A 209,451-nucleotide genomic window follows, 5' to 3' on the forward strand; every position below is an offset into this window, starting at 1 on the left:
TGAGACAAGGAAAATTTCCTCACAATGAGAGCTCTCCAAAGGGGGAATGAACTATCTCAGGAGAGAACATGTGTGAGCGTCAGTGCCAGGGTTCATTCCCTCTCCCACTCCCCCAAATGGATGACTTTTTGTTAGCTATGTGGTAAAGGAAATTAGATGAACTCTGAGATTCAATTCCTTGAACTTTGTCCAAGCCTCATGTGGATCCTTCTCAACCCCTCCCCACCAGATAGGCTCTCTCTCATTCACAGAATCAGACTAGTGGTAAATGGGAGTTCTTGATTGCCCTGGATCCCCCAAGGAGGGGGGAGGAAAATTTCATTAGGAAAAGGATATATAGCCAAGGTGTTAAATAGAACTCTCAGATTTATTTCAAAAATATTTTACAAAAACAGTTATGTTTGGCCCTAAAATACTTCAACTTACTCTGAGTGTTTACAATGGCAATTGAGTGAGTGGCAGTAATGGATCTGCTGCTGGGAAGCGGGATTAGTGTGCTTGACTGTTAGTGTGTCTGCAGGAAGGAGAGTGTATGTGCTGACAGCTCCCCCCATAGTCTTAATCATGAGAGTGTGAGGGTGAGTATGCACATGTGGGTCAGAGGGAGTCTCAGAGGTTAGGCTCCTTGACAAGGCAGGCTCCCTTCAGGTCTTGGCCACACCTAAGACAAGGTTAGAGACGGCATAGCCATGTGTCCAAGGGAATTTGTTGGAGGGAGTAAGGGAAGTTGGTAAGGGGAATGAGAGGATTGTGGGTGAAGGAGAGGACTGCAACAGGGGACAGGGACAATGGGATTTGGGGAAAGAAATAGATGGCCTTAAGATGCCCAGCAGTGACAGTTTCATGGGTTGAACTTTGGAATTCTGAGTGATTCTAAGGCTACAATTAAATCAAAATTACCCTTTGGCAGCACCCCATCCTAAAACAGCTGCCCATTCTTTCAAGGAAAATTTAAGCTGGGATTTCATCAGCCAAGTATCCCTTGAGATTCCAGAACCACTGAGGACACAGAAGTCTAAACTGAAATGATCCCAGCACAGCAATGACAGTGATGTTGGGCACCAGTTCTGACATGGCACAGTAATGTAAGAGAAAAGAATAAGCCAAAAAGAGCCCCTCACCACCCACTATGCTGTGGGGCTACAGCCCAGGTCAGTCCCCTTTGATGGGCATCTGAAGTGGCAAAGAGAGGCCCATTTCCTCCTATTCTATGTCCAGATTGAGAGGTGTAAGTGTTCTTTCTCCAATCATCATCAGGAGGTATGTCCACTCTTCTGGGTCCAGGACCCCGAGAGGAACTAGGTACAAGGCTAGAATTCTGGAGTGGCTCCAGGGGCATAGAAAGAGTGTTGGGCAATGATGAAGGATGGCAGGTGTTAGGAGAATGTGAGCATGAATGATAGAGTCTTCCCCACGACTGGACATGTGAGCCCTGGAGTCCCTGGCTTCTGTCTGGCAGTGTGGCAGTGTGGCTCAGCTGTGGCCTGAGCCCTGAGGTGATTGAGGGTCTGGTCTCGGAATGCTGGTTGGTCTCTGGCATTAGACCCCAGGAAGAATCAACTCTTGATGGGTGTGGGAGGCTCTTGTAGTTCAGGGTCCCTCCTGTGTATTTGGCCCCTCGGGAAGCTTCACCCCTGTCACACATAGCCAAAAGCTGCTGGACATTCCTTGAAGTTCCTAAAGAAATAAAAATTTAAAAATCACAATGATTGAGTAGCTCCCATATAGGCCTAGTCTATTCCCAGTTTCCACATGACTATCCCTTAATCCTCATTCTTTTTTTTTTTAACCCTTACCTTCCATCTTGGAGTCAATACTATGTATTGGCTCCAAGGCAGAAGAGTGGTAATGGCTAAGCAATGGGGGTCAAGTGACTTGCCCAGGGTCACACAGTTAGGAAGTATCTGAGGCCAGATTTGAACCCAGGACCTCCCATCTCTAGGCCTGACTCTCAATCCACTGAGCTACCCAGATGCCCCATCGTCATTCTCTTGATCCAGGTCCAAGGGAGAAAAACACAGCTTTCCTCCCCCCCTTTTATATAAATTGGTAAAACATTTATGTATAAAACACATTATATCTACATACATGGATCTAAGTATGGCATATAGAATCTTACCATTTCGCATCTAGACAACTAATAAAATGTCCTGACTAGTCACCCTGGTTTCAATCTCTTCTATTCCAATCTAGCTTACAAACAAAGCAGAACGCTCTTCTTCCAATATTATTTTTGTCCTATCATTTCTCTAGCTTAAGAAATTAGAAGTCACAGAATCATCTCAGAGCAGAAAGGACCCTAGAGGCCATTACTAGGTCCAACCTATAATTCATCAAAAATACCCAACACATGTTTGTCTAGTCTTCCCTTGAAGGCTTCAGTAAGGAAGAGCTAATCCTTTCCTGGGCAGGCCTTCCACCTTCTGGATAGCTTCAACTGTCAGGAAATTTATTAGATCAAGACTAAATCTGCTCCTCAGAAATTTCCAGCCAATACTACTAGTTCTGCTGACTGGGGCCAAGCAGAACAAGTTGAAGCCTTCTTCCATTTAACAGCTTTTCAAACACTGTTTTCTACTCCAGGCTAAATATCCCTAGTCTCTTTAGCTGATCCTCATGAGGTCGCCTAATAACTGAAGCTCCAAATGAAAACCCTGATAACCTTTTACCCTTTGTGCCCCCATGCATCTCTTCAGCATGCTCTCTGACTAAGTCAGGCTGCTCACCATTGTTATCCTCATTCTCAGCTCCTTTTCTTCACATCATTGCCCTTGAAAGAAATGCCCCATTACCCAACTATTTCTTCATAAACTCATGTTCTTTACTCCTTGTTCAAAACCCCGTTCTGAAAACCAAGTTTTGGAAGCTTTCAGTCTTCCATCTTACTCTGAACACTTTACTGTGTCACATCTTAACATTTGTGCTCCCTTAATGCACTGCCCTAGCTCACTCGGTGGTAATGTTATGTCCTATGAGGGGTTGTGTCTTTATCTCATATGGGATCTATTTGATCAGCCACCTAGAATGTAGGCACCTTTTAGATAATATGAGTGCCTTTTCCTACCTCCATTCCTTTAATGATAGCCTCTATATTCAGGAGGCATTCAATACATGCCGATTTCTTGAAGTTGGGGGGGAGGCAGTTGAGCACTTGAGTGAATGTGTGTCACCTATCCAGTGTCAGACTTTCTCTCCTCATAACCCCTCAATCTATAGTACACAACCTCAGGACATGGAGAGGCCTTGAGGCTGGAGCTCTAGCTAAAGGAATTAAGAGTAAAAAGGGGATCTTGCTGAGAATGATTCTAGGCTTTGGAGGCTGGAGCTGGCCACAGCAAGTGCATACTCAAAGGTATAAGTATCTTCAGAATACCTTGGTTTATGTTAGTTAGCTCTGCTTGGAAAATTCAAGCCACTTGGGGCAGAATGCTAAATGATATTTTGGGGGTCTGAGGTTTGTAGAGTACTGATGGATCCTTTTTAGTCACCCAAAAGTTTTATCTGTCACAGTTAAAGGAGCTCATCTAGGCCACTGGGAGCCCAAAGAGATAAGTTCAGAACCCTATCCCAAAGATTAGATCAGGAACCCCAGAGGGGCCATTTGTTTACTGAAATAGTAAATAGAAATAGTGAATACACTGAAGTGTGTTGATATTACCTCAGTCCCCTTTCAGTGCAATAAAGCAGTTCTTACCTTACCACACTGGGCCAGCTGCAACTAAGTCTTCCAAGTCAATTGTTATAAAACCTAGCAGGTTTATTTGTAAATAAGAAATAGGGAGGGAGGATTTAGGACTGAAGATGCCCTAATCACTAATTCTCTTTCCCCTTCCTCTAAATTCTCTGTGAGGAGAATTCTTCTTTTGCTTGAGGCTTCCTACAAACCCTTCCTGCTTCTGGCTAATAACCCAAAAAGCCCTCCCTATACATCTTATAAATACACTATTTATACACTATAAATCCTCCTTTTATTGGTTTGGTAGGTTTCAGGATAAAAGGATGAACTCTGGATGTTGGAGTTCAACCCCAGATGGGCCGGGTCTGAGGTTTGACCCTCAGAGCAAAAACTGCCTCTGGACCACAATGTTTTAGTGAGGGTTTGAAAGTCTGTAGGATCTTCTTTAGGATGGTTCTTCTGGTAAGGAAAGGTCCTCCCAAAGAAATCAAAAGGTTTCCTTTCTCTCACTAGTAAAAACAAGATCAGCAGAGATAAGCTCCTTCCTCTCTGAGCTCCCAAGACAGGAAGAGCACAGTTGGTTGTTGCTCCTTCAAAATCTCTCCTTCCGCATTCTAGAATCTCCTGTCCTAGGGTGCCTAGTATGCAAACCCACTTTTACCTATACCTAAATTCATTTATATTTCTATAATTTCTACCGTAACACTACACAGACCAGCTCTTCTAGAAAAGTAGTCCTAGTCTTTGTGGACAAAGCTGACTGCAACTTTAGATTTTCAGCTCCAACTCTGATGTCAGCTTATCTTTTCTCACATGTTCTAATCAAATACTGACCAGGGTAGGGAGAAAAATAAGAAGCTCTGAGAAACTTAAATTTCCTATGTACTTCCTGCCCTTCACATAAACCTCTATCCTTTCCTCTAGCCCAGAAATGATATCATGCTTCCAACTTTGATACTTAATCTCAAAAAAGGAGCTCAAATCCCAAATTCCATTCCCACTTCATGGTTCCAATGTAGCCAATTCAAAAAGGTCCCCAGCAAAATAGCTAATCCTTGAGTGGGGTTTGGGACCCAAGAGTTACCTGGGGGTCTATGGGGCTCCCCTGCCATGGTGGGCATCAGGACATCAAGGGGCAGGAGCTGTGGCTGGGGAGGGAGGATCTGGGGATTAGGGAGGAACACAGGAGGGTCATGGATGACAGAGAGGGAAGAGGAGCTGGAACAACGGTGCCTGGTTTCCAAAGGCTTTTTCCTCACGTTTGAAGTTTCCTTATAATGAAATGAGACAAAAAAGAAAAAAAAATATAGATATAAGGATTAACACAGCAGGGTGTGATTGGGAAAACACAGTAAGGGAAAGTAAGGGACTAGGAAGAGAGAAGGAACCGTAGCAGGAAGAATTCTTAAAGGGTCTCCAGTCTCACTAGCCACCCCTTGGTTCATCTTTCACCCCTCTGGGCCTGATCACTATACCTTAAAGACACTAACCTTCAGATCTTCTCCTGAATTCAGAACACAATCGTGGATTCATGTGTTCCTCTCCTGGAGCCAACAAACTAATGGGCAGGAAGGGTCAAACTCACAAATAACCAGCTTTGAGAACTCTTTGTGTTTGTGTGCCAATCAGTTCTCTGCTCCCAGCCTCTAATTTCTCATCAGTAGTGAGAACAGATTAGGGAATCTCAAGGATAACTGAGTTTCCAGGTTGTAGGGGCCTTAGAAGCCTGTCCCTGTAGTCTCTGCTGTATTAACTCTCTCAGTTGTAAATTCTATAATCCTATCAAAGTGAAACACCCACAAAGGAGACTTCTAGAAAATTAGGAAAGAACTTGTGGAAGAGGGTGGGCCACTGATGGTGTCTGCCAAAAGTTGCTTTGGTCCAGGGACAATTGGGGAGGAAGTCCACTCCCTTATAGGCCTGGGGACAGTGTGAACAGAATCACAGAGATAGGAATGGGAAGGATGAGCATGAGCTATGGATGGAGGGTAACCCAATCTGGCTGGATATAAAATGCATGACTTGGTATCCTTAACAGTGAGTGGAGGGCCAGGTCCAGAGCTCCTCAGATGCTTGCTACACACCCCCTTTTCCTCAAATAAGGACAAATTTATAATGCCAATGCTCTAGATCTCCACTGGAGTAGCAGTTCAATACCTTTAGGTAGTGACATGGGCATCCAATGAAATTTTCCCCATCTTTGTTCTCTCTGGATTACTTGAATATTACTGGAGGGCAGGGCCTTTTTTTTTTTCAGTCTTGTATAGTGTCCAGAAGAGTGCCACACAGAGGAGAATTTAACAAATGTTGTTATTATAATGATATGCTAGGATATAAGTTTTATGAAAGTAGACTTTATACTTTGCATCTGTTATCTCTCATCACCTGACACAGTGCCTGGGCACAGAGTAGGTACCTAAATGTTTAATGGTTTGATGAAGGAAAGCTGTTTGACATAAGTCTAAATAGGTGGATTTGAAGAGGATTTTTGAGAACACTCAATTCCAGGGTTGGGAATTTTGAATTTATTTCAAAAGCAATGGGCAGCCACTGAAGATTTTTGGGTACAGTGATATGATCTTATCAATGTCTCAGTAAAATTACTCAGGCAGCTACATGGTGGATGAACTGGAAAGGGAAAAGAAGTTATAAAACCAGTTACAAAGGTACTCCAAATGAGAGGAGTTAGCAACTGATTGGTTGTGTTTGATGAGTGAAGATGGAAGATTCCAAGGTTATACATCCAGGAGAATGGAAAGATGAGAACTTCCCTGGCAGAAACAGAGAAGGTTTCAGGGTCTACACTTCACCCTTATCTCAATATGTCTAGGTTTTTAGCAGGCTTCCCTATTCCATTTAAAAAGGTAAAAACTGGGACAGAGTCATCAAGACCCTGTTAATGAATTTGCCCAAACCCAACACAGAAAGTAGTTCCATGGATCAAGGACCCCAGTCCATCTTCTCCCCTTAACAATGGGGACATTCCACAGGCTCCCCACTTCCTCTGTACTTAGCAATGCAAATGACTTTTATATCCACTTTCTAAAGTCCCCAAATCAACCTCCACTCTCTTCTCATCCATTTCCCAGTCCTAACCACTCTCTGGGAATTTTGAAGCTTGGGGATAAGGTTAGGAGTAGGAGGATTAAGACATCTGGTTTTCCACTGAGTTAAATTTCACCCATATAAGTAATTATTGTCTAAACATAAAGAAACCAAATCTCTGTGCCAAACACCAGCAAAGTCAGACAAGACCATCAAGTCAGGAGAGATTGGGATTCTGTGAAGTTAATACTTCTCGGACAACTTTAGCCTCTACATTTAATCTGAGTTTACAATTCTATCCTGAGTGAATGGTAGAACAGAAAGTTGTTAAACCTCTTCTGAGGAAAATGGGAAGATCCTCAGAGGTGCTTGGGAACTTGTGAAGAAGTAGATTTCTTCCCAACATGGGCGAATGAAGCAGAATCCCTGTTGAGCCTCTAAATGGACTAATACTGGATGTCATGGATACTGAATGTGGCTGTGGATGAGTCTATGCTGCTCTGGGCTAACATATGGGTGTCCTCAAGTAGTCTTCAGACACTACCTAAGAAGTCTGAGGATCACTGCTGGCAGGGCTTCATCCCACTCATTGTGAATATTCTATAGAAAGCCTCAGAGAAAGATTTGACATCCTCCTCCAATAGCCTTAAGTCCTCTACAGTCTGGCTCCAGAGGGCATACTCAGACTGATTTCACATTATTTCTCTTCATGAATTTTCTGCTCCAAAGAACTGATCACTTCTTGCTCCCTGAACTTGGTACAATCACTGTCACCTCTGTCTCAGTGCCATGGTACCAGCTGTCTCCAAGTGGTCTCTTGTCCTACCATTACCTTCACCTAAATGAATCGTTAGCTTTTTTTGAAGCCTTTTCACTTAACTATTAGTACTCTTCTCTTTTCTTAGATATTTCAATTATTAATCTGTTTAAATGTATCTAGTAGTAAGAATGTGAGCTTCTAGAGAGAAAAGAATGTTGTTTTCTCGTTGTAGCCTTAATACTTGGGCCTTATATAGAGTAGGCAGATATAAATACTTGATGAATTGAATACAATTTCCCCTAGTGGAGGTTACACTTTTTAGTTGGAAATAAAATGAAACACTCTAACTTCATCTCCTCTCCTTTCTTTGGCCAATAGGTTAGGTTCTGGTGAAGGGAACCCCAGCAAGTCCCTTATGTTGTTCAGCCATTCAGTCATGTCTGACTCTTCACGACAAGTCCATGGTTTTTTTTTGTTTTTTGTTTTTTGGTTTTTGGCAAAGATAATTAATTGGTTTGCCAGTTCCTGTCTCCCTCAAATTCAGGCTCTAAAGATGCTAAAGCAAATCTTTCCAGAAGGAAACAAGTGTCAAATGTGGGTTATGGGCAAGGATCCCTCACCTTAATACATATCAGAAGTCCAAAGAATACTTTTCACAAAACACAAGGGTCAGTTTTTGTCTACCCTACTACCTGAACTGCCTTTTGAGTACTTCTTTGTCAAGGAAGTGGTGGATTCTGGGTAAGCTAGTCCTTCATTCTACTTACAAAACTGTGGGAAGACATAGGGGTTTCCTCCCTGCCCAAGACAATGGTGCCACTGAGACTGCGTGAAATGCGTCGGAAATTCTCTGCAGTGTACAGCACTCCTTCCTCCTCCTTCATAGAATTTCGACAAGACGTGACCTTCAGATAGAATGACACTTACACGTTAAACACCAAAAGAGTAGTAGCAATCTGACATATCCCAATTTCACAAGAAACTCATTTAAGCATTCACTCAATCTTTAACCTCTCATCATTTGTTATCTCTATGTCCAACTCCCAAAATCCTGATACCCTAAAAAGCTCAGCCAACTTCTTCCCAATTAACTTATGCCCAATGCCCTTGCCACCAAGATTACTACCTGAGAGGCAGATACTAGGCTTGCCTCATGGAGACTATGTTCCACTTCTACTGTTGGTATCTGTGAGAGATCAAAGCCAGGGGCCGAGTGTAGTCTCCTCCCTACAGTATTTGTGGAGCCTGGGAAAGGAAATATAGACATAAGTGGAACACTCCCTTCCTGGAGGGTCTGAACTTTAAGCCTGGAAATCCTGACACTGGGGAAGAAGCAGGAAAAAGGCTAAGAATATGGATACCTTTCTACAAGTAGCAAGGGAAGGCCCCCACCCTAAGGCAAAGGGCCTTGTGTAATAATCTCTGGACAGCTGCACATTCTCCCACATATCTTTAACCAACAGCCTCATCATCTCATCTGATTTTGGAAGCATGCCCAGTGTGTGTCAGAGTCTTTAGGCACAAGTGTATGTTTGTAACATTTACTTGTGAAATTTATCTGACATGGTTGCTCTGTGGAGAAACCATAAGGGTAAAAGAAACCTGGTCTCTTCCCTGGGGATCCTTGATCTGCCTAGAATTGTAATAGATTGCTGCTAAGCAATGGGGTCTAGCCATCCAGCTTGTTCTCCTACTTCTCAAGCAGTCTCTCTGCTAGCACCAAGCACATGACCACCTGGTAGACCATGGGCACTTAATAAATGCTTGATGAAGCCAATTTTAATGTTTACTGAATGGTTCTTAAAACATCAAGCATTCACTCAATCTTCTTCAGTGAATGAGCACTTAGTGAACACTTTGTGATAAGACAAAACAGATAAGAGAATCAAGAACTCCCTGGGGATCATATCCACCCATTTACTGACTGACCCTGGTTGGCCACTTTCTACAGAGATCATTTCTCTAATTAATCAATACCACCTGTTTACTTTCATCAGTGTCCATTCAACACTTGTGTATTTAGTTCCCACCAGATGCTACCCAAAGAAAAAGCTGATTTGTTTCAAAGAGTATTTTAATTTTTTGTTTAATACTTTAACACTAAAATATTCAAGGTTCTGTGATTTAGCCTGCCCACCAAAGAAAAAAAATCCCATGATAGATATTCTTTAGTCCTGTTGTGACCCCTAAGTTCTTCCTGTGGCCAACCTGGCAATCCAAATTTCCAAATTTAGTAAAGGTGGCACAGGGGTACATAACATAATAGATATATAAATAATACCAGGATCATACTAAAGGCCTTTCTAGATTCCTTAAAACTTGTCAGAACTTGTATTTTGTTAGGATATAACAGTTTAAGTTAGGATATAATAGTTCAAGAACCCAAGGTTACCTGTATACCATGATAAGGGATTAGAAAAAGACCTAGTGGTGGTCTGATTCAATCATTTTAGAAAATAAATAGGTTTTTAAAAATCCCCATAACCACACTTCAATTCACCATTGAGTAAAGAAATTAAACTCAATTTGAGGTGCAGTACAACTAATTTCAGGTCTTGATTCATATTCTTACTTTGCATTTTCTTAGCACAAGGCAAAGAATTGTGTCCTTCTTGTCTTTAGTTCAAAACTATTATAAAGAAGCTCCTTCCGTGGAGGCAAGATCAGTAACTTGCCTATGACTTAAGAGTCTTAGAGAGCTGCATGGGGGTAAATAGAGGTTAAATGACTTACCGCTTGGTTATACAGCCAACATGGGTCAGAAGAAAGACTTAACATAGGAAGCACTCACTACACTTCACTGGTTGAAATAACAGGCTGGAATTTGGAACTATGTTCAAAAAGTCAATAAATTGTGAATACCCTTCAATCCTGTGATACCTCTATTAGATCTATAGATCAATAAAGGAGGAAAAAGACCCATGTATACAAAATGTTTATTGCAATTCTTTTGGAACTAAACTAAAACTAAAGAACTGGAAACCAATTGGGGAATGAATGAACAAATCATGGCATATGAATGTAATGAAATAATATGACATAAGAAATGATAAAAGGAATGATTTAAGTGAAACCTGGGTACCCTTGCATATGTTACCCATATCCTGCTAGAGAGGCACTGGGCTCAAGAGTGCAGAATGACTTTATATATGCATATATATGTATGTATATGTCAGATTGGCTATGACAGCAAAGGAAAGTGATAAATGTTAGAGATGTGGCAAAATTGGGATACTAATGCGGAAAGGACCTACTTGTACAAAAATATTTATAACAGCTCTTTTTTGGGGTGGCAAAGAATTGGAAACTGAAGGGATGTCTATCAAGTGGAGAACAGCTGAACAGATTATGGTATATGATGTTGGTGGAATATATTTTATGTTAGTGTTCTCTTACAACAATGGCCATTATGAAAGTATGTTTTACATGATAATATATGTAGAACCCAGATCAAATTGCTTACCTCTCCAGGAGGAGGGAGGAAAGGAAGGGAAAAAATCTATTTTTGTTATTTGAAAAAAATTATTAAAAAAATAACTAGGTAATTGCAGCAGATGAGCCTGAACTACTATGGGAACTATGAGAGAGAAAAATTGATAAAAAGCACAAGATCTTAAGAGATGAAAGGGACCCTAGAGATCTTTTTACCTTACAGATATCCTCTTTGAATCTCCTCTGACTTTTATGTGTTATTCTAGGTCCTAATAGTTTACAGCAAAGCTGGGACTAGAACTTAGTGTCTTGATTATTAGTTAATTACTCTTTTAGCAACTCTGAACACAAAATCCATTTAAAACTAAACATCAACTTGATGTTTTGCAATTTCATGTGATTCAGCTTTGTATCAGACAAAAACCCAAGGTTGACTTCATTATTCTACATATGATGTGTGTCAACAAGAGATAATGAAGTGACACCTACTCATCCCATGAAAAGTCAATGATTGGACACAACAAATCACAGTCCTACCAGCTTAGAATTTAGGAATTAATTAGAAAATAGAGAGATTTCCTTTAGAGAGGCTTTAACTTTAAACCTAATCGTGTATGAAAAGGATCTGGAAATGTTTTAGAGACTCAACATAAAGCAACACTATTAAAGGACAGCTCTGGAGGGTAAATCTGTGACTATGGAATAATTCCAGTCTCAAGGCCTATTGGCATGTCTGTTTTCAATCCTTCATACATCATACCATTTTCCAGGATATTTCCTAGTTTCTAAGTGCAAGATAATACAGGGTGTGGACTCAAATGGCCTCTAAACTTTTAGGAATCAGAAGTCATTAGCTAGAGAGTAAAGGATTCTTTGTAACAATCCTACTCTCTATTCCCCACTCCAGACTAGGAAAAATAGTTTGTATTTGTCCTGAGGGCTTCAATAATTGTTAGAAATGTAACCATATCCTAATGCAATGTTCATGACTAATTAGTCAAAACTTGCCCATACCTCTTCCCATTTTCCCAAATTTCCAGCCTAAAATCCTCCTGTACAGTCAAATGTTTACCTGGATGAGTAAGTGGATGCCTCCCTGACCCAGGTTGGCCAGCCTGAGATGCCTGCAGACTAGCCTGGTACAGAGACTCCAATTCTGAGGCCTCTTGCTCTGTGTCCTCATTCCAGTGTGGGTGCAGATGCATATGGCTTCTTCCAGGATGGATGAGACCAATGCAGGAATCTTGAGGGGAGGGGTTCCTCCCAGGTCCAGGAATCCATGGACCATCTTCACAATTGGGGGGAGAGCCAGAGAGCCTAATATTGTCTACCCAATGGTCCATGGGCAGGGAAGTCATTAAGTCATCACTACTGCCTACCTCCTTTAGCCTAATATCTTCCATCTGTGACGGCTTCCCTGGGAACATGACTGATTCTGCCACATTTAATCCCAGTCCCCAGGGAGCATCACTGTTGTGTGGGGAAGGGTTTACTGAAAGAGCATGGCAACTAGAGGGCATTTCCCGAGAAGTTTGCCTATCCCTCCTATCCAAAGATTTATGCTGTTTTTCCCAAGAACAGTGACCATTCCTGTGTAGCCTGGAGTCTGAGGGGGGTGACTCCTTTCTCAATCTAGTTGTTGGTTTCCTGTCTTGGGAACCTGTAGCTACCCAGTTTCTCTCACAAGTATGATCCTTTGGGGAAACCCCATGCATTCTTTGGAACTGCTCTGCAAGAGAGCGAACAAGCCCCTTTGTGCTGGGGACTTCTGACTTCAAGCCCTCTTTGGTGCCCTGCTCCCCTTGTGAAACAAATAAAGTTTCATGGCTGTTGGTTGAGGGACACTTGTTAGTTTTCTGTACAGAATCTGGAGGAAAATGAAGCAAATGTGAGGAAGCTGTAGGTTCTTTGGGGTGACAGGCCCCATGTGGAGGAAGGCTGGACCAAGTTGAAAAACTTGAAGGATTATAGCTGGGACTGTAAGAATCCCCCCTCTCAGGGGAGGGCATGGAGGCCAAATGTGGACAGGGAAGGATCAGGGCAGGCAAAACTGCAGGGTCACTTTTCTCCTGGAATTGCTGCTGGCCAGCATTTCTCCCTTCCTGAGTGGGAGTCCTGCTGCCACCATGACAGCCCAGTAGCCCCTCTGCTGGGACTCCTGCAGGTTCCCTACCTTGGGGAGAACCCTTTTCAGTCTTCCTTGGCTTGTGGGATAAACCTTTCTTGCAGAAAGCTGAGAAAGCATGGCCATCCACATTAGCAGAGGAAGTTAAGAGATTGGGAAAAGACCTACTGGGGGAACTGGGCTGTAGGGTAGGTGGGGAGGGTGACTCTGAAGACAGTAATGAGTGTGATTCATGGCAGGAAGTAGAGGAGGGGAAGAAAGTACTGGTCCCAAACTCGGTGTCCTTGCTGGGTTCCAGTCGTGCCTCCTGACTCAACAGAACTTGGAGCGGGAGAGACTGTTCACTGAAATAAATGGGAAGAACCAATCATTAACTGTTTCTAATGACAAAAAAAGTCACATAAAGAATTGCTAATTTTCTTTGCTTTGTTCATTCTCCACCAATTATTCCATGTCCTAAATGAAAAAGACAAATGGAGAGGCAAGCACAAAAAAAATAAATTGTTTAAAGGTTTACAAACAATAAAGCACAAAGTCAACACTCACAATCTCTCTCCTTCACCCCCACACCCACATCTTAGTTAACATTTACCTTTTTCCTGATAATACATTTTTTCAAATGGACCTAATCATAGTGATACAATACCATTAAAAAGAACCTCTGCCTATAACTTCCACTGTCCCCTACCCTCCTATTCCATTCATACTCCACTATAAACCTGCAAATTAAAAAGGAAGAAAGGAAAAGGTTGCTGGCCCAACATATGGATAATGGAAGGAAGGCAAGGCCTGGAAATGGCTTACATCCAACAGAAAGGAGGGGTCAGCAATAAGGGAAGAAAAGAGATGGGGACAAATGTGAGTTGATTATTGAGAGAGCTTTAATTTGCAAAGCACTTTCCATTTATTATCTCATTTGATCCTCAACAACTGTTTTTACAGATGATGAGAGTGAAGCAAAGAAAGGTTGCCCAGAATCACACAACTATTGCTTATCTAGGGTAAGAATTGAATGCAGTTCTTCAGCTTCCAAGGTCAGCACTCTACAAAGCACCTCATCCAAAAAGAACACATGGACTCTACTGCTAAGTCAAGGGGAGCTAGATCTTGGGTCAGAGATTGAGAGGAAATCAAATATTTTATTTGTTTTTTTTTTCCTGATCATATCCAAACTAGATAGTATTATATATTGAAATTTATCTCCAAGGCAATTCATTAGATTCTTATAATTTTTTTCAACTAATCATGGTAAGTAGTCAAACCAGTTACCGAGATTAATTTACTGATTTAGATGCTGCCTGGGACTAGTTTAGCTGTTTAGTACTGAAAAACTACCTAACACCTTACTTAGCTGACTGCTTTGAAACTAAATTGCTAACATTTAAACAAAGTCCCTATGAAGTCTAACAATGACCAAAATAAAAAAGTTAAAAAAAAGTAGAAGATTCCAGGTAAAAGCAGAAGAGTTCAATAATAAGGCCTTAGACATGCACCATTAGAAATGGAGTTCCAGTTCAGAACTCTCCTTTAAGTATTAAAATAGTATTATACTTTCATACATAACCACTGAATTTGTTTCTTGAAAATTTATGTTCCATTTCCATTTGAAGTCAACCCACCAGCTTACTCCCCTGCCCCCCTTGTTAAAATAACCCTTCCTTTCCATCTTAGAATCAATACTGGGTATTGGTTCCAAGGTAGAAGAGTGGTAAGGGCGAGGCAGTGGGTGTTAAGTGACTTGCCCAGAGACACACAGCTAGCAAGTGTTTTGAGGCCAGATTTGAATCCAGGACCTCTTGTCTTTGGGTCTGGCTCTCAATCCACTGAGCCATCTAGCTGCCCCCTCCAAGCTTACCCTTTTAAAAAATCCTATCTACTCCAAATAGTTCTGCATTTAGAACTACAGTTTTGAGAGGTAAGAACCCTAACTCTAAGGAAGCCCCCCAAATGAACCCTGATTCCCTTTCCTCAAAATTGAATCAGAATGTTAACAAAATACCCATTGCTGCTCTGTTTAAATGGGGGATGGGTAGTAATGAGACTCTAATAATAGATTTTGCTCTGATGGTATATATCTGTGTTGGTGAAGGTGTGGCACATGTGCCCTGGTCTACCAAAGGGGACTGTTCTGTTCACCCTCTCCACTGCGCTTGAGGACAATTTTCACATGCTTCATTCACCCATTTGTCCAGCATCCCAATGCAAGCACTTCCTCCTTCCACTGTCTGGAGTAATGTGGGGCAGGGGGAGGGGGGGTTGGGAGGGTAGTGCTAACAGGCAGCTTGAAGGGGCAGTTTGGGCACATGATCTCTAAAAAGTTTACCAACAGTGGTATACATCCACATAAAAATTCCTTAGAAAGCAGTGCCCAAGAACAGAGGCACATATATCATTAGGGTTATAAAAATCATTTAAGTGTATTTCCTCAGGATGTTTGGGTAGGTGGTCTTGGAGCTAAGCTGTACTTTTCCAGGTTTCTAGAACAGACTTTGAAGAAGAGAGTAATAGTGGTCTAAACAATTGAAAGTTTTGCCTTAGTGACTTGTAATCATAAACTATGGTGAGCTCATCTACTTGAGAGTATATATTACTAAAGTATCCTTGGCAAAAAAGGTTCAAAATAATGCCAAAAGCAGAAATCCTGCCTCCCTGGCTATAGAGTGGGGCAATAACACTATTTCTCACAAACACTGGGTTATCTTTAGCATGCTAATTTCCTAGCCTCAAAATATTTGACCACTAACAATTTCTGGCCTTGAAAGAATTTCCCAGGACTAGATGCATACTGAGTACAATGCTGCGGCATGGCTGACCCATGAATTTTCTCATTGTCAGTCCCCAGAGTCATCTGTCCCTACTTATCTAGGACAGAGAGCTACAGAAAAATCTTGTGTTAAGAGATGAATACCTGTTTTTGGATTGTGAACCATGACTGTTTAATGAAAGAGGCACAACCTAGCTGAACTTCTATCATTCATGTACTCATTGCCTGAACTGCTGTCACCAAAGTTTGTCTTCAAATGCTAGCTTCCTCTAATAGATTCAATTTTACTCTTTTTTTTATTCTTAGTTCTCTTACAGTTTTAGGAAGAAATAAAAGTAATCTTTGCTTTGTATTCTCTTTCTATTTTTTAACAACCAAGTTTACAACTCTCATAGGACCCTCCACTTTTCTCTCTAGGTCTGATGTAGAAAGTGACATTTAATTGGTGAAGAGAAGATTTTGCTGTTAATTCTTCTCTCTCCTTCCCAATCTACCAATTCAGAGAGAGCTCTCTCTCTCTAGAGCACCCCAAAGTAGTGACCTCCCCTGATGTCCATGGGCTATCATGACTTTCCAGGCACTACCTTGTTGGCTGAGGGAGGGAGCCCCCCAACGGCGGCGGTGGTGGTGGTGGTGGTGGTGGTGGTGGTGGTGGTGTTGGCGGCGGCAGTTGCTGTTGCTGCATGCGATCCTGGAGGCTCCGTGCTTTTCGGATACAGATTTGTAACTTCTTATCAACTAGGGTTCTGCTGTGCGTGCTAGAGCTGGCACCATGCAGGGCAAGTCTTAGTTTAGCTAAAATGCAAAACAAAACAAAAACAAAAACAAAAAAACACACAGCAGAAACAGAACACACACACATACACACACACACACAAAGAATAAAATTGAACCAAAAATGAGCAATGAAATGCAGTAACTTAAAAGATGCAGCAAGAACACAAGACATGGAACATGCAAAAGCTGCTGAAGTGAGGGAGCTGGCTGGCCCTGCCTAGAAGACATCTTGCACTAAGCCAAGGGGCTCACAGAGGGAATTCAGGCCAATTATAGAAATTCATTTATAAGAAATACTGGAGTTTTCACCTTATTTCCCACAGGTGATTTCTATGGCCCTCCCAACATGGCTGGCAAATTAAACTAGTCTTTGAATCCCAGCCCAACCCCTATTTTCTAACCAGAAAAAGTCAGGAAAATAAGGACCATCATGAGACATGCAAATACACTTGCCTCTTATTAAAGAACTCAGCTAGGGGTCATACCTAAAAATCACTTGCCAGTGATAAGTTCTGGGATTCTCCAAAGCTCATGCTTCAACCCCTGTCAGTGCTCAGGAATTTGAAAGAAGGAAGAAGGAGAAAAGCACATACTCTTGTGAAGAGTTACAGGCCCAGGGTCACAGCCTGTTTACTCGGTCTCAAGAGAAGGTTGCCTTCCTACTGATTTCTGTCTGCTCCATTCCTTGATTAATAAGGAGGCAGAGAGTGGGTTGTCCCAAGTCAGGTGTGGTCTTGAACCAGGGGACAGAGGGGATTCCAGCATCACCTGTGGGCTTTTGCTGAATTCCCTCTAGGTGTTCCCCAGAGAACCTTTGGTGTCCTGATTTGAAGGCCCAGGCACCAGAGGGGCAGCAGAGGCCAGGAGAGCTGCTGCCAAGCCAAATAAGCAGCAGCAGCAAGGGCAGCAATAGCAATGACAAGAATTGCAATTCAAAAGCGCAACAGCTGCAAGGAGTTAGTTACTTACAAATTGCTTCGTTACAGAGAGCCAAAGCTGCAGCACAGTCCCCTCTCTGCTCACGACGCAGTGCCTCCTCCAACACCAAGTCGGCCTCATGGGTGGACCTCTCAGAGCGGTCACGCCTCCCTGCAAGGGCCAGCACTTGATGCAAATGGGGATAGGTGAGAAGTATTTCCATACAGCTGCCCACTACAACCAGACAGCCTAGAAGCAGTCTTTGGAGCAAGGGCAGGGGCAGCTAACTGGCACCCAGACCTTCCCAAATGCACAAAGAAGGCCCTTAGTGCAATCCAAATACCATCTTTTCTGAGGTTACACGTTTTTGATAATCCCTACCTGTAGAAAGCATAGAATGGTATCTCTAGTAGCACAAATAACAGGAGGGGAATTTTTTAAATAGAAAAAGAAGTACAGAAAGATGTAGCTCTTCATTTGCTAGAGGAGGAAAAATGGCAGCCCCCACAGTCACTGGACTTACTGATTTTCTAACAGTTCCACAAGTTACTGTTTAGAAACAACAAGTGTATCAGCACCGTCATGGCCAAATGTCTTCCTTCCTCACACACATGCTTAAGCCACGAATGGCCTCAAAACTCTCCAGCAGCTCCTGATTGTCTCCTCTGACAAATTTAAATTTAACAATTGCCTGGAAGCTCCTTGAGGTCAAGGAGTGTTTCATTTCTGTCTCTTTATCCCTTTATGGTCAGCACAGTACCAGGTACAAACTATCTGCTTAATAAATGTCTGTTAAACAAACCCCTGATGTGTGGTTAATAATGCTATGAAAAACTTCAACAATAGAGGTACCTACATTGAAGGAGTGTTTTACAGTTTATAAGGGAGACAAGGCAAGCATTTTTACTCCCATTTTCCATAAGGGAAAACTCAAGTTCAGACAAAGTGCCAAAGTCACCCAGTTAAAAAATGTCAGAGCAGGGACAAACAAGGGCCTCATTGGTCTGGAGCCCATCTGGTCTTGTCACCATGACAGCATAGTTCTTCAGCCATGAGGCAGTTAGCTTTTCTTATGTAGGGCTCCTCTCAGAACCACTTCTCTGTCTATACCCTATGTTCCACCATAACCTTCCTTTCCTACTTTGACCCCCTGACCCCACCCCACTGCTAATATCAAAGTTCTTCTCTTATCCTGTGTTGGAGCTTAGTTTTGGAATCCTCATGGACTAATTCTTAACACAAATCTTTCCCCCAAGTGCCTGGTCTGGCATTGTTGCTAGGTTTTAACACTGCTTGTATTTTGATCTTGTTTCCTATTAAGTTTTAGGAACAATATTTTTCAAAGGCTCCTTCTTCCCTTCTTCTCCTGGCCTCTTCCCAACCATATACATACATTTTCATCAATGATTACAGGGAAAAGACCTCCTTCATAAAAAAGATTTTTTCACAGGAAATAAAGTTACATCTAAATTAAAGAGGTGGACAATGGGTTATCACTGGCTGATTCTTGTGCAAGGAATCACCCTCTCCTACTCATAACCATGATTTACTTGCAAACTCTAACTGAACTGAAGCTAACTGAATTTCCTCCAAGAAAACTGGAACCCACTTCTCTGTGTAAGTTTTGTGGTCCTTTTCAATACTAATTCATGCCCATCTCTTCATTATATGGACTTGGGAAACCAGTTCATGACTTTTTTTATTTGTTTCTAGACTCAAGTAAGAAAGACAAGGTATCTGAGTCACTTTACAATTTTCCCATTTCTTTCAAGTTGAAGGTAGAGGACAAAGATTCCTAGGAATATTTACTATGTCCTCAAGTTCTTTCTCCCTGATTTTGAAAGGTCCTAGAGGAATTAAAGAGATAGTAAAAATATTAAATTTGGCTCCAGAGAGAACTCAGACTTCTGATACTCCTTTTGTCTTCTAAACTTTTGAGTAGTCCTGTAACACACAATCATTTGAAATTACCAATACTTATCTATACATTCAGATACATGATTAAGGCTATCAGGTTTAGGATGATAAGATTCCAAGACATTATAAAGAGAGGTAGACAAAGTGGGATTATCACTATGTACCACCTCCTCCAGAATTCTCTTAGCCTCCCAGGCATTTCTCTTCCAGAAGGTGTGGAGGCAAGGAGAGACTAAAATATGGTCAGCAGACTCCTGACAATACTTTGGTATGCAGGCCAATTAGCTGATGGAAAAGTGAGGAAAATGAAGGTTCTCCTTTCAAAAGGAGAGTGAATCTGGGAATGTGATGGTGCTACTACTGTGAATTAGAAAGGAAGTATGATAGACATATCTAAAAATGGGGTTTTCAAGGACAACAGAGTTAATTCAAACATATGCAGAGAAACATACTTATTGACCCAGGAAATATAAGGAAGAAAGTGCCTTCAAGTCTGGATGAGATGCAAAGAGGGGTCAAGACTGTCTAGAATGGGCCATGTCCCCCAGCAAGACAGAAAAGGGCTTCATAAAAAATATGGTCACAGAGAAAGCACACAACACTACTTAGGCAGTATATCTCACTTTGGGACTCAGAAGTAATAAGAATGTGTAGCCTATTTTAAAGAAAGAAAAAGGGAGGCCAAAGTGATCTATCTACATTATTCCTGGCCTGAAGCCTTTCCAAACCTATGTGCATCTTCCTTTAAATAACTCCTCAAAGCCTATATGTTGTTACTAAAAGTTACTTTCCCCAAAGTTTACAGACAATGAGGCAAAGTAAGCATGACACAAGTGGCTTTCTGAAAATCTTCAGACTAAAGGAGAAGGATAAGAATAGTTTGTGGGCATGGCTTTCCACTCCATTTCCCCAATATCATTCATTTTTCTATTTAATTTAGGACTTATGCCAAGTTACATTCTATATTTCTAATTAGGGAAAGTTTTAGGCATGAAGAAGAATTCTCTATCTTCAAAAGTCACCCCCATTTTTCTAACTAGATATTTGCCCTACATCCCAGGGACCTTCTCTGCATCAACAAATTAGTCATATTCCTGTTTGACCATTTCAGAGAGCTGAAATTCAGATATTCGGACCATTTTTCTCTCTCTGTCCAATAGTTACCCTGATGCTGAAGCTCATCCAGGTCCATGAAGCGGCTGGGGTGAGGGTTGAACCCTCGAGCTGCCTCCAATTCCTTCTCCTGCTTCCTTTGGAGTTCTTGTTCATGGGCCCTCCGAGCGACTTCTTCCTGGAGTTCATCCAGCTCACTTTTGGAGGCTAAGGACAACTCCCCATCTATGAGACAAAAGGACAAAATACCACCATTACAGATTCAGTCAGTAGCCTGGACTCTATTCAATCCATAGTCAAGGTAGAGGAGCCTTATACTGATGGCATGACGTTCAGGGTGGTGCTTGGGGCCAAATACTAAGAGGTATGCTTTTCCTGACTCTATCTTTGAATCAAGGGGGAACTTCAAACAAGTCCCTTAACCTCTACCTAGAGTTTCCCTTCTCATTCATGACAATGAAAACTCAATTACAAAAGAGCTCATGGATGACCAGACAGAAAGAGGCACAAATCCTGAGGGGAAAGGATGGAAAGGTCAGTTAAAAGAAAAAGCAGGCTGCTGTAGGAGGAGCAAGGATAGTAATAGAACAGTCTCCTTGTGCCATATGCCAGGCACTAAACGAGACACCTGGAGAACTGCAGTCCACCTCCCTCCCTCTCCACCAGATTTCTTAAGCTTAGGTTTTTGAGAGTCACTTGGTAGAGCACAAGGCCTAGAGAACAGTGAAATGGAAAGCTGTTGGCTGTTCTGGAATACAGAAGAAAGAGATAAGATGTTTACATGTTTCTAGAGGAAATGCAAATAAAACAGAGAAGCTAAAGGAATGCTTTCATTAGGAAACATAAGGCAGCATTGAGAGGGATGCCTTTTTCTTAGGGTCTCCCCTATTTATTACTACTTATTACTTGCCCTAGTGTCCAGGAAAGCCAGAGATACCTGCTCCCTACTCTGCCTTGTTTCCTGGGTCAGGTGTCAGCTCCCTAGAGAAATGTCAAAAATGCCCTTTGTACTGGGCTTCATGAACTATTACTATCACATTCTCCATCTGCACTGCTGGTGGTAGGTGTCCTGAAGAGGCTAGTGCCCTTTCCCCCCTCAGTATTCAGTGGCTGGGACAGCCTTTCTTCCCACTTTGCCCCCACTCCCTTTCCAAAGGACAGCTGACGGCCAATAGACATTCGCTCTCCCTCTTATGGTATACAAGGTAGAGAGGTTAGTGTGGTTTGAATCTTTAATGACTTCAAATTCCAAATGCTAAACACACACAAAGACTACCTTGAAGGATTATTTAAAAAAAATTTTAATATTGATGTTTCTTATTAAAATTCAACATCATCACTACCTGATACTATGTCACTCTAGTTGATTTTCAAACTTTATAAAAACTTTTCTCAGATGTTATTCAGTGACCAAAAGATTGAATTTGTAATTCTAGCCTTAAGAATTTTTTAAACAACAAAGTTGGAAAGCATTCTCAACAATTTTGATGTGATTCTACAAGAAGAAGTCTGATGGAAATAAATCAGGTAACTGAGATGGCCAAGCAAGAGGATCTCCTCTACCCACTCAAGGTGTTTAAGGGATCATTCAGAAACTTGCACAGAAAACACAGAATAGCAAGGTGCCTCATCTTGTCAAAGCTAAATATTTATTTTTTTTAATTCACAAAACTAAATGAGTGTAAAAGAAATTGAAATAATTAAAGCTTTCAAATGCTTTTAAAGATAAGTTTGTACCATTTATGCTTCTGAAGTTATTAAAACTTTAAAGTACATTCAAAATTTTGAGATCTCCAGCATTAGAAATCATGCTGCACCTGGAGTCAGCAAACCCAGGTTTCAAAATCCTGCTTCAAACTTTGCTGAGGCAAAACCCATTAGCCTCTCTGAATTTCAGTTTAAAGGATTTTGCAAACTCTAAAAAACTATGGGAATCCCAGCCAGTATTATTGTTTTAAAAAGGACCAGAGCTTCTACAGTCTATAGAATGGCAACTCTTTCACCTATCAGATATTTCCTGGGGTCCCTTACTCTTGGTGATGTGGACAAATTTCGCCTAAGTTTAATACTACCCACACCAAGAAGCCCATAAAGATGAGAAAAATGTTACTCATAGAATTTTCCTTCCTGAAGCCTGGAGCTGCAGGACAGTTGAGACCTTTGTTTTTAACCACTACCAAGTAAAGAAGTGAATACTACCAAATTATCACTTAACCATACAACTTAAAGGATCCTATTTCCATTAAATCCCCAGGGTTAGTTTTCCACTTAAATAAAACCTGCTCAGGATGAGTTCAGCAGATCAAATAAGATATACCTCATTTTTACCCCCACTCCCTGCCACAACACACTCTCAGCCACCAAAGTGGCCAGGCGTGGCCTGGAATCCCACTTAGAGACACCCTTTCGGCTTTTACATCTGCTAAAATCCAAACTCTCCTTAGAAAGATAAAACTATGCCCTATTATTAGTTACTTATTTAAAGTTAATGAGTTTCTGAGCCTTTCTTGAGAAATTATTTTGATTAAGAGAAAGTTATGACACAGAGTCATCAAGAAGGAGAAATTACATGGACCCTCAGGGGGCACAGGTTTGATCTGTGGCCTGTATTGCTGCCAGTTACCTTCTACGTCTGTTGAAATTAACCCCAATATAAACTACAGGGAGGGAGGAGTCTCCTCTGAACTGCCAGTTCAGGTCTTCACACTAAAACTTGTTTCCTACTGTATGTTAGCACAGAAGCCGCCTCAGAGTTCTACCCAGCTATGTCATGGCCTAAGAGAGGGAAATATACATCAAACAGAGGCCAGATGAGATGCTTTCACATTTAAGCTAATTCTCAAATATTACCTCATCTTCAAGCCTCCATGGGCCTGGATGAGGAGACTCAAATACTCATCTCTAACAAACCTGTGCTCTTATCCTTCCATGGGAGGGGCTGGTTCTTTGTCCAACCACTTTTGGCAGAGACTGATTCTGCCTCCATGATGCTGCTGCTGCTGTGTGACTTTGGGATCTGATGCCAGGCAGGGACCAACCCAGGTGTTCTCTTCAAATTTGTATCCCTTCAAAAGAAAACACAGGATCCAGGGTATTAGAAATGCAGAGATCAAGCCTTTAAGATTATTTCCCAAGAAGATGGAAGCCAACACCATAAAAAGTACTACAGAAATGATACCCCAAATGGGTAAGTTAAGTTACATCCCATGTCTCCTTTTGTTGACTTTTTCCCTAGCCCTCACCATACATACCTGGATATGTTCCCATTTTCTTCCTCACAAGTTCTAGTTCCAACTTTACCACCTAGTTGTATGGCCTTGGGCTAGTTCTTTTACTCTCTAACCTTTTGTTTTTTTTTTTCAGCTAAAAAATGGGGGCACAAAATAAGATGATCTCAAATCCCTGCCACATTCTCTTGGGATCAAAGTATAGAGCTTTCTGAAGCTAGGAAAGAGAGTTAAACTGCTATCATGATCTATTTGCTGCCATTATAGATACAAGAGACAATATGGCATAATGGCCAGAGTACAGTCAAAAAGACAGGTTCAAATCTCCAGTCTGACACTATCTGAGTAATCTTGAGAAAATTACTTAACTTCTATATGCCTCAGACAACTCCTTGGGATTTATTGAATGGTCTTTGATTCACAATGGCTGAGAAAACATACATTTAGAGCTGAAGGAACCTGAAAGGTCATATAGTTAAAGTTCTGTATTTTATAGATGAGGAAACTGAGGCCCAGAGAGGCTAAATGACTTATCCAAGGTCACATGAACAATAAGCAACAGAAGTGGGATTTAAACTCAGATCCAAAGAAACTTTAAACACCAGAAGCTCCCCACTCTAGGAAAATTACAGAGCAATTAATATAGAAAGGGCAATATATAGACAGTGCAATCATGGGCCCAATTTCTTCATAAACACTGCTTATGAAATATTAACTTTGTGAAAAACTGAATATGACCTAGCACTTAATCCTGATGCTCAAAAGGGCAATGGCGTGGGGGGGGGGGGAGGGGGGGTGTCTTCTAAGAGAAGTCCATTGAGGAGGGACTTAGGATCAGTTCTGGAGCTAGAAGGAAGCTCAGAAGTCAGAATCCAACTCCCCTTACAGAGGAAGAAGGGAATTAAGTTTATAAAGGTGAGATGGCTCAACTGGGGCCCCTCTAGTAGTCAATTAACACAAATCTTATTGGCTACAAATCCAGCCTTTTCCCTGCACCACTTCAGCAAAGGTAGGAGGGGCTGGACTATGCTTGTGCCCAATTTTTTTTGCACATCATTCAACAAAAGTGTTCAGAGTAATGAAAACAGCTCCAGTTGAGGAGCCAAGAGATCTCAGTGTTGAAGTCCCACTTTACCACCAGCTGGCTCACAGCATCAGCTCTTGGACCCCGCTTATTTCTTTGTAAAATGAGGGGATTAGATGAGATGATCATTATATTCCCTTCCAGCTCTGAAATGCAATGATTCTACAAATAGCAGTGACTACAATCATTCTGTGGAGTGAGATGCATTTGTATTATGTAGTACAAGGCCTTTACTTCTCCCATACCCTTTTCTCTCAGCTGAGAGCCTTTTCTTTTATTATCCTGAAACAAATTGTAATTTTCCATTTAAGCTCCCTCTTTTCTTTTTGTTTATCTTAAAACCCCTTGATATCATCTCCCATGCACTTTATATTTCCTGAGTATATGACAAAGAAGTGGTCCTTCTTTGTAAAAGCCCCTCTACAAGTACTCTTGATTCCATACACATCTGTCTTCTTCAGCAGATTGCATTCTCAATTGCAAAATCCCCACTTCCCACCCTGGCCTTGAATCTTCAACCTCTTCCTATTAATTGACTTCTGTATTTCCTTCGAATATGCTCAAGCTATCATCCTCTATCTCTTTATCTATACTTTCTGTTTCTTCCCCTTCTCACTTAATCCTCAACAGTTTGCAATTTATTTTGGTTTCTGGTGTCATCAGTTAACTGAAACTGCTTTCTCCAAAATTACCAATGATCTTTATCTTTTAAAAACAATCTAAGTACAATGTTTGTTGATCTGTAAAAATTTAACTTATCCCCCACTTAACAGAAATAAATTTTCTCTCTTCCCACCTCCCTCTTGTGACAGAGGCTGGCACTAGAGAAAAAGTGCCAAGCTGAAGAGTATGTGAAATTGATCACCTCGACAGGGGAGGGGCCCCAGGAATAAATTCTGGAGAAGACTCTGGCAGAGGGGGCAGTGAGGCCCTCAGTCAGGAGAGGTGGATAAAGGCCTTTTCCTGTGGGTTACCCACTTTTCCTGCTGGTGATTGGAAATCCTTCCACCCTACACTTTGCAATTGAAGGGATTTTCTGAAGAGAAACCTGAGCAGACTTTACCTCAATTCCTGTTGCCCTGGGGTGAGTCAACCTGAATTTCTCTCAGGGGGCTCAGGCTGCCAAGGCCTGAGTTTCCCTCAAACTCAAGGAGGGAGGGAAAAGGGTTTAGATAGAGACAGGGACCCCCTTTTCCCCACTTTCCTTTTCCCATTCTTCCCTGCCTGTTGTTCTTTTTGTATTACCTGATTGAGTTAACATCGAGTAGTGGAGGGGGGACAAGAGTGAATTGGGGAGAGCAGCTTTAGCTAAGGAGGAAAGGCAGAAGGGGGTAAATCTTCAAACCCCCTCTCTCTGAGCCAAGTTGTTACATTTGCTGTCTCCCCTGTACCCTGCTTTGTGGAAGGGGGTTCTCATCTCTTCCCCTCTCCATACCGAAAGTCCAAGTTCCCCATTGGGGCACAAAACTTCTTTTATTTTTTTTTTTAAGACACTATCACCCTATTGAAGGAAGAAAAAAAGAAAAGCAAAATCCTTGCAACAAATAAGTATAGTAAAGTGAAGCTAATTCCCATATTGGCCATGTCCAAAAAACAGATCCTCTATCTACACCCTGAATTTATGTCTGTTAGGAGATGTATAATATGTTTCTTTACGAAACTACTGGAATTAAGATTGGTCACCATATTGATCAGAATTCTTAAGTCTTCCAAAGTTGTCTGTCTTTACAATGTCATTACTGGATAATTTTCCCCCTGGTTTTGCTCATTTCATTCTGCATTGGGTCATACAAGTCTTCCCTAGGTTTCTCTGAAACCATTCCCCTTCATCATTTCTTCTAATATATTCATATCCCATGATATTTAGCAATTCCTTTCCCCTCAAAATAATTGATGGACACTCCCTTAGTTTGCAGCTCTTAGTAAAAAAATAGAGAGATACTATAAACATTTGTGCATAAGTGGGCTTTTTTTTGGTCTCTTTAGGGTCCTGGCCTACTGGTGGTATTTCTGGGTCAGAGCATATACAGTTTAGCAACTTTTTGGACATGGTTCCGAACTGCTTTCCACAATGGCTAGCCTACTCTACAGTTCCACCGACAGTGCAATAATGTTCCCGTTTTCCCAAAGCCCCTTCAACATATCATTTTGATGAATGTGAGGTGGTACCTCAGAATTGCTCTAATTTGCATTTCTTTAATCTTTTGGAGAATTTTTTCATGTCATCATTGATAACTTAGAATTTTTCTTCTGAAAAACTTCCTATTCACATACTTTGACATTTATCAATAGGGAAATGGTTCTTATTCTTATATATTTTAATCAGTTCCCTATAAATTCAGAAAATGAGACCTTTATCAGAGAAACTTGCTGCGAACACTTAAAAAAAAATCCTTACCTTCTGTCTTAGAATCAATATTGAGTATTGGTACCAAGGCTAAAGAGCTGTAAGGGCTAGGCCACTGGGTGACTTGCCCAGGGTCACACAGTTAGGAAGTGCATGAGATCAGATTTGAACCAAGGATCCCCTGTCTTCAGGTCTGATGCTCAATCTACTGCCCCAGCTGCTCCTTTTTTCTCAGATACCTCCCTCCCTCCTAATTTTAAGTACACTTGTTTCCTATGATTTCTTAATTGTCAATTCTGATGGTGCTCCTCAATTCTTATCCTTCTCTACCTATTTGATACTGTTAACAACCTCTTATCCTGCTTGTTTTCCCCTAGTTCTCCTTCTGACAATCTGACTGCTCCTTCTCAGTCTTCTTTGATGGTCAAATATTCAGTTCTAGGCCTTCTTCTCTTTCCCCTCTACATTCTTAACTCTTTTGTTAACCTTATCAATTCTCTAGTGCTAAATTATCATCTCTATGTAAATGATTTCCTTATCTTTAGATCCACCCTCAAGCTTTACCCTGAGCTTCAGTTGGAAGTAGTCCCAGAGACACCTTAAACTCCATATGCCTAGAACTGAACTATGCCTTTCTCCGTCCAAACTTCTATCCTATTTCTGTCCTTCTATTCTATTTCTATCCAAGGCACCACCACAGTCTTCCAGATCCATCATCTCTGCACTATCCTCAGCTACTCATAGTTGCCTAATCTATGGGATCCATTCCACATTGGGGTCAGTCATTTCCCTCAAGTGTAGATCTTTCCATGTCATAATCCCTTCCTCAACCCATTTCAATGGCTTCCCTTTGGCTCTAGGTTATATATATATATATATAATTAATCATATTAATTATCAAAGTAATAAAACAAGAAAATCAAGGTATATATATATATATATATATATATATATATATATATATATATATATATATATATATATATATATATATATATATAAACTCCTCCTAAAGTTCTATACAGCCTGGTTCAAATTCATCTTTCCTTGACAGCATTCTTTGCTCCCCATCCCCCATGTAATCCTGAAAACAGCATTCTTGTGATTGACACTACCATCTCCTACATCTGTGCCTTTGCATCAGCTGTTGCATATGCCTGAAATGCACTCCCTCTTTACCTTCATCATCACAGAGTACCTTTCTTCAAGACGCAGTTCAAATGCCATCTTCTGTATAAAGTTTTTCCTGAATGCTGTTAGTGCCATCCCCCCAAATCACCTTATATTACATACACATATATATGTCATATTTATCCACTTTATACTGCATGTCCTTGTACTTGTTATTTCCCCATTAGAAGTATAGTACACCTGCTCCTTCTTTTTTTATATATTATATTGCATTATTATATTATATCATATTATATTATTATTTATTCAGCCTGGCCATCCCCTCCCTACACCATAGAAGGCATCATCTGGTTCTATTCTTCATTATTTCATGTAATTCTTTCCAAGTTTTAAAAAAATTAATCTGCTCATCATTTTTTATAGCATAGTAGTACTCCATGATAGTCATATACTATAATTTATTTAGCCATTCCCCAATTGATGGACATCTCCTTGACTTCCAGTTCTTTGCCACCACAAAGAGGTTCTTTTCCTTTTTCTCTGATTTTCTTGTTTTATTACTTTGATAATTAATATGATTAATTATATAGTTTTCTTCATATTAAACCATCACACCAATCCCTTCTAAGAGGCATGGTTACTCGTGGTCTTGTTATTTCTAGCACTGAGCCCAGGGCCTGGATCCAAGCAGGAACTTAATCCTGGACTGATTAATGTCTCCTATATAATGGGAGATAGATAGGCTTTAAGGCTGGCAAAGCATGTTAACCAATATTATGTCATTTTATTCTTATGACCTGGTAAGCAGGTTCTATTATTATCTCTCTGTTACAGAAGAGGAAACTGAAGCAGACAGAGGCACATTCAAAGCTAATAAGAGTCTAGAATAAGATCTGAACTCAAGTCTTCTGGACCATCCTGTTACTTCACTGCCTCTGAGATCCCAGATTCAGAACTAGGTGAACCAAATGATAATGGGCTTTAGAGATTCTCCTTCATTCATTTTACAAGTCATCATTTGACAATTCCAAACTTGGCTTTTAGTCTCCTACTTTTCAGGTCTTAGTCCAGCAGAGGGAGCTACTTCTACACAAATTGGCCAAAGGATTTGTGCTAGCATTGCCATTCCTAAAGCCTGCCCTGATGTCATCCACTCCTTGGCAGAGATCTCTCCAGGTTGTCCTATGATGGTTGATACTCCCCTTGTACAGTACCTGTAGGTTCCAGAGCTCTCTGACAGAGTTGCATCCAGGCTGACAGGGCTGTTACTGTTCCTCTCACTGCTCTCATAGCCAGATTCCATCCTCTGGATCAGTCGAGGATGTTGTTCCATAATATGAATGCCAGGACGGGGCAGGCCCCAGTTCTTGTGCCTTAAGTTTGGTCCACTGGCTTTGGGGTCATATGCAGTTGTTTTGTTTATTTCATTTGATGAAAACTCTTTAGCTAATCAAACCAAAGAAGAAAATGGGACAAAATGGGTGGATTTAGTGCTACTTAATTAACATCCAGACACTTCTGAACACCTACTACCTATAACCAGAAAGAGAGCCAACTCATAGCTCTTTTGTATTATCGCCATCTCTACAGTTATTGTGGGCACATGCACTACTCATTAATACAATTTTGTAATAAAAAAAAAGTCATAATTAGGCATAATCATGTATTTTGCTTTTAAGGGCACCATCATTTTCCCAGTTATCTAGTGACAAAGGTGTCATTGCTGACTCCTCATTCTCTCCCACCTGGTGCAGGCCAGCACTTAACTTCACACTTAAGACTACTACAATAGCTTGCTATAACTGGTCTCTATACCTGAAGTCTTACCCCACTCCAGTCCATCTTCTTTTTCAGCTGTTAAACTGTGAAGGGTTAAGACTGAACATGCTACTCCCTCTATTTAATAAACTCCAGTGGTTCCCTAATACCTCCAGGATCAAATATTAAATCTATGAAATTGTTTTAAAGGATTTTTTTTAAACCCTTACTTTCCATCTTGGAATAAATACTGTGTATTGGTTCCAAGGCAGAAGAGCGGTAAAGGCTAGGCAATGGGGGTTAATTGACTTGCCCAGGGTCACACAGTTGGGAAGTGTCCGAAGCCACATTTGAACCCAGGACCTCCCGTCTCTAGGCCTGGCTCTCCATCTACTGAGCCTCCCACATGTCCCCTTTAAAGGCTTTTAAAGACCTTTCATGACTTGGCCTCTATTACTTTTCCAGTCTTCTTATACTTTACTCCCCATCACATATTCTATTGTTCAGTGATACTCAACTCTTTGTTGTCCTTTGCTTATGACACTCCATCTCCTAAATGTTGGTTTTCACTGGCTGTCCCTTCTATCTGGAATTTCCTTCCTCATCATCTACATCTATTGGCTTCCCTGACTTCCTTCAAGTTTCAACTCAAAACTCAACTTCTACATGAAGCTTTTCCCAATTGCCCTCAATGCCAGTTTTCTCTCAAGTAATATCTTAACTTACCCTGCATATATCTTGTTTGTGCATAATTGTTGACATGGTGTCTCCACTTAGAATCTGAGTTTACTTTTTGGCACCCAAGAGGCACTTAACAAATGCTAAGTTAATCCATTCAGAAAACAGGATTTTCTATCTATGTGGTTGAGTTAAGTCAGTTTTGTCCCACTGTCAGTTTCTCCCCACCCGTCCCCTTACCTGGGTCCTCAGAGAAAGGACTGAGCTGGGTATAGCCACAAGAATGCTTCCTTTTGTCCTTACTGAAGATGCTGTCAATATTCAGAGACTCACGTTTTGGTCGCCATGTTGGGCGGTACTTGCTGGATGAACTGGATTTAGACTCACTGCTGGTGCTTTCTACTTCCCAGTCCTGGCAGTGCAAGGGCAGGCTCCGAGGGGGTCGTTTTTCAGTTTGGTATCCTTTCCCCACACAGGGAGATCCTTGGTTGCTTTGGGAAGTCAGAGATGGTCTGCTATGGATGATATTGCTAACTGTTTCTTTAAACTCCTTTAGGCGGTTGGTACTGCTAGATGGCTTGGGGGCATTCCTGGGGGCTTGCTTCTCCTTTAGTGTTTCTCCTAAAGTCCATGTATAACAAACACAAACATGAACCTTCATATTACACTAGTAAGATGATCAATATCCTTTCATTCTATACCTATATGGGTGCTATGAACAAGGAGGCACAGATTTCATCAGTTTAAGAAGAGGCAGGAAACTAGGACAAGACCCACTTGTACAAATATATTTATAGCTGTTCTTTTGGAAGTGACGAAGAACTGGAAACTAAAGATATATCAATTGACTGGTTAATGGCTGAACAAATTGAGGCATATGATAGTGATGGAATATAATTGTGTTATAAGGAATGATGAACGGGATGATTTCAGAAAGAACTAGAAAGATCTGCATGAACTGATGCAGAGTGAAATAAGCAGAACCAGAAAAACATTGTACACAGTAACAGCAACACTGGATTGATCAACTGTGAAAGACTTAGCAGTAATACAATGATCCAAGTCAGTTCTGAGGAACTTAGGACAAAGAATGCTATCCAGCTCCAGAGAATGAACTATTGGAATAGGAATTCAGATGAAAGCATATGTTTTTTTCACTTGTTTATTGGGGTATATGTTTGGGGTTTTGGTTTTATGAGATTATTCACTTTTTTAAAATGAACAATATGGAAATATGTTTGTGTGATAATACATGCATAACCAAGATTGAATTGCTTGTCAGCTCTGGGAAGGGGGAAGGATGGAGAGAGGGAGATAATTTGGATTACATAACTTTGGAATTTTATTACATGTAATTATGGAAATGTATTACATTTAATTAGTAAAAAAATTTTTAATTAAAAAAATAAGGGGCAGGGATAGCCAACAAGGAAACAAGAACAATGACTGACCTTCACTGTGGTACCCAGAGAACTGTGGCTCATCCCCTTTCCTCCTTGTCCGACCAGAGTTCCTCTTACGTTCTGTCAATGAACCCTTTTTGGCTGTGTGCTTTTGGTTACATTCACTGTCTGTTAGATGCCCTTAAAGAGGAGAGAATGTGAGGGAAGAGAATAGGAACATATAACTACTTTCATGGTAATCCTGAAAACAAGATTTATTTGACTGTTACTCCCACCCCTGCCAAACCTTATTGGCATCATTTAAAAGTAGTGTGACTACAGCCCTCAATTCATAATGATCTTACTTCTGAGTAAGATCAAATGAGATTATATTGTAAAGCACTTAGCATAGTGCCTGGGAACAGAGTTGGTGCCTAAAAATGCTTATTCCATTCCCTTTCCTTCTCCATCAAAACACATCAGGATTGAGGGTTGTCTAATTTTGCTCACGTATTTTCATACTCTCAATCTAACAGCACAGTTTGCTCCTTAGAAATCTAAAGATTAGACACAAACTAAACTTTGGATACAATATCACTTGAGACTGCCATAACTTTTACCCACAGTCCTGATATCAATTTAGGATTTTTAGGACCTGGAATTTAGTTTTTTATCATTTATACAACATTTAAATTGTCCTTTTAACTATGGGGATTTTTTATCTTTTTGTTTTTCGGTTATGTCTGATCCTTTGTGACCCTATGGATCACATCTATCCTTGGGGAAAGATACTGAAGTGGTTTGTTCAAGCCACATTTTAGATCATCTTTCCTTTTTTCTAATGTAGTGGGTTCAATCAAATACTAAACGTACCTTTTCCTTTTATTTATGATTAAAAAAAAAAAAGAATTCAAGTTCTTAGCAAGTAGTCTAAAGTAAAAACCTGGCCTGATTCAGTAATACTATTGACCTGACTTCCATCACTACCCAGAGCCTCAGGGGTTTTCCTGAAAGTAACAATGCAATGGGGATAGTATCTCACATGCATGCACATTCTACTCTAAATGTCATTGGTCGTGGACAAACCACATCATACTTAGCAATTAGACATTGAGAGAAAGTGGAGAAACGTTAAAAAATTGATTTGGGAAAAGGAGAGTAAGAAAGACAGCTAAAGGAGAAAAGAAAGAAAAAAGAAGAAATTAATCTTGACTAACTGTATGAAAAAGTTTCATCTTTTTTGCTTCTTTTTTAATGTCTATCAATAGTTACCACTTATCTATTTCTCTCTCTGTCTCTCTGTCTCTGTCTCTGTCTCTGTCTCTGTCTCTCTCTCTCTCTCTCGTGAGTGTGTGTGTGTGTTAAACCCTTACCTTCCATCTTAAAACCAATACTATGCATTGGTTCTAAGGCAGAAGAAAGATAAGAGCTAGGTAATGGGGGTTAAGTACCTTGCTCAAGGTCATATAACTAGGACATGTCTGAGGTCATATCTGAACCCTGGACCTTCTATCTTTAGGCCTGGCTCTCAATCCATTAAGCCACCTAGCTAGCCCCTCAAAAATATAATTGTAATTTAATAGTCTTAGAGAGTAGCTGAGAGGCACTAAACTTAAGTGACTTGGCACTGGTCACAAAGACCATATGGATCAGAAGAAGAATTTGAATTCAGGTCTTCATGACTCCAAAACTGGTCCCATGCTTCCTATCACATAATTGGTTGTCTTTTAAAATACAATCTATACTCCTCAAAGGCAAGGATAAAGTATATATAACCTGTCCTGAATTGTGCTCATTGCATAAAGATATATATATATGTGTGTATATATATATATATATATATATATATATATATATATATATATATATATATATATATATATATATATATATATATATATATATATATATATATATATATATATATATATATGACTTGATGTGATAGTAATGCTCAATGTCAGAGACAGAGGCAGGGATTCCAGGAGCAACATATACTGATGGCTCTGAAAGCATCCATTCTACAATGACCAGCTGGAAACCAAAGCTAAACCAACCAGCTGCTTTCAGAGACAAACAAAGAGCATTTAGCTGGAAGATAGGCTTAGGAGAAATGCACCAACCAACTGAGATGCTGTTGTCATTGAATGGATAGTACTCATGAATTTCCTAAATGAGAATGCAGTACAGAATCCTATATGCACACATAGGAAATTGTGAAAAATCCAGGTGCACAATTGGTTATCAGACACCTGATTAGGCAGTGACATTCATCTAACCAAATGCCCAATGTTCCATCTTGTTGCTTATTCTGACTATCTTATTATTCTATTCTAGGTACCTACCCTCAGGGAAGGAAGAGAGAGGAGCTAGGAAAAATGGGCTGTGAATTAACCTCCTCCCCAGTAAGGGTTCAGTGAACAAACTATTCCTTTCCTGTGACTGAGGCTACAGTCAACAATGACATAGAGGTGTTGGAGGGGATGTGGCAAAATTGGGACATTAATGCACTGCTGGTGGAGTTGTGAATTGATCCCACCATTCTGGAAGGCAATTTGGAACTATGCCCAAAGGGTGCTAAAAGGCTGTCTGCCCTTTGATCCAGCCATAGCACTGCTGGGTTTGTACCCCAAAGAGATAATAAGGAAAAAGACATGTACTAGAATATTCATAGCTGCTGTGAAGATTAAATTTAACTCTTCCCCTGATTGTGAAAATTAAATTAACTCCCCTACCTATTTTTAGATTCAATCATCAAAAGTATAAACACCCTATTTAAAGTTGTGGGGAAATCTGCCCATTTTTAGATTTAATCACCAAAGGTGTAAATACTCCATTCACACTTGAGTGGGGGAGGTCTGTGACCCACGTTTGCAACAGTGGGTGAAGAATCAGAATTAAACTAACTGCCCCTGGGCAGTCTTAAAGCAAAGCCTCAACTGTGATTGGTAGATGTAAAATTTGGGGAAGGCACAGGAAATGATGCAAAAGAAAGTATCTTTAAAAGGGAGTTACAATTTCCTGAGTGCAGTTCTACTTGGAGTGGAGGCTGAAGAAGAATCTGCTGAATGGTCCTGAGACTCTGTTCCTGGTGTGACTGTCCTTAAATCTCTTCCTTTGGACTGACATGTGGTATGTGAAGAACTGACTCTTAACTGCTGGATTTTTCTGAAGAAACTAGCCTCAGGAGAGACCTATCCTCTTGAGAGAGATATCCCCAGGTTACAAGGGCCTCTCTGGTTAAGGAGTAAATTCCCTTGCCTAGTTTGAGCCAGGGGTCAGAGTAAATTACTTAGTGCTTAGGCTAGATATCTTACCCTATCCTCTCTCTAATTTCCTACTTCATTCTTTCTAAATTTTGTAAATAAAATGTAAATAAATCCTTTTGGAATAAATTAAAATTCTGGTGACCCTATATTTAAATATAATCCAGTCCAAACTTTTTATATAATATAGCCCCTTTTCCCCCCCTTACATTGTGCTCTTTGTGGTGGCAAAAAATTGGAAAATGAGGGGATGTCCTCCGATTGGGGAATGGCTGAACAAATTGTGGTATATGTTGGTGATGGCATACTACTGTGCTGAAAGGAATAATGAACTGGAGGAATTCCATGTGAACTGGACAAACCTCCAGGAATGGATACATAATGAAAGGAACAGAACCAGGAGAACCTTATACACAGAGACGGATATATTGTGGTACAATCAAATGTAATGGACTTCTCTACTAGTAGCAATGCAATGATCCAGAACAATTCGGAGGAACTTGTGAGAAAGAACGCTATCCACATTCAGAGAAAGAACTATGGAAGTAGAAACAGAAGTAAAACAACTGCTTCATGACATGGGCTGATGGGAATATGATTGGGGATATAGACTTTAAATGATCACCCTGGAGCAAATATGAATAATATGGAAATAGGTCTTGATCAATGACACATGTAAAACCCAGTGGAATTGGGCATCAGCTATGGGAGGAGGTTGGGGAAAGGGGAGGGAAAGAACATAAATCTTGTAACCATGGAAAAATATTCTAAATCAACTAATAAAATTCTCAAAAAAATTAAATAAAAATAAAATCATCCTTTTAAAAAATAAAAAAAACAAACAATGACATAGAATCTATGGGACTCTGATGAAACTAAATACCTTACCCTAAAGCCTCACTAAACAATTTAACTTTGTGCTGTTATATATGTCATGTTCTAAAAGCTATTCAGTTTATAAGCATTTCATATGAAAATGAAGAATCAGTAAATATATTTCTGGGAACCTGGACATTGCTTCCATATTTTAACTTTACTTCACCCTATAATCATCAGTTTCCTCTGTGCCCTTATCAAATACTGTATTGATTACCTCTGAATAACTTGGGTACTACCCCAACTCTTACCCACAGGTCAAAATTACTTTCTCCATAGCACTAAAATGATAGAACAAACATTTTACTGACTATTGTATACAAAGCACAATGGCTGGTACTGGGAGAGATAGAAAATTTACATAAGACACAGTCCTGGTCCATAGAGAACCTATGGTCTAGTAAAGGAATCAGATACCAAAACAGGTATAATGTTACACAAAAAGCACATTAGAGAACTAGAAAACAAAGTAGCATGTGAGATCTGAAGACATATTATTACCAACCAGGAGATCCAAGAAAGATTTTCTGGAAGAAGTATTCGAGTTAGCCTTTAAGAAAGAAGCAGGAATTTAAACAGGAAAAGGAAAAAATTCAGCAGGCAAGGAGGCATTATAGACCACTACTGACAAAGGGAATAACATGAACAAAGGTCAAGAGGAAGGAAAGCAGAGGATGTGTTTAGAGAGGAAAGAAAAAAAGAGTAAGGCAAGAGAAGAAACTTAGTTTAGTGAAAGTGTAGAAGGGAGTAATTGGGATAAAACTAGAAAGGTAATTCAGTATTAAACTGTGAAAGCCCTTTAATGTGAAGCTGAGGAATTCAAATTTCATTTGACAATTTAAATAAAGAGCCTTTGAATATTTTTGAGCAGAGGAGTAACATGGCCATATCTTTGTATAAGAAAGATTATTCTGGCAGAAATAGGTATGATGTATTAAGAGAGGATCTAATGGCAGGATATTACAATTGTTTAGGCCAGTGGTATTGAGGTACTGTATTAGCGGCAGAAAAAGATCTGATAATATTCTAATAGGATCAAAGGGGAAAAGAGTAATGTCGAAGTTAGGATCATGAGAGGCAAGCTGACTGATTTTGCCACAGGTTTTAGAGAAAAGATGAAGAATTTTATTTTGGATATGCTGAGATTGAAGTGTTGGTGGAACATCTATGTGCAGATGTCTTTTGGGGAGCTGAGATGTGGGTCTCAAATCTATGGAAGTAAGCCGACAGGAGCAAAGAGAAAGAAGAAAAGGGCCAAGGATAGGTAGAGCCTTTGAGTACATCCACAGTAAGGAGTCAGAGAATGATAAGCAAACAAAGAAAACTAAGGAAAGGCTAGAAAGCAATAGAATAGGTCTCTGAAGCCAAAGACAGAAAGAATATCTAAAACTGGGCAGGGTAATCAACAATATCAATAACTACAAGAGAGGTCAAGAAGAATGGGGATGGGGAGGAAGGCCACTGGATTTATTAATCATTCACTGGTTACTTTAGAAAGAACAGAGCATCAGAAATGGAAGCTAGATTTGCAAAGGGTGGAAGAGAAAAGTGGGTTATGAGGAAATAGAGCTACCAGGTGTAGGCAACTATTTCAAGAAGGGTAGGAAAATGTCTGCATGGAGCAAAAAGGTTAAAGGGGAGGAATTTTTAGGAAAAAAAAAAAGGTGATTTATTTAATTAATTTAGAATATTTTCCCATGGTTCCATGATTCTTTCTCTCCCCATCTCCCACCTCCATCCCATAGCCAAAGAGCAATTCCACTGGGTTTTACATGTGTTATTGATCAAGACAAGGGGAGGAATTTTTAGGAATGCTAGTAGGTATATATAGAGAAACCAGAAATAAGATATATGAGAAAAAGAATATGACTTTTCCAGTAAGGTCTTGGAGAAGGTATGAGGGGAAATGAAATTAAGAAGACTAGGTAGAGGGATTAATTTTACTGAAAAGTAGGGTTATTTCTCTGTGATGACAGGGATGAGGAAGGAAGATAATGCTACTGAAACAAACTGAGGGAATTTATATGAGATGGTCTCTATCTCCTCTAAGCAGAGTAAGAGGCTAGTCCATATGCCCTAAGTATAGAGGATAGAAAGAATTTGAAAAAATTAATAACCTGTCCACAAACCTGTTGGTTAGCCTATAGTCCCTCTTCTCAGGATCTTACATTCAGAAATACCATGGTAAAAATGCAAGCAGAGTCCTATGTATGCACACACAGGATTATCAGGGTACTAAAAGGACAGAGTCAAAAGCACAGAAATGACTTTCATATCAAATAGCTTTCAATGGGCTGTGCCTAGAATAGGCCCATATAATGGGGAACATCCTTTCACACCCATTCTCAATCACTTCCTTCCTTATATCAAGCAGGGTCCTTACACTTTCTTCAGATGCTCTTCCTTGGAGAAGCCTCACTAGATGATTTCAATGCTTCCTTCCTACTTGGTACCTGGGACTCTAGAGACTGTTCTGTCAAATCAGAGGAATCTTTACTTCACCCACAATCTTCCTACCTGTGTCCCGACTGCTCTGAGACAGAGAGTCATTCTCCACATTGTAGATAACTGTCCCCTGGGAATCAGATGAGAAGTGACTGACCACAGACTCATGGTGGGAATGTTTGCAGGGATAGCTGTCTGTTGATGAATCTGTTCGAGTATCACTGGAGATGGAAGGCTCCCTCCCTGAAGAAAGGAGGAGACACACAAGCAAGGGACAAAGAAAATAGAAAAACAGAAATGTCAGTGGAGGTTCTGAAAGTCAAAGTCAAAGTCCCATCTAAGACAAAGGGGCTAGAAGGTTATAAACAGACTAGCTTAAAGAATATCCATTTAAATGAAAAGTTGGTGAAATCTCAGTTTTAACTTGTGAAAAGCCCTCAGGCTTTTTGGAGAATGTGTGGGTGTAGAATCAGAGAAAGGGTACTACCTGTTCAAAGCAGGGGCAGTTTATCAAAATTAATCATGATGCCCTGAAAATCTTCCTGCACAATTTTTTTTTTGTAAAGTAAAATTATACTGACTGAAATTCTGAGAATTAGAAATTCATGTATCAAGTTTTCTTATTATTTGTTTAGTAAGCATATCTAATAAAATAGGTGAATTATTTACACATGAAATTAACTAATTCAATTAGATTATTTTTGTTCCTAATGCCTAGAAAGACTGCTCTAGAAAAACAAATGTTTTGAGTGGGGAGTCTAGAGGTTGTGGAATGGGCGGCAAGGGATTTCTGAACCATGAACTAATAATAATAATGATAACAACATTAATAATAGCTAATATTTACATAGCACTTACTAAGTGCCAGATACAATGCTAATCACTTTATAATTATCTGATTCTTCAGAATAACCTCAGGAGATACATAATATTATTATCCTTATTTTACAGGTACGGAAACTGAGGCAAACAAAAGTTAAGTTACTTCCCCACACAAAGGTTCACACAAAGATCAGATTTGAACAAAGGTTTTCCTGAGTCCAGGCCTGGTGCTCTATATACCAGTTTGGAAGACTGTGGATTTAGGGGAACACAGACATTGCAGATTATCTCTAGTTCATAATGCCTATATCTTGTTTATACGTAGTTGGTAACATGTTATTTCCCTATTAGACTGTGAGCTCCTTAAGGACAGAGACTATAAAGTCTTTTGCCTTTCTTTGTACTTCAGCTCTTAGTAGAGTGTGTGGCATGTAGTAGGTACTTAATAAATGTTTTGAGTGACACAGGATTCTGGGAGAAAAGGGCATTAGGAGATAGGATAGGGATGTAGAAAAAGAACTGAAAAGATGCCAAAGGCAAACCATGTATATTTAAAAATTTTACCAAGGGCTAGTCCAGGATGAGGGGAGACCAACCTCCTTCTCCTCTCTGGACCAGAGGTCAGACTTGTATTCTTTCAAACAGCTGCCTTATTAATGAATTTCTGGAAGATAACCTATTAAAGCAGTGGGACCTGGCTATTCTATGTCTATACCTTGTAAACAAAATGCCTTCATCTCTAAGAAAAATACCACATTTGTTATAATCAGACAAATTTCCTTCTTATTAATCACACTGGTCTTTCTAGATACATCTCCTTGGATATGATTAATGATGAGAAGTCAGTTATCAATATCATCATACTAGTTAATGATGTTTCCATTATAAGCTGAATATCTTAGATTTAACCAATGAAAATTTCTTCTTTGTTTTCTTTTTCAACTAGTTATACTTAAAACTTCTTATTTCATTTTAAATTTGTTTAAAAATTTCTTTCTGCTTTGTTTCTAGAGTGTCAGTTTAGTTCTCAGTCAAATGGGAAGCTGGTCCAAGGCAGGAATCTCAAGGAAATCCTTGGTCATTTGGATAGGACTATCATGTGACACCAAAAATGAAACTGATTGAGAGGTCACCAGGCAACAAACTCCACACAGCATCCTTTCAATTTATGCTGGTCCATATGCTAATAAGTTTGGAGAGCCAACTGGATAGCCAATGGACATGTCCAAAAATCACAGGAAAGCACAAGATTGAGGTTGCTTACCTGAGTCTTCACTATCATAACATGTCCTGCTGTATGACTGAAGCTCCATCTGAGGAGGTAAATCCTGGGTAGATACTGGGGTACCCTGGGGGTCAGCATAAAGCAATAGCAAAGGCTGATAATGTCCCTTGATGCATTTAGTTACCACATCTTTCCACTTGGGGCCAATCTGAAACAGAAACAATCAAGAGTGTAAGAATTTACTCTTCCTCTTGTAGTTCAAAATGCTTACAGAATCAAAGTGTGTTCTAGCTGGAAGAGAGTTTAGGAATAATCTTCTCTATCATCATTTTAGAGATGAAAAAATAGAGGTTCAGAGAAGAGAACTGGCTTGCTCAGTATCAGCCTTGAAATCAGGCCTTCAAAATCAAAGACTAGTACTCATAGGTTTACAAACTGAGAGCTGAAAAGGACCTCAGAGCCCTTCTACTCCAATTGATAACAGAACTAAGGTCCAGAGAGGTCTTGTCCAATGTGCAGAGTGAATGACAGAGGCAGTTTATGTTGCTGCCTTCCTTGGTCTCTTGTCCGAGGTATCTCTACTGTTATTCCTTATTACAGGCATTCTATATGGGGTGTAGCTTGGGGCATGGACATAGGCACTTCATTCCCTTCCATTTCTTTTTCAATTTAGAGCCCTTTGGATATGATCTGCAAGATTCTAAGCAAATATACATTTGCTAGATCCAAGTGCACTCAATCTCTTGCCAAGAGCTAATTATTACCATATTTTAAAACTAAGCCAAACTGCTCAGGAAAGATGATTGAGACATTTAGTTAAAACAATGTACAAGGGAGTCAGCTTTGCTCCTAGTTCAAAAGACTGACAAGAAGTAACAGAGGCAATAACCCAATAAAGGTCCTGTTCTGAATACCAAATCAGTTGTTTTTTTAGCAATGATGAGATATTTGTAAAGTAATCTGAACAGTGCACAGAATATGCACTATATAAAATGCTTATTCCTTCCTCAACTATATTGCCTTTCAGTGGATAAACTGCTCATCTCGTTTTTGGCATTGAGTAAAAGTGGAAGGAAATCAAGACAATTTTCATATTACTTAGCACTATTTATTTATATACCTATTATCATTGTAAATTTACCACATTCTATCTAATTATGGTCACAGTTAGCACTCCCCCTGGTCAATGATCTCATCATAATGGGTTTGTTTCATACCATACTAGCTATATAGTATACAATGGTTATGGAATCTCTAGTCTTTAAGGTACAGTCTCCAAAATGTTTCCCTATCTCCTGTACAGTCTTTGAGGGCCTCCATCCCCAGCAAGTTGACTTTGTGCTGTCTGTTGTTAAGGAATTTGGTACTTCACTGAAAAAGCCAAGGTTTTATCCAGTATTGAATCCAGTATTTATAATTCTGTCCTCTGCTCACCTCATAGGCAAAAACTCTTAGCCTTTTATAAAAGGGAAAGTTACTAAAAACTAAAAAAAAAAAAAAACAAAACCAAAAATACCCCACACTTCTGTGGCCTGAACCCAAATGTACTAGATGATTCTGGTAGGGATTTTTCCACACTGTTTTTATAATGTTTTTCAAATACTGATGGTAAATTAACATTTAAGTCCTGGGAGTCAGAGTGCTGCTTTCAATCCAATCCAATAAATGTTTATTAAAGTGCCAGGCACTGTGCTAAGCACTGGAGATACAATTAATTTTTTTTTTTTTAAAGACAGACCTGGCCCTCAAAGAACTTATGATCTAATGGAGAAGGCAACACTCAAAAGGAGGCAGGAATACTGAAGTGGGGTGGGAAAGGAGAAATGGGGGACATCATGTTCCATGGAGTTGAAACCAGACAGAGCAGAAGATACAGAATGGAGTGAGCTGAGCTGAGAATCCAGTTTTGGGGTTCTTTAGAAAGGAATACCTTAAGAAGAGTTTGGTACTCTACCTTCTAGTCCTCCAATCAGAGGGGAGAGAACACTAAGGGAGCTGTTGGCAACTGAGGCTTGAGCAACTGGGCAGCTGGGTGGTACAGTGTATAGAGTGCTGGACCTGGAGTCAAAAAGACTCCTTTTCCTGAGTTCAAATCTTGCTTCAGACATTTACTAGCTTTGTGACCTTGGTCAAATTATTTAACTCTATTTGCCTCAGTTGTTCATCTGTAAAATGAGCTAGAGAAGAAAAAGGCAAACCATTCCAGAATCTCTGCCCAGAAAACTCCAAAGGAGGTTACAAAGAGTGATACATCTGAACAACAACGATGAGATTAGAGGTGATGAGCTTAACCTGAGGGGTAATTTTGTTTAGGGAGAGGAAATCAGATAAGGAAGCAGAAGTATTTGTTGAGTACCAACTGAAGGATTCAGCAAGGTGTATGGCAGATTGGGCAGGAGGAAATAAAGGGGAAAGATACTAAATTATAAAATATTATGTCTCTGATTTCAAGGAGCATATAATCTAGCTGGGGAGACGGGGGGGGGGGATACACACACACACACACACACACACACGTAGAAAGCAACAATCCAAGTATGCTGTATAGAACTATAATTCAAAACCTTGAAAAGGAAAGGTACCCTGAAGAGACAAGACAGGGTATGTGACAGGCAGATCATATCATCAGCCTTCCTCAGGCTTGGATAGAGACAGTTCAGGACCTTGGAGCCTGAGCCAAAGGAAAAATAGAGAAGTCACATACCACTGGCTTTGCTTCTAGCCTGGAAAGTCCCTCAAGTCAAAAGACTTGTTAAGATTGAAAACTGTATGATCCTTGGCAAATCATTTAACATCCCTGAGCCTCTGTTTCCTCATCTGTAACTTCCCTCACAAGATTGTAAGGATCAAATAAAATAATATATGTAAATTGTTTTGCAAAAAATAAAGTACTAAACATGTGCCAGGTGTTTTGATAACATTCCACACAAAACACTTGGATTTTCCTACCTCTTTGACATGGGCATCATCAAAATACATCCATTTGCGGATCTTTGTTTGGAAAAAGAAAGTAGAATAATGTTTGCCATAGTAACAGATCATTCCCACTAAATACAGTTCAGACTGCTTGGCTTGGTCATCTGTCACTCTGAAAAACAACTGCAAAAAAAACCCCAAGAAAACAGAAGAGTCATTATATACATAGCACTCTTAGAGTAGTTCTCAAGTCTCAATGTTTTTATAAATATTCCTTAATTAATATTTGTAAAATTACTAACTTTCCCTTCCTTGGCCAGTAAGATCACTATTTTGATAAACTACAATGGGAATATGGGAAAGGGAAAATATTCTTCATTAGGAATAAGCATGAAAAAGTAAAAAGTAGGGAAAAGGGAAAAGATAAGTGGAAAATAAGATAAGTGAAGATGGGTGAAAAAGAAGTAAAAGGGCTATGGCCAACATGAGTTTGAGATGAGATTTTCCAAAAAAGGAGTTTACTCTTCTAGAACTCATCACTTACATAAGAATAGGACATATGAGTCTGGGAAATGCACAAACTACCTAGCAATTCTGTCTATTTCTTTTCAAGTCAATATAATTAGATGGCCCACAAATATGACTTTTAACTGAGAGCACTGGCAGTGTAAGATAAGTACTCTTATCTTACAAGTAACTCCTGTCTGTTGGTCCAGTCAACATTTACCAAGTACCTCAGTGACGGGCACTGTCCTGGGTACTCTTGGGGATATAAAGCAAAAGGAAATCTAGTCCTTATGATCTAGTTGGGAAAATAAGATAAAAATAAAAACCTTAGGAAAACTAAGTCAAAATTAAGACAAACAATAACTTCTTTGGAAATTTTAAGAAGTTAAATGATATTTTTAGCTGAGATAATCAAGGAGAACTCAACCTGTGGGAGAGGACCTAGAACATAATCCCAGACATTAATTATTAAATATGGCTCACTAACATATGGAGGAACCTCCAGATCCCTTTAGGCACATAAGGCCTGGAAGTAGCAGTGGCCACATACAACACCAGACCTACTTCTGAAAGTCTCACCCCCCCTATAGCTCTTGTCTAGGGAAGCAGCCATTATGGAAATTCAAACTAGCAATTGCTTCCCAAATGCTGGCAGTGCATGCCTCCTCCATAGCCAGTTACCAAAGGCATGGAAAAGAAAATTCTCACCATAAAGTCCTTGGCACTGTTAAATAATTTAAAATCAGAAATATGTTTTATCAATGCAAATGACACTAAATAAGATGCATTAGCATCTGCTTTGCTATTATAGCCAAAGTACCACTAAGCTTCATCATATGACTCGAAACTGAAACCTCCAATAGGCATTGTTTCCTTGTCAGCAGAATTCTATTTGTATTTCCAGTGTTGTGCTCATAAATGCTTAATAAATACTTTTCATCCATCCAGCCATTCCTTATTCTTCTCCTTACCTGGCATAGAATTTAAGTTGTATCCACAGCTTGGCTGTATTCAACTTGGTTGGCACAGGCCTATGCTGGTAAAGTCCTGTTTCTGAAGTCTTTTCCCTATATACTTCCCTGAATTTCACCATTGAGAGATTGCTGATCGCTTCCATTTGTTCCCATCATCATCCTCAACAGGCACTAGCTCCACACCAATTCTGCTCCTCCCTGTCTTCCAACACTACTTCAATAAAGTTCACAGGTCCTCTTTGGTCCTTTGTCCAGATTAACTCCTATAGCTGGAATAGCACGGTGCTGGGCATGTAGTAGATCCTTAATTTTAAAGAATCAATTAAGCAACAAACATTTATTACCCAGGCTAAGTCCTATGTCCTTCTTATCCTTTAAGGTCCACCTTTTCAACAAAAGTTTTTCTACCAATAACTCAAATGAGGTACTAGAATTTTCCTCATTTAACATAAAAGTGACTCTCTTGAATATATTAACTGTCACATACATTATACAAGGATAGTCTCTCTTCTATGTTCAATAGAAACCACCATAAAACAATACTAGGATTTCACAGGATTTCAGATCAATTTTTAAGGAAAATGAGACTCACATCCCCAAGTTTGAGGCAAGTACCCAGGCTATGGATGACATCCTCTGCCAGATCTGAATGGTCTGAGTCCCACACCAGCCCAATGGTGATAATCTGTGGGGCATTCATTAGTACACGGCGAATCCGAATCTTCTCTCCGCAGTTACTCTGAAACATGTGGATATAATCACTCTAGCCAGATTCCAATATCTTTTGATGAATCAAGTCCCATTCCCTGGTCCTGCCTCCCCCTTTCATCCCTTGCTTACTGGACAGTTCCGAAGATCACCCATGGTGCTGGCTTTCTGCAGCAGTTCACCAAACATGCCTGGGTAAGGTTTCTCTCGTCTCTCCAACATACAAATTGCCTGGTTGCTTCAGGATGATAAATGAAAAGGTGATGAAGGCAGAAGTTTCCAAAGTTAAAACAAAAGTTATTCACAAATGCCTTAACTCAATTATTCTGCTTATTTCTCATGTCTACATCAAGTCTCCATGGACTAGATAAATGCAATGAAAATCCTTATTATAGCTATGATCTTCTCAACATATGAATATTCAAAGGGTTCCTATTCTTTCTACCATGTCACTCAACAGAAATATGTCCTAGGAAAGAAGAGATTAGAAATGAAAAAGAGTGAGTGTAAAAGCTATTTTAAATATTTACTGAATATCCATAGTACCCACAGGTATTCAGCAATTGACTCAGCAAAAAGAACCCAAATTATCTAAAACCCCAAAAATTAAAGCTCAAAAGTCTCAGTGAAGTGAAGCCATTAGAACTTACCAAAGGGACGTAGTAGAGATGTAATGAACCATCTGGATAAAAGGCAGTGGGTCAGAGGTGGCACCACAGCTAGTACATACACACTAAAGCAGAAAGAAAAAACATACAAACAAGCCACAGTCATTATATGCCCTTGCATGTCAGTCTTCCCATATGATAGTTCATATCCCGGGTTAAAGAGGATTTGGAAAGATTGGAGACTACAAAAGAAGTCAGATGCAACATCTCACCTGCTCAAACAAAGTCATTGCAAATTTCTGGTGAGAGATGCAATGAGCAGCAGTGCAAATGTCTTCTCTGGTTTCATCTGCGATATGGAAGTGAATCCTCATCAGCAGGTTCTCCTACCAGAGGAACAAGAAGGGAAAGTAGTCACAGATAATGAGCTAAGCAGCTCATACAGAGGAATGGAAAAATGGGGCCCTGGGGAAGGCAGTCATATCTCCTTTTCTTACTGATCTTCAACTTTTCTTCTGATGGTGGAAAAATGCATCTCTTAGAGAATCCTAAGATTTTTAGGAGCAAGAAGACCCCTTTAAAGGTTTCTGACTATCTCACCATATAGCAAAAAGAATGGATTTACTGTCACCATTAAAAAACAATAGGCTTCCTTTTATCTTATGTGCTTAAAAATTTAATTCAGGTCAAGAAAGAATTCTGAAAGTAACCTGTAGGCAATGTAGTTATCTGAAGTACAACATACTTATGCCATGAGCCTACTTCCAAGCGAGACAGTTACTTCTTTGATGTAACATACCTTACTCACCCTAATGGGGACCCTGGATCCTCTGAGGATTACAAGTATAGTTTTAGAGTAGACCATTCAAAGTATAAAGGAATTTACTTGCCTGAGCCAACATGTACTGTAATACTGGAAGGAATTTGCTCTGAACTATTGGAGATAACTATTAGTTCTAACAGTTAGAGTGAAGACATAGTTATTTTCAAAAAGGAACTCGGGTACCATAGTGAAGGTTCAATGGTTCCCCAAAATAAGAAAATGGAAAGTGAATACTTACAAAACATTCAGCAGCATCATCCATAATACCTAGTTGGAAGCGCTGCTCATCCTGAAAAGTCTTTGCCAAAGCACTTCGGAGTGTGTCAGAAGGAAGAACTTTTTCACTGCTACATTGAAACTGATTGAATATTCCCTGTGGCAAAGAAGTTTGAAGGTGGAAAAAGCACAATGGTTTTTATTAAATCTCTACATAAGTGTTTTCTGCTAAGTGTTTTTACAATACAAAAGCTATGAAAGTAAAACTTACTGATATATTTAACACTACCATAAAAAGATCAAGAGAATAACCTAGCACATAAAAGTCTCATCCTTCCAGCTGCAGGTGATGTCATCCAGGACAACTTTAGGAAACTGAGGGTCAATGTTAAGTGACTTACATGATGGTCAAAAAGCTACTATGTGTGCATGAAGGGAGGTTTTAACTTAGGTCTCCCTGACCCCAAATCTAGTATTCTATCATATATTATCTATCTGTATTCAGATATTATCTATCTGTAATCCTAGTTGGGTATTCTAAGTCAAAATGAAACAAGTGCCCTCAAAAAGCATTATTCTACTGGGTTGGGGAAGGTAAAAAAAAATATTTGTAAATAACACAAAGTAATCTCAAGAGGGAAAAGACATGATTATAACTAACAAGTGAGGCTATCAAGAAAGGCCCCAGAAGATATATCTACAAGTCAGCACTCAACAAGTAAACAAATTTTGACTCAACATAACAAAGAAAATCTAGCTGTGTGACCCTGGGCAAGTCATTTAATACTGATTGCCTAGACTCTGAGGTTCTGTCTTAGAATTCATACAAAAACAGAAGGCAAGGTTAAAACAAACAACAAAAAATACCCCCCCCCCAAATCTTACTAATGTCTAGAAATGAAAGGGAAAGAATCAAAAGCGAACAAGCTCCCTGTTTCTGGGTATCTTTTCAAGTAGATGACCACCAGAGAGGGAATGCTGTAGAGAAGATGCATACTTTAAAGCAAGGAGGGACTTAAATAACTAAGTTCCCTTCTAACTATCAGATTCTATTATTCCATGATTTTTCCATGGTCACATAAAAAATGACTGGCTCTGATGGGCTTAGAATCTCAGGCTCCTTGTTTTTAATATAATTCCCCTTCTACTCTAACTTATTTTGATTAGCCTTCTTCATTCTTTCTAATTTATTTATTTTTATTTTAATAACAAATTTTCACATAGGTTTTCCGAAGTAATATAATCCATATTATCTCCCTCCTTTCTTCCCTTATCCTCCCAGAGCTGACAAGAAATTCAATCTGGGTTATACAAATTATCATGCAAAACATTTTTCTATATTATTTATTTTTGTAAATGAATGAGCTTCTAAAAATCAAAACCCCAAATCATAAACCCAAATAAACAAATGATAAATCATGTTTTCATCTGCATTTCTACTCCAACAGTTTTTTCTCTGGAAGTGGATAGCATTCTTTGTCAGAAATCCCTCAGAATACACCTGGATCATTGTATTGCTGTTAGTAGCAAAGTCTATCACATTTGATATTGCTCTTAGTAGCAAAGTCTATCGCATTTGATCATTCCACAATATTGCTGTTACTGTGTACAGTGTTTTCCTGGTTCTGCTTACTTCACTCTGCATCTGTTCACATGGATCTTTCCAGCTCTTTCTAAAATCATACTGTTCATCATTCCTTATAGCACAATAGTAGTCCATCACCATCATATATCATATTTTGTTCAGCCATTCCCCAACTGAGGGACATCCCTTTAGTTTCCAATACTTTGCCACCACAAAAAGAGCAGCTATAAATATTTTTGTACAACCAGCTCCTTTCTCATTTTGATCAGCCTTCTTACTAGCTGTTTTCTAATACAGCTTCCCACAGATATACCACTTTGTAAGCTAGTCATTATTTCACCACAAATGCCTCCAGATATAGAGTATTACATAGTAGCAAGAACTACAATTCAGTGTTATTTCACAGGCTTAAGGATCAAGATGAGAAATCCTACAGCAATCATCTCAACCTCTCTTGGTTAAAATAGTTATCAAGGGGTTGACAAGCTTCCCCAAACACCATTCATTATTGTTGGGCAATATCCTATTTTACCATCCTCATAACCTAATCACCACTCAAATAAAAACAAGATCTTGGAACAGAATATTTCTTACCCATAGTGTTCCCAGTCCATACCAAGAGCAAATGGAGAGTCCCAAAATCAGATTCTCTTAGAGGGCAATTTTATATTTTATCAGTTGCCTATAGAATTCTCTAGTCTTTTGATACTTTGGGAACTACAAATAGAAAGGGAGAGAAAGGTAGAAAGAAATTCCAATGGCTTCAAACTGTCTAACATAAAAAAAGATTTGTCCAACTTGCTTTGGAGAAGTCATCATACCAAAGCAGATTCTAGCAACTTCTGTTCCATGCCAAAGAGGAAGATATTCCTACACAATAATAAAGTCAACAAATAATAAAGTGGAGAAGGAACAAGTTTTACATTTTTTTAAAGAGACATGAAATGTAAGTGACAATGATAATGAATTCAGTTATCTGAAAAACCTCCATACCTTTCTTTATCATCAACACTATAACCATAACCAATATCCATTGAAGATGCACCTCTATGCGCAAATCTGTAAACATCATTTCATTATATAATGTTAACATGTATGAATGCAAAGAGCCATGCTAGGTCATTAAGGAAATCTGATATGCCAATGGCTTTATTCCTCAGCTGAGCAAAAAACATGATTAAAAAATTACTTCTACCCTGTAGGACCTCTCCAAAATCTTCCCAGCTCTGTTTTCCATCATCAAAACCAAAAGATGGGAAGGATTTATATCTAACCCCCCAGAGAGGAAAATAGAACATCTGGGTCCCACCTGAAAGAGCAGGTCAGTAAATGTATTCTGATAGATTTAACACTGATCTTCAGACATGTAATCATCTCTATCCATGTTCTACTTTCATGTTTCTAATTACATTAAGCTTTCTCCCTACATACTGAGGCTCTGAATTGTCTCTGTCTTCTTTGTTTTCTCAGTTTAATTATTGTTATTGGTCTTCTATTGTCAGGAATTGAGCTGGTGTGTTCAAGATGAAGCTGTCTGAGCCTGTCCAGAATGCAGTTGGTGGAGCCACAGATCCAAGAGAAGCTGTCACACAAAGCCCTTCTGTTAAGGCAACACACTGACCCCTGTGTGCCATGCTCCAATTGAGCACTGGGTCTGGAACTGGCCTCCACCCATTCCCTTCTTCACCCTCCTCCCACCTTTCCCAGAGGGAGAGCTTGTTCATACCAAAGAAAGCCAAGAACATTTAGTTCAGCAGTAAGAACAGGTGGCAGCTCCAATAAGGAACAAAAACTGGGAATCTTCCAATTGCTGAATTCCAAAGCAGAAAACAAGAAAGGGCATGAGCAGGAGGCATTTCTCCCTGAAAGGTTCTTAGAAGGTAGGAGCCAAGCAGGCAAGAGAAAAATCTACCTTTGAGGGTCACCTCCTCTTCCCTAAATAGTAAGGTTGAGGAAGTTTCCTTTTCATTCCTGGCACAGGGCAGCTCACTCCAAACTACTTTTTGATCTGTATACAGTTTTTTTTTTTGACTTAGAGCAAAAGCAACATGATTTTAATAACCAAAATTAGGTACTTCCTCAGCAGTCTTTCTTCAGTGGCATAGCATATAATTCTGCCTACATGAGGCCTTAATTACTTGCTTAATTATAAAAAAACAAGATAAATAAGATAAAGACATTGCAAGGAATATCTGCACAAATATCTATGTATTCTGGAATGGACAAATGTAGCTGTTGCTCAAATTAATGATATTATAAGAGTTGGGTAAAAGGAAGAGAACAGTAATCCTTTACTATGTGTCAGACTCTCTGCTAAGCACTTTTACAATTAGGATCTCTTGATTCTCACAACAACCTGGGGAGATAAGTGCTATTAACCCCATTATTCAGATAAAGAAAGATTGAGACAGACAGAAGTTATTTGCCCAGGATCACATAATTAATATATTTCTTATCTAGATTTGAACTCAGAACTTCCAAATTCCAGGACCAGCATTCTACTGCATCATCAAACTATCTACACTTCTAGTCTGAATTTGGGGAAGATGAAAAAACAGCTGATTAATTCTTCTTTATGTTTCCCTGGTTCTGCAACTAAAATACATATATTTTAAATTTTTATATCTGGATTTCAGTAATGCACTTGGCAGTCTTTCACAATAGATTTAAAGACAATGTTTAGACAATTAAGGACAATGAATGATGTTGATACAATATTGTAGCTAAATGGGTTCAAAATTGGTTGACTTGATGATACAATTAGATGAGTTCAGAGTTGGTTGATTGATGGGACTAAAAATGTATTGATTAACAGATTAAAAACAATCAGGTAGAAGATACCTCCATTATTTAAATAGGAATAGCCTTAACCAAATGTTTTAAGGTAGAGTTTGAGAAATTTTAAGATTCACAGGTACCACCACACACCTAGAAAATTGGCCAATATGACAGTAAAGGAAAATAATAAATGTTGGAAGGGATATGGCAAAATTGGGACAGTAAGGCACTCTGGATGGGCTTGTGAATTGATCCAACCATTCTGAAAGATAATTTGGAATTATGCCCAAAGGGCTTTAAAAAAATGCATGCCCAAATCCAGCACTACCACTACTAGGTTTGTATCCCAAAGAGATTTTAAAAATGGGGATGGATCTGTTTACACAAAAATATTTATATATGTGCTTGTTATGATGGCAAAAAATTGGAAAATGAGGGATTGTCCCTTGATTAGGGAAAGGCTGAACAAATTGTGGTATATGATGGTAATGGAATACTATTTTGCTTTAAGGAATGATGAATTGCTTGATTTCTATATGAACTGGAAAGACCTACATGAACTGATGTGGAGTGAAGTGAGCAGAACCAGGAAAACGTTATACGCAGAAATTGAACATTGTGGGATGATCAAATTAAGAGACTTTGCTAATAAGAGCAATGAAATGATCCAGGACAATACTGAGGAACTAATGAGAAAGAACATTATCCACATCTAGAGAAAAAACTGTGGGAGTAGAAATGCAAAAGAAAAACATATGATTTATCACTTGTTTATATGGATATATGATTTGGGGTTTGGAGTTTAAAAGATTACTCTATTACAAAAATGAATAATATGTAAATTGGTTTTGAGTGATAATACATATATAAGCTAGTGGAATTGCTTGCAGCTCCAAGAAGGGAGAGGGAAGAGGGAAGAGAACATGAATCAGGTAACCATGGAAAAATATTTTTTAAAAAATAAAATTATATTAAAAAAAAAAAGATTGGAGGGGTCCCTTTGCTGGCTCTGGGTGCAAGAGACTTGTCATATTGCCCATTCACAGAAACATGTTGCAATCTTGGGACACAGTCACAGGGAGAGGAGGAACACCAGCATACACCAGCCACAGGGGAACAGGGGACCCTGGTCACAGTTCTAAGGGGGGGGGGGGGGGGAAGAGTGCTTGGAGTTACTCACAAACCAGAGCACAGGCTTAGAGAGCCTTGGGAGAATTGAAAGGAAATAGGTTCCTAATTCTTGCTTTAAAGATTGCTGCACAAAAAACTTGAAGCTTGGAACAGTGTTCCTTTCATCATAATTACTGAGCCCAACTTTAGTTTTTTTACACTAAAAGAAAAGGACAGGAAAATGAGCAAACAATAAAAAAATAAACAACACAGAAAGTTATTTTGGTGACAGGAGACACTCAAACTCAGAAGACAAAGTCAATACTGTTGCGTTCAAAGCCTCCAAGAAAAATATGAATTGTTCTCAAGCCCAAAAATAATTAATGGGGGGCAGCTGGGTAGCTCAGTGGATTGAGAACCAGGCCTAAAGATGGGAGGTCCAAGGTTCAAATCTGACCTCATACACTTTCCAGCTGTGTGACCCTGGACAAGTCACTTGACCCCCATTGCCTAGCCCTTACCACTCTTCTGGCCTTGGAGCTGACTCCAAGATAGAAGGTAAGGGTTTAAAAAAAAAAGAATTAATGGAGGAACTCAAAAAAGACATAAAAATAAGAGAGTTAAGGAAAAATTGGGAAAGAAAATGAGAGTGATACAGGAAAATCATTTTTAAAAAAATAATCAACAGCTTGGTAATGGAGGTACAAAAATATTGAAGAAATTAATATCTTAAAAAGTAGAATAGCCCAATTAGTAAAACAGGCACAAAAATCCAAAGAAGACTTAAAAAAAAAAGGCAGAATTGGCCAAGTGGAAAAAAGATACACAAAAATGCATCGAAGAAAAAAACTTCTTGAAAGACAGAATTGACCCTTTAGAAAAAGAGGCACCAAAATTCAATTAGGAAAAGAACTCTTTACAAAGCAGAATTGGCCAAATGGAAAAGGAAGTACAAAAAGTCACTCAAGAAAATCATGCCTCAAAAATTAGAATTGGGCAAGAAGAAGCTAATGACTATGAGATATCAAGCAAATCAAACAAAATCAAAAGAATGAAAAAAATAGAAGAAAATGTGAACTATATCATTGGGAAAACAACTGACCTAGAAAAAGAGATAATTTAAGAATTATTGGACTACTTGAAAGCCATGATAAAAAAAATAATTGCTTCAACATCATCTTACAAGAAATCATCAAGGAAAACTACCCTGATATTCTAGAACCACAAGATAAAGTAGAAATGGAAGAATCTACTGATTACCTCCTAAAAGATGTTAAATTTAATTGTGATTGGACTCTGAATATTTAATAGGTGGTTGCCAGGGATTTAATTTCTAAATTCCAAAATGAATTATTAAAGTAAAATGTAATTTATGGTAGTTTTATTTGCAATAGAAGGAAGATATTAAGGAATGAGAGAGAGAGAAAACTCCGGTTTCCTCTGAGCCATGTAGAAATTCTAAGTCCCTAATCAGGGAAAAGAGTCTCAAGACAATGGGCCTTTCTTGGAGGTTCACACCTCCAGAAAGGTGGGGTCACTAAGTTAGTCTTTCAATCAACCAACGATGACCATCTAAAAGGAAAGCAGTCTTAGGTCTCCTGCACAAGCTCCTCTAAGGATCTAATTCCACAGCCAAGTCCGAGTGTCCGTCTTAGTCTCTCCTCAAGTGTCCGTCTTCCCTCCAGCTCCAAGCAACTGATCATTTACTTCAAGCCCGGGTGTCTGACTGTCTGTCCACCTCTGAGTCAGAGTTCTTCTATCTGTATCACTCAAATATCCTGTGGTCCTCTATTTAAGGATCTTTGTCTCTTGTGTTACCTCCCCTAAATTTCATGTCTACCAATCACAGCAGACACTCTCTCCAGGACTGCCCACTCTTTAGTTCACACCTTTTTTGGTTAGATTATACCTTTTTTGGTTATATTTTTGGTTATATTTTGTAGTTAGCTCAAACCTTTAATGGTTAGTTCTCACCTTTAGTGGTTTAAAATGGGTAGATCTAAAAGGAATACTGAGTTACCACCTTTTGGGGGATTAAAATAGATTGGGGTTATACTTTAATCTCCCCAAAAAAGGAAGAGCTAAGTACCTTCATTGTTATAATCAGGAGATAGCTAAATCCAATCTTCACAAAGAGATCCCAAAAGGAGGACTCCCAAGGATATTATGGCCAAATTCCAAAATTCTCAATTCAAGGAGAAAGTATTACAAGCAGCCAAGAAGAAATAATTCAAATATCATAAAGCCACAGTCAGGATAACATAAGACTTATCAGCTTCTATATCAAAGATCAGAGGGCTTAGAATATGATATTCCAAAGGGCAAAGAAGCTAGAACTTCAACCAAGAATTACTTACCCAGCAAAACTGAGCATAATCCTTCAGGAGAAAAAAAATGGATATTCAATAAAATAGGGGACTTCCAAACATTTCTGATGAAAAGATCAGTACTGGATGGAAAATTTGATTCTCAAATCCAAGACTCAAGAAAATCATAAAAAGGTAAACAGCAAAGAGAAATCAAAAGATATTCAATAAGGTTAAACTGTGTACAACTCTATATGGTGAGATGATTCTTGTAATGCTAAAGAACTTTGTCAGTATTAGGACAGGAGTATACATAGAGGGTGAGGGTGTGAATTGAATATGATGGGATAATATAAAAAATTAAATTAAATTATAAGAAAGAGGAAAGCTTTGGAAGGAGGGGAAAATGAAAAACAGGATGGGGTAAATCATTGCACCTAATAGAAGCATGAAAGAGTATTCACAATAGAGGGGAAGATCAGGGAGGTGGGGAGGAGAGCATGGGAACTTTACTCTCATCAGAATTGGCTCAAAGAGTAAATTAGGTGAACACAGATAGTATACATATGTCAGACCTGTGGGAAGGGAAAGACTTTAAAACCAAGCAAGACACAGAGTCACAAAATGTAAAATAAACAATTTTGATTACATCAAATTAAAAAGTTTTTGTACAAACAAAACCAATGTAACCAAAATGAGAAGGGAAGCAACAAATTGAGAAACAATTTTCATAACAAAAACCTCTGACAAAGGTCTATTTACTCATATTTATAAAGAGCTAAATCAATTGTACAAAAAATCAAGCCATTCTCCAATTGATAAATGGGCAAGGGGCATGAACAGGCAGTTTTCAGCCAAAGAAGTCAAAACTATTAATAAGCACATGAAAAAGTGCTCTAAATCTCTGATAATCAGAGAGATGCAAATCAAAACAACTCTGGGGTATCACCTCACACCTAGCAGATTGGCTAACATGACAGCAAAGGAAAGTAATGAATGCTGGAGGGGATGTGGCAAAGTTGGGACATTAATGCATTGCTGGTGAAGTTGTGAACTGATCCAACCATTCTGGAGGGCAATTTGGAACTATGCCCAAAGGGCGATAAAAGACTGTCTGCCCTTTGATCCAGCCATAGCACTGCTGGGTTTGTATCCCAAAGATGTAGTAAAGAAAAAGATATGTACAAGAATATTCATAGCAGTGCTCTTTGTGGTGGCAAAAAAATGGAAAATGAGGGGATGCCCTTCAATTGGGGAATGGCTGAACAAATTGTGGTATATGTTGGTGATGGAATACTATTGTGCTAAAAGGAATAATGAACTGGAGGAATTCCATGGAGACTGGAACAACCTCCAGGAAGTGATGCAGAGCAAGAGGAGCAGAACCAGGAAAACATTGTACACAGAGACTGATACACTGTGGTACAATCGAATGTAATGGACTTCTCCATTAGGGTCAATGCAATGTCCCTGAACAATCTGCAGGGGCCTAGGAGAAAAAACACCATCCACAAGCAGAGGACAAATTGTGGGAGTAAAAACACCGAGGAAAAGCAACTGCTGGACTACAGGGGTTAAGGGGACATGACTGAAGAGTGACCCTAAATGAACACCCTAATGCAAAGACCAACAACATAGAAATGGGTTCGAATCAAGGACACATGTGATACCCAGTGGAATCGTGCGTCAGTTATGGGAGGTGTGGTGGGGGGGCGGGGAGGAAAAGAAAATGATTTTTGTTTCCAAGGAATAATGTTTGAAAATGAACAAATAAAATAATGTTTAAAAGTAAAAAAAAAAGAATTGCTTCAAGGAGGGAAGAACATACATAATCAATTAGGTATAGAAAGTTAACTTACCCTACAGGAAAATAGGAAGTAAAAGGGATAAAAGAAGGGAGAGTGAGGAAGACAGGGGTAGGCTGTGGCTGATAGAAAAGAGGCCAAATTGGGGGAGGTGGCTGTCAGAAACTAAACCAAGGTAAATAGTATAGAAAGTAATATGCAGTAATCATAATGGTGTAAAATTTTTTTTTGCAAATCTCTCTAATAAAGGCTTCATTTCTCAAATACACAGAGAAATGAATTAAATATGCAAGAATACAAGTTATTCCCCAATTGATAAATAGTCAAAGGATAAGAACAGGCAGTTCTCAAACAAAGTAATCAAAGCTCTCTATAGTCATACAAAAAATGCTCTAAATCACTATCAATATGAGAAATGCAAATTAAAACAACTCTGAAAAACATCCCACACCTATCAGATTGTTATATTATAACAGAAAAGGAAAATAATAAAACTTGAAGAGATTGTGGGAAACCTGGGACATGAATCCATTATTAGGGGAGTGGTGAACTGATTCAATCATTCAGAAGAGCAATTTGGACCCAAAGGGCTATTAAACAGTATATAACCTTTGACCTAGCAATACCATAGGCTTGTATCCTAAAGAGATAAAAAAAAATAAAAAGGGGAAGAACCTATATGTACAAAAAAAATTTTTTTTGCAGTCCTTTTAGTGGGGCAAAGATTTGGAAAGTGAGGAGATACGTATCAATTGAGGAACTGTTGTACTGTATGATTAAATATGGAATTGTTTATGGTTGTAATGGAACACTATTGTGTTGTAAAAATGAAAAGCAGGAAGAGCTCAGAAAAGCCTGGAATGACTTACATGAACTGAAGCAGAGTGAAATAAACAGAACCAGGAGAACACTGTACAGTGACAGGAATACTTTATAATGAGCAACAGTTAATAACAGCTATTACCAGAAATACAAAGATCCAAAACTATACTAAAAGACCCATGATAAAAAATTTCATCTACTTCCAGAGATAAAGAATTGAAACTGAATCCTGACCAAAGCAAACTTTTTTCATTTTCTTTTTTTCTATTTTAATTTTCCTTCCACAAAAGAATATAGAAAAATATTTTGCATAATTTCACATGTAAGATCTATATATGAGGTTGCTTACCATCTCAAGGGAGGTGGGTGGTTAGAAGGGAGAAAAGGAGGAAGAAAATTTGTGACTCAATATTCTTTTCAAAATGTCAGAAATGGTTTTTATATGTAATTGGAGGAAAAATTTAAACTAAAAACACCTGACCATATCAATAACCAAACTATTAGAAATTCCATGATCATCTCAGCAGAAAAAGTCTTCAACAAAATACAATACCCATTCATTCCTATTTAAAAAGCACTAGAAATCATAGGAACAAATGGCCATTCTTTAAAATGACTAGTATCTACCTAAAACAATCAGAAAATATCATCTGCAATAGGGTTAAGTTAGAACCCTTCCCAATAAGACCAAGGATAAAGCAAGGATGCCTATTATCACCACTATTATTTAATATTGTGCCAGAAATGCAGTTGAAACAAAGTAGGCAATGAGGAAACTAAATTATTACTCTTTGTAGATGATATGATGGTATACTTAGGGAATCCTAGAGAATCAACTAAAAAACTAATTGAAATGAATTAATAAATTTAGCAAAGTTGCAAGATACAAAAAATTATTTGAATGAAAGCATATCAATGAAAGATTATCATACCAATGAAGGATGAAGAGTGCTTATTTAATTTATAAATGTTTATGTATCTAGGAAGGATAACTAATATGTTGTGTGAATGAATCAGTAGAAAGGATTTTGATGAGCTGGAATGGTAAGTTTAAACTAACAAATGAAATGAATATGAATAAACATGATGTCCTGAAACTGGGTCCCAAAAATCAACTACAGAAGAAAAGAAGAACTACAAAAGAAGATATGTCTAGAAATCCTTACTTGTGGGGGGAAAAGACTTGGGAATTATGGCAGAATGCAAGCTCTATATGAGTCAACAGTATTATATCTTAGTCAAAAAGCTAATGCTATCTTGGACTGTTACTAGAAATTTACTGCTCAAAACAAAGAAGAGATAATCCACTATATAGTAGTCTCTTCTGGTCGGATGACATCTGAAAATTATTTCTGGGTAACATAGTGAGCTGAAGTGCAATCAAAGGAAGGTTGGTGTTCTAGAATTTGAAATTAGATTATATAAGATCAATGGAAGAAACTTAGGAGGATTAGTATAGAAGAGAAGAATTTTGGGGGGAGTGGGGGGTAGAATGTATCATAGTAGTCTTCAAATATCTGAAGTGCTTTCTTATGGAACAAGGATTTGACTGTGTCCTAGTCAACGGATTGAAGTTATAGAGGGGAATTTCAGTTTTACATACATTTAGTGCTGTTCAAAAATGGAAATGGCTTCCATAAGAAATTATATACAACCACAGAATTATTGCTGAAAGAATAAACTGTGAACTTCCAAAGTGAATAGAAAGATGAAATATGAAAAACTTAATTTATATGTGTATGTTGACTACCTTGATAATATCTTTTGTGATAGGGGGAGGTTGGGGAAGGGCTGGGACACTTGTGGATAGGATTATGTAGATATGAAGAAAAGTAAGCTAAACATATAGGGGATGTACAGTTACATTTGTGTGCTATTTTCTTTTTCTTTGTATATGGAAATGTATGTTCATTTGGTTTCGTAAAACTGGAATAAAAAAATAAGTTAAAGAAACCAGAACTGGTTTCAGAAGAGCCAGACATATCTCCATAATAATGAAGGCCTTTGATTCAAAGCTAGATATTGTAGCCAGAATTTATAATTTGGTATAGTGGAAAGAAGTCTAGATTTGAATTTGGATGGCCTAGTTTTTATTCTGCCTCTATCACTTACTATCAATATAACTTTTGGGAAATCACTTATTTAATCTCTGTAGGCCTCAGTTTTCTCATCTATAAAATAAAAGAATTGGACAGGATGATCTCTGAGGTTCTTTCCAACTCTAAAATTCCATAATTTTTCGAGATTATATAAGTTCTTTAGGTAGGAAAGGTAGAAGCAGAGAGGGATAATCATTAAATTTGATGTTTGGTGGGCTAGAGTAATGACAGGTGTTTCATTCAGCAGTTTTTTTGGTCCCTCAAGATAGATTTCATTCTGGGCATATCTCCTTAATAGTTTTTTGCATAAATATTACAAAATCAAGCTCTCTCAGTCATTTAACTCTTAAGACTTCTCTTCTTTAAGCCTAAGAGAGCAATTTTTAAATCATCCTCTCCTCTTAGTCTATACTTTCAAACTTCATCATTTAAGTTCCTCTTCTAATCACTTATCTTCATCTTTGAAAAAGTGGAGACTAAAACTGATGTCATTTGTCTCATAAACTCAGTCCTCTAATAATATTGAGTTAGAGAGAAGACCAGTTACAAAATGGAGTTTGTTTGGGGAGGAATCAAGAGAACCAATGAGATTCTATCTTATTAACTATCTTATGCTGCCATATGTATTCTCCTTTAACTTTGTTTTTCTCTAAATCATCTATGGAAAACTAAATGGTATAAGTCATCTATTGTTCCATAGATGCAGGTGAATGAAATTAATGAGATCAAGAGATGGGCTTCTATAGAAACCACCAGTTTGAGATTACAGTTGAGAACAACCAAGGCAGATAAGTTGGTAAGCTGAAAGGAGAATGCAATATCAAAATAAGGAAAGCTTGTTTTATAGATAAAATAGAATGCTAAAACGCTAGACCTGAATTCAGGAATATATGAGTTCAAATCTAGCCTCAAACACTTACTAGCTGTGTGACCCTGAGTAAATCACTTAACCTCTACCTATCTCAGCTTCCCCATCTCATGATAAAAGTAACTTCTACCTCCTAATGCTATACTGTTATGAGTAAAAGTTAAATGTGTTGAGAGAAAGAGAGGGAGAGAGAGACAGAGAGAGACAGACAGACAGACAGACAGACAGACAGAGAGATTGATCTCTCAGGGTCTGGCTCTGCCTGAACTGGGCTTGAATAGCCTTCCCACACCAGATTACTGGCCTAAATTAACATCTAAACCCATCCCCTAAAACCCAACAATTATATCAATACTTATAAAATATGTATAAACCTTAAAATGCTATATAAATGATAGCTTTTGTTATTGTGATTATTATAGAAAAGTCAAGCAAAAAAAGGTATGGTTTAAGTTTTAGTCTATTATAGTTTGGTATCAGCAAAGTGACGAGTATCTAGATAAACACAGTATCTAGATTGGTCACATCTAGCAGGCTAGAGGAGGCAGGCCTCTCAGCCTTTTGTCTTTTTAGGCCCTTCAGAGAACAACTTCTAGTCAGCCAGTCACCACCCTCCATAGTTTTATATGACCACGGAGTAGAAGCAAAGTCTCTCCATTCCCATCTTACAGAAGCCTTAGCCTTGCTGGATTATCTTGGCAGAAATCATCTACTAGCTCCAGGACTCAAAAGTGTTGGGCATGCTCCCAAATCCTCTCCTGTCATTTATCTTTCCTGACCCAATCCCATGTCTTTGTAAAGGCGAGTTTTTATTAGTTAGTAAATAAGTATCTATTAAATATGTATGTGCCAGGCACTATACTAGGGGCTGGTGATACGAAAGGCAAAAATAGTTTCTGACCTCAAGGAGTCATATTTTAATTAAGGGAGACAATATGTAAAAAAATTAGATGCATATGATATATATATATATATGTCCATACTCAAAGTGAATGAAGGTAATCTGAGAGAAAGTAACTGGAGGTGAGGGGAGCAGGGGGAAACAAGCTGGGAAGAACTACAGAACCTGAGATTTGAACTATCCTGAGTCTTAGAGGAAGCCAAGGAAGCATGTGGGTAGAGGCAAGGAGGTAGAAGATCCTAGGCTTGATGGGGAGTGGGAGGCAGAGAAGACAGCCAAACAGAAAGGCTGGAAAATGGAGTATCTTATGCCTCCCCTATCACTAGCAGAGCCATGGGGATATGATTACAGGTCAAGGTCTATATGAATGAAAGGAAAAGCAGGAACTGGTGAAATAAATAGTGAATTCATATTGAGGCAGATAGTTATATTTGGTGGGTCATCCAAACACCTATAAAATACAATGGGGAAGGATACTGCTGCCATATTCTTTAAGCACCAGTCTATCCAGAAAGCCCAGATGGTTAACTATACCCAAACTTCTACCAAGAGGTACTCAGTTTTGTATTAAAGAAGTACCATGGTATAGTAAAAAGTATGATGGACTAAATGGTTGCAAAGCTAATAAATATCAGAGATAGTCCATCTCTGATATATGTCCATACTCATGCAACCATTTAGCAATATTGCTACTCTGTTTCCTCATCTGTAAAATGGGCATAACAATAATATTATCCACTTGAAAAGTTAATGTGGAAAGTACTCTGTCAACACCAGAACATTATATCAAAGGGAGTCCCTGTTATTTACCATCAACATACCTCTCTTTGGCAGCCATTAAGGTTTCTTTTAGGTGGGCTGGTACCATCTCATCTATGTATATTGCTGGTACAAAAGTGTACACAGTGAGATGTCTTTTGAATTGTTTTGTACACAGTAGGCTCTGGAACCAGAAGTGTTTGTTGAATTGTAGCAAAGTCAGGAAAAAATTGAGAGTTAAAGCAGTTTGAATGAAAGGGAAGTGCTGAAGGTAGAGGAGTTAGATGCATTTTTATTACAGAATTCTTCAGTAGGCAGGAAGTGTAGTTGCAAATGTATTATTTAATGTCCTGTGGATCCTAATGAGCAATACTCTTATAACTTGGAGGATTTAGGTAGTAGACCAAAGTATAACAAAATCACGAAGAGAGATTTTTTAATAGAGCCATGATTTCTAGGGATGTCTGTTTTCTTATCCTGTTTGATTCTTATTCATGTCATACCATAAATCCTCCATAAAAAACCATACCTCATATGCTGGAAGTATTCTTTTAGCCCTTTTAACATTTCACAGATACCACTGAAGCACCAAGAAATCCCTGTCTCCAAGGTACACCCTATACGTATAACATCAGAAAATATGGGAGTAACAGTTCAAAGGGCAGAATGGAAAGAGAGAAAGGAACATGAGACAGAAATCATTACATACTTCACTAGCCAATTAAAAAATTATAACCTCGATGAGTTTGAGAGTGGAACAGAATCAGACAGAGATAGTGACATAAGCCTAAAGACAGTGGCTAGCCTCTCTATTTTTAATTTCAAAGAAAAAAAAGATAAAAATTTCAATCTATTAAATATAGCAAGGCCTTGGAGGAAGAGGAGTAAGGGTGGTGTGTAATGACAGAAATGCAAAAAAAAAAGGCAGAAAAGAAAGTATCAATGAAACATTATAAAAACCTACAATACAGAGTAGAAGAAAGTTCAGAAAAGGCCAAAGAAAAGCAAGACCTTTTGTTGCTATATTACCCTTAAAATATATTTTTTAATCAGTTATTTGTGGTTTATTCAGTATTTGGGTTAATATAAAATAAGAGGAATTGGTTGCATTGTACACATACAGATCACTACTGATATGTAAAATAGACAAAACTGGATCCTCTGGAAAGGTGATACATGAGGTCATGCTGTAGAACTCTACCTGGGGGAGGGACAGACACAAAGGTAATCAATCCATTAGCATAATATTATTACTATATGGTGTTGTATGTTCAGGAACCAAAAACTGACTTCTGGACTTAAAGAAACTGTTTATCAGGCAATTACATGTCTGTGGGGAGCTGACGTAGCTTGACAGCAAGCATTTAAAGACTAGTACAAAACAAGTCATATCCAGCAACATTATGTAAACAATAGGGTTTAACAAATAGGAGTCACTTTACTATTTCCTATTTCTAACTTTAGGAGGAAATGAGAATGTGTTCATAGGTTTTATATTTCTGCTTTTTATTGGTGTTGAATGACTAATCAGAGGAAGGATTTGGCCCACTTGAAAGACGCATCATACATATTCCCTTAACCACTATCATATTTTCTAGAGAGTAAAGTGGAAGCACACTAAAAGGCTTTAAAATTGCAGTTCCTTCTGGATTCTCCAAAAAGATCCATACTCTTCCTTAAATGGACCACTTCCTCCAGTCAGTGTTATCTTTACCACATCTGAAATGTCATTCTGCCCCAAGACAAATGGGAAGACGTCTTATTAATGCCATTAAGTCATGGCAATGATTGGCATGAAATTAGATACACTCTCCCGAAAAGTCTTCCTTCATGATGCTTTCTGACAGATCTGCCACAGACAAGTCAATGGCCCAGGAATTATGGTCCTTCAATTTAATCACCTCATAAGCACTTTCAACTACCTGTTTATACAGTTCCTAAAGCAGGATAAAATTCTTCAAAGAAGCATTCACACCACTCCATTCAGGAACACTAGAGTCTTCAGTTCCCCAAGGACCCATCCATGACAACTTCAAGAATAGACACTAAGTCTCTCCACAATCGGGTAACAGAAATGGGCAGAATCCAGATTGCAACTTCTACTAACAAAGTTTTCAGTAAAACCACTTAACTTCCTGGCTACATATGTCAAAATATCCACTGGACTGAAGACTATAAGCAGCTTGCAATTAGAGCTATATTTATGCTGAACAAAATCAAGACTTTCTCCTTCCTGTGGATGTCCCCCAGCCATAACAACAAATAGCTTTGAAGCTATAGTTACACTATCATCTTTTCCAGAGATGATCTTTGGTATTTTGAGGAAAAGGCTGCCATGTTGGAGATCTACCATCTCTCCCATTAGTTTGTCTTCTATGACATCAACTGGGGCAAGTTCATCAGCCAAATCCTTCAGGAAGATACTGATGACACATGCCATACCAACTGCACCAACCCCAACAACAGCAATCTTGTTGTGGGGAATCTGGTCTTCCTTTAGCTGACATTTACAGTCTGCTGATTCTTGACAATTCACATCTTCTTGGGGGAAATCTCAGGTTGCTAGTCAGGCTACAATAAACAGATGAATGTGAGACTACTACTCCCAGACTTGCACAAAAACATACTTCTAAAAAAACACACACACACAAAATAAGCAATGCCATAAAAGTTGAAAATTTCAAGTGAACTTTTTTCTTTGCATATTGAATTGCTTACGTTTCTGAAGTTTATTCATTAAAAAAGAGAAAATTTAAAAAACAAATTAAGCAAGCTATTGCTCTGGGCTTTTCCCCATTTCCAGCCTTGAATAATATATCAAGAGTAAAAATCCTGTTGTCTACCTTCACATGGCTGCCTTTGAGATGACTTCCTGGCAATCAGAGCATCCTTACATGGCACATCAGTTCTAATGACCAGTCATAAACCAATATAGTAGTATCATATCTTCCTAAATTCAGTGTCCTTCAACTCAGTTTAAAGTTTCTCTTTCTCTCTGATATTTTTAATTTGGTGGCAGGACAAAAGACCTCAAAGACTATCTACTATTCACTTCTTGATGACCCAAATCTTTCTAGTTGAAAATGACCATTTGCTCTTCACTGTTTATATTATTTTTTCGGGATCTCTGCTTTATACTAGCATATGCTGCTTTGTATCAGTATTTATATGCATTTTATCCCCCTAACTCTACTATAAGCTTCTTGAGGTCAAGGCATGTTACCTTTTTTCATCTTTGTATCCTCAACACCTATAAGTACATTAATGCATAGTACATAAATTTGCCTTACATACAGAAGGTTCTAAATAAAAAATTGAAACTGAATTATCTCTGGCCCAAAGAAACCCCTAAGACCTTTCCTAAGTAGCAGAAAAACTGGTATTGTTTTTGATGGGAGAACAATGAAGCAGTAGTTAAGTGTTCATTCACTAACATAAGCAAATTACTAATTCATACATGATATACTCTCCCTTCTCATCTCTGACTCCTGGGTTCCCTGGTCTCCTTCAAGACTAAACTCACATCTCATCTATGATAAAAGGCCATTCCTGGTCCATCATTTCCCATCTCTTGTCCAGTACCTCCCCTTTTGAGACTGACATATTTATACTGTTTGTATTGTGTACACAGTCACCTGAATGTGTTTCTCCCATTAGAATGAGAGTTCCTAGAGGGTAGTGACTATGTTTTTGCCTTTCTCTGTATTTCCAGTGTTTTGCAAACACTATGGACTTTATAGCTATCTGGTGGTCAAATGACTAAGAGACTTTAAGTATTCTAAAAATGGAGATTTGAACCCTAGACTTCAATCCCCAGAAGTCCTTGGTATTTCCCAGAATTCCCTATAATCTCACCTGAGTCTCCACCTGGGCGAGATCACAATTAGTATTTAAACCGGGAGTAATGCCTACCTCTCTCTCTTCTATGCTCTCTCTCGGCCATTGCAATGATGTAGTAAGTAAGCTTTGAATGGGCTAATCAGCCCTAGGCACATGGTTTCTTATTTTGTATTTTCTTTATTCCTTGATTTCCAATAATCTTTAATAAACCTTTTAAAATATAATATTTCTATTACTAGAGACTAATTTAATTTTTACAGTATGTACTTGAATGACAAAGGATTCCTTGGAATATACTTATGTGTGTGTGTGTGTGTGTGTGTGTGTGTGTGTATACACACACACACACACATATTTTGATGCTATATACAATTCTGAGGTAATGCTAAAAACTTGGGAAAAAGGAGGGATTGACAATATAACTAAGCTATATAATAAAGGTTGTGACTCTTAAAAACTGCTCAGACTCTACTTCAGAAGATTTGATTAAGCTATTCCCCATTTTCTACAATGGAGGTACTTGGTCAGGAATGTATTGAGAACTTTTAAAATTACTCCACCCTGCTCAGACAGTGCCTTAGGGGAAGATAAAGTTGCAAATTCCTGATTGAACAATGAAAAGTCCCCAACTCATACTTATAGTGAAGCAAAAACCCTAAGATAGGTGGTCTATTTTTAGATCTAATACAAAAGGGTGCTAAGTACCTATAAAGGTTAAATTAATCACTAAAAGGTCAAGCAATTTACAAAAGGCAAGTTTAACAAAAGAGGTGTGAAGGTTTTATCTAACCAGAGAAGGTGAGAACAAAAGAAGATAAGAACTAGGAATAGGCAGTCCTGGAAAAAGTGTCTACTGTGATTGGTAGATGTGAAAATTTAGGGGAGGTGACATAAGAGAAAATTTCTTTAAAAGGAAAATTCAGTTCAGTTTGGTAGCTGAATTGGAGGAGGTCAAGAGTTCAGAGGAGGGTCTCTGAACTCAGTTCAGGAGTAGAGGATTTCAGCGAAGAACTAGAGCTTGCTTGAGACGGTCTTGTGGTGAGTGATAAAGACTGACTCTCTCTCAGGCCTAGGCCATTTTGGCCTAGGCCCTTTCTACTATTTTCTCTCTCCCTCTCTCCCTCCTTCTCCCTCCTTCTCTCTCCCTCTCTCTCCCCCTCCCTCTCTCTCTCTCCCCCCTCGCTCCCCCCCTCCCTCTCTCTCTCTCTCCCCCCCCCTCTCTCCCCCCTTAATTCCTTCATTTTATTAATTAAAATCTCCATAAAACCCAGCTGACTTGGGTATTTTCATATTTGGGAATTTTCCCATGGTGACCACTTATTTTTTATTTAAATCAAGACACTAAACATTATCTTTACAGTTTGGCTGAAACCTTTACAGTTTTGGCAATTCACAGTCTTGGAAACCCACGTTTTCACGGTTACAAGGTTCAACTCCTATCTGATTACTATGTGTAACTGTGGACTCCAAGAGGAATGAAAGGAACTTTGGAGAACCTGGGTTCAAATCTAGGGCCTGTCACTAATTACATGTATGACCTTGGGCAAATTACTTGATTTATCTGGATCTCCAATGCTACTAATCTATACAGTTTAAGAATTATTACTAAATGATAATGAATAGCTTCCTACACTATTTTAGAATTATACTATTTCTTATTACTTCTATGCCTTGTTTGTTCATAAGCAAAGCATCTAGTCCAATGCTGATGACATTCTCTGTACTTAATAAATACTTGTTCAATACTTGATTCCTCAAATTCATAAGCCATCAGAACCACCACAGGCTGTCCCATCAGAAAAGTTTAAAAGACACACACACACATACACACACACACACATATACACACACACTCACTAATTAGGGAGACTAGCTGAATTTAATCAATCAATGCAGCATTCTTCTTTGCCTATAACAAAAAACACTCTGTCTTACATCCTGGCACTGCAAAGGCTCCAGTACAATCCCTGGAAGGAGAACAAAAATCATTGTGGCATACTAAGTACAGAGGACGGATTTCCTCCTCTGAACTGAGATAAATAAATATGCTAACACCAAAGTAAAGTCATGCACTATGACAGAGAAAACATCAGATTTTCAAAATGAATATGTAAAATCTCTGTGCTAAAGACACAACAATAGTATAGGTTAAGAAGAAATATGGAAATTGATCTCAAGTGGTAAATTGGAGATTTCGAACAGGAACAGAGAAGTAAAGAAAGACTTCTAATTGTCAATTCACAGATCTCAGGGTACAAAGTAAGCAAAAATGCACATGAATACCTGAAATAAATTATCTGATAAAAGACAAAAATGAGTAACTCATTAAGTATGCTTAAAATTTCTTTAACACCTCTTACTATTTCCCTTCCTTCCCTTCACAGAAGCAATACAGCAATTTAGGTTTTCACTGCTACTTATCTAGGCTACTGCAATAGCTTACTAAGTGATCTCTGTTTCAAATCTCTCTCTTCCAATTCTACTCCAAAGAGCTGCCAAAGCAATATTCCTAAAGTATAGGTATGACTGGGGCTTCCTATTGCTTCTAAAATAAAATCTTTTAATCACTTAAAACTTTTCACAATCTGGCTACAGCTTACTTTTCCAGGCTTATTACATATTACTACCCATCATTTACTTTAGGCCCAAATAGCTTTCTTGCTATTCCTCAGATTTAGTCAGGCTAGGTCTCAAATGAAAACTAATCAGTATATCACTGGGCCAATATTCAAAGCTTTTTCAACTTAACAAGGCCTAGTTTTGACTGTGCTCTCTAAAACAGTCTTTGAAAGCTCAGAGATTTCTTCATTCTGTGATGGGAATTAGGATAGAACTTGAGGGCAGAGCAAGAAAGTTAGCATTAGCTTTTTATCATCTTTAACAGCTTCTCAGTAATACTTATTAGCATCCACTATGTAAACAATTATATAGATACTCCTAGATATACAAAATTTCAATGTTAGGGAACTGACATCTTCACTGGACATTTCCTACAGACTGATACTCACAAAAGAAAATCCCTAATAAAGACTTGCTAAATTTAATTGACAGGATGGGATTTGAAGGTTCACTATTTCACTTATTCTAAGAAAAAACAAATGTCATGTTAAACTCAACAAGGAGCCCTGAAAATACAAAGTAGGTTCTGTTGAGTAGGCCACTACCAAAAAGTATATTCCATTTAAAAGTGAAAGTCAAAAGAAAACTAGGGATTGATATTCATAATTTCACTATACAGCCAGGTTTGCCTATTAAAACTATACCTGTATGAGACAGAATTCATGGAAAATAAAATGAGATTTTAGTTTACAAGGAATTTTAGAAAATCTAAGAGAGCAAATAAGAAAAGCTTAAGTGTATCTGTGTGAAGTGTATTTACCTACATCTGGCCAGGAAATAACAATAACATAATGTATATTTAATAATAAATATATATGTTCATTTGTTTAACAATTACATATTATGTTTACTGCATTCTAAGAACTATCTATATACATATATATGTACTATTGAGGAAATAAGACAAAATAAGATACCTCTCCCCAAGAAGCTAATAACAAAAGTGTTGTCATATATGTGTTATCTATATCTATTATCTATATTATTATCTATAATCTAGTGGTAGTCTCTCGGTGACCGAGAATGACTATTGTCTTTGTGCAGTTTCATCTATGGTGTACCCTCATGTGGCTTTGGAGTCCAAAGGCCGAGGCTCGGAGTCTGTGGCACATGGGGCTGGGACGCCAGTTGTTACGGGAGGTGCGGTTGTGGCCTGGTGTCGGCGTTCACGCGCAGCGGCGAGATGTCGATGTCGCTCATCTTCAAAGGTGGTGGCGGCATGGTTAATGTGGGTTCGCCAGCTGCTTCTGTCAGAGGCAGCAAGTTCTAGTTGCTTTGGTGTCATGCCAGCCCACTTCAAGTTGGACTTTAGCTGATCCTTGAATCTTTTCTTTGGTCGGCCTTGTTTCCTGAGTCCAGCTGACAGTTCACCATAGAATACCTGTCTTGGTATTCGCTGTGGGTCCATGCGGATGACGTGTCCAGACCATCGTAGCTGGGTTTGGAGGACCATGACTTCGATGCTGGTGGAGTTGGCTCTGCCGAGGACTTCCTGGTTGGTGATTCGGTCCTGCCATTGGATCCTCATGATTGACCGGAGGGAGCGTTGGTGGAATTGCTCCAGCTGCTTCATGTGCTTCCGGTACAGTGTCCATGTCTCACAACCGTACAGGAGCGAGCTGAGGACCACTGCGTTGTACACTTTGAGCTTCGTCGCAGTGCTTACACCTCTGTGCTGGAGGACTTTGCAGTGTAGCTGCCCAAGTGCCTGGCTGGCCTTTTGGTTCCTGGCATTAATCTCGTGGTCTAGGGACCCGTCATTGGCGATGGTGCTGCCCAGGTACTTGAAAGTGTTGACGTTAGAAAGCTGCATGCTGTCAATGGTAATGCACGGCTGGTTCGTTGGCCTCCCTGGTGCAGGTTAGAACAGCACCTCTGTTTTGCTGAGGCTGATAGTCAGGCCAAACAGTTTTGTTGTGGTAGAGAACCTGTCCACAATGGTTTGGAGATGATTTTCTTGGTGGGCCATAAGAGCACAGTCATCTGCAAAGAGAGCTTCCAGGATGAGTCTCTCTGTTGTCTTTATTTTTGTAGTCAGGCGGCGAAGGTCAAATAATGAGCCATCCAGTCGGTATTTGATGTAGACGCCCAGGTCTAGATGCTTCCTCAGCATGTCGTAATACTTGTGTGAAAAATAGGTTGAATAGTACCGGAGTGAGGACATAGCCTTGTTTCACGCCATTGGAGATGTTGAAGCGATTGGAAGTCTCTCCACCAGATAGGACTTCCCCTGTCATGTCAACATGAAAGAGCTGGATCAGTTTGATGAATTTTGCTGGGCAACCGAGCTTGCTGAGGATCACCCACAATGTGTCCCTGTTCACTGTGTCAAACGCCTTTGTCAGGTCTATAAAGACAATGTAGAGACTCAGGTTCTGCTCAAGGCATTTTTCCTGCATTTGCCTCACCGTGAAGACCATGTCGATGGTGCTGCGATCTGGTCGGAAGCCACATTGTGATTGAGGCAGGTTCTGCTCTGAAACAGATGACAGGAGTCTGTTGAGTATAACACGGGCAAGGATCTTTCCAGCAATGGAGAGTAGTGAGATGCCTCTGTAGTTGTCACAGGCTGCTCGTGCACCTTTGTTCTTGTATAGGGCTATGATGAAGGCATTTCTGAGTTCTGGGGGCATGTCTTCCTCTTCCCATATGCTGGTCAGCACTATGTGGAATGCCTGGAGCGCCTTTCCATTTAAAGCTTTGTACACCTCAGTTGGGATCCCGTCTTTACCGGGTGCCTTGCCTGCACTCATTTGTTTAATGGCTTTTTGGACTTCCTCTATTGAAAGAGGGATGTCAAGTTGTTCAATGGAGCGGTTTTGGGGGATCTGGTCAAGGGCTCTTTGGTCAACTGAAGAGGGTCGGTTGAGAAGCTGACTGAAGTGTTCTTTCCACCTGTTACTGATGCCTTTTTTATCTTTTATGAGAGTGTCACCGTCAGAGGATAGAAAGGGAGTGGTGGTGGGTTTTAATGGCCCATAGACAGTCTTGAGGGCACTGAAAAATTGTTTGTAGTTTTTCATATCAGCAAACCGCTGGATTTCTTCTGCCTTTTTTTCCCCCACCATCGGTCTTGCATCTTCCTGATCTCATGCTGCGCCGTGGCTTGGAGAGACTTGAATCTGTCCTTTTTAGGAGCAGATTTACTGGTGTGGGAAAACTTCATGAGTTGAATTCATCTTAAGCATGGTTTAGAAGTAGGTCTGTGGTTTGGCAGAAGAGTAGGGGCACTCCAGGCAAAGGGGATGACATTTGTATTGTGTAAGAGACAGGAAAAGTATACGCACAGAATAAATACATTAGTTTGACTAAAATTTAAAGTATAAGTGAATGTATATCACATGATCAGGAAATGAAAGAGGAAGCAGAAGGGAGAGAGAGACTGGTACTGAGTTCAGAGACATCCTGGCTTCTAAGAGGCATAAGAGAGGATGTATATAAGCTCAACAGTCCTTCCCAGCAGAGGCAATTTTCTTGTTCAACATGATTCTTTCATTCAATGATTTCTCCAATCTTTAAATTTCCTTAAAAAACTTTTTATTGGTTTTCGCTAAAGCCCAGGTTTCCCTCAGGTAAGAAGAGGTTGATGCAGTTGATATTTTGCTAAAATTCAGGAACCCTTTGAATAAACCATCCCTAGTGGCATCTGTCCTCAAAGCTCCAGGTAATTGACTAGATGATACTTATGGCTTTGCTCATTTGCTAATTTGGCTTGACTTTTATGGGAAAGCATGAGCCAAAGATATACAATTCTACCAGTTTTGTTTAGATCTGTCCAATTTAATCCATTACTTCCAATCCAAATTTTGCTCCAATTAATTCATTTTAAAAGTCAAAATAATTTACCAACAAAGGATAGATGGAAAATTACATTTCTGGATCAAGAGGTAATAAAGCAAGATATTCAAATGAAATGTATTTTAGAATGGTCCTATAGAGAACACTTAGCAGCTCAGACTTCATACCTAAAAATTCAGTGATAGTCATCATCATTTCCAGACATAGCTCTATAGAAATCTGGTAACTGCTACCTTTATTTGAAACTAAAGTATGAACATGTGTGGATGTAGAGAAAGAGATTTGGAATCACTTGCAATTCAGGGAAATTCCTCTAGTTTTCTTATAATCTTAAGATGTTCCTAGGTGCCTCGTGTAGCTTTTTTTTTTTTTGGCCAGAAAATAACAATTCTTTGTCCAAAAAGGAAAACATTAACCAAAATGACACAAAGTGGTTAATAGGGAGGTACACCAGTAACTTCCTTCAAAGGAAGGCTTGATGAAATTGAAAAGGGCTTTTGGCAAAACTCATTTCAGAATCAAAGAAGTCTCATTCAACCACAACTATTCTACCCTGCAGCTGGATGAACAGAACCCAGGGAAACTACCAGGTAAAAATGGGCTGGTGACCCAAGTAGAAAGCAACCACTTACTCTTCTCAGTGTCTTCTTCTCTGCCATCACCCTAAAACCTTGGGAACTGCTTTAGTAAAAGACTTTTCATTTGGTAAGATCTCTAATTTTCATAGCAATGGAAAACATGAAACCTTTTCTCTAGGATTAAGTTCTCTGAGATCTGTTCCCTTTCTCCAATCTATTTTTCTCTGACATCTAAATAGTTTCTTGGAATTCAGAAATAAGCACTAAATTTAGGATCCAGGAAAAGAGGACAACAATGGTACTTAAAATTTTAGATCTTTGATAATGAAAAAACACCAATCATCTGTACCAACTCCTCTTAGTGGGAACCAAGAGTACTACAAAATTCTAGCAAAGACTCATTAGCTGTGTATCTCAATTCAAAATACTTAAAGTTCCTTGTATTACTAAAAAGAAAATACATAATTAGTTGAACAACAAAAATATATTCCAACTGAAGAAACCCCCAACAATTCACCAAAGCTTGAATAGATTAAAAAATGTCTCAAAAACTCAACAATTAAAACCAACGTTTAACAACTTAGGAGCAGCTAATGGTGAAATTAGTTGAAGCAGCTCCCAAACTAATCATACTGCCAATTAAAATATTAGGAATGTAGTTTGTTAAATGGAACAGCAGCAATTCAAACACTTACTTTGAGAGCACAAAAGATGCAGGAGTCCCCCATGCATTTGTGTGTAGTAAGTTGTCTAAAGCTACGACGGAAGATGTCCAAGTGCCACAGAACCTAATAGAAGAGGAAAAGCACTTCATTTTACACAAAAACACCTTGTCACTTAATACTCAATCCCATCAAGAATAAAACCAACATATATCGTAATAGAAAAGTCATTATGAGAAGGATTAGCAGAAGATGCTCAAGCTAGCATATCAGATAAACCTCAAGAGAGACAAGAAAGTTAGCAAAAAAGGCACACAGCAACAGGGAAACAATAAAAAAGAAAAAGCATGAGAATCATAGTCATGACATTCTAAAAATTAAATTTAGGGAAGTACAGTAAGATTTTTAAAAAATTATCTTGTAAGCTCAATATACTACAGTTTAGAACCTAATATAGTGTAAGTTTGTATTAGGTCTTTTCATTTTTGTTTTCTTACCTTTTAGAAAACCTTGTAGCTAAAGAAAGGAGAGAGACTAGAGAAATAATAGTTTTCTGAATAATGCAAAGAATAGGGGTTGAAATCCCTAAAGAGCAATCTCTCTGAAGCCTTTCCTACAAAGAGGGTATGTAGGGACATCAGATAATACTAAAAGGCAGAAAAGTTTCTGGAATTTTCAGGGAAAGTATAACTCTTATGACATTTCAAAGTAGACAATTCTCTGAAATCTGAAATACATCAAAGCCAATAATACTTCATAATGGGATTTAACATACTATTTTTATTTTACAAATTAAGATACTAAACTATACAAATAATAATTTTTAGTCTATAAAATTTTGACTATTTTTAAAAAACTTTTTGAAAAATTGGAACTGTGGTTTCATTGGTATGAAAATTACCAAGTGAGAAAACTCCTACCAAGGGATTTATACCTCCTCTGCAATTTATAGTTTGAGAGCTGCCTGGGACACTGGGAAAGGAAAGGATTTGCCTGGGCCACATCACAGAACAGAATGTTCTGGGGCAGGACTAGAACTCAGAATCTTGATTCTGAGGATAGTTCTCAGTCTGATACACAATATACCTGAGAGATCAGTTCTAATAAGTTCCTGCCCTAGTTCTTCCATGTATTCCTCTTTAAGAAGTAAGCTGGGGGCAGCTGAGTGGCTCAGTGGATGGAGAGCCAAGCCTAGAGACTGGAGGTCCTAGGTTCAAACCTGGCCTCAGACACTTCCTGGTTGTGTGACCCTGGGGAAGTCACTTCACCCCCATTACCTAGCCTTTACCTCTTTTCTGCCTTAGAACCAATACATAATGTTGATTCTAAGGTGGAAGGTAAGGGTTAAAAACAAAAAAGAATTAAGTCAATAGCCTTGCAATCTTTATAAACTATAAAATACTATCTGATTGCAAAAATTGCTATTATTAGGATAAGAAATCACAAATATCATTTTACCTTAGACTATAGGGAGAATGTAACCAAGTTAAATTAATAATTTCCATAGGCCTATAGCCTAGAAATAGAAATAAATACAAAAATTTGCTTCAAGTGACCATATTGCCTGCTTTAGTGCTTTATCATGTACAGGTACATACATGAAAAGATACAATAAAATTTTATCTGAAATGTACTTGATAGGATTTGTCAATCACCAAAAAGTACATATTAAGATCTTACTCTGAAAGGCTCTGAGCTAAATGCTTGTCATAAAAAAAAGGCAGAAGACAGTTCCTGCCCTCAAGAAGCTCCCTGTCTAATGGTGAAGACAACATGTAAATAAGTGCACACACAATTCATATAGAGCAGATATAAGGTCCTCCAAGGAAAAGGCATTAACAGTTGGGATGACCTTGAAAAGTCTCCTGTAGGGGGCAGCTAGGTGGCTCAGTGGACTGAATTCAGACACTTCCTAAACTGTGTAACCCTGGCCAAGTTTCATTGCTTAGCCTTTACTACTTTTCTCCCTTGGAACCAATATAAGGTATTTGTTCTAAATGGAAGGTAAGGGTTTAAAAAAAAAGGCAGTAGGTGAGATTCAAAAAAGTGCTTAAAGCAAAATTCTCTCTAGGTTTTTACATCTAAGGTCATGAACAACAGAGACACATTATGAAGAGTAACTTCATAAAAGCAGAGAACTGGAAGGGGCTGTATAAATCATTGTAATCCTATCACCTTATTTACCAGGAAAAGAAGACCCTAAGAGACCAAAAGACTGGCCTAAGACAGTCAGCCAGGACTAGAACTCAGGGACTTTAAACTCTCTGTCCAATGCTCTTTCCACCATAACATACTGTTTTTCTTTTCCTCATATCATTTTATTTGTTCAGTCACTACAGGGAGTATATGAGACATTAGAAGTCTTCAAGGTGAACGGAATAGGTTTTAGGTCCTTTCACTTTATACAAATGGAAAAAACTTGGGGTCAGCTGGGTAGCTCAGTGGATTGAGAACCAGGCCTAGAGACGGGAGGTCCTAGATTCAAATCTGGCCTCAGACACGTCCCAGCTGTGTGACCCTGGGCAAGTCACTTAACCCCCTTTGCTTAGCCCTTACCACTCTTCTGCCTTGGAGTCAATACAAAGTACTGACTCCAAGACAGAAGGTAAGGGTTTAAAAAAAAATAGAAAAAACTATGAGGTGAAAGAAAAACAGTTGCTAGGTTTCTATTGGGGAGGGGGAAGATGACCCTAAAACCTCATGGCCTCCTCAGTCAAAGCAATCTTGACATATCATGGATCCAGGAAAGGTGGGGGTGGCAAGGAGTACCCAAAAAGAATCATCTGGGGGTGGTGGATAATCACCACTGGAGAATTCACTTTTTAACAGCTCTGTTCAGGCACGTTTGACCAGATATTATTTATGAGCCAACATAGGAAAAAATGCTAGGACAAAGAAGTAAAGGATGGAATTGAACATGTAAAAGCTATATATTAGCAGCATAAATATTATGAAGATGTCACAATTCATTTAAAAAAAAAACCTTTGACTTGACTGGAAATATTTTTTACTTCTAAAAGAAAAAAGTCATTTTACCTGCCAATTATAGAACTGTTTCAAGTGAAGAAAACCAGAGGCTGCTTTACATTTAAGAAAAATGCATCATAATATGTTGACAGATTTTTATTTTCTAAGTCAAGAGAGCTAAACTAAAAACAAAACAAAACAAACAAACAAAAAAAAAACCCAAAGCTCTTAAGGAAACTTTAAGAGATTCTCTGGCCACTACCCGATAGCCACTTCATGCATGGAAAATGTTACTATTCTCATTTTACTATTCTCATTTTACATCAGGCAACAGAGGCCCAGGTAGGGGAAGGGACTTGCCCAGGGTCACAGAGTGAATTAAACAAATAAGGGCTGTGGCTTTTGAGAGAAAGAGGAATCCTCACAGTTCTATATTTATATAAGGTGATAGAAATATAACAGTATCAATTTGAAATCAGAGTTTACCAGGAAAAAAAACAGGGAATACAAAAACAAGATTCCTTACCTGCAGGGCACTATTGAGGAAGCAGCTATTCTGTCCAGGCTCATTGCTGAGACCTTTACTAGGAGCTATGGAAGTTGTGCTCCGAGGGGCAAACATCCCCTGGACGCTTCCCCGTCCTACAGAAAAGTAACTCCTTTTCCAAGACATTGTTCACTTAGCTCCAAACATAGAGAGGCCAGTATCTGTTTGAAGTCTCTTGCTGCTTAAGTGCTCAACAGAAATGGAGGTCCAGAGTAGTCAATTTCTTTAGCCAAAGTTTGAGCTAGTAACTGCCCACAAAAAAAAAAAAGTATCCTTCTACGTCCAGATAATAGAACTGTCATTCAACTACTCCAAAAAGCAGCAAAATTCTAACACCCAAACAGGAGAGATGCAAACAGTAATGATCCATGTTCATCTGTAAGCTGTTATTCTTTTCAGTACTTTCATTACAGTGGCAGCAACTCCACAAAAAACTTGTGAAAAACTGTAATCCTCAACTCCAGAAACATCCAGAATCAGTAAGACACACTTTCCTCCGGATTGAGGACAAAAATCCAACTAGGAAAAGGCAGACAAACAGGAATAAAATGAAGCTCTCTGGAGCTATAGCTGGCGTGTTCCATCATCTACTGGCTTGAAAAGGACAATTCCAATTCCAACAGAAGGGCAAAAAGATTCCACAACAACCCTGGAAGGAGATGCACATTGTGCTTTGTTTTCACTTTGCCAAAAATTCTTCTAGTCACCCATCCAAAACATCAGAAAGCTTTGTCTCTTCTTTTCTTCTGTGACTGGAATAGCCAGCCCTGCCAGAGTGCTTTAGAATGGAAAAAAAAAATAAAAGCTTACATCACTTAATGATTGCTGGGTTTGCTATGTTCTGCCAAGACCAATGTTGCCTCACCTCTTAACTACAAACTTGAAACCTTGATATAAAAACAAAAAACAATCAAACAAGTAGAAGGAAAAAAAGGTGTGGGACATGAGTCCTGGGAAATTTCTCTAAAATTTATTTGAGGGAAGAAGAGAAAAAATTCACTTAAAAGCAGCAAAACCAAATATATAACTTTTCAAGATCAAGCAAAATTGATGAAGCATACACACCCAACCTTGAACTTAGAGAGTTTCTGACAGCTCTCTCACACATAAGTAAATGCATTCTATGTAATAAACATATATTATGTGTTTAAACATGAAAACTTATCTAGAGGCTGGGACGGACAAGCCACTTGAACAAAGTTATTACATCTATGAGATATATCAAAGGCATATTCTTCCCACTTTGTCAAAAGCTAAGTCTCCTATATTCTCTGCCTGGGGAACAGGGAAGATTAGGGACACAAATCTTTTATCATTAAGTGACAAGGCTCATATTCAGAAAGGGATAAGGCATCTATTTTTTAACTCAACCTTGAAAAGGAAACACCCAATTCCAGTATGAAGTCTTAGAAATATGTATGTTAGTCCATATTCACAATAGTATTATGAAGAACAAAAAGTGGTTTCTGTAAGTCCTGTTATATCACTTACAGTTCTAAGAAACAAATAGTTAGCAGCTTTGAACAAGAATCACCCAAAATGAAAAGATATAACCTGCAATGGGGGAGGGAATACCCACACCAATGAAATTATGAGTCTTTGAAAAGTAGACATACATAATTTCAAGTATGAGATATGACTTCATCAGTGTGGAACCTCCCCTAAACTGACTTAGATAGTCACACTCCAGGCCTTAGATTACCTTTTTTGCTAGTTGCTTTTGCCAGCATTCCTCAAGCCAATAGCTAAACTTCTAGTGATAAACCCTTCCAAATGAGTGGGGTTTATTCTCAGATGACAGAGAGACCAGGCTCACACTGAAGCCTTAACATATGATGAGGAATTTTTTTGACTTGTGTTTGCCGGTAGTGCTTTAGTGATGGATACAACATGGAGTGTGTGTTTATATGTGTAAATGAGAAATTTTGAAAGGTTTAATATTGAAGGTGAGTTTGGAGCCAGGCTTAAAAGGAGAGGAGCTGATTCAAAGAAAAGAGGCAAGAGATCAACCTAAAGAAGAAGTTTAAAAAGTCAACTTGAGATCCAAAGAAAAAAAATGACTTAAATTTAACTCCAGCCAATAAGGTGAGTGTGGAATAGGAAAACAGAAATGTTTCAAGACTTTGCTAAAGATAACTTCAGCAAAGTAATGATTTCACATTCATCATTATATATCTCCATTGTTTTGGCTGGATAACATGCTACTCATTTTTCAGCACACTAATAAATAGATGAAAAAATGTCTTGTTAATTGACAAAATGCATCCAGAACATAAAATGTTTCATATGCAGGAAGACCTTCATAAGGATAGGAATAAAGGAATACACAAGAACAATGCTTCTTTTACGATCACAATATTTATTTCTTATAATTCACTGTCAGGACTTCTGCTTTGAACTTATGCTTGTTTTATACATATTTGTAAATATGTCTTATCCCCTTCTATTGACCATAAATACCCCGTATGGTGACAGAGTATTATATCATCTTTTACTTTTGGATTCCTGGTATCTAAACCTTATCTAACACAGTGCTTTAATATGGTAAATCTTAATAAACATTTGTTGAAAAGAACTGAATTGATTCTACTGTTCAACTTCACCTTTGGCTTAACAAAAATGCCAAAGAAGGAGCAAAGAAATTAGAAACTAAGGATACTGCCTGAAAAGGGACAGCCATAATCTTCTCCTTCCCTTCAGAGTTTACCCAATAGAAGCATCTTGTCCAAACATGATAAAATTACAAATACAAGTGCTAAGTTTCATTTTGGCCAAAAACTATCTCTGTCTGCAAGGCAGGTCTTGTCCAAACATGATAAAATTATAAATACAAGTTCCAAGTTTCATTCTGACCAAATTACCTGTGTCTGGGAGTCAGATATAATTTCAAGTATTCATTTAAAAAACCTGAAATTCTCTCTCTCTCTCTCTCTCTCTCTCTCTCTCTCTCTCTCTCTCTCTCTCTCTCTCTCTCTCTCTCTCTCTCTCTCTCTCACACACACACACACACACACACACACACCTGAAAGAATGTAGGGTTACAAAATAAACATCTCTTGTATTACACCTTCTCTAGGCATGAAAGAAACTAAAGTATGAAAACAAACAAAAAAAAGATTAATGTCAGGAAACAGCAACAGATGAGCCAAAGAACAGTTATTTGCCCGGAGTATTTAAAGAGAAAAATCAAAGTAATAGTCTTTAAGTTTTCTCCCAGCTTTAAATCTCTGATGCCATGACCCTACAATTTAGTGATTTGCCCATAGATGTACAGGTACAAATTTTAGTTTCTCTGAAGGTACACACTATTTCTAATTTGTACTTAAAAATTTAGCACTTAATTATGTAGTCTATTCTTCTCCAATTAGTTTATGTCTATCTCATCTCTCCAACTAAAAGTACCTTGAGAAATCATGTCTTAAAATTTGTACTGTATCTTCCATAACAATAAACACAGTTTTGAACACAAAAGGCACTCAACAAATGTTTCTTAATGGTCAATAAGGCATTAAAAATATGCCTAGATCTCTGGCATACATCAGAAAATTTCTCTCCTCCCCACACTTCCTCAGGGGCACACCCTAACACAATACTCACACACCCCATTCAAATCTGCTAAACAGCCTTCAGCCAGTCAAGCTGCATACCTATAGCACAACTGTGGCAAAGGAATGTCAAGTACTAAGGCTTCTCTTTGCTAAGAGCCCAAATGACTTGGCAGACAGGTACAGTTTCCAGAATCCACTTCAAAAGCCTCCTAAAACTTAGCCTGACTATGAAATATAGACTAAGCAAAAAAGTGAGGGAAAAGGGGGCCAACTGCAGACCAGTATCATGTAGGCCATAAAGTTCTCGTCTTTCTCAAGGTGGGTCAGAAACTAAAGGTTAAAAACAAAACACGACAAAAACTGAAGAAAATAAAATTTAGCAACAAATGATTTAGAGAATAACTGTCAACTCCATACCTCAAAGCTGTAGTTCATGAAACAAGAAGCTACTAGTGCAAGACAACTCTCCACATTGTGAATAAAGAAACTATTTCTAACTACAAAATCCAAATAATTTGGGGAAAACAAGCAATTTTTTTATCTGCAGCAAGACAAAAAACAACTGTACTTTGTGAAACATTAGTGATTCAAATGCATTAATGATTCAGAAGCAAGGAGATATAGAAATAAATATATAATGTAGAGGTATACATATATGTATATATACACACACATACACACTAACATGCATATGAGATCATGAAAGTAATAGATGGTGATGCTAAACTAAATAATACTGGAGGACATTCCGGCAAAAACAAAAAAGATTAGAAAAATTAAGATACAGTAGGGCAATATAAACTGTAATTTACCTTACAATAAATTAGATAAATGGAAATGTGGAAACATGACAAATATAAAAAAAACTTGGAAAGATGCTAAGAAGTTTAAGATAATAGCTTACCTACTTATGATGGTCCAAATTACCACCTAAAATACAATATGACAAACTAAATTTCCATGTCATTCTGAAAATTAAAGTTAGAAGAGAATGTCATCATCTAATATTCATATAATTACAATGGGAATGGTGAATTTTGTTTCAGATCAGAAGACTGTCAATGACTTCAAAATAATTTTGCAGCAACCTAAAGCATGAATGAAATGACAGGTTTGATCTAGAACATACATGATTAAGTCTATTCAATTTGGTTAAGTACTGAAAGTATTTTAATTTTACACCTTTTGAAGGACCTACGTCTTTAAAGGCTCCCCCCCTTTCTCATCAATTTACCTTTAAATATTTGTCTTCTAGTCCTTTACAGGATCTTCACAAATGTAATGGGGGAAGGTACCTTAAAACTCACCTAAAATAATAAATCTCTTCATCTTACACATGGGAAACTGAAGATGGGATGGAGTAACTTGTCCAATGTTATAGAGGTAGAAGGTGGCAGAGCAAGGATTCAAGCTGAGGTCCTGAGATTCTAAATCTTGCCCTCTCTCTCCACTCTATACTAGACCCTCCCACCTCAAGCTCTTTTCTATTTTTCTCATCTCAGTCCCTGCCAAGCTCCTGGAAAAAGAAGCACTCAATGCTTCTGCTTCCTTACAGAATGACTCACTCTTTTAACCCCTTTTATTCTGGCTTCCTTTACTACTGAAATACCATTGAAATTTATCTCTTTGAGGTCATTATCACCTTATCACCAAATCCAATATTAATTTTTCCAACTTTATCCCTTTTCACTCTCCTCTGTCCCATTCCTCCTTAACTTCTATAATGCCATATGTTTCTTTTCCTGACTAAATTATCTTCATTCTCTTTTCCTCCTATATAACAAGAATTCCTATTTTCTTTTTTCTTTTTAAACCCTTACCTTCTGACTTGGAGTCAATACTACAAATATTCCTTTTTTTTAAAAACCCTTCCCTTCCACCTTAGAATCAATACTATATATTGGTTCCAAGGCAGAAGAGTGGTAAGGGCTAGGCAATGAGGGTTAAGTGACTTGGCCAGGGTCACACAACCAGGAAGTGTCTGAGGCTAGATTTTAACCTAGAACCTCCTATCTCTAGGCCTGGCTCTCCAGTCCACTGGGCTACCCAGCTGCCCCCAGCTATATTCTTAAAATAGTAGATCACTAAGAATATGCATTCCCTTGACCATCCATCCCCCTTCTCCCAGTTACTGTGTTATTTAACAGAGAATGTTAGAACCAGAAGGAAACTTAAGAGTTATCTAATCTAACACTCAATTTATAGTAGATTCCTCAACACCAGAAGCAAAGTCCTACAACTTATTAAAAGCAAAGTTGTTTCTAGACCTTAGGTCACTTAACCCTGATCAGGAGATTAGAAGGGGTATTTCAATGAGCCAAACCACATAAGGAATTCCAAAGTGACCTTAAATTTTAAAAGGAAGGAGTTGTACAAAAAAATGTAAACAGGAGCATAAAAGTGTCAAAAGTCCATAGGAATAGTATACAAATCAGGCATGTAAATCTAAGAACTCAAGCAGCAATGGGTCCCTATGACCCTAGACAATCAGACCTGTCCCTAAACTGATCCACATAGCTATCACATTGGAAGGAAGAAGAGGTCTACCATCCACACCACCATCAGAAGTCAAGCCAATTTAGTTGAAGTCCAAAGTAACTCGAAGGATTAACAGAAGGTAATATATGTTAGGATTTGTTAAAACTACCAACCTCCCTTGGACCCCAGAGGAGATAGCAAGGGACTCAAAGTCCCCTAAGATGTTCCTGCTTCCAGTCTAACCTCCATAACTATTATAAAGGAGAGCAACCTTTGTGGAAAAATGGAAAATCTGCCACCACAAATGATGAGCAATTATAAATGGACTGGTAATCCTAAGAGCCCCATGAGGAGGAGTGACTCACCTCAGACCACCAACCCTGCAATTAGCTCAGTCCCAAATACAGTCCCTGTGGAAATTCAATCTGGCAATTGCCTCTGTGGGTTCTGTAGGCCCTACCTAGGGAACAGATTCTGAAAGCCCATAAAAGAAAAGCTCCTGTCACCAAGGTCCTTGACAATGTCAAATGGTTCAATCAGATATAAATATGGTTTCATTAATAGAAACAGTATTAAAGATAGTGGATTACTATATGTTTTGCTGCTCTACTGTAGGGGCCAATAGGCCTTTTCTTTCTGACTAAGATTTCCTATATCTGTTGTGTTTCCCATTAGGATGTGAACTCCTTGAAGGTAAGGATGCTTTGCTATTCCATTGTTTTCCCAGCACTTATTACAGTATTTTGCACATAGTAAGTGCTTAATAAATTATATATATTTAAAATATCATTTAGATTTCCCTTGCCTCTTTTCTTTCTTCCTCCCAGAAAAACTCATCCCCTGAAATGAAATTTTTTTTTCTAAAAATAAAAAAGATAAAGAACAAGATTGGGGGGTAAGGGTTTCAGCAAAACAGATTATTAATACATTAAAAAAATTAGCATTATTTGCTCCTAACTCTCTTCTTTGGAAAGTTTGTCCTTTGTCATTTTGCAACATTTATTTTCAATTGTTTTGTGTGGTTGTTCCTTCCATTTACATGGCTTCCATTTACAGTCACAAACTAAAGGCCAGACCCTGGAGCTGTCATCATGAATATTATTTTCCTGACTGCTTCCTTTGCTTTGCCTCAGTTCACATATTCTTTCCTACTTCTCCTTTTCCATCACATTCATTGTTTCATAGAGCAAAAGAATATAATCTTCCATTATATTAATATACCACAATTTCTTTAGCCATCTCCCAATCCAATGGGTTTCTATTTTATTTCTAGTTCTTTGCTACCACAAAAAAAAAAGCTACTATCAATATTTTGGTGTAGCTTTTCTTTCTGTCAGTGATCTCTTTGGGATATAATGCCTAACAGCAGAAAGCTCTGGGTTAAAGGTTATGAACATTTTAGCCGCTTTATTTTTGGCAGATGAGCATAAATCACATTCAAAAAAGAGAGTTATAAAGACAGATATCCCAAACCATAAATTTCTAAACTTATTATTTAGTCCTTGAAAAGAGAAGTCAGTGATTATTGAACTGACTATGGAGACTTAAAAGGGTTGTAGCCAGTATGCATTCAGTAACAAGTCTGGCAAATTCATCTTTTTTTCCTTTGTCAGAGAAATCCTGTATTACATACATAATATATAAATTTTATCAAGGCTTTTGACAAAATCTCCCATGAAATACTTGTGGAGCAGGTGGAAAACTATGACGTGGATGAGAATACAATTAGATAAAATTGTCTGAAAAAGCTTAATTATATACTATTAATTGTATTGATGGATTGATGTCACTTGGAAGATCGCCAGAGGTAACTTAAAAGGCTCGGTCCTTGGTCTTGTGAAGCTCAGTGTTTCAATTATTTCATCAAAGTAATAGACAATACAGTATATTTATTATGTTTGAAAGAAATATAAAAGTTATATATAATAGCTTACACTAGACCCAAATAAAACTTGGAAGGTTGAAACAATAGGTTTAAAAAAAAGATAAAACTCAATAGGAATATTTAAATGAAAAGTCCTGCAATGAAGCTAACCAACTAATTTGCACAAATATAGGATAGGGAAAGACATGACAATATCAATCCACATGTGAAAAAGTTAGTAAATTTTTAGTTGACTGCAAGGTCACTAATAGTCAACATGATAGGTTAAAAAGTTAATATAATTGTACAATATATTACATAATGTCATATAGTGTCTAGCTCAAAGGAGATAAAGATTTCCACTGTTCTACAGACTGGTTAGACTATTTCTGGGATATAGTATTCACTTCTGGAGGGCACATTTTATTTTCTTTTTTTAAACCCTTACTTTCCATCTTGGAATCAATACTGGGTATTGGTTCCAAGGCAGAAGAGCGGTAAGGGCTAGGCAATGGGGGTTAAGAGACTTGCCCAGGGTCACACAGCTAGGGTGTGTCTAAGGTCATATTTGAACCCAGGACCTCCTGTCTCTGGGCCTGGCTCTCAATCCACTGAACTACCCAGCTGCCCACTGGAGATCACATTTTAAAAGTGATATTGTTAAGTTAGTGTATATACATAGAGGAAATCAACCATAAGAGTTTACTCAAGACAGATTCATATGAAATCCAGTTGAAGAACTGAGGATATCTATCATGGAGAATAGCCTTGAGGGAAGAGAGGAAAAATTACAGTTCTTCACTATGAAGATAAGCTACTGAATACAATAGGAATTATTACATACAATGACATATTCTGTATGTCTCTAGAAAGCTAAAATAGAATCAATTGATGAGAATTACAAGGAGATAATTTTTCAATAAACTATAAGGTCTTTCAAACAATTAGAACTATCCCCCCCCCCCCCAATGAGATACCTTGGACAGTTGTGAGCTCCTTGGAAAGACTAAAGCAAGAACTAAATAGCCAACTATAAATGATGCTGTAAGATTTCTGTATGAAACAAGAGTATGGACTTTATAACCTTCTGAGATTCTACAATAGTCTCTTCATCTATGGACTCTCCTCCAATATTTCCTCTACAGTGCTACCAAATGGGGGTGACTAAATAGCTCAGTGGATTAAAAGCCAGGCCTAGAGAATGGGATGGGGTGGGGTGGGGGAGTCCTGGGTTCAAATCTAAATTCAAAAACTTACTAGCTGTTTAAGTCACTTAACCCCAATTGTCAAGCCCTTAGAGCTCTTCTGACTTGGAACCAATACTTAGCAATGATTCCAAGCTGGAAGGTAAGGATTCTTTAAAAAATTACTGGGTTTTCAAATTAATATCCTTAATACACAGATTTGATTGTATTATTTCCCCACTCAAGCCCTTCAATGGGCTCTCTTCACAGGATTAAAGTACCTCTTTTGGCTTACAAAATCTCATGTACATTGTATTGTGAAGTTTACAAAGGTTTTTCCTCACAATAGACCCAAGAGCTAAGGTAGGTATCGGAAGCAATCAATTCAATTTTAATTCAACACACATTTATTCTCTACTATGGAGCAGGAAGACATAATTTTCCTCATTTTATCATCTTCCACAATTTGGTCGTTGTCATTCCATCCTTATTTCAGTCATAATCTGCCCTAACTAAATCAATTTACTCACAGTGCCTCATCTTAAAGATTTTCCCTCATATGATAGCATTCAATTTGAATTTTTCCCCATCAATAACCACCCATCCAAATTCTACTAATCTTTCAAAATAGTTCAAATCCTGCCTGCTTCCTAAAGTCCTCCTGGAAAGCTAGGAGGAGCAGTAGACAGAACACTGAGTCTGGAGTTAGGAAAACCTGAGTTCAAATCTAGTCTATGACATTTACTGTGTGACCCTTGAGAAGTCACTTAATTTCTCTCTGCCTCAGTTTCCACATCTGTAAAAGGAGGATGATAATCGCTCTTACCTCCCAGGGTTGTTGAGGATCAAATGAGATATTAATTATAAAACACATAGCACAGTGTGTAACATGTAGTAAATTTTATATATATACATATAATAGCTTATATTAGAATTATTATTAGAATCAAGCTTCTATACCACTTTCTAGTCATCACCATTAAAAGGCAAGTTTCTTGAAGACATTAGAGCATTTACAACTAATATACAGGGCAAAAAGATTACAAGTTAAAGTCCTTATAAAGTAACACTGTAATAAACTTATACATAAAGACTATTATAAATTAACATTGTAAAATGCTAGTCACTTAGTTTTCATTAGTTTCTCATCATAGACAACACCAGTGAATTGGTAATTAATATATTAAATTATTAAATAGAGGCAGGCATGCCTGGTTCTTTGTGTACTCATTAGGAAAAACCACTCAGCACTCTACCTCCACACTCCAGAGACCCACAAACTGAATTTCTTTACAGAGGCTCTACACATTCTCAACATAGAAATAAAAACTTCAGTTAGCAGATTAGAAATCATCAAATCCCCAGTGAAGAGTGTTTGCAAAGAAATCAAAGAGATATAATAAATTTGGAATACAAATATAATAAAATGAAGAAAAATCTGGCAGAAGAGAAACAAAAGGCAATATTAAAAGAATATGTCAGAGGGCAACTAGGTGGTTAAGGGGATTAAGAGCCAGGCCCATAGACAGTAGGCTGTAAGTTCAAATGTGATCTTAGACACTTCCTAGCTGTGTGTCCCTGGGCAAGTCACTTAATACCCACTGTCTAGCCCTAACCACTCTTCTGCATTAGGACCACTACACAGTGTTGATTCTAAGTCAGAAGGCAAGGGTTATTTAAAAAGAAAAGAAAAGAATGTAAGTCACATCTATGGATAAGGGAAAAATTTATTACCAAACAAGAGATTGAGAGCATTACAGGAAGTAAAATAGATAATTTTGATTATATCAAATTAAAAATAAAAAGGTTTTATACAACCAAAATTAAAATGAAAGTAGGGAACTCGGGGAAAATTTTACAAGTAACTCTGATGAAGATTTTAATTTCGCAAATATATAGTTAATTAAATCAAATTTATAAGAATAAAAGTCATTGTCCAATTGATAAATTGTCAAAAGATACGAACAGGCAGTTTTCAGATAAAAAAATCAAAACCATCTATAGTCATATGAAAAAAAATGCTCTAAATCACTTTTGACTAGAGAAATGCAAATTAAAACAACTCTGGGGTACTTTCTCAAACCTATCAGATTGGCTAATATGGCAGAAAAGGAAAATGAGAAGTGATGGAGGGAACGTGGGGGAAATTGGGACACTAATACAATATTGGTAGAGTTGTGATTTGATCCAATCATTCTGGAATGCAATTTGGAACTATGCCCAAAAGGTTCTAAAACTGTGCATAGGTCTGTATCCCAAAGAGATTAACAAAAAGATAACAAAAAAATTAACAAAAATATCTATTGAAGCTCTTTTTGTAGTAGCAAATACTGGGAAATTGAAGGGTTGTTCATTACTTGGGGAATAGTTGAACAAGTCATGGTATAGTGATTATGATGGAATTTTACTGTACTATAAGAAATGATAAGGAAGGTGGTTTTGGAAAAATCTTGACTTACATGAACTAATGCAAAATAAAGTGAGCAGAACCAAAAGGACATTATACATAGTGACCAGCAATATTTTTTGATGAACAACTGAGGATGACCTATTTATTTTTCAGCCATACAATGACCTAAGACAATATAAGAGACTCATGATGAAAAATACCATTTGCTCTTTGAGAAAGAACTGATGGTATCTGAATAAAGACCAAAACATAATATATTTCACATTCTTCTTCTGTCTTTTTAGATCTCTGCCACAAAATGACTAATATGGAAAAACGTTTTACATGATTGCACATGTAAAATTCATATTAGATTGCTTCTTGTCTCAGAGTGGGGAAGAGTAAGAAGGACTGAAGGAGTATGAGGAGGCAGAGAATTTGGAATTCAAAAAAATTTTTAAATGAATGTTAAAAATTGTTTTTACACATATTGGGGGGAGAAGAATCTTTTTCAAAAGATATAGGGTTTCTATACAAATCAAAGTGATTGACCTATATGACAAGATGCAAAGAAACAATTTAAGAATCATAGCATATATATATATATACATACACACAAAGATTCAGGAAAAATCTGAAGGACTTATGAGAAAGAATGCAATCCACAGTCAGAGAAAGATGTTGAAGCCAGATGTAGATCAAAATATACTATTATTCACATGAGCTTATTTAGGTTTTTATGTTTTGGTGTTATAAGAGTATTTATTCTCTTACAACAATGACTGATAATGGAAGTATGTTTTGAACAATACATATTGTGTCAAGGAAGCTCATCCCCTCCCCCTCCTGAGTAACTTTACCAGTCTATCAAACATTCCTGACATACCATAGTTACCCCAGGTTTGCGTGGGTGTACATTCTGTACATCAAAAAAAAGTTAAGGTTTGGGGCAGAATCAGGAGAACCTCAGAGGAATGGGGGGGAACCACAAGAGAATGGGGTAGAATTAAGAAAGAAGAGAGAGAGCAGGCAAGTGAGGGGAATGAGGAAGAGACATGCAGGCTAGGCACCACATGGTTGGGTTACTTATAGGAACATTGTCTACCTTTCCAATAAACTTTATTTTATATATATGTAGAAGAAATATTATTTTTTTAAATATTATTTTATTTGGTCATTTCCAAACATTATTCATTGGAAACAAAGATCATTTTCTTTTCCTCCCCCCCTCCCCACCTCTCCCATAGCCTATGCGTGATTCCACTGGGTATCACATGTGTTCTTGATTCGAACCCATTTCCGTGTTGTTGGGATTTGCATTAGTGTTCATTTAGAGTCTCTCCTCAGTCATATCCCCTCCACCCCTGTAGTCAAGCAGTTGCTTTTCATCGGTGTTTTTACTCCCACAGTTTATCCTCTGCTTGTGAATAGTGTTTTTTAGATCCCTGCAGATCGTTCAGGAACATTGCATTGACCCTAATGGAGAAGTCCATTACCTTCGATTGTACCATAGTGTATCAGTCTCTGTGTACAATGTTTTCCTGGTTCTGCTCCTTTCGCTCTGCATCACTTCCTGGAGGTTGTTCCAGACTCCATGGAATTCCTCCACTTTATTATTCCTTTTAGCACAATAGTATTCCATCACCAACATATACCACAATTTGGTCAGCCATTCCCCAATTGAAGGGCATCCCCTCATTTTTCAACTTTTTGCCACTACAAAGAGCTCAGCTATGAATATTCTTATACATGTCTTTCTCCTTATTATCTCTTTGGGGTACAAACCCAGCAGTGCTATGGCTGGATCAAAGGACAGACAGTCTTTTATTGCCCTTTGGGCATAGTTCCAAATTGCCCTCCAGAATGGTTGGATCAATTCACAACTCCACCAGCAATGCATTAATGTCCCTACTTTGCCGCATCCCCTCCAGCATTCATTACTTTCCATAGCAGTCATGTTAGCCAATCTGCTAGGTGTGAGGTGATACCCCAGAGTTGTTTTGATTTGCATCTCTCTGATTATAAGAGATGTAGAGCACTTTTTCATGTGCTTATTAATAGTATTGATTTCTTTGGCTGAAAATTGCCTGTTCATGTCCCTAGCCCATAGTTTTCTTCTTTATGTTCAATATCAATGAATTGGACATGTAAATCAAAAAACCTGAAAGCGAACAAATTAACAACCCCCAAACGAAAACTACTGAACTAATAAATAATTCTAGACGCTGGTATTTTGAAAAAACAAACAAAAAAGACAAAGTACTGGTCAATCTAATTAAAAAAAAGAAAGAAGAAAAGCAAATTAACAGTATCATAGATGAAAAGGGGGACCTCACCTCCAATGAAGAGGAAATTAAGACAATCATTAAAAAATATTTTGCCCAATTATATGGCAATAAATATGCCAATCTATGCAATATGGATGAATATTTACAAAAATATAAATTGCCTACACTAACAGAAGAAGAAATAAAATTCTTAAATAATCCCATATCAGAAAAAGGAATCGAACAGGCCATCAAAGAATTGCCTAAGAAAAAATCCCCAGGGCCTGATGGATTCACAAATGAATTCTATCAAACATTCAAAGAACAGCTAATCCCAATACTATACAAATTATTTGACATAATAAGCAAAGAGGGAGTTCTACCAAATTCCTTTTATGACACAAATATGGTACTGATTCCAAAGCCAGGCAGGTCAAAAACAGAGAAAGAAAACTATAGACTAAGCTCCCTAATGAACATAGATGCAAAAATCTTAAATAGGACACTAGCAAAAAGACTCCAGCAAGTGATCAGGAGGGTTATTCACTATGATCAGGTTGGATTTATACCAGGAATGCAAGGATGGTTCAATATTAGGAAAACCATCCACATAATTGACCATATCAACATGCAAACCAACAAAAATCACATGATTATCTCAATAGATGCAGAAAAAGCCTTTGATAAAATACAACACCCATTCCTATTGAAAACACTAGAAAGCATAGGAAGAGAAGGGTCTTTCCTAAAAATAGTAAACAGTATCTATCTAAAGCCATCAGTCAACATCATCTGCAATGGGGATAAACTAGATGTATACCCAATAAGATCAGGAGTGAAACAAGGATGCCCATTATCACCTCTATTATTTGACATTGTATTAGAAACACTAGCCATAGCAATTAGAGAAGAAAAAGAAATTGAAGGTATTAAAATTGGCAATGAGGAGACCAAGCTATCACTCTTTGTGGATAATATGATGGTCTACTTAAAGAATCCTAGAGAATAAACTAAAAAGTTAGTGGAAATAATCAACAACTTTAGCAAAGTTGCAGGATACAAAATAAACCCACATAAGTCATCAGCATTTCTATATATCTCCAACACATCGCAGCAGCAGGAATTAGAAAGAGAAATCCCATTCAAAATCACAGTAGACAATATAAAATACTTGGGAATCTATCTGCTAAGACAAACACAGGAACTATATGAACACAACTACAAAACACTTTACACACAACTAAAACTAGATCTGAACAATTGGAAAAACATTAACTGTTCATTGGTAGAATGACCTAACATAATAAAAATGACCATCCTACCCAAACTTATCTATTTATTTAGTGCCATACCCATTGAACTTCCAAAAAACTTTTTTACAGAATTATAAAAAACCATAACAAAGTTCATTTAGAAGAACAAAAGATCAAGGATATCAAGGGAAATAATGAAAAAAATGCAAAGGCCTTGCAGTCCCAGATCTCAAACTATACTATAAAGCAGTGGTCATCAAAACAATTTGGTACTGGCTAAGAGACAGAAAGGAGGATCAGTGGAATAGACTTGGGGTAAGTAACCTCAGCAAAACAATCTACGACAAATCAAAAATCCCAGCTTTTGGGACAAAAATTTACTATTCGATAAAAATTGCTGGGAAAATTGGAAGACAGTGTGGGAGAGATTAGGCTTGGACCAACACCTTACACCCTACACCAAGATAAACTCTGAATAGGTGAATGACCTGAAAATAAAGAAAGAAACTATAAGTAAATTAAGTGAACATAGAATAGTATACATGTCAGATCTTTGGGAAGGGAAAGATTTTAAAACCAAGAAAGACTTAGAAAAAGCCACAAAATATAAAATAAATAATTTTGACTACATCAAATTAAAAAGTTTTTGTACAAGCAAAACCAATGTAACCAAAATCAGAAGGGAAATAACAAACTGGGAAACAATATTCAGAACAAAAGCCTCTGACAAAGGTCTAATTACTCAAATTTACAATGAGCTAAATCAATTGTACAAAAAATCAAGCCATTCTCCAATTGACAAATGGGCAAGAAACATGAATAAGCAATTTTCAGTCAAAGAAATCAAAACCATTAATAAGCACATGAAAAAGTGCTCTACATCTCTTATAATCAGAGAGATGCAAATCAAAACCACTCTGAAGTACCATCTCACACCTAGCAAATTGGCTAACATGACAGCAGAGGAATGTAATGAATGCTGGAGGGGATGTGGCAAAGTGGGGACATTAATTCATTGCTGGTGGAGTTGTGAATTGGAAGGCATTCTGGAGGGCAATTTGGAACTATGCCCAAAGGGCAATAAAAGACTGCCTACCCTTTGATCCAGCCATAGCACTGCTGGGTTTTTGTACCCCAAAGAAATAAGGAAAAAGACATGTACAAGAATATTCATAGCTGCGCTCTTTGTGGTGGCAAAAAATTGGAAAATGAGGGGATGCCCTTCAATTGGGGAATGGCTGAACAAATTGTGGTATAGGCTGGTGATGGAATACTATTGTATTCCATCAAAGGAATAATAAAGTGGAGGAATTCCATGGGAAGAGCGAAAGGAGCAGAACCAGGAGAACAATGTACACAGAGACTGATATAACTGTGGTACAATTGAATGTAATAGACTCCTCCATTGGTGGTAATGCATTGATCCTGAACAACTCAGGAGAAAAAAACACTATTCACATTCAGAGGAAAAACCGTGGGAGTAAAAACACTAAAGGAAAAACAACTGCTTAATGACATGGGTGGAAGGGGATGTGATTGGGAAGGTAGAATCTAAATGAACATCCTAGTGCAAATACAAACAATATGGAAAGGGGTTCTGATCAAGAACACATGTGATACCCAGAGGAATCACACATCGGCTATGGGAGGGGTTGGGGAGGGGAAGGAGGAATAGAAAATTATTTTTGTAACCAAGGAACAATGTTTAAAATTGAAAAAAAATAATAAAACTATTTTGGATTTGGGGGAAAAAAGAAAAAAAAACCAAAGACTGCTTCAAATACCTTACAATAAAAGAAATGCAATTAAAACAATTCTGACATCTTGCCTTGCACATATCTAATGCAGTACAATATGTGCTTTGTTGCTAAGGCACAACTGTGTCAGCTGTGACACTGCCCCAGAGAGGACCTTTCTACCATAACAGGCAGACTTCCTACCTGACAGCATGCTTATAGTTCTGATTTGCAAGAAATGCAAAATTGATACCAATGGCTTTAATTCTCTCTGGACAACAGGAAAGCTGGAATAGTGACAAGAGAAAAAGCCATAGGCTAAGAGTCAGGATATCTAAGTTGAGACACTGATTCTACCACTAACTAATACTGGCATGTGGATTTAACCTCCCTATGGAGAGACCTCCATTAGAAAAAAGGAAGTAATCATTCTTGCCTATTTCATAAAAATTGTCTGAAAATAATTGTTACTGCTTTCTAAGTGCTTTGAAAGATGCTATTTAACAAAATGAGGCTATTATTTCCCTTTTTTCCCCCTTCCATTTTTCTTGGAGAATGAAAAGAAAATCACAGGTATTGGATAAAAACAAGATTTACACAAAAGGCACTGGGTTCAGGGGGAAGAGTAGAGCAGAAAGAGCTACATCAGCATGCTGCTTAGAGCATTCCAGCTCAAGGTGAGGCTTGTGTACTGGAGTAGGTTAAGTCCCTGATCCAATAAAAAAGGGCTTAACAAGAATAGGCATTAAAATTTTTACTGATCCCTATCCAGTTCTGAGGCAACAATTCTGGGCTGACAAAAGAGTGGACCTGAGCTTATCCTTTCATAAGCTTTCATAAGCATTTCAGAGTGAGAAGCAATAGGTAGCCTTAGATCAAGTATATAGAGAGAAGCAAGTTCAGAGGCAAGCAGTAGCTATGTGGCTTGAATTCCAGGAGCAGAGAAGAATATCCCTTCCACCCTCCAGCCCAGGCAGAACCTTGCATCAGAATAACAGCAGAAAGAATCCCAGACCAAAGGGAAGCTTGTAATGCTGTCAGTATGAATCCAGCAAGGGATAGTGTCTGGGTGCAGGAGCAATCTACCACTGCTCAGACTCAAACCTAGGGAAAAGCAGAGGTTAGATGTGGAGCAGGGGCAATAATCAGATTTTTGTACTAGATCAAAACCACTTTAAGGTTAGAAAATTTGCAGGTCACCAGTTTGAGGTATGCCTAAGATCCTAGAACAATACATTCAATACCTCAGGAAAAGAGCAACTGGACCAGCTCAGGTCTACCCTCGAGAAGTGCATAAAGTCAAAAGCCAGGAAGAAGGCTGGAAGAATGAACAAACAAAAAATAATTCCACCATAAAAAGCTATTATGGTGATAGATGCTCAAGACATAAACTCTGAAGAAACTGGTTTCAAAATACCTAAAAGAAAAGCCTCAAAGAAAATCAGAATTTGAGCACATAAAATTCTTACAAGAAATGAAGCAAAAGTTCTAAAAAAAGTTTTTATCAATAAAATAAGAAAACTAGAGGGAAAAAATGTTGAAAGTAATAGAAGAAAAACTTGGAAAGTTAATTATTAGCATGGCATGAGAGGTAAAAAACAAAACAAAAACCCCTCCCTGAAAATTACTTGCCTAGGGTTGAACAAGTAGGAAAGTTATGAGACCAAAATTGAACTCAAGACCTTCCATCCCTGGGCCTGGCTCTTTCCACTGGGCTACCTCACTGTCCCCAAAAACAAGAAATAGTAAAAGAGCATCAAAAGACTGAAGGAAAAAAAAGGAGAAGAAAATTTAAAATATCTCATCACAACAACAAATTACCTGAAAAACAATCAAGGGAAAATAATTTATGAATACTAAACAACCTAAAAGCCATATTGTTTACCTTTTCCCCAGCAGAGAGATGGTAATTACATCCATGAAAGCTGATGAGATCACCAAGTAAAGTAGTTTGGAAGAGAAGAGGGCCCAGGACATAATTCTGTGGAACATATGAAGTTAAAGGGCATAATTTGGAAGTGGATCTTGAAAAGCATCCAGCCAGATCCTGGCTGCCTTCCCTCAGGGGACACATGCAGCAAGAGATGAAAGGCATAGTAAAAAAAAGTCTAGCTTCTCTTCTCATCAGAGGTTGAAGAATGGACTGTGCAGAAGGAAGTAGTACACTACTGGCACAAGTGAAGTAGCTTTGGGGCAAATGGAAATTGCAAGAAATGGAAGGCTCACAGAGGATAGATAGTGAATGATGATTATCACATCCATCTTCTTTTCATTATTTTAACCCTAAAATAGCCTAACCTCTAAGGATCCAGGAACCTCCTTATAGTTCAATTTAGGGGAACCTCTAATTAATACCAAGGGTAACACACTAGGGGTTTAAAAATGCTCCTTTCCACTTCTGATACCTTTCATTTGTCCATAGGACCCACTTGTTCAAACTGGGCCATTTTCATTTCTACAAAACTCTAACTTGGTGAATGCTAAATAGTGAGACTATTTCAGTTTTCTCTTTCAGCCTATAATGGGGATAACCTATCTGATGCCATGAATTCTTAACAAATAAATCCCAAAATGATTTTTCTCCAGTTTCATAGGGATGGGTAGAAAGTAGAGAAGAAAAAAAGATACCTAACTATAGCTCCCTATCACCTCTGCATCCCTCCTTCTGCCCCCACATAAGATTTAAAACAAGCAAGATGTTTACTAAACATACACAGTCATAAACAAAACAAATTACCAAAGCAAAACCAATCTGTTTGGAACATAAATCATCACTCTTTATTTTAGGTTCAGAAAATAACTTTTCTGATATTACTAATCATTGCCCATTCCTCAAATCCTCTAACTTATACTTTCAACTCTATTATTGTTTCATGAAGGTCTATGGAGAAATAAAATTCAACCTTATAATTACATATAATCTCCATACTACTTACACTAGCAAATAAGTTAAAAGGCTTGTTTAAGGAAAAGAGAGAAAATAAGTAGCAACAACAATTCATTAGTTTCCCAGGAATCACGAATGAAACATATCTAATGCCTTAAAAGTGATTTTTCACAAAATTTTCATTTCTTTAAGCCGTTTCTGTTTTACACACTCTTAAATGTAACTGGGCTCTATTTATAAACAGATACAAACAAAAAGCAAGATCTCAAATGTATTTCAGCATAAGTAGAACTGTGGGAGGGAGGTAATGGGAAAGACATAGCCAGCTTATTTCTGATGAAACAACAGTGGTACTGACTGGTACCACACTCTAGTATAAGTGAGCAAACACATGACTAGAAAAGCAACAGAAACCATCAATGAAGAAAAAATATTCTTCAAAAAAAAAATAGAAAATCAGAGAAAAAACAGAATTAGTGAATATATTACTAACAAAATCAATGTTAGTATTTTCTGGGAATTCTAATAATAAGGTAGAAAGAATGAATCAGGTTCATGTCCTAGTTTCAACATTTAGAAGCTATGTATTCAAGGACAAGTAAGTCATAATCCCGAGTCTCATATTCCTTTTTTGTAAAATGGAAACAATAATACTGCTATCTACCTTATAGGGTTTTTGTAAGGAAAATTATTTTTAAATCATAAAAAGCTACCTAAGGACAAGCTATTTAAGAGTTATATCTTTCAAAACTTATTTCCCCAAATAATGAGCATTTATTTTCTCTCCCTAAGAACTCATTTCACATTTTGAATCCATCACCTTTCTGTCAGCATCATTCATCATTGATCCTTTGGAGTTGTGGTTAGTAACTGAATTAATCAAAGTTTTTAAGCCATTCAAAATTGTGTGCCTTAACAATGTTGTTCAAATTTAAATTATCATCTTGGTTTTGCTCATTTCATTCTCCATCAGTTTATGAATTATATATATTGGCAAACTCCTACTTGTCAAAATTGAAATACTTAACCAACAATAAAATTCCACACGAGCCTACATTCCCCCACCTACACAAAAGGGATTTTCTTTGGCACTGCTTTTGGACAACCTAGGCTTAAACATGGGAAGGAAACAAATAATGTAATCCAACTGCTTGAAGTTACAGAGCAAAACCCTCCCAATGACAAAACATTGTACATCAAATGTTGCTTTTAAGGATCAAAACACATCCCAAAGAATGCTGTTACAAAGCCTATTAAGAAAATCCTCCTTTCCCTCTAAATTCTAAATATTGAAAATGTGTTCATTAAGACAACTTTACTTTCAAAAACTGTAAATAGGTGGCAGCTGGGTGGCTCTGTGGATTGAGAGTCAGGTTTGGAGACAGGAGGTCCTAGGTTCAAATCTGGCCTCAGACACTTCCCGGCTGTGTGACCCTGGGCAAGTCACTTAACCCTCATTGCCTAGCCCTTACCACTCTTCTGCCTTGGAGCCAATATACAGTATTGACTCCAAGACAGAAGGTAAGGGTTTTAAAAAAAAATCTGTAAATAGCAGGTGTTACTAAGTAAAGCTATTTACCCATTAAAAATAAATCCAAGAAAGCATTTGCTATTCTGAAATACTCAACAAACCATTCCCCAAGTTGACAATATAGTGCCAAAATTTTAGTGAGTTCCAACAACATTCTGCTGCTAGAAAAATAGATGATTACAAAAAAGATAAAACTTTCTATTTCTGCTCTAAAATGGGTCTTCCCTTATTTCTGTAAAGAATGTAAATGTGAAAACAAAGAGAAGTCACAGATCATCAGGTGTACAAGGGGAATTTTCAAAAATTCAAGCAACTCTCAACTTTAGCCTTCATGAAATTAAGGAAATCTATTAAGACCTTAAAACACTATAATGAATGACAATTCCCTTACCTTAATAATTGAGAAAGGGTCAGAAGAAGAAAAATATTGTCTAAATATATATATATATATTTTTAAACCCTTACCTTCTGTCTTGGAGTCAATACTGTGTATTGGCTCCAAGGCAGAAGAATGGTAAGGCCTAGGCAATGGAGGACAAGTGACTTGCCCAGGGTCACACAGCTGGGATGTGTCTGAGGCCAGATTTGAACCTAGGACCTCCCATCTCTAGGCCTAGCTCTCAATCCACTGAGCTACCCAGCTGTCCCCTCTAAATATTAATAATGTAAAAGAAGACTAAAAGAAAATATAACTCTCCTCCCCAACTACTCCTAACCCAATCCTCAATACAGTAAATGAGTGGTCTTTACTTCCCCAAGACATACCTAGTCCTTAGTTTTATTGCCAGCAGTTAGAGTACTCACACTCAGGCATCAGCAATTCAGGACTAGGCATTCAACTCACCAAAAAAGCAGGAATACCACTATAATGCAAGTAAAGCCATACAGTAAAGGGAAGAACCAGAGCGTACAAAGAGAAGGAGCTGACTACCTGCAGCTTCTAACAAAGGAAAAAAATGTGACTCTAAACAGCAAGGGTTTCCTCAACAGGAAAGCTACAAGCACAGAAATTCTTTCTGCCACCCACCAGGACCTAGCCCTGACAATACAAGATAAAGACAAAAAGACCAGGCCTCTAATTAATCATAAACAAAGTGAACTCAAGGAGCTAACCAAAGAAACATGAAAGGGTACAACACAACCTTATTAGAACCCTGAGAAAGGCAATTTATGGGGCCATTTCCTCTGGATGCATTCCTGACCACAAAGGTTTTACAAGCATTAATAGACTTTATGAAGGGAGGTTGCTAGACAATTAAAGATAAAGGACAATCATAAAAAAAGGGAACCAAAGTGGCTAGAAAAGTCCTAATTAGAGCAGCTAATACCATAATCACCTCACTATATGCCTTCAAAATTTCTAAATTCAATTTTAATTAAATCACAAATAAAAAGCAAGCCACCAACTCCTTGCTCCAACTGCCTAAAATAGTCCCTAATGCAACTGAAAAGTATATGATCAGGCTTGAGAGATCTAGTTCAAAAACTGCTCTCTAACCAAAGGGAATATCCCAAATATGAAAGGTCCATCTCTCTTTAGCCCCTTCCATTATGATAAGGAGTTATATAAATAGAATAAACAGTCATAAGAGTCTCTGCCTTGTTAATTTTAGATTTATTCCACCCTGCTTAGTCTTTAGAATTCTATCAACCAGGAATGTATACACCCCCACTTAAGGATTAACTGTAGGAGAGGATGACCTGTGACCTGCATGTGCTAGCAAGTGACAAATTAGAAAACAACTGACTGACCCCCTGGCTGTCCTAAGCTAAGCTTAAGCTTCCATTGGTATGTGAGACACAGGAAGTGATGTAAAGAACTGCCTATATATTTCCTGGACTTCCTGTGAGAGGCTCTCTGGGCTGTACTGGAAGCTTTTGGCAGCGTTTGGCCCTTTGGCCGTGGAGTTTACTGGGAGGAGCTCTGTATCATGGTTTAGATGAGGCATTTCCCTGAACAAGTTATCTTGATGAGTGATAAGGCTGACTCCTCTTTTCCTTGACCTTCTGAAGGCACTATACCTCCCTCACTCAAGTGTGAATGGGGTGTTTACACCATTGGTGATTAAATCTAAAAATGGACAGATCTCCCCACTCAACTCTTAAGTAGGATGTTTACACTTTTGGTAATTAAATCTAAAAATGGGCAGGGGAGTTAATTCACAACCAAGGGAGAGTTAATTTAATTTTCACAATGGAGGGGAAGAGCTAAATTTTAAACTTCACATGACCCTATTCTTAAATAATCCAGTCCAACCTTTTTATAAAAAATAATCCCTTTCCCCCCTTAACATGACACATCACTTAGTGATGTTATTGGTCCTCTTCGAAAACAAAGGATAAATAAGTGACCAATCACTTACCTAGAATCTGCCAGGCAGAGTGAATACTAGATGCCTACATATACATAATACCAGACCCCTCAAAATCATTTATGCATAAAAGTTTACATCTCCTCCTTGAAGCATAAGAAAGCAGGCAGGTCTAAGTAGTCTGTTCACACATTTGATTCTCTTTAATTTCCCGGGCCTAAATACTGAACCTAACCCTATTGTCTTTCTTCTCTCATTCCATAAATCAAAAAGGGATTCCCTATAGAGGGTGATGTCATCTAGCTGCTTCTGTTTCTGTTACTGTGCTCATTGAATTATGTCCTCACTCCTATGCAGGAGTTCTTAACCATTTTTGCATCATAGAACTCTTTGCCAGTCAGACAAAGACTATGGACCTCTTTCTCAAAATAATGCTTTTAAATGTATGAAATAATTTTGACCACAAAGGAAACCAATTGCATTCAAAGTTATAAAAAAAAACAAAAACACCCCCAATTGGAATAACCTCCAGGAACTGATGCAGAGTGAAAGGAACAGAACCAGGAGAACATTATACAGAGACTGATACACTGTGGTACAATTGAATGTAATATACTTCTCTATTAGCAGCAATTCAATGATTCAGTACAATTCTGAGGGACTTATGAGAAAGAATGCTCTCCACATCCAAAGAAAGAACTGTGGGAGTAGAAACACAGAAGAAAAACAATTACTTGATCACAAGGGTTGATGGGGATATGATTGGGGATATAGACTCTAAAGGATTACCCTAGTGCAAATATCAATAATATGGAAATAGGTCTTGATCAATAACACACATAAAACCCAGTGTAATTGTATATTGCCTATGGGAAGGAGTTGGGGGAAGTGGAGGGAAAGGACATGAATCATGTAATCACAGAAAAATATTCTGAATAAAACAAGTTCATGACTCCCTACTATTTGATAAAAACTCCTGGAAAAAGTGGAAGGCAAAGTGTAGGCAGTTACCAACACCTTTATTACACTTCATAATATATTCTAAATGAATATGTGGTCTTAATACTAAACACCATACTACAATTACAATTAGAAGAGAAATGGATTATATACCTCTTAAAGGTTAAATGTAAGAGATATATTCTAAACCCAACAAAATCTAGAGGCAATTACAAAAGATAAAAATAAATAATTTTAACTACATGAAATGGGAAAGCTTTCTGATAGACAATGAACATAAGATAAGAAAGGAAGTAGTCTTATGGGGTAAAAAAATCTTTGTATCAAATTTCTTTGATAGAAATTTCATATACAAGATGGATCTATGGACCATTAACAAACATATATTGACAGTCTTTCCCCAATAGATTAAATGATCAAAGGACATGATGAATTGTTCTAAAAAAAAACCAAATTCTAAAGTAATAACAACATATGAAAGAATGCTGCAGTCCAAATCACTAATAAGAGAAAAGAAAATTAAAACACCCTGGTTACTTGACATCCTTCAAATTGGCAAAAATGATAAAACATGACAAGAGTCAAAAGTCAAAGGGGCTATGCTACAATGTAGGCACATATATTGTTGGTTGACCTGTGATTTGCTACAACCATTTTGAAAAGTAATTTGGAATTATGTAAACAAAATTACTAAAACAACACAGAGACTCCATGGCTGGGCTACATACATGGACCACAAAGAAGCCAATGACAAGAAGCCCCCATATACAGAAAAACATTTATAGCAGCACCTTTCTGATAGCTACTAAGAATTGGAAACAAAGTTGATGCCCATCTAAACAAATTGTGGTGTAGGAATATAGTAGTAAGATATTCTGTGTTGTAAAAAATGATGAATATAATGAATATAGAGAAGCACAAAAAAAGATGTACTATATGAACTGATTCATAATGAAATAAGCAGTCAGGAAAACTATATATACAATGATTACAACCATGTTCATGGAAAGAACCACATACAAAAATAATCAAAAGCAAATTTTGCAAAATTATAAAGAACAAACAAGATTCAAAAGGAAACATATGAAAGAATGTACTCAGCTCACCCCTTCAAGGACACAGAGACCACAGGTATTGCATATTGCAGATTTTTGTACTTTTTAAATGTATACAATGGTTGTTTAGATTTTTCCTCTTCTTTTTTTTGGTATTAAAAAATACTATTTGTTTTTTGGGAAGAGTCTCTAAGGAAGGAATACTGAGGAAATTTATGATGAGATAAAAAAAATAAAAGATATCAATAACAATTTATTTTTTTTAAGTTCATGGATCCCTGCTCTACAGCCTCATAAATGAAATCTATAATAACTCAAAAGAGTTTGGTCTGCATATTCATGTTGAAAAAATCAAGCAGAAGAAAAATGCCTACCCTATAGTGGCAGGCTATGATACACTACTGGATAGATAGCTCACAATGCTTATTTGTCAACAAAAATATCTTGGATAGTGTGAGAGAGTAATATTGAAGAAAAACCTGCAGAGGCAATGGATGGAAGTTTGAAGAGCTGTCCATCAAGGAACATTCCAGAGGAGAATGTGACTGGGAGAAGGCAGTTAAAAGAAACACCCAAACTGCTGGAAAAAATCTTTCTCCTGGCACTTGAAGGAGGAAGAACTGAGAAGATCCTTTCCTTGTTGGTTACTGATTTTCTCTCTACAGTATCAAGAATTTACTCAAAAGATCCTTAAAACTGTTAGCCACATCCCTCATCTAAGACTCTATACGTTTATTACTCAATTTAGGATTTACTTAAGATCAGGGAAAGTCCTAACCCCTCTCTCCTATCCAATTTCCTTTTCCTTCTGCTTCCTTAAAATAAACCCTTGTTCCAACAACTTTAGAGAGTGAGGTTATCTATCTGATATTCAGGCAACTTATTCAGTCTGAATCTCAGTCTGACTCCAACTGAAGAGACTACCTGAAGTGGAAGGGAGAGTGAGGAGGGAGACAGAGTCTTATTTCACCTTACCTCATTGGTCTGCAGGCTTGCCCAGCAATCTTACATTACCATAATCCATCTAAAGAAACAACCACCTAATACAATTTGGCACCTGAAAAGGTCTTACCCTATCCCAAACAAAGTGAAAGCTAAATAAGAAGAAGGATGTTTCTATAAGTAGCATGTGGCATGATGGTGCTTGCTGTCATAGTCTGTTATTGGGTCTATAATATTATGTATAGTGCTGTGACCAACTTTGTGATGGAAACTATTGGACATATCCAATTCCACTTCTTTTATAATGAGTATGTCTTAACAATGACACCATGATATGGCTAATCTTCACACAGATATATGTGTTCACTACAGCTGCCATACACTTTCACCTATCTGAGAAACATTTGCAAGTTCTTAACACCAAAGAAGGCAGCCCAGATTATGGTGCTTGATACAAACCTAGAACAGTTAGTAAAAACTATGTGTGAGGAATTTCTGAAGAAGCAGGGATTGGATCAGGCTAAGATGGTAAATGGGCAGGCAGATAATGAACTTAAAGACAAGGACAAGAAAGCTAAAGAAAAAATAAGACAGGAACACATGACAATGGCAAAGACAAGGGTACTGATAACAACAAGGAAGCTGAGAAAATATTTCCATTAAAAGATATTGCTAAGATTTCAGATATTGCAGGAGTGCTTCATTCTAAAGTACATAAACAGCTTACAACTCAGGAACTTTATTCCATTCATAGAAGGTTTCCAAAGTTTGACTCTGAACCCCATAGGGCCCATAAGGAGCTGAAAAGGGCGTTTAAAATATCTGAGCCAAGTTTTGATGATACAGAGTTCCTTATCTCTGAATTATTTAGGAAATTCATTGAGAAGACTAGGACTGATAACACTCTTACAAACTGGCCTACAGAGGAACAGGGGGAGAATTTTGATTTTTCAAATCCTGCCTGCATGACATCTTAGAAAGTGTAGAGAGGATCTGCTCCAAGCTATAAAACATTTTGCTCTAAACCCAATGCATGGGGGAAATTTGACAAATTAGTGCAAGAGAAGACTGAGAATCCTGCAAGCATTATAGATCACCTGTCCGAAATAGCAGAGTTCATTATGGGCATATAAAAAGATTCAGAAGAGTCTGTGGCTCACATAAGGAGATAATTCCTTAGGGGTTGCACATTACACCTAAGAAATTTTTAAAGAACTATTTTCCCAAATATGACACAGTTACTCTGTCTGAACTTCGAGAAGCTGCATCCTACTTATTTGACAGTCATAATGACCAAAAGAAACAAATGACAGAATTGAAACAGAAATTGCAAGACATAGAGGAAAATTTAAGACAAAAATAAATTCAGGAAATTAAAAATTTGCACACAATCAAGGCATACTCCAGACCATCATACCAACATTGGAGGGGACATAGAGAAACAAGGAAGTGTTTCTTATGCCACAAGGCTGGACACCTAATAAAGGATTGCTATTTAAAAAAGAAATATGAGGCAAATAACAAAAACACACAAGAAAAACCATATTACAAACAAAAGAGAGACACATGCTGCAAACATGGCAGATTAAGGACAGTCAGAGAAGCTTCAGACATTGAAGCAATGCATTCAGCTATTAATCTGGGAGCTAAGTGTGAATTTTAAAATTACTCCACCCTAATTAGACATACTTTAGGGGAAGATAAAGTTGTAAACTTCTGATTGAACAATGAAGGTACTTAACTCATATCTTATAGTAGAGCTAGAACTTTAAGCTAAGTCTATTTTTAGATCTAATACAAAAAGGTGTTAAGTACCTATAAAGGTTAAATTGATCACAAAAAGGTCAAGTAACTCACAAAAGGCGAACTTAACAAAGAAATGTGAAGTACTCAAAAGTTATAATGTAATCAGAGAAGGTGAGAACTAAAGAGTGGATAGTCCTGGAGAAAATCTAATCAAAGAAGGTAAGAACTAAAGAATGGGCAGTCCTGGAGAAAAGCGTCTACTGTGATTGGTAGACGTGAAAATTTAGGGGAAGTGACATAAGAGAAAATTTCTTTAAAAGGAGGCTAGAAAATTCAGTTCAGGCAACTCGGAGTTCAGTTCAGGACTGGAACTCAGCCTGGAGGATCTCCCTCAGACAGCTTCCTGGAGATGGTCTGGTGGTGAGCAATAAGACTGACTCCCTTTCCCTTGGGCTCAAGGAGGCCACGTTGGCCAAGGCCTTTAACTACTGCCTGGCTCAGCCTGAGCCGGAGCAATTTAAATTAACTCTTTTCTCTCTCTCTCTTTTCCTTAATTCCTTCTCTCTATATTAATTAAATCACCATAATTTCCAGCTGACTTGGGTATTTTATTATTTTGGGATTTTCTCTGGTGACCAAATTAAATAGATTTCAAGTCACAACACTAAAATTATCTTACATAGGCCAAAGTATGCAGAAGTAGTATCTCATGGGAGAAAGGATTCATGAAGCCAGGAACATAAATTAGTCAGTATTGTAAAAGGGGATAGGAAAACAGTATTGCAGGATGTAGCAAGCAATGGGGGACTTACTGGAGCAAAACAAATACCGAAAAGAGAAAATACAAGGGTGAAACAGAAAACTAAATTTATTGAGTCTATGAGAAATGATGGTGAAAAATCAAACCAAATATTAAGTGAAAAGCAGAGACAAGTAAATGAGTTAGATAAAGAGATTGAAAATCTGATTACACAGATACAAGCTGAGATTAGAGACTCAGAGAGAAGAAGCATAGTAACCAGTCATGAAAAAAGCAGAAAACAAATAAAAATATTTTTTTCAATGCAGATTTAGCACAGGGATTGAATTCTGGACAAAAAGAAGTCATAAAAACTCACACAAACATGATCAGGAGTTGTTGAAAGAGACAATGAAACAAAATTTCAATTCTTTACTACAAAATGATTATAAGAAAACACATACTAAGGTTATTATTACAAACAGTGTTACTAGAGCTACACAAAACGTACAAAAACTCACAGACAAACAGAAAACCCCATATGAACCTGTTAAAACTTCTAAAATCTATAGGGTACAGACTTCCTTAGAAAAAATATCTAGCTTGAACCCAGAAGCTGAAATTTTTCATCCTACAGTAAATAATTTGGAAATTATAAATCTAAAAGAAAATAGAGCTGAAAATACAATTGATAATACTAATCATATTCAATGTATTGGAAGTGAAACAGCAGTTAAATTTGAAAATATGAATAGAATTGAGGGCACAACAACTGTTAGGATAGCCAAGGGTTCAAATGACTTCCATGAAGCCAACATTCTAAATGGAGGGGAGAAGTCTGGCCAAGTAAAATTATATGAAATTACATATAGCTATGGTTTAAGAAAACATGATACAATCAAATATAGATGAAGATCACTTAGGAAATGATTTAATCCAAAGAAGATCTAACTAGTTCAATAATAAATATGGCAAAAGATGACAGTGTAGTACAAAATGAATCACTAACAATTAATTCAATAGCTTCACAAAAGCCAGAACCATATGTATGGATTAAAGTGGGAAAGAAAAAATACAAAGCTCTCGTGGATACCGGTGCTTCAAAAATCAGTCCTAAAGACATGTCCAGGGGATACCAACATAGGGGATATGGTTTCTGTGGCTGGCACTACAGGACAGATAAAACAGGTCCCCAAGATCAAAAGCACAATGGTTAAACTATGTCCTCTCACCATTGATCATACTTTCCTATTGATCCCTTCATGTCCAGATAACCTTTTAGGACAAGATTTTTTATGTAAGATCGGGGCAACCCTGCAATGTGAACATTCTGGGAAAATATACTTACATTTGCCCAAACATTCTCTAAAACACTACCCATTATTATAACTGGGGCAATTGGAAGAAGAACCTGAGAAAATCCAAATTTTGGCATCTATGTATGAAATATCAAAAAATATTCTTCAAGGGGTGTTTGCTAAACATCAGAATGATGTGGGTAGAATAAGATCAGTTACACGGTAAAGACTGAAGTCAGGAATGGAGTTCCTCCTAAGATACCTCAATACAAATTAAGCAGAGAAGCCATAGAAGGCATAACACCAATTATAAACAGCTTGTTGGAACAAGGTATTTTAAGGCCTACAATGTCTGAATTTAATAGTCCAATTCTGGTTAATAAGAAGAACAAAATTAATGAAGATGGAAAACAATTTTGGAGATTTGTGATGGATCTTAGGGCAATGAACAACTTTATAAAAAAGACATACATGGTAACACCTTCACCAAATGATATAATCACACAGATACCTCCAGATGACCGGTGGTACAGTGTTGGATTTAAGCAATGCATATTTTACTATACCATTGCACCCTGACTCTCTGAACATTTTTGCTTTCCAATGGGGATAAAATCAACTTTGTTACGTGAGATTAGTGCAAGGATGTTGTAAATAAGCTTCTATATTTTGTCAACTTTTACAAAGAGTTCTAGCTAACATAACTTTCAAACACAGCAAGCTAGTACATTATGTAAATGACTTACAAATAGCATCACCTGATCCAAAAACATGTTTGGAAGATTCAAAGAAGTTATTAATAGAGCTTTATAAGAGAGGGCATAAAGTTTCTAAAAAGAAAATCCAGTGGGTACTCCCAAAAGTCGACTATCTCAGATTTATCCTGGAGGGGGGCACCAGGAAAATCTCAAATAAAAGGATAGCAGATATATAGAAGCTAGACATCCCTAGGACCAGAAAGAACTCTGGGCATTTCTAGGGGTGGCTAGTTCCTCAAGATAGTACATAGTAGGCTATTCTCATATTTCCAAGTGTTTAACTGACTTGACAAAGAAAGAAGTTAAAGAACCTTTGCAATTAAACAAAACACCTGCATGCTTTGTCACAGTTGAAAGAAGCCATTTTAACAGCTCCAGCTTTGGGAATACCAGACTATAAAAAAGAGTTCCACTTGTATGTCGATGAAGCTAAGAGCATCGCTTCTGGGATGTTAGCACAAAATTTTGGGCTACATTTAAGGGCTATAGCATTTTACAGTTCTATCCTCAATCCTGTTGCACAAAGAATGGTGTATTGCCTGAGAAGTGTTGTTGTTACCACTCTCATGGTGAAGAAAGCATATGATATTGCACTGGGATGCAAGTTACATGTGTATCCTGCACACCAAAAAGAAAAACTGCTACGATCGCAGAATATGCATTCTTTTACAGATGAAAGAATATCTCAGTATGAAATCATTTTTTGCTAGGGAATGACAACATCACCATTCATAGATGTGCACCATTAAACCCAGCTACACTGATTCCAGACTTGCCATTAAGTGGAGAGCCATTGCACGACTGCAACCAATTTGTGGAAATGAAGTATAAACCTAAAAATGATCTTAAAGACACACCTCTTAGTGATCCTGATATGGAAGCATACATGGATGGATCCTCATACATTTATAGAGGACACAGGGTCACAAGGGCTGCTGTAGTTAACAACAAAATGCTTTGGTATGCATCATTACCAAGTCATGTTAGTGCCCAGGGTGCCGAGTTAAAAGCACTGCTCAAAGCTCTGGAGTTGTCAAAAGGCAAAAGAGTGAACATATACACAGATTCGTCTTATCTTTTTACAACTATTCACTCATCTGGAATTTTTTTGAAAAACAGAGGGTACAGAACATCAGCTGGGAAACCAATTGCATATGGCAAATTAATAGACCATCTTATAAAAGCTGCAGAACTTCCAAAAGAGGTGGCCTTAATCCAATGCAAGGTACATATTCATGGAAAAGACAGAATATCCCTAGGGAATTAAAGAGCAGATGTTACTGCAAAATATGCTATAAGATTCAGGCCTCACTGTGTGCTGAATTTCTCTCTGTTGGACAAGCATAATCTCACTGAAGCTTACAGTGGAAATGAAGTTCAGTCATGGAAAGAGCAACTAGGTGCTAAATAAATCAAAGGCATCTGGGTTGCTCAAAGGAGTAACCAATTCTCCCTAGAAAATTATATCAACATCTATGCACCATGATACATGCAAAAGGACATTATGGGGTGCAGGGTATTCTGGATACAGTACAGAGTTTTTGGATGGCACCTGGAATAACAACAAATGCCATTAGAACTTGTCAGGCATGTGAAACATGTAGGAAATACAATCAAGGACACTTTAAGAACATAGCATTGGGAGGCAGATCTCTCAGCTATATGCCTTTCCAATGTATCCAAATAGACTACATTAATATTTCCAAAGACAAGGGATACAAGTATGTATTGGTTATTGTGGATAGACTGACGAGATGGGATGAAGCTTATCCAGCCAAGAAAAATGATACAGTCACAGTAGTAAGATTTCTACTGAAAGAAATTATCCCTAGACATGGCATTCCCAATACCATAGACTCAGACAGGGGATCTCATTTCACTTCCCAAGTTCTGCAAGAAATATACTAGAACCTGGGTATCAAATGCAATTATCACAATGTTTATAGACCCCAAAGTTCAGGCCAAGTGGAACGAATGAACAAAGAATTAAAAACACAAATAGGAAAACTCTGTTCAGAAACACACTTGAAATGGACAGATGTTTTGCCTCTTGCTTTGTTTCAAATAAGAACAAGACCAAGAAGTGACTTGCACATATCACCATTTGAAATGTTATATGGTCAATCACTTTGGCATGGTAGGACAGTAAAACCATCATATCTGTCCATGTTAAAAGGGGAATGTATGCTTCATGAATATTTAAAAGAAATACAAAATAGGCTGGAGAAATTAAGAAAACTAGGATTACTGGTACAAAAAGTACCATTGGATTTTTCATTGCATAAGATAAAACCAGGAGACAAAGTATATGTCAAGAATTTTAATAGAGAATCTCCTACAGAACCAAGATGGATAGGTCCTGTAACTGTCGTCATGGTAACACCTACATCGGTAAAGGTTGAACAAAAAGAGCCATGGTTTCACGCTTCACAAGTAAAATTACATTATACCCATGACATTACCAGCAATGAAGAAGAATAAAATGACATCTAAAACAAATAGTCCTAGCAATATTTAACAACAGTCCCTCTAAATGGAAAGCTATGAATGAGAAAACAAAGAACACACATGAAAGCATTGCAGATGTTAATATAAAGGAAACACACGAGAGTACAAATTAAAACCGAAGCAAGCACTACAAAAGCAAAAATGAAATAGCTCCAGACAGAAAAAGAAATATATACACATTAGAATTATAGCTCCAATGAAAAGTTTCTCTGCCAAAGTCTCTGCCAAAAATTGCAACAATGTAAATGTAACAAAGTTATTTGACTAAGAAGATATGACTCTATGAAATACTATATCATCATGTATCATTCTATCTATAATAACAAGAACACATAAAACCACAAGCTAAAAGCAGAATTCTATCTCCAAGAAAAACTCAAAAATCAGGAGAATCTTTTAGCATGAGCATCTTAGAGAAGCAAACTATACAAAGGAAACCCACTTGAGAAATCAAACATCAAATAAGATATCATATTTCAAAATCATAAACTATATCCTGAAAAGTTTATACAGTACAACATACTACATACACCCACACATGAAGATTATCATATGTAATATCTTACTTCCACACATGAAGAATCAATTCATGAACACTGACAAGCATGCATGAAGAACTCAAAACTTACTTCCATGCACAAGGAAACAGAAATCAACCTTACATACATGCATATGACAAATTTACACACATGTATGTTCCTGTATGTTAAAGAACATGGGACTTCAATCAAGGTGAGATGACAGTCAAAACGTGTATCCAGCACAGAGGAAAAACCCACGACACATGTTTCTACAATCAACACTAAAGACATGGAAAGACTGAATTTTGAACTGATGGTCATGAGGTCATGTAAGAATGTGACATACATGTTAACTTCACATGTAAATACATATACTCATATGCAACTATACACAACCACAATGTGGAAGAGAATCTCATGGAAGAGATAAGTATACAACACATTGCATAATTGCAATACACAAAATTCATACTGAGATACTTAAAAATTTCTGTGGAAAATTCAAACAAAGAAATTTTTCTTATCTGCATGATTTTGCACAGAAATCACAATATTGTATTATAATTGTACATATGTAAAATCTGTATAGATACAGCCTATGTACATTTGTAAATACTAATGGATTAAGACTAATAATGTTAGGTTAATTTATTAATTTTCTAATTACTAACAGATAGGGAAAGTTTAGAAAAAATTTGGTCAAAATCCTAGATGACTTAGGGACAGATGTAGTAGTAGTCTCTCAGTAACCGAGAATGACAATTGTCTTTGTGTATTTTCATCTATGGTGCACCCTCATGTGGCTTGACGAGGGTGGACGGGGTTAGGCTAGATGAGTGTGCACAAAGACACTTGTGCGTGAAGGAGATTTAAGTGGAAAAGTCAATGCACAGAGACAGTCCCACTCTCTCGGCGTTGGAAGCCTGGGTCCAGTGGCACGAAAAGTCGTTACACCTGGAGACTTCCTCAGCTGCATTGGATGGCCCTGTTGTCTTTTGTGCTCCAACACGCCCTAAGCACTCCACAGTGCCTTGCTGCGTCGCCATCTCAGCCGTGGAACCTTCTTATTGGTTTCTTCGGGCTGTTTGGCTGAAGCAGTCTTCACATGCTGGGTGAGCAAAGCCCTGGTTCACCAGGGGTCGACGACCCGATGGCTACCCTCACGAGGTTTAGCCGGCCTGTCAAAGCCTTTGCCCGGGGTGTGGCCGCTGCCGCATGCTAGCAACTACTGGGAGCCACAAGTGAGAGCTGGGTGTCAGGTGGGGGTCAGAGGTTGGAGAGCTGCCCCAGGAGGGCACGACAAGCCCTCCATACCAGAGATACTACTCCTCCCTGAGCACCCCATACACCCCAGGGGCAGATATATAGCATTATTAACATAAGTTAAGTTACATAATAATCTTAGTAACAGTTGTTATTCTTAGAAATTTTTATTTAGAACATATTATAGACATAAGGATATAGGAAAGTTACACTGTCAAAATGTTGTTTAAATTGTTACATTGTTTGCTATTATGTTCAAAAAAACATATTTATATACTGAATCCCTATTACCCTAAACCATTTTCCTACACCCAAAACTTAGCATAGAATTAGTTACACAGAATAGTTAAGACTAGGATTTTTTATTGGGATGGTGGTGGAATAGTTTCATAGCACAGAGTTAAAGATGAGGCAGTTAGGAATTCTTCAAGATACACTTACGAGGTGAGTAACGTTAATACAGGTTGTATCCTGACCAAGAAAAACAAAACGGAGGATTGTGAGAGAGTAATATTGAAGAAAAATCTGCAAACAGAGACAATGGATGGAAGTTTGAAGAGCTGTCCATCGAGGAACATTCCAGAGGAGAATGTGACTGGGAGAAGGCAGTTAAAAGAAACACCCAAACTGCTGGAAAAATTTCTCTCTTTCTCCTGGCACTTGAAGGAGGAAGAACTGAGAAGATCCTTTCCTTGTTGGTTACTGATTTTCTCTCTACAGTATCAAGAATTTACTCAAAAGATCCTTAAAACTGTTAGCCACATCCCTCATCTAAGACTTTATAAGTTTATTACTCAATTTAGGATTTACTTAAGATCAGGGAAAGTCTAACCTCTCTCTCCTATCCAATTTCCTTTTCCTTCTGCTTCCTTAAAATAAACCCTTGTTTCTAACTTGCAGGGACCCAGGAGAAAAAAACACCATTCATAAGCAAAGGATAAACTATGGGAGTGGAAACACCGAGAAAAAAGCAACTGCCTGAATACAGAGGTTGAGGGGACATGACAGAGGATAGACTCTAAATGAACACTCTAATGCAAATACTATCAACAAAGCAATGGGTTCAAATCAAGAAAACATCTAATGCCCAGTGGACTTACGCGTCGGCTATGGGGGGTGGGGGGGGGAGGAAAAGAAAATGTTCTATGTCTTTAACGAATAATGCTTGGAAATGATCAAATAAAATATATTAAAAAAAAAAAAATAAATAAACCCTTGTTCCAACAACGTTAGAGAGTGAGGTATCTATCTGATATTCAGGCAACTTACTCAGTCTGAATCCCAGTTTGACTCCAACTGAAGAGACTAACTGAAGTGGGAAGGAGAGGGAGGAGTCTTACATACACACCTTACCTCATTGGTCTGTAGGCTTGCTCAGCAATCTTACATTATCACAATCCATGTAAAGAAATAACCACCTAATACAATAGACACTGAAAAGAGAGGAGAGTAGGTTACACTGCCTTTGGTAATGAGATTTTACAATTTACAGATGACTTATCTATAAAAGTAGGAGGTCGGTCTATCTGATCTCTGAGGGCTCTTCCAGGGTCACATTTAGGATTCTATTATCCTATGGATACTCCTCCCTTCCATACACACATATACACTTCAAGATCTTTGTTTGAATCTGCCAAGATTTGTAAAAGGTACCCTTTGGATGAAGGAAAATAGTGGTAACAGTATTCACCTCCCAAAAGTCTAAAATGGTCAACAACTAGAGCTAAAAACTAAGTCACTAAGTGTAGCTGTTGGATCCCAACACTTATATGGACTCCCTTTTATTTACCATAATTCTCCCCATTTTTTCATCTGGAAAGGGGGGAGGTTAAGGTGTGCTAAAAATGTAAGACAATGAAATTCATATTAACCTTTTTAATAAGTTTACAACCTCTTCCAACTAAAGAAATATTACTACAATTCTCACTTGTTATTAAGAACCAATATAGGGGCAGCTGGGTAGCTCAGTGGTTGGAGAGCCAGGCCTAAAGACGGGAAGTCCTAGGTTCAAATCTAGCCTCAAAACACTTCCTAAAGCTGTGTCACCCTGGGAAAGTCACTTAACCCCCACTGCCTAGCTCTTACCACTCTCCTGCCATGGAAACAATATACAATACTGATTCTAAGATGGAAGATATGGGTTAAAAAAAAATAAAGAACGAATGTACCATCTTCCCTGTAACAGTTTATGCCTCCCCTCTTTATCTGTTAAAGAGGGAGGCATAAACTGTTACAGATAAAAGAGTGGTTGGCTTAAACTGTAACCGCGAAAATATGGTTTCAAGACATTGTCAAATATAAATATAAATCAAATATAAAGTGGTCGCCAGGGAAAAATTCCCAAATATGAAATATACCCAAGTCAGCTGGGTTTTTATGGAGATTTTAATTAATACAAAAAAGGCATTAATGAAAGAGAGAGAGTAAGAGGAAACAATGAGAAAAGGGCTAGGCCAGCCCAGGCCAGGCCAGCCTATGCCCAAGCCCTAAGAGAGAGATCAGTCAGTCTTTAATCCACTCACCACAAGATTTGTCCCAAGCAAGATTCTAGTGTTCAGAGAGACCCACCAGTTCAGCTCCTGAGCTCCACTTCAGCTTCCAAGGCTGAAATCCTTCTGAGAGTTTTCTCAGAGAGAGTCCCCTTCTCTCAGCTTCTGACCTCCTTTTAAAGAGAATTTTCTCCTATGTCACCTCCCCTAAGTTCTCACATCTACCAATCACAGTAGACGTTTTCCAAAGGACAGACCATTCTTAATTCACACCTGAATAGACTAAACTTTTGAGTAATTCACACCTGAGTAGCCTAAAACCTCACACCTCTTTGTCCCTTACAAATTTGCAAGTTGCCTGACCTTCATAGGTACTTAGCACCTTCCTAAAAATAAACTTAGCTTAAGGCTTTTGCTTCACTAGAAGTATGAGTTAAGTAGTTTTTCATTGTTCAGTAAAGAGTTTACAACTTTATCTTCCCCTAAAGTATGCTTAAGTATGGGTGGAGTAGAGTTCTCACATTCCTGACTAAGTCCCTTCATTGTTTAAAATGGGGAATGGTCTTAACCAAATCAAGATTCACATTCCTAAAGCAAATAAATGGTAGGAGTTCTTTCCTGATAGCTAAAAAATCCTTTCTGATTTCTAATATATTCTGGCAAACAATTCATATTTATTAAATATATATATATAGTGTTAGTATGTGCAAAAGCAAGATAAACTTTCTGCAGTTTATAGTCAAGTAGGGGTATTCAACACACATATAGCTATAAAACAAATAATGCTAACTGCTTAAGTGAAATACAGAATGCTATTGTGAAGTCTAAAGAAGAAAAGATCAATTTCGGTTGGGTGCATAAGGATTGGCTTCATGGTCCAAAAACTTGTTGGGCATATGTTTTACCCAAACGTTCCTGTCCGTTTGTCAAAATCCTTCCTATCTAAAAGGGCATGTTAGATAAGTCTTGAAGGAGAGAAATATTTAAACATAAGCAGAGGAAAAGAGCATTTTAGGCACTTACATGAAGCAGAGGCCAGGAAAATATAGGACCTAAACAGAAGGACAAGAAGCAGTAAGTGGTTGAGGCATAAAGTATAAAGACAAGTTAGGCAAGAGAAGGTTGGAAAAGCTGAGTGATGGAGGACCTTGAACACTTGAATAAGAAGTTAAAATTTTATCTTGTAGGCAATGGGAGGAATGGAAAGAGGAAAAAATGGAAATATTAGGTTGGTTAAGGGGCTGATGCAATAATCAGTTGGATTTGGGTAATGACAATGAGAAAAGAAAGGGAAGGATGGATATGAGAGATATTTTGGAGGCAAAATTGATTGGGCTTGACATTTGATAAATAGGGGACATAAAGAGAAGAATCAGAAAAACTATATTTACAAAATGAAAGGTTCTGATTAGATTATCTTTTTTAAAATGTTATTTATTTTAGCAATGATATGTAATAACAAATTTCAACATAAATTTTCTCCTTTCCTCCCCCTCCCAGAGCTGGCAAGCAAATTGATCTAGATCATACATGTATTATCATGCAAAACATATTTCCATATTGCTATTTTTTAAAGTGAATAATCTTATAAAACAAAACCCCAAAACAAAAACCTAAATAAGCAAGTGAAAAATTATATGCTTTGAACTGTATTCCAACTCAAACAGTTCTTTCTCTGGAGGTGGATAGCATTCTTTGTCCCAAGTCCTTTAGAATTATCCTAGATCATCATATTGCTGAGAGTAGTTAAGTCTATCACAGTTGATCATTTCACAATATCGCTGTTACCTTGTACAGTGTTTTCCTGATTCTACTTATTTCCCTCTGCAACAATTCATAGAAGTCTTTCCAGTTCTTTATGAAATCATCCTTTTCATCATTTCTTATAGTACAACAGTATTCCATCACTATCATGTACCACAATTTGTTCAGCTCCCCAAATGATAGATATCCTTTTAATTTCCAATTCTTTGCCATCACAAAAAGTGAAGCTATAAATATTTTTGTACAAGTAGATCCTCCCCTCTTTTTTAAAATCACTTTAGTATACAGACCTAGTAGTAGTATTACTAGATCAACAGGTATGTACTGTTTTATAGTCCTTTGGGAATAATTTTAAATTCCTCTCCGGAATGGCTACCTCTGATGATATTATCTCTAAGGCTCCTCTAATTCCCAATCAAAATATATGTAGATGTTTTTTGCCCTACCTTCCCCAGCATTTTAAATTTCACACAATTGAATTGATCCAACCATCCTGGAGGGCAATTTGGAACTAGGCCCAAAGGGCACTAAAAGATTGTCTGCCCTTTGATTCAGCCATAGCACTGTTGGGTTTGTACTCCAAAGAGATAATAAGGAAAAGACATGTACAAAAATATTCATAGCTGCGCTCTTTGTAGTGGCAAAAAAATGGAAAATGAGGGGATGCCCTTCAATTGGGGAATGGCTGAACAAATTGTGGTATATGTTGGTGATGGAATACTATTGTGCTCAAAGGAATAATAAAGTGGAGTAATTCCATGGGAAATAGAACAATTTCCAGGAACTGATGCAGAATGAGAAGAGCAGAACCAGGAGAACATTGTACACAGAGACTGACACACTGTGGTACAATTGAATGTAATGGGCTTCTCCATTAGAGGCAATGCAGTGATCCTGAACAGCTTGGAGGGATCTATGAGAAAGAACACTATCCACATTCAGAGAAACACAGAAGAAAAACAACTGCTTGAATACATGGGTTGAGGGTATATGGCTAGGGATGTAGACTCTAAATGAACATCCTAGTGCAAACATCAACAACATGGAAATAGGTTTTGATCAAGGACACTTGTAATACTCAGTGGAATTGAGCTTCAGCTATGGGAAGGGTGGGGGGAGGGAAGGAATATGATTCTTGTAAGCAAGGAATAATGTTCTAAATTGACTAAATAAATTATTTAATTAAAGAAAAATACTAACCTCTCCTCTGACCTTGAGTCTTGCATCTCCAGCTTACTGCCTTGTGGACAAATAGATGTTTTCTAGATATCTTAAATTTAACATATCCAAAACTGAACTCATCATCTTCTCTCAAAAATCTTCCTTCTTAACTTCCGTATTACTATTTGAGAATACCATCATTTCCCTAGTTACTGAAGCTCACAAACTTGTGTCATCTCTGACTCTTCATTCACTTTCTTTCACCCCCAAAACCAATCTTTTTTCAAGTTTTATCATTTCAACTTTTATAACATCTCTCTAATAGGTACCCCTCTCTCCTCCAACACTGATAATACCATGGTGTAGGCCAGCATTAGTTAAGCTTTTAGAGACTGCATGCCCAAACTGCACCTTCAAGCCACCATTAAGCCCCTAACATTACCCCAGACAGTGGAGGGAGGAAATGCTTGCACTGGGCTTCTGGACAGAGGGGTGGTTCAAGCAAAAAATATCCTCAGGCACAGTGAAGAGGGGGAATGGAGCAGTCCCCTCCATGCCACCAGGGCATATGTACTATGCCTTCGCCAACATGGATGTAGGCTCTCACTTCCTCAGGCTTGGACTACTGCATTAGTCTTCTGGTTGATCTATATGTTTTGAGTTTCTGCCCACTCCAGTCCATCCTCCACTTGGCTACCAAAATTATCTTTCTCAATAGCAGATTTGACCATGTCACATCATCTCATCAATAAACTTTAGTGGCTTCCTATCTCCTCTAGGTTTAAATATAAAAATTCTGTTTGGCTTATAAAGCACTTGACAACCTTGTCCCCTCTTACACTTTCATTCTAAATATGATGATTCTGATCATAAACATGATACTCCTCCTGGCATTTTCACTGTCCATCCAATATATCTGGAACCCTCTCCTTCCTCATCTTTACCCCTCAAATTTCCCCAAATCTCAATTAAAGTCCTGCCTTCTGCAAGAATCCTTTCCTAGTACTTTTTTTTTTTAAACCCTTACCTTCCATCTTGGAATCAACACTGTGTATTGGTTCCAAGGCAAAAGAGTGGTAAGGGCCAGGCAATGGGGGATTAAGTGACTTGCCCAGGGTCACACAGTTGAGAAGTGTCTGAGGCCAGATTTGAACCTAGAATCTCCCATCTCTAGGCCTGGTTCTCAATCCACTGAGCCACCCAGCTGCCCCCCCCCAAGTTCTTCTTAACCATAACACCTTCCCTCACAGAATACCTCCACTTAAATCTATATATATTTTGTTTGTACATAATGTCTGCATATTATCAGGCTGTTTTTTGTCTTTCTTTGTATTCCCAGGGCTTAGCATGGTATTGGGAACCCAGCAGTACTTAATAAATGCTTCTCGATATTGCCTTAGTTTCCTCATTTGTAAAATGAAAACAATAAAAGCACCTATCACACAGGGTTAGTGTGAAGATCAAATGAGGAAAAACACAGGTATTTTGCAGACTATAAAGTGTTTTTCAAACCTTTATGGTATCTGTGTGATAAAAATAAAAATAGTTAGCATTTATATAACTCTTTAAGGATGGCAGAACACTTCACAAATCTAAGTCATTTTGACTTCTCTGGGCCTCTATTTTCACATCTATAAATGAAGGTCATACAGTTTTGAATTCATGATCCTAATTAATTGGTTTAATGTAAAATCAATTCCCCACTCCAGTAATTATTAGCAATGTGACAATGGGTAAGTCATTTACCCTCTGGGTTTCTCTGTAAAATGATAACCTGAACCATACCACCACATAAGGCTACTGTGAAGAAAGCCTTCTATAAACTATAAAGCATTATAGAAATGTGAATGATTATAACAGACTTCCCCAATGTTACGGAATTACTTTAAACATTAAGAATAAATATGAGAACTTAGTTCTCCTTCTTTCCACCCCAGTACTCTGCTAATATATTGGGTTCCCTTACTGGAAAAAAAATTTTTTTAGTCTCAACCCAGAACTCTTCAGAAACATGTTGCCTCTTAAAACCAACCTACTGCAGAATAAACCTGACAACATACCCAATAAAATTTGGCCCTTCTTTCCTAATATGTCACACTTCAAATGTCACACTTATTCAGGGAAATTTATTTAAATCTAAAAAAAACAAGGAGACCTCAAGAGGCCCTAGAATCTAGGACAATGGACTTTGGTGATAAATTAGTTTTACCAGTATGCCTCCAAATAAGTTCCAGAGTCTTTCATAAAAAGCTTGTAAGATTCTTGCTTCCTGGAGCAGTGAGGACAGTAACACCAACCCAAGAAGTTAATTAGCCAGCCCATGGAAAGTAACCTCCCAAGGGACACCCAAGCTACAGCAATTTTATATGCAGGTTCTCCCTTGACCAATCAAGTGCCTGACTACAATTCTTAACTTGGAAAACAGCTGAGTGTGCATGTGTGCCACCTTCCCCTGGAAATTTGAAGCCACATGTTTCAAAAGATCACAATAATTGCTCTTTTTTTTGCTACTCACAAAGTGCCTGAAGCTTCAACCATTTCCGGCTTCTCCCAGCTGGAGAATCTGCAATTAGGAAAACATTCACTAGGGCAGGTCTACTTAAGAAGGATGAGCTCATCTCTTCAGACACACACCTGATCTTCAGGAAGTTGCCCCTCCTCCAGTAAGCAGGTCATGGTAGCTTTAAAGGGATATACACAACCTGTGCTACTCCTTGGCAAGGTGCAGAAGCCACCCTTCTTGGCACAAAGATACTTCAGAATCACCTTAGCTACTTCACAGGGTAGCTGCTGCTCTTGGGTGTGCTAGGATGGCTTGTTGGAGAAAATCATTTGTAACTAAAGAATGTGGGCCACCCTTCCCTTGTGTATCTATATCTTCAGTGCCTAGCACTTATTAGGTTCTTAAGAAATGCTTGCTGAATGATTTCTTTCCTCAGATAAAAATCTGATTCTGAAAGAAACATTCTTAATGTCCAAATTTACAGCTAACATTAATGAATTGAAAAATACTTGCCTATATCTTACTTACCTTGTCAACACATAAGAATGTCAGCAGTCTTATCATGAAATTTTGCCAGACAGCTGAGTTAATGACAGAATCATAAACTAGAAGGTACCTCAGAGATCTAATCCAAGTGTCAAAAAAGCAGCCTGCAACATTTCTGAGGGCAGCCCAAGTCAGATTAAAATATAATTGGAAAAAAATTAACAAAAATAAGAATGCAATAATACAGATAATGTTAATATGCAGAATCTTCATGTGCAATTAAAAGACTTGCCCAGGTCCTAAGAGTTAATAGTTAATAGTGTCAGTTTGAACCTAAATACTTTGGCCTCAAAGTCAACATTATGTACACTGCTTTAAACTAGAATATATGCTTCAATTCCACTTTTCTAAGGGAAATTTTTTACTCTGATAAAGCACATTATACTGAGTCAAAAGTTAAATACTTAAGTTTTATTTCATTTCAGATAACTGTAAATGAAATATTAAGTATCTTCCACCAGAAAATTTTTTCTGATGTGAAATTGAGATTTACTCCACCTTACTTATTTTAATAATAATAATAATAATATACTAAATAAATATTAATATTTATATAAATTTTAATTTAATTCAATATTACTTATTATTAAATTATGGCAGTATATTATTAAATTATTGTTTATTATAATTATAAATTATTATTAATCATAATTTAAAAGAAAAACATTATTTAAATTAAATTAAAAATAAAAATAATTATAAATTATTAAATTATTATTTAAATATTATTTAAAACATAATAATACATTATTAAATTATAAAATTAATTTAATAATATTTAAATAAGAATTAATAATAATAATAATAAAATTTTAGCCACCAGGAAGGTATACACCCCCACTTAAGGATTAAGTGTGGAGGAGGAATGTCTATGACCCACACGTGCTAGAAGTTGACAAATCAGAAACAATTGACTGCCCCCCTGGGCAGTCAAAATCTAAGTTTAAGCCACCTTTGGTACATGTAAGACACAGGAAGTGATGCAAAGAACTGCCTTTATATTTTGCAGTCACTTCCTGTGAGGAGGTCTTCACCTTGGAACTTGACAGTGGAGGAGCTTGGGCTTGAGATCTCAGACTACTTCCCCTAGGACTGCCACATGGTGAGTGAAAAGGCTGACTCCTTTTCCTTGGCTTTTCTGGAGGCACCAGCCTCAGGAGAGGCCCATTGTCTTGGGACACCCTTTCACTTAGCTTTCTGGAGTCACTAGCCTCTGAAGAGACCCCTCATCTTGGAGGAGGCCTCAAGGCTGGAAGCTATGTTAAATTTAGTCTTCTTCCAACCCCCCCTACCCCCCTTGGCAGGAGCCTCTGAATTCCTGCCTGGCCAGAGCAGCTATCTTTCTTCCTTCTCTGTCTCATTTCCTTAATTTCTTCCCTCTGTTGTAAATAAAGTACCATAAAAGCCATTCTGACTTGAGTAATTCATTGGGATTTAGTAATTAAATCCTTGGCGACCAACCCAAAATATATTCAGTCCAACCATAAATTTTACCCCTTACAATATGAATGCTGGCTTTATGAGTCTCCCCAAAAAGTATTTAGAAGACTTCTCCTTTCAAAAAACACTAACATTTATAAACTAATGTCTACCCTGAAAATGCAAATGAGTCAGAAAATGCATCAAAACCAGTCTAACCAAATCAACATAAGATTTCTAGTAGAATTCACTTTAAATTCAAGTTCTCAGAGTCCTTTTTCTCCTCCCTTCCTCAAAAGTATAAGCAACTTGATGCTTACTGGCGTTATAAGGAAAGTGTGGAAGTTTGCAGAGAGAAGTGGCATGAGACCAGCATGAAGATTCTGGAACTTTGAAGGAGGGTTAGGCTGGGACCAAGGCTCCTAGCTGGCTTTGTCAACAGATATAATTGTTGAGTTTCAGGGGATGGTAATTTAGGCCAGTAACCTGGTTTGGGAAGGCTACCCAAGCCCAGGGCAGGCAGAGCCAGACCCTGAACTAATAAACACAGACCACTATATTAACAGAGACAGTTTGTTGTATTTAATAAATAAGGGAAGGTGAAAAGGGGATTTGGGATAATCTAAACTAAGGTCAATCTACTTAAACCCACTCTTTGGAGAGATTTCTTCTGAGTGAACTTCCTACTCTAATTCTCCCTAACTCCCTAAATCTCCAGTCCCTGATCTTAATTAAACGCTTCAACTAAACCCTCCTTTTTTGGATTTAAGGAAGGGGTCTGTGTAAGGCTTTGCTAAGGCCAGGGAAGGTCTTAGATCCAAAAAGGATCCAGACTCAATCTCACAATCACTGAAGATCAATCAGGTCACCAGAAACTGCCTCAATGAAATATAGTAAGCAAAACAGCAATCAGGAAAGGACAGGATTAGCCACCAAGGAAATGTCAAAGTTCCAAAATCTTCCTACTGGTCTCATGACACTTATCTCTGCAAACTTCCACACTTTCCTTATAACACTGGGAAACACTGGTCAAGAAACAAATTGGTCACTCTCGCCTGACCATTTCTATATTATGAAAGTCAGCAGGTTTCTGAAGGCAGAACAAAAAACACATGATATTAATTGGGGCTTTTAATAAGACAACTCAGTCACAACAGTGTAGGCCTCAAATAAGGAGTATAGTGGTTTAGTAATCTACTCTACCATAGAAAGAAACTAGTTTATTAGGCCTTATAAACCGTTTACAAGTAAAGCACAAAAGATGGACAAAATTGATTGTGCAATCAAATCATAATTCAAACCTCTGACCTCAGAATTCAGTTTTCACAAATATTTTTATTGGTAATTTATGAATAATTCTAGTATACTTACTTTGGTCCAGCAAAGTCACATTATGGATTTCACTGTTCTTTTTATAAGACTGAAGAAATAATGCATTTTTTTCAAACTAAAACTTCTTTTATTTTCTAGTCAGGTCATTTTTTCCCTTTAAGCCAACAAAATATTCTGCATCTATTTTTAACATTAAATAAAATCACTATATCTTTTAGAATGGGTTTTAGAATTGCATGCATTTTTTAGAACTTAAGTTTGGCCTATTACTGCAATTCTAATACATGATTCTCTAAGACCTATGGCTCAGGCTCTTTTGCCTTGCACTCACAGATAATAAACCCATTTGAGACTCAGTAGTAGAAAAGGTGAATATTTCAACAGGGGCAAGGAATAATCTGTGTTATATTGTCATAGAATTTTAGACCTGGAAGGAACTATAAAGTCATCTTTGTAAAGATCAAACCAAGACTCAAGGAGGTTAAAACATTCCACATGAAATTACCCAGAAAGGTGGTGGGCAGGACTAAGCTGGAACTTACTACAAATGAGCTCAGGTCTCAGACTGTTTGGTGGACACAAAAGTAAAACTCTTTACTGTTCATTGAGTTCATTAAAGATTACTCACCTTTAATTCCTCAAATACTTGCCTGATCAGACTACCAAAAAAAGAAACCCCCAGCATCCTGAAAGATTATGTGCAGCTCAGCTAAAACAAGCTCCGAAACTTTGCTTTTCCTTCAGAGTGGCAAATAGCTTCTCCCAGGTATAGCTTGGTGGTTGTTGTGGTTTTTTAATTTATTATTTATTTCTATACTTCTTTTCCTTTTAAATTTTGAGCTCTAAGTTCTCTCCCTCTCTTTTACCCTTCCCCCACCTATAGAGAAGGAAAGCAAAGGTACATCAATTACATGTGAGAAATTTTTTTTTCATTTTTTATCATCACACAAATCACAAGTCCCTACAGGTCATTGTTGTAAAAGCAAACTTATACATAAGCAAAACCCCAAAATAAAACCATAAATACACTGATGTGAAAGATGATTCCAACAGTTCCTTCTCTAGAGGTGGATAACATTCCCCATCATAAGTCTTTCAGGATTATCCCAGATAAATGCATTGCTGAGAGTAGCCAAGTTTTCAAATAATCATCCTCCAATATGGCTGTTACTATGTACAGTGTTCTCCCAGTTCTGCTTATTTTGTTCTGCATCAGTTCCCACAGATGCTTCCAGCTTTTTCTGAAATCATCTTGCTTATTATTTCTTATAGCACGATAGTATTTCATTACCAACACATACTATAGTTTGTTCAGCCATTCCCCAACTGATGGACATCCTCTCAATTTCTCATTCTTTGCCACTATAAAAAGAGCAGCTATAAATATTTTTTGTAAATGTAGGTCCTTTCCCCTTTATTATCTTTTTGGGATACAGATCCAGTGGTGGTATTACCAGATCAAAGGGTAGGCACAGTTTTACAGTCCTTTGGGTATAGTTCCCAATTGTCCTCCAGAATGGTTGGATCAGTTTTATGTGATAAATTATGCAAAGCATATTTTCTTGTTGGCCATATCACAAAAAAAATTTTTAAGCGAGAAAAATATACTTTAATTTGCCCTTAGAATTCATTAGTTTTCTCTCTCTGGAGATGGATACCATGTTTTTTATCATGAGTCCTTTGGAACTGTCTTGGATCATTGTATTGTTCAGAGTAGTCAAATGTTTCACAGTTGATCATTTCAACATTGCTGTATAACTTGATATCTTGAGTCAATTAAAATGGGGGGAAATGAAAAGAATAACTGATTCTTCTCTACCCTGGAGGTACTCAAGTTGGAATGGTTTTCCAGAATATATGAACAATAAGAGGCAGCTACAGATGGTAAAGTGGATAGAGTGCCAGGCCTGGAGTCAGGAGGGACTGGCTTCAAACCTAGCCTCAGATACTTCCTAGCTGTATGACCCAGGGCAAGTCACTTAACCCCATTTGCCCAGGCCTTGCCTTTCTGTCTTAGAATTATTATTAAGACAGATAGTAAAGGTTTTAAACAATACAAATGAAATGTCCAAAGGACTTTAAAAGAATGCATGCCCAATACTACTATTGGGTTTATATCCCAAAGAGATAAAAAACAAAACAAAACTGGGCAAGGCCCTGTTTGTATAAAAATATTTATAGCTACATTCTTTGTGGTAGTAAAAAATTGGAAAATGAGGGGATGTCCCCTGATTGGGGAATGGCAGAACAAATTGTGGTATATGATAGTGATGAACTGAAAAGACTTACATGAACTGGAGTGCAGTGAAATAATCAGAACCCTGAGACCATTGTACACAGAAAGTGAAACATTGTGGAACAATCAAATGTAATCAACTTTGCTACTAAAAGCAATGCAATGATCCAGGACAATTCTGAGGGCCTTATGAGAAAATGCTATCCATGTCTAAAGAAAGAACTGTGGGAATAGAAATCCAGAAGAAAGTATGTGATTTATCACTTGTTTATATGGGTATAGGGCAGCTCTCCAGCCACTGACCCCCACCTGACACTCAGCTCTCACTTGTGGCTCCCAGTAGCTGGTAGCATGCGGCAGCGGCCACACCCTGGGCAATGGCTTTGACAGGCCGGTTAAACCTTGTGAGGGTAGCCATCGGGTCGTCTTTGACCCCTGGTGAACTAAGGCTTTGCTCACCCAGCATGTGAAGACTGCTTCGGCCAAACAGCCCGAAGAAACCAATAAGAAGGTTCAACGGCTGAGATGGCGACGCAGCAAGGCACTGTGGAGGGCTTAGGGCATGTTGGAGCACAAAAGACAACAGGGCCATCCAATGCAGCTGAGGAAGTCTCCAGGTGTAACGACTTTTCGTGCCACTGGACCCAGGCTTCCAACGCTGAGAAAGTGGGACTGTCTCTGTGCATCGACTTTTCCACTTAAATCTCTTTCACACACAAGTGTCTTTGTGCACACTCATCTATCTTGGACTTCAAAGTCACATGAGGGTACACCATAGATGAAAACGCACAAAGACAATCGTCATTCTCGGTTACTGAGAGACTACTACTATATATGGGTATGTGATTTAGGGTTTTGGCTTTAAAGGATTGCTTTTTTACAAAAATGAATAATATGGAAATGGGTTTGAGTGCATATATATATATATGTATGTATAACCCAGTGGAATTGCTTGTTAACTCTGGGAGGGGAGAGAGATAAGTGGAGGGAGAAAACATGAAACTTTTCTGAACAATGAAAAGTACTTAAACCCATACTTTTCTTAAGCTAAGTACCTATAAAGGTCAAGCAACTTGTGAATTTACAAGGAACAAAGAACTGGAAAACTTACTCAGAGCTTTCCTGGTGTGAATTACTCAAAAATCCACACCTTCTTAGGTGTGGACTAAGAATGGGCGGTCCTTTAGAAACATCTACAGTGATTGGTAGATGTAAGGACTTAGGGGAGGTGACAGAGGAAATTTTGCCCTTAAAAATAAGAGCTCTGAGAAGAGCAAAATCTCTCGATTTCTTATTCTCATTCTGGAGGATCTCATTCTGAAGGCGAGCTCCTTGAGGAGCTCCTCTGAGGGGCTCTGTCCCTCTGGTGTAGGAGCTCTGGAGGCTCTTGAGAGAGGCCCTTTGAAACAATCTCTGAAGGAAGCTGGCCTGGTGTTACTAGAATCCTTGTTTAGTCAGACCTTGTGGTGAGTGTTAAAAAACTGACTGATTTCTCTCTTAAGGCTCAGGTCTAGGCCATATTGGCTTGAGGCCCTTCATACTTATTCCTTTCTTTCTCTCTCTCTCTCTTTCTTTGATTACTCATTGTATTGTTAATTAAAATCTCTATAAAACCCAATTGACTTGGGTATTTGAATAATTGGGAATATTTCCCTGGCGACCACCTTATATTTGATTTTAAAACCCAAGACACTGTAGTGAAAAATATTTCTGCGGTCAAATTTACTCACCCTCTCTTATATCTATCACAATTTATATCTTCCACTATTTTAATCACTACAGTTTAAGACCTCAACCATTTTAAATCTCACAACATCTATGACAGCATTTAAGAATAACAAGCAGTTAAGGAGGCTAGTTATTTTGTTTGGCTTAGGTTTGAAGTTCTAAACAATATTTTCTTTACTGTCATTGCACCAAAGTCTGAAGAGCTCAGCATCATGTCAAGTTCCAACGGCTATTCTGACTCATCTATCCTACCAGGCCCAGATTAAATCTAACTTCTGGTTTTTGTGGCTGTGCAAGAGACTTAGATTTAATTTCCCAACTTGCTTCCTAGAAGTACCAGGTGCCAAGTACTGTAGGTCTATATCATTAATTTTGTACCTAGGATGGGGCTAATACTAATATCTACCTTAAATACAGCATGAAGCTCTGAAGGAAGAAAAAATGGATAGTTATATCAAAACATAATATTCAAAATCATCCTGTTTGGGTCTCAAGTTCACGATTTTAACTTCTAATCGAAATCATTCTAAATTTGTTTCCAGCTTCTGCCCTCAACTAGTCTGTTCAACTAGTTCCTGGGGATCCAATATAAACTCTTCTTTTTGGTATTTAAAGCCCTTCACAATCTAAACCCAAATTACCTTTCCAGGTCTACCATATATGATTCCCCTTTTTATAATCTACAAACCAGTTAAACTGGCTTTTGTGCTATCCCTCACATGAGATATTCCACTTTGTCTCTACACCTTTGCATTAGCTAGCTATTAAGATAGAAAAGATGATAAAGCACTTTAATTGGGGACTGGCCAACAAGAGCCTACTCTCATGAGTATGTACAAAACATGGGAATCTTGTGAGCCAGCTTCTAGACAAATGTCATGACCTGGAATGGATGGGCCTGTTTCAGAGTATGCAAAGGTATTCCATAATTGGTATTTGTCCACTTACTGTATGGTAAAGAAAAAGCCTCTGACCGGATACTCAGTCAGAACTGATTGTACATACTAATACTAAAGATTTCTTGGTAGTGATTAAGAGAAGACAGGCTGTAAGCCTTTGGGTGATTAGAATCCTTTGGCCTTCATCTTCCCACTTAGACCATGGCTCAGCTTTTGCTTTTATTTATGTTGTATCTATTCTTTCCTATTCTTAATCAAAGGGGTATTAGAAAGGGCTCAGTGGATTGAGAACTAAGCCTAGAGACAGGAGTTTCTGGGTTCAAATCTGACCTCAATCACTTCCTAGCTGTGTGTCACCCAGAAAGTCACTTAACCCCTGCTACCCCTTAACACTCTCTTTCCTTGGAACCAATACATAGTACTGATTCTAGGAAAGAGAGGGAGAGAGGGAGAGGGAGAGGGAGAGGAAAAGAAAAGAAACTTGGTGTGGCAAGTGCTTGTAGCAGTCACTTTGAGTACACTCTTCCCAGGAATCAACATGGTATATAGGACAGTGTCCCCTGATATGGGGGGATAGTTTATACTTCTGTTTAGTATATATCCCTTTTGTAAAATTTAATTAATATTGATTAAATGATACTAAGGAGCTAATAGATGATTTGAGATACTAAATGTAAATGGCAACTGATGTTAGGGAGATCCACCAAAGATTAAGTTTGAGTCAATAGCATTATGGAGAATAATCTAAATCCTTCAAGGGTATTTCTCAAAACTGAAAGAAAGATGCAGCCCTAGCTTTGGGGATCCAACAGTACAAAACAATACAGTAAAAGAGAAAATGGTAGTTGGGATAAAGACCCCACCTCCCACTCAGAGCTAAAGTGACTAAATATTTATTTAGCACTTACTATTAACCAGATACTCTGCATAAGTGCCTTGAACACAAATACAAACAAACAAAATACTCAAGAGACTTATATTTTAATGAGGGAAGATAGTACATAAAGGGAATAGGAAAGGTGGAGTGGGAGTATCTCATCACAGAGAAAAGGTCAGAATGACCAGAATAATGGCTAGACCAAGTGACCAAGGTTACCAAAGGAATCAAGATACTCAGGAAGGGACCTCAAAGAGTCTGGAGGTGAATTTTAAGCCTTTTCAGATGTAGCAGTCCACACCTAGCTATGGACAAGGGAAACAGAATGTAAAGATTGGCTTAGAAGAGAGCATGCTCAGTCTTGCGCATGGCTAGTAAAGCCTCTAACCCTTGATCCCAGCTTCCCCCAGGTTAGGCAGGAAATCAGGTTTCTTCGTGTTCACCTGGTTAAGTCAAACCACACCTATACCTTGTCATAATTTACAAGTGACCAATGATAATACACTTGCACTCATCCCTATGTATTGTGCACATTTGCATCTCAAAGGAAATAAATAGGAGCTCCATAGAAGGCCAGCTCTCTTTGTGCATCACCTCTCACCTATGTCTGTCTTTCCTGGAGCTTGGCCTCCAGCCAAGCTCCATCTTTAACTTCCTCCCTCTCTATCTCTCACCCTTCCTGAAAGACCTTTCCTCCTCAATCTTTTATCCTCTAGGGGTTAGTGCTTAGAGTACCAGCTCTAAGGAACCCGTGATTTCTTTCTTGATCTCCTCTCCTCAAGGCGGACTGATCCGTGCCTGCAGCCCAGGCTGCAAGGGATCATGGCTTTTCCTATCAGCTAATCTCCTATATCCACACATTGTTTACTTAGGACTACTTAGTGGTATCATGTCCTCCAGATAACTGAGTGGTGGGGGGCTTTTACTGTGGAGCTCCATTGTCAAATATTACGTGTGTTTCTGCTTGCTTCTTGTCCATCTCCTCGACTGTAGTCCTTCCCCAAGGGCAGCTTTCTATCTTTCCTATTTGTGGGGAGGCTGTGGGCCAGCCTTCCGGCTTTATCAGACTCCACTGCCTTATTGATAATAACTATTTCAGTCTGTTCCCCTCCCTGTAGTGAAGAAGTCTATGTAAGGCAATATTAAATACAGATCTATGCCCCAAAGACAAGATGAATAGAAATATTTTCCAGTGAACTACTCCAACAGCTATCAAAATTGGAGAAAAGAACTCTTAGATCCATTGCTCACATGTAAAGTGGGTACTCTCCACTGACACTGGGCAACTATCCTGTCACAAAATATTGTATTTGCTGCTTGCTTGTTTGTTTTTATATTTAATTTTAAGTTTACAAATTAATCTAACTTAAGATGTTCTGTTTTACTATGTTACCCTCAATTAGTAGGTTTTAGTTATTAGCTTTATGTTACTACTAAACAACAAGCTTTTACCTGGTGAAAAAAATTATCATGGATCATGGCCAAGTTAGAAAAGTAATAGAACTCGCTTTTGAGAGAGAAATCCTTTTGTTATGCTTCTGTTTGGCTGACCCATTGTCAAATGGGATGTGCAATATAAATCTGATTTTACTATTATTTTTCCTCTATGTTTCCAACAGGAAATTTGATATTTTCTTCTTACTTTTTTTCTTTTTACTTGAGCATATGAAATCAGTATTAATGTTTTTGATTTTGAAGGATAAGTTTACATTTTTTATTAGCCCCAATAACAATGCATAACTAAAAGCTTTAGACTATGGAAACCTGCCATTGATTGTTAAGTATTATGGGACTTTAATATTTGTGTCTGATTTCAGAAGAAGCGATTACTAAGGAGCCGCCACAAGTTCAAAGAAGCACAACGTCAAGGAGACCAACAATCCCTGTAGGGCTGATGAGGATCTATGCCAAGACAGAGGACTTGTTTTGAGGTTCGGGGAAGCAGCTGTTTGGCAAATCTAGAGGTTGGACTTCCCTTTGCTGGGTTTCTTCAAGTACCTTTGTTTGGCTTTCATTTTGGCTCCTCTCCCCCTGAGATTGAAGGTAAAATCAGACCAGGGAATCATACTTCCCTTTTACCTCAGACTTTTGTCCCCCTCTTTCTTTTATAATATGGCAATTTTCCATAGTCTTGGCTGCTAGTGGGTAAGCACAATATTGCTACAATTATCCTTGTCAACATGGAATCTAAAAACCCCAAACTTATAGCCTAGTAAGATCTGATGAACCCTAGTTTATTTAGCTTAAGGGTGAAGGCTCCTGGTTTGACCTTGTCACCTGGGAAAGTCCTACTTCACTGCCTCTCAGACTAACAATAGACTTTAAGTTGTTGAGTATCACTTTTGTCCCAAAGGGTTCTCCCATTAGGCCAAAGTCCTTTACCAAGGTGTCCCAGCCCCTGGCCCTTTTGTGTCCATTGTAAAGTATCAAGCCCTCACTGTTATTCCTGTCTGGAACTCCTCATTTTCCTTTATTACCATTGTAAAGTCAATCAACTGTCCCTCTCATCCTTATCCACCATGTTTTACCTAGAAAGGTATTTAAGCTCCCCAACTTTAATGACTCCTCGGAGTTGTCATTAGCACAGTGGCACTCCCAGAGATAATATCCCCAGAGGCCAGAGTATTTACCCTGTAAAAGTTGTGGCGCCAGGTTCTGAGTAAAGAATCAAATACTGGACTTTACCCTATCCCAATAAAAGACTTGGTTTTTCTGACTATTTGATAGTTCTGATAGTCCAAGTTAATGTCCTGCATGCTTGGTAGGACATAAACCACTTTAATTGGGCCTTTCTGGTGATTCAAGGACCTATTATGGTTCTATTTTTATTTGTAATTTTATACACCTAGGATTTTTATATACATATATTATCCAGATTTTTTTTTTCTCTCTTCTATTTGGATTTTAGGTTTTCCTTTGAGAATTGATTCATAAACTTCATAGCTCAGCCATATACCATGGGGTGATTCTAGTGTTGGCCAACACCTTCCTAAGGGGGATTATATAATTATCCTAAAATCCAAGGTTTAAGATCTTTTAAAGCAATTTTAGGAAAAGAAAATCATCAATAATACCCTGAAGCAAGAAAAGTGGATCTTCATGGAGGTAGCTGGGTAGCTCAGTGGATTGAGAGCCAAGCCTAGTGACATGAGCTCCTAGGTTCAAATCTGGTCTCAGACACTTCCCAGCTGTATGACCTTGGGCAAGTCACTTAACCCTCATTGCCTATCCCTTACCACTCTTCTGCCTTGTAATAAATACAAAGTATTGATTCCAAGATGGAAGGTAAGGGTTTAAAAAAAAAGAAAAGTGGATCTTCTGAAGGAGTCATAAGGATGCCTACAAAAATCACATAGTACATCAAGAGTTCCAGAATGAACTTTGGGATATAGTGAACTGAACTGATGGGGGTTGATTCCATCATTATTTTGAATGTAAATTCTTAAGCATTAGGGGAATCCCCCCAAATTGGCTTTTTGTCAATGTGTTGTGTATAAAAGGCTAGTGGCACTGGTCCACTGAGTACATGGAGAAAGCTGGTAAAAGACCTATGAAGACTGGAGAGGTAAGAAGGAGCCAAGGCATAGAGGAAAGTGGTCTTTAAAAGGGAGACAAAGGATTTTATATCAGTAGTATTATGTACAAGGGAATGATTGGAAACAAAGAAGATTTGAATTTGGAAGAAATGCTTCAGAAGAGGAGTAGATGGAACCCCATAAGACCTGGGGAGATGGGATGGTCACCCAGACTTTGTATAGTATCAAGGAAGTATTAACTATAACTAGTAACTGATTTCAGGAAGAACACATGGGAATAGGAGTTCAAACAAATAACATTAGAAAGAATAACTCCCAGGGTTAACCCTAAATCCCTGAGGGGGAAGTTTTCTCAGCACCCAACCTGTCAATGAGAATGAGGTTTGAAAACAAGTCCATGGTCTACACATATATGTTGAATATGCCTATATATCTGCCTGTCCCCTCTGATAGAATGTTAACTCCACAAGGAAAAGGGCTATTTTTGTTAACTTTATTCTCCACACCTGGTACACAGCCATAAGTTGAACAAATAACTGCTGATAGATTGTTCCTGCATTAGAAGTCCCCATCCAGACCCTGTTCCTTCCATTTACATATCCTAGATCAGTGATGGGGAACCTTTTAAAGGAGTGCCAGGCCTTGCCCCAACCCCACCCACCAGACCAAGTGCTATGCCCTTCCCCAGAGATCTATGCCATGCCTCACCCTTAACCCACACAGGGAAGGGAGAAAGTGCTCCCACTGGGCTGTTAGCTGGAAGGGTGGGTGCAGTGAGGAATGTTCTCACCAAGTGTAGAGATGGGGAGGGGAATGGCCCAGGCTCTCTGCTCCCCTCCAGTTGTGCTGCCTATGAGCTACCCACCTTACCCACTGTGTGCTCCCATTGACTGCCCAGGCAGAGGGGCAGTGAAAAATGCTGTCAGGTACAGTGGAGAGGGGAGCAGCTTCACTGGAGTCCCTTTGCCTTTCTGGTAACAAACTGAGGTTGGGGATGGCAGCTACATGCCCATAGAGAGTGCTCTGCATGCAATCTTTGGCACCCATCATTGTCCTAGATAGTGTTTTGTTCTTCCCTCACTTTATTCCTACCTTAGGGTTTCTAGTCTTCTTACACCTTCCTCTCCTCTTAACTACTCAAGATCTAATGACACTGGCCTCCTTGCTCTTTTTCCTAGAAGATTTTCCTCCTGACTCTGGATTATCTTATAATAAAAAGTTTTGTCTTTGAGGATTCTTTAAAGGGTCTAAGGAATACTCAGACATCTCTAGATCACTCTTTGAGAACTGAAGGTTTGGACTAAAAATTTTTTTAAGTTTTATAATCACAAGAGTGCTACTCTGATGCCTTATCAGGACAGAGTTGACCCTGAATTCTTAAAGTTTTTACCAATGAACATCACTCTAACAGGTCATATTAAACTGGAAAAAGTTTTGAATATAGTTCTGGTAAACAAAAGAATCTGCTAACCAAGGACCAGCTAGCTAACTGTAGAGAACAGTTTGTCATTGGCAGGTTAGCCACTATGAGGAATTCTTTTGCCATGAAAACTCATGAAATAATGAAATAGTGAAAAGTACAAACTGGCCTTCAATACTGGTCTACCCTCTTCCACTTTGGTTCTACACCCTTTAGAAGAAGGCAGAAAGTGCTAAGAATCTTGTTAACTTTAAGACATCTATAAAGACTGTCTGCTAATACTTTTAACATATCACAAGTTGTGATGCCAGACCTGAGCTCCATAACAATGACATCTTTCCTATGAATGAAACCAAGAGATAGAAAATGTACCTAAATGGAAGGATCACTTCCATTTTCTCCTAAGAAATAGAAAACTCTAAAGAGGCTGGCAAAGTTGGTCCCTTTATATGCCCAAAGGCAACCAGAAACATCACTTAAAGGGATATCTGGATATCTTGCCTTGCAGGTTTCAGAGAAATATAAGGACAAAAAAAACAAAAGGAAAAAAAAGCATCACCACAAAGAGCACAATTATAGCTTACATGAGAGAAAAAAGTAGAGAAATCCTGTCAGAACTCTTAACCAAGTCTTTACATGTATTGATACAGAGGGACTTCAATGCAAAATAAGCAAAAATAATGGCAATGGTTGTTTAAAATGTGATTTAGAATTAAGACAAAAGAAATTTCACACCTGATTATTATAAATATTGTCTTCAAGAAAATGGGAAGAGGAGTCAAAATGGAGGCATAGAGTCAGCAAATGTTCAGACCTCTGAAAACCCTTCCTTACCAATTACAAACTAAATGCTCCTAGGGGACTGAAAAACAATCCTAACAAGACAGAGCCAACGAACCCTCCTGCTGGACTCAACTTTAAAAAAAAAAAAAACACCCCCAAAAGCTGGAATTCTATAACACTCCAGTTTAAGGGGAAGAAAGAAGGAAGATCCTGGGACCCCTCCCCCACCTAGAACTCTAAGCCTCCAGTGGCAGCTGGAACCACTGAGCAGCCAAAGGTGCTGGTCTTGAGGGAGTACCTTGCAGGCTAAGTTATGCCAAGCTCGGAGCATCAAACAGAGGCAGTGGGATATCAGTGAGAGAAAAAATGTAGAATGCAGAGAAGGCAGCCTAGTTGCAGCAGCAGAGATACTCCATATTGCCCTCCCCTCTTTCCTGAGGTTTTGGACTCAGGGCACATATAGCAACTCAGCTGGACTTAATCCCATCAAAGTCTTCAGAGAGCAGGGAAGCTCAAGCTCCAAAGCCCCTCCCCCACAGACTTGCTGGACTTAATCCCATCAAAACTTCCAGAGGGCAGGGAAGCTCAAGCTCCAACCCCTCTCCCCCACAGACTGCACTGAGAGATTTACTGACAAATCTCCAAGGGTGAAGGTGGAAAGAAAAGCCCCAAACCACAAAAAAATGAGAGGAGCAAGAGCTCAGGCAACTACAGGCAGTAGAGAATGGGTAAATATGAGCAAACAACAGAAAAAGAAAAAAGAAATTACAATCAACAGCTTCTATACTGGCAATGAACAAAGAGCAAATGGAACAGAGAAGGATGAGGGAACACCAAGCAAAAAAACAACAAAAAACCAGAAAATACAAGTCAAAACACAATTAAGAGAAGCTGAAGACAACTGGGAAAAGAACTTAAAAACTAAGATAAGTCCTCTGGAAACAGAGGCACTTGAACTAAAAGAAGAAAATAATGTCTTGAAAGTGAAAATCAACTAGCTTGAAAATAAGGCAAAGGAGATGAAAGATGAGGCAAAGAAGATGAAAGCTGAGACAAAGGAGATGAAAGATGAGGAAAATAAGATAAAAGATGATGTCCAAAGAAAATCATACCCGAAGGTGTAAAGGATAATTTTATAGTTGTGACTTACAATCTAAATTAATTGGTCGCCATGGGATATCCGAAATAATAAAATACCCAAGTCAGCTGGAAATTATGGTGATTTTAATTAATATAGAGAGAAGGAATTAAGGATAAGAGAGAAGGAGAGGAAAGAGTTAATTTAAACTGCTCTGGCTCAGGCTGATCTAGGCAGGAGTTAAAGGCTTTGGCCAAAGTGGCCTCCCTGAGCCCAAGGGAAAAGGAAGTCAGTTTTATCACTCACCATGAGACTGACTCAAGGAAGCTGTCTGAGTGAGCTCCTCCAGGCTGAGTTCCAGGATCGAACTGGCGCCCAGGCTACTCCCAGGAAGTGATCATCCAGATCCACCTCTCAGGGGAAAGAGGGTGTTTTTAATCAAAAACTTCTTGGAGACAGCAAGGGAGCCAAATATATAGACCTTTCACCCTTGTGTCTCCTCCTCTAAATTTTCATATCTACTAATCACATCAAAGGCTTTCTCCAGGACTACCCATACTTTTAGTTCTCACTTTCTTTGATTAGATTTTTTAGTTTGTTAAGTTCACCTTTTGTTAGTTACTTGATCTTTTTTTGGATTAATTTAACCTTTATAGTTACTTAACACCTTTTTGTATTAAGATCTAAAAATAGACTTAGCTTAACATTCTAGCTTCACTATAAGGTGAGAACTAAGTACCTTCATTATTCAATCAGGAGATTACAACTTTAACTTCCACTAAAGTAAGGTTCAAGTAGGGTGGAGTAATGTAGAGTTCCCAAGACATTCCTTATCAAGCATCTCCATTGTTACAATCAGGAAATATCTAAATCAAATCTTCTAAAGTACAGTCTGAGTACAATATAGTAGTTTTAAAATTCACAAAGGAAGATGACCAAAAAGCCAGAGATGAAATCCAGTCTTTAAGAACCAGAAAATAACTAAAATCAAGTGACTTCACAAGGCAGCAGGACACTATAAAACAAAAGCAAAAGAATGAAAAACTTGAGGAAAATATGAAGCACCTCTTTCACAGAAGAGTTAGAAAATCTTTCCAGGAGAGTGTAAAGATAATTTTAGGGTTGTGACTTAAAATCTAGATTTAATTGATCACCAAGGGAAATCTCAAATAAAATACCCAAGTCAGTCTGGAAATTTATGGTAATTTAATTAATATAAAAGGAAGTAATTTAAGGAGAAGGAGGGAAGATAATATAGGACTTCTCCTGCCTGGTCTGTGCCAGGGGGAGTTTAAAATCCCTGCCTCTAGGTCTCTGAAGAAGATTAGAGGCTTCTAAGAGGATAAAGTTGGAAATTAAAGGGGGAAAACTCAGCCAGAAACTCACCACCAAACCAGACAATAGCTTGTAGCCATGCTAAGATGCCGAAAGGCCCAGCATGCTGCCACCAACCAACTCTCCGCCACCAGAAAGGTGGTCGTGAGAGGAAGTGAGCCAAATATATAGAACTTTCACCCTTGTGTCTCCTCCTCTAAATGACCATATCTTTTAGACTTCTCACCTTCTTTGATTAATAACTTAACACACTTTTGTATTAAGATCTTAAAATAGACTTGACTTAAAGTTCTAGTTTCACTATAATGTAAGAGTTAAGTACCTTCATTGTTCAATCAGGAGATTACAATTTTATCTTCCCCTAAAGTACGTTCTAAGTAGGGTGGAGTAATTTAATGCTCACAATCCCCCCTGATTTTGTTAGAATAAGTATCTTCATTGTTAAAATCAGGAAATAGCTAAATCCAATCTTCACAAGAGACAACTTAAGAATCATTGGTCTACTAGAAGACCATGACAAAAGGAAAAAAGCCTGGACATCATACAATAGGAAATTATCCAAGAAAACTGTCCTGATATTCTAGAACAAGAGGGAAAAGTGAAGATTGAAAGAATCCACAGATCACCTCCTATACTTAATCCCCAACTGACAACACCCAGGAATGTTATAGTCAAATTCAAGAACTATCATACCAAGGAAAAAAATATTACAAGCTGCTAAGAAGAAGTCATTCATATACCATGGAACCACAGTAAGGATAACACAGGATCTGGCTGCATCTACACTGAAGGACTGAAAGGCATGGAATATGATATTCCAGAAAGCAAAGAAATTAGGTCTACAACCAAGAATCAACTACCCAGCAAAACTGACTATATTCTTACAGGGGAAAGTAGTCATTTAACAAAATAGAAGAATTCCAAGCATTTGTAAATAAAAGACCAGACCTGAACAGAAAATCTGATGTCTAAGCACAGAACTCAAGAGAATCATCAAAAGGTAATTAAAAAAGAGGGAAAAATGAAAACAAAACAAAACAAAAGAACGCATAACATTTTTTAAGAGACCCAATAAGTTAAAATAATATGTTATCCCTATAAGAAAAGAGGTCATTGGTAACTCTTAAAAATTGTTATTATCACCTGGGCAGCTAGAAGAATTAACACTTAGAGTGTAAGGATTAAAATTTGGGGGGAAACAGAGGCAGGTAGAAATTAGTTTCTCTCTGCAAGGAGTATTATATTTTTAGAGGTTTATTTACGATCAAGAACTTAAGAATATACAAGTAAGAAAAGCACATGTCTAGTCCAGAAAGAGGCCTAGACAACCTCACCTACATCATGAAAAGACCCATCTGCTTGCAAGCAGAAACAGGAAAGCCAAGAGACCCCACCGTAGGCGGAGACCCTTTAAATAATAATTTGCTCTCCGCCCAGGTGAGAATTCAGTGAGATTACAAAGCATTCTGGGGAAGTGGAGCAAGGACTTCTGAGGATTGAAGTCCTGGATTCAAGTTTCCATTTTTACAAGAGGGAACAGTGACAAACTGTATAGGATAAAATGCCAAGACATATAAATATGTATATAGATATATGTAAGCATAAATACATAAATATGTGTATATATGTATATATAAAATGAGAGCTAAAAAAAGTTTAATACTAAAAGAAATGGGAAAAGAAACAAAAGTGGGTAAATATATATGTCACAAAGAAGCTCATGGCGGGAGGGGGGAGAATATCAATACACTGGAAGGGTAAAGAGGTTGGAGATAGGAAATACTCAACTCTTTCGTGCATTGAAATTAACTCATAAAGGGAAGAACAATCCAATCCATTGGGGCAGAGAATTGATTTGTACCCTATAGGGAAGTAGAAGGGTAACAAACGAACTGGTGAGAAAGGAAGCAGTAAAAGGGAGTGAGAGGATGGGGGTAGTTTAAAAAGACTGTAAAGAAAATAAGGGGGGAATAAGAAGGGAGGGGATAGAAAGGGAAGTAAAATAAGGGTGGGAATTAGGGGGACTGATTAAAAACAAAACATTGGTGTAGAAGGAAATAGTGAAAGAAAAGGCAGGACTAGGAGTGGAAATCAAAATGCTGGGAAATACACAGCTGGTAATCATAACTCTGAATGTGAATGGACTGAACTCACCCATAAAACACAAGTGAATAGGGGAATGGATTAGAATCCAAAACATTACCATATGCGGTCTAAAAGAAACACAAATGAGGAAGGCAGACACACATAGGGTAAAAGTAAGCAGATGGAGCAAAATCTACTGGGCATCAACTGAGAAAAAGAAGGCAGGAGTCACAATCATGATATCTAATAAAACCAAAGTAAAAATACATCTATTTTAAATAGACAGGGAAAATAATTACATCCTGATAAAAGACAGTATAGACAATAAGGAAATATAAATATTCAATATGTATGCACCAAATGGCATAGCATCCAAATTTCTAAAGGAGAAACTAGTGGAGTTCAAGGATGAAATAGATTAAAAAAAAAAACTATACTAGTGGGAGACCTGAACTTTTCTCTATCAGAACTAGATAAATAAAACCAAAAAATAAATAAGAGGTAAGAGAAGTGAATGAAATCTTAGAAAAATTAGAGTTAGTAGACATGTGGAGAAAAATAAATAGGGACAAAAAGGAATACACCTTCTTTTCAGCAGCACATGGTACATTCACAAAAATTGACCATGTACTAGGGCATAAAAGTACAAACAAGCAGAAATAATAAATGCAATCTTCTGATATCACAATGCAATGAAAATAGTAATTAGTATGGGTACTGTGAATCTTAAAATTTCTCAGACTCTACCTTGGAACATTTGGTTAAGGTTATTCCTTATTTTAAACAATGGAGGTACTTGATCAGGAATGTATTGGGAATTTTAAATACTCCACCCATACTTAGGCATACTTTAGGGGAAGATAAAGTTGTAAAACTCCTTACTGAACAATGAAAAAGTACTTAACTCATACTTATAGTGAGGCCAAACCCTTAAGCTAGCTCTATTTTTAGATCTAATACAAAAGGGTACTAAGTACCTATGAAGGTCAAATTGATCACTAAAAGGTCAGGCAACTTGCAAGGGGCAAGCTTAGCGAAGAGGTGTGAAGTACTCAGAAGATATAATCTACACAGAGAAGGTGAGAACTAAACACTAAGAATGGGCAGTCCTAGGAAAAGGATTGGTAGATGTGAAAATTTAGGGGAGGATGCACAAGAGAAAATTCTCTTTAAAAGGAAGGAACTGGAGGGCTCTGGATCTTAGTTCAGCTTCGGAAGCTGAATTGGAGGCCAGGAGTCAGCTGGTCTTGGAACTCAGTTCAGAAGTTGAGGATTTCTCTGAACACTGGACTTTTGCTTGGGACAAATGTTGTGGTGAGTGGATTAAAGACTGACTTTGTTTCTCTCTTAAAGAGAAAAGGCGTAGGCCATTGGCCTAGCCCCTAGCCTTTTCCTACTATTTCCTCTTACTCTGTCTCTTTCCCTTTCCTTAATTCCTTTATTCGTATTAATTAAAATCTCCATAAAACCTACCTGACTTGGGTATTTCATATTTGGGAATTTTTCCCATGGTGACCACTTATTTTTTATTTAAATCAAGACGCTAAAAATTATCTTTACAGTTTTGGCAATTCAAAGTCTTGAAACCCATATTTTGATGGTCACAGTACATGGAGAGGCAAATCAAAAATTAATTGGAAATTAAACAATACAATTCTCCAAAATTGGTTAAAGAACAAATCATAAAAACAATTAATAACTTCATTGAAGAAAATGACGATGATGAGACATACTTTCAAAATCTATGGAATACAGCCAAAGCAGTACTGAGGGAAATTCACATCCTTGAGTTCATATATTAACAAATTAGAGAGGGCAGAAGTCAATGAATTGGGCATGCAATTTAAAAAACTAGAAAGTGAGCCAATTAAAAATCCTCGGAGACAAAATTAGAGATCATAAAAATCAAAGGAGAAATTAACAAAATTGAAAGTCAAAGAACTATTGATTTAACAAATAAGACTAGAAGCTGGCACTTTGAAAAAACAAATAAAATAGACAAAGTACTGGTCAATCTAATTTTTAAAAGGAAAGAAGAAATCCAAATTGACAATATCCAAGATGAAAAGGGAGACATCACCTCTAATGAAGAGGTAATTAAGGCAATCATTAAAAATTATTATGACCATCTGGAACTATGTCCAAAAGGCACTAAAAGATTGTCTGCCCTTTGATCTAGCCATAGCATTGCTGGGTTTGTACCCCAAAGAGATAATAAGGAGAAAGACTTGTGCAAGAATATTCATAGCTGCGCTCTTTGTTGTGGCAAAAATTTGGAAAATGTGGGTATGCCCTTCAATTGGGGAATGGCTGAACAAATTGTGGTGTATGTTGGTGATGGAATACTATTGTGCTCAAAGAAATAATAAAGTGGAGGAATTCCATGGGAACTGGAACGACCTCCAGGAAGTGATGCAGAGTGAAAGGAGCAGAACCAGGAGAACATTGTACACAGAGATTGATACACTGTGGTACAATCTAATTTAATGGACTTCTCCATTAGTGGCAATGCAATGTTCCTGAACAACTTGGAGGGATCTATGAGAAAGAACACTATCCACATTCAGAGGAAACATTGTGGGAGTAGAAACACAGAAGAAAAACAACTGCTTGACTACATGGCGGTTCTAGGGGATATGGTTGGAGATGTAGATTCTAAATGAACATCCTGATGCAGAAACCAACAACATGGAAATAGGTTCTGATCAAGGACACATGTAATACCCAGTGGAATTGCGCATCAGCTATGGGAAGGGTGTGGGGAGGGAAGGAATATGATTCTTGTAACCAAGCAATGATGTTCTAAATTGACTAAATAAAAATTCAAAATAAAAAAATTATTATGCCCAATTATATGGCAATAAATATGGCATTCTAGGTGATATGGATAAACATTTACAAAAATATAAATTGCCCAGACCAACAAAGGAAGAAATAGACTACCTAAACAACCCCATATCAGAAAAAGAAATTGAACAAACCATCAAAGAACTCCCTAACAAAAAATCCCCAGGTCCAGATGGATTAACGAATTCTATCAAACATTCAAAGAACAACTAATCCTAATATTATACAAACTATTTGACAGAATGAGCAAAGAAGGAGTTCTACCAAATTTCTTTTACGGCACAAATATGGTACTGATTCCAAGGCCAGGCAGGTCAAAAACAAAAAGAAAACTATAGACCAATCTCCTTAACGAATATAGATGCAAAAATCTTAAATGGGATACTAGCAAAAAGACTCCAGCAAGTGATCATGAGGGTTAATTCACTATGACCAGGTAGGATTCATACCAGGAATGCAAGGATGGTTCAATATTAGGAAAACCATCCACATAATTGACCATATCAACAAGCAAACCAACAAAAATCACATTATTATCTCAATAGATGCAGGAAAAAGTCTTTGATTCATTCCTATTGAAAACACTAGAAAGCATAGGAATAAGAGGGCCTTTCCTAAAAATAATAAACAGTATATATCTAAAACCATCAGCAAACATCATCTGCAATGGGGACAAACTAGAAGCCTTCCCAATAAGATTAGGAGTGAAACAAGGATGCCCATTATCACCTCTATTATGTAACATTGTAGTAGAAACTCTAGCTGTATCAATTAGAGAAGAAAAAGAAACTGAAAGTATTAAAATAGGCAATGAGGAGACTAAGCTATCACTCTTTGCAGATGATATGATGATCTACTTAAAGAACCCCAGAGAATCAACTAAAAAGCTAGTCAAAATAATCAACAACTTTAGCAAAGTAGCAGGATACAAAATAAACCCACATAAGTCATCAGCATTTCTATACATCTCCAACACATCTCAGCAGCAAGAATTAGAAAGAGACATTCCATTTAAAATCACCCTAGACATTATAAAATATTTAGGAATCTATCTGCCAAGACAAACACAGGAACTATATGAACACAACTACAAAACACTCTCCATACAATTAAAACTAGATCCAAGCAATTGGAAAAACATTAATTGCTCATGGGTAGGACAAGCTAACATAATAAAAATGACAATTCTACCCAAATTAATTAACTTATTTTGTGCCATACCCATTGAACTACCAAAAAAACTTTTTTACTGAATTAGAAAAAACTATAACAAAGTTCATTTGGAAGAACAAAAGATCAAAGATATCCAGGGAAATCATGAAAAAATTCTAAGGAAGGAGGCCTTGCAGTCCCAGATCTCAAACTATACTATAAAGAAGTGGTCATCAAAACAATTTGGTACTGGCTAAGAGACAAAAAGGAGGTTCAGTGAAATAGACTTGGGGTCAGTGACCTCAGCAAGACAGTCTATGATAAGCCCAAAGATCCCAGCTTTTTGGACCAAAACTCACTATTTGATAAAAACTGCTGGGAAAATTGGAAGACAGTATGGGAGAGATTAGGTTTGGATCAACATCTCACTCCCTACACCAAGATAAACTCAGAAGGGTGAATGACTTGAATATAAAGAAGGAAACTATAAGCAACTTAGGTTAACACAGTATAGTATACATGTAAGATCTTTGGGAAAGGAAAGACTTTAAAACCAAGCAAGAGCTAGAAAAAAAAATCACAAAACATAAAATCAATAATTTTGATTACATCAAATTAAAAAAGGTTTTGTACAAACAAAACCAATGCAAACAAAATTAGAAGGGAAGCAACCAATTGGGAAACAATCTTCATAACAAAAACCTCTGACAAAGGTCTAATTGCTCTAATTTATAAACAGCTAAACCAATAGTACAAAAAATCATGCCATTCTCCAATTGATAAATGGGTAAGAGACATGAATAGGCAATTTTCAGTTAAAGAAATAAAAACTATTAATAAGCACATGAAGAAGTGTTCTAAATCTCTTATAATCAGAGAGATGCAAATCAAAACAACTCTGAGGTATCACCTCTCACCTAGCAAATTGGCTAACATGGCAGCAACAGAAAGTAATGAATGCTGGAGGGGATGTGGCAAAGTCGGGATATTAATGCATTGCTGGTGGGGTTGTAAATTGATCCAACCATTCTGGAGGGCAATTTGGAACCATGCCCAAAGGGCAATAAAAGACTGTCTGCCCTTTGATTCAGCCATAGCACTGCTGGGTTTGTACCCCAAAGAGATAATAAGGAGAAAGACATGTATAAGAATATTCATAGCTGAGCTCTTTGTAGTGGCAAAAAGTTGAAAAATGAGGGGATGCCCTTCAATTGGGGAATGGTTGAACACATTGTGGTATATATTGGTGATGGAATACTATTGTGCCCAAAAGAATAATAAATAAAGTGGAGGAATTCCATGGAAAATGGAATGACCTCCAGGAATTGATGCAGAGTGAAAGGAGCAGAACCAGGAGAATATTGTACACAGAAACGGATACACTGTGGTACAATTGAATGTAATGGACTTCTCCATTAATGGCAATACAGTGATCCTGAACAACTTGGAAGGATCTATGAGAAAGAACACTATCCACATTCAGAGGAAAAACTGTGGGAGTAGAAACACAGAAGAAAAACAACTGCTTGAATACATGGGTCGAGGGGATATGGCTGGGGATGTAGACTCTAAATGAACATCCTAATGCAAACACCAATGACATGGAAATAGGTTCTGATCAAGGGCACATGTAATACCCAATGAAATTGTGCTTCGGCTGCGGGAAGGGTGGGGGGAGGGAAGGAATATGATTCTTGTAACCAAGGAATAATGTTCTAAATTGACTAAATAAATTAATTAAAAAAAAAAAGAAAATGGGAAGACACTGAACATGGCAAGCAAATAACAAAATCAAAAAATGAAATTTATTGTATATTAACAGGAACAACTGATTAACAATGCAAATCATTTTAGAATCAGCTGACTGTTTATAGGCAAACAACTGATTGGGTTAGGATAAACCAGCTACTAATTTGATACCTAAGTCAACACTAAATTGGGAGAAAGAGTAAAAGATAAGTAGGAAATCAATAAAAATAGACACTGACTTTATCACCACTTCATAGAGAAGTCTAATTGACATAAAATAATCACCATGAGGATGCCAAAAAAGCCTAGAAATAGTTTTAGCTAGCAAATACTTCATCTCCCTGCCAAATGGGAAGACATGACAGCCAAGACCAACACTGATTTGCAGTACAAATCACTGTTGAAACATCACACAAGACAATCATACAAGATTGGGAACAGTACTATCTCACAATAGCAAAAGCAAAACACCAAAACACAGCAGAAAAAAATTGTGATACCCAAATAAGCCATTTCACCCTAAGAGTATTTATACTTAAAACTAGAAGAAGAGCATTTATATAGTACCTTGTTTTTGTTATTAATGACAGGAGAAGGACATTTGACCTCTCCTTCAGTAGCTCATATAAAGAAAGTGTAATAGCACTTAAGATGAAGTTGAAAAGAGCAGCTAGATCTGATATCAGTCAACAATCAATAAGTATTTATTAAACTACTGCTATGTACCAGACTGTATGCTGAGCCCTTGGAATAAAAAGAAAGTTAAAACCGATACCTGCCCTCAAGAAATTTGTGAACTTTAGATTACTCTACCCTACTTAGTCTAATAAAATCAGTAATGTCTACATCCATACTTAAGGATTACCTATCTAGGAGGATGGCTTATGATAGACATGTGCTAGCAAATGACAAATCAGAAACAGATGACAGACCCCTGGGCTGTCCTAAGTCAACCTTAAGCTACAATTGGTACAGGTGAGATGCAGGAAAGTGATGTACAAACACTGTCTATATATTTTGCATCACTTCCTCTCTTTGTCCAGCGGAGAGGTGGCTGGCAGCAGCGTGCTGGACATCTTGGCATCTTGGCATGGCTGCAGCCATTGTCCGGTTTGGCGGTGAGTTTTCCTTGATACTATACTGGGAGAAGCTGAGTAGCTAGTTCAGGTTCAGGCATCTTAGCTGAGCTCTCTTGGAGTTTAGGCTGATTCTTTCTCCTTTACCTTCCAAACACTATCCTCTTAGAGAAAGCCTTTAATCTTCCCCCTGGCATAGGCCAGGGAGGAGAAATCCTACACCTTTTCCCTCTCCCTTCTCCTTAATTTCTTTCCTCTATATTAATTAAAATCACCATAAATTTCCAGCTGACTTGGGTATTTTATTTGGGATATTCTCTGGTGACCAAAATTAATTTAGATTAGGTCACAACCCTAAAATTATCCTTACACACTTATGGAGAAGATATGGACATAACAAATACATAAAGAATAGGGAAGGAATAAGGTAACTTTAGAGGGGAAGTTTCAAGTGGCTAGGAGACTGAGAGGATATGAAAGAGTCTGAACTGAAGTTGAAAGAAGCCAAATGTCAAGAGGCAACAGCAAGGAGCAAGAAAACTGCAGGCCTGGGGATCAGCAGCCAATGCAAAGCGACAAATGTGTTTGATGGGAATGACAGAGCATTAAGTATAATGAAAAGCAAGATGGGCCAATATAGTTGGCTAGTAAAAGCAGAGAGGGGAGTAGCGTGTAAGAAGGCTTGAAAGCTAAGAAGGACATAAAATGCCAAAATATGGACGTTTATATTTTATCCTGGAGGTAACCGGCAACTCCTGGATTTTACTGAGCAGGAGTGGCATGGGCAGACATCCTTTAGAAAAATCACTATGGCACCTGTGTGGAAAGTCACTGGAGAGAATGTGCTGAGAAAATTGAGGTGGAAAGACTGATTAAAAAGCTATTGCAATTAGGGGGCAACTGGGTAGCTCAGTGGATTGAGAGCCAGGCCTAGAGACAGGTGGTCCTAGGTTCAAATCTGGCCTCAGACACTTCCCAGCTAGCTATGTGACCCTGGGCAAAGTCACTTGACCCCCATTGCCTAGTCCTTACCACTTTTCTGCCTTGGAGTCAAAACACAGCATTCACTACAAGACAGAAGTTAAGGGTTAAAAAAAAAGAAAAAACTATTGCAATAACCCAGATGCTGAGCTAGAGAGATGGTTGTGTGAGTGGAGGAAAGGAGATACATATAAAAGGATGTTGTACAGAAATAAACTACAAGAGTTGGCAACTAATCAAACATGTATGGTTAGCAAGGAACCAAGGATTATTCCAAGGTTGCCAACCTGAGTGATTAGAGTGTTCAGAAAAGAGGAGAGTTGGGGAAGGGAGAAGATAATGAATTCAGTTTTAGATAGTTTAAAATATTCAATAAGTGGTTAGAGATGCAGGATTAGCATTTAGAAGACATACTAAGACTGGAATTATAAACCTGGAACTCCTCTGCATAAAGATGATTTCTCCATTCCCACTGAACCTACAATAATTGATGGGCTCCCCAAATGTGAGTAGAGAGAGGAAAAAAGGGTATCCAGAACAAAGCCTTTGGGGATACCTCTACTGGGCATAGCATTGATCAATATTCAGCAAAAGACTGATAAGGACTGGTCAGGCAGGTCAAAGAAGAATCAAGAGAGAGAGAGAGGAATCATGAAAATATTTTCACACCATACTTCCCCTTCCAATATGCTCTATCTATACATGGGCTGCTTGACCCTCTGCCTAACTCAATCCTGAAACCAGTTCATTAACTGGTGAGTTCCTTATCATGAAAAGGACCAGTCATGCCATTTACTCTGTTTCTGGCTCATCCTCTTCCACTTCCAGTCCAAACTTATTCCTCAAGAGTTAGCATACTTCCATTCCATCATACTCTTCCCAAACCCAATGATTTTGAACACCATACCCCTCTATCATTATATCAACCCCATTCACTGCTTAATAGTTAACATTAAATCTTTTCTCTCCTCGCTCCTGGCTTCTTGCACTCACTGAGATCTGCTTCTCTCTTAATGACACATTCCCTGGATACTCTTTCCACCACTGTATGAACTTTTACTCAAACACATGACTCCCAGGGCACTGTGAGGAAGTCAGAAGATATCTAATCTCCATTGCCATTTCCAAGATCACATTCCATCACATCATTCAGTAACCTCTCCTCCTCTGAGGTTCATTCAATCCATGTTTATCACTAAATCAAGATTCTGGTAGATATTATTTACTGACCCCCCCCAATATTCTCTTTCCTTTCATAATTAGTTTAAGTACCTAGATCATAATCTTTCTCTCCTTCCCAAAACCTACCCTCATACTAGGGGGCTCCAACATACATGCATATTGATATTGATTTCCCAGCTCCTAAATTTACTCATTTTCCATAACCTTTTTTTTCTTTTTAAATATTTCATTTTTTCTAACTAGATATCAATTTTACATTAATTTTTTTAAATTGTGAGTTCCACATTTTCTCCCTCTCTCACTGAGAAGGCAAGCAATTTGATATAGGTGACATATGTGCAATGTAAGAGTTAAAATTAGTTTTGGTCAAATTAAGAGTTATAAAAAATTATTGTGATCTCCATTTATAAAAATTAACTGAAGTCATGAGGCTGTTAGTAGCTTTAGTAGTTTATTACAGCAAAACAGAGATAGTAGAGAAATGTAGTCCAGATCTGAGCGCCTCCAGACCACAGGTGTGAATCCTAATGCGAATCTCACCATCCCACGAGAGTATCTACTCAACCCAAGCAAATCACCAAGGCAAAATGACCAACATAAAATCCCTATTCAGCTCTTTGGACTCGTCTTTTATAAGCCCTTTATCCACATCACTTCTTGTCTCTCTGGTTTCTACTTCCTTTCACTGTGGGCTGGTCTATCACATCTTAGGAACCAATCATACATTCTTAATTTGTCTGGCACTACCCAAGGGGCAGTGCCTGTAGGATTTACTTCCCATCTTTGAGGGTGTGAACTTCCTTTTCTAGTAAAAGGTTCTTCAAGTGCCTAAGTGTGAAAGGAGGGGCACTCCAAGTTCTTGATAAAGTTAAAATAAACAAAGGGAGTTAAAAATTCCCTTTCACAGCAGACATGCAAAACATATTTCCATATCAGGTTATGAAAGAAAACACCAACCAAAAAAACCTGAGAAAAAGAAAGTAAAAAAATAGTATGCTTCAATCTGTATTCAGACTCCATTAGTTCTTTCTCTAGAGGGGGATAACATTTTTCATCATAAGTTCTCCAGGGCAGCTGGGTGGCTCAGTGGATTCAGAGCCAGGCCTAAATAGGAGGTCCTGGGTTCAAATCTAGCCTCAGACACTTCCTAGCCTTAGAACCAAGTGGTTCTAAGACAGAAGGTAAGGGTTAATTTAAAAAATAATAATAATAAAATAAGTTCTCCAGAATTTGCTTTGGACTTTGTATTGCTGGGAAGAGTTAAATCATTCCCAATTGACCATCATCCAATATTGCTTTTACTGTGTACAATATTCTGGTTCTGCTCACTTCACTATGCATCAGTTCATGTAAATCTTTTCAGGTTTTTCTGAACACATCCTGCTCATCATTTCTTATAGCACAATAGTATACCATCTCAATAACATACCACAACTCAGTCAGCCAGTCCCCAAATGATGAGCATTCCCTCAATTTCCAATAAAGAGGGTAAGTTTTTTAGCCCCTTGGGCATAGTTCCAAATTGCCTTCGGTAATGTTTTGATCAGTTCACAAGTCCACCAACAGTGTATTAATGTCCCAATTTTCCCATATGTCCTCCAATATTTATCATTTTATTGATGCCTTGATTGATGTGGTAGTCCTTTCATTTCCAACAAATACTCCCCAGAACTGAACCTTTCCTTGTAACAGAAAAAGCCAAAATAGCCCATGTGGTAATGGAATTCTACAATATATAATAACTAGTATTTCTAAACTGCTTGGTAAAGCACTTCTTAAGATCTTAAGATTTAAATATAACTACATGCTTTTGTCCTTTGTCTCTCTGCCCCGACTAGAGGTATGTCTCATTATTCACTCCCCAGGTTTTTCAGCTACTCAGCTGCCTTTGTGTGATCTTCTTGCTTACATTTATCTTCCTATTCATCAATTACATTGTTCTTCTATTCATTCTCTAACAGTTTGTAGACATATTCCTAGGTTTTTCTGAATCACTTATATTTACTGTATAATTTTTACTGTATAATTGAAAATCAGTTACCCTAAAAAAGAACTATATTTCCTGGGATCCCACTGACTTTCTGTCATTCCGTACTTCCTGAAGCCAGGGGATAATTCAGTGAGCGGTCCTGCTCGGGCTCTTTTGGCTTCCTTTCTCGAGCATGGTGGTGGTAAGCGGAGATTTTGAATAGGCGGATTAGTCATAGGCACGTGGTTGTTTTTTTTTTAATTTTGTATCCCTTTATTCCTTTACTTCTAATGATCATTAATAAATCTCCCAAAATATATTTTTATTATTTGACATTAATTTTAATTTTTACATTACTACATACTAACCACCTATTACATATTTTCCATTTTGTTCAACCACTTTCCACTTTGGTTCTCTGCTCCCATAAAAAAAAAAGTGCAGTTATACACCTCATCTATATAAGAGGTCTGAGCCTCTTAATTGGTCTTCCTGCAGCTGGTCTAAACCCTTTCCAATTCATCCTCCACACTGCTACTTGAATAATCATAATCAATTTTCCTGGCTTTCCATTGCCTGGTGGAAAAAATTATCATTTTTCCTTACTATTGCCTAGTGAATCAAGTGTCAGCTTCTGATTCTAAAAATCAAGGCCCTTCACAACCTGGCTCCAGTGTATCCATTTAGCTTTACCTACCCTACTCTGTACTCTATATTCCAATTCTATCCAATTCAACTCATTAATATCAAATAACCCCCTTCTATCAGTTAAGCACTCTGCTAGGTGATGGGGAAGAGAGAGGTAACATTTATTAAAGCACTAATATGCCATTTCCTTCTCCAGCTCATTTTATAGATGAGGAAACTGAGGCAAATAAGGGTAAGTGGTTTGCCCAGGGTCATACAACTAGTTAAGTGTCAGGTCAGATTTAAACTCAGGAAGAGAAATCTTCTAGACTAACTGAGACACCTAACTGCCCTAGGTACTGGGCTAAGTGCTTTATAATATTTTCTTAGTTGATTCTCAGAACCCTGTGAGGTAGGTACTATTATCTCCATTTCACAGTTGAGGTTATAAAGATAAAAATGAAACAATACTAGTTCTCAGGCAGCTTAAATTCCACTAAGGGGAAACAGCAAATACTCATAAGTAAACATGAACAGAGAAAATATGAAGCAATAAGGAGAAGGGGTGAAAATCAGGAAAGGTCTCAAGCAGGATTCCAAATGACAATGTGAGAAGAATTTTCCAGGTATAGGGCTACATTCAAAAGGCTCCTCTTCATTGCCCCTTACTTCTTTCTCTCTGCTTTCTGTCTCCTGTTCCTCTGTTCAGACTGTCTACCTTATATGAAATAGATTCATCCACTATTTCATCTCCATCTCCTTCCTTTTTTAAAGCCCACTTTGACATCATTTTCTCTAAGAAGCCTCCCTCTACACCAACAACACATCTAGATTAAAATATTTTCCACCTCAAACTCCTTTTCACTTATTTCACTCTCCCCTTTATTATAATTTGTGTATTTTTCATTTCTCCTACTAGAGAATGAGTTTCCTGAGACCAAGGCTTCCAGTACTATCTTTGTTTGTTTTTTGTTTGTTTGCTTGTTTTTTTAAAACCCTTACTTTCTGTCTTGAAATCAATATTGTGTATTGGTTCCAAGGCAGAAGAGTGGTAAGGGCTAGGCAATGGGGGTAAAAAGAAACTTGCCCAAGGTCACACAGCTGGGAAGTGTCTGAGGCCACATTTGAACCTGGGACTTCCCATCTCTAGTCCTGGCTTTCAATCTACTGAGCCACCTAGCTGCCCTCTCAATAGTATCTTTGTAACACAGATAAAAAGTAATTCTGCCTTTAAAGAACTTTAGTTATCTCCTCAATGTAGATGTTTCAACAGTGAAGATATCAGCACATGCACAAATTCTCATCTTCTGCGATTCTTGCTCCAGTGCTTTCGCAAATCCTCCAAAAGGGATCTACCCAATGCATTCCTATAAGTGTCTAAAAATCTTGGAGATATCGGCACCAACACTCAAGCTAACTGTCTGATATCTCCAGTTCTTATTATAAATATATGACTGACCTACCTCCTTTTCCAGTTATTCATGTCTTTGATGATTTTACACTGCTTCTCAGGTGTGTCACCTTTAGTAATATCCTACTGACTTAAATCATCTCCCTTTGGGTCGTTTTTAATTTTGATTTCTCTAATGTCATGATTTTCAGACATATAGAATCAGCAGAATACTGATGTTAAAAAGACAGACTTTCAAGGCAAAGAGAGCATTTCAAAGTGCTGAAAAATATCATAATTTGGATATGTTTTCTTCATTCATTTAATTTTTCCTGGATAGGCTGCTAGACTAATCCCTCTTGAGGGGGCTAGATCTCATTCAAAAGGTCTAGTAGCATGTCAGACCTAAAATAGTCAATAGTATCATTTAAAAATTATATCACCTAGACAGTCTCTATTCATATAAGGGGTTCTTAAACTTGTTTGTGTCATGGACCCCTTTGGCAGTCTGTTGAAACCTATGGATCCTTTCATGAGACAAAATATTTTTAAATATATAAAATAAAATAAACTACATAGTATTACAAAGAAACCCTAAGGTAATATATATGGAAAAAAATACCGAAATACTGTTATAAAAATATTTTTAAAGAATAGTTACTGGACATGACAAAAAGCCCACCCTGGTAGTATACATGTTAGATATATAATAAATGTATCCTAAACAGGGCAAGCATTGGATAGGACTGTGCTATAAATGCAATATATATGAAGGTTAGATGATATACTGTAGTAAAAGGAACAATCTATTAGGCATCAGAAGACCTGGATTTAAAACCTGATTTCAACACTTACTCACTAGGTTGGTGTTTAGTCCCTTAAACTCCTTTAGTTTCTTCTTCAATAAAATGAAGGGTGGGGGTGATGTAGGTCCCTTCAGCTTTATAATTGCATGATTCAAAGTAAAATTCACAATTAGAACATACAGAGTGACATTAAAAAAATAAGGATAACATAAAAGACTTCATATAAAATTGTTCAGTTGTTTCCACTGTGTTTGATTATTCGTGACCCCATTGGGAATTTTCTTGGTAAAGAATGGTTTGCCATTTCCTTCTCCAGTTCATTTTACAAGTGAGGAAACCAAAGTAAATGGGTTAAGTGACTTGCCCAAGGTCACACAACTAGTAAGAGTCTGAGGCCAGATTTGAAATTAGGTCTTCCTGACTTCAGGCCCAGTACTCTAAAGACTGTGCCACCTAGCTGCCCCTTTTATAGAAATATAAACTGAAGAAACCAAAGGGGCACCTAGGTGGCAAAATAGGTAGAATGCTAGAACCTAGAGTACAAAAGACCTGAGTGCAAATCATGCCCAAGACATTTTTTAGCTGTGTGTTTCTGGGCAAGTCACCTGACCTATGACTGCCTCAGTTTCTTCATCTACAAAATGGAAGTAATAATATGATCTACTTCTCAGTGTTGATGAGAGGATAAAATTAAATACTTGCAAAGAACTTTGCAAACCTTGAAGCACCATATAAATGTTAGCTACTATTGTCACCATTATCATTGTTAGAGAATACAAAAAAAAATTTTTTTAATTTTTTTATTTTGTCAGAATTTAGTTTATGACAATTATTATTCAGGGACAGGACTGGGCTTAATTACTATAGAGAACATCCTATTGAAGAAACTCTTTCTGTTAGTATACATATCCATAATCTCTACAATTTCTGACTTTAGCGAGTACTTAAAACACTGAAAGGATCAATAACTAGTATGTAAAGGCAGAACTAAAACCCAAGCCCTCCACATACTTCACCAAGATACCATCTCTCTTGTTCCCAATTCTAAACATCAAAACCTCTAGATACCATCTCCCATTTTCTCTTCTTTTACTTATCTCTGATAAAGTTGCTTTTCTGTTTGATGAAGCCAACTTCTCCATTTGTGCCCTTGATACCATATTCTCCAGCAACTCATCCCTTTTCTCTAAATCTCAAGTTTTCCCTGATAGTTGTTGTCCTTCACACTTGAAGTTGTTGTCCTTCACACTTGAAAAGGGCCAAAATGACATCATGATGTTGGCATCAATGTACTGTGTGTCTGTCCATGACGGATCAGAACAATACGAGCTTGGAGGGCTCTACCACAGGCCTGGCACAAATAGTCAATACAAGCATTATGGATGAAAATGTCTCTAAACATTATGGATGAAAATGTCTCTAAATTTGCACATCTCATGTTTCTTTTGAGATGCAGTAATTCTGCTTTGCTCATAGAGTACAATGCCTTCTTTGATGCAGGCATGCCACAATAAATGATCCTGTGTTGGTATCTCACATATCTCACATTTGATACCAAACTTCTTAAAGAGAAACCTTGAAAGTATCCTTGTACAGTATCTTCTGGCCTCTGTGTGAGCATTTGCCTTATGTGAGTTCTTCATCACATATTGTTTTAGACAAACATACAAACAGCATTTCAGCAACATGGTCAGCCTATTGAAGTCAAGCTCTCTGTAATAAAGTTTGAATGCTTGGCAATTCAGCTCAAGAAAGAATCTCAATGTCAAATACCTGATCTTGCCAAGTGATCTTCAGAATCTTCCTAAGACAATTCAAATAGATGTGGTTCGATTTTCTGACATGGGGCTAGTAAACTAAGTTTCACAGACATATAACAATGAAGTTGGCACAATGGCTCCGTAAACCTTCAGTTTGGTAGGCAACCTAAGACTTCCCTCCTACACTTTTTTTTTGAAACATCCCAAATGTCAAGTAAGCTCTGGCAATGTATGTATCAACTTCATCATATCTGTGGACATTCCTGGAAAGTATACTGCCAAGGTAAGTGAACTTATCCACATCATTGAAAATTTCTCCACTTGCTCTTTCCATGTATAGATATTGAGATGTTGGCAGGTGGAGAACCTTTGTTTCTGGTGTTAACTGTCAGGCCAAAATTAGCACAAGTTGCAGAGAATCAACCCATTCTCTATTGCATCTCAGTCTCAGAGGCTGCAAAGAGTATACAATCATCTAGGAACAAAAAATTGGGCACCAATGCTCCCTTTACTTCAGTCTTGGCTTATAGCCTTTTCAAGTTAAATAATTTACCATCAATTCAGTAGATGACTTTGATACCCTTTCCATCCTCATTGAAAGCATCTGATATCACTAGAAACATCATGTTAAAAAGCATAAGAGATGTTTCAGCTTCCCACAGACAAGATGACAAAGTAAGGAATGCTCTGAGCTCACCCAAATCCACCTCTAAACAACCACCTACACATACAAAAGTGCCTCAAGACTTCCGGTCAAGATGGCGGCTTAGAGAGAGCTAAAGTTCAGATCTCAGGAAACCCTTCCTAACCAATCTCAAACTGTATGCTCCTAGGACACCAAAATTCAAAACAAACCATAGGATAGATCCCGGGAACCCTCCTCCTGGACCTGGATCAAAAGGTACGGCCCCCCAAAAGCCAGAACCTGAGATCACTCGGATCTAAGGGGTAGGCAGAAGGAAGGTCCTAGGACCTATACCCGCCAACCCAGAGTGCTGAGTCCGAGGCAGCAGCGGGAACCTAAGAGCCAGCAAAAGGACCTCAGGGCAGGCTATTCAGAAGGCCACATCCTGAAAACAACCTGAGCCAGTCGCAGGAGCACCCAGACAGCAGGGAAACAGAGAGAGACAGAGGGGAGCCTGTAGCCCCCTGGCTGGACCCTTCCATCCAAGTCTCAGGGAAGGTCCCTGCTTTAAGACACACTCAGTCCAACCCAGCTGAAGTTAATCCTATCAGGAGCCCTTGGAGCTCCAGGAAGCCTCAGTCCCTCCCCCCTCAAAGTGCTGGGTCTTCTGGCCCACAAAGGCTCTGAGATACCTCGTGGACAGTGCCAAGCTAGGCTCAGAGCGTGGAAGTAAGGCAACGAAGAAGCATCAGGAGGGAACTGAAAGCAGTAACACCCGCGAACAGACAATTCGCCTGGGGCTAAAGCCTCTGAGCACCAGACATAGATAAGAAAAGCTAGACCTCCCCACTCAGATAGAGATGGAAAACAGCACAGAAAAGCTCCAAAACTCCAAGAAAAACAAGAAGAAGGGGGCAACTTTGGACACATTTTATGGAGCAAAAATACAAAATACAGAGGAGATAGAAGAGGAAACACAAGCAAATGCTCCGAAACCTTCCAAAGGAAATGGAAACTCTCCACAAGCCCATGAAGAACTTGAATCAGAAATGATCAAAAAGATGGAAGTCTTCTGGGAGGAAAAGTGGGAAATAATGCAAAAGAAATTCATGCATCTACAAAACCAGTTTGACCAAATTGAAAAGGAAAAACCAGGCTTTAAAGGTCAGAATCAAACAACTGGAAGACAACGTGCATGTAAAAGAGCAAGAATTAATAAAGTAAAGCCAAAAGACCAAGAAATTAGAAGAGAACATAAAATATCTCACCGACAAGGTCATAGACTTGGAAAATAGAGGGAGAAGAGACAATTTAAGAATAATTGGACTACCAGAAAAGCCAGAAATAAACAGCAAACACAACATCGTAATACAAGATATAATCAAAGAAAATTGCCCAGAGATTCTAGAACAAGGGGGCAATACAGGCACTGAAAGAGTTCACAGAACACCCTCTACACTAAACCCCCAAAAGACAACTCCCAGGAATGTAACTGGATGTTCCAAAGCTTTCAAGCAAAAGAAAAAATCTTACAAGAAGCCAGAAAAAGACAATTTAGATATAAAGGAATGCCAATCAGGGTCACACAAGACATTGCAAGTTCCACTCTGAATGACCATAAGGCATGGAACATGATTTTCAGAAAGGCAAGGGAGCTGGGCTTTCAACCAAGAATCAGCTACCCATCAAAACTGACTATATACTTCCAAGGGAAAGTATGGGCATTCAACAAAATAGAAGATTTCCAAGTTTTTGCAAAGAAAAGACCAGAGCTCTGTGGAAACTTCGATATCGAAAAACAAAAAGCATGGAATACCTGAAAAGGTAAATATGAAGGAAAGGGAAAAGGAGAAAAATATTATCTTTTTCTTTTATTCAAACTCTCTTCTAAAAGGACTATATTTATATCAATCTATGTATATTAATATGTGGGGGAAATGTAATGTGTAAATGGGGGAAAAGAAAGACCAAATAGAATAATCTTTCTCACACAAAGATTCATACAGGAAGGGGAGGGGAAGAAAACTCCTATAAGAAGGAGAGGAAGAGAGTTTTTACTTAAACCTTACACTCAGGAAAATCAACTCTGAGAGGGAAGAACATCCAGATCCATTGGGATCTTGAATTCTATCTTACCCAACAAGGGTAGGGAGAAGGGAAAACCAAGGGGGGTAGGGGGGAAGGGAACATAAAAAAGGGAGGGAAGAAGAGGGGGGTGGGGGAGGGAACAAAAAAGGAGGGGCTAGAAAGGGAAATATATCAAGGGAGGGGACAAGGGGGACTGATTTAAAATAAATCACTGGATTAAAAAGTTAGAGCTGAAGAAGAAAGGTTAGAATTAGGGAAGGATATCAAAATGCCAGGGAGTCCACAAGTGACAATCATAACTTTGAACGTGAATGGGATGAACTCACCCATAAAACGTAGACGAATAGCAGAATGGATTAGAATCCAAAACCCTACCATATGTTGTCTTCAAGAAACACATATGAGGCGGGTAGACACCCAAAAGGTCAGAATTAAAGGAAGGAGTAAGACCTTCTGGGCCTCAACTGACAGAAAGAAGGCAGGAGTTGCAATCATGATATCTGATAAAGCCAAAGCAAAAATAGGCCTGATTAAAAGGGATAGGGAAGGTAATTATATTCTGTTAAAAGGGACTTTTGATAACGAGGAAATATCACTAATCAACATATATGCAGCAAATAATATAGCACCCAAATTTCTAATGGAGAAACTAGGAGAATTGAAGGAAGAAATAGACAGTAAAACCATATTAGTGGGAGACTTGAACCAACCATTATCAAATTTAGATAAATCAAATAAAAAATAAGAAAGAAGTAAAAGAAGTGAATGAAATCTTAGAAAAATTAGAATTAATAGACATATGGAGAAAAATAAATAGGGACAAAAAGGAGTACACCTTCTTCTCAGCACCACATGGCACATTCACAAAGATTGACCATACACTAAGTCACAGAAACATGGCATACAAATGCAGAAAAGCAGAAATAATAAATGCAGCCTTTTCAGATCACAAGGCAATAAAAATAACGATCAGTAATGGCACGTGGAAAACCAAATCAAAAACTAATTGGAAATTAAACAATATGACACTCCAAAATCATTTAGAGAAGAAATCATAGAAACAATTAATAATTTCACCGAGGAAAATGACAACGGCGAGACATCCTTTCAAACCTTTTGGGATGCAGCCAAAGCAGTAATCAGAGGTAAATTCATATCCCTGAGTGCATATATTAACAAACTAGGGAGAGCAGAGATCAATCAATTGGAAATGCAAATAAAAAAACTTGAAAGTGATCAAATTAAAACCCCCCAGCAGAAAACCAAACTAGAAATCCTAAAAATTAAGGGAGAAATTAATAAAATCAAAAGTGATAGAACTATTGATTTAATAAATAAGACAAGAAGCTGGTACTTTCAAAAAATAAACAAAATAGACAAGGTACTGGTCAATCTAATTAAAAAAAGGAAAGAAGAAAAGCAAATTAACAGCATTAAAGATGAAAAGGGGGACATCACCTCCGATGAAGAGGAAATTAAGGCAATCATTAAAAATTATTTTGCCCAATTATATGGCAATAAATACACCAATTTAGGTGATATGGATGAATATATACAAAAACACAAACTGCCTAGACTAACAGAAGAAGAAATAGAATTCTTAAATAATGCCATATCAGAAAATGAAATCCAACAGGCCATCAAAGAACTTCCTAAGAAAAAATCCCCAGGGCCCGACGGATTCACAAGTGAATTCTATCAAACATTCAGAGAATAGTTAATCCCAATACTATACAAACTATTTGACATAATAAGCAAAGAGGGAGTTCTACCAAACTCCTTTTATGACACAAACATGGTACTGATTCCAAAACCAGGCAGGTCAAAAACAGAGAAAGAAAACTATAGACCAATCTCCCTAATGAATATAGATGCAAAAATCTTAAATAGGATACTAGCAAAAAGACTCCAGCAAGTGATCAGAAGGGTCATCCACCATGATCAAGTAGGATTTATACCAGGGATGCAGGGCTGGTTCAATATTAGGAAAACCATCCACATAATTGACCACATCAACAAGCAAACCAACAAGAACCACATGATTATCTCAATAGACGCAGAAAAAGCCTTTGATAAAATACAACATCCATTCCTATTAAAAACACTAGAAAGCATAGGAATAGAAGGGTCGTTCCTAAAAATAATAAACAGTATATATCTAAAACCATCAGCTAATATCATCTGCAATGGTGATAAACTAGATACATTCCCAATAAGATCAGGAGTGAAACAAGGATGCCCATTATCACCTCTACTATTTGACATTGTACTAGAAACACTAGCGGTAGCAATTAGAGAAGAAAAAGAAATTGAAGGCATCAGAATAGGCAAGGAGGAGACCAAGTTATCACTCTTTGCAGATGACATGATGGTCTACTTAAAGAATCCTAGAGATTCAACCAAACAGCTAATTGAAATAATCAACAACTTTAGCAAAATTGCAGGATACAAAATAAACCCACATAAGTCATCAGCTTTTCTATATATCTCCAACACAGCTCAGCAGCAAAACCTAGAAAGAGAAATCCCATTCAAAATCACCTTAGACAAAATAAAATACCTAGGAATCTATCTCCCGAGACAAACACAGGAACTATATGAACACAACTACAAAACACTCTCCACACAACTAAAACTAGACTTGAACAAATGGAAAAACATTAACTGCTCATGGATAGGACGAGCCAATATAATAAAAATGAACATCCTACCCAAACTTATTTATCTATTTAGTGCCATACCCACTGAACTCCCAAAATATTTCTTTACTGATTTAGAAAAAACCATAACAAAATTCATCTGGAATAACAAAAGATCAAGGATATCCAGGGAAATAATGAAAAAAAAAACACATATGATGGGGGCCTTGCAGTCCCAGACCTTAAACTATATTACAAAGCAGCAGTCATCAAAACAATTTGGTACTGGCTAAGAGACAGAAAGGAAGATCAGTGGAATAGACTGGGGAAAGCAACCTCAGCAAGACAGTATACTATAAACCCAAAGATCCCAGCTTTTGGGACAAAAATCCACTATTCGATAAAAACTGCTGGGAAACCTGGAAGACAGTGTGGGAGAGATTAGGTTTGGATCAACACCTCACACCCTACACCAAGATAAATTCAAAATGGGTGAATGACTTAAACATAAAGAAGGAAACCATAAGTAAATTGGGTAAACACAGAATAGTATACATGTCAGACCTTTGGGAGGGCAAAGACTTTAAAACCAAGCAAGACATAGAAAGAATCACAAAATGTAAAATAAATAATTTTGACTACATCAAATTAAAAAGCTTTAGTACAAACAAAACCAATGTAACTAAAATCAGAAGGGAAACAACAAATTGGGGGGAAAAAAGTCCATACATCAAGCGAGGCTAGATGGGACTGGGCTTGCTCTTTATCTATTTCTGAACACAGTTCTGATTTCCATGATGTTATGGTCACCTCAGGGTCTCTTGTCCTTGGGAGATGATGGACTGTCCAAGCTAATCTCTGTGGGGCTCGTGTGTATCATATGATCCATGGCTGATTCTTTCTTCCATCCCTCCCGACTTCAGATCCTTCCCCCAAGCGGTAAAACTCCTATCTTTCCTTTCTTGAGGGAACCACTGGCGGTCTCCCTCAGTAGAAGTGCTTTGGATTGTTATTATCAGCATAAAGTTGAATTTTATCTGCCTTCTTACTGAGTTAAGATTCCTCCATTTCTCTAAGTTTCACCTGCACTTTACTTTTGATGCTGACTTTTTAAACACAGACAAACTATCTGACTGGTAAACGCCAGTTATTGTTTTTCATTTAGTACCTTCTGAATTTCCCCATCATTTTCATCAAACCAGCCCTGATGTAAGTAAGTGTCCTGTCCCAGATGAGCAAATGTGGTACTGTACACAAATCTTTGAAAGCTGCCCACACCTTTTCTGCTCTACTGTTGCAAACTGTGCTCAGCTTTCCCTCTATATCAGCAACAAATTGTTCACACAGAAAGTACTCTATTCTACTGACCTGAGTCTCCTGATAGTTATCTTACCTTAGGGAAGTTGCTTTTTGTTGAATGTTGAGAGGATAAGTTTATGATAGAGCCAGCACTCTGCCACACACTGCCTTCATCACTTTAACATCCTGTCTTTTCTCCTTAAAATGATATAGGCTACTAAATGCCAATGTTTGCTGCAAGGACATATCCATGAAGTTTTATTTTATTTAGGTAAACAAAAGACAGTGCTGGTGATGTGGTTACTGAATGCACAAGTCTACAGTAGTGAATATTGCTGTTTCCATTCCTTCAAAAGATTCCCAGGCATGTTTGACAGTCAGTACCTTTTGTCGTTGTTGTTCCATAATTTCAGTTATATCTGGCTCTTTGTGACCCTATTTCCTTCTCCAGGTCATCTTACAGATGAGGAAATTAGGGCAAACAGAATTAAAGTAACTTGCCTATGGTCAGATGTGAACTCAGGAAAATGAGTCTGGCCTTAAAGTAACCCAGAATTACCAGCCTGTACTCTTTTGGCACATTGATGATGAGAGTCTCTCTGGGTCTTCATTAAATCTTTCTTTGATCTCATCAAGGTTCATCATAATGGAAGCATATGCACTGATGTGATGATGGTGATATGGTACTTTCCTGCAAGTGGCAAACCCACTGTCATGAACCTATTGTTCACTCCTTTTGGGAGTTCACTGGATTAGATTTGATTGTGAAACCTATGCCAACTTCAATGTACCTCATCACAGCAGCAACCACTCCAGAAAAACTTGTATTTAGCTCTGACTTTAATAATGGCCTTCATTTGCCAGCCTTTTTCACTCAGGACTGCTATTTGGATGTTATATTTGCTAAGTTCTCATACAAGAACTGTCTGCCTTTTTCTTACTGGATTTTGTGTTGTCCACAAGCATGCACACATTCTATGTACTAATGGTAAGTGGAATCACCTTAGCAAAGATTTGTACATTTTTGTGTTTCAAACACAGGGTAGGATCCTCGTCTACCTCAGTAAGCAGGTAGAATTAGGTGAAATTTTAAGGCACCTTTTCTAGCCCCTATCTACTGGTTCCTTCACAGATCAGTTCATGTGACACCTCATAAGAAGCCTCCCTTTAGTGCTTACTCTCTCCTCAAATTAGAACTTGTACTTACCTGTTTAAGTTAGAAGACACCAGAGTACTGGATTTGTCACTAGAAGACCTAGGTTCAAATATCCTTCTGTGATTCTCTGTGTCATATTAGGCAAGTCATTTAACAACCCTAGACTTCAGATGGGGAGGAGAAGGGTAGTGTGGACTGTATGACTGCTCAGGTCCTTTCGACCTCTGAATCTATGACTCCTACATAGTCTCCCTTACAATGAAGGCAGTCAAGATCCATGGCTTTCTTTTTGTCTTCATATCCCCAGCAGATCAGCATAGATCCTTGCATATAGGCCTTTTTGTTTGCTGAATTGGTTATTGCAAGCGTCAAATGAGATAAAAGTTCTTTTTAAGTGTTAGTTATGACTATTTCATGCTTGTTAAGTTTCCCCTTCCAAACCAGACTGTAAATGCAGTTTCTTCAGAAGACAAACCATATTTCATGCCTAACAAAGGGCTAGACAACTGGTAGATGCTTCATAAATACTTGTTGGTTAACTTGTCACAATGTCTTTCATAGGATTATTTAACTGTAACAAAGTGGAAATCTTTGGGTGAGCCATTCACCAATTGAGTCAAAGAATATGAACAGCTTGTTTTCCAAGGTATAAATTGAAGCTATCAAAAGCCAATCATAATTTAATTATTAAATATTATTTCAAATATTTTAACAAATATTTTCATAAATGTAAACTAAAGCAACTCTGGAAAAAGTCAAATCTAATAACTGGCAAAGTTGACCCAAAAAATGACACAAATGGAGGAAGTTTAGGAAAACAGGCACATTAAAACGCAATTGGTAAACCTGTGAATTGATCCAATTGGAACTGTGCCCCTCAAAATTATTAAACTGAGAAAACTTTTTGACACAGCAACACTACTAGCCTTATAACTTGGTAAAATTAAAAAAAAAGGTCCCAGATCTATAAAAAATATTTACAGCAGCTCTTCTCATAGTAGCAAAGAACCAGATACTAAGTAAGAGGGGGAATAGCTAAACAAATTATAGTATATGACTAATTAAATACTATATTGCTGAAAGGAACAATTTTAAAGAAACCTAGCAAGACTTGTATGAACTGATGCAAAGTTAAATGAGCAAAATCAGGGCAATTTCTACAACATTATAAAGAAAAACAATTTCAAAAGAATTAAGACTCCTGACCAATACAACAATCTATCAAGAATCCAGAGAGCCAAAGATAAAGCAAGCTGCCCACCATCTACACAGAGAGGTGTAGATTCAATGTGAAGAATTTTTTGGACATGGCTAAGAATGTCTTTCTTTCTTTTTTATCTTTCTTCCTTTCTTTCTTCAATGGGCAAGTAGGGGGAGGTAGGAGGGGAAAATAAAATTTTTGTTAGTTTTAAAAAATTAAATTTAATTATAATTTTGCTATTAAAGAAAGAAATCTTTGGACCAAAAGCCTTTATCTTGCTCCTGACAAAAGCACTGTCTTTGAAATTATTCATTAATTCAACCAATAAACACTTAACTAATGTAAATGCTACATACAATATTTTCAAGGATAAAAAAACACATCTAGTGTACCAGTATGAAAAATTAGTGCTTTTGGCATGGGATCCTGTATTAGGGAATTAACTTGAGGGTTATGTTGATGGAAAGATCAGATCAGCCAACCTCCTCTCTCTCCTTCCCCCCTCCTTTTCCTTCCTCCCTCCTCCCTTCCCCTGTCAGTTGATTCTTCAGTTGGTATCACTGGATATCAGCTCTGAATGAGTATCTTGATATATCAGACAGATAACTCACTCTTTGATAAATTTAAACAAGGGGTTTTATTTAGGAGAAGGGGAAAGATAAGGAAGTTGATGGGAGAGAGGGTTTGGGTTTCCCTAATCCTACAATACTCCTAAATTGAAGGATAGTGGAATAGAGTCTTTGAATTGGGAAGATGGCTAACAAGTTTGAGGATTTTAGTCACTTGAGTCTTGAAGGGAGAAATCAGTGAGAGCAGGATCTTTTCAGTCCTTACTCCTTCTTGTCCCAAGAGCAAAAGACCAACTCTCTCAGTTTTGCTGTTCCTTGCTTCAACTGTCTTTCCTGGTCACCATTCCATTACAGAATGTTTTCCTTGATTGACAACTCTGCAGATCTTGTCCCTCAGCTGTGCTGCAGGCTTTTTCCCATTCTCTCATCCACAATCCATAGTTTCCTCCTAGATACCCCAAAACTCCAGAAGGGTTCCAGGTCAAAAAGGGGAAATGCCTTTCTGATCCCAGAGAGATCTTCAATTAACATAGACATGCACCTCCCAGTTCTACCCTGATAAGCATTGGGTGGTATCTAATCCAAACATCCCTTGAATTCCACAGATCATCCCTTATACCCCCCCCCACCACAACCCAATGAATTGCCTTATCCCTAGTCAAAAGAGTATAAAACTCCAGACCCTATCTCCTTAGGGAGGCAGTGTGACTCCTGCACACTGTCTCCTGAGTGTTCAAGATTGCTTCCAAATTAATACATTTCTCTTTTTATTTTCAAGCTAATTTTGGAGTCTTGCATTCTTGCAAAAGGGTACCTCTCTGAACCTAGGGTTTTACCTCAAAGCTCTCCCACAACACTTTGGCTTATCAAATAAGCAAGGTCTAATGTCCAAAAATATCAGGGTTGATAAAAGAAATTTGAACTTCTCTCCTAATTAACAAACTTGTCTATCTACCGATAGACAAGGTGTGTATGGGGTGCTCAGGGAGGGGTAGTATCTTTGGTATAGAGGGCTTGTCGTGCCCTTCTAGGGCAGCTCTCCAGCCACTGATCCTCACCTGACACCCAGCTCTCACTTGTGGCTCCCAGTAGCTGCTAGTATGTGGCAGCAGCCACACTCCAGGCAACGGCTTCGACAGGCCGGCTAAACCTTGTGAGGGTAGCCACCGGGTCGCAGACCCCTGGTGAACTAAGGCTTTGCTCACCCAGCATGTGAAGACTGCTTCAGCCAAACAGCCCGAAGAAACCAATAAGAAGGTTCCACGGCTGAGAGGGCGACTCAACAAAGCACTGTGGAGTGCTTAGGGCTTGTTGGAGCACAAAAGACAACAGGGCCATCCAATGCAGCTGAGGAAGTCTCCAGGTGTAATGATTTTTCATGCCAATGGACCCAGGCTTCCAACGCCAAGAGAGTGGGACTGTCTCTGTGCATCAACTTTTCCACTTAAATCTCTTTCACACACAAGTGTTTTTGTGCACACTCATCTACATCACAGATGAAAACAAACAAAGACAATCGTCATCCTCGGTTACCGAGAGACTACTACTACTACTACTATCTGCTGAACAGAATAATATAATAATCACAAACCAAGAATGGAAAGAAACTTTTTGTTTCTACCTATAAAAGCCATGAAGACAATAGGGAAATAGATATGAATCTTTAAATATTACAAAATAAAATTCTTAAATTCTGCATGTGCTGTACCACAACTTTGTTTATATTGATAAAAAGACAAATTGCTTAATTAGCAAAGTAATACAAGCTTACCTCATGCAAACTAATTCTATTTCTAGAGTCACAGAGCAATCAATCAATCAACAAGCATTTATCAAGTCCCTAAGGTTAGGCCCTGGGGATAGGAGATTGCAACTAGACCTATAAATTCATTACCATAAAGAAATCCTTGGTGAACAATCTCCTCTTAATTAGGGCTTGTATCTTACAGTAAAGAACTGCTCAGAGTCCTAGGAGATAAAGTGGCATCACCCAGACAGAAGGCATGAGAGGCTGGACTTAAAACCAGTCCTTCCTGTCTTAGAAACCACTGTCTATCCATGATATATAAGCTGCCTCCTTGGGCCCTGGATATACAAAGACAATAATGAAAGTAATAAAAAATTTTGACTTGTAAGCCACTTTGATTTTAATCTTGTTCAACCCCATCCTTTCAAAGACAAAAAAACTGCCCAAGGACCATGAGTATAAACCCATTTCCCAAGAAAGGTTCTCTGATTCCAAATCTAGTACTCTACTACACCATGCCACATTCCACATGATTCAATAAAATCACATTCATAAGAGTTAATATTCGCTTAACTTCTGGCAGATTCCTTTTATTTCCTGCTCTAGAAATAGTAACAATTTTTTATGTCTCCTAAGAAAAATTGAATCCATTTCAACCTACCTAAGACTTCATTGTTAAAATTCAAATGTACACTTCTAACATGCCAGACTTTATAATCAAGTAAGAGTAACTCATTTAAGCACAGATCCTGTTTTCAAACAAAAGAACAGAAATACTTTTACTACTTATTGGATTTTTTTACTGAAAGTATTGTACTTTCAAAAGCATCATCTGAACTGATTTCACACCATTTGTATAATTTCAAAAATAAAACAAATTAATTATATAGAGTATGGAAAGAAATGCTTTTATAGTGTACACATCTTGCCCTTAACCCCAAAACACCAGTAAAAGCACTAATCTCCAGGTTTTTTTTGGAGTCACAATCCTTGAGTATGCTGCATATCTACCACCTCAATAATCTTCAGAAAAGAATTACTGTGGCATATAAGCAATTTTCATATCCTAGAAAATCCGAAACTTTTCAGGAAAAAAATGCTTATTCTTAGGCTCTGTTCCTGACACTGTATCTGGAATATTAGTCCTGAAGTTTTCTTCACCAGGCAAAGGCAGAGCTAGCTCTGAAAAATCAAAGTCCTAGGGTCTTTCGCCCATTCTCAAATCAACAAGCATATATTAAGCCTACTATACAGCAGTTAATGTGATATGCCCTGGGGATACAAAGAAAGCAAAAAAGAGTTCCTGCCTTCAAGGAGTTCACAGTCGAATAGAAGGGAAACGTAGGAGAAAACCAATCATGGACCTTTCCTCCTATTAGTGCTCTTTATTTTTACTGGGTATCCACTCCCTGAATCATGTCCAAACCCCATGCAATCTCCCCACTCAGACACACTGTCCCATCCTCCTCCAGAATAGCTATGCCTACCTGGCTTTACTTCAGCTCCTCTAAGATCCACAAGCCACTCCAGTCCTGCCCTCCCAAATTTGGCTAAACTTCAGTTGAGTATCCCTTTTAGGGGCTCGCTCTGCTGCCCCCAATCTTGCTACTACTCTTCTATCCTGCTTTTGCCAGGCTACCTACTAGAGGAAGCAGTGGTTGAAGCACTCGACATAGGACACAGAAGTTCCAATCCCAGCCTCAAGCACTTACTAGCTTTCTGACCCTACACAAATCACTTAACCTTTGTCTGCCTCATTTTCCTCACCTGCAAAATCAGGGTAATAATAGCCCCTCATCCTCCCTAGGGTTGTGGTGAGGATAAAGCGAGATAATATTTGAAAATGCTTTAGCCAGCCTTGAAGCGCTGTGTACATGCTGGTTTATGAGAAGGAGGAGGAGAATGATGAAGATGTTTTTACATCGCGTATTTGACTCCGCTCCCCCAGGCCCTGCAGACACCGAAATCCTCCCCATAACATCATACCAGCGCCTAGTCACCTCACTACACTCCGAGTCCACCCAGCCCGTGATCCACCTGCACTACGGCCCCTTCCCCCACTTGCAGGTGGTACCCCGCTGGCCTCGGGCCGCCCCTACTCCCTCCGCCCCCTACCAGGCTGCACCGGGGCTCTCCCCACAACAGACCACCCTCCCCCACGGCTGTGGCCGCGACCTTCGGAGCGCTCACTTGGATGACCACGCCCCCTAGTCTCCGGCCCCGCCCCCACTTGCCCTAATCCCGCCCCTGCTCTCCCTCCGCCCCACAACATACATAGATTTCTCCTCTCTGCCGCCCCACCCCACAAATCGTGCCCCCCAACACCGCTCGGCCCCGCGCTTTGGTACCCTTCCAGAGCTCGGACCCTCGCGGCAGTGTCCTTAACACTCCGACACTCAGACGCCTTCACGGCTCACCTCCCGCCCCCCCCACCCCCTTTACCTACGGCCCCGCCCCCCCAAGGGTGTCGCACTCACCACTCCTGCCACCGTATCCTCACTAGCCGCGGCTGCTATAGCTACAGGGAGCCAAGGCAACGACGTCTCGCGAGACTTCCCCCGTGGCCCGCGAGGCGGCTCAAGCGCGGCGTTCCGAGACGTCCGCCAATGAAAAAGGACCCGGCGAGGAAGGGGAAGGGTGGAAATGGAAAAGGAGATAAGGACATCTCGCGAGAATATAAATTGCAGCGCAAAATGGCTACCGAGAGGTGGGGGTGGAGGAGGGAATTGATTCTCTGAGGCTTGATCTGGCGATTGGCCGAGGAGGAGCGCGCGGGGCGGTGCCAGAGCAGAATGGGGAGCAGAACCGTTCCCGGATTGGAGAATATTGGAGGGGGCGGAGCTCCGTTGTGCCGCTGTCCAAAGTGGGTATAGAGGTCGCCTAGTCCCAGAATTGCAGTCGGGGGCGGTGCCTCCGCGGGCAGGAAACTCCTCCCCCACCAGATCTCTGCCGCTTCTTTGATTGATTGGTCTCAGCCACTCCCTCCAGCTGGAGAGCGCCCAGACTTGATCAAGCATTAATCTGGCGCCCGCTCTGAGACCACCAAATGCTGGTTTTTGACTTACCCTTTCCCTAACTCATGCCAGGTGCATAGCGGGGATACCAACACAAACCAGAAGAAAGACAGCCCCTGCTGTCAAGGAGCTTATATTCTAATGAAAAATGCAGCCCCCGAAAGGAAGCTGGAAAGGGAGGGAGGGAGGAAGATGAGGAAGTAATCCCCATCACTTGAGAGTTGCCAGCGTTCTTATTCTCATCTAGATCTTCCTTTCTATCTTTTACGAAATGGAGCATAGGACTTGGGGTCGGGAAGCGCCGGGTTCAAATTCTTCAGTAGTTTACTGTGTAGTCCTGAGCAAGTCCCTTAGCATCTCTGAGTCCGTTTTCTACTCTATGAAAGGTTGTTGTAGGAATCATATGAGACATTGTATAGTGTTTTGCAAACTTTAAACTTACTATTGTCATTTTGAACCATGCTGGAGATTTTGAGTGTGTTTATTCTTTTAGTATATTATTTCAGCTTGCTCTTATGTTGTTTTTACTTCTTGTTCTGAAGTCTCTTTTTTGCTTACTCGTGTCTTCTCTTTCTTTTAGTTTTCCGGTTAGGGTTTTACTCCTTTCCCCTCTTTTTAAAAATTTTATTTTTTTAGGTATGTTTGTTTTGAAGTGGCTAAGAAGAGTTGGGCATTAGTCAAGACTTTGCTCTCGTGTCTTTGCAGAAACCAGGACAGATTTAAAGAAGGGATTGACATTTGAATTTGGCTTCAAATGACTTGTAGGAATTCAACAGGTGGAGACAGTTTTCCAAGCTCAGAGAACATGATAGCAAAGGGAAAGAGGGGGAGGGAAAGGCGGGATATCTGTTTCAGGAGCAGCAAATAGTCCAGTTTGGTTTAAATCAATTCAGCATTAACTACATGTTATGTAAAAAGCATTGGGCTAGGTACTGAGACTAAAAAGACAAAGACCATCTCTGTCCTAAACCAAAGAATCTCTATCCTAAAAAGCTTGACCTTGGGGGGGAGGAGGGGATGCACTGAGTTCTTATAGTTTGTGAAAAGAGAACTGACAAGTTGGGGATGGAGCAGGGATCAGGAAAACTATATTAAAGGAAGGGGCATCTGAGTGGAGCTTTGAAAGGAGACTGCTTATAGGCATGGCTAGGCCTAGGGGACAACTTGTGCAGAGACATAAAGATAGGGGATGGAATGTCAAGCTCAGGGACAGTTAGTAGAAGTCAGTCCAAGTCTCTTTTTTTTACAAAGGAGGAAATAGAACCAGAGAGATGAAGTGTTTTGCAGAAGTGGGTTGTGAAACCTCAGACACCAAATCCAGTGCTAGATCCATTATGCTGCATTGCCTCAGTGAAGGATTTGAGGGGGTGGGGGTAAAGGCAATGCAGGAATAGAACCAGGAGCAAAGGATGAAAATTGCTGATTTTGGGAAAATCTAACAATTAAAGCAATCCCAAAATTGAATGGACTGCCTCAGGAAGTAGTCATTCCTGATGGCTGGAGATTTTCAAGCAAGGCTGGATGGACACTTGTTGAGTGGTATGGTAGACTGGATTACCACCAAGGTCTCTCTACCTGCTCAAAGATTAAGTAAATTCCCTTCTCAAAGTCATTTCCTTCAAGAAGCCTCTTAATCAAAAAGACTCCACTTCCTCCCAATATTTGACCACAGGTTGTTCCCTTCAAATGTGCCACTCTAGACTACAGTTGAAAATAAAAGTAAATACCAAGTCCTACATAAAAATCTCTGAAACATAGCCATCAGCAGGAATGATTTGTGTTAAATAACAAAATATAAGGGTTTGGTTTAAATTTCCACTTGAGTATATTGCCCTATAGATATGCTCCCTATTTATTTTGTGCTGTCTTCTTCATGAAAGCTTTTCTGCTCTTATCAGCTGAAAGTACTCTTTGTCTTCCTAGAATTTCTCATAGCATTTTATTCCTTTGCCTTTTTTGTATTCTCCTTTGTATCATAGTCTTTTGCCTACAACTGTTTTTTACCCATCTCCCAATCAATGAGCATTTCTTAGAGCCTCTTATGAACTGGGCACAGTTATAGACACTGAAGATACAAGTACAAGAAATGAAATCATCTCTGCTGATAAAAGAAGTCACATTCTAATGAAAGAGATGAGTATGTCTAAATATACAGTATAAATAAAAAGTGCCATGTAAATATAAAATTAACAAAATTTGAGAGGAAGGGCACAAGCAATTTGTGAGGCCTGGTTTCAGGAAGGCTTGATATAGAAATGGTGGTTGTGCAGCATCTTGAATGAAGAGTGAAATGCTATAAGGGGAAGGTAAGGAGTCAGTGCATTTTCAGGCATGTGGGATAGACAGCCAGTATAAAATCAGGAGAGATGGACTGTTCAGTCAAGGACAATTAAAACTGAGGGGGGGGGGTGATATTTAGTGGGAGTAGAAAGATAGATTATAAATCCCTGAGGGTAAGGTGTATATCTCATTTCAAAATTGTATCAATGGGGGTATATAGCACATTGTTGTTGAAATATGTATATCTCACATCTGGCACAGGGTTCTATACAAAGGGCTCAGGGAATATTAATTGATAGACCAACCTGAGCAGCAACTGGTCCAGTGGGTACCCAGTCAGAATCCTTTCCACTCGAAAAGGCACTAGTCTCAGACAGTCTCTCCTCTACCCAGCAACCATCTTCCTAAAGCTCATGGCTGATCAGATCAATTTCTTTTTACTCACAAAGCTTCTGATTCCCTGTTGCCCTTAGGATCAAATACTGACTCCTCAGTTTTCCATTTAAAGTCTATCACAATCTGGCTGCAGTCTCCCATTCCAAACCGAGGACATTTTATTCCCCTAGACCAGCTTTATATGGCCCAGCTAAACTGGTCTGCTTGTTGTTCCTGACACACAACATTCGATCTTCCATTTCCATGCCCCTGCCCGTGTGTGGAATGTACTCCTTTATTCCCACACCACTCACTGTTCCTTAGAATCTTTACTTCCCTTCAAAGCCTGGCTCCTTGTCACTTTGTTCAAGTGGTCTTTCTGAACCCCCCAGTAGTTAGGACCCCTTCAAATTACTTTGTATGTATTTTTAATTTTCTTGTGTTTTATTTCCCCTGAATAGAATGCAAGCTCTTGAGGACAGACACTTATATTTTTGTCATTGATTCCCTAGCATTTTGTGTGGCACACAATAGATATTTAATGAATGACCCTGGTTGAACAAACGTGAATTAAAGCCAGGAAGAAATAGTAAAAAAAAATAATAATAATAATAATAAAGAGATAGAATCAGGCAGCCACCTTCAATGACTGTAGCATTCTTTGGAGATTTATGAGAGATGCAACCAAGCCCAGGCATGTGAGCCTGTGGGTACACACACTCACTCACACACACACACACACACACACACACACACACACACACAGATACACATTCACACTCACTCACTCATTGTCCCAAGCCATTGTCTTAGTGCAATTTAAAGCTTTAACAGCTAGATGTCAGCACAACAAATAGATCACTGGGCCTGGAGTCAGGAAGAATCATCTTCCTGAGTTCAAATCTGGTCTCAGACATTAGGAGTCACTTAACCCTGTTCTCCTCAGTTTCCTTATTTGTCAAATGAACTGGAGAAGGAAATGGAAAACCACTCTATTATTTTCGCCAAGAAAATCCAAGCTGGGATCACAAAGAGCTAGACACAACTGAAAACAATTGAAGAAGGAAAATGAAAAACTTATCAGGAAGTAGGTTTGAGGATAAGGCAGAATCAATACCTGACTAACAATTCAGACCTACTAAATAAGGGTCTTAGCACATTATGTACTCATCATTCTTACCTGGCACCTCATACTTTGTGATTTGAGAACTATCTCATTTCTTATCCTGAGGACCAAAGAAACCAAATTTAAAAAGAAAATTAAAAAGCATTGGGTGGCATTATTCCATGTTTTGTGTGTGATCATGATTGTGTTTTAGTGTCTGTATATGATCACTTGAAACCAAACCCTGATTGTGCAGCCACAACAATGAAATGGTCAAGTCAACAAACAGTAATGGGCTGCCTAATATTTGGTTCTAGTTAATCTCTGCACAGAATTAACAACAGTTTTCCCCCTTTAGTAGAGAAAGAGTAACTTTGTTTGCAGAAGTTTATTGAGCTTTACCTGTGACAGAACAGTTGGCAGGGGAGTCCTATGACAAGAGAAATGGTGCTTTAAGTGGGAACATGGATTAGTGAATAAAAGGAGAGTTCTCCTTCCTTCTGTTCTTCCCCCATTCCCATAAACACATGGACTTGGAGATGGAGATGCCCTGCATAGCAATTCTTCCCTAAACTGTTTGGGATCTGAGAAGGGGAACTTGAGGTTTGATAAGATAAAAAGGAGTTCCTCATAGCTCTTCTGTCTCTCCATCCAGGGGAATCCCAACATCCACACTGTAGTCAACAGGCTCCCCAGAGCTCAGCCAGGGAACAGGAGTGCGATTGAAAGAAGGCCTATTAGAGAGACTGTTGCTATAGAGAACCAAGGGTTCACTCAACAAAGGCCCCAAGTCTAACTTGGGCATCTGGAAAGTCATGCGTTTGGAGGCTTTCTCATATCCACCATAAGGCATTGCTGTCCTGGAAAAAGGATAAGTCATATGCTTCAAAATGAAAGTAAAAGGGACATCAGCCTTAGCTATGTTTATTGTCCTCAGCACTGAGGTATGGAGAGAAGTTTTCAATGGATAACATTCCCCCCAGAAATAAATTCTCCGTCCTTGCTAAGAGCTTGATAACCCATTTTGTTCTGCATCCATTATGCCCTTTTCCCATCTTCCCCACCCCCTTGTCCATAATCCCTACCTGTTAAAAGACTTGTAGTGGGGAAGATCAGCTTTGGCTCCATAGGCCAACAAGTCGATTCCAAGTTCCACTTTCTGCTGGGGATCAACACCCATAGCTCTCTCCCATGGGGAGATGTACGTTTTAAACACAGTGACATGTTTTCCTTCTCCACCTGCATGGTCTCCTATGAACCAAGGAGTATGGGGATTGGGGGGTGGGAAGAATGGAGAGCAAACATATTAGTTCAACAGGGATTTTGAACCAACCAAATGTAATGCCCTGAACTGGAGGAGTTGAAGACTAAAGAACAAAAGATGTCAATCTCTATCTAGGAGGCTCATGAGTCCTTATAGGAAATCATATAGAAAGTGATATTTGTTTATGTGACTAAACTTGAAAACCTAAAGGAGGACTTTAGACAAGGCTCCCAAAAATCTTTGTTCCTCCACTGTAGGATATGACTTTGTACTTTCACTTATGCCCAGACCCACTGGAATATCTTTGCCCATGCTTAGAATGTGAGCTCTTTGCCAATAAGGATGATTTCATTCATTATATGTGTATGACCAGTACAGTGCCTGACATAATCAATTGCTTGTTCATTCTGTAGGGTAAAGGATAGGAAAGTAGCGGTGCCTTGAGGTCTAAAGAGTTTGATCTGGGAGACAGACTACTTACCTGTCCCTGCAGAACCATCACCTCCTCTTCCGTCCCCTCCCCCACCAGCCTGACTCCCAGGGCCTCCTATGCCCCCTGACCCAGGCCCAGAGCCCTGGTGATGCTGGTGTTGGGTAGAGCCATGTTGTCCAGCAGAACTGCTGCTCCCCATCTGGCCCCTGCTGCTTCCTCCTCCATAGGAGAATCCTTGACCATCTGTGCCCAGCTGCCCTCCCACTGTGGGGAGGAACTTCTGGAAGCGATCCTAAAGGAAGAAGGCAGAATGGTGAAGAGGCAATAAAGAAAGCAAGAGAAAGGAGATAATCAAAGATATTTGCCAATTAGAGTACTTCGGATCTCCAGAAACACCACCTTCCTAACAGGTATAACATCTGGTGTGGAAAAACTTGCTGTACTGACTTGAGAGGTGGGACAAGAGCAAGGAATGAGGGAGGATTAGCCCTAAGGTCAGGAGGTATCCCTGCTTAGCTCCTCTGTTTTATATATTAGCGTAGGGAAGTCAGTTCATCACCATCTTCCCCATTCTCAGGTCTCCAATGGTGGCAAACAAGCCTAGGACACCTGTCAACTCAACTATAATTAGAGAAATAAAAATGGTCTGGTGGTGTAGGAAGGCCACAAAAGATTGAAGTTAACATAGGGAGGTAACAAAAGGGCTCCTTTTCCATCTCAAACCTCACACACACACACACACACCCAATTAGGTCAAACAACAGCTAAGTGATATCCCTGATACCCTTATATTTCCCTCAGGGATGATGAGTCAGGATGGGTTGTGACAGTAGCTGCTAGACAGGATCTTTCTGACAGTGAAACCATAGCCAAGGCAGAAGAGAGTGTAGCCAAAAGGACAACATGAGCCTCAACCGAAAGGCCTAAAAATAACCCTCAGGCAGCTCCTTCAGGAAGATCTCAGGGCCTTCCCTACTAACTACAAACTACATTCCACCCCTACCACTGTCTTGTAATAAGATCCTGAGCTGCACGAAGGACTTTTTGGCTCCCTAAAGTTAGACCTGATCAGCTCAATGACTTCATTCTGCCAGGCCCCCTTGCCCAAGGGGACAGATGATGGCAGATCTAACCCTAAGGCCCTCTGCTTCCATTCTCCAAGGAAAGTTGGAGAAAGCATCTGACTTCTCAGCTAAAACACATCTCTCTAACTCCTTGTACATAGCACATGAGCTTAAAGAAAGGGAATCTAAAAGGGGGCATTTCTCCAAAGCTCCCAAATCTGGGATTGTTCAGGGTAAGACAGTAACAAGATAACAGTGTCTGCTTTTCTTGCCCTTCCCAACACTACATGGAGTATTCCCCTTTCTAGATGAGATAGGAACCTAGCCCAAACAAGCCTGTGACTCACCACAGAGCTGTGGGAAGAGATTTTGGACAGAAGGCTAAAGTGATTCAGGATTTAGGGTTCACCATAAAGCTGCCATAGGAGATGTCAGAATCTGGGATTCATGACAGAGCCATTTAGGCTTGAATGATTTAGAGAAAACAAAGCTCACCATTGAGTTGTCAGAGAAGACATCGGGGTTGTTCTCATAGATGAATTTCTCAACCCGAAGCTGTCGAAGCTTAAACATCTTGGAACCACGGTTAGTGAGCAATGATAATTCTTCTAGCATCACATCCCTTGGGACACTTATCTTCTTTCCCAGGTTCAAACCTGAACTGTCTTGCCCACCTTGGGGAGAAGAAAAAGAAAAGGGAAGGGGCAGTGAAGCAAATGCAGGATTTGTTCTGGGGGTAGCAAGTAGTTCTGTATGTTTTCAACTCAGTTCAACAAGAGAAAAGCATATAGGCCCCAACTGGTGGACATACTCAAAAGAGAGAACATTTTAGAGAAGAAGGGAGTATTTGGTACCAAGGCAGAATATTTGCCATATTAGGAATGAGTTTTGATCCCCAGGCTTCAAGCTGAAGAGAAAGGGGCACAGAGAAGAGAATGGGAGATCCAAAGGGGCAAGGACATGAGAAAGCTAGAGGAGCAAAGGAGGAATATGAAAGCAGGGGAGAAGGAGAGAGAGGATTAGCACATGATATAGAATGGAAGATAGGAAAGATGAGTGAAATTTGGAATAAATCTGCCTGGACATGATCAGTTCAAAAGAAAAAAATGTCCTTAATTCCTTCCAACTGCTCTAGTTATATGTTCTGGGGGCATTTATGGCATTCTCTGTCATCTATGAATAATAATACCAGGGGTATTCACCAAGTCACTTCAAGTGTGGATGATTTCCAGAGCCTTAGGAGGATTCATACTACCTTGTGGAGCTTTTGTCAGAATAAAGCAGAAGAGATGGAGAGTGACTACACTTTAAGGGTAGGTTTCCCATACCAGAAGCTCCCCTTTCTAAGAAAATTTCTTCCCTGACCTATGAAATTGCTCAGAAATGATGTGCCTGTCTATGTGTCTGTTCAGGGCATGAAGGAGAAGTGGCACATGTTTTTCGTGGAAAAAAAGCTGTAGATGGAGGCATCTCTGGCCTACCTCCAGTGAGTTCCATGATGAGTTTGCTGGGTTTCCGCCTCTTATTTGGGGCTGGGGTCCCTGAGAGCGGCATTATAAAGGATCTTCAGGTCAGCCTGCTGGTAAGGTTAGAGAATGGTAAAAAAAGAGTAAGTCCTTATAACTGCCTCTATACTCTTTCCCTTTAAAAAAAAAACACAGAAAACTCTTATCTTCTATCAGTATCAGTTCTAAGACAGAAGAGCTACAAGTGCTAGGCAATTGGAGTTAAGTGACTTGCCCAGAATCACATAGCTAGAAAATGTCTGAAGCCACATTTGAACCCAGGTCCTCCCAGCTTCAGGTGTGGTTCTCTATACACTGTACTCCCCAGTTGCTCACCTCTATCTCCTTTTAAGCCTTCCTTCTTTTCTTCTTCTTATGTAGATGCTCTGTACTTTGTTTCTTCCTCTCCTCCCCACCCAACTGACCTAGGGTTCTGTTGTTATCCCCAACTAGCATAGAAAACTATTAAAAAGACATGACATTAAATAGACTACATTTTCTTGGTGTGATTCCAATTTCTGAGTTAGGACTAGAGTTACAGTCACATTAAAGGGTCAGGAAAATTCCTGAGCAGGCTGGAATCTGGAGCCCATTCTATCAAGGCAAAGTGGTTTCTGCCAAAAAAATATTTCCTATGTAGAGAAGGAATTGTTCATTCCTTCCGACAGTTGGATTTTGACCTTAAGGGACATAATTGCATTCTCTTCTCTCAACACTGCCACTCCCCTTACCTTAATACTAGGTATCCCCCTCATGAGATTATCTGACCCTTGACTCTTAATATTTCAATAATCTCAAAGGAGAAGGAAACTAGATGTGGAGAACAGGGTCAGTGTAGAAACCACTGTAACTGGATCTGAGAGCAGGGGGGGAAATGAGTTGGAAGAAACATCTTCCCCCAGCTTTATTCTGGGCACATGCTCCAGTCCCTCACCAGACAGAAGTGGCAACTCAGCACAATCTATCTGCTTTTGCTCAATCCATCCCCCACAACCCCACCCTAGCTACAGTTTTTATATTTTTCAAGGATTAGCCCCTGAATCACATTAATTTCATAGCCTTTGGATAAATTCATCTTCATCACCTTGAACCCCCTCTCCTAGTTCCCCATTCCCACTCAGCTCAAGACTTCTTGACCCCCTTTCTCCTTCCTCAGCCCAGCCTAAACACCCCCCACCAAAAGCTGCCCTATCTGCATCCTTCATTCCCTGTTCCCTAAAATTCCTTAGCTCTTCTAATCTTCCTGATAATCCTTACTTTATGCATTTTCCATCTTGCCCCCCTCTTTGGGACAGCTGGGTGAAGAGGGTGGGGTGGCACTCACCAAGGGTCACAGCTGCAGACACAGACACAGGACCAGCCCCACTGGGAGCTTCAGACCCTCAGGCTGAACAGATTGGGAGTTTGTGGCAGGAGCCGGTATGGTCAGTGTCTCCCCCAGGGGTCCAGTTGCTGTGGAGAGCTGTGTAGCTCTGACCTGAGAACCTGAGCTGGGCGGGTGTGGGGGTGTGGAAGGGGGGTTTATTAATAGAGATGATGAGTGAGAGCAGCTCAGATGGCATTGGGGAATACTGAGACCCTGGGCCCAAGACCCCGCCCTTCAGGCTTAGAGGGTAAAGTACTCCTCTTGACTCAACCACTGATTTGCCTGAGCTATATTCAAGATTGATCTGAGCCTCATTTGTCCTTCTTCCTCTCCCTTGGTGTCTGGAGACCAAGACCTAGAAAGCTCCCAGGACAAAGAAGCTTGTGGGATGAAGAAAAGGGTTAAGAGGGAGGTTAGGAGATATATGGATCCTTGTTATGAAAATAGAGATATGGAGGCCAAAATTCATATGAAAGGACCTGGGGAAAGTTGGGGTTGGGGGGAGGTGTGCAGAGGGAACCTGGAAAGATCAGTGAGGGACAGAAAGGTGATTTCAGTGACTGAAATCTAGAACATTCAGTAGAGGGATCACTTATCCTTGTAGACCCAGGAGGCTCTTCTGGTTAGGGAAAGAAGACCAGGCCTTGGCTTTAAGTAGATCTCTATCTTCCAGGGGCCCCTGAATGAACAATAGACAGACCCTTTTATGGGGGTCCTTCTACCCTCTCATTTTACAACCTTCACCTTCTTTCCCTTTCTCCTGTCTAATCTCTGCTCTAGGGCTTCCCAGTAGCTATTTCAAGAGAAGGGATATGTTTTTGTGGGAGTCAAAAGTTTTGAGTGACAAAGCCCAAGAAATACTTTCAGGTTCTCCAGCCTTGCCAGTTCTCTTTGGGTCTTCCCAACTTTCAGATTCTTTTTCACCTAACTGATTCCTTTTTTTTTTTTGACTGGGGATCCTTATCTCACCAGGGCTGGAAGTGTCAAAGCTACTGGCTAGCCAAGCCCTCTATTTATCAGACTGGAAACTTTGATCTCAATTTCTGACCTGGGTGGAATCACCCCAACTGGACTAGATTTGGTGCAGGTATTTCAGCCTCACTACTGCTTAGAATTCCTGATCTCAGGAGATTCACAAGGTTTACACCCCCTAGTAGCCCTGCCCAAACTTAACATTCTTAAGCCAGAAGCACTTATTACTATTACTGTCATTATTTCCACCCCATACTGATCCTGCTAATGATCTGATTTTAGGAACCCCTCTGAGAGAATTCTAGTATGTAGACTCCTAACCCCTGCATTTCACCCTGTTTTATCTATACCTGCTTCAGAATTTTCCAACGTATCTGCATTTGTATCTGGGATCTATCTCCCACTGCTCCTTTTGTTCATGTCCCTGATGTTTTCCTTGTTGAGCTTTAGCTACTTTAGGGAATGGTTCCTTAAATCCCAGAACACTCTCACTACCCCCACCACCTCGTTCACATTTTGTGGGGATCTTGCCTTAGAGTTGTGTTCCTTTGCATAGATGGTACATTTCTACCCCTTATATATGCTCTCCAAATCAGTTTGGATTCCCTACCTGTCTTTTACCTTCCATCCTCAATCCTGTCCATCTACTCTGATTCAAAAGAAATTGGGGGAAAAAAAAAAGCAAATACTGGTTTCTGTGATTGATTAGACACTCCTGGTGAGCTGAGAGAGCCCATATGCTCTACTGCCTACCCCTTGGGTTTCTATGGGAATTTTAGGATTCTGTGGAGCTTTGAGGAGACCTTGTGCTCTCCTTAGCAGCACAAGCATGCCCTCTACTGACAAGATGGGAGTGGCAGTGCTCTCCCTTCCCTAAAAGCCCCTCCAAGTGCACATCTTTTCTTCTGCCACTCTTGGGTTTTCTTTGCTATCACCGCCCTACTCCAAAATTCCCAGTGATGGACAAAAGTGTAGGGACAACTGTGGACCTTCTCTCAAACTTCTCTCAGTTCTAGCTACAGAGCCAATTCTCTAATGTGCAGTACTTAAGGGAAATGGAGAAAGAATATATATAATATGTATATATACAGATATACATATATACATATGTGGGATTGGGAGATGATGGAACAGAATAAGTAAGAGGGAAGTGGAGGAGAATAGGGAAATGAAGGTAGAAGGATGGGGAAAGTCTGAAATGAAGGGGAGCCAACAGGAGACAATGGACAAAGGAATTGGAGATGGTTGTCTCAGAACTGGGAGAAAAGGCATGATTGAGAGGCAAAGTAACTAACAAGATGCAGGATACGAATTTATTATTGTGCACAAAGCAAAGTAGAGTGATTCACAAAGGAAACAATTTCAAGACCAAGCAGCAAAAATGTTTGGAGGAGGGGTGCCCAGAGAGAGTGTATCCCCTATTCTGCCCCCCCACCCTGAATCACCCCCATTTCCGGCTCAGAGATCAGGGTCTAAAGCCTAAAGCTATGAACATAAATCTTGTGGGAGTGGGAAGGACAAGGAGATTGTGGTACCTAGGTGCTCATAGCTCCTGCAACAGGAATATGGACTGAAGAATAGACACAAAGCAAGCAGCACAGGCAAAGATGACACTTCTCCCTAGATACCTGGAGGTAGCTAGGTGATAGAGCACTAAGCCTGGAGTCAGGATGACTTGAGTTCAAATTCAGTCTCAGATACTTCCTAGCTTTGTGACCTTGGATGAGTCACTTCACCTCTATTTGCCTCAGTTTCCTCATCTGTAAAATGGAGATGATAATAGCACCTGCCTCCCAGGGTTGTGAGAATCCAATGAGATATTTGTAAAGCATTCAGCACAGTACTTGACACATTGTAAGCACTATATAAATGTTAGCTATTATTATTACTACTAATATAATCAATATATGCTGTTCTATTAACCCGTTCTTAATCTGCTAACAACTCCTTTTCCTAAAATTCTGTCATAATTCTCCTCTCCCACACAGTCTGTCTTTTCCCACTTTCATTCTGCCATTGCCCACTTTCACACCCTCACCCTTTGCCTCACTCTGGCCCAATCACTCTAGCTTTACTTCTGCTCCTAGTTTCTGTCCTAGGTGCCATGTTCTAGAACAATGGCTCTTTTCTGGCTTATATCCATGAGGTGGAGAAGCCCATGGTAGGTTCATCCCTGTTCAAGAGGAAGTTTTCTATTCTCTACTACTCATTATTCAGGTTATTTAGCATAGGCCCTTAGAGATCCCCACCCTCCTCCCATCCTGAGGAATCTGCAACCCAAATAAACTCAAATTGATCCTCTTATCCCCCTCCCACCTCCCCAAAGTTGCCCTGGGCCATCAGTTTCTCCATTCTCACATTCAACTCTTTACCCATCCCTCCTCCAGTAACCACACAACACAAACAGAGTGGTTGACTGAGATCTAAGAAAAGCTAGGCATATATACTGGAAGGAGAAAAGGTTTTAGAGATCAGAGAGCTGTCTCAAACAAATATCCTATTAAGATTCCATCACTACCAGAAATTTGCCTCTTATTTTCGTGGGGTACTGTACAAATCACCCATGAGAGATAAATGAATAATCTTTCATACTCTCTTTAACAAAAAGGCTTTCTTCTATGTGACCTCAGCAGAGCAAGGTGTAGAATCCAGGTTGGAATTTGCATCTCTACTCCTCCTCATCTTAGGTACACATAAACCTGTGTCCAGGTGTGAGCTAGAACTAGGGAAAAAGAAAAAGGAGAACCCCAGAAGAAAAAGAGCCAGAACCTGCTTGTCTACTACCCTCCAGGCAGCAAATTCTTAGTCTCATCAATTATCCAGGCCTAAGACCACAAGAGCCACCTTCTCTTTGCATTTGGGTTTAGTCAACTCACTACAACAGAGAAAAGCAAAGCATAAAAGGAGAGAGACACAAATAAATGGGCACAAAAACAGACTCACCAGAGAGAGAGCGGGAGGGAGGAAGGGAAAGAGAGAGTCATCAAAGCAGAACTAGATTGACTAAAAGCACAAGGAAAGGTGGAAAAGAAGGAAAGTTGAGACTTGAATACCAAGCCTACTTTGGAGGGGGAATTTTCTCCAAGTAGTTGGAGAGGAGGATTTAGGGTGGCAAAAGCAGCTCTGAGAGCTTGCTATGTACTCCATTTTCTGGCTCCTTTGGCTGTGCCCAATTCACTGATGTCCTGCTCCAGGCCTCCACACATGTGCCTGAAGCCCAGAGCTGGCAGCTGAGAACCTGGGTCTGGCTACCTGGAAGCTGCAGGAGCCAGGGGAGGCTCCAAGACCTCGAGGAGACTCTAAAGTTGGGGCTGGGCTAGGGGCATGGATGGCAGTTGGGGGCATCTCTACTCTCCAGATGGGCTCATCCAGTGAAGTAGATGCTCTGGGAGTGAGCACAGTTGGGGCCAGGGGCTCAGAAGTAGGTTGGGGGGCTGGGGTAGAAAATCTCCGAATCTCATGGACTCTAGCGGTCTTAGAAGACCCTGGGGGAATAGGGCCAGGAGTTGGAGGAATCTCATCAAAGCAGAACATGGCAGCTTTGAGTTGATAGGGCTGGTGCCTCATGAAGTCAATAGCCTTGATGCCTGGCTTTGTGGTTGTTCGGGGTCCCTGAGGCTGTGTTCGGCTGGGAAGGGTCCGAGCAGCCAGTGGGAAAAATGGAGAAAGCAGTGGGTTGTAGGCAATGGGAGGAGGGGCCCGGATATTAGGGGAGTACTTCCATGAAGGAGGCAAAGAAGGGGTAGGAGAGGGACTTCGAGGTCGGGAGCTAAAGATTGGTCCAGTACCAGGACCAGGTGTGGTTTCCACCACATATCTATCTACCCTACTCTGCCTCTTAGCAAATAGTTCTCCACCTCGTCCTTGTAGCCTAGGTGGTTCAGGGAGGACACCTGTAGAGGGAACAGTCCCATTCACCAGGCCATCAGGAAGACCCCGGGGTACAGGTTTGGGTGCCACAGGGGGTGGGGTCTTAGGTGCCATAGGGGGTGGGGTCTTAGGTGCCATAGGGGGTGGGGTCTTGAAACTTCGGCCCCCTGTGAATTGCATGAAGTTGCAGGCTTCAGCCCCTAGGCTCAGGGCATCCTCTTCAGGACCAGACTCAGTCCCTCCTGCCCTAGGTTTCTCATCCAAGTTCTGTACCAGCGACAGCAGCTCAGGGTTGGGTGAATTCTTTTTCTCTTCATTCCCCCCACGGAACATTTGTTTGCGCCCCCCTCGACGCCGTGCCTCCTGCAGGATGCCTGTACGGGGAGCAGGCACAGATATTCTCTGCTCCCTAGTACTGGGAGCCTCAGGGGCAGGGTGACTTGGATTAGATACCATGGGGAGTCCAGTAGGCCTCAGGGGAGAAGATAGGAAGATGGAAGCAGTAGAGGTCATGGCAGCCATGCTGTGAGAGGCCTGAGAGTCAGGGGTATCTCCAGGTGTAATGGGCCTACTTGGGGCAGGAATATACAAGGAACTGGTGGCTGTTACTGGGCCTGAGGAGCATGGGGCATTGGTGGAGACAGAGACTGGTACATTGCCAGGATCTTTCTGAGTTGAGAAGCTGGGGGGGAGACTGAGACCTTGGGGTGAGGACATGAAAGGGGGAAGACTAGGACTGGGACTCCTGAGGCTTTCGTTTGCCTTCTTTGGGGCTACAGGTCGGAAAACAACTGAAGTAGTGACTGGCCGCTGCCCTTGGAACCCTGGGGTGAACGGCCTTGCTGACCTATTGAAAATGCCTGTGGCTGGAAGAGGGGCTCCCCCACCAGAGGCTAAAGGAATGGGACTGGTAGCAGGGGGCAGCATTGGGCTGGGCGGTAGTAAGGCCGCCTCTGGGGGGGTGCTCTGCGCACGTGGGGGTGGAGGGCCCCTCCCATTCATCAGGGATGGGGGAGTATCATGAGGCTGTTCCAGGGAGCTGGAGGCTGCCCGCTGCCGCTGCTGCTCAAAAAGCCGGGCACCTCTTCCCGAAGCTTCACTCAGGCCACCCCCTGGCCCTGGCCCCTGCCCCTCTGCTCTGCTTGACCCTGAGCGGGCTAGTTCCATGTCCAGATAGGGACTGTCCCAGTCTGACTGATTAGTGAGGCTTCGGGCGTCTGAGAAGGTCTCTTCCTCCAGCTCCGACTCACTGGTGGGGGGGATGCCGTCTTCCTCTTCCTCCTCGCCCCCCTCCCGTGCTCCCTCTCCTGCCGCAGCCCCAAAGCTGACCAGGGTGTATTTCTTGGCCCGCTGCCTCCTCTTCTTAAACATCAGCACCCCCTTGGAGTGAGGATTGGGTGCTGCTGTCAGCAGGGAGGCGATGGTCCGGCATTTGGTCTTGGCCTCCTTTATGTTCTTCTCTTGGACGCTTTCTGCACGCTGTAGTTCTGGAGGAAATGTAGAGGACAGACTAGTCAGTGGCTATTGTGCAGGTTACGCTAGGCTCCCCTCCCTCCCAGAAGAGCTGGGTCCTGGGGGCTCTTCCCTCTCCAGGTGAGCCTCCCCATCGCTTTATTCTCTCTCCCCAGGCCTTACAATCCATACTAGCCATCAGCTGGCTCCCACCAAAAGAAAAGTCTCTCTTTACTCTACTCTAATTTCCCACATCCAAAGCCCACAGTCCCTGTGCACAGCGTGGCGTGGCTGTTAGGGGCTGAGGGGGAAATCAAGGGCAGCTGGAGCAAAAACAAAATCTAGCTGACCTAACGGACAAACCTCCCAGCAAGGCCTGGCCTCTGCCCTCTTCCCACTCCCCTTGGCTCTGCTCCTCGCCCTTCATTCTCCCAGCTCCGCTTTTGTCCTCCAAAAGAAGCACTCTTGGGTCTCCTTAGCTCTGTAGAGCTCCCTCCCTGCCCCCAACATTCCTAACCCTTGCCCAGCCTCCATTTTTGGCTCTGGTGTCACCTCTCACAGACAGAGATAAAACAAGGATCTGGGACACAAAGAAGATAAGATGGGGGCCGTGTAAGGAGGCCCCTCTGGAAGAGAATTCTTCCTTCCTTTACCCAACACAAACCGAACAAGAATTTACAGATTGGCTACAAAGATCTCATCCTGACACGTTCTGTCCTACTCACATATAGATAGAATTTAGGTGTCCCTCTCCTGGAGGCAGAGGCGGCTCTCTGCGCCATTGCAGTGCCAACAGACCCAGCTCATTTGACCTCCTTTAGCCTCCAGCATAACCCCTGGAACTCCATCCCCAGGCTACTCACAAATGATGAGCAACTCAAGCTTGGTACTTCAGTCACCAGTTGAATTCCACTGCCACCCCCTAACCAGGAGGAAAGGGAAGGAGGCGATGGCATGAGAGACACTGTCCTCCTGGACCAGAGCTGCCCTGAAGGCTCCCTGGGTCAGCATTCATAGCACCAGGAAAGAATGTGCAAAGAAGAGAAGAAGCAGCTGCTGTGCCTGGTGTGGGGCGGGACCCGGAGAGGAGGAAGGCATCCATCTGATGCCCAGTTCAGCCCATGTCCCCGCCTAGAATGTAGACACTGCCTCTACCCTGGTGCCTGGCCTATAGCCTCCAGTTTGTTTGTTTTTTAAGCCTTACCTCCTGTCTTAAAATCCATACTAAGTGTTGGTTCTAAGACAAAAGAGCAGTAAAGACTGAGGATTAAGTGACTTGCCCAGGGTCCCAAAGCTAGGAAGAATCTGAGGCCACATTTGAATCCAGAACCTCCCATCCCTGATGGGGCTCTCAGTCCAGCTGCCTCCAACCCCTAGTTCTTAGATATCCCCTTAACTGTTTTTGCACTCTAGTTACCAAGTCCCTTCATTGTTAGGGCCCTGGCCCAATCTGTAAAACACATCATAAACACTTGATGTGTACATATACATGCATTCACACTCTGGGCTTTCATCCGTACACAATGGAACCCTATAAATGCTTGCATACATGCTCAAATATAAGGACTCGCACACACATTCACAAATACCAGCTTTGGTTCAGCTGCTCTCCTCTTGTGCCCTATTTTACAAAGACCTGCCCATAAGCACCATAAATGCCCCCTTTGAACATCAGCCCATTTCTTGGGAAGGGAGGGATGAAGCCCCAGCTTGTTGGTCAGGGAAAGGGGAGGAGAACGAGAAAGATGAGGGAAGGAAGAGACTGACCTTTCCCTGAGCCCACCGCCCCCTGCTTCCTCAAGATACACTACCATCCCAGTTCCTCATCATCCTTTCCACATGGGCGGGTGATACCTGCATACGGTTGGTCCTGCAGCTCAGATCCAGAGCCTGGGGCCTTGTCCCAGCTGACTTGGCTGAGGGGCTCCTGGCTGAGAGGTTTGAAGGTCTCCATGCTGATCAAGGCACCGTTGTTTGGAGCAGGACCAGCTTGGGCCTTCCCCAACACCTTTTAAAGCCTCTTTGTCTTGGCCTCAGAGCTGGCAGCTGAGTGAGCTCATTGGGCTATTTTGGGTACTCAGTCCCCCTCCCCTAACCCCACCCCACCGCAAGTCCCGGTATGATGGACATAAGCATCTGCCTACCTCCCGTCAGACAATGAGTTCCTTGGGCCAGTGGCACAAAAACTGCCTGGTTAAAAATATCCCCAGCCCATAGACTAACATGCTGGAAGTTGAGGGGCAGCGGGGAGGAGACAAAGATAAGCATTTCAAAAGGGGCAGAACACTAGGCATGGATCCCTCTAGGAGATGGGAGTCTGTACAGTTTGGAAACCTCAAGGATCTCCGACTCTCGAAGCCCTGGTGCTCTGACGTAGCCAGAGCCCTGAAGTTCTGGAGTCCTGAAATCTGGGAGCTAGGAGAGTGGATAGGGAAGACGCACGGGGTGGAGGGCCATCCGAGGCTTTTAGGGTGCCAGGGCAGTCTTGGGGGTGATACTCTTAGACCCTATTCTATAGCACCATACCAAAAATAGCAAAGCGCCTGAGATAAGTGTTCCTGGCCTCTGCTTAGACCCACGTTCTTGCCAGAAATAAAGAGCTGAAGACATCTCTCTTTATCATCCCCCATTTACCAGGCCTCTCATGATTTTACCCAGCTTCACAGTCTCCGCTATTCCGGATTCCAATGACAAATTCTCCTGACTTGTCCTCCCAGCCTTCTTTCCCAGCTCTGATCGCGTACCTACAAATAACCCTGACGTTTTCTAGCATGACCTCCAAACCCTCCCCATGTCTATCTGCCCCTGCCCTGCCAAGCGGCAAGAATCTCTGCATCTGTTCATACTCTCTTCTCTCCTACTCCCTTTTTGGCCCCTGACCTGATCCAGCTGGGCCATCTCCCTACTCCGAATCGAGGAGGGGGAAAAGAAACACCCAATGAGAGGGGAGGGGGTCATGAAGATAGTCATTGTTCCCTTTTCCCACTACCATTCCTCCTTGCTTGTCCTCTCAGAATAACTCCAAGGGCAAAGCCAAGGCAGAAGGAGGGAAAGCCTAAAGTGTGGGCTTGAGGAGAGAGCTGGCTTCCAAGCACCGAAGAAGGGTGTGGGTCACTCACTGGCTTGCTTGGCTTTCTGGGTGTAACTGGTGGTAAGATCATCAGCCACTGGGTGAGGCACGGGCCCCACCATGGGGATGAGATGGGGCCCGGGTCGGAGTGGGCCATGAGGTAACAACAGAGCTTCAGCTGGAGGCGGCTGAAGAGATGCCCCATCTTCCCAGGATGGAGAACTCACACGGCTATCTCCCAGAGCTGGGGATTCAAGAGAAGCTGGAGCAGGCTCTGCGGGGCTGTCAGATAAAGAGACCTCTTCAGGTGCAGCCCCTGGAGGGGTGGGCCTGGTGGGACCTCGTCGACGGGGACGACGGGGCTTCTCCTGGGTGGCAGAGCCATCCACATCACTGTCTGTTTCCCCATAGTACGCCTCACTGTCCGGGGGTGACCGCAGGCTTCCAGGCTGCAGAGGCTGAGGTGCTGAAGCCCCAGGGGGCTCTGGACTCAGTGGGGATGAAGGAGACAGCACCCGAAGCTCACCAGGGGATGGAGAACGCACAGGCCCTACATCTCCTACCCTGTTGACAGGAGAGAGACATCTAGTGTCAGGTGAGGTAAAGATGGGAAAATGAACTGAGAAAGTAAGAACTAGAGATGGACTGAGGGAGGAAGAAACTGTGGTCAAAGTGCAGAAAATAGACTTAAAACCATAATGGGGGCTAGCAGGACTGTGGGGTCATGAGAACAAGAAAAAAAATGAGGCTAAGGAGGAGGGCACAGCTTGATGGCTGAGTGGATAGAAAGCCAGACTGGGAGACGGAGCTCCTGGGTTAAATCTGACCTCAGACACTTCCTAGTTGTGTGATCCTGGACAAGTCACTTACCTCCAAATACCTAGCCTTTTACTGCTCTTCTGCCTTGGAACCAATACTTAGAATGGATTTTAAGACAGAAGGTAAGGGTTTAAAAAAAAGAAGCTAAGGGAGAAAAAGTGAAAAAGAGATGTAGACAGAAGGAGGCTGAGAGGGAAACAGGCTGGGAAAGAGGGGAGCTAGGTTTGAGAGAAGCACGAACACTTACAGAAACACACCTCTGTCATGTACATTTGGCCCTTCCCTCAGCCCCCACATTCATACTGTCAGACAAACAGACAGATAGACACACATATATGTATACATAGAAACATACATAGAAACCCTCCAGCCCAAATAGACATAGACAAGAATTTAGGAAACTGAGAGTGGGTTGGTGAGAAAAAACCTAGAAGTGGGAGAAGTGGGCTGTGTGGATGGGATATGGGATAAGAAGGAGCGAGGTATCCATACCTCCTCACGGTGAGGATGAGCTGGGCCCCTGAAGCATCAATGAGGTTCATGGCACTGGCATGGGAAAGACCAGTGCAAGCGGCTCCATTGATGGACAATAGCTGGTCCTGTTCTCTAAGCCCTGCTCGTCCTGCCTGACTTCTCCTTCGTATCTGAGGGAACAGAGGTTAGATAAGTGTAGAGCAAGATATTGTAGATTCCCAGGGAATACATGTCAGGAGGACTCCACAGTGAAGGGTTAGGGCAGAAGAGACCACAGCATATAGGAAGTTTTATGCCACTGAGCAGGGATGATGGGAACAGAGATTGTAGAGGAAAGGACTTTAAGAATCTGGAGGCTAAGGGAAGGGGGCAGACTCTAATTGAACCGCTGTATGCAGGGAAGAAATCAGAATTTGAAATGATAAAAAAAAAAAGTCTGGGAATACTACAAAGAGGAGTTAGATCTTATGAACATCCCCCTAAAAGGCTGCCTTCCCTGAGCCCTACCCACATTGACCAATAACTCCAAGAGTTCATATCTTAACTCTGCTGCTTACTAATTTGTGCCTTTGGGACAAATCACAACATCTCTGGGCCTCAGTTTCCACATCTGTAAAACAAGGTGTTTGAACTAAAGGATTTCTTTAAGTCTCTGGCCTTTATAGTCCTAAAATATCTTCATAGTCAGGGAAGATACCCCCATGGCAACAACCAAATCTTAGAGTGCTATGGACAATTATGTGTGTAGAATACCTTCTTCTGAACAGGCCAGAATTTTGCCAGACCTTCCTTTTTTCCCCATTCCCTATGAGTCCAGCAGAGAGATCTCTCTAAATCTGGGCAATGTCTAAATCTAACGAGTTAAATCAGGTTAGTGCGGGAGGAATGAATCCTTGCTCAACTCCCTGAAACTTCAGGCATATGTATATGGGGATGAAGTAAAGGATAGATCATGCAGATCAGATTCTAGGGTACCAGACCTTAGGGTCTAAAACCTATGGCATTTCAAGGAGCTAAGGCAGAACTTGCCTTCCTTTCTACACCCAGGACTTTTCCCAAAAGCCCCTATATGAAGTCAGGTGGTCAGATACCCCTCCCTTCACCCAGATGTGGAGCACATAAAAGTTTTCTTTCTACTAATCCTTCTCCACCCCCACCCCCGTAGCCATCTATGGCTACCCCAGACCCCACTATGTTTCTCTTTTTTGCATCCATCCCCTTATCAGGGGGTCTTCCTTACCTTGGACACCTGCAAAGGTTTCCTCTGTTCAGCACCCCCTTGTAGTCGGAAGCCCCAGGGAGCTCCCCCTGAGAGCGTGACCTGAACCTCTTCCTCAGCACCCATTCCTTAATTCAGCCTATGGCCCTTACCACGTTAGAGACTGTCCCAAGAAAAAAGTTGAGGGGTTAGAACCCCCGTCCTTCCCGTCTGTCTGTCCTGTTACAGCTACCAACCTCTAGGCCTTTCCTAGTCCCCCAACCCCTAGTTGGGTGGCTCAGCCCTTGGCTCAGTCCTGTTCAGGACATATGTCCCGTCAATCGGAGCTGTGCTCAAAATAGTTGCTGGCTCACCCCCGCCCCAACTCCTCCGGCTGTGCCACTCCAAGGGCTAATTTTAATCAAAGCTCTCTGCCCTCCCATGTCCCCCATATGGCTTCTTACTCAGGGCTCACAGCCCCAACCTTCCAGGCCCTACAGTAATGCTAACCCCTTTAGCTGCTTTTCCTTCTCTACTGATTGGTGGGTCAGCTAATAGTGTCCCTTCACAGATGCAAATAATACAAGTATTCCAAGGGCTCTCATGCCATAGCCAGATTCTTATTAGAAAAGTCCATCTACTCCCCAAACTTCAGACAATTATCTAGAATCCTCAGGAGGAACTTGTTGTACCCAACATGTCATCTACTATTGCTTTTGCTACTGCTACTACTATTGTTGCTGCTGCTAGTACTTCTACTGCTACTACTACTACTTATTATCACTACTATTGCTAATACTACTATCATACTGCTTCTGCCTCTACTTCTGCTGAAATGACTTTTACTACAGTGGAATTGGCTGCCTTAGAAAGCAGTAGACTTCTCACTAAAAGTCTTCAAGCAAAGGGTTGGTGGCCACTTGCCATGTATGTTGTGTGTGGGGGTATGTTTGTTCTGATAAAGTTGAACTGGATAGTGTGAACAATTCCTTCCCACTCTAAGGTCCTGTATTAATTACTTATTAATTACTACTCTCCAGCTATACAAGTTACTATGTGGAAGATTTCTCTTTAAGTAGCTTCTCACCCTATGGTCTGGTGGTTAGATATGAAAAACCAAGTAGCTGAGAAGAAAATTTTTAGTGGGAAGATTACTATATTTTGCTCATAATAAAGCACTTAATAATCTCATAAAAGATAAAAAAGGCATCAGCAACAGGTGGAAAGAACACTTCAGTCAGCTTCTCAACAGACCCTCTTCAGTCGACCAAAGAGCCCTTGACCAGATCCCCCAAAACCTCTCCATTGAACAACTTGACGTCCCTCCTTCAATAGAGGAAGTCCAAAAAGCCATTAAACAAATGAGTGCAGGCAAGGCACCTGGTAAAGATGGGATCCCAACCAAGGTGTACAAGGCCTTAAATGGAAAGGCGCTCCAGGCATTCCACATAGTGCTGACCAGCATATGGGAAGAGGAAGACATGCCCCCAGAACTCAGAGATGCCTCCATCATAGCCCTATATAAGAACAAAGGCTCACGAGCAGCCTGTGACAACTACAGAGGCATCTCACTACTCTCCACTGCTGGAAAGATCCTCGCCCGTGTTATACTCAACAGACTCCTGTCATCTGTTTCAGAGCAGAACCTGCCTCAATCACAATGTAGCTTCCGACCAGATTGCAGCACCATCGACATGGTCTTCACGGTGAGGCAAATGCAGGAAAAATGCCTTGAGTAGGACCTGAGTCTCTACATTGTCTTCATAGACCTGACAAAGGCGTTCGACACAGTGAACAGGGACACATTGTGAGTGATCCTAAGCAAGCCCGGTTGCCCAGCAAAATTTGTCAAACTGATCCAGCTCTTTCATGTCGACATGACAGGGGAAGTCCTATCTGGTGGAGAGACTTCCGACCACTTCAACATCTCCAATGGCATGAAACATGGCTCTGTCCTCGCTCCGGTACTATTCAACCTATTTTTCACACAAGTATTACGACATGCTGTGATGGATCTAGACCTGGGCATCTACAACAAATACCGACTGGATGGCTCACTATTTGACCTTCGCCGCCTGACTGCAAAAATAAAGACAACAGAGAGACTCGTCCTGGAAGCTCTCTTTGCAGATGGCTGTGCTCTCATGGCCCACCAAGAAAATCATCTCCAAACCATTGTGGACAGGTTCTCCACCGCAACAAAACTGTTTGGCCTGACTATCAGCCTCAGCAAAACAGAGGTGCTGTTCCAACCTGCACCAGGGAGGCCAACGAACCAGCCGTGCATTACAATCAACGGCACGCAGCTTTCTAACGTCAACACCTTCAAGTACCTGGGCAGCACCATCCCCAACAATGGGTCCCTAGACCACGAGATTAATGCCAGGATCCAAAAGGCCAGCCAGGCACTCGGGCGGCTGCGCTCCAAAGTCCTCCAGCACAGCGGTGTAAGCACTGCGATGAAGCTCAAAGTGTACAACGCAGTGGTCCTCAGCTCGCTCCTGTATGGTTGCGAGACATGGACACTGTACCGGAAGCACATGAAGCAGCTGGAGCAATTCCACCAACGCTCCCTCCGGTCAATCATGAGGAAGTCCTCGACAGAGCCAACTCCACCAGCATCGAAGTCCTGGTCCTCAAAACCCAGCTACAATGATGGTCTGGACACGTCATCCGCATGGACCCACAGCGAATACCAAGAAAGGTATTCTATGGTGAACTGTCAGCTGGACTCGGGAAACAAGGCCAACCAAAGAAAAGATTCAAGGATCAGCTAAAGTCCAACTTGAAGTGGGCTGGCATCACACCAAAGCAACTAGAACTCGCTGCCTCTGACAGAAGCAGCTGGCGAACCCACATTCACCATGCCGCCACCACCTTTGAAGATAAGCGATGTCGACGTCTTGCCGCTGCGCGTGAACGCCGACACCAGGCCACAACCACACCTCCCGTAACAACTGGCGTCTCATGCCCCATGTGCCACAAACTGTGCGCCTCAGCCTTTGGACTCCAAAGCCACATGAGGGTACATCAATAGATGAAACTGCACAAAGACAATAGTCATTCTCGATCACCGAGAGACTACCACTAGACTACAGCACTTAATTTTTAAATGCTTTTTCATTCACTCATTCTTTCAGAGGACCTGGGTTCAAATTTATACTGCCACTTACTGAGTGACTTTAGGTAACTCATCTAGGTTCTGGGTTTTAGAGTTTTCTGGATAGAACACCAGGCCTTAAGTTAGGAGGACCTGAGTTCAAATTTGACTGTAGACATTTCCTAGCTGTGTGACCCTGGGCAAGTCACTTAAACCTGATTGCCTAGCCCTTTCTGCTCTTCTGCCTTAGAACTGATCCTAAGACAAAGGAAAAGGATTAGGGGGAAAAAGAATAACTTACTTAATGAAGTTGAACAGAAAAAAAAATGAACCTTTAAAAATTTTTTCATATGACTGGAGGAATTCCATGTGAACTGGAATGACAACAATTGATATAGAGTAAAAGGAGCAGAACCAGGAGAACATTGTACACAGAGACAGATACACTGTGGCACAATCAAATGTAACGGACTTCTCTACTAGCAGCAATGCAATGATCCAGGACAATTCTGAGGGACTTATGAGAAAGATGCTATCCACATCCAGAGGAGGAACTGTGGGAGCAGAAACACAGAAGAAAAACAACTGCTTGATCACATGGTTCAAAGGGGATATGATTGGGGTTGTAGATTCTAAAGAATCATCCTAGTGCAAATAATAATATGGAAATATGTCTTGATCAATGACACATGTAAAACCCAGTGGAATTGCTCACTGGCTATGGGAGGGGGTTGAGAGGAGGGGAGGGAAAGAACATGAATCATGTAACCATGGAAAAACTTTCTAAATCAATTAATTAACTAATTAAACAACAAAAAAAGAAATACTCTAAAAAAATTTCATATGTACAATGGGTATTTGAACTAAAATGAGGGAATTCTTCCACTATCTCAAAGATCCCTTTCATATCTCTATGATCTTATGACATGTATACAAAGCATAATGCAAGGTAGAACACGGAATAAAAGAAGTATAAACAAGTACTGAATAAGATCCAAAAGGATTTTAATACTAACTGGGTCAAGGAAGAACTTCCTTGAGGAGATGACATGATTTGGGGTTAAAAGAATAGAGCAGAAACTCATCAAGCCCAGGCTGGTGGTGAGTGGTAAATGAGGGACCATTCGAGGCACAGGGAACATCTTGAACAAAGTTTAAAAACAAATAGGAAAGCATGAAATGAAACTCATGTATATCAGCTGAGAAATATTCAAGTTCGGCTAGGGCACAGATGAGATAAGGTAGACACCATAATGTCGAGGGCCTTGAATGCCACCAAAAGAATTTAATTCTTTTATTTACTTGATAGTGGGAGTCATAGGAGGGTTTTGAGTAGAAGGGTGAAAACAACTGACCTATGTTTGAGTAGAATATGTTTTAGTACTATTAATGATGGAATAGAGAGTGGAGAGAACAGAAACATAGAATCATGGATTTAGAACTGGAAGTGGTGTTAGAAGTCAACAAATTCAACCTTATCATTTTGCCTATGAGGAAGCTGAGGCTTAGTGAGCTTAAATGACTTGCACAGGATCACAGAGTTAGTAAATATCTGAGGCAGATCCATACCCAGAACTTCCAGACTCCAAGTTCATCACCCTATTTATTATATGCAGTTATATATTAGGTCTTACTATTATTTAAAACATTAAAAATTTAACTTATTTTCCTTCCAAATAAATATAACTTTTCAATTTTTCCATTGTGGACATTATCTTCTAATTTCTCTGAGGTTTAAAAATCAAGTTTAACATACAAAGTCTTATTTGGCTATTCCTTCTCTATAGTTATCTAGCACCTAATCTCTCACCAACACTGGCTGTTTCTTCCTGAAAGTTGAAAGCTTCTTTAGGACAGGGATTAATCTTTTTTATCTTTGTATACAGAAGAGGTGGTTCATTGCATAAAAAGAATTGTAATTTCACATAGCCTTATTTCCTCCTCCAGCTGGGCCTAAAGTTAGGAAGACTCAAGTTCAAATCCAGCTTTCAGCTAAGCTGTGTGACCCTTGGCAAGTCAGTTAACCTCTCTTTGCCTCAGATTCCCCACCAAAAACCTACCCCAGAGAGTTGTGAGGATCAAATGAGATATTTGTGGCCAAGATGGTGGGGTAGCAGTACAGAAAGCTAGAACTGTTCTGAGAATCCTCTCAAACCAACCTTAAAAATAGCACCTCAAAAGGAATCCTGGAGTTTCAGAACCAAGGGGATGGAGTGAAGTAACTGTCCTGTAGAAAACAACTTGAAATGTAGGCAGAGAGTATCTCTTTCACAGGGTGAGAGGAGAATCAGAAGTAAAACTGCATCAAGAGGCGAGCATTCTGCCAGTTCCTCACCAATTGCACCAACTTCCAAAACTTGGACACAAGTCAACTTCAAGACCCTGGCACTCTCCCTAAACCAATAGGAGAGCATCCTATACCCACCACTCAAAGTCCCAGGCTCTGGCACCAGCCCACAGGGAGGCCCTAAAGTTCATAGTGCTTGGCCCTTTCAAGTCTGCAGTGACATTCCAACTCCTGGGGTAAAGTAGCTCACAATGCTCTGAGCCCTGCAAGCCATCAACCGTCCCTAGAGGAAACTGAATCAGTAGCAGGAGGTGGCTTCCAGAGCTCTCAGTCCCCATGTTGTCATACCACCTTGGAAAAACGAAAAGTTGTAGAAAAACAGAACTAGAGCTGTGGGTGGCAGCAAGGAAAAACTGAAGTTTAAGTTCTACTCTGAAAACAGAGTCCACCTTTAAGATAAAAGTAAAAGTTAAAAAAAAAACCGGGGGCAGCTGGGTGACCCAGTGGATCGAGAGTCAGGCCTAGAGATGGGAGGTCCTAGGTTCAAATCTGGCCTCAGACACTGTTATGGTGAAAATCACCTTTAAAGATTGTTATAATATTAATTTATGGTCGCCAAGGAATTTACTTATGAAATTCCTAAAATGAAACACTCAAGTCAGAATGGAGTTTATGGTGGTTTAATCACAATGGGAGTAAGAAAAAGGAGAGGGAGAGAAGGAGAAAGGAGAAAAGGGGAAAAGGTTAACTCAACCTTCTGGCAGAGCCAGAGGGAGTTGAGGCCCCAAAGGCCAAGGTAGAGAAGAGAATCAGTCCTTGACTCACGTGACCGATCTGAAGGAAAGCTGTCTGCTGGCCTCTTCTCTGCTTGAGCTCCTAGCACCCACTCTGCCTAGCTCTGTCCACAGGAAGTGCGCAAATTCCCGAAGCTGTTCCCTACCTCACTTCCTGTGCCTCACAAGTGCCAATGGTGGCTCAAGCTTGGCTTAGGACAGGCCAGGTGGGCAGTCAGTTATTTCTGATTTGTCATTGACTAGCACATGCCCGTGTAGTGTGGGTGTGCACCATCTTGGGTGCTAGACCAAGCAAGATGGAGATTTAAAAATTCACAATCCCCCCCTGATGATGATTGGGGGACTAGTCTCCCCAATTGATCACTAAACATAAGCATCCTGAACCCTGAAAAATTCTAACTGCAAGTGTATACAAAATTTTACCCTCTAAGAGGAAAACTACAATAGTTGTAGATTAGGGGAAATAGAGGAGAGAGAAAGACAGCAAACCAATGTTTTGCTGGGCGCATTGACAAAAGCCAATTAGGGGGCAGTCCCCTTTGGCATAAGAGTGTACATTCAAAAAAAAGTTCAATCAACCGCACCCCAAGGTTCATTCTGGATCTTCCTATAGTGAAAAGGTTTAGATATCTTTCTGCAAACAGTTCATTTTCTGGATTCAGTCAGTTAGCAAGCTTCTTCTCTGAAGATCTATCTTGAACAAAATTTAAATCTTGGATTTTATGAAAATACAATCCCCCCTGAAGAAAGTGTTGGAAAAAACAACAACACCAAGTCCAGCTAAGGATGCAAGGTTTAGTTGTGGGGGTGTATGAGTTAATTCAAAAGGAAAACAAAAACAAAAAGGAAAACAAAGTTCAAAAAAAAAGGAAAAAGGGAAAAATTTAAGGGAAAAATATAAACCCTTTATATATACATATATTTATATTAAAGAAGAATTCAAAATCAGTATCAAATATCAAAAATCTATGTATACAAAATTTTGAGAAAGCAAGAATAAATTTTCTCACAGGCCCTTATATTAAGGTCCAGTTAAGTAATTTCTAATCCCACAAGTCTGTAAGACAGAATGCAGTAAATTTCACTTACCCATTTGCAGCCAAGACTACAGGAAGTTGCCATACTATAGGAGAGAAAAAAGGACCAAATTTTTATTTTATATAGGGAAGTGTCATTCCTTTGTCTGATTTTTCCTTCATTCTCAGGAATGAAGGGAGCCAGGATGGTAGACAACCTTTGGTACTTGTCTGTAGGTATTTTCACGAAGAGTGTGGCTACAAGGAAGGCCTACATCTTCACATATGTCAAGTGTCGCAACCCCGAGTCTCACACTAGATTCAAGTCCTTAGTATTGGCTTAGAAGTGCATCAATTCTACCTGGATTGGTCTTTGATTTTTAGACCTGTGAGCTCTTTTGGCATTATCCAGGTTATCTCTGTGCTCCTTTTTTTTTTATCCCATTCCTAGAATCAGACACAAACATTAATCATAGTCCCACAACAATTATCAATAAATGATAGGTTCCCATAGTCTAAAGCTGTTTGGGTACTTATTAATAATAATAGCAAGTATATATACATATATATATATTTAAACTAATATTATTATAGAATAAAAATTAATATTGATTGTATGTACCTTAAGTACATAGGAATGAGAAAAAGGGAAAAAATAAAATATTTTAATAAAAGAAAAATAATAATAAAATAAGGAAAAGAGAAAAAGGAAAAAATAAAAAATAAATTCAGGAATTCAATGTGTCAAAAGCAAAATAAAACAGTTCCACTTGTCAATGGGTAGTTATCTCCAATGCATATATAGGATACAGTCAATCAGTCTAAATAGAGGATGTTCTCTTTACATGTGAGCAATGAATCCAAGAGTCCTTTTCTCCAACCTTTATAGATGTTGGAGTAGTTAACAATATTTGGAATGGTCCTTCCCAGAAAGGCTGGGTTGCTCCTGTACACTGGAAGCTCCTTATATACACGTTGTCTCCTGGGTTCAGGTCATGAAGTGAGAAGTCTAGTGGCCTGGCTTGTACTGCAGCTCTGGATTCATGTAGTTCATGCAGTTTGTGCTGTAATTCCTGTACATAGGAAGCAATAGTAGTATCTCCCCCTAACAGCGATATATAAGCCGGGGAGAAAGGCTTAGCCTGTATAGGTGGATGTCCAAAAAGCATCTCAAATGGTGAGATGTGTAAGTCTCCTCTAGGCCTGCTTCTAAGATAAAATAGGGCCAGAGGGAGAATTTCAGGCCATTTTAAGTGGGTCTCAGTGCATAATTTACCAATCATAGTTTTAAGTTCTTTATTCATCCTTTCAACTTGGCCTGAGCTCTGGGCATGATATGGAACATGGAATTTTGAAGTTATCCCCAAGCAAGAATATATCTGATTTAGAACAGAATCAGTAAAATGACTTCCCCTATCAGAATCAATACGTGCTGGCAGGCCAAAGTGAGGAATAATTTCTTTTAAAAGCACCTTAGCACCAAAAGCCACTGTGGCTTGTACTGTAGGAAATGCTTCTGGCCATCTGGTCAGTTGGTCTACTATGACCAGACAAAATTTATATTGTCCAGCCTTTGGCATTGTTATAAAATCTATCTGCAGGTGTTCAAAAGGTGTGTAAGCCAGAGGTTGCCCACCAAAGGCTTTCCCACGAAAGGCATGTTGGTTATATGCCTGGCAGGTAGAGCAGGCTGAACACACTTTAGATGCTATAGTAGTTATACCAGGGGCTATCCATACTCTCTTGACAGAGTCCGCGATTCCCTGGGTACCAAAGTGGCCATTATTATGAACAGATTGGCAAATTTGGTGATAGAAACTTCTATGGAGCAGGGGTTTTTCTTCAGATGACACCCAAACTCCATTGATCTGTTTTGCTTTGAATTTTTGTTTCCATTTTTCCACTTCCTTTTCATTATAGGAAAGTGATAAATTTAAGTCATCAGTGGTTGTTAGTGTCAGAAGTAATTCAGGCCCTTCTATGGCTGCTAGCTTTGCAGCAGCATCTGCTTGGTCATTTTCCCTAGAGACAGGGTCAGAGCCACCTGTATGGGCAGAGCAATGAACTACAGCTAGGACTTCAGGCAGCTGAAGAGCAGAACGGACTTCATTAATAATTTCAGCATTAGCTATGGTTTTTCCAGCTGAGGTTAAAAATCCTCTCTGGAACCACAGCATTCTGACTGAGTGACAAATGCCAAAAGCATATCTAGAATCCGTATAAATTGTTGCCCTTTTACCCTTGACAATTATACAGGCATGTTTCAGAGCTATGTGTTTTGCCCCTTGAGCACTAATGTTAGAGGGCAGTGAAGCTGACCACTCAGTGGCAAATTCTGTGACTACAGCAGCTCCACTGTAGCGTATGCCATCCCTCATAAAAGAAGAAGCATCAGTAATGTGACAAGGAAATCTTAAGGTTTACAGTAAATAGGATCAGGTCTGAGTTTTTTAAGGGAGTGTCCAAGAGATCATCCCGAGGCTTTTCTGCCATGGACACTAGTGTTTCACAACTGTGTAATGGTTCTCCTGAAGTTGGTAAATCTGGAAGCAAGGTGGCAGGATTAAGGGTTGTACAGTGTTTCAGAGTAATATTTTCATTGTTTAGCAAGGTTATTTCATACCTTGTAATTCGCTGATCAGAAAATGCCTGTGTTCTCTGTCTTAGCAATAATGCTTCTACCTCATGTGGGCACATAATTGTTAGTGGGTATCCTAATACTAGATCAACGGTTTTTGTCACTAGCAAAGCAGTAGCAGCCATGCCTCTAAGGCATGGTGGTGCTCCTGAAGCTCTTGGGTCCAGCTTGAATAATAAGCAACTGGGTGCTGAGAAGGCCCCAAAGTCCAAGTTAAAACACCTGAAGCTACTCCTCTCTGCTCATGTACATACAAAGTAAATGGCTTGTTGTAATCTGGGATGCCTAGAGCAAGGACAGACAGGATAGCCTTTTTTAGCTCTGATAGAGCTGACAGGTGTTCAGGCTCTAATTTTAGGGGCTTAGGGACCGAATCCCTTGTTAGTGCTATAAGGGGTTTAGTAATTTCCCCATAGCAAGGAATCCATTGTCTGCAAAACCCTGTTGCTCCCAAAATTGCTCTTAACTGTTTTTTAATGGTAGGAGCACTCAATTTTTGAATATTCTCAATTCGCTTGGGAGAAATAGAATGGGTACCAGCTGTCAGAATGAACCCCAAGTATTCTACTTTGGGGAGACACCACTGAACTTTATCCTTTGAGATCTTATGTCCTCTTTTGTGCAATTCCAAAAGAAGGTGTTTACTATCTTCCTGACATGCTTCTGCATCTGGGGAAGCCAAGAGTAGATCATCTATGTATTTTATTAATTTGCTGTCTTTAAATTTTATATTATCTGTATCTTGTCTCAAGATTTGTGCAAATAAGCTTGGGTTCTCTACATAACCATGGGGAAAAAAACCTCCATGAATATTGGGAGCCATTCCAGGTGAAAGCAAAAATATGCCTGGTGTTCTCATGTATGGGTATGGAAAAGAAGGCTGAGCACAAGTCCACTACTGTAAAGTATGTAGCTGTGCTAGGAATAGAAGAAATAATAGTATTGATATTGGAAACTATAGAGTGTCTCTTTATAATGTGATTGTTCACAGCCCTCAAATCCTGTACGAATCTATAGAGGTATTTGCCATCGGGCCCCCTTTTTGGTTTTTTAACGGGCAGGATGGGCGTGTTGCATTTAGATTTACAAGGGAAAATTATTCCTTGGTCAATTAATGAGTTTATTATTGGGGTAATGCCCTCCATTGCCTCCTTGGAGAGAGGATACTGAGGAATGCAAGGAGGTGGGCTGGATTTAGGTTTTATTTGAACAGAAACAGCTAATTTAAGTAAGCCTACATCAGTAGAAGATGTGGCCCAAAGAGACTCTGGTATATCTGTTGGTATTTCAAAGATGGGAGGCTCCTTTGCCTCCTGGCTCTCTGAGAGAAGTACAGGGAGTAAATTTAAGGATTCCTCTGGCACTTCTAAGGAGAGAGAGCCATCTGGGGTGCACATTATTGTGGCTTGTAATTTGCATAGTAGAGCTCTCCCCAGCAAGTTTGGGGGGGGGATCCAGGCAATAAAAGAAAAGAATATTCAACAGTTAGGGGTCCCACACATACCATGTGAGGAGAAATTTTTGGGACCTTTAACGGTTTTCCTGATACACCTACTACATTTAGGGAGCCAATAGAATCACACTTTCCATCTGGTTTGCTTACTAAAACTGACCTAAATATTCCAGTTTTTTGGATAAGAACTCACTATTTGACAAAAAACTGCTAGGAAAATAGAATGGCAAAAATTAGGTATAGACTGATATCTTACACCCTATACCAAGATAAGGTCAAAATGGGTATAGACATAAAGGGTGAAATAAGTAAATTAGGGGAACAGAAAATAGTTTAACTGTCAAATCTGTGGAGAAGGGAAGAATTTATGACCAAATGAGATAGAGAACGTTACATAATCTAAAATGAATAATTGTGATTATATTAAATGAGAAAGGGATTGTACAAACAAAAACAGTATAACCAAGATTAGAAGAGAAGCAATAAACAGGGGAAATTTTTTGTAACAAATTTCCCTGTTAAAGGTCTCATTTCTCAAATATATAGAGAACTAAAGTCAAATGTATAAGAATACAATCCATTCCCCAACTGACAAGTGGCTAAGGATATGAATAAGCAGTTTTCAGATGAAGAAATTATCATATAAAAATGTTCTAAATCCCTGTTGATAAGAGAAATGCAAATTAAAACAACTCTGAGGTACCACCTGGCACCTATCGTATTGGTCAATATGATAGTAAAGGAAAGTGATCAATGTTGGAGAGGATGTGGAAAAATTGGGACACTAATGCATTGTTAGTGGAATTGTGAACTGATTCAACTCTTCTGGAGGGTAATTTGGATCTATGTTCAAAGGACTATAAAACAATGCATACCCTTTCATCCAGTAATACCACTACTAGGTCTATATTCCAAAGATATTTTTTAAAAAGGGAATGGACCTACTTATATACAAATATTTATATCTCTTTTTTTTGTAGTGGCAAAGAATTGGAAACTGAAAGGATGTCAATCAATTGGGGAATGGCTGAAGAAATTGTGGTATATGATAATGATGGAATACTATTGTGTTATAAAAAATAATGAACAGGATGATTTCAGAAAGAGCTGGAAAGACCTTTATGAACTAATAATGCAGATTGAAATAAGCAGAACCAGTAGAATATTGTACACAGTAATATCAATATTGTGGAATGATCCACTGTGATAGACTTAGCTACTCTCAGCAATACAATGATCAAAGACAATTCTGAGTGACTTATGATAAAGATTGCTATCTAGCTCTAGAGAAAGCATTGTTGAAACCAGAATGCAGATCAAAGCATGCATTTTTTACTTTAGTTTATTTGAGCTTTTGTTTTAAGATTTTTTAATATGATTATTCTCTTACAAAAGTGATCAATATGGAAATACATTTTGCATGATAATACATGTATAACCCACGTCAAATTACTTGCCAGTTCTGGAAGCAGGACGGGGAGGGAGGGAGACAATTTGGATCACATAACTTCAAAAAAACTTATGTAGAAAATTGTTATTACATATAATTGGTAAAATATATTAATAATAAAAAAATTAAAACTTTTAAAGTGAGATATTTGTAAGGCACTTTACAATGCCTGGCGTGTGGTAGGCATTTGATAAATGTTTGCCTCCTTTCTCTTTTTTCCCCTTAATCATCACCATGCCTTCATCACCTCAAATTTGGATTGTTACAAGAGATTCAGTTAATCTCTCTGCTTCTTGAATATTACTACAAAAATTCTAGAACCTGAATTTCATCATGCCACTCCTCTTCTCACATGACTTATAACTGTCTACCATATGAATTGATTTTTTTTTAAGTGCTTAAGGCTTTTTATCAATTTGTAAATCTCTTGTTTTTCCTTTATTTTCCATAAGGGTCTCTCTCTTAGAGTTGAGCTAATCTCTTTGACATCTTTACTTCAAAAATTCTGTGTTCTAAATATCACATTAAGGTAGTAAGGGAACTGAATTTGGGGTCAGAGGCATTATGTTCAAATTTCAGCTCCATTACTACCTTTGTGACTTTGTGTACAATGCTTAACTCCTTGAATCTAATTTTTCCTAACTATAAAAATTAGGGGTTTGGAGTAGATGATTTCAGCCCTAAATTTAATATACTAGATCAGTGCCTCCACTCCCCTCCTTCAAAACCTGGTTTAGGATCTGGGTACTAGTGACTCAGTTACTATGTTTCTTCTAGTAGTGATATTAAATTCATCTTATTCTGCATTAAATTTAACTTGTTTCAGCTGTAATGAGGCTTTACTCCTTGCATTCTCTGATCTTCTTTTCCTGTTTCTAGCAAGCACTCAGGAACTCTGGGAACTGGCTTTATCTTCAGCACCAAGTGGTTGCTGAGCCTGAAGAATCAATGACTTTGGGGCTAAATGTGGTAAAAGTAGAAGCAGTTTCCTCCTCATTAGCTCCTGGATGTAGCTCTTCAGGTGACAAAATATGATTTATGTGAGAGGTGAAGGAGGGCTCTTCTGTATGCCAACATAACAGTAGGACAGGCTGCTGGTCCTTCTATTGAGTTCTCACTTAACACAAACTCAACAAGCCAAGCTCTTCCTGGACCTATTGGCTACCTTTACCCCTTTTTGTGCATTTCCTTCCATTAGATTCAATCTTGTGAGCAGCATCAAGAATTTTGCAGTAAGAGTGAAAGGAGCAGAACCAGGAGAACATTGTACACAGAGACTTGATACATTGTGGCACAATGAATGTAATATACTTTTCTACTGGTAACAATGCAATGACCCCAGACAATGCAGAGGAATTTAGGAGAAAGAACACTATCCACATTCAGAGAAAGAACTGTGGGAGTAGAAACACAGAAGAAAAACATATGATCAATCACGTGGTGCAATGGGCATGTGATTGGAGATTTTTACTTTAAAGGATCATTCTACTGCAAATATTAATAATGATAAATGTTTGCCTCCTTTCTCTTTTTTCCCCTTAATCATCACCATGCCTTCATCACCTCAAATTTGGATTGTTACAAGAGATTCAGTTAATCTCTCTGCTTCTTGAATATTACTACAAAAATTTATAACTCAGTGGAATTGCTCATCAGTTCAGGGAGGGGGGAGGGAAGAGGGGAGGGGAATAGTATGAATCATGTAACCATGGAAAAATATTCTAAATAAATTAATTTAAAATTGAAAAGTCTGCAGGAATGATAGCTGGTGTCTTCCCCTTTCCTATCATCAATTAGTAGGGGAGAGAATACCTAAGTAGTAGTAGGACTTGGCAGATGCCAAGGGAAAAGTTGACATCAGAGAGAGGCCATTAGAAAGATCATATTCAGCTGCTTAATATGGCAATCATTAGATTGTGGACTCCTTGAGGGCAAACACTATCATTTGCCATTTTTGTATCACTAGCACTTAGAACAATGCCTAGATCACAGTAGATTCTTAATAGAAGGGAATAAAGGCTTATATAACACTTATTATATGTCAGACAGTGGTAATTGCATTACAAATATTATCTCATTTGATCATTGCTTAATAAATGTTTGTTGCCTGATAATGTAATTTGGCTAATTAGTAGTCTGGCAAAATTGTTTCCCATTCTAATTAGGTTTTAATAGAACTTCTAAACTGATTGTACTGTTCTGTTAATAATACTAAAGCTATAAAGTTTGCAGAGCATTTTGATCTTCAAAACAACCCTATAAGATAGAATTCTGTTATTATCCATATTTTGTAGAGAAGGAAACTGAGGTTGAAAAAACTTAAATGACTTGACTGGGGTCACATAGCAAGTAAATGTGACAGGATTTGATTTAGAAGATTTTTTTTCATATGGTTTTTGAAAGTTTGGATTCCTTCCTTGGAAAACCACCTTCTATATGCTTTAACCATTTAGTAATCAGGGAAAGATTTGTTCTCATAAATTTGAAGCAGTTCCCTCTTTCCACTAAACCAGTGTTTCAGTAGAGGATTTGGGAATGATTAAGGCAACTCTGGAATAGAAGTAGAAACAATAAATAGTTCTAATATATACTTTCTTTTTTCCCACTCCCTACCCCCTGATTTTCTCTGTGAGTGAAATTGTAAAAATTAAAATGAATATACAATAATTTCAAATACTATATTTTATTAATTTTAATTAATTTCTATTATTATGTATTAATTTTATAATTAATTATGATTAATATAGAATTATATGATTAATATATAAATAATATGTGCATATATAAATAATTAATAATATAATTAAATATAATTAATTAAAATAGATTCATTAATAATCACTAGAAGTAAAGGAATAAAAAGGTAACAAAATAAAACCTCATGCCCATGGCTAATTTACCTGATCAAACAGCCTGCCCCACGAATGTCTCGACCCAGGAAGGAAAGAGATAGTCACAGAAGACCAACCTATTTATCCCCTGTCTACATAAGCACATAACTACAGGAAGTCAGTGGACTCATGGGAAATGTAGTTAAAAGGCACAAGATTTCCAATTACACATTCTCCCCTGAGATCTCTTGGAAGACTAGTCTCTCCAATGGATCTTGTAAACAACAAACTTTTAAATTACAACAATTTGGGGATAAAAGGAAAAGAGAATAAAACCAATGATTGTCAGGCATATTGACAAAAAGCCAATTAAGGGGCAGTCCCCTTTGGCATAAGAGTACAATACAAAACAAATGCATTCAACCCCACACAGTTCAAATCATCACATCCCAAAGTTCACTCTGGATCTTCTGGTGCAGCATGTGGTCTGTGCAGGCATCTTCATGGTGCCTTCTCAAAACAGTTCATTTTCTGGATTCAGAGAGGTAGCAAATTTCTTATCCTGAAATTACTCTCAAAAGAATTTAAAGTTTCCATTATAGCATAATAATTCCCCCTGAGGAGGATATTGACAAACATAGGTATCACTCAGGGATGCATTGCTAAGTTAGGAGATATGTAAAGGAAAAAATGGTTAATTATATAAAATGGTTGGACTGGATTATATTTAAAATAGGGTCACCAGGAATTTATATTAATTCCAGAGATTTATTTACAATTTATTTACAAAATACAGAAGAGTGAAGTTTAGAAAATCAGAGAGAGGATAGGGTAAGATATCTAGCCTACACTAGTAATTTACTCCTGGCCCCTGGCTCAACCCAGGCAGGGGAGTTTAATCTTTAATTAAAGAGGACTCAGCCCTTGTAGGTGAGGACTTGTGGAAGTCTCTCTCAAGAGGTAGGTCTCTCCTGAGGCTAGTTTCTTTAGAAGATATCCAGGAAAGGAGTGTGCTCTTTTCATTCACCACATGTCAGTCCAAAGGAAGAGATTTAAGAACAGCCTCATCAGGAACAGGATCTCAGGTCCAGTCAGCAGATTCTTCTCCAGTCTCAACTCCAAAAATTGAAGAACTATCTCTCACAGGAAGTTCAACTCCGAGTAGAACTCCAAGTAAAAACTGCACTTAGGAAGTTGTAACTCCCCTTTAAAGACACTTTCTTTTGTGTCACTTTTTGTGCCTTCCCCTAATTTTATGTTTACCAATCACAGTTGAAGCTTTGCTTTAGGACTGCCCAGGGGCAGTCAGTTTAATTTTGATTCGTCACCCACTATTGCACATGTGGGTCACAGACCTCCCCCACTCAAGTGTGAATAGGGTGTTTACACCTTTGGTGATTAAATCTAAAAATGGGCAGAGGAGTTCATTTAATTTTCACAATCAGGGGAGAGTTAAATTTAATCTTCACAGGTATATGAATCTAATAAAATAAAAAAAAACATAAAAAATCCAAATAAAAGAGAAAAAATAACTTCTGGATGAAATATAAAATATCAAAGTCTTATGTGTAAAAATTCTAAGTAAAGGAAAAATAAACCTATATAACAAGTCCTTGAATCAGGTCCAATTAAAGTGATTTATGTAATTATGCACTTATCCAATCAGTAGCCAGGACTACAGAAAGTTTGCCATACTATGAAAGACAGTAAAGGGACTAGATTATGGCAGCCAACAAGGCAGCCAAAGTGAAGTGCTTGATAGAATGTGGGGCTCAGGGAAGATCTGCCTCTGACATGTCAAAATAGCGGCAACATCAAACCCCAAATAAGTTCAAGTCCTCTTGTCTTGGCTCAAAATTTTATCAATCCCACTAGGATTGGTTGGTTTCTTTGACTTGTGTGCTTTTTTGGCATTATGCAGGTTAGATTTGTGCTTCTTTGGCACTGTGCAGTGACTCTTTTTATATTCCCTTCTCCTGGAATCACTCTGTGGAAAAGAAAACTGAAGCAAGTTTTGGACTTTCTGCCACTCAGGTGGAACAAACAGCAATTGGGATATTAGAGAAGATATTAACAAGAATGACAGTGGTGGGGGAGGGGAACTTGGAGAGTGATAATTGGTCTGGAAGGACTCTCTCTCTTTCCTGGCCCTCAGACTGTAAGGAGCTTCTCTCCCTGACTGGATAGAAGTACCTCTATTCCTGATTTTCCCAACTGTGTGCTCTACCTGGATTCCTGTGATCATGTAATTGGACAAAATGATTTAAGGGGAATGGTTTGAATTGTAAGGCCAGTTTTTAGGGGTATTAGCCTGAAGAGACAAGCCCAACCAGCTCTGAAGGTCATAACTTTTTCTTCCTCTTGTTGTCTACTACTAAGACTTAAGAAAACTTGAATAGATTAGCATAGACAGGAACAAAAGAGACCCGCCACCAATCTGTGAGGCCTGGTCTCAGCTCAAAAGCTGAGACTCATACCAAATCTAGAGAAATCCCAATTCCCTCTTCCCTGATACCTCTCCAATCCAAACTTGTTATTAAATTCATCTTGAGTTAAATAACTGCAGTCAGATAAGATTATCATTTCAGGGGGACATAGTGGGAGCTGAACCTAAGGACAGCCATTCAACCATAAATGGTCTTTATCTGACCCCTGCTGGGTAACCTTGGTCAGGGGAGAGGCTTGTCCTTCAGGGGGGTCTGGGCTTACTTGCTCTTGGGTATCTTCAACATCAATCAATAGAGAAAACATCCCCTTAGGCTAT

General features: G+C 39.2%; 3 protein-coding genes and 1 pseudogene across 22 annotated transcripts; all 4 read right to left on the reverse strand.

Moving 5' to 3' along the window:
• Positions 1-348: 348 nt before the first annotated feature.
• On the reverse strand, positions 349-169,767 carry USP54 (ubiquitin specific peptidase 54). Of its 19 annotated transcripts, none has more exons than XM_056819300.1 (23): positions 169,335-169,767; positions 77,544-78,342; positions 74,084-74,176; positions 47,543-47,677; positions 46,754-46,867; positions 46,524-46,606; positions 46,006-46,111; positions 45,758-45,904; positions 43,718-43,867; positions 40,808-40,976; positions 38,794-38,964; positions 32,204-32,335; positions 30,993-31,373; positions 29,531-29,762; positions 23,438-23,592; positions 20,579-20,752; positions 17,549-17,668; positions 16,387-16,597; positions 11,986-13,382; positions 8,632-8,726; positions 8,249-8,386; positions 4,761-4,947; positions 349-1,677 (listed from the first exon to the last, which is right to left on the reverse strand). In XM_056819300.1, exons 2-23 carry the CDS (start codon positions 77,688-77,690, stop codon positions 1,118-1,120), a joined length of 5,097 nt encoding a protein of 1,698 aa, XP_056675278.1. In that variant the 5' UTR covers positions 77,691-78,342; positions 169,335-169,767; the 3' UTR covers positions 349-1,117. The 19 variants fall into 19 exon arrangements, with proteins under 19 accessions (XP_056675278.1, XP_007478448.2, XP_016282548.2 ...); XM_007478386.3 differs by having other exon boundaries at positions 8,608-8,726; XM_016427062.2 differs by having other exon boundaries at positions 17,549-17,683.
• LOC130457531 (L-lactate dehydrogenase A chain-like) lies at positions 62,483-67,520 on the reverse strand (annotated as a pseudogene).
• Positions 169,768-174,004: 4,237 nt separating the features above from the next.
• Positions 174,005-179,391, reverse strand: MYOZ1 (myozenin 1). Of its 2 annotated transcripts, none has more exons than XM_007478394.3 (6): positions 179,222-179,391; positions 177,874-177,968; positions 176,888-177,066; positions 175,377-175,620; positions 174,717-174,882; positions 174,005-174,491 (listed from the first exon to the last, which is right to left on the reverse strand). In XM_007478394.3, the coding sequence occupies exons 2-6, from the start codon at positions 177,944-177,946 to the stop codon at positions 174,260-174,262; spliced, it is 894 nt and encodes a 297-aa protein (XP_007478456.1). In that variant the 5' UTR covers positions 177,947-177,968; positions 179,222-179,391; the 3' UTR covers positions 174,005-174,259. The 2 variants fall into 2 exon arrangements, with proteins under 2 accessions (XP_007478456.1, XP_001362857.1); XM_001362820.5 differs by having other exon boundaries at positions 177,874-177,971.
• Positions 179,392-181,526: 2,135 nt separating this feature from the next.
• SYNPO2L (synaptopodin 2 like) lies at positions 181,527-191,467 on the reverse strand. The gene is made up of 4 exons (XM_001362910.4): positions 191,161-191,467; positions 189,939-190,090; positions 188,677-189,191; positions 181,527-185,592 (listed from the first exon to the last, which is right to left on the reverse strand). Exons 1-4 carry the CDS (start codon positions 191,263-191,265, stop codon positions 183,410-183,412), a joined length of 2,955 nt encoding a protein of 984 aa, XP_001362947.1. The 5' UTR covers positions 191,266-191,467; the 3' UTR covers positions 181,527-183,409.
• Positions 191,468-209,451: the final 17,984 nt, after the last annotated feature.

This window comes from Monodelphis domestica, chromosome 1, assembly GCF_027887165.1.
Source record: "Monodelphis domestica isolate mMonDom1 chromosome 1, mMonDom1.pri, whole genome shotgun sequence".
Taxonomy (NCBI): domain Eukaryota; kingdom Metazoa; phylum Chordata; class Mammalia; order Didelphimorphia; family Didelphidae; genus Monodelphis; species Monodelphis domestica.

Bases quoted from the DNA above. Each gene is read 5' to 3' on its own strand.
- USP54 (XM_016427042.2), bottom strand. From the start codon at position 77,690: ATGTCTTGGAAAAGGAGTTACTTTTCTGTAGGACGGGGAAGCGTCCAG. The intron at 23,593-29,530 runs GTACTGTACAAG...TTTCTTTTGAAG, and splicing joins GAGAGCTCTGGAACCTACAG to GGATACAAATTTGAAGAGAA. The intron at 16,598-17,548 runs GTAAGTAACTAA...TTTGCATTTTAG, and splicing joins TCTCTGTAACGAAGCAATTT to CTAAACTAAGACTTGCCCTG.
- MYOZ1 (XM_007478394.3), bottom strand. From the start codon at position 177,946: ATGCCGCTCTCAGGGACCCCAGCCCCAAATAAGAGGCGGAAACCCAGC. The intron at 175,621-176,887 runs GTGAGCTTTGTT...TTCTTCCTTTAG, and splicing joins TCTTCTCTGACAACTCAATG to GATCGCTTCCAGAAGTTCCT. The intron at 174,492-174,716 runs GTAGGGATTATG...TCCTTTTTCCAG, and splicing joins CACTACAAGTCTTTTAACAG to GACAGCAATGCCTTATGGTG.
- SYNPO2L (XM_001362910.4), bottom strand. From the start codon at position 191,265: ATGGGTGCTGAGGAAGAGGTTCAGGTCACGCTCTCAGGGGGAGCTCCC. The intron at 190,091-191,160 runs GTAAGGAAGACC...CTGTTCCCTCAG, and splicing joins AACCTTTGCAGGTGTCCAAG to ATACGAAGGAGAAGTCAGGC. The intron at 185,593-188,676 runs GTGAGTGACCCA...CATTTCCTCCAG, and splicing joins CCAGAAAGCCAAGCAAGCCA to AACTACAGCGTGCAGAAAGC.